Genomic DNA, 254,530 nt, shown 5'->3' on the forward strand with positions numbered 1-254,530 from the left:
CAGGCTAGCTGTCAAATTTCCACATTTTCTGCAAATATCATTTTGGCACATGTGAAAACTCTCTTGAGAAAGACAGAAGCTATTTTAGTGTCTGGCAGGTGAAAGGGGTTTTGTTTTGTTTTGAAATTCCTTGTTCTCACAGGCAAGAATGAGATTAGAGGGGCTTTATGACCTATAAATGTCACAACTGGCATGACTTGCAGCAACTCTGTTGGGACTTGGACAAACAGCCTTCCACACAACGTGTTAGAAACCTGACCATTTGCAAAGGAGTTGTCCTATATAGGACTGTGATGGATATAGCCAATTTCTGATCAAAGCTGATTATAGAAAGCCAAAGCAGACATGCAAATGCCAGCTTTCCTTAAAAGGTGCACAAGGGGCCCAAAAGATGCATGAGTCCCCTAAGACTACAGTGATGGCCGCTCTCCTGGTCTAAAATTGGACCACCAAAACTCCTACATAATTGATATCCTTCAGGAATCAAAAGGACACTAAACGATTAAGTACTATGATAGCTTTTGTCACTGAGCTTTTCCAGGTATAATGAAGGATGCTTGCAGCCTGTCCCATGCACACTGTCTCAGAAGTAAGCTAAACCAAACACATGGAGGGAGACTTCTAAATAGACATCATGCTTAGAGGAGTCTTCATGTCTAAGGTTGCTTCTATGATAATGAATGGGGAAAGCAAGCAGGCAAAATTAATAAGAGCCTGTCAATGTCAACCCATCGGTTCGGGCCCAGCCTACTTGAGGGACAGCATCTCCTCCTATCAGCCCGCACAAGCCCTGAGATCATCAGGAGAGGCCCTTCTGTCAGTCCCACCACCGTCACAAGTACAGTTGGTGGGAACAAGAGGGGGGCCTTCTCAGTGGTATCCCCCGTGGCTCTGGAATTCCCTCCCCAAAGAAGTGTATTTGGCCCCCTCGCTATTGGCCTTTCACTCCCAGGTTAAAGCCTCTTTATGGAAGTAGGCCTTCTCCAACAATCCATAATAAGTAGCCTAATTTGATCAGACAAGGCTTATATGGCCAAAGATTTGGAGTCTGAGAGTTCTAATATCATGTTTCAGGATAGCCTCAGTGGCCTAAGGCACAGGGATTTTAATGACAATGGTAAATGTTGCTATTTAAGCCTTATTTATATAACATATGTAATGTGGTTATGCAATGTGTTGTTTTTTGTTTATATGCTTGGGTTGCAGGGATGTTGTGTTTTTGTATTATATAGTTAGGTAAAGGTAAAGGTTTTCCCCTGACGTTAAGTCCAGTCGTGACCAACTCTGGGGGTTGGTGCTCATCTCCATTTCTAAGCCGAAGAGCCGGCATTGTCTGTAGACACCTCCAAGGTCATGTGGCCGGCATGACTGCATGGAGCGCCGTTACCTTCCCACCGGAGCGGTACCTATTGATCTACTCACATTTGCATGTTTTCCAACTGCTAGGTTGGCAGGAGCTGGGGCTAACAGCGGGCGCTCATTCCGCTCCCAGGATTTGAACCTGGGACCTTTCGGTCTGCAAGTTCAGCAGCTCAGCGCTTTAACACACTGCGCCACCACCAGGGGCCGTTTGCTTTTTTACTATTGGTTCACCGCTTTGAGTCTCACCCGTGGGAGAAAAGCAGGATATAAATAAATAAATAAATAATAACTCATTCCCACCTTAAAAATTATTCTAGGAACCTGTAGGTGCACATATTTTGGTCTCACAGGTACCTTTTACAACACCATAAATAACAAGACCAGAAATGTGGAGACCAAGGGGAAGGTGGAAAAAGGAAGTCTTGATGGCTCTGTCATAGAGAATGAAGCAACAGCACCCCCTGTGACTGAATCTGAGTGCAACCTCAACTTCCAAAGCACCAAAAAACTGGACTTCACAACTACATACCTCCTTCTGTTTGTCTTATTCTGTTCTGTCCTGTCTCCAAAAGGCACTGAATGTTTGCCATGTATGTGTATTGTGATCCACCTTGAGTCTCTTTGGGGAGATATGGCAGAATATAAATAAAGTGTTGTTGTTGTTGTTGTTGTTGTTGTTATTATTATTATTATTATTATTATTATTATTATTATTATTATTATTATACAACACCTCCACCCCCATATCTGAGGAGAAGATATGTTTCAATCCCCCTATGGATAGTTTGACTATACTTCAACCCGAAGCCTACCACAGAATGGTACTACTAGGTACTCTTCACACTGGCTGCCAGAATCGCCACACATCGTGGTGAATCCAGCAATTTCTGTCGGGGAGTGTGGGGAACCCGTTGCCCCATGCCCCACATCACCCAGCTTACCTGCAGGGCGATCCCATAGTGGGAAGCATCAACCAATCAGCTTTCCTGATTGGTTACTCTAAGACAACATACAGTGGCATGCTCCACTTCACCACCCCTTGAAGCACGGATCTTCTGCCAGAAGTAGTAGTACATCATTTCATGGGATCCGGTGGACTCTGTGCTTAAAGGGGCAGCCAAGTGGAGCATGTTGCCAATTCTTCACTCATCTAATGAGGTCACTAGAGTAACGGAGCTCCATGCCGTCATGCCGGCCACATGACCTTGGAGATGTCTACGGACAACGCCGGCTCTTCGGCTTAGAAATGGAGATGAGCACCAACCCCCAGAGTCAGTCACGACTGGACTTAACATCAGGGGAAAACCTTTACCTACCTAGAGAGGTTCACAAACCATTCGGGGGGGGGGGTATTTTTTGGGGGTGTGGGAAGTGAAACCATGGGTATTACATCTGTGGATAAGAGGGTCATGCTGTGTCTAATTAATTTCTAAAATTAAAATCTACCAATTTCCTTGGGATGCAGTTGTGAGTATTAGTACACATTTTGGGCATCATAGTGCTATAAAAAGTAATATTCTTTTTTGCTTGGTCACATCACCATCTTCCCACTCCTGTTAGCCTGATGCTTTATTTTCAAGTGCTCCAATGACGCATTATTTTCAGCATTCTATTGTTTTTGTAGTCTGACAGAAGGCCAGTATGTATAATAGTCGCATGCTCTTTGACCCGCTGGGGATTTGGCTGCCCTTGAAAACTCATAGTAATACAGCATTTGCATACTTCTTAATTTAAAAGCCCTTGAATTCATCATCCATCAAACAGAGCCACTCACATTACACTTGACACCAGCAGAATTAGTTGCTAATGCAAAGCTAATTGTGTTTACTGTACACAAGGTTTTAATGATGTTAAGATCAGTTCAGTCCTCAAATGCAAAACAAGTGGTTGGACATTAAGAAATCAACAGTTAACCATACAGTTAACGAAGTCTTATATACACACCCAAATCTCATCAAATACAAGATTAGTATCATTTTTCTCCAGAAACACAGGTAAAGAAAAATACTAAATATCGGCAACACTGAAATATAATAAAGTCATGTAATACTAGGAACCATCACCTGGAATCTCTGTAGCCCATTTCAGGAGAACTAGCTGATTGGGCTTTAGACCTGCTGTGCATACATGGACTTGGAACACTATACTGGAATACAATTCTCCTTGCCACATCATAAAGGCTATACTGTAGAGATATAGGAAAGGGCAACCAAAATTATCAAAGCACATGGGACGCTTCGCCTGGCCTTTGTGATGAGTTAGGAACAAATTGAAAGCACACATCATCTACGATTTACTGTGGAAAGAAAACTATTATGAGATCCAAAGTGCAACTTTTTGGCAGAAACATCTAATTTATACACAGTTTACTGCGCATTCCAAGCTTCTGACAGTTTGTGGGAGAAACACCAGAAGATAAGAAGGTTTTTTCATACAGGATGAAAAGGCCTGCTCCAATTGCAGACTGAGTATTTTGTCAGGTGCCACCAGATGGCACTATGGGTCAATATCCTTACTTTACCTGGCAAAACAAGAGGCATCAGTATCAGCTGCAAATAGGAACTCAAATTGCAAAATGAGAAACTTGGGAACCAGGATCTCACACTGTTGTTAGCAAAGGAAGATTTAATCCTTTACAAAACACAAGGCAGTTTTCAAAATATATTATTCCTGAATTACTTTGCAGTTAGTCCTCCACATTTGTGGATTTGATTATTCATGGATTGGATTATTAAGTTCACTCGAGGAATCTCTTAAGTCTTCTAGTTCGACTCTATGGTCAACAGCCTTCTAGGAGGGCCGGGCTGTGGCGCAGCTGGCTAGTAACCAGCTGCAATATATCACTACTGACCGAGAGGTCATGAGTCCGAAGCCCGGGTCGGGTTAAGCCCCCGATCATTAAATAGCCCGGCTTGCTGTTGACCTATGCAGCCCCGAAAGACAGTTGCATCTGTCAAGTAGGGAAATTTAGGTACGCTTTATGCGGGAGGCTAATTTAACTAATTTACAACATCATAAAACTGCCAACAAAACACGAGGAAAGGAATGAGGAAGTACAGCCACTAGTGGACAGTGAAGCAACAGCTCCCCCTGTGGCTGGAATCGTGAAGCTGGAAAAAATGTTAAATGCTTCTGTGTCTGTCTATATATGTTGTTTGTCTGTTGGCATTGAATGTTTGCCATATATGTGTTCATTGTAATCCGCCCTGAGTCCCCTTCGGGGTGAGAAGGGCGGAATATAAATACTGTAAATAAATAAATAAATAGGAGTCTTCAATGCAATTGAATTGCATTGAAGGACATGGAGATTCCAAGAGAGATGTACTCTAGGTACAAAAATTGTTTTTTATTTTTAGTTTTCTCTTGGGTCCAATATCCCAAAATCTTAATGAAGTGGAGGACCTATTGTACTTATTTACTTCTTTATTTTATACTCGCTTGAAGACACAGCGGTGCCTAGGTTGTTAGAGGAAGGCATTGTTTTGTTTTGGGATGTTAGGTAATATCACTGAAGTTTGGTCCAGATCCGTAGTTGGCTGGGTTCAGTACTGTCTGGATAAGGGTGAACTACAACTCCCATATTCCCAGGCAATCACCCCCAAATAATGCCAGTTTTTGCAGTTGGCCATGTTGGGTCTGTGTGCCAAGTTTGGTCCAGATCTGATGTCAGCTGGGTTCAGTGTTCTCTGGATGAAGGTGAACTATAACTCCCAAAATCAAGATCCATTCCCACTAACACCTGCAGTCTGTTGATTTGGTCATGGGGCTTCTCTGTGCCAAGTATGGTCCTAGTCCATGATTGGTGAGGGTCACAGTATCAGTGAAAGTACTGCAAGTTCCATGATCCATGGTAGATTTGGTCTAGATCCATCGTTGGTTGGGTTAAGAGTGCTCTCTGGATGTAGGTCAAGTACAACTTTTGAAAATCACAGTGAATTCTCTGCAAACCTCTTGTTCAGTTGCTGATCAATTCCTCTGTTAACTGTGTGCTCTAGGAAAGGGTAGGAAAGGGTTAAGGGAGAGGCAGTGGGCAGGGCTATGCGAATTAAGGAACCCTGGGATGTCCATTCTGGAGGAAAAACAGAACATCTAGGGTGAAATTGTCCCCGCATGATAGCCTTCCCTTGGGTGGGGGGCAGAATGGTGTTTGTGGAGGACATTGGCAGGGTTTGGGCTGCATGTTCATGGTGCTCACTATAACCTGCATGTCAGTGGAGGAAGGGCCATGGGTGTCTCCTGCTCAGTGGGAACTATAGCTGTTTAAGGAGGTAAGAGGATATCTGTGTAAGTGGACACCTCCTCCACATACACACTTACACATATTTCACTTTTATTATGTTGATAGATAGATAAATAGATCTTGCCTTTTTCCAGACCTCTAAATAGCTAGCTAGCTAGCTAGATCTTGCCTTTCTCCAGACCTCTAAAAAGCTGTAGATATTTTTAATAGCAGGGAAAGATTTAAGATAAGAAGATGACATGGTGAAAGTGGTAGAGAATGGGTGCACTACCTTCAGCCTTTGTATCCCTTCTGTAATCCCCTAAAATGGGACGATCTGATCCATTTTCTTCCACAGTCTGATTTCCTGGAACAGGAAAATTAAGACTGCAATCACATCCATAGGTAAAGGTTTCCCCTGATGTTAAGTCCAGTCATGTTTGACTCTGGGGGTTGGTGTTCATCTCCATTTCTAAGATGAAGAGCCAGCGTTGGCCGTAGACACCTCCAAGGTCATGTGGCTGGCATGACTGCATGGAGCGCCGTTACCTTCCCGCCGGAGCAGTACCTATTGATCTACTCACATTGGCATGTTTTCGAACTGCTAGGTTGGCAGAAGCTGGAGCAACAGCGGGTGCTCACTCTGCTCCTGGGATTTGGGCCTGCGACCTTTCAATCTGCAAGTTCAGCAGCTCAGTGCTTTAACACACTTCGCCACCGGGGCTCCTAATCACATCCATATTTACCTGGAAATAAGGCTAATTTAATTTATTGGGTGTTATTTGTCTGAAGACAAGGCACTGTTATGAAAGGAAGAAGTTGGTATGTTTGTGTGGAATACATCAGAGATGTGAAAAGATTCACGAGCTTCAAGGAAAAATGGCTCTTTCTACAATTTGAGTATTCCTTAGACGTCTTCCCAGATTTTAGAATACTTGCACAAACATAGTGAGATATCTCGGAAATGGGACTGAGTCTAAACACGAAATTCATTTATTTCTCCTATATACCATATACACACAGGTTATTTTATAATGCACCATTTTAAATAACTGTGCACAAAACAAAGTCTGTATACCTTAGCCCATCAGAAAGTGAAGGCGTCACTATCTCAGCCACCCATGTGGGTGATTTTGGAGTATTTTTTGACTAGCTTATCTCTGCAGGCTGGTTGAAAGTTACATGATTTAGCTGCTAGAAAGAATAGATTATGTAGGCACTCTATAGGTTGTTATATACAGAAGAAATCCAAACTACAAATGTGATTGGTGGGTTTGGAACAATTTACGGAAGGTGATTGGTATGAAATGCCTAGTTTGATGATATGTCAGAATGTCTTTAATGGGATTGGTTGTTCATCTGGCAAAGAGGTTCATCTGACAGATCAAAAGACAGAATAAGAGGGAGTCAAGAGAGAGCAGAAGGCTGAGAATAATGGAATATGAAGGAGCTGGAGGACAGCTAAAATCACTTCAGAGCTGAGGAAAAGTAATGGAAGAAGAGTAAACAGAACTTCTGTAGCTGCCTTTCAGAGTACTAGATGGCAATACTCGAAGTCTACAGATCGGGTTGTTGTGCTAGAAGGTATTCTGGTGGGTCATTAGAGCAGTGGTTTTCAACCTTCCTAATGCTGCAACCCCTTAATACAGTTCCTCATGTTAAAGGCACAGGACCTCAGTGAAAATAAAAACCCACAAATATCCTAAGAAGACACTTTCTCCTAAGAAGACATGTCTCTAGTAAGTATTCCAGTATGACTATAAGGAGCCCCCAGTGGCGTAATGGGTTAAAGCCTTGTGACTTGAAGGTTGGGTTGCTGACCTGAAGGCTGCCAAGTTCGAATCCAACCCGGGGAGAGTGCGGATGAGCTCCCTCTATCAGCTCCAGATCCATGCGGGGACATGAGAGAAGCCTCCCACAACGATGGTAAAAACATCAAAAAATCCGGGCATCCCCTGGGCAACGTCCTTGTAGACAGCCAATTCCCTCACACCAGAAGCGACTTGCCGTTTCTCAAGTCACTCCTGACACGAAAAAAAAGTATGGTCAACTTTCACTGGAAGTGGCCATAGAGTTGCATTGGAGGACCTAGAGATTTCTAAAGAGGTGTTCTCTCTAGAGATTTCTAGGTTGTCCAGCATGAATGGAGAAAGTTAACCACATAGTTACATGGAGTCACACAGAACGACCTAAAGATTTCTAGAAAGAACATATTTACTCAAATCTATGAATAATCAAATTTCCAGAAGTCAAAACTGCGAATGTGAAGGGACGACTGTATTGTCCTTGAGCAGTGGTTCCTAACCTTTGGGCCTCCAGGTGTTTTAGACTCCAGGTGTTTTGCTCCAGGAGCAGTGGGAGCTGAAATCCAAAAAACCTGGAGGCCCAAAGGTTGGGAACCACTGTCTCGGAGAAACAGTAAAAATTCCAACTTGCCTTCATAAAGCAGCAAAAAAAAAGGCAAAAGGAAGGGAAAGCTACAAAAAGAAAGCCCAAATTATGTGATGAGTATATAAAAATTGTTTTTAGACTCGCTTGGACAAAAGTGCCAATCTTTCAACTTGGAAGATACAGATGACAAGTCAAAAGGATTGATCTTCAATGATTTAGGTAACTTTAAAGTAGATGGAAACACTGAAGTAACTAGAGAATTTCCACACCTTGACTCACCACAAATCCAAATAGAGATTATGGTCAAGAAATCAAAGACTAGGACTTGAAAAGGCAGCTATGAAAGAACAAAATCCAACAAGATTTATCACTGAATACCAAAGTCAGGATTAGCCATGTCACTGGCATTTCCCACTTCTATATATTGCTATGAAAGCTGGAAAGTAAAGAAAGCTAGACGGCAGGGAATAAATTCTTTTCAAATGTTTTAGGGCCGTTTGGGGCATAAATATTACATATCAAAATATTGTTAATATGGGAACACATCAGCATTGCCTTTCTTCCTTTTCTATAGCCCCTTAATAGTGCTCTATTAGCTTGCTGCACCACTTTGCAAGCCATTCCTTCCTGTCTATTTTTTGTGATTCCAAAAGCACCCCCTTTGTCTTATTTTTAAAAAAGAAAACAGGAGAACTGCACTTCAAGATTTGACTCACTATAGCAAAGAATCGGCTATTTCATTAGTATGCCATTTCATGATTGCGCAGTAACATTTTCCTGTTTCCCATGCACACATCCATCTCTCCATAATAAATATGGATGGCAACTTATTGCAAATCCCAGCCTTCTACGAATTAGTTTATGCTGCTATCAGTTTTGGCACTGATATCAGGGATATCAGTGCCAAAACTGGTTTTGAGGTGCAGGGGCCACAACAGCAGCACTCCAAGGGTTCAATGTTTGTCAACTTGAATTCAGCGCAACCACATCACAATTAAAGATGTGCATACATATTCACAAGGCAATCCTAATTTAAAAATCAACACTGTCAGCATAAGCGTGAATGCAGCTAAACACATGAAGCAGTAACAGTTCCAAAAATATTTACACAGTATATTGCAGATGAAGGGGATTAGGGAATAATTATATGAGAAACAAAAAAGCAGAGTAGCATCAGGAAAGAACTGTTAAATTGTGTAGCTAAATTATATATATTTTTAAAGCAGATAAATGGAGCAAAAGAGGCAACTAATGGCAATGCAGCCTGAGATCCTATCCATCTGCTTGCTATACCTGTATTTATTCAAGTCTAATGCGCACCTCAATTTTCAAAACACTGAAACAAAACAAGTATTTGCTGCCGAATGTTATGCTGCGACAGCAAAAAGTGCACTCTTTGTAATTTGGTCAAAAAAGGTGCACATTATAGTTGCTGTCTGCTCAGAATTTCTTCTTTCAAAACAAAAGTGCTAGGACAGCAAAGCTTCCAGAGATGGAAAAGAAAACCTTGAGGTGCATCTATGCTGTAGAATGAATCCATGTTAATTGCCTTAATTCAGTGGTTCTCAACCTGTGGGTCCCCAGATGTTTTGGCCTTCAACTCCCAGAAATCCTAACAGCTGGTAAACTGGCTAGGATTTCTGCGAGTTGTAGACCAAAACACCTGGGGACCCACAAGCTGAGAACCACTGACTTAGTTTAATGCAATGAAATAGTGGAAGCTGAAGTTTTACAAGGTCTTGAGTTTTCTCTGCCAAAGAATGCTAACGCCTCACCAAACTATTAATCCCAGGATCCCATAACACTGAGACCTGGCAATTAAATTCAAGATGTCCCTCAAATGGAAGCTCCAAGTGCTGCTTAAGCAGTTTCCCCTTTGGCTCAGCACTAAAATTACCGTATTATGCAAATGTAGCCAAAAAAGGTGATTGTTAGATAAATAGGGTAAGTTGAATGGCCACTGCTTTGGAACAGGGAAGAGGAGCATAGAAAGGTTAGGCCCACAACACATCCACACCACTATGTGGATTCACCTGATATTGCTGCATCAGCACTAGTTACCTATCGTACCACTGACAATGCGGGAATGGAGCACTTTCAGGAGCCTATTCATACGTTTTGGCCAAACAATGCGGGGCATCGTGAAATACCATGATATGCAATGATAATGTCCAGATTGGAAAAGATTAAAATGCTTTGTAAGGTAGAAGACATTAGGAAAGGAGGCTGATTTTACGCAGATAGACTCAATCCCAAAAACAATTGCACCCGCTTGCAAAACCTGAGCAGAGCTGCTATCAACAGGGTGGCTTGGACATTCCCCATTCATGGTGTCACCATAAATCTAATTTGCCAACAATTAACAGAATTGGATACCCTTCAATTTCAAAAATTCCTCACTTTTAGCTATGTTGGCTATGGCTGGTGGGAGTTATAACTCAGCGGCATCTGGAGCATGTACCATGATTCTAGATCTACACAGAACCCTATAACATTATTGGTGTTATAATATATAAAAAGCAGACAGTATAAATCAAGTTCAACGCAGTATGCACCACATCAAAGGTCAACTGTTGTGGAGAGACTGTTGTTCTTATCCAGCAGGATTTTATATCTGCCTGCTCCCTTATTAGCCCTTTTTCTTCTGTATCCTTTGGGTCAGTTTTAAAGCAGAAAAACACAATTACATTCCTAAGGAATTCTTTCTCCCCACGTTCGAACAGTTGATTCATGGGTAGAAGCAGCAGCCAGAGACAAGCAACTGTGAGGTCAAATATTCCATTAACAAGCTGCCAGAAAGGGTGCCAACATCACTTAGTGTTATAGAAATTCATAGTGAAATTGACAGGATCCAACTAATGGGCATTAAGATGAGAAATTAGAGTATTAGAAGCATATTAAGGCACCACCAAATGAAACGAAAAATGGAAGGGAATGGAGTTGGATGGCAATAAAGAACTGGAAACTGTTGAGAAATGTTGCAGAATAAAGCAATGCTGCTCAGAATTCTACTCTAGATTCCTAGAGAAGTGCTCAGTCTTAGAAGGTCTGGGAATGTGGACCATAGAATTGCACTGGAGGACTTAGGGATTCCTAGAGACCAACAAATTTGCAAATAATCAAATATGCAGATAAATATACCATAAATGTGGAGCATCTAATGTACTGCATGTCACACAAACCCAACCAACTGTGATTCTGATCTGCACATCTTGTGTGATTCTGAATATAGCAAAAGCATTTCTAGTAAAAAAAAACATAATGTTCTTATTTGCAAAAGCCGCACAGGAATGCATTCATACAAAATCCTTTGAAACACGAATTTTTTTTTTTCAAATATAGGAGGGAATGTAGAAGCTATGGTTAGATTTGCAGGTGGCCAAAAGAAAGGTACAGTGTTCCCTCACTACTTCGTGGTTCTCTTTTTGCGGATTCGCTGTTTCACAGTTTTTCAATAAGCTCTAAAATAATATTATGAATCATAAAAAATTACAATTTACAGCCTAAGGAAGGGAGGAAGGAGAAGCCGAAGAGAGAGAAAAGGAGCCCAAGCGGCAATGAGAGGCGGCGATTTATCAACATACGATTGGTTGATAAAGACTTAAAATAGTGTAGAACTACTAAAATAATGTATAACTATATAGCGTCCCTACTTGACAGATTTTCACTTATTGCAGATGGTCCTGGAACCTAACCCCCGCGATAAGTGAGGGAACACTGTAGTCATGAGTGGAGAAAAGTTGCAAGAAGCAAGAAGAAATTCTTTGCTATTTCTTTCACCCCTTAGAAGTGCAGCTATTGCCATATTTTCACCATACTTCAACGCTAAGTGAAAAGAAAAATAATTGATGTCCTGCCAGACAGATAAAGGTTATGTAAATAAGGGTCTATGATCCAACTTTCATTCTGCAAGTCCTCAGGAAACAGACTAGAAAACAAAGCAAGCATTCTCCTGGTTGTGTGCTTCCTAGGTGCCTCTGGGCGGTCTCCAGGCTTTATTGTATGCCTTCAAGTCACTTTCTCACCATGTTAAAACAATGGATGTGGCTCTTAATGAGACATGCCGCATTATCACAGGATGTCTATGCCCTCACCACTGGAGAAATTATACTGTTTAGCAGGTATTGCACCACCTGACATCAAGAAGTAGCAGCCTGTAATGAAAGGTTCAAGGCATTGATATCTCCAGCCCATCCTCTATTCGGATATCAGCCAGCAAGTCAACGCCTTAAATCAAGAAACAGTTTCCTAAGATCTATAGAGATATTTGCAGGAACACCTCAGCAAGCAAGAGTCCAAGTAGCAGATTAAAGCCCGGAACCTCAATCCATGGCTGAGACCGGATAAGAAACTCCCTCCTGGGCACACTGAAGACTGGCCAACCTGGAAGGCACTAAACAGACTGCGCTCTGGGACCACAAGATGCAGAGCTAATCTTAAGAAATGGGGCTACAAAGGGGAGTCCCCCACATGCGAGTGTTGAGAAGAGCAAACCACAGACCAGTTACTACAATGCACCCTGAGGCCTGTCACATGCACAATGGAGGAACTTCTCACAGCAACACCAGAGGCACTACAAGTGACCAGTTTCTGGTCAAAGGAAATTTCGTATTATGCCAAGTTTTTGTTTGTGGTTTTTCTATACATTATAACTGTATTCTTAATTCGCTTCCGATATGATAAATAAAATATACTTCTAACTTAGGGCGACTGTAAGGCGGAGCTAACACAAAGGTATCTGAAGCTGAGAGAGTGGGAGTTGCCCAATTTCACTCCAATCATGGTCTCCAGCGTCATAGTTCAACACTCCAACGATTGCTCGTCTGACTCTAGCCTATTTCAAAATTTAACTATCAGTTGTATAAAGTGAACATGCACTTCTCTTTATCTGTTCTAAATCTGCCTGGTGTTTTATTTTATAACGATAGATTTTTAGTATTATGAAGTAAGAAAACTTTTCATCCACTTTCTCATACCATAATTTCACAAGCTTCTTTACTTGCCTTCCAGTAAAATAAAATACCACAAATGTTGTGAATTTCCCATACTGTATTGAAAAATCAAATTAAGCCCTGGTATGAAATTGATCTATGACACTCTGCTTATATACCTTTTTATCCACTTTTTAGCCCTTGGTTTTTTTTTAAAGTATGGCAACCATCATAAAGCACTTCATGTCTTTTAGGAAGCAGCTGAAGATCTGGATGTGGGACCAAGCTTTTGGCCCATCCTAAGATATGGTTGATAGAATCTGATGTATTTGTTGGATTAATGTGAAGTTGAATACAGACTGGCTCTGACTTTTGGCCCAATGCCACTGGCCCTGTAGTAACGGTCACACACTGTTTTAATGGGGTATGATATTGGTTTTTAAGTGTGTTTTTACGATTGTTTGTTTTTACTATATTTTGTATTATATGTGGCAGTAATCTTGCCATTATGCAAGACCGCTCTGGGTCCCCCTGGGGGAGAAGAGCATTATACAAAATAAATAAATAAATAAATAAATGTGGAGATGTCGGATGGCAGACACACAAGTAACCATCTGCATGTCATAGTTATGAATAAAGGAAAATATTTTTGATTTCTTTTAATCACTGATGATCATAATTCCAAAGCAAAATACTTTGATCCAGAACATTATGTGCCAAACATTCAATACATTATCCATGGTTGTTTACAAGGTGCAGCCTTCAGACAAAGTTCATTTTATATACATACATGTTTATACATTTTGCATTAAACTATTACCAAAATTACTCAGCACACAGCAATCCCCCCAATGAAGACAAAAATAAGATTTTGGTTTCCCTTTGTCTATCCGCTTACCCCCCCCCCCCCCCCACAAAAGACATAATACACACAGAGATGACTTGCAACAAGGACGTGAAATTGCAAAATACCATGGAGTGAGCAAAAATTCTCATTCATTTAATATTCCTCAATTCCATAAAACAGTATACAGTACATTCAGCAAATAATTTCCAAGAGTGTCCACAATGCCGCAAAATCCTGTTTTTTATTTTTATATTTTAAAAACTTTAAATAAATTCACCCTTCATAAAAAAGACAGTTGCATCAATTATTTCGAAGTTTTATTCTTGAACTTTTGAGTGCAAAAGTCACAGAGAACAAAGAGGCAAATCAAGGTGGGGAGGTTTTGCAGAAATTACGCACGCCCAGTCCCAAATGAGAAATCCTTTTATTGCCTGAATATAGTTAATTTTTTAAAGCATTTTATATCCACTGCTCAATGGTGTGCAGCTACTACCCTGGGGAATGATGCAATCCAAAAGGACTGGTAGGAATTCCTGATATTCTTTTTAAAAAATTACTTGCAAGCCCTAAAGTAGAAAGGAATTCCAATAGAAAAAAGTGCTATTTAGATTGTTAGAGCAGTCTAAAAGAAAGGAAGAGTTACTACACAACAAGGATTCCAGTGCTTTGTCACAGGAATGTAAACTTGGAAATGGCATACAATTTAAGTTAGCCCACAATTACATGCTCTTGTCACAAAGTCCTCTACAGACAAAGGGCACAGAGACATGAAACATCTTCTTCTGATAGGCAGATAATGGGATTCAAGACTGTTCAGGCCAGAGTCTGGATGGCTTAATTCAACCCCATCTCTTTAGCTCTGACTATGAGGACACCCCATATCCACACTGGTTCTCAGATGTCCAATATAAGACATAAAACCTTGACCCAAATCTGGTCCACTGCTAATTTGTGTACACCAGTGGTTCTCAATCTGTGGGTCCCCAAATCTGTGGGTCCCCAGGTGTTTTGGCCTACAATTCCCAGAAATCCCAGCTAGTTTACCAGCTGTTAGATTTCTGCGAGTTGAAGGTCAAAACATCTGGGGACCCACAGGTTGAGCACCATTGATGTACACACAGGCAAAACTTGTCTGTTGGGTAAAGAAGACTTTACGAGAAAAACTCGTTTTTCTAGGAAGACAAAAAACAAGATAAGCAGCAACAGTTTACACATTCCCATTTCTAGTGTTGCCAGAAAACTACTTCCCTGGCCACTTGTTCTTCTAAAGCACCTCCTTGTGGTGAAAAGGGGACAGTACTGCAGGGAAATAATTTCTGATAGGATTGCTAAATAAATACACCAAATTATATGCTGGTTAACAGAGTTTTCAATATAGTTCACCAATCTGGAAGGCAAACCAGATTGGTGGGATTTATATTCCAATAGAACAGACATTAAGAAATGTGACACAAGTGAGCAAAGTGTAAGGCATTACGTTGTGATCTTACACACTGCATTGCTGGATTTTTCAAAAGATTACGATTTTTAAATTTACAGTTGGTATGGCCCTGGTCATGCTGCCTGTTGGATTCAGCAACTTGGGAATCCCAAAAGGTGATTTTTCTACACTCTGGATATGAGTGATCCAGACATTACACACTGCGGCTGGAGAAGAAGAGCAAAGCAGCCGGCACAGGAGGGTGCTAAACATACACTGCTGTGCTCCTCCAAGGAAAACATAAGGCCAATTGTCCTGAGCTCAGCATGTCCACCAAGTTCCTACTGGTCTTTACAAATTCAGAGCCAATGATAGAGCCCAGACAGCAAAAGGACGATTTGCGAGGTCAGAAGTATCATGTTCAAGCCAGCGGAGGAAAGACTTCTGCTCAGGAGCTTTGCATTGCATTCATCACTGCAAAATTCAGTCCTGGAAAGTTGCTGCCAATCAGTGTAGACCAGCTTTCCCAAACCAGTGTCATTTAGATATGGCAGATTGTAATATCATGGTGACTGAGGATAGTGGAATTTACAGTCCAACATATTAGAGAGCACCCAAGTTAGGGAACGCCAGTGGAGATATAATGCTGGCTTTATGGACCAGTAGTCTGATTTAATAGAAGGCATTTTCCTTAATCTTTGATCAATGAAACATGTCATTTATAAAGCACCTGCTTTCACAGGTGTGTGTAACTCAGACTCTCCAGATATTGTTGGACTGCAACACCCAACACTCTAGCTGAGGCAGCCATAGGTAAAGAGTGATAGGAGATGCAATCTGATAAGATCTGGAAGATCACACTTTGCCCTCCTCTGCACTCACTGGTGATAGGAAAGGTGTCTGTCTGTCTCTGAGGAAGCCATATGGACAAGAGGTACCCTACAAAGGTGATGTATAGGAATGTGATGCGGGAGCCCTATTCAGTCATGTTGTTCCCCTTTTCCCTGGAGATTACTTTAAAATAAGTGGCTAACTCCGCTGGTTCTGGAGCCAACATTCTCCCCTTAGGAGCCACTGCTGCATCATTGCTATAATTCAGGAGCAAACAAGAAAAGGCCATTTAACGGTTCAAATGAGGTGCTCCCAGTTTGCCATCATGGAAAGCACTTAAAAGCATGTTTTTTGGTTGGCTTTTAGCAGTTCAATTCTGACAAATTTTTGGTGTGGGAGAGACAATGTATTTGACAATGACCTCTTACCCATCCTGTCTAAGAATGCCCATTCAGTATACCAATATATTTTAATTGTATCAAACTTCAAGATGGGCACCTTTCCCCCCAAAGAAAATTTACCTGACAGTTTTTTCCTTGTTCTTTCCGTGTATAGTCATTTTCTTTTTATCCCACATTAACTTACCAGAAGGAAAATACTCTTTTGAGGAGAAAATGCCGTTTCCCCTTAGCCCCAGAAATAAAAAATTGGCCTCCATGTAGCCATGAACAATTCCTATCTCATTTAATAGCCTTGTCAATTTCATTCTCTTCCTCTTCTGATGCCTCCCCCACTACTACAATTTAGACTATAAAGCCCAAATTACTCTCCAAAATTGCAGTATAGTGCTCTCCAAAACAGCAGAAACACTCATGGGGCTGTATGAAATTTGTTTAAATATGTATCAACATCATTTCAAATGGTTCAATCCTACCTTTGCCAGATATTCAAGGGAGAATACACTCAAGCGCTATGACCAGCATATTTTGTTGGATGTGAAAAATGTGCAGTTTATTGTTTATCAAATTTTATGACCTATGCTCCTTTTGTGTAGCCATGAAACGGTGCATTCTTGCAGTAGAGTATTTCCACCCATCACTAGTTGTATTCTTAGTAATACAACTGGGCATACTCCTGAAATTACAATCCTAAGTACTATGTATTTATGAAAAAGTGAGACTTAATTTGAAGTAGAGATGGAGTTGAAAACATCTATCATCCTCACTCATTGTTACCTGGAACCTCTTTAAAATATACTGGAGGTTTTGTTGGATTACTCAAGATGAAATACAGACATTTAGTTAGGAGTTATTTTGGGAGAGCCAAAGAACTAAGTGTAATGTAGATTCCTCCTCTGGGACTGCCAACTGTTTCCCAATAACTCAAAATAGCCTGAAATCTATGAAACCAAGTTGATGCAACCACCTACATATCTGGACCCATAGCTAAGCACAAGATCCATTCATCAAGCTGGAATCCAAAGTCAAAAAGGAGGAATTCATTCACATAACATCAGAAGATAATTTAGTGTTTCCCACAAATTATAGCTAACTTCCCTGAATCCCTTGATCATAAGTATGAATCTGAATCAGTAGGTCAACATATATGTATTATACCAGGAAAAAGCAATCTAATAGCATTGGGATTACATTATCTAATCCAGATACAGTTTTTATAAACCAAGTAAACACTGCCTGCGGTTCCACTCCTGAGAGAGAGAAAAATGTGGAAAAGACAAGACATATTCCACACATCAATATTTTCTCTTTTGTTCTGTAAAGTTTTTTCCATATTGACAGCAGCTTGGAAACTGGATCCATAGAGGTGGGATACTCCTAAGCAAAACATATTGCATAGTCAGTGCATTTCTGGTCCCTGGTTCCCCGGGAAGACGGCAGGAACAGAGCGTTCTTTGCTGTATCTTCATTTGCTGTGGGCCATAGCAGTGGGAAAGGGGATGTTAAATAGGATATTGTCTTAAAAGACAGTACATGCTATCCTGATCTTTGAGCCACAAACAGAGACATCTAAAATGAACGGACTTTTCAAATAGGTGAGCAGAAGTTACCCACAGCTGGCAAAAGCACACACGCACGCACACACACTCCTTCAACAGCATACAATGCAACATTTACTCAATTCCGTTGGACCAATATCGAAGCAGCAAATTACTGCACATACTTTTCAGGTTTCTGCAAATATGCCAACCTGCCTACTTCCTATACAATTCAACAATGCTGACGAAAGGCACATACACCATTCAGTAAAGTAAGGAGGGGGAAGAGATAATGCCTACATTTTAGTATAGAAATTTAACACAGTTTGCCTCCAAAAAGATCATAATAAATAAGACAAGACCATGCAGTACTTAAATTAAAGCCAAGATCCAATTCCCTATTCCCATTTTTTTTAAAAAAACAAAAACAATCCCAAAACAAAACCCACATCTTATAAATTAATACGAGCCAAACTTTTCCTCCAGTCGGAATATATTTGGCCTAACAACTGTCAATGCAGCATAAGGAATGCAGGTGTTGTCAGAAAACAGTTTAATTATTTACAGAATGATTATAGGAATGATTACATAAAATACAGAAGAAAAATTTACACCTCTCACAGAAACCAGGACAAGAGATGCTGAGCAAGCTCACAGCTGATAGGTAACTAAAGCACTTTGAGTAAGGCAAACAAGTATATAGCAAAATGAAAAATCACAAGGACTACTGGGCATGGGGGAGAGAAACGCAAGCTGAGGTTGTGTGTTTTTTTTTCAGATGGAGAGCAAAAATTAAAATGTCAAACTATTAATTCAGAATTCAAAGTGGATGGTGTATCTCGCAGCGAATGTTGTCCACACCAAGACCCATCCTCTGAATGACAGGTGCCTCTAATTTCATCTGAGATGGCCTGGGACCCTCAGGGCACAAGCTTCCTAGTGCCAAGGGGCCCAGTTGGCCACTTCTGTCATGTTTCGTATTCTGCTTCCTACAGCGCACACCTGTTTGCGAGTGTACAGTTTCAAAATGTGCAACAACCGGGAAGGCCCCCACCTCCCCCCACTCCCTGATCTCAGGAGGTTATTACACTAACAGCACTCAAGATTCAGTTTTGCTGGCAATACATTTTCAAATCATCCCATCGCTGTGCAAAATGGAGCCATTTTAGAAAAGTGATTTTGAGCCTTGACTTTCAAATTCTGACCACGCATCATTCAGCTCCATGAAGATCATTTTGGCATACTGTTCATAAGGCTGCCCTGTGGCCTGAAACAAAAGAGAATAAACATGATAAATTGACTGCCCAGTTGCATCACAAACAACTCACATTATTTCTGCAGCAGATGGAAAGATACTACATTCACAACTGTATTTGGTTTGGGAGTAAATCTATGTTCAGTGACCATCTCAAAAATTGTTTCCTAGGCTGGAGTCCCAAGCCGTTCATTAGAGCAAAGGTAAGATTAGTCCTACATGGTTTGGGCCCAGGTTACCTATAGGATTGCCTGCACAATCAGCCCTTTAGGACACTGAGGTCCTCTGGGGGATACTGAATCCAACCAGCCAACCGGCAACGGTCACCCAGAGGACCTTTTCATCAGACACCCCACAACTGTTGAACAACCTGCCGGAAGATCTCCGACAGCTAAATGAGCTGTCAAAATTGAAGACCAATCTCTTCCAGCAATTCTACCCAGTCAATTCTAAACCATTAATTTTACGTTCTATTACCACTGAATTTTAATCCTTGTACTGTGTGTTCTAATATACATATTTTATAGTAATGTATTTTATTGTATGGTTTTTATGTTGATGTGTTTTGACTATGTGTACTCCACTTCAAGCCATGAGGCGAGTAACAAATATTAATATTAATAATTTCTATTATATTTCTAGCATTCGTTTCTTGCAAAATTACTACATTTATCAGACTAGGGTATTGTTCAAACATTTCAAGATGCTCCGAAAATGCTATATTCTAGAATCACAATTCAAAAATTACAAAATCAAAATTTGAGAGTTCCTAGTTCAGAAATTTCTGAGGTCTGAGTAATCCATGAAGTATAAGCCTTTGCAGACTGGAACTCACAAGGCTTTTCTATCACTAAACAGTCATGTTCTGAGCATCTTGAGATGTGTCTTGTTTCTTCTGTGGATTCCATGAATGCAGAGGTGACAAACTCATTTTCACTGAGGGCTACATCAGCCTTATGATTGCCTTCAAAGAGCTTTGAATCCATGGATGGAGAATCCATGGATACAGAAGGCCAACTATAATTCTTTTACATAGCTGTCAGTGCACTTTCCCCAGATGTTATAGAACGCTAACATTCATCACTTTTGAATGGCCGCTATGTGGACTGGGGATAATGGGAATTGCAGCCCAACAGGACTTGTAGCTATGAGGTTGGGGAAAGGTTAAAGAACAGGCATCATATCTATAAATCTTGCATCTAAATTCAAAACCCACTATCCTGACTAAACCGAAGCCTTCCAGATATTACTGTATCATGACTCCTACCAGTTCTAGTCATGATCTCTAATGAGGAGTAATAAAGAAGTTTTAGTCCAGTATCTGGAGGGCCACATAAAGTGACATGGTGAACCAGATTTGGTCCGCATGCCTTGACACGCGTGACTTGAGGGAGGGAACAGAGTGTCTCCAGGCAGTTATATGCCAACTTGAAGTAGGGCTGTCTTTTTGTCTTCCAGGTACACAGGAGGAATTTGGGAGTAGCAGACTGAAGAGCAACTGTGGGCACTCACCTTATCTGGATGAACCACAAGCACTGCCTTCCTATAGTACTTCTTCACTTGATCTGGGGTAACCAGGTCTGCCATGCCACATGGTTTCCATTTGGTTTCACCTTCCCAAAGCACAGTGTGAAGAGTAGATAATAAAGCTCTTATATTCCTCTCTTTTCCATCAATCCAATCTAAAATCTAGAGAAAAAAAGAGAAAGATGGCAGAGGAGTTCAAATACAAAACTGACAGCCTTCAAATGTTTTGGACTATATCTCTCATCATCACTGAACACTGCTCATGCTTGTCAGGTCATAAATCATGTAGATTTCTTTAAAAAAAAAACAGAAGGTCTAAAGCTGCTTAATAATGTCTACTTTGAAGTACCATTCAAAAATGTCCATATGTAGTTATTTAATGGAAGTTTTCAAATCTCCACTAGCCTGCTTGCCTCTGACAAATAATAGTCATGTGCATTTGTATAGAATCACTATCTGTTCCTGTTTGTTTCATTTGTAAGGCCTTGTTTTAATTTTTGACCACCTTTCCCGAAAACGGGTGCCTTTCCGAATGAGCTTTTCTGTTCAAGATCTGGAAAAATAAATATTATCAGCCCATTGGTCGCAAAGCCCCAGTGCATGCCAGGGCATACAGCCAAGTATGCCGAATGCCAAGTTAAGAGGCGCTTGGTGCTTGGCCCTGCCAGGGCCTACATCCGAGCGCGCCGAGTAAGAGGCGCTCGGCTGTAGGCCCTGCCAAAAATCAGCTAACCAAACAGTTACCATTCCCACTTTACTTTCATTTCACTGATATTTCTATACCGGAGGGAGGTATACTGTTTTGTGCATTCCAAATGAACAAAATGGTACAAAAACACAAATTAAATGGATAAGACGGTAATTGGGACCATGACTAACAAATGATATTTATTTGCCGGAAGCCAGAAAGCTAAGCAAAAATGGTTATACAAATTAGAACAGGGCTGGGATTCCCTCTCCCCCATACACACACTTTAGGTTGTCAGCACACAGTAAGTGGCTCAAATAGAACTGTGGGAAAGTAAGCCTGGTTTGAGGAATAGGACCTTTCATAGGTTTATTTTTATAGCCCTATCCATGGGGAGCATAGCTTTTGGACCAGAACAGACACACAGAGCTTTTCACTTTTTTCACTGGGGTAGAAGGGATAGGCCTAATCACACATAAAAATCCAGCCACCAAACTACCACTTTCTGCATCACTGAACCAACACTCTGTGCAAGTTCTTCCATCTCTATGTTTCCCTGAGATGATAAAAAAAGAACTCTTAGGTCAGTGGATTTAAACTTAGTAGCCAGAGTTACATTTAAAGAGAAGTAATGGAGGGCTAACGGTACGTCTTTTTCCTTGAAAAAGGCCACTACTCACTAAACCAAAGCTTGGAAAAGTTCCCTTTTGGGAAGATAGTCCCAAAGTTTCCCAGTGGCTTTGCTGGCTGGGAATTATGGGCAATGTCATTCAAAAAGTAAACTTCACACTAAAGACATAGAAATTTGATAGAATATTGAAATGACTCTAAAGAAACTATCAAATTTTCTAAAGCTTTGAACACACAAAGCTATAATCAGAGCTGGCATCATTTCTTTTGACTGGCAGGCATTCTCTAGGGTCTTTGCAGGGTCTTTGCACAGCTCTTTCATTTGAAGTTATTTTAAGGGATTGAACCTGGAACCTTCAGCAAACAATGCATAAGCTCCACATCTGGGCCATGTTCCTCCCCATTCCTACAATACCAACACTAAGAAATCTTGTCTTTATCCTCTCCACCTCTTTTACAGAAAGCTCTCTGATGTTACATGCAGTTCAGGCACTGACTTCTATCCAACACACATAAGAGGTGGCAGTACAGGTATAGTTCAGTATAAAAACATCTAACCTTTAATTTTAGAGGGTCCATATCTCTAGACATTTCTTGTTTTCTCATCTCTGCAATGGTCTTTGGTCCTTTTCTGTCAGATTTTGCGGCAAACCCTTGATTTGACAACAGATCTTCAAAATCGTTTTCTGACACTTTGGGTTTTTGTCCTGGCAAATGAGATAAAAACTATGAAATTCACTGGTCAATGACAAGCGACAAAGAAGCAAAAATCCTTTATCTTAACCAACATGGTTGTAACACCAAGTCATATGAATCATAATGAAACCCATCCATCCATTGTCACTTGAGAAACAGCTACATATCAAGACTCCAAGAATGTCCCTGCTTATTCAACATTAATTCCTTCAGTGAGATGTATTCCCTAGTGAATGTGCTGAGAAGTGCACTAATTAGGCAATTCGAGACATTTTGAACATGTTTTCAGCCATAAATTTTCCTTTTCAGTAAATGAGCAGCTTTACAGGCCAAAGCAATTACTGAGGATCTGTACACATACTCACACTGCCTCTACATAATAAGAAAAAAATAGTCACAGAAATATAATCAGCCTACATGTTTTCATGTCTCTGTATCTAATTTCCCCATGCTTCTTTGGGAATTTAAAATACTCTACCCATTAATGTAGATTTCTAGTATTCACTTTTAAATGACATATGTAGATTATACTTAGTCATACTTAAAAGGAATTCTATAAAAATCAGAAGGACTCATCAATCATAATTAATAATCTGAATGAATCTTGGAATGGGGTTCAGTCTGGATTAAATCCATACTCCCTATGATTAGTTAATTCTGTATGTTTTATAACAAATAGGACCACTTTTATCATTAAACTATAAGGGACTATGGGGTTTGAACCTCATGGGCTGGGACTTCAGATAGAGTTGTTAACAGTCCTCTCTGGGCAAAGCCCAAACCCATGAGATTCTGGATTCAAATGTTACAATCTCTTACAGTCTGGCTCAGGTAGTTGACTCTGTATGTCAAAAGGCTGACAGAAATAAAGGAGCCTGCTTAGAGAAAATCATGCATAGGTTTGGTTAAATATGGCTAGCTAGAGCCAGCATGGTGTTGTGGTTTGAATGCTGAACAGCTACTTTCGAGAGCAGTTTGAATTCCCACTTGGCCACAGAGGAAGCCAAAATTACAGCTTCAGAAGAAGCCGAATGCAACCCCTCTCTGAACAAATCTAGGGTTGCCATATCAGAAATGACTTGAAGGCACACAATGACAAAATTAACCACTGTTGCTGTTATTATTAAATGCTGCCACTTATGGCAATCACTATGAGTGGGAAACCTTGTTCACGTCTGGCAAACTGAGAGCTGTGCCTTCCTTGATAAGAGTCTATCCACTTGTAATGAGATCTACCAATGTTCATACTACCTTCAGTTTTGTCATTTCCAGGGCCTAACTACCATGTTTGATCTTGGAAGCTAAGCGGGGTCAGTTTTGGTTAGCATTTGGATAGGAAACCACCCACAAATGCCAGGCGCTATCTATATATATAAAAGAGTGAAGGCATCACGGCGACCCACAAAACAACAAAACTACAGGCCCCCCAACCTCGAAATTTGACAACACAACCCATCATCCACGCCTCTAGGTTGATACAACAAAAAGAAAAGAAAAATAAAGTTCTATTTTGAGAGAGAGGAATAATTGCTTTTATCCAATTGCTGCCAGTTAGAAGGCTAAGCTCCTCCAACTTGGTCTCCTAGCAACCCAATAAAAAATAATAAAAAACACTAAAAATTAATACAATAAAATACTATAATAACAGAAAATAACTAAAAATAATACAAGAAAATAATAAAATATAATAAATAAAAATATAACTTACAATAAAGATTAATAAAAAATGCAAATAACATCAAATAAAAATTACACAACAATTTTTAACCAATACCACCACCACTTTGCCACAGCAACGCCTGGCTGGGCACAGCTAGTAGGTTATATTTCAGTGGTTCTCAACCTGTAGGTCCCAGGTGTTTTGGTCTACAACTCCCGGAAACCTTAGCCAGCTGTTAGGATTTCTGGGAGTTGAAGGCCAAAACATCTGGGGACCCAACATGTTGAGAACCACTAATATATTTCAAAAGAAAGAACTGGTAAAAACCACTTCTGAGTATTCTTGCCTAGGAAAATTCATGGAGTCAGCCTAACTTGACAGGCAACTTTAAGGTACACACAGGTATGTTGCCTTTTCCAATGAGCTATGTCATCTCATGTTATGCACAAAATACAATAGATTCAGTTTGGTCACTTTGGCTCCTAATCAGAATTCACAATTGATGTGCTCTTGGAACCATTTATTTGTCTTTTTTGTTTGTTTGTTTGCAGTCAATAATATCAAGAGACCTCTCCTCCAGCACATTTCAAATGAGTTAATTTTCTTCCTGCCAGCTTTCTTCAGTGCCTAGCTTTCAGATCCATAAATAGAAATACTTTAGCACGGATGACCTTCTCTCAAATGCACACCTTAACATGATGAGGGAGTTTGAGTGTGTGAGAGACAAGCTGAGCGTAATACCAACAAGTGACGAGACTCTATCAAGAGTTTAGACTCCTAATAATAATAATAATAATAATAATAATAATAATACTTTATTTATATACCGCCTTATCTCCCGGATGGGACTCATAGGGTAACTCAGAGTATAATGCTCAAAATGGAGATACTAGTCTAGGATGCATCCATCCCTTTCAGGAAAAAATAGCTGCATCAGCAGAACAGAACTATTAATTGCAATGTAGAATCTCCATAAGAAAAACTATTAGTTGTTGTTGGCTGATACTGAAAGAAGATCTCTTAGAGATAATGGCAGTAGCCTTTAACTAGCACTTTAGCTATGAGACTAGGCATTATGTTTCAAACTGTTTTAATTGTATTTATGTTTTATTGATTTTATTGCTCAAAGTGTTGCATTTGTTTATTTGTATTCATAATGCGACACTGAGTTTTGCCATAACTGTAAGCCACTCTGTACCCCACTCTTTGGAATGAGAAGAGTGGGGTAGAAATATAATAAATAAATAACAATTAGACAATCCAAAAACCACATGGTTGTTTAAATACAGATCCAATCCTATATATATAACTGTAAAAGTGAATGTCAGAAACAGTCAGTTCTCTTAATGGCCTTCAAGCATTTTAAAAATTACAATAGCACATAACTGCAACTCTCATCTTCCCACACCACTGCACCTGCTGGGATGACAGCAGCTGCAGTCCAAATGTTGCTAACTCCAAGGAAAAGCAATTTAAAGCATATCCTGTAAGTTCTCCCATAAAGGAACTTACCAAAGCCTGGGGCTCTGATGCCTCTCTCTTCACGTCCGCCAATAACGCTGAAATTCACTGTGTAGTTGGGTTTCGGCTGTACACTCGGCTTGGCTTGTTCTGGTGGTTTTGGTTGTGAGTGAGATTGCCATGATGAGCTAGTTGCTTGTGGTTTGTTGGCCTGCCACGGATGCCCAGTCTTTTGTGAAGGAGTGGATTTCGGGGCAAAACTACCAGCTGAGAAACCCCCACTTGAAGCACCTGGAAAACAAGGATCAGAGTTTCTGTTGTAGACTTCTAAGAGACTCTATTTGATTTAACCCAAAGATTGCACCATGGGTTAACCACCAGCTACAGAAGATCTTGCCAACTGGAAAGTTGGAAGTTCAAGCCATGGATGGGGTGAGCTCCTGCTGTCAGCCCAGCTTCTGCCTACCAAGCAGTTTGAAAATAGCTATGTGAGTAGATAAATAGGCACCACTTTAGCAGGGAAGTAAAAGGCGCCCCTGAAAAACATGTCAGCGGTTCGATCAGGAAGGTGTCTATTAACAATCAAGCTCCTCGGTGTAGAAGAATGGAACAACAGCACATCCCCATGGCCGAGTCGAGCACAGCTCCAGATGCCGGAGATGGAAAAAAGAGGGAAGCCTGCCTCTGTTTATGTACTGTTTTTGTCACTTGTATAATGGCATTGAATGTTTGTCATATATGTACCTGTAATCTGTTCTGAGTCCCCTTGGGAGATAGAATGGAATATAGAGTATATTATTATTTATTATATTATTGTTTCAGCACTAATGGCCATGGACACTTTGGTTCTTGAGGCAAAGGACAAGATGGGGCCCCTTCCCCATTCCATATAAAAGCTGAATGGTTTGAAAGCTATTTATTTTATTATTTTTTTAAATGTCCATTCTCCCAGAGTTGGTTTTCAAGGCAGCTCACAAAGAAATTGAAGAAGAAGCAAATAAAATTTAATTTCTTGAAGAATCAGTTACACCTAAATCCCATACTGGTAAAAGGGAGCAAAGCTTCCACCACACTCAAAGGCAGGCCAGGTTAAGAGAATACGACAGGCTATTTGGGACAGACAACTCTGTCCTCCTTCAAGAAAAGGGAATGGCTAGAAGGCTGGAGATGGACTATCAAGTAACTGCTGTTGCCGCTCTTACTATTTACTGCTGGATGCAGTTACCTTATTCTGCCTAATTAAAAACCAATTATACTGCTAACTGTGCAGCAAACACCATAGCTGTGTTGTTATGGGAGAAGTTATTTTACATATAAAAACACAAAGAAAGGGGCGTGTATTTTTAAAATAAAAGAAGAGGTGTCTTTGCAAAGAGATTTTTGGCGGATTGACATACCAGTATTAACTCATGTAAACATACAAAATATTTACATATTGATGAATGCTGGCCTTATTTGTCTAGTAGATTTGAACTACATACAGAGAGAAAGGATGAACAACTTGTGACTTTCCAGATGTTCCTCTTTCTTGGCTGTGTTGGCTAGAGCTGATAGAAGTTGCAATCCAGCAATGAACTTGGCACATATTGCCCACCCTGGATGCAAAGGTACTTTCACTGGAAGAGTGAAAGGCATGACTAAACTAGAGGAAGCTATTATAATAAGCCTAGAGGCAAAATAAAAATGTGTAGATGAGTTTCTTCTGACAGCTGTGAAAATTGCTCACAGAAGAACTTGACCCTACATCCTCTGGCTGCCCTAATTAATTACAGAGAGCAATCCCAATGAACCTCATGGAGCATTGCTGAGCATGCATAAAGTGGTTCACGCAACCTTCTTGGGACCTGAATGTCACCAGGGTGGAAGCCATGCGGAGACTAACAAAGGGCCCTTTTGGAGGATTTGGAACCTCCACAGCACATGCAGCTCAAAATCTGCAAGTCTTTGGTAGTTGCTAAAATACCGTACTCCCAGACTCATGCCTGGTAGACCTCCTTGTTATTCCATACTAGTCGAGTGCATACCCTGCTCATAGCATGTGAAGCAACCCAGCTGAAACACTAGAATGCTGAATATTGGAAAGTGATGGTACCCAATTTCAATTTCCCACACAGACCTCTCCAATTAACCCATTCTATATATCAGATCCAAAATGCAGGAGGCAGACTCAAGCAGGACTTCATTTCCAAGCTTAAATCAGGAGTCCTGTGCAGAAGCCTAAAAGCAGCAGCATATCAAGAAGAACAGCGATTTCTCAAAACTGAATTTTGAAACAAGTTGTTTAAAAGAGGGCAGACAGTTAATAAACTGTCTGTAGTAATAGAAATCAAGAGGGACATGACTGGTTTTCCATTTCTGGCTGAACAGAAAAAAGTATAGAGAAATAAATGAGAAATAATTCTCCTGTTTTTTAACAACTAAATTTTACTTTGCAAGTCACCCCATGTTTCAGCTACATTAGCTACCTTAATTGTACAGAATATTGACATTTTCTATCTTTTACTTGCTCACACACTTACCTGGAAGGCCAGCTTTCAGGTTAGCAAGGTCAGCGAAAGGATCAAAGTTCTGCGATTTTGCTTGATTGAAGGAGAGGCCTGAGGGAACATTTGTAGGGCCTCCTGTTGTAAAAGCTTGTCCTACATAGTGAATTGCAATTACTATACTGTGCAAAAAAGCAGATGCATAGTGGCAAAAGGTCTCATGTTCCTATGCTGTTAAGCCTGCCTTCTGGTCATAGGCTGGAATATTCTCTAAATCTTTGAGAATGTTTCCAGAAATAATAAGATGTTTCATGTTTCATTTATGCCATGCTTTTGACATGAAATAAATAAATAAATAGAAACACATGTGGTTTACATTGGTAATACCAGAAAAGTAGAAAATTCTATACAATATACACAGCAATAAATCAACGGTTGGCTGCATTGGAGACTTTTGAGAAATACTATCAGGAAAAATAAAAATCAATATTCTTCTCCAAATGTCCTCTTGGGACACTTCGGGAATTTTTTTATCATATTTTGGAAAGCATCCTGGGCTGTTTTTCCTGTTGTTAAAAAGATTAAAAGTAATTTCTTGTTTGATTAACATTTTAGAAAAAGGCCTCTCTTGGCAGAGGACTACACCAAAGCATGGCATAAATTTCACCTTAGTGCCAAGAGGGCATTTAGGGGAACTTTTTGATGCCCAGGGGTTCTAGGTGCTGTAAAAAAACACCCTGAAGGACAGATGCAACCCTATGGCTACACTTTGCTCACCCACATATCAATTATGAAAAATGTATTGACTGAACTCACTGGGTCTCATATCCTCTCTGCTGTCAAGTTGATGAAAGCATCAGAACAGAATAAATTTAGAATACATTATGCCATGCCTTGTTCTCCAGATTAATCATGCTTTCAGAAGCACAACTTTGCTTGAAAACAGGGCACACACTCCTTATACAGTACTTTCAAGTCACTGCCATCACTCATCTGTCAGGCCTTGTAGCACTATCTCACACTACTGGTAGCTTTGTCTACTTATAATAAACAGCTGAAAAGTTGACACCATTGGACAATACCTTCCAGGGTTGTCTTCTTAGACGTTGCCGGTGTTGGAGTGCTAACTGGAGGGGAATCTGCCCAAGAATCCCAGCCGCCTAAAAGATCTGGCTGACTTGCAGAGGAAGTCATTTTAGGTGGATCTGGTGCCAAACCTCCTAGAGGAACAAAAAATTCACCAATGTATTAGATTTCAAAAAAATGATAGCAAGGTCCTCATAGACTTAACAGCATACAGGAAGAAGTACAGCACTTGAATGAACCAAATTTAGAAAAATGTTTTGAAAATGCCATCTTTTATTGCTCTTTATAGTCAGATTTATTTATTTTCATGTGCTCCTTTATAGTTCATGGCTATTATTTCCAGTACTGCTGTAAATCCATTTTCACACATATTGAGAAGTGGATACCCCTCCCCCCAAAATCCTTCCCTTACTTTCTGGAAGGACTCCAAGTCTCTTATTTTAAAGAAATGCACTTATTTTATGATACATGTATTCTACTCAAAGCATATATTGAGAAGAGGGTGGATAAAGTGGAACTTATTCTCTGAAAGGCAGACAGTAAACCTTCATGGCAAGCTGACACCGGGGATCTTGATTTTTCCTATCCAAGATCTGTCTCAATTTCCATTTTTTTCCTACTGAGTATTACTAATAGCTTCAGTTATAGTTCAGTAGCAACAAGCACATCCTGCAGCTCAGCTGGATGAGTCTGCATTAAATCTTAATGGGAGAACACATAAGGATGCTGTCTGCTATAGATTACTCACAACTGCCTACCTCAGTTCCATTTAGAATTGGAAAGCCAATATGATGGTTTGAATGTTGAACTACGACACTGGGAGATCAGGGTTCAAATCCACACTTGACCATAGAAACCTACCTTGGGCGAGTCACACTCTCAGCCTCAGAGAAAGGCAAGAGCAAATCCCCCCGAACAAGCACTGACTGGAAAACCCTGTGATATGTTTGCATTAGGGTCATCACAAGTCGGAAATGAAGGAACTATTGGAAAATAACTGCACCCAGTCTCTGGGCACATATCTTTTTGGAAAATGGGAATCCCCATGAATATGTGGAGACCACCATTTGAAAACCACTGGTCAAGAAAAGCATGACTTTGTTAGAAGTCAACTCTTTGAAAAAGTGATATTCACAAGCATTAATGTAATGGCACACAGGTAACTCAGCAATTAAACTGAAGAACCATGTCTTCGAACTGCCAAAGACAAAGACATGCCATTACAAAAATATATTTGGCTAGCAGAGGATGGTTGCTTCTTTAAAGTTGAAATTGTAGTTACACTCCCTTTAAAACCTTTTAGTTTAAAATATGCACTCAGAGATAAAAAACAAAAGAAAAACCAAAGTCTTCTTTGAAAAATAACATATCTTGTTTACTCATAAACATCTTGTATTAATTCACCATACAGGCACATTTCTTAAGTTCAGTTAAAGATAGGATACAGTTTCTCTGTGTTGAGTACACAGGGTATCATTCTTAATCAATAGTCCATAGTCTTTAAGTATACTTTTATTCACTGAAGTCCATAAGCATACTTCTATATTGAAGTCCAAACAGCAACATACATTCATCCACCTTCACTGAGGTCTGATGCAAATACAAAATGGAGTCCTGAGTCTGCACATGCTGAGTACAATCACATGTCTATAACTCCTCCCATACCAAAGAGGTACAGTCAAACTGGCAAATCAACATACATATTGAATACAGGTTAGCACATATATACATTAACGAATAGACAGTGAAAGGTTTAGGAGGTTGCTATTTCCAACAGGAACTACTAAATAAGTCTAAAAGATGATAGCCTCATCGACATTAAGTGCCAGATTAGCTCTGACAGCATGATGCACCAGAAACAGTAAAATGGTTTTGACGGTCCTTCATCTGGATAATGCAGACTGTGAGGATCAAAAATGAAGCCACCCAAAAATAGCATGTATACTGCCCACAAGTCACAAGCTTTTGAAGTGAAGGCTGACGTCATCCTCCAAGTCTGTCATTACTATACTTTTTTGAGCTGCAGCAAGAGGTGGCGGGTTATGAAAACAAATGTCTTGCTCAACCTTAGGAAACCTGCTGCAGTAATCAAATGGGAGCCTTATCACCAATGAACAGAGAATCATCTTTACACCAAGATAAAGTGTACGCTGCCTTATCTGAAAATGTATCATGTTCCCTGGAAGCATTCTTGCTAGAATAGTCCTATCTCTTTCCAACACGAAATTACAAAATAACACTAAACTTAATAATAAAATGATACTAAAAACTAAATAAGTTACAAAAATTCCCCTACTCGTATTTGATTATATCTATATGTAATTCACCTCAAATGCATTTTAACAGACACAAAATTAAAACGAACCATACTATTATGGACCCTTAGTATCTGCTGGGATTAGGTTCCATGATCCCACATGGACAGCAAAATCCCTGGATACTCAAGTCCCTTATTTAGAATGATGTAGCAAAATATGTTCCTTATATAAAATGGAAAAATCAAGGTTTGCTTTTTCAATTTCCTTTTTTTTGAGGGGGGGGGGAATATATTTTTATGCTGCGGATGGTTGAACCCACTGGTGCAGAATCCATGGATCCAGAATCCATGGATATCTAGAGCCAATTGTATTATACTGACTATGATATTGACAAAAAAATCTGAATATGTTTTGTGTTGGCCACAGCAGTTCAACCAGGAGCAGAAAGAAATATGTAGAAGGAAAAGATGAGTGGTTCATGTTATATGATGATCTGGAAGGATATATCCTTGAACTATTCTATTTAAAAGGGTGAAATATTCTTAATATAATAATATATTAGGATCAATCAAAAGACCGCCTATTGGTTCTTCAGTACAGTTTCCCTCCATATCCATGGATTGGGAATTCACAAACTCAACCATCCACAGATTGAAAAAAAAATTAAATCCCAAAGGGCAAAGTTGATTTTGCCATTTTATTTAAGGGATTGTATTTTATTACTCCATTGTATATAATGGGACTCGAGCATCCACAGATTTTGGTATCCACAGCCAGGGTGGGGATGTAGCCAAACCCCCTCAGATATCAAGGGTGCACTGTACACTTTGCTAGGGGTAAGCTGATACTTGCACAACTACTGATGACTCGTTCAGCAACCTCTTATCTTATGACTACATCTAACTGCAGGCTTCATGGCTACATTACATAACTAATTTTCAGTCTAGGGATGCAAGCCTTCAACTATCTCCATCTAGTTTCCTTCCTGCTGTGTGAGAAATAGAATATTGCTCTATGGTGTTTTCCCTGTAGTAAAATGTTCTGAAATGTTGTGGAGGAATTGTTCTGAAAAGAAGAACATGTTTTTGGTACAGACTTCCTGTTTCTTTCCTCCATCCCCTTTTCTTGTTTTTGTGACAATTAGCTTGCTAAAGAGGCCTGGAGACCTGTAAAGTTTTGTCATTTTGGCTGGTCCTGATCTAGGTATTGCTAGATATTGTTCAATTGTAAATTTTATCCCCTGCCCCCAATAGTGCAACTACCACCACTATTAAGGAAGTTCTGTAAATTATAAATTAAACAATACTGTACAGAAACTGCAGAGAAACACAGGCTATAGAACAGAAAAACTGCCATAAAGTTTTTGTAGAAGATCTTTATTCATAATGGAAATTGATAGATGTATACAAATTCTTGGGGAAAATTTTGCACAATTAACGGGAACAGCAGAATTCTCAGTTGCAGCTGTGCCAAATCACTTCTCACAAGGTCTTAAGACAGCACTGCACTCAGAAGATCTTTTAATTCTCTAATTAAAGATGACAACTAGGATTTCCTGAGAATCAAGATACAGGTCTAGCATTACATAAGATTTAAGCTGTCTAAGACCTCCTTCCACAAGTGCTGTCTCTTCATTATCCTGCTGTCACCATCTAGAAAGTGGCTAATGATTCAATTACGGTTTGCCTCCTTAGTTTCACCATCTTTGAATCCCTAGCTTATTCTGCAGGACCACCTGCTGGGTGGACAATCTTCCTAAAGTGAAGGTAGGAAACTTGTGCCATGCCAGATACTGTCAGATTTCAGTTCCCAACAGACCCAGCCATCCTGATGAGGGATGATGAAAGTACAGGCATCCCCCAAGTTACAAACATATGACTTACAAACCATTCATAGTTAAGAACAGGAGTGAAACAACAGGAAGTGAGACAAATCTGCTTCTCTAAAGGGAAATGCACTTCTGAAAGAATTATCACGTCTCAATTGAAGCTTTATCACCAATCCCTGAACCACCAAAACAAACACCACAGGAGAGTTAACCTTCCCCTATGCTATCCAAAGCTCTAATTAGATCTATATCTATATCTATATCTGTGCCTGGAGTGTACCTGATCTGACTTACAAATTCAATTTAAGAACAAACCTACAGAACCTATTTTGCTCGTAGCTTGGGCACTGCCTTGTAGTAGTTGATCACTATCTGGAGGTCTATAGCCCCCCATCCCTGAATCTATCACTACATAAGAAAGTCCTCCCTCTTGGCCACTTTCCCAATGCACTGAAATCTGCCAGATGCCAATTGTTTTGAGAAATCTCTCCTCTTGCATTTGAGCAGACATTTAAGAAGCAACTCATAATGATTATGATAATGATAGGCACAGCCACAGCCTCAGGTTTATACAGGATTTTTCAAAAAGTGAGAACTTATAGCCTAGTAATAAAAGTACATGCTTTGAATACAAGTTCAATTCTACTGGTTTTTCTAGCTATAGGATCAATCTTTGGTTACTGAATCAGAAAAGATTGATATGATAAAGGAGTGCCAGACTTTGGAGGAGAACCAGAGTGGAAATCACATGGCCATCCAGATGTTTGATTGTAAGAGATCCTACCAGCATAGCCAATGGCAAAAATTTCTAGGACTTACAGTTCAACAGCATCTAAAGGCCGCTTATTATTAATTTAATTAATTAATTTATTTATATCTCGCTCTTCTCACCCGAAGGGGACTTAGGGCGGCTCACAGCACAGGCACAATTCGATGCCTTGATCACATATCAACATAAACAAGATATACAGTGTTCCCTCACTACTTCGTGGTTCGCTTTTTGCGGATTCGCTGTTTTGCGGTTTTTCAATAAACTCTAAAATAATATTATAAATCATAAAAAATTACAATTTACAGCCTAAGGAAGGAAGGAAGGAGAAATCGAAGGGAGAGAAAAGGAACTAAGCAGAAACGGGAGGAGAAGGAGGCGATTTATCAACACACAATTGGTTGATAAAGACTTAAAATAGTGCATAACTACTAAAATAATGTATAAATATATAGCGTCCCTACTTTGCGGATTTTCATTTATTGCGGGTGGTCCTGGAACCTAACCCCCATGATAATTGAGGGAACACTGTACTTTAAAATCATATAATTAAAACATACCAATTCAAACAATTACTTAAAATCACACAGTCTGAAAACATATGCCAGGAGTCATTCCAATTGTCATCTGTATTGTTCATTTTTGTACTGAGATATCAATTGTTGCACTGGGAATAACTGTGCAAATGCTTGATCCCACAACCACGGTTTACCTTTCTTCCTATTCCTACCCTAAATTAGAACAATGTTTCTTATACAGATATCTTCTATAACTCCCATTACCTGCAGAATGCATGCCCACTGATTACATATATATTCCAAAAACAAAAAGAGAGTCTTCGCAAGACATTGCAAAAATAGGATCAAAAAAGAAAAAAAATCCCTGAAAATAACACTTCAAAGAAAATCAAATACATCAATGCCACAGGTTACGCAGCATGCTACGCACCTATTCTTTCTTCTACCATTTTCATGGCAAACTGCTATACGTGTCTGTTTTACATTATAATGAGGGCTCAGAAAGGTCATCCCATATTTCTTTACAACTTCTATTGCACACATTGTGAGGCTTTGAAGGTAGCACATTTGGTTAAATGATTCCAGTGTACAAGAACTCATAATTTCGTGTGTCTTAGCAACATAAAACTCATAACTACAAATTTCTATTTCAATGTGTGATCTCTCCTGACAGCAAAAGGCTTCTTCTATAAAGGTAGTGGTCTACTAAGGTTTAAACAGAGCTCCCAGCTCATGTGCATCTTTTTATCATCATGCTTCACTATGTTTCAAATAGCAGTTCTGCCTTCTTGAAAAAGCAGAGGAAGTCTGTACTTCCAGAAGGCAGTGGAGATATAGGCTAGCATCCTATCTGGCAGCTACAATGTTGTAAACCAGGCTTTTCCAACCTGCAGTCCGTGAGCCAAATGTAGCTCAGGATGGCTATGAAAATAATAAACGTGTTAGATGATAAATTCAAGAGAAAATGTGGAAGACTAATGTTATATATAATAAAATCAAGAGCAAGAGGACTCTGTTCCAATGAAACATAACATGAATTGGGAAAAAGAATTCAAGTGTGTATTCTGCATTAGCACCGCATGCACCATGTGCTCTCAAAATTTGTACATGAGTGGCTTCAGTTTTGTGGTGGTGTGTCTTAAGACAATTCTTCCGATAATCCCTCGGAAGTCAATAGACTGGACTCCTCTGTTGTTAACTAAGTTTATGATCTCCTATTTGATACTCACATTCACAATTGTAGCACCATGGTTATGACCACAAATGGTCATAAATGCCCCTCATATCCACTTTCAAGTCTAAGCAGCCGTACTAAAAGATAAAAACTCTGAAGGGCTGTGAATGCTCTTGGATGATAACTACACCCTTCTCACCAGCAAGCAACAAAGAAGCCTTCTGTGTTTTCCACCTGTAGAAGAACATCTACAGCACCTAATCTAATTATGGGATCCTGAAAACACAGTGAACTATAGTCCAACTAAGGTAAACTTCAACCATCCAAGAATTGTGAAAGCTTTCCAAACAATCTGCAAACACGGCCTTATATCATTCTCTTTGGAACACGTTTCTTGTTTAAGGAAGCAATTAGTAATATTAGTAGTTTTCTTCCTGCTGTTCCAAAGTATTTGTAAGCCATTATTTTTAAAGTGTATTTCGGACTTATTGTGTACAAAACCTGCACATGATTTTGTGTGCAGAAAACATGGTTGCATTTTCTGTACCAAAAACAGCATTTTCTGTTATATTCTGTCTGGAAAAAAAATATTTTTTGCTGCAAATCAATCACATGCAAATTCTGTGCAGAGTAAGTCCCCAATGATAGCATTTTCTGCGCAGGAAACAGTATTTTTCCACAAAATATATTTAAAATTGTTTGCTGCTCTCAAAAAATGGTTCATGCCTTTGTAGGTCTTCTGCGTTTATTGCAATTCCAACACATGAACTGTCATGTATAACGTATTTATAATTCTGCATGTGTGTATGTAAGAATTATACCGACATACATGTGCATGGACACACACACACACACACACACACACACAGCAAGCCTAAAACACTTAAAGATAAATCCTAGTTTCCTCTATAAGCCTTTGAAATGCCTGTTCACTTATTGCAAGCAGTTGTCACCACCAAGCTACCAAGCAAGCAGGGTCCATACAGGCTGCTTCTTTGTTTTGCTGGTTCAAAGTTGTGCTAGGGAGGCAGTTTTGTTCTGCTGTGTTTTGTTGATTACAGTATGTAACACAATTTTTGTTCCTGTGTTGTAAATGTCATTTCCAAATTGGTTCTACTATAAACACATGCAAACATGGAAAAGGTTTATCAAACTTCAAAAAGGTTTATCAAACTGCAAAAACTTTGTTTTGGTGGGACATCCTGCAGGACATTTTGCTATAGTTTTTCAATGAATATCTCATTGAGTTTCAATGAATTCAACAGAGTTTGTGGCAGCAACAAAAACAAAGTTTCTGGAGTTTAGCAACTACAGTAAAGTCTTGCTTATCCAACGTAAACGTGCCGGCAGAATGTTGAATAAGCGTAAATGTTGGATAATAAGGAGGGATTAGGAGGCAAAAGCCTATTAAGCATCAAATTATGTTATGATTTTATAAATTAAGCACCAAAACATCATGTTTTACAACAAGTCTGCCACTTGTTTGGGAGCGTGGCTACTTGTGTGTTGGCCCGCTGCGTGTTGCTGCTTAGAGCAACACAACACTTACGTGTTGCTGTGGCGCAAGCTGGTGAGCAGCCAGCTGCAGTCAGCTGAGACCAATCACTCTGACCAAGAGGTCATGAGTTTGAGGCCAGCTCGGAGTCTACGTTTGTCTTCTGTCTTTGTTCTATGTCAAGGCATTGAATTTTTGCCTTATATGTGTAATGTGATCCGCCCTGAGTCCCCTTCGGGGTGAGAAGGGCGGAATATAAATACTATAAATAAATAAATAAATAAATAAATAGCTGTGAATACAGGCAGGAGGCAGACTGCGTTGGATAATACAGAACGCTGGATGAGCAAAGGTTGGATAAACAAGACTCTACTGTACTTTTAAAGTTAGTATCGCACAAATAAACAGAATAACAGTTTCAAAGCAGGAACAGAACATTTTTCAAATTTTGTTCCATGTGCGTTACGGGATTTTGTTGCAAGACTGTCTTTTAAGGAACCCTGCCAATTTTGAGAAAGAGCTCTATTTTCTAAGCAATTTGAATGTTAACACATTTTTCCCACCCAGTGAAACTAAGGAATGTCTAAGCCTTCCCTGATGTCCTCCAAACCTCTTGATCTGCAACTCAAGTCTTGGATACATAGACAAGGTGCTTTCCATAGGCTTAAGAAGGCTGTGCTCAGGGAGACCTGTCTGGCCCCATATCATAATTGTGAATGTTGGCTAAGTCATTTATGTATTCCCAGACATTTTATGGAATGTGAATAGCCTTAGGTTAATTAACTAGTAGCTACCCCTTTTGTGCATTGCTAGGAGTAGTTTCTGTTAAATATTACATATTATTTTCTTGTTTTAACTTCCACCTATTTTATCTGCAACAGTCTTTCTTTTTTTCTTTTAGGGAAGAAAACCATAGGAAATGGGAATAAATAATAACCAAAGCAATGCCAGCCATCTCCAGACAATATGGCACCAGGAAAGCGTCAAATCAGGGAAGACAATGTATGTCATCTCAGAATAACTCAAAGGGTCTGCTATGTACAGCTGAAGAAAAGCGTAGCTCTTTTTCGAAGCAGAGACATCATTTCTGGGCTTTTTGTCCAACATCAGTACAAACAAAATCTTCCTGTTTGCTACTTTGGCTCTAGGATATCATGGAGGACCACATTCCTACAAATATAGAAAGTGGCTATCAGGAGGAGGGTGGATGTAAAAAAAATGGCCTTGGGGCCACACGGGCTGCATTTTGTGCTCCCTTGCTTTACAGGATCATTCTGTTGTTGTGTGAAACATCTCTCATTCAGGTACAAAATACCTGGTTTAAGTCATTTAATATCTTAGTGCCCTCTTTCCAAGTACTTTTAAAAAAACTTGTCAATCTACAAAGGTCAGGTAACAAGAGCAGAGCAGGGCCCTTTAACCAACATAATCTTTCCATGATATTATTTCCAACGCAAACATTCACTGAGGCTGAAAGGTTACTCTCCAACACCATCTTACAACAAGCCGACTAAGTCATACGCACGGACTGAACATTGTAATTTTAGAAACACTCTTAGCATCTTTTTCTAACCTGTGGAGTTGTTGCTATTTATGTGCCATTAGGTCAGCAAGAACAATCTCTTCCTGTTTCCTCCAACAACTATTTATAGATTTAATCGGTAGAGAAGCCTACACAACACACGCATGTGTACTTCCTCTCACAATTCAGAACCCACTATACATGGTGGGCATTGGAGTCTAGTTAAAGGTTACTTGCACAATGAAATTAAACATATATTCCCTTGCATTTTTTCATCCAGAAGTACTGGAATAACTGTTCGACTATCATTTAAAATTGCCCTGTGTCCCTTCGGGGAGAGAGGGCGGGATATAAATAAAGATGATGATGATGATGATGATGATGATGACAATTAAAATGGAATATAAACTAGAATGAAATCTTGTCTGTTGTGCACCCTCAAATCATTCCCAACGTGACCTGAGGTTGCCACTACCATAAGCTTTACTGCGGTTGAGAGTATGTAATTCTCCCAAGATCATCCAGTTGGTTTCCACACAAATTGAACCCTGTTCTCCAGAGTCATAGTACAATACTCAAACTGCTACACCATGCTTACTCTCAGGATTAAGTGCACTGTTGATTTTTGTTCTAGCATTATGTATTACTAATTTGTGTTGTGCTTTTGGTATTTCAGAAACCTTGAATTTAACTTCCTATTTCTCTATCTAAATATCTTTTATATTTTCAAATTTAGATAAGATGTCTTCCAACCACCACAATCAGCAATTTGTATCTCTAGCTGTCAATTACTGAACTTATAATCTAAGTGTCATTATGTGTAAATTAACAGCAACATCACTTCTGTGCCAGTCCTCATGGAATCATGTGGCTCCCGCAATGCGAATGAGGGAGGTATCAATATAGAAACTAAATACTTACAAAATGCTGAATGAAACATTTAAAAATAATTGCAGGAATGAACCTCACCTCCACACACAGCTCAAAGAGGACTGAGCACACACAATTGCAATGGAATACCAACATTTGTGGGATGGAAAACCAAAACAAAAGAGAAATAGACAAAGAAAGGGCTCCATCTACTAGCCAAGAACTGGATATTTTGCACTACAAAATTATGCAGCAATTCCCACTAGTAATTTGTCATCAAGAGTTTGCCTAGCTTGTTTTGTTGAATCTGAACAAAGGAGAGGAAATCTACCTGCACTGTAGAGAAGACAATAATGATAATGACTTGGGCTTGTAGTTAAAATATATGCAATTTCTAAGTATTAGGTGACATGTTACAAAATACATTGCTGGATGCAAGTGGATAAGGCCTGTGCCCCTGCTCTACATACTATGTCAAAGCTAGATATGCTAAGATTGTTTTATCATCTTGTAAGCCAGTGGTTCTCAACCTGTGGGTCCCCAGACATTTTGACCTTCAACTCCCAGAAATCCTAACAGCTGGTAAACTGGCTGAGATTTCTCGGAGTTGTAGGCCAAAACACATGGGACTCATAGGCTGAGAACCACTGTTTTAAACTGAGGAAGTTCTATATTTTATTGTCAATGTCAGGCAACTCCAAACTACTCTTTTAAACTGGGATGAGGATTATTTGGTTCCCCGTCCCACTATCTTCTTGCCATTGGTCATGGAAGTCCTCGGCCAAGACTTCACAGCTGTCAAAGGTTTCCTTTCCAAGATCCAATAAATCCAGTATAGTACCTGGAGCCATTTTATTTGCATTTTCATAATTTAGCCAACAAAGGTATTAAATGCCAGTTCCAATTCACTCTTTAAAAAAGTTTCCAAAAGTTATAAGGAAGAGGAAAGTTCCACATTTCTGACCTCATGTCTCTTTGGATTCTGTATGCAATGCACACCTGGCACATGTATTGAGCACCACAACACCACAGCTGGTTACTTCTGCTTTAAAGCATTATATCATTTGAAATTTTTTAGGTGATGACATTCATTTCAAAATGCAATGTGTCATGTTCCTAATTCAACTGCCTCCTCACTCCCAGAAAATAAGAGAAGGATGGTATTTGCAAAACATCTGTCACTTTACAACAGAAATTGTCATTATACATCCGTAACACAACACTTGTTAAAATAGCAACACCATCAAGCTGATCTATTAGACACTAATCCATTTTGACTAATCTGAGCAGAGCAAGTTGCTCAACTGGTCATGTGACTGGGGCTGGGGATAAGAAAAGAAACCATGTCAAACATACACTTACCTAAATTAAGGAACTCTGTGCTAGAAGAAGGAGGTGGTGCACTGTGTGTGGAAGGAAACATATTTGATCCAGTTGATGCATTTGGACTGAGAAAGTCGCCAAAGAGATCAGGACCCGTAAGAGTTGGATTGTCTGGATTGACTGTGAATGGGTCAAATGGGTCAGCTAAAGAAAGAAACACAACATGGCTGGTATTATGCAAAATGCTCGAAAACTATGTCATAGTCTACAATGATAAAGAGTTTAGTGGTAGTTTAAAAACTAATAGATCTATGATAGAGTAAACATTGTGGACTTTGGGCGATGCTTACTCTATCGTAGATCTATTAGTTATTTGGCTCTTGTGTGTTTTGCTAGCGTAGGGAAGTATCCCATCTTAAGGTATCTCTTTTCTAAACCTGTGTCTCTGCCTCCCACTTCCCTATACCAGGGCTTAGCCCCTATTACATAACACAAGGATTTCTTCTAATTGACAGAGGGAACAATGATCCTCTGAGATAATCCCTCAGACACTTGTGTACATTCAGCCGGCTAAATCCCCACTACCACTGGATCCTGTTAAGGAAAAAAATCCTAGAAAACCCTAAAATGACAGTGAATCTGCAAAACTAGTTCATAGTCATCCCCAAGAAAATCAAGTAACTAAAATCTCTAGGAAGTAGTCAAGAGATCAGAAGCTGACAGATATTTTTTTTTCATGTAAAGATAATCCAAACGGAGCGGCTAACCTAAGAAGTAACATAAAAGCCTTACTGTACCAGTCTGAATGGAAGGCATTGCTGGCTTTTCCGCCCAGAAAGATGAACAAAAGGCCAATGGAACAAGCAGATGGATGTAGAGAGGGAGTCTACAGCAGGAAGGTCTTTTACTGACCACTGTCAGGCAGGAGCTAACTGGAGCCGCTATGGGGACAGTATTTATACTCCACAGGGGAGTGGCATGTCATGGTCAGCAGGGAGCCAGGCTGACACTCTACCTTGCAATTGCAGCACTCAAAGGTCAAAATCCTTTAAGAATCAAGTCTGTTCCAACACTCTTGTAGTAGCTTGGGTGCAATAGAGCCGATTTAGAATGGCATGGCAGAAACAAAGTCACCGACTTCAGAAACACAGCCAATATTATTTTCTTGCTGCAGCATACACACCCACTTGTTTCCATCACACATCAGTAACATATAGTAGCAAACACAACAAGTTTTCAAAACCAGCGGAGGTTCCACATTCATCTTGTATTTGTCAACATTCAAAACAATCACTGCACTGTTGTTTTTGTGTAACTCTAAAATATCTTAGTAAACACCAAAATGGCATTTGTGTTTTCTTAAAAGGCAGCTGGGATTGCTGAAAGAAGAAAGGAGCCACACAACTCTTGCCCTAACATGTACTCCATCAAGCTCAATGGAAGAGGCAAATATCAAGCTGCATTTTTAACATCAGAAAGCAGAACTATAAACGTCAAAGGGATGAAATCACCAAACCTGGAAAACTTAATGACTCTTAAAATCAAACACATCTTGTAATAGATCAATCTCAAAATTCTTTTTTTCTGATTTCTCTTAGAAATCAGCTATTTTCCCATTCTGATCCTTAAGACAATTACACTGAGTTGTTTGGAATCTATAAAGTACTGTATGGTCCCCTTCCAGTCCAAATACAGAGTTTGTAATTATCCATAGTTTCAGGTATCCGGGGTGGGGTGGGGGGATCTTGGAATGTATCCCCCTGGGATACAGAGGCCATACTGTAGAGCATCTTTTCAGCTGCCAATATCACCAGTGTTAAGGGATAATCTATTAGTTGTTTGGAAGAGTTTTTGTGAGTCAGTAGCTAATCATTCCTACTGCAGTCAGCTGGGTCTGCCTTCCAGGCTACAAGTGCTGAGAGAATGACGAATTCCAAGCAAAATAATTTCACACTGCAAAAACTGCAAAGTTATATTGGTCATTTTGTAACATAAACAAATCTCCAAAAGTTAGCCATTTCTCTTCAAAAATTATTTCTCTTCTAAACAAAGTTTCATGTGGAGAACACCATAATGGCATCTTGAGATAAAATCTATTCTTATCTTTATTCCACACTCATAATTTTGATCTCCTTATGAAGCAATTATGAGAGGTTAAGCTTGTTTTTACTGGTATTTTATCAAAGGTAAGCATGCATTCCACATTTCAAACCTTCTCCTTCTAATTATAATAATATTTTGTTTCTCAAAGTATATGAAACAGACAACAGGTATGATAATATATTTTCAAGTTGAGGAGTCCTATTCCTTCTTGTCATCTTGTACATGAAATTTAATCTTTCCTTGTCAAATAAAGGTGAATAGATCTTTTGCCACTGTTTGAATGCAAAACTACATACCAACAGTTCATTTGACCCCTCATTCTACCACCTTTCAATTATTCTCTCTCGCACACCCACACCTCTCAACACATTTTCTCTTTTGCTCCAATCAAAAAGGTCAGAGATATGCTGTTATAAAATGAAAATTGAAGTGCAGATTTTGAAACCATGTGTCTATTCCATACTCTAATAGGAGAATGGAGATTTCTGGATGGCAGAGGGTCTAAAGGCAATGAAAATTATTGCTGACAACTAAAAAAGTGAATTTTTAAATAAACTTTTCACTCAGATTTTCAGTAAGTAGGATTTCAATGAAAAGGAAGTCCCAGTTTCATACCTGAAGAAGAGGAGGTGTCTACTGTGGGTGCGACACAACTATCTTGGGGATTTGCAGATGGTTGGGACTGGCTCCCAAAAAAGAAGTCTGCACCTCCACCCAGAAGGTCTGTAGTAGAGTCTTCTGAATTCTCTGGCAGACCACTAACAAATAGGTCATTCAGCAAGTCCGCATTGCTAGAGGAACTCTTCATCTCTGAAGGAGGTTGGAGGAGTTCTGGTGGTGTTTCTGAATCCAGTCCAAGCAAGTCAACACTGTCTTCCACAAGAGTATCTTTGGACTGTGCAGAAGACATTTCAAAGTCAGCTTCAAAAAGCTGCTCACTGTTTTCTTTCCCTGGTGTGTTCCTCTCTTTTTCTTCAGCTGCTCTAGCTTCACTGGGAAATGCAGCAAATTCTTCATCAGAAGGTTCGCTCTCCTCCCTTTCATCAATTAGCCCTGGACACTCTTTAGAAACGTAGCCCTCTGGTCCAACATCTGAATGTTTTCCTTCTGTTTAGTAAAAAGAAGTGATGAGTAATTATGTTCTACGATTTGGCAAACAGTTTTCCAGAAGAGTCATTTTGATTATGGTGAACCAATTTCTATGTGAAGGAAATGGCCTTTCAGGACAACACCAAATGAAGTTGGGAGGCATAGGAAAGATAGGCAGCTTTGGAAATGCCTATCTACCAAAAAGGTCTATGGAACCCAGAAGCAAGCAAAATGCTTACTGCTTTAGTTCTGCTAGCAAAATACAGAAGGGTGACGGCAGTCCTCTAGGTATGTTTGGTTGCCTACCACCATCAACTGCAGCCAGTCTCAGAGCCAATGGTAAGGATCTGTACAGATGGAAGCCTATTAATGTATGAAGGACCAACCACATCCTTAGCCTCATAATAGGGAAAGCCAAGAAGCCATTTTTTCATTTTATTTGAAGTAAACTATCTTTGTATGAGGTCTGGGCACTCTGGGGGGTCCCCTTAACTGGAGGCAGAGTGTTGAGCCATACTAAAAAATGAATACGATTAGGAAACCCTGCTTTCAAATAGACATCACCAATGAACCATCTTAAGGCCCTTTAGGACATGTTCTTAAATATGTTGTAAACTAATGTGATGTGCTCTGTCATGTCTATTGATATTTAATTTTTGATCATTTTTTGGTTGCTTTATAATTTTATATTAAGATTGATTATCCATTTTTTGATTTATTTGTTTGTTTCTCGGCACTGAATGTTTGCCTATTTGCTACTTTCATTGGAAACCGCCCTGAGTCCCCTCAGGGAGATAGGACGGGTTATAAATAAAGTATATTATTATTATCTGACTCCAGGTCATGGACCATGTTGTGATGTCAACATTTCTCTGGGGAAAAAATGATTTTACATTGAGGAAATTTTGATATTAGGATTGGAATATCCATTCAAGCAACATTGCTGCAGACAGCCTTCTCAAAGAAGGTGTAGAAAGGTGGGTGTGCCACCACTGAAAGCACACTATAAAATAGTGTTGTCTGAATGCCTATACTAAAACGTAGTCCCCATAAGGCTCCTCTTTTCTTCAATTGTCACATTATTAGATTGCATTAAAGACAGATGGGAAGGAGAGCTATATTGTTGACAGGAGACAGAAGACAGTTCCTCCCTTCTTGAACTATTTCCACCCACATGATCCTTATAATGATAACAACTCTAAAAATGGTACCTGAATTTCCTTTCCTTTCTTCTCTTTTTCCTTTTACATCATATAATTTAGAAAATCAGTTTGCAGAAAGGGACTGGCTTGCACGATTTATCAGAACAACATAGAAAACATGCTTTCAAAAGTAATTAGTAGCAACACAACATCTCCATGTGACATGTCTTTTCTTAGGAGCCCCCGTGGCCTAGTGCATTAAAGCCTTGTGTCTTGAAGGTTGGGTTGCTGACCTGAAGGCTGCCAGGTTCGAATCCCACCCGGGGAGAGTGCGGATGAGCTCCTTCTATCAGCTCCAGCTCCATGCGGGGACATGAGAGAAGCCTCCCACAAGGATGGTAAAAACATCAAAACATCCGGGCATCCCCTGGGCAACGTCCTTGCAGACGGCCAATTCTCTCACACCAGAAGCAACTCAGGTTGCTCCTGACACGAAAAAAAAAGTATTTTCCTTACCTTGCCAATCGAGTGTTTGGAAGAAATTTGCCTCTGTGTTACTGCTGGGTGGAGAGTCTGGTTCCACAGGTGTATCTTCAGAAGACAGTTCTGACTTAGATGCTTCTGCTTCATATTGTGCAGTTGACCCGGGCTGTCTGGGTAGTTCAGGTTTACCTATTGGGTGAAAATCCACCCCCCACAAAATTTAGAAACACCCCCTTTCATGATTTCTTATCCTTAGGGATACTAGAGCACATTACTCCCCTACAACCCCCCGACACCCTACTACACACACACACACACACACACACGATACAGTTAAGCCCCCCACAAGGACACACTGCAATGGAAGCCTTTGAAATTACGGACATTAATTTTAATGGAACAAATATTTTTCTTTACCAAATTTTGTTAATATCTCTTGCTGTTCCTCACGGCTGGAGAAAAGGATCTTGGGATTTAAACCCTTGATGTTCAAGTTATCCCAGGGGGCTCGTTCAGTGCTGGGTCTATCCCGTGGCTCCACTTCAACTTCCAGATTCACTTGGAACAAATCAGGATACTTCTCCTGAATGTCGCAGGCATCCAGATCATACCTGCAACAATTTTATAATTACAAATGCACATGCCTCTTTGTTTTGTTTGTTCTTTAATTAGAACACAAATTGGAACATGTTCAGAGGAGGGTGACCAAAATAATAAAAGGGCTGGAGACCATGCCCTATGAGGAGTAACTTAGGGAGCTGTGTGTATTTAGCCTGGAGAACAGACAATTAAGAGCTGTTGGACAGTGGAATGGGCTGCCTGGGAGTGTGGTGGAGTTTTGTTCTCTGGAGGTTTTGAAGCAGGGGCCTGCATGGTGAGAGTTGGACTGGATGGTCTCTTCCAACTGAGTCAATGATTCTACATCTACTAAAACTTGTCCAAACAAGAAAACAAGAACTGTACCACAATGCTTTTGGCACATTTCCTTTCTTACAGAAACATGGAAGTACCTTTACTATGTCTATACTCTTCACATAAGTTGGGTAGCAATTTCCAACAGCATAGGTCTGCTCCTCCTTCCACATGTGCCTACACATATTTAATGAACGAGTGGAGAACCTTTGGCTCTCCAAATATTTCAGAATTCAACTCCCAGAAGCTCCAGAAAACATGGTCAATAGGGTTTATGGGAATTATAGACTAGTATTAATGTTTTACACTTAAGTGTGCAAAGTGCAGCCCTCTGGATGCTATCAGATTACAAATCCCATCAATCCTAACCAATACAGACAAAGACAATCCTAGCCAAAACAGATCTCAGTCCAGCAACCTCTAGAGGGACAGTGTCTGCAAAAACCAGAGTATTTTGGTCTCCAACCCATCTTCCCATCTTATATTTGTAGTGTGCTATAAATTGCATTGTCACTACCTTTGCATTCATTCAGAGATCAAGGAGGACTGGTGCAGAGAAAGCTGCATTGTAAAAATCATAGAAATGGAGAAGGCTGCTAATTCTCCCATTAATTATACTTGTATGCAGCTGCATTCATTACAATTGCGTTCAGCAGCTCTTCCCAATTAGGGGGTCAACATACGTTGCAAATTTCACAGTTGTGGCGTTTCGGGGGACGAATCCTGTATGAAACTGGATCTGGAACATCTTCATTGATGCCATCTTGCAAAGGAACACAAAAAAAAACAGGTCACGTGATATAAGTAAATCAATATACACAGGAGAAATAAACGGTGATTAAACATAATTGTCTCTTGTTTAGTGGCTTTACGGTGACTGTGAAATATTTTGTTTCACATCACAGTAATTTAATACTGCAGCAATATAATTTATTAATAGCCCTTGGGAACATATCTCCCATTTTTCTTCTTGGAAACAGGCCAACTATAGTCTTAAGTATGTGACTACAAATTCCAGAATTCCATAAAATGTTGCCATAACAGTTACAGAGGAATTATAGTGCTAGAAATATGTAGTGTGGACAGGCTATACATTTTAGGAGCAAAAATTAAAGTTACATACTGAAATTTTAAAAATTAAAAATCCAATAACTGTAAGCTATATGAACATGCTTTCAGATTATTTGTTTATTATTTATTCAAATATTTATATCCCAACCTAAGTCATAAGATCTCCAGGCAATGAACAATAAAATCAGTTTTTAAAAAATCTAAATTTAAAACACTAAACAAAATTTGAAACACTACCTAAACACTCTAAAAATTAAACTAGACTATTTTGGGATTGAAAAAGTTCAAGGAGATTTTAAACCACGGAGAAGTAAAGATTTGGTTAAAATCACTAGGGACTATAAAGCCAGATTTTAATTTTTTGCATAAGTTTTATAAGCTGTTCTGGTCAACAATGTACCTGCTGCATTTTACACTAATGCAGCTTCTGAGCTGTCTTTGATGGCAGGCCCATGAAGAATGCATTGCAGTAGAACTGCAAAATAATGATTTATTTATTTATTTATTTATTTACAGCACTTTTACCCCACCTTTTTCACCCGAGGGGACTCAAGGCGGCTTACAATAAACAGGCAAAAATTCAGTTCCTGCAAACAATACACTAAACAGTTCATATAAAAACAACATAACATTACAGAATAAAAACACATTATACAAAATTTAAAAAGTATCCAAGTTAAAATCAATTCGTCCAAAATCCTCATACATAAATCTTAGTCCAGACCATGTGAAATCAATGTTCCCATTCATTAAATGCTTGCGTGCACAACCATGTCTTTAAGGCTTTTCTGATTGGCTTGTTCAACCACAGCTGATTACACATCCCAACCAAAAAAAAACCCCTCTTGGTGTCTTTGTTTTTAGCCTGTCCCTGGGTTTATTTGGGGTGCAGATTCAGAAAATTGGATTGGATAGACTGCATCAGATCTAAGTCCTTAGATATGGTTATCATGATTTTCTATGATTGAGCAGGTGGTGACTGGTATATGAAATATGTTCTGAATCTCAAAAACTAGAGTTGACAGGGGGAAAGAGGAGATTCAGGGCTAAATGTGAGGCACCAAAATGTGTGTTGGCCAGTTAATTATTGGCCAAGCTATGCAAAGCATTAGCACAGCTGTAAGAAGGAAATCATTCCTTTTATAGGGACAGCAGAGTACCATATAGTAAGGAAAAAGTAAAACCCTAGGCTGTCAAATCCTACAAGTCAAACAATAATCTGGGGCCGGGTGTCATTTAACCAAGGTAAGGCACTGTATCAGGACAAAAGCAAAGTTTCCAGAACTGGTAGTGTTCAAACCAGAAAAGGTGTAGGAAAAGTGGCTATCTGTGACTTTTGGGTCGAACAATGCTGGAGGACACAAGATAAGGAGCCACTGCTATACCAAGAACACAATATACACACCTATATCCCCCACCTTACCTTGGCCTGGAGTCTGCCACCCAAGGTGGACCTGGCATGATAGATCACAATGAGAACATCTCCTTGGACTGTTATGCCTAATGGAATTACTGCTTTTCCATCTTCTATTTTAAAATCCCTACAAGGGAGGAAAAAAGCATGCATCTTATGTACCGCCGTACTTCATAAAAAAACCATGAATATTCAGTTTGATTTCTTCAACTGCTTCCTCTTCCATGACAACTTAGACATTCCAAGAGTATGCTTTTTCACGACTTTGCAAATAATGCAACAGCCAATATATAAAAAGATCTGGTAATCTAATTTAATTTGACTTTAAAGATGAGACTCGTTTAATAATAATAATAATAAAACTTTATTTATACCCCGCCACCATCTCCCCAACGGGGACTCGGGGCGGCTAATAGACTTCAACAACTACACATAGGGGTCCACAGAAATGAAGCTGCATTTGAGATTGCTCACTTTTGTGACATGCTGAACTGGCATTTAATATCAATATGCCAAAATGTAGGCATTCAAGGAGAACTATTTGAGAAGATCAACATTAGCTACATCTACTATGTGGGGAAAATGTATCTGAGTTCACATTTTGATAGAAGCCAACTTAGTTTGTTTTGGCTAATATACAAAACACATGACAGTTGTCCTTCCTTTGTCCATATTTTGCAATCCTTTTCCCAAATTAAAAATCTATATAAAAATCATACAACAGGAAAAATAAAAGGCAACAATGAATGCATTAGGAGAGTACATACAAAAGCTGACTCTTTTAATCTATACTTTGACAAACGTATTGACTGTATGGCTCTTGCTAATTTTATATGTCTGCTTTTAAATGTGTTATTGGTTTTAATGTTGATATACTGTATTTTATATGTTTGTGTGGCACTATTGTGTGCTATTTGTAAGCTGCCCCAAGTCCCTATGGAAGATGGTGGTAGGGTATAAATAGATGATGATAATGATGATGATTATACCTAGGTCAGGAATCTGCAAAGAGAATGAGATCAATCTCACATGTCCTTTCATGTAAATATCTACTTCAGGATCCTTGAAATGTTTATTTTTTTCAGCAGCCTTATTTAGAAGGTAGGACATTTCTCTTTTTTGCTGTTAAATAACACTATGTAACATGATTTTTGTTCCTGTGTTATAAATGACATTTCTAATTGGTTCTCTCATAAAAACATGGGAAAAATGATTAAACTGCAAAAACTTTGTTTTTGTGGGACATCATGCAACACATTTTGCTATAGTTTTTCAATGAATATCTCATTGAGTCTCAATCAATTCCGCATAATTTGTGGCAGTCACAGAAATGGAAGTTTTTGGAGTATAACAACTACTTTCAAAGGAAGTACCGCACAATTAAACAGGAATAACACTTTCAAACCACTTTCAAATTTTGTTACAAGTATAATTGTGATTTACTGCAAATCACACATACTTCCTATCAATAAACCTTGGTCTACATTGTACCAACACAAACCTACATTGTACCAACACAAATCTACATTGTACCAACACAAACCATGGATCAGTGGCATTTGTGAGATCCCAAACTTAGATCACACATGTACGAGCATTTTCAGAGACTGTGTATAATATTTCCATTGCAGGTGGTTACTATGAAAACTTTAAATTCAAGTACTGGCACTTGGTTTTCCCCCTTCTTATTCCTTTCCTGTTTTTTTCCAATACAATTCATATATTTTAAACTATAAGCCTAAGGGAAGGCTGTAGGGATTTAATTCTTTGCTTGCAAGAACAAGTAATTATTTTCAGTATTACACCACTGCATGGGAATGAGGATTGTGATGTAATTTTAAGGCACTATATATGCTGTGACATGAGGACAGAGAAATATTGTTTGAAGAAATGTAGTTTTCCTGTACAAGAACCATGTTTTGGAGTAGAAAATATGTTTTACGCCGAAAAAAATATCCTTCGCCCAGGAGCCAATGCAGCATCATATGTATTTTTCTGCATATGAATCAGTACATTTGTGCAAATAAATTTTCCCCAGCAAAAAGTCTCATAGCTGGTCTCGCTTTTGTTTCTGTAGGAGTACCAAAATGACAAAATACACTATTTTCATTTAATGCAAATATTGACCATATTATCCCTGATTTTTTTTCTTTTTGCAGAGTCTATCCTGGGAATATTTTTCTTGAAATACAGGACAGAAATATATAAAGTATACTGTATTTTTCGCTTTATAAGAAACACTTTTCCCCCCCAAAAATAGGGGGGAAAAGTCAGTGCGTCTTATAAACGCAATCTGCGTCCAGGAAGGGAGAATGGGGCGATCTGTGCCGTCCGCGCGTGCGCACGGCACAGATCGCCCCATTCTCCCTTCCTGGACGCAGACCTCCCTTCTCCCTTCCTGGACGCCCCATTCTCCCTCCCTGGACGCGTGCGGACAGCATAGATCACCCCATTCTCCCTTCCTGGCGATCTGCGTCTTATCATCAGGTGCGTCTTATAAAGCGAAAAATACTGTAACCTATTTTGGTAGGCTGTGTCTAATAAAGAGAACTGTCACTGGAGAAAGTGCAAGTCACAATAAACAATGGTTAAGACTTTAAGGTGCCACTAAAATTTTGGTTGTCTGTTTTTGCTGGAAAAAAATAGGTTTTTGTTATTTATTCATTCAGCCACTTCCAATTCTTTGTGATCTCATGGGCCAGCCGACGCTAGAGCTCCCTGTGGGCTGTGGCCACCCCCTGCTCCTTCAAGGTCAAGCCAGTCACTTCAAGCATACCATCCATTCATCTTGCCCTTGGTTGGTCGCTCTTCCTCTTTCCTTTCATTTTCCCCAGCATCATTATCTTCTCCAAACTTTCCTGTCTTCTCATCATGTGGTCAAAGTACTTCATCTTTGTCTCTAATATCCTTCCCTCCAGTGAGCAGTTGGGCATTATTTCCTGGAGGATAGACTGGTTGGATCTTCTTGTGGTCCAAGGCACTCTCAGGATTTTCCTCCAGCACCAAAGTTCAAAAGTGTCTATCTTCCTCCACTCAGCCTTCCTTATGGTCCAGCTCTCACATCCATAGGTAACTACGGGGAATACTATTGATTTAACTATACGGATCTTCGTTGCCAGTGTGATGTCTCTATTCTTCACTATTTTATCGGGATTGGTCACTGCTCTCCTCCCGAGAAATAAACAAATAGATATCCGTCACCAATCTGAGAGGGCAGAAAATACAAGTCACCTGTCTGTCTCCTGAGAAATCTGTATAAAGACCAAGTAGCCACAGTAAGAACAGACCACAAAACAACAGACTGGTTCAAGATTGGGAAAGGAGTACGGCAGGGCTGTATATTTTCACCCTATATATTCAACTTGTACGCAGAACACATCATGCGATGTGTGGGGCTTGATGAATCCAATGCCGGAGTTTAAATTGCTGAAAGAAATATTAACAACCTTAGGTATGCAGATGATATCACTCTGATGGCTGAAAGTGAGAAAGGGCTGAGGAGACTTATCACCAAGATGAAAGAAGAAAGTGCAAAAGCCGGACTACAGTTAAACATCAAGAAATCCAAGATTATGGCAACCACACCTATTGATAACTGGCAAATAGAGGGAGAAAACGTGGAGGCAGTGACAGACTTCATATTTCTAGGCACGAAGATCACTGCAGACGCAGACTGCAGCCAGGATCACTGCAGAAGCAGACTGCAGCCAGGAAGACGTTTACTTCTTGGGAGGAGAGCAATGGCTAACCTTGATAAAATAGTGAAGAGCAGGGACACCACACTGGCAATGAAGGTCCGCATAGTCAAAGCAATGGTATTCCCTATAGTAACCTATGGATGCAAGAGCTGGACCATAAGGAAGGCTGAGCAAAGAAAGATAGATACTTTTGAACTCTGGTGCTGGAGGAAAATCCTGAGAGTGCCTTGGACTGCAAGAAGATCCAACCAGTCCATCCTCCAGAAAATAATGCCTGGCTGCTCACTGGAGGGAAGGATATTAGAGGCAAAGATGAAGTATTTTGGCCACACCATGAGAAGACAGAAAAGCTTGAAAAAGATCATGATGCTGGAGAAAATGGAAGGAAAAAGGAAAAGAGGCCAACCAAGGGCAAGATGGATGGACAGTATCCTTGAAGTGACTGGCATGAAGGAACTGGGGGCGGCGACGGCTGACAGGGAGCTCTGGCGTGGACTGGTCCATGAGGTCACAAAGAGTCGGAAACGACTATGTGAACGAAGAAGAAGAAAATACTGAGCTTGTTTTATTTGGTATGTAGATGCTTACCCTTCCTTTAAGTTTCCCACTTACTTCATTTTATCGTATTCTTGTGAGGTAGTGGCTACTCTTTCATCCCCAACATAAACTTCACAGAAGGGCCGACAGCCATTGCGCTGCTTGCTGAAAAGAGGGACTGGTGTCATGACAATAGACTTTATGAGGATTGGCTTGCTGTGAGGAATAATAGGTTCGTCCGCCATCATGTCACACATGTACTCTATATATCTATGGAAACACAAAGAGTATACTGTCAAAAAAGCATCATCATAGCAACACACTTGTGTCAACTGCACACAATATTGTAAATCAGTCTATATAGAATTTTCTAATTCATGCAGATATTTTTTTCATATCAGTTATTTATTTTTAATTCTATTTCAATGTTATTATGGGGTTTTTTTTAATGGTACATTTTTATTTTTTAACATTGTTAGCTACTTTGAGCCTCTTTGGAGAGAGAAGAGGCAGGAGAGCAAGAATAATATTAATATTTTAATTTTGTTTTTTAACATTGTTAGCCGCCTTGAATATCTTTTGAAACAGAAAAAGTGGGATATAAATAACAATAGTAATAGTAAAAATAATAACCACATGCCTTCTATATAGCCACACTAAGCACTTGTCCCATAAAATCCAATACATTAAAACCAGTTCTCTGCCAATTTGCAAAAGATCCCCTGCTTTCTAGCATGAAAGTTTTGCTGGCCTCAAGCTCAAACAAATGGATAGCCTACAAGCCTCTCTTACTGAAGTAAAGTTCATATTAAGAAATAACTGGCCTTTTTCAAAGGTGGTTGTGTGTTACAACATGAATAGTTTGCTACCACTTTGGAGCATAATGCAATCAGTTCAGGTAAGGAGGTGATGGCCCTTGTTTCCTATTCTGTAGATCAGGAATAAGAAACCTTTCACTATCCAAAGATTTCAACTCACAGCAACTCCAGCCACCCTGGTCAAGAGTAAGCATTTGCAACAACTGTAGTCAAAAACATATGGAGGGCTAAAGGTCACTTACCCTGGCTCTATAACAACAACAACAACAATAACAACAACAACAACTTTATTTATACAGCCTGGAAAACATACAACAACCCAACTTTATTTATATCCCACTCCCTGCAGGGACTCATAGCGGCTCACAACACTATAAAATCACAGAACACATAATAAAATAACAAATATTTCAAATTAAATACACAACCAACAGTAACTATAAAGTATGCCATCCACTTCCAGCCGTATGTTTGGCCCAGAAATGCTTGCACAAATACTATACCTCTTATGTGATGGCCAGATACCCGGTGGGCAGCGCTTCATGCTAAACATGTAGACAGCAGCTTCAGCAGTAGTGAACAGACGGCAAAAACATAAAAAGGAACAAATGACAACAGCTGATGCTGCTCTTCCATCCTAGAAAGAGGGGAAGGGAAGAAGTAATACTTTTAGGATTGTCTCAACAAAAACAGTAATTATAAAGTGATTTGCAAAAACTACGGGCAGTTCCCAAGTTACAAACAAGAGAGGTTCTGTAGGTTTGTTCTTAAGTTGAATGTGTATGTACTCCAGCCATATATATATATATATATACACACACACACACACAGTAGAGTCTCACTTATCCAACATAAACGGGCCGGCAGAACGTTGGATAAGCGAATATGTTGGATAATAAGGAGGGATTAAGGAAAAGCCTATTAAACATCAAATTAGGTTATGATTTTACAAATTAAGCACCAAAACATCATGTTAGACAACAAATTTGAGAGAAAAAGTAGTTCATTATGCAGTAATGCTATGTAATAATTACTGTATTTATGAATTTAGCACCAAAATATCACAATGTATTGAAAACATTGACTACAAAAATGCGTTGGATAATCCAGAACGTTGGATAAGCGAGTGTTGGATAAGTGAGACTCTACTGTGTATATATATATATATATATATATATATATATATATATATATATATATAGAGAGAGAGAGAGAGAGAGAGAGAGAGAGAGAGAGAGAAGCTTTGGATAGCATAGGGAAGGGTTAACACCCCTGTGGTGTTTGTTTGGCTGTCTGTGCCCCTGATCAGAAGATTTCACCTCACGTTCTGTCCCTGTGAGAACTGGATTTTGAAAAATTTGGCTTGTTGCAGAATCAAGGATTGGTGATAATGCTTCAGCGGAGACTTTTTTCTCATAATAACTCTTTCAAAAATGAATTTGCATTCAGAAGGGTAGATTCCTCTCTGTTGTGTCATACCCGTCCTTAACTATGAGTCAGATGTTTGTAACTCAGAGACTGCCTGTATTGATTTGGAAATACAGTAGAGTTCCGGTTATCCGAGATAAAGGGGCGGGCTCAATCTCGGATAACCAAACTGACTGGATAATAGGGAGGCCCTATTATCCCTACAGGCAATCCAGTTTAGGGAAGTGCCCCACAATCGCTGCTGCCTAGCAATGCTCGCGGGTTGCTTCCCAAGGGACGAGCTCAGGCCCCTTGGGAAGCACTCCGCGAGCATTGCTAGGCAGCAGCAATCGCAGGGCAATTCCTCCTCCCTCTCCCTCAAGAAGAGGGAGAGAGGGAGGGGCGCCCCCGGCAGCGCCTCGAATAATACGGAGACTCGGATAAACTGAGCTCAAATAAGCGGGGCTCTACTGTACTACTAAGTATCCCAACTGGTACCTTGAAAATAACTCCATCTGCAATCTCCACATTTTAATGCAGGAATTAAAAATCCCTCATTTTTATTACTGAAGTCATAACAGTAACAAAAATGCCTGAGTCTGGAGAAGAAAAATATCTACAAATTTCAATTATGAAGGATAGGAAAGGTTCTCTACTTCTTCCATACCAGACATAATTTCTTATCTCTATTTTTCTGAAAAACATAAGTCTTTGCTCATCTGAAAGGTGTTCTATCCTTTTGATCTGACCTTTTCTATATCTTTTTCAACTTTGCATCTTTTGTGAAATCAAGAAACTAGAATTGTATGCACAAGCCCAGATTAATTTGCCATAGTTTGGTATATACTGGTAATACTGACCACTGAATTCACAATCTCTTTCCTTACAAAATGGAGTTTTCACCACTTTACAAAATGCCCAAAAGTGTAAATGCCAAAGATCTTCTCTCTTGCAGGGTTTTGACACATGATGACTCACCTTTATAATAAAGATTTTCCTATTCAACATAAATAACTGAGAAAAAAACCCTCAAGACTTCAGCCTTTTGTGCTTTGCCCTCCAATCCTATCATCATTTAAATCAGAGATGGAAAACCTGTAGTCACCAGCCTAATTTTGAATGATGTCTGCAACTGAATCAGTACAGATGGTTTTGAAAGTTAACCTACCTTTCTGCTCCTTAACATCCCACACTCGCTTTTGACCTATGTCTCACAATACGACTAAATCATGGCATATCGTCTGCATGCAGCCCCCCAATAAATAGAGAAACAGGGTCCCCAAACAAAAGTAAAAAAAGATCTGGACTCTACTTTAAATGTTTGATCTATCATGTCTCTGTTAGATTTATTGTCCTCAATCCACTGCAGCTACTCATGCAGAATTTTAATAAAATCAGCGTTTCTTTTTGCTCAATAGGTATAGCAAGCTACTTACAAGGCAGTGCACAATGCAAACATTCTTTGGGTCTTGTTTTAACCATAAATGCATGTTCTTGCAAATGCTATACAGATTTTGAAGATTGGGTGCGCGTCTTGCTGGCCAGCCACATTCGGACACCTGTTAGAAAGACAATATTAGATAGAGGAAAATATTATAACATGTGATTTCTACTTCTTACATAGCATGAAAAGAGTGGTAATTTCAAGCACATTCCTTACCTAAAAGCAAATGGAGTCGACCCTTCACATATGTAAGTCTGACATTTGTAGATCTGATTTAAAAAATTCTTTCTAGGAATCTCAGTCTCCTCCAATGTGACTCTTTGGTCAGCTTCCACCTGAAGTTGACCATAGATTCATGTTGGAGGATCTAGAGATTCTTAAAGACAACAGCTCTTTAGGAATGTCTAGGTTCACAAAATCTTGCTGGAGAACTTTCCTAGAGAGATGTTCTCTCAGTTTTTTAAAAAAGTGATTTTTATTTGGGGGTTTTTTTCACTTTTACAGGAGGATTCTGTTCTCCTAACCCTAGAAATTAAGAGAACTAACTGTACAGCAAAGACACAATTTCAATATTCAGAGTGAGAAACCTATTGCCCTTCAGATCTTTCAGGCTACAACTCCTATCACAGGACCCAAAAACGTCAATGTGCTCTTTTAAGACATTGTGAGAATGACGTAACAAAGTATCTAGAGCAGTTCTGTATAGTATCCAACAAAAATACACATTCAGCAATGCAAAACTCCTGCCTCATCTTATGGAGCAACACATTTTCCTTCAAAAATTTGCACAATCTATACAAGTATTATACAAGATAATTTCTTAAAGGCTCTTTAAAGTGAATAATATGAGAATGAAGAAGTGTCAAAGAATGACCAGCATTCTAGGCTTGTTAGTATTCATGCAAAAAGCAAAGAAGACAACTATATTTGAAATACTCTACACTATATCAAAATCTGAGCTTTCAGTTATAGTTTGCAAAACAACATAACAAGCAGTTCAACAGTTTAACAAGTCTGTGATAACCTGACATCTGTTTCATGACATTCAAGCCATAGTTTCTGAAGGTGCTAGGCTAAGTATATTGAATTTTTGCACAACTCCAGCCATCAATATAATTTAACATATAAACATAGCACCATTTAGATTAAAATGTAACACTGGCACTGATTTATATAAAATGCCTTCAGTTTTAAAGGTATTTCAAAGCTGCTGAAAATCCATTTCCATACATCTTCAGAAATAGAAACCTGAAAGTCTCTTATATTACAAGAAAGGATCATGTGGTAACATAATATTTTGTCATACTGTTACCCTTCCTTTCAGTCAAGGATCTCAAGGTTATTTTTTATATGAATCACATAAAAAAACACAAAATCTGTTAGTTGTTCAAGTAACTACAATAGTGGAGCTTTCCCATCTAGACTGAACCATGAGTTCTGGATTTGCATTCTACTGCTGCTGCATTTTAATTTTTCTACCGTGGTGTATGCTTTGTTGTATGTATTTACGGTGATGTGTTCTGACAGATGTACATTGTATGTATTTTCTTTCTATGTGTTTTGACTGTGTCATACCTCGCCTTGGGCTATGAGGAGAGAGGAGGGTAAAAAATATACTTCCAGTTAACCAACACAACACAACATTCTATTATAATGCCAAAGAGCATTGTGTGTGATCATTCTACCATTTTGAAGTGCCAAAGAGACTTTCTGTAGACACCAAAGAGCCTTCCTGGTTCAGACCCATTTAATTTGGCATCCCATTTCCAACTAGAGCCAGCTGAAACTCAGAAACATGCTATAAAAGTAAAAACGTCCCCCCTATATTTTAAGGATTCTAAGATGTGTCATATGACTGGATGGCCATCTGTCGGGGGTGCTTTGAATGCGATTTCCTGCTTCTTGGCAGGGGGTTGGACTGGATGGCCCATGAGGTCTCTTCCAACTCTACTATTCTATGATTCTATGATTCTACGAAGATAAAAATTTCATTTGGTCACCAAGATCAATTCTGGGTGTGAAAATTGCCCTTAATGAATTTTCCAAAGCTATGAACCTCTTATCTAACGGAAGAGAAATAAAGAATAGTTGTGACTTTGCAGCATTATGGCCATTGGGAAAGATTACCATGGGTTGGCTGTGCAATTCAACTTAGCCTTGGTGGAGGGAAGCCAAGTGGCCTGACTCCTACACCCTTTTATAACTCTGACAATCTCAGATTATTTAATGATGCACCAGGTTCATGCTAACTCTCACCCCTTCCAACAAATAAATCAACAAATCATAATGGCAAACAAACAGCGGAAAAGCAATACAGGTTTACAAACCCGATTGTGAAATCTTGAAGGCCTATATGTTCTTGGAGACAGATTGTAGACAGCATAGCGGCCGGGATGTTTAGAGTCCAAGAATAACCGCACATCTTCAATGTTATTCTTTATGGCAGACTCAACACCTTCTGCTGGAAAGGACATTACTGTGGATTGAGGTGGAGAGGAAGAGGAAAGGGAAGACCATTATTATTATTATTTTATTATGACACAGCAAACAAGATAGATATGCTGGATTTCGTATCACAAAATCACGTCAAACACTTCCCAAGTGTCTAGGACTGTGTGATGTGTGATGTATTTTTGGATGATGCGTGCAGATCCCAGCAGGGTGGCCTTTTGAAGTTGGTAGATCGTGATTTTGTCAATGTCTATTGTTTCCAAATGCCGGCTGAGATCTTTTGGCACGGCACCCAGTGTGCCCATCACCACCAGGACCACCTGCACTGGTTTCTGCCAGAGTCTTTGAAGTTCAATCTTGAGGTCCTGAGTTTTTCCTGTTGTTTTTCGTCAATGCGACTGTCACCTGGGATGGCGATAACAATGATCCAAACCTTTTTCTTTTCCACAACTGTAATGTCTAGTGTGTTGTGTTCCAGAACTTTGTCAGTCTGGATTCAGAAGTCCAACAGAATCTTTGTGTGCTCATTTTCCAATACTTTTGCAAGTTTGTGATTCCACCAGTTCTTTACTGCTGGGAGGTGGTACTTGAGGCATAAGTTCCAATGAATCATTTGGGCCACATAGTTGTGCCTCTGTTTGTAGTCTGTCTGTGCGATTTTCTTACAGCAGCTGAGGATATGATCAATGGTTTCGTCGGTTTCCTTGCACAGTCTGCATTTTGGGTCATCAGCTGATTTTTCGATCTTGGTCTTAATTGCATTTGTTCTGATGGCTTGCTCCTGGGCTGCAAAGATCAGGCATTCTGTCTCCTTCTTCAGTGTCCCATTCATGAGCCATAGCCAGGTCTTCTCCTTATCAGATTTTCCTTCAATTTTGTCAAGGAACTTTCCATGCAATGTTTTGTTGTGCCAGTTGTCAGCTCTAGTTTGTAGTGCGGTTTTCTTGCACTGATTTTTTTGTCTGCTGTGCTTTGAGGAGTTTCTGATTTATCATCATCATCATCATCATCATCATCATCATCATCACCTTCTTTTTCTTTATTTCTATCCTGCCTCTCTCCCCAAAGGGACTCAAGGCGGTTAACAAGAACATGACACAACCAAATAAAAATGTAAAACAGTCAAATACAAAAAAATTGCATATCTGTGTCATGGATATAAAGTTAAAATATAGTTAAAATACAATACATATAATTAAAATTAAGTTCAAAGCTCACCACCCCTCCAAAATCCCACCCACAACCTCTCCAACAGCCTGCCCCTCATCATCCCCCAAAGGCACCTGCTTGCAAAAGGCCAGCAGGGATGGGGTCATCCTGGTCTCTTTTGGGAGGGAGTTCCACAGTCTGGGAGCAGCCACCGAAAAAGCCATCTCCCTTCTGCTCACCAAATGCAATTAAGTGGGTGGTGGGACAGAGAGAAAGCCCTCCCCAGTTGATCGTAGATGTCTGACAGGTTCATAAAGAGAGATACAGTCCTTCAAATAACCTGGACCTAAGCTGGTTAAGGTTTAGGTTTAGGTCAAGGTCAAAGTCTTTGCTTAAGGATGTGATTTTAGAATATGTGATTTTAGCAACTGTGGCCTTACCAGCAATTCTGGAGGTGATATAGGATATATCCAGATCTCCTTTTGCATAACTGAAAAATATGAAGAGAAACATTTGATAAAAATAAACAAAACCAAACTTTGCTCAAGATCTTCCAACAGGATTATTAATTCAGGAGATACCTTAATACATTCTATCACCTTCCTTCTTTCTTTTTTGTTTACATTCTATCATCTTCCTCAACTTTCAGATAGGAATAATGGTTACACTTTCCTCTTAGCCCACATTCTCTCTCCAACATCTGTCTCAAACTAGGACAGTACCTAAAAGACGTTTAATAACTGTAGAGATAAACATGGGCCAGTGTTCTGCCTCCTGGGCAGAATGGAGTGATCACCAGTCATCCAAAAGCTGAATGCTTCTGATTACCTAACACTGCAGGCTTTGCAAAAAATTAAAAATAAATCACAAAAACCAGGATTGCAGGGAAAGTCTTCTCAATGGTCTGCATGAAGGAATTTGGGAGATTAAAAGCTTAAATTCTTTAAAAAGCCATGCAGCACTTGCAAAGGCTTCTAGCAAGAGAGAATTGAAAGAGACTTCTTTGGGTGAAGTGGAGCAAAATATGGGCTGCACTCTCTGTTTAAAATGCTAAACTCTCAGTGTTGCCAAGAGTCAATGGCAAAGGTTGAATCACTGGTTAAACTCCTTGAGCAAACCGGGAAACAGAAGCTATAGGATGCTGTGTGAAGAATCATTTGCAGCCCTGCCACAAAGATCTCCTCTCCTTTAGCTTTTGTACTACAAATATCTAGAAATATGTTGCAGCAGTCAGTCAGCATGCTGGGGATATTCTATTGCTAAAGACAAATTGCAGAATGAGATTAACATTGTTTCACCTCTATCAATAAGAGTCCCCAGTGGCGCACTTGGTTAAACCCTTATGCCGGCAGGACTTTTGACGAAAAGGTCGGTGCTTTGAATCTGGGAGGTGGGATGAGCTCCTGTCTGTCAGCTCCACCTTCTCATGTGAGGACATGAAAGCTTCCCACAGGATGGTAAAACATCCGAGCGTCCCCTGGGCAACATCCTTGCAGATGGCCAATTCTCTCACACCAGAAGCGACTTGCCATTTCTCAAGTCGCTCCTGACATGGAAAAAACTCACTATCAATACTAAGACCACCATCTATGCTAAATCAGTACAGTATCTGGCAGGATCTGGCAAAGAATGAACTGGGCAGGTTATATATAGGACTGCATAAAAAATAGATGAGAATATTTGGCCTTGCCGGTATTTTGAATGAGAAGTCATCTACTAACCCCTTACCACTGTTCTTTCTGGCTGGGTTTTCTGAGGGTAGTGCCTCAAAACATGGAAAGGCAAATGCTAATTTTGCTCCCACCTATTTGTAAATACACGGTAAGAGAAGCAAAACAGAACCATTGTTTTGCATAACTTATTCTGCTTTTGGAAGACTGGAGATGAAACAAGAGGCTATCAATGTCCTGTGGTTCCATCCAGTGAGCATTCATAATCATCATCTCCTCTTTTTTATTAAATATTTCACCAGGCATTATCCACATGTTTTCAAATGTACCTTAGTGAACATAAGCGCTTAAAACGTGGGGTTATTAAAGCTCCTTGCAACAAATGTATTTGGGGCTTCCATGAAATAAATACAGCTTAGTGAGGAATATCTTTATGAAGATGTAACTTGAAGATACCTTCCCAGAAAAATTAATAGGTTTTCAGAATAGTGAACATATCTGAAAGTGTTGCTATAAAAGACCCAAGCTTTGTTAACTCAAAGGCAAAAAAGAATCTCTTTAAAAGTGAACTATATTAAACGGCAGGGATTTGCACATGAAGAAATTCATAAAATCCAGAGTAGTAGATAATTAACCAGTATAATATAAAGATAGACAGTAAGTAAGATGAACTACACAGAAACAGGTTAAACTAGAGGAACACAGATATGATTTAGATTCTTTAGAAGGGGTAAGTACATTTACAGTGAGAAAGTCAGAAACAGTGCTATTAATAAAGTGCTGTAAGGACAAGAACCTAAAACACAAGGTTTCGATCTATTACCACTCTTAAAACTATCATTAATTAGCTGTTTTAAAACACTGGTTTTAGGATTTATGCTACAGCCAAGCTACAGAGAAGCATACTGTGTTTCTCCTACATGTACAATGAAAAAAGTTCCATTCCCTTCCTTTAACAAAAACTCTAAAAGCCAAGGCTTTGTCTCATTAGCAGTTCAACTTCAAGGCAAAACAATATATTGTTTTACAGAATTCTTCCTATCCTCTAGATTTTAAGTACTGAAATTACGGGAGGGGGGGGGGGTGTCTTCAAGAAAAAACTCCCAAAATATAGCAAATTAATCTATATAGCAAGATAATTCTAGCCTAGAACTTTTCCAAATGTACAGGGAATGTTGCACAGAAGAAGTATTCCATAATATCAACCCCTTCATCCTTTTTTCACTTGTAGTCCTAAGGGGGGAAAGCTACACAATGATTCTGCTGACTGCATAGACAACCTAGGCTCCTTTCACTATAGTTATAAAACTACGATTCCACATTAATTGCAATGGTAAACATTCTATGGCAAACATCCTAGGTCAGTGGTTCTCAACCTGTGGGTACCCAGATGTTTTGGCCTTCAACTCCCAGAAATACTAACAGCTGGTAAACTGGCTGGGATTTCTGGGAGTTCTAGGTCAAAACACCTGGGGATCCACAGGTTGACAACTACTGTCCAAGGTATTTGGAATTCACAACCAGAGAGCTCCCGGACCTCAGCAAACTACAAATCCTGGGGTTCCACAGGAATGGAATTACAGTGCTAGTGTCAAGTGACCTTAGGTCAGACCATGTTTTCTCTTTCACTACTTTCTTGGTCAGAATATTACATCAGATTTAGTGAATCCATACTGCTGTTTTCACCAAATCTGTCACGACCCAGGCTGCAGAGCACCAATAACCATACACAGAGGCCAGAATCTATCTAATATCTTTATTAAGGAAATATGTAAAGTCAATAAAAATAAGTGTAGAATATAGTTCAGAAGAAGACCTTTCAGGAAAGGTCAATTATAGTCCAGGAAAACAATGTCCAATATAAAATATTAAGGTCCAAAGTTGTAATCCAATAACCGAAACACTCACTTTGCCAAGCAAGGTGAGGGGAGATGACAAGGTTCTTAGTCCAAGGAACTTGATGTAAGGCTAGAAAGTAAACTTGATTCTTGAAACACAAGGCTTGATACAAGGCAACAAGGAACGAGGAACAGGGACAAAATCCGTGGTAAATACTTGGCAAGGTCCTGGAAAGCAAGGCTGAGTCCTAGGAAGCAAGGCAAGGTCCGTGGAGCAAAACAAGGCTGGAAACGGGAACGAAGGCTTGGAAACGGGAACGAAGGCTTGGAAGCGGGAGTAGCGCTGTCCACACACAACCTACTCCAGTTGCTGACGAATTGACTCCGCAAGATTCCTACAGGGCAAAGAACCTAAATAGGGTCTCGTTTTCCCACCAAAGAACACTTCTCTGGGGAAACAGAACCGAAAGTCAATCTCTGTGTCCAGATGCATAACTCCCTAAAGTTTCTCATGGAAGCAGGCTTAATCAGCTGAATGCCTGGCTGCGATTCTCAGGCTTCTGCGATTAGCCTGTTGAACTCCTTTTTGTTGTTGATAATAATTACGGCGAGAAAATGGGGGAGATTTTGACTCAGGGCTTGTTTGGCAGATTTCTGGAAGACAAACCTCCTGCAGGTGCAAGGGCTCCAATTCTGGCTGGGAAAGTTCCAATTCTGGCTGAAACGGTGGAAAACCCAAGTTTTCCTCTTCATCTGTCACAACAGCGCTAGGAACGGGACTACATGGCCCATGAGTCATCACACTATCCCCCTCCTCAAGCCCCCTCTCAAAATAGGGCTCTCTCCCCGAGGCGCGAGGCCGCGGCTTGGTGGGGTAGGTCTGATGGAAGCGGCGGGTTAAATCGGGGGCATGGACTGTGGAAGCGTCTTCCCAAGAGCGTTCTTCGGGGCCAAAACCCACCCAGTCAATGAGATATTGAAGGCGGCGGCGGTGAAAGCGAGAATCCAAAATGTCCTGAACCTCGAATTCCTCCTCCCCATCCACCAAAACAGGAGTGGGGGCCGGCCGGTCTATATCAGGGCGCACACCATCCGCCGGAAGGAGCAGGGAGCGATGAAACACTGGATGAATGCGCATAGAGCACGGAAGTTGGAGTTTGAAAGTCACGGGGTTTAGTTGTGCCACCACTGGATAGGGACCAATGAAACGGGCATCTAGCTTCCGGCAGGGACGGTGGGAGGGCAAGAAACGAGTGGACAGGAAAACCCGGTCTCCTACCTTGATTTCGGGGCCCGGCTGGCGATGACTGTCAGCGTGGCGTTTATAGTCCTCCTTGGCTTGATCTAGTTGCTGGAGCAAAAGTTGTTGCACCGCTGTGAGTTCTTGCAGCCAGTCCTCTGCTGCAGGGACTTCTGAGGTTTCAATGACAGAAGGAAAGAAACGTGGATGGAAGCCGTAGTTTGCAAAGAACGGGGTTTCTTTAGTTGAAGCCTGGACACCATTGTTGTAGGCAAACTCCGACAGCGGCAACAGGGAAGCCCAATTGTCCTGCTGATAGTTTACATAACAGCGAAGGTATTGTTCCAAAGTGGCATTGGTGCGCTCAGTTTGCCCATCCGTTTGGGGATGGTGAGCCGAAGATAAACGAGAGTCTATGCCCAGTAGTTTTTGTAGTGCTTTCCAGAAACGAGAGGTGAATTGAGACCCACGGTCTGTGACCAAACTCTTGGGCAATCCATGTAGTCTGAAAACATGCTGAAGGAATAAATCTGCAGTCTCTTTGGCCGTGGGGAGGCCATTGCAGGGAATGAAATGGGCTAATTTGGTAAAAAGGTCCACCACCACTAGGATCGTGGTGAATCCAAAGGAAGGTGGTAGGTCGGTGATAAAATCCGCAGAAATTATTTCCCATGGACGGGATGGTGTAGGAAGGGGATGCAATAGCCCTGAGGGCCTCTCCCTTCTTGTCTTGGAACGCTGGCATACCGGGCAGGTATAGACATATTTTTCCACATCCTTGCGGATCTTGGGCCACCAGAAATCTCTTAGGATCAAATGCATGGTTTTAAATAGTCCGAAATGCCCTGCTGGCTTGCAGTCATGACTCAGACGAAGTGTCTTTTCCCTGCCCGGTCCTGGAGGGATGTAGACACGATTTCTATAGCAAAGTAACCCATCCTTAAGCGAGAAGGGAAAATGTAGTCCTTGGCGAAGTTGGTCCTGAGCCCAGGCATCTGCTTGTTGACTGGCCCTGATTTCCTGAGCACAAAGGGGCCCTGGAGTATAGGGAGTTGATTCAATTAGAGTGGATTTGGTGTTTCCCACTGTGAGCGTGGCAAAGTTCTCGGGCTGCAGCAGTTGGGACTCAAAGGTCTCTTTGCGCCCTGCTGCATATTCCGGTTTCCGTGACAGAGCATCTGCTTGCTTGGTCTGGGCTGGGGTTACATAATGGATTTGGAAGTTAAAACGCTCAAAGAATAAAGCCCAGCGTTGTTACCTCTGATTTAGCTTGCGGGCAGTTCTTAGATGCTCTAGATTCCGATGATCAGTATGGACCTCAATGGGAAATTTGGCCCCTTCTAACCAATGTCTCCAAGTTTCAAAGGCTGCCTTTATGGCCAAAAGTTCCTTTTCCCAAATAGTGTAATTTCTCTCTGGTGCGGTCAGTTGACGGGAGTAAAAAGGCACAAGGGTGAAGATGATCTCCCACTGGTTGTAAGAGTACAGCCCCAATTGCCACATCGGAGGCATCCGCCTGCACGACAAAAGGGGTTTCAGGATCTGGGTGCTGGAGGACTGGCTGGGACGTGAATAATTTCTTTAGTTGCTGGAATCCTTTCTCTGCTTGCTCTGTCCAGCGGAAAGGCTGTTTCCCACGGATGCAGCTGGTGATTGGATCAGACCAGCGGGCAAAGTCTGGAATGAACTTGCGGTAGTAGTTCGCGAACCCCAAGAAACGTTGCACCTCTTTCTTGTTGGTTGGCGCCCGCCATTCCAATACTGCTGAAACCTTTGCCGGGTCCATGGTGAGCCCTAGTGGCGAGACACGGTATCCCAGGAAATCTACCTCTTGTAGATCAAAAGCGCATTTTTCCAGCTTGGCATAAAGTCCATGATCCCGCAATCGTTGTAACACCATTCTGACGTGGTTCTCATGCTCTGATTGTGATCTAGAAAACACCAAAAAATCGTCCAAGTAGATAATCAAGAACCGGTCTAGATAATCCTGAAAGATATCATTGACAAAATGCTGGAACGTTGCGGGAGCTCCACTTAAACCGAAATTCATGACCAGGGACTCGAATAAACCGAATTTAGTCTGGAAAGCGGTCTTCCACTCGTCCCCTTCCCTGATGCGAACTAGATTATAAGCTCCTCGAAGATCCAGTTTGGTGTAAACCTTGGCCCCTCGAAGCCGGTCTAAGAGGTCCGAGATCAAAGGCAGTGGATATCGGTTTCGCTTAGTGATATTGTTCAATGCCCTATAGTCCACCACTAAGCGTAGGTCCCCTGACTTCTTTTTCACAAACATCACTGGGGAAGCAGCTGGGGATTGAGAGGGTCTGATAAACCCCTTGCGGAGGTTTGTCTCTAAGAACTCCCTGAGAGCTTCTTGCTCCGGTTCAGTCAGGGAGTAGAGGTGCCCTCGCGGGATCGGGGCCCCCTCCACCAAGTCAATGGCACAGTCATAAGGTCTATGCGGGGGTAGTTTCTCGGCTTCTTTTTCATTGAATACATCCCAAAAGTCTGAGTATTTCTTGGGCAAGGTGATGATGGGTTCAGCGTCTGTGGCATGGCAGACCTTGGCTACAAGACAATGGTTTTGGCAGTATTTTGAAGCAAACTGCAGTTCTCTGTTGGACCAGGAGATGTTTGGGTCGTGGAGTGTCAGCCATGGAATTCCCAAAATCACAGGGAAGTGGGGAACCTCTGTAACAAAGAAGGAAAACTCTTCCATGTGTTCCCTTATCCACATTCTGGTGGGTTCTGACCATTGGCTTACTGGACCTGTCTTGAGGGGGCGGCCATCTATGGCCTGCACCACACAGGCGTTCTTGAAGTCGTGATATTGTAATCCCAGAGAGTCGGCATACTCTCTATCAATGAAATTGTTTGTGGCTCCTGAGTCTATCATGGCATGGATCATGACGGGTCCTTTTTTCGCTGACCACAAGGTGACCACTAGGAGAAATAGGACCCCGGTTGGCGGCTCTTGAGCGGGGTTTTTGACCGGGTTGGCGAGCCTCTCTACGCCCGGTCGCTGGCTTCCCCCGCCGGCTTCATGCCAGCCGCCTCAGACGCCTTCGTCTCCGTGGAGGACGCCGCCGCCAGACTTTGGCTGGACACTCTCTGGCAAAGTGGCCCCCGTTTCCCTTTGGCTGGACACTCTCTGGCAAAGTGGCCCCCGTTTCCACAGTACCAACAGAGATTTAGGCGTTGGCGGCGGGCCTTCTCGGCAGTATCTAACCTGGGACGCACATTGCCCAGCTGCATCGGCACCTCCTCGCTTCCTCTGGGGTATGGGGCTGGTGGCGGGGGTCTCCACACTGGACGCGGCTGGATGCCGGTGGGAGCGGGAGGTTTCGCTCCAGCCCTACCGCTCTGGCCTCGAATCCATTGCTTTCTGTTGGCAAGCAAGACTTCAGCTCGTAAACATTGATCAATGAGTCCTTCAAGAGAGTGTGGAGGATCCACCTTGGAGATTTCCTCCAGCATCTCGATGTTGAGACCCTCCCGAAATTGTCCTCTGAGGGCTATGTCGTTCCAGCCGGTGTTATGGGCCAGCACTCGGAACTCTGCTATGTACTGGGACAAGGGTCTGTCCCCTTGGGAGAGGCGCCGGAGTTTGTGGCCGGCCGCCTCCAAATTGTCCTCGATCCCCCAAGTCGCCTTAAGGTGATCCAAGAAATGTTGCGCTGATCTCAGATGTGGGGAGACTTGATCGAACAGTGCCGTCGCCCAGTTGGCCGCTGGCCCGTCTAGGAGACTGTAAATCCACGCCACCTTGATGTCTTCTTGGGGAAACTCGGCACTTCGGGCCTCTAGATAAGCCTGGCATTGGCGACGGAAAACATGAACCTTAGAAGCTTCTCCAGAAAACTTGGTTGGCAACGCCAGGGCCGGGAGACGGATTCCGCGTTCCTTCAATCCCCTTATTTCTCCCTCCTGCGCATTGAGCTTATCACGGATGCGGTCCACTTCATCCTTGTCGATGGTGTAGCTGAGTGGCTGGGCCCCCGGTCCGGCTCCGGTAGACATTCTGGCCTAGGTTAATTGGTGCTTAGGGTGGCGGAGTCAAACTGTCACGACCCAGGCTGCAGAGCACCAATAACCATACACAGAGGCCAGAATCTATCTAATATCTTTATTAAGGAAATATGTAAAGTCAATAAAAATAAGTGTAGAATATAGTTCAGAAGAAGACCTTTCAGGAAAGGTCAATTATAGTCCAGGAAAACAATGTCCAATATAAAATATTAAGGTCCAAAGTTGTAATCCAATAACCGAAACACTCACTTTGCCAAGCAAGGTGAGGGGAGATGACAAGGTTCTTAGTCCAAGGAACTTGATGTAAGGCTAGAAAGTAAACTTGATTCTTGAAACACAAGGCTTGATACAAGGCAACAAGGAACGAGGAACAGGGACAAAATCCGTGGTAAATACTTGGCAAGGTCCTGGAAAGCAAGGCTGAGTCCTAGGAAGCAAGGCAAGGTCCGTGGAGCAAAACAAGGCTGGAAACGGGAACGAAGGCTTGGAAACGGGAACGAAGGCTTGGAAGCGGGAGTAGCGCTGTCCACACACAACCTACTCCAGTTGCTGACAAATTGACTCCGCAAGATTCCTACAGGGCAAAGAACCTAAATAGGGTCTCGTTTTCCCACCAAAGAACACTTCTCTGGGGAAACAGAACCGAAAGTCAATCTCTGTGTCCAGATGCATAACTCCCTAAAGTTTCTCATGGAAGCAGGCTTAATCAGCTGAATGCCTGGCTGCGATTCTCAGGCTTCTGCGATTAGCCTGTTGAACTCCTTTTTGTTGTTGATAATAATTACGGCGAGAAAATGGGGGAGATTTTGACTCAGGGCTTGTTTGGCAGATTTCTGGAAGACAAACCTCCTGCAGGTGCAAGGGCTCCAATTCTGGCTGGGAAAGTTCCAATTCTGGCTGAAACGGTGGAAAACCCAAGTTTTCCTCTTCATCTGTCACAACAGCGCTAGGAACGGGACTACATGGCCCATGAGTCATCACAAAATCTGATGCAATGTTTCAAACAAGAATGGGTTTCTGACAAGAATTCCATTCTGCTGTCAATTTGATAAGTGCAGTCGATTTTTCATGCATCTGCAGAAAGGACGAACTTCCTTTGTAAGCACATTATTTAAGCACTCTGTGTTGCTGCCATAAGCAATCATCCACACATCTTACAGAGGTTAATTGACAATACCTCACACCAATTTGATCTTCAATGTTCAAGTTGATGAAACCTTTACTATAAATGGCTTTGGAGTAAACATCAAAGTTCATGCCTCTCTGAAATTTTATAATCTGAAATATTGAACTGACAGCACATGTAGTAAGAAACCCTCTTTTTGTGTGTCCAATTCAGGGAAAGTACAGGACTGTTACTATTCAGATGCCAAAATCATCCCTGGCAACAGCATGGTTCCAGGGCAGTGCAATAATGTGTCAACGGATGGCAAAAATAGCTGTCTAGACCAGCAGTCCCCAAACGTTTTCAGTTATTGAACCCTTTAGTAGACATTTCTTTTCAGCAGAACTCTAACTCTTATCCCTGATTTGTTTAATCAAAATATGCTCTCAATCATTTTATGCTAATTCAAATATGTTTCCCAATGTCTTATATAATGTCTAGTTTTTGAGTTAATTTTACTCTGATATTTTCTGAATAATATCCCAATATGTCAAATGTCTTTCATCTCAAAAGCTATACAAGTAAGAAAAAAAGATTTAAAAAGGAATGTGCAATCAATATGAAAAACCACTACACATGAATCACTCTTGTAAAATGTCAAAATTTGTAGCCAATAACGAAATACGAGAGTAATTGTTGTAGCACAAATAGTTATTATGGAGACTATAAATCAAATAGTTGGCCCAATGTGGTTTTATTTTAATATCCATTATAAATTTGCTTTAAAAGATTTTTCGTAGAACCTCTACGATGCCTTTGGGGAACCCTGGGGTTTGGCAGAACAGTTTGGAAACCACTGGTCTAGATTAGGGCTTCTAAAACTGTGGGTCCCAACCTCAAATGAGTTCCCCTTAGTTCAATGTTGGGGTCCCCCAAAAATTGGCAAACGTTTTCTGAACGTTTTCTGATACTGCAGCTCAATAGCTTACGAGATTATAATGCCGTTATGTCAACTAATATTAAGATCTCTACGTGAGAGCAAGTCCTAACTTATTTGAATACAATACTATAAGAAGTGAATATTTTGGAACACAAGTGATTTGAATTTAACATTTTCCCAGTAAACGTCGGCTGCACAGTCTCACTACATACCACTAAGAAATTTATCACTTTCCTAACTCTTAACATAGTCCTCTGTACAGTAAACATATATATATATATATATATATATATATATATATATATCGTTTCCAATTTACTTTCCTTACATTTTTGCTTTCTTATCAGAAGAAGAGAAAGGTAATAGAAAATAGAAAAGATATTGTAATATAGCAATTCAGTGAATTAATACAGAAGCTCTGAAGTTATACACATGTGAGGGTTACTACACTAAGATTTGTTATTTAAGAATATTGTAATTTTATAGGATGATATCTTAATTCATATTTTGATAACTCTACCAATGTGTGTAAGTTGGCAGCAAATGCTAACAACAAGTCATCTTTTATGTATAACTTGAGAGTTCACAAACCTCTGAATAGTCAGCTTGTTAACATTAATTAGGAAGTTAGATCAACACAACCCTATCTGCATGCAACACACAGAACACATACTAACATACAAGCATATTTACCTTGGACTGCTAAGGAACGTGAGTATGGAATGATGAAAGATGAAGGGGAAAAATGGGCAAGGAAATAAACATCATACATAAAATCATGATGCAAAAAAAAAAAAGTCAGGGACCCCTCTTCAAATACTTCCCTCCCACAAACAAATCTTGCTTCCTTTGCCCATCAAAACAAAGCTGTTGTGCTATTGTAACTTTTGAAAACACAATCATGATAGAAATCAAACAAAAAAACATTTCTCATCATATGTTCTTCTACTTCTACAAAATAAGAAGCAAATTCATCTAAAGTACTGTCCGACATGCAATTCATTCATTCCACATACTGAAGCAAGTAATAAGAATGCTAACAGGCAAAAGGAACACTGCCCAGATATCCACAGATCTTTAGACGGGGGGATGGAGGTAGAAAACATGGGATCTTTTCTTTCTTCTTTTGTTTTTCTACATCATTTTTCTGAGATTTCTGTGCTACAACCTCCAACTTGATTGATGACTATATATTTATTTATTGTGTCAGAAGCGAATTGAGAATATAATGTACAGAAAATCCATAAACAAAGTTAAAAACTTGGCATTATACTATATTTCCTTTGACCAGAAGCTGGTCACTTGGAGTGTGTCTGGTATCGCTGTAAGAAGTTCCTCCATTGAACATGTGGCTCAGACTGAATTGTAGTAAGTGGTCTGTGGTTTGCTCTTCTCTGCACTCGCGTGTTGTGGCCTCCACTTTGTAGGCCCATTTCTTAAGGTTAGTTCTGCATCTCGTGATGCCAGAGCATTGTCTGTTCAACGCCTTCCAAGTTGCCAAGTCTTCTGTGTGAATATTCCAAGCAGAAGGTAAAACCTGTTTTTTTAAATGGATTCCCATAAGAAAAACTGAGTAGTGGGTTTTACTTATTGGGTTTATAAATTTATATATAATTTATATATAAGAGCCTTGATTTCTTTAATCACATAACTTCCTCAACTAGTAGTATGATTCTAACTATGGTAGCGCTGCTGATAAGGCGATGGATCTAGTGAAAATACAAGGGTTGTACTGAAAGTAATGCCTGTCAAGAGCCATGGTGGCACAAAGGGTTAAACCCTTGTGCCAAATGAACTGCTGAGCTGAAGGTCAGCAACTCGAATCCATAAGATGGGGTAAGCTCCTGTCTGTCAGCCCCAGCTTCTCATGCAGGGACCTGAGAGAAGCCTCCCACAGGATTGTATGTAACACATCCGGGCGTCCCCTGGGCAACGTCTTTGTAGTTGGGCAATTTTCTCACACCAGAAGCAACTTGCAGTATGTTCTCAATTTTCAATTCACTTTTGACACAATAAAAAGGTCGTAACTCCTTTACTAACTAAATGAGACATAAGCAATTAAATACATATGTAGCTGGCTGCCAAGGGAAGCCACGTAGCCGCAAAAACATTTCACTGCATAATAGTTGCACCAACCGGGGGGGGGGGGGGGGATGCAACTATCATGCAGTGAAATACGGTAATTTTCAGTCAACAACATTGTACTTTTCAAAATAATCTCAGGTAGTGGTGGTGCATTTGTGCCATCTTTGAACCTACTCAAGACATCCACTTTGGAAGAACCCTTTGATCACTCCCTGGTACCGTGTCTAACGGAGTCTTCCACTTTGCCTATCTCAACAAAGCACTGTCTCCAAACCATTTTCTTCATTGACCAAACAAGTAAAAGTTTGAGGGTAGCAAATCAAGGCTGTGAGGCAGATGTGGGACCTGTTTGTGTAAGTATCTGTATGATGTTGCCTAAGAAGTATGAGTTCATGCACTATTGTAGTGTAACGGAACTGCATTCAGATATTTTTGTATTCTTTCTTTACAGGTGGCTTCTCAAAGTTTATGGAATGATGCAATGTAGCTTTTTGTTGTTGTCCTACGCTTAAGGAAATCAAGCTAATACCCTTTTTTCATCCCAGAAGATAATTGCCATAATCTTCTGTGCTGAATAACGGCTTTTGAATGTCTTTGGTCCAGAAGAGAAGAGTGCCACCACTTCATGGACTGCTTTAAATATCTGTATCATATAGGTATAGCCAGGTTTCATCACCAGTACAAATCACGGGTTCCAGGAATATTCACAAACTTACTCCCAAGAATATACTCTTAATAATATACTCACAAAGTTTGTTCTCCAGAATTTCATAACAGTTGAACTAGATGGCGCTTGGGATTACTTCAAACTCTATAATTCTATGATTGAGATACAACCAAAGTCAAGATATATTTAGTAGCTTTGCGGGGTTGTTTTAACTGGTTGTTGGGAGCCCCCTGTGGTGCATTGGATTAAACCCTTGTGCCGGGTGGACTGCTGACCAAAAGGTCGGCGGTCCGTATCCGGGGAGCGGGTGAGCACCCGTCTGTCAGCTCCAGCTTCCCATGCAGGGACATAGAGAAGCCTCCCACAGGATGGAAAAACATCCTGGTGTCCTCTGGGCAATATCATTGCAGACAGGCAATTCTCTCACGCTAGAAGCGCTCCTGACATGGGGAAAAAGCCAGTTGCTGCAAAATCCTCACCACCACTGGCAAATTGCCCATGTTCTCTGTACAAACCCACCCACATATGTGCCACAAGGTACAGGGCCTCAAAAGGATCTCAACCATAGTGCTAAATCTCTCACCTTGCCCTGGAGAGGCTCCACTTGAAAGAAACAGTCCCAGTCCATCCCAAAGGAGTTTCCCTCTGACAGAATACAGCAGCTAGCATGCAAACCCCAAATGCCTACCAATGAGGAAGATATGGGGCCAGCTGACCCATTTCTCGCCTAAGGGACCTCTGTGCTTACTCTTGGCTTACTGCAACAAGTACAAATGAATCATGAGAAGTATGGTGATTTGTGATTGGTTACTTTAACCCTGATATCATAATCATTCCAGAGCACTGAACCTGAAACTTCTCTATGGAAAAAAAAATCACTTTCTGAATATCTAATACCAAGGACCTTCTCTGCCACTGGGAGCTGTGGTTTGGGGAAGCATTAGCAGGATTTAGCAGAGAAGGTTGAAGACCTTGTAAACTACAACTCCCATGATTCCACAACATTGAGTCATGACAATTCAAGAGGTGTGAAACTGCATTAATGTTGCCATGTAGACTGTGGGCACACTCCTAGAGAAGTAACAGGATTTGAAAAAGCCTTGTAAAAGAACTGTGTGCTAGGCATACAAAAATAATGCTGCAATATTTCTGTTGCTTTGTTGTGTTTAATTTTTTTTGTCTGATTTTTTTAATTCCTTCTTCTTTGGAGATCTTCAAAAAGAGACTAGAAATCTACCTCCTAGGAAAACGTCAGCAGGAGATCCTGTATTGAGTAGGAGATTGGACTAGTCACTAATCTATGAAAACCCTTCTATAATTATGTAATGCTGGAGTTTAATGCTTTTTGATTTATGTTTTTATTGGGTTGTTGTGAGTTTTCCAGGCTGTATGGCCATGCTCCAGACACATTCTCTTCTGACATTTTGCCCACATCTTGTTTTTATTGTTGTGTGAGTGGGGTTTTTTTGTATTAGCACAAAATGAAAAAAAACACACTAAATTGCCAACATCAAGGATTGCACAATGAAAAAAATAAACCCTGGTTCTATTAAAACAGCACAGTAGCCACAAACTGAAAACAAAGCCATACAAATAATCTCTCACTGTCCTGGCATCATGTGAAAACTCAAGTCACATGGAATTGCTCTGAATGCCTTATTCCCCACCCCCACATGTCTTCCCACATGGTCACAGGCAGCAAGTTAAGAATGAATGAAATGTTCAGTACATCCTCACATGATTCAGAGCTATAAACATTACTGCGGTGGTGGGTAGGAACCACAACGGACCAAGCCTTTCAGGATGTCCGCTCCACCATCTGACATGAAAACCAAATCCAAGACCAGAGAACTCTTCTGAACATTTCCAAGCTGCCTTTCAAAAGTTTAAAAGTAGCTGCTTTGAAACTGGTCCAGATTTATTTCTGGGCTATTTTTTTTCTTCCCTAAATGAATGGCTATTCCTTATCTTTTAGAATTCTATGTTGATCTTAAGATTACAGTGCAATTGGTTTCTGCTCAGAAGTGGTAAGGAGTCAGGCTACAGTTAAGCTAAAAATTAGGTCTATATGCTTTTCTTTTGCAAGGCTCTAACTTAAACATTGGCCTAGAATTGGGCAACCACGATCCTAGCAATTCTGTGTGTGATCTTGTATGAGACATGTCTTGGCCGTGTCAGTACAATTTTGGAAATGACGAGAGTTTGGAATCAGACAGACATACTGGAAAAGCTTCACTCGGTACTTGTTCTACATTTATGCATCACACCTAGTATGTTAATTTTTATTTTGGAAAATCCTAAATAACAAGAATCCAGTTTGTAAAAGGGAATTCGTATAACCTTAGAGATGAAATGAGAGAAAGCTTAGTCCATCCTGGGAGAACCTAAAAGATCCACCAAGTCTTTTACTCTCTCCATCACAGAACTGCTTCCAACCTTTCTGAATACCTGGAAGGGAAAATGACAGCAGAAACAGCTGGCCCTGAGGTGACACTCATGCTTTTTCCTCTCTGTGGAATTACCCACGACTTATCCACTGGTCATAACAAAATCAATAATTTTGCTCCCAAACCTGTCCTTGACATATATGAGGTCAACTTATATACAAGTATACAGGCAATCCTCAAGTTACAGACAAGATAGGTTTTGTAGGTTTGTTCTTAAGCTGAATTTGTATGTAAGTTGGAACAGGTGCATTTCTTAAGTATACAGTGTTCCCTCACTTATCGCAGAGGTTACGTTCCAGGACCACCCGCAATAAGTGAAAATCTGTGAAGTAGGGACACTATTTATTTTAATATCCCTTATTTTAATATTTGTACTTTATTGTAGCAGTTACAATACCCAGTACACCGGCAGAGAAGAAGATTGGAAGCTAAAGAACCCTTTTTTTATTTCCAACCCTTCCCTACCCACCCTCCTCTCCCTTTATTTCACCCTTCCAAAACCCTTCCAAAATCCTTTGCACACCACAAAAAAACTACAAAACAGTGAAAATACCGCGATAAATGGTTACATTAATATTTATTGAAAACCAGCAAAACAGTGAGGGAGCAAAAAGTGAACCGCGAAGTAGTGAGGGAACATTGTAACTCCAGCCATACATGTGTGTGTGTGTGTGTGTGTGTGCGCGCGCGTGCGCGCACATGCAAGCAAGCTTTGAGTGGCATAGGAAAATGCTAACCCCCTAGTGGTGTTTGTTTTGCTGTCTGTGTCTCTGTTCAAAAGATTTTGCCATACTGTCTCTGTGATAATTAGATATTGAAAACTTTGGGTTGTCATGGAAATGGGGGTTGGTGGTAAAGCTTCAATGGAATCACCTTTTGCCCACGATAATTTTTAGAGTGAATTTCTCTTCCCAGGGATAGATTTCCTCTCACTTCCTGTTGTCTCACCCCCGTTCTTAACTATGAGTGGTATGCAAATCGGATGTAAGTAATACAGGATGGCCTGTATATGGTAGATAATAATACTTTATTTATATTCAACACTTCTCCCCGAAGGGAATCAGAGTGAACTACAGTATATATATAAACAGACACAGGCAAATATTCAGTGCCATGCTACATGACATACAATGAGACAGAAATACACAGGCAAAGGCAAAGGCTTCTCCTTTCATTTCTGGCTTTGGAGGCGGTGCTCATCTCCAGCTCTGGGGGAGGTGCCCTTTCTTCATTTTCAAGCCAAGGGGCCTGTATCCATAGATACCTCCTGGTCGTGCGGCCGGCATGATTGCTTGGAGCGTTTTTTTGCCTTTTCCCACAAGACTGGAACCTATTGATCTACTCAAATTTGCATGTTTTCAAACTCCTGGATTGGCATTGGGAGCTCACTCCATCCCGTGGATTCGAACTGCCAAGCTTCAGGTCAGCAGTTCAGCAGCACAAGGGTTTAACAAGCACTAGTTAATTTCCAAATGTCAGGATGTCCGAGTTTCAAAGCTGAATGCTTAGACAACTTCACTTGATTCATGTCTGCCTGGCACATGCCAGGTAAGACAGCAGCTATGCAAATGATAACCATTCTCAAGCTCATTGATTACTTATTCTAACACCTTCTATTCCTTCTGAAAGTGTGCTTTCAACAGGACAATTTTTGGACCTCATTCCAAAATTCTGTGATCCCAACAGACCAACCCAGGCTGGTCAAATCTGGCTTGAGGTCTACTGATTTTCTATGCTTGCTGTAAGCTTTTGAGAATTCTACCAAACTGATACAATACACACAAAACCAAATAAGACTGAGTTCACCAGACTCAGCAATGGCGGTTTCTATGGCTTGGCCCATGTATTGTCTACAAATGGAGGATGGCAGCCAATCAAACCTGTCATACAGTAAATGTTCCCTTTTAAAAGAAAATCTGGTTCAAAGCAAGAATTCACCAGCCAATCTTAACCGAATTGTTTACCTACCTTTCCAGAAGATTTAGAGTAGAAGATCAGTTCAATTTGTAGGGGAATTTGTAAGGGAAAACCAAACAAAATAATAAAACACACAAAAATAACAGCAATTCAGGTGAGAGAGATAAACAATGATAAGAGGGCTTACGGTCTCTTTGCCAACAAAGTTACATTTCTACTTACTTGGCCACAGACTGAATCACTTTTGAAGATGTGTCCTTGATATTGGTGAAAAACCTCTCTGTCCCACCCCTAAGAATATCGAAGAACCCTGCATAGGTCTGGTCACATTCTGCTACAGTAAGGCCTAAAATCAAGAATACAGGACTATAACCAAAGTATTTCACCCTTAGCACGCTTTCCATACTTATCTTTAACCAAGTCCTTAAAAACAATTTCAGTTTATATATTTCAAAATGGAGGTTTATTCCATTATGAAGCAAGCATTCTTTTGAAGCATTGCAGAATTGTTGCAAATTGCCACCCATGAGTTAACCATAGTAATTACGTATCTAAAAATTAATATAATACAACTTCTACAACCCTAAGTAGTTTAGTCAATCAAAAGGAATCATAGCATTATAGACAAAAGGATTTCAGAATTCCATGTTATATTTTTATTACTGGATATAACAAACAATAAGTACAGTCTTGTTTCTACAGTATCCCTGCACATTCTATAGTTACATAAAGAACTCTGATTAGTTCATTATGTGCAACAGGTAAAATGCTGTTTCTAGTATCTAACAGTTAATGCTATTTCAAGTAGTCTGAGTGTTGCTGTATATATTACATTTTATTGATAAAGATCTGCATGCTGCATATCTGATGAAATGATTACTTTTAAATTGTGTGGTAATACCTTTAATATAAGCTGCTTTGAGTCTCCTTCAGGAGAGATATAGTGGGGTATAAATAAACATAATAATAGTAATAATAATAATAATAATAATAATAATAATAATAATAATAATAATAATAATAATAAATCTGAAATCCCTAGAAGAGAGGAGAGCAACTTGCATCATCATTCTTACACCAGCCTACCCAGTGGAAAGGGCTGAGAGGGGTCCAACAAGATCAGTAGGGTCCCATGCTGTCCATAGTTTTTGAAGTAACTTTATTCAGCAACATACCTGCATTATACATGTTGTTGAGTTGCCCTACAGGCTTGGAGTTCTGTGGAACCTGAGTCGAAGGTGTCTTAGGCTGAGCATTATTTCCATAGCCTCCATTTTGCTCAAGAAGCTGGGGAAGGAAAGCCGCTTCCAGTGTCAACATTTGTACATTTCTCTCTTTCATTACTCTCCCCCACCCATATGAAGTACAAATAAAGAGGTATTGCTGAAGCTACTGGTCAGTAGAAGACACAGGTCACATTCTTGTTATCTTTTTTTAACCAATAATGACACACACCACTCCAAGAAACACAATGTCAAGAATATGGGAAGAATGTTATAGGAAATACATTTTTATCAGATGTTGCATCTCATGAAGTCAATTAGTGTTAATGAAAGCTTATGCTGAAATATATCAGCTGCTTCAAAGCTGCTTCTAGAGATTACCTAAATCGATACTTCCTTCATCTTTTTCCTCCTTATGGTAAGTATGAATTGTATATTTATTACACTTATTTATTACAGTGTGGACTCACACAATCCAGTTTAAAGCAGAAAACCTGGGAACAGATCCTGTCTGGAAGTGCCCTTGGTTTTTAGGCCTGTTCCTGGGATTATTTGGGGTGCTGGTTCAGAAAATTGCATTGAATAGAATGAATCAGTTCTAGTTTCTTAGATATAATTATCATGATTTTCTATGGGTGAGCAGATGGCAACTAGTAGACGGCATATGTTCTTTATCTCAAAAACTAGAATTGATATGGCAAAACTGGTGCCATTGTTGGAATCAGCTAGTCAAAATATACCTAGAAACAGGACTAACATCCGAAGCACATATCTTATATTTCCTCCAGTCAGCTCAATTTTATTCTCACAACAACCCTGTCAGGATGAAGAGAGCTCTTGCCCCAAAGTTTCACATCCCGATAGGGATTTGAATCTTCCATATTCCAGACCAAACATTCTAGAGTTTCATTCTCTCCAGCTGATATATGGAAGAGAAAACCCCAATAGGAATAGCTTCAGTGGTAGAGAGCTAGGGTCCGCCAAATGTTTTGGGATTGTAATTTCTACAATCCTCCATCCAGTTTTTTGCCTAAACATCTAGAGGCATACAAATGTTCACCCCTTCCTTAGAGAGAGTTGAGAGGGTGACATACACAGCAAATATTGAAAATGGATTGCCACAGTACATGGAATTTTTTAATCAATGTCTATTGCCATATGTTATTCTTGTTAATTTTATACATCTGGTTTTAAATATGTTATTGGTATTTTAATGTTTATTTACTGTATTTGATATATTGTGTGGCACCATTGTGTGCCATCTGTAAGCTGCCCCAAGTCCCTATGGGAGATAGTGGTGGAGTATAAATAAAAGTTTATTATTATTATTATTATTATTATTATTATTTAGTTTTAGTTTTATGGTGGAGTCAGGCCGAAGAAAGGCTGAAGATTGTTGTTTAAGCTCTTGGCCCCAAAGTGAGTCCTCTTCCCCACTATTCTTTGCCATCAGCCATAACCCCAATGTGTTGCTTTAATTCACCTGCTCTTTTCTCCATCTTTTTGTGAAACCCACACTCTTTATAAACATACTTGGTACCAGGCCTGTAGCGAGGGGGGGGGGGGGGGGTGTTAGGGGTTCAACACCCCCCCCCCCCCCGAAATTTTTCAGGTTATAAAAAAAACCTGGTTTACTCATGGATTTTAACTGGTTAACCAAATCCCCATGCTAAGTCTATGAGACACAAAAAATTAAGAGTCCCTCCAGACACTATTTCAAGCAGATATTGACAGGTTTGTAGCGGGGAGGGGTATGTGCTAGGGGTTAACCCCCCCCCCCCCGAAATTTTCAAAACCCCTCCCGAATTTTTTTTCTGGCTACGGCCCTGCTTGGTACATTGTACATCTGTGGACAGAGACTATAAAATAGATTAATTTTGAAATGCTAACAGATCAGGCACTGCAGAAATAATTAACATGTACTAGCTGGATATTATTACTAATATAAAGGCAGGTGCTCCACATACATACAATGATTTCCTTATAGCTACTTTTGTATCTTTGCAGGAAAGGTTTTCAAAATACAGGCAGTCCCTGAGTTACAAATGACTCAATAACAAATAAAAACAACACAATGATAAAATATTTTAAAATACATTAAAATGCTTTTTCAACAACACCTAGAAGTACAGGCAGTTCCCAAGTTACAAACATCTGACTGACAAATGAATCATAGTTAAGGGGCGACATAACAGGAAGTGAGAGAAATCTATCTCTAGAATGGGAAATTCACTCCTGGAAGAGTTATCGTGGCAAAAGGGGGTCTCCATTGAAGCTTTCTCAGCCATCCTTGTTTCCACAACAAGCCATTTTTTAAAAAAAAAAATGCAATTCTCACATGGGCAGAAAATGAGGTGAAATCTTCTGAACAGAGGCACAGAGAGCAAAACAAACACCATATTCTGTCTAAACAAACAAACTTACAGAACCTATTTTGTTCGTAATTTGGGGACTGTCTGTACAAAGGAGTCCAAACTATTTGATTTTATCAGCAATAGCATTTACCTCTGTGATGGGAGACTTTGGGTTTACATTCCTCGCAGCTGCAATCTCTTGGAGCTGATTTACAAGCTCAGTAATAGACAATCTCTCTTCTGGATTCACTTTTAAAGCAGACCCTAAGAAAATGGCAAAACGACAAAAATATGCTTAGGCCACTATATGATTTGCAGATCTCCAGGAAGAATCCCTTTTTCCTATAAGAAAAACATACAGTTCTGACTATATAAATTCATGTACAAAGCAAGCTGTGCCTTCTCAAACCTAATGTCCCCTGGCTGTGTTGCCTTTCAACTCCCTGCATGCCAATGACTATTATGGCTAGGGAAGGCTCATGTTGTAGCGAAATAACTCAGGATGTTATTTCTTTAATCATGATGTTGTTTGAACTGAGATCGTATTTGCTAAAAGAAAGGAAGAAGTACATGACATTTTGTATTTTACTCCTTCAATATCTACCAGAAAGTGTACATGTAACAGTGCCAGATCTATTTATTCCCTTGATCAACAGACATGACATTTCAAAGATAGAAAAACACAAGAAACAGGCCACATGGATAACACGTAATTTTTAAAAGATGGGACCAGTGAACTTCAGCACCACTTCCACCTTTCTCATACACCCTACATATGTTTGTATAGTAAGTCTAAAAATTTAAGTCAACAAACCAACCCAAAAAAGCTGGGTCAGCTTGGGTTGTTGTGAGTTTTCTGGGCTGTATGGCCGTGTTCCAGAAGCATTCTCTCCTGAAGTTTCGCCTACATCTATGGCAGGCATACTCAGAGATTGTGAGATCTGTTGGAAACTAGACAAGGAGGTTTATATATCTGTGGAATAATGTCCAGGTTGGGAAAGAACTCTTGTCTGCCTGAGGCAAGTGTAAATGTTGCAATTAGCCACCCTGATGTTTCTTGTCTGGAATTCCCATTTTTCTGAGCCTTGTTCTTTATTTAGTCCTGATTTTAGAGTTTTTAAAATACTGATGGCCAGATTTTGTTCATTTTCATGGTTTTCTCCTTTCTGTTGAAAATGACCACATGCTTGTGGATTTCAATGGCTTCTCTGTGTAGTCTAACATGGTGGTTGTTAAGAGCTACCCAGCATTTCTGTGTTCAGGGTGGTTCATCAGCTGCTCTGCTATGGCTGACTTCTCTAGTTGAAGTAGTCTACAGTGCCTTTCATGTTCCTTGCTTCGTGTTTGGGCAATGCTGCATTTGGTGATCCCTATGTAGATTTATCCACAGTTGTGCAGCTGTGAAAAGGCACTGCAGACTAATTCACTCCACAGATATATAAACCTCACCTAGTTTCCAACAGACCACACAACATCTGAGTAGATGTGGATGAAACGTCAGGAGATAATGCTTCTGGAACATGGCCATACAGCCCAGAAAACTGACAGCAACCCAGTGATTCCGGCCATGAAAGTCTCTGACAACACACTGGGTCAACCTATCCATGGGACAATGTGAAAGCTGTACCTTAACTCTTAATAGGAACCATTCTCCTCTCTGAAAAAACAGCAAAATGCAAGAGCTTAACCTATCCTGGGCAAAATTAAAAGAACAACCAACCCCCTCTACTCTCACTGCCGTTCTGCTGCTTTTGGTCTAATAGACGGTGGAGTCCATGGATGCAGAATCAGTGGATATAGAGGGCTGATTGTACAGTTATTTCAAATAAAATTAAATCCCTAAAAACCATTTGCAAATAGTTGTCCATATTTCTAAAAGGAAACCAAAATAGCACTTTAAACATCTACCAAAATAGCGGTTCACACTCAGTTTTATATCTTTTTTACAAACTTACGAATGATATCATGAAACACTGTATATCTTGTGTCGTTTTGTGGGATGGAATATTTTCCATTGACTATTCGAAGCTTAGCTCCATCTTCAAACGGATGCTGCCTAAAGCAGAGCAAGTAGAGGATGCAACCCAAAGCCTGAGAAAGGACAGCAGAGAAAGAGAGGTAGGTAAAGAGATAAAGGACAAGAAACCAAAGCATGTAAGTGATTCCTGGTTAAATTACATCAGGTCTAGAGGCAATGGTTTTATTTTTGCTGATACAATGGTGTTGTCCAATGAGTTCAAAAAATGTCGCAGTATGCCAAATGTTCACTTGAAAACATAGCTTGGCTATGGGGCAGGTGGGACAGACCATTTTTTTGCCATCCAAAGTTCAACAGAGACACAATCATATATTTTTCATTCCACTAGTTCTCACCTTACCCTTGCACTTAGTTTTGAAGCAAACAAATTGTCAAAATGAAGAGCTTAAACATTTACTTCAAAACTAATTAGCTGCCATGACAATTCCAAGCCATCCCCATTCTCAAAGTAGTTCACACCACAACTTTAAAATGTACTACTCACTTTCAAAATTATCAAATGCTATTTTTATCAAAAAAAATTTGTGTGACTTCTTTTAGAAAGTAAAACTCTGAACTTGGAAATCTTGTTTTTGAGCTGTGGGCATGCGAGACCTTAGGTGCTTTATATATGACAAACACAGTTTAATCAAGTTCTTAAAATGAGCTTTAATTAAATCACATTTTTGAGTTGTCCATTTCAGACTGCTGCCATTTTATATTTATTTTAACATGAAACCAGCCCTAGCCTGCCGTTGCTTTTGAGACACTCACTATCTAGATGAGTATCTTTAAAAGCTGCTCCTTTTCTTGGAAAGAATAAAAAGGTAAAGGTAAAGGTTTCCCCTGACGTTAAGTCCAGTCAGGTCTGGGGGTTGGTGCTCATCTCCATTTCTAAGCCAAAGAGCCGGCGTTGTCCGTAGACACCTCCAAGTTCATGTGGCCAGCATGACTGCATGGAGCGCCGTTACCTTCCCGCCGGAGCGGTACCTATTGATCTACTCACATTGGCATATTTTCGAACTGCTAGGTTGGCAGGAGCTGGAGCTAACAGCGGGTGCTCACTCCGATCCCGGGATTTGAATCTGTGACCTTTCGGTCTAAAAGTTCAGCAGCTCAGTGCTTTAACACACTTCGCCACCAGGGCTCCAGAAAGAATAAGCATACTGTAAAATAGACAAGGTATTATTGTTGCTCACCAAACTCTCCTTAGGGATGTACCGTCAAGTTCCAATAATGGCATATGCAACTCCACTGCCTAACTTTTAGCTTGCAAATTCAAACATACTCTAACAATTATTTATCTGTATCACAATGGTGTTTTACAAATTTTTTTTAGTTTACGAGGGTTGAATGAAAAGTAATGCATCCACCTTCGTAACTCCTCAACAGATGGCAGTACTGGCTTGTTCAGTAGACTCTCCTCTGCAGTTCCATTTGGTGGGAAGCCTTAGCATTGAATGGTTGTGTTGTTAAAGTGCGAAGTATGGAACCCTGTGCAGACGGTCGGTCTATGCGACTTAAGCAACGTGCAGTCATTGAATTCTTGACAGCAGAAGGTGTCACTCCAAAGGAGATTCATCAGAGAATGCAAGCTGTTTATGGTGATTGTGTTGATGTGAGTACTGTGCATCGTTTTAAGTTTAAAGATGTTGAGGTGGGAACATCTGACTTGCATGACAAACAAATAGTTAGACGTCCTGTGACAGCAGCCACCGAGTTTCACAAGCAAAAGGTTGACAGATTGAGTCAGGACGATCGTCGTATCACTCAGAGAGAAATTTCAAGCATAATCGGCATTTCACAAGAACGTGTGGGTCACATTCTTGCTTTGCTTGGCTATTGGAAGATCTGTGCACGATGGGTACCCAAGGATGCTGACGCCTGAAATGAAAGCACACAGTCTTGAAATTCTCATAACTCTTCTCACATTATGAGAATGAAGGTGACGTCGTTCTCCAGTCAATTGTGACAGGAGATGAAACGTGGGTACACCATTACGACCTGGAGACGAAGCGTCAGTCTATGAAATATCGACACAAAGACTCGCTCCAGAAAAAGAAATTCAAGACACAGCCCTCAGCTGGGGAATCATGGCAACAGTGTTCTGGGATGCAGATGGTGTTATCCATGTTGATTTTCTTGAAATGTGGAACAACAATAAATTCAGAGCATTACATCACAATGCTGCAAACTTTGAAACGACGGCTAACAAGGGTCTGAAAGGAAAAGGGACATGTTTTCCTGCAGCATGACAATGTCAGACCACACACTTCACATGCCACCACAGCAGAATTTCAGAGACTGGATCTCACCACCATAAAGCATTCTCCATATAGTCCAGATTTAGCACTGTCTGACTTCCATCTGTTCCTGATAATGAAAGAAGATCTGCAGGGACATCATTATGCTTCTGATGAAGACGTTGAGAGAACTGTGAGACGCTGGTTGTGGAAACAGAGTGACGATTTCTTCCGTGTCAGCTTCAGAAAACTTGTTCATCATTGGCAGAAATGTATCCAATTGTCTGGCAATTGTGTGGAAAAGTGAATAGTGGTAGTTAAAGAGCACATTCTAAGGATTATTTCTGCGTTTGATTTATTAAGACATCCCCATCCAAACCAAGTAATGAAGGTGGAGGCATTACTTTTAATTCAACCCTCGTATTATAAGCTGCCTGGAAGAGTCAACAAAAGGACTGGAAATACTTTAAGTAAATATGAAAAGTGGGCAATAGTCACAGACATTTCACAAAGTCTAATCTATGCACAAGAAACATGCATACCCATATATCCTGTTTTTCGTTGATTGGAAAATTTGAATATAAATCTATTATTTCAGGAGTCCGATACATGGGTGTTGTGTTCCTTGTGATCTGTAGACAGAAAGTAAGAGATTCAGAGCTATTTCTTTCCATAAAAAGATTATAAACACTTGGAAAGCAAACAAGAATACAAACTTCCATTTCAATTTCACTGAAATTTTGATTTTCATGCAATACTGCATTATCCCTTTAGAAAGATAACTCCTTACAAGAAAAAGAAAGAAAGAAATAAAAACAGACAGACAGACAGATCTTAGCAAACAGAGCCAATTAGCAAGCCAAAACCATAGTTTCAAGGTGAAGGTCAATTCTTGATATTATTTCCAATCTGGCTGGTGCTGTTATCAGATTGGCTGTGTGGGTAACAATGAATTCCTCTTTCAGGTTATGGACTGGGAATTTGCTGGCAGAAAGTTTAACTTTGATCTGCTTATTGCTTTCAAAAAGGAATCAAGTGGGAAGGAATCAAGGTTATAACAGTAAGACAATCCCTACTGCCTGTCAGAGCCTAAAGAGCTATCCCAGGCAACAAGAAGAACAGGTTGCTCACCAGTAACTGTGGTTCTTCCAAGTGGTCATCTGTATCCCCACACAAATGGGATTTTCCACTTGAGACCTCAGTGACAGGAATCCTGCCCCCTCCTACATACTACGCATATCCCAGCCTGACAACCTACCATTCCCTCAGTTTTGAAGTTCACCACCAAAAAGAACGGACAAGAACCCGAAAAGGGGGGAGACAGTTTGGGTTTGTATGACCATTTGAAGAGTAAGACTGTCAAAGTGCTGGCTGAAGATTACAGGCAGTCCCCAAGTAACGAACAAGATAGGTTCTGTAGGTTTGTTCTTAAGTTGAATTTGTATGTAAGTTGGAATAAGTATATTGTTTAAGCGTGTGCGTGCGTGTGTGTGCACGCGCATATCTATGCATACACACACACATGCTTTGGATAGCATTGGGAAGGGTTAACACCACTGTAGCGTTTGTTTTGCTGTCTGCGCCCCTGCTCAGAAGATTTCCCCTCTCTTTCTGTCCCTGTGAGAATTGAATTTTGACAAATTTATCTTGTTGTGGAAACAGGGATTGGTGATAAAGCTTCAGTGGAAACACCTTTTCCCCGTGATCACACTTCCAGAAGTGAATTTTCCTTCCAAGGAGAAGATTTATCTCACGTCCTGTTGCTCCACCCCCATTCTTTACTATGAGTCTTATGTAAAGAGGATGTTTGTAACTTGGAGACTGCCTGTACTTCTAGGTATTTTTGAAAAAGCAGTTTAATGTATTTTAAAATATTTTATCATTGTGTTGTTCTCCATTTACTGCATCTCTTGCACATTGTTTTGTGACAATTTGGTGGGTATGGGTTCCTAAAAGGTTGGTGTCCTGGGACATTTTTTGTTTTGCCTGAGATTGATATAAGAAGGTTGCCCTTGCCAAATTTGACTGTTTGTGTGGTATATTTGGTGCACATGGTTATCTGGCTGGACCTTTAAACATAGTTCGGATTCAATATGATTATTATTGGCTTGTTGCATCATTCCAATCTAATCTTGTGAAACTGATGTATTGGGTGAGTGTAGCTAGTTCTGTAGGTTCTTTCCTGGAATATAGCTCTTTTTCCTGAATTACATAAATGGCTCCTTTTTGTGGCTTGTGGCATCATTAATCCCACCTAATTTTGTACAGCTGTTGGATTTGATGGGTAGTTGTCTGGGAAATTACAGTTGCTGGCTTCGAGAGCCAGGGGTAGAGAAAAAGAAATGGGCAGGATAGCTCACTCATAGGTTTTTCCTCATTTGGGTTGGAGTTCAGAGACTTTGACCTTCCAGATACTTTAACCAATCAGACCTCTGCAGTATAGCCAATGATAACAAATTCTAGGTGCTGTTTTCCAAATCATTTGAAGGATTATTTCCCCAACCCATCTTGGCTTTTAAAGCACGCTATTATGCTGATTCTTGTACCCTGAATACTCAGTGGCAAAAGCAGTTGCAAATTATGGAACCAGCTATGCCCAGTTTTTTGTTGTTGTTTTTTTTTGTGTGTGTGTGTGGTTATAAATATTTATATACTGCTTAGGTTATAGAAATTAATACATTAAAAACGCACTACACCAATTACACCATGTGGCAGGATTTTTGTTGCTGGGTTATAAAGTCATTTCCTAATTGGTTCTATCATAAAACATGGAAAAGGTTTATTAAACTGCAAAAACTTGGTTTTTGCGGGACATCCTGCAGCACATTATAATATAATTTTTCAATGAATGTCTCGAGTCTCAACCAATTCCACATAGTTTGTAGCAGCCACAAAAGCAACGTTTCTGAAGTATAACAAAGTATTACTTTCAAAGTAAGTACCACACAATTAAACAAGAAATAACACTTTCAAACCAGGAACAGAAACATTTTCAAATTTTGCTACAAAGTGTTATTAAACACAATATTGGACTAACAGAGAAGACTTGTAAGAGTGTTTTTAACACACATCTAAATTGGAGAATAGCTGAATTCCCAAAAGAGGAGTAATCCATATAATAGGAATTACACATATTTATGATATTAATCTGTGGAAGAAAGGTGTCTGGACAACATCATCTATGGTTTCTGTATGCACAGTGACACCTTTCATGATCCTTTATGTAGCACAAAGATGTGGAACATGTGATCCTGCAATGTTTTGTTAGATCACAAGTCCTATCAGCTCTGGGGATGACAGCATGAAATCAGCAACATCTAGAGGACTACATATTCTTTTTTTCCAGAAGTTTCAACAGTATAAAGTAGCTTCCTCTCAAGGTGTTTGTCCTTTACGGCTCTGTTTTTGGCTCTTATTCACTAACCTCAGTGTAACCTTCTCATTTTATTAATCCTTGCCAAAAATACTCATGTTCTTCGACAATATTATTCTCAAAAGCTTAGTTAAGCAAGTCAGGACAAGACATGCAGATTGGCTAAGAATACATCATGAAAATGAAACACAGAACTCGGGTCCTTTTGAGATGCAACCTCAATACCATTCTCATGAAGTACATTTAGCCTTCAGTACAGAAGAGACAAAGCATGCTAGTTTCCTTTAGCTCAGAGTGAAAATACCAAGACACCATATTATGTACCATATTGGCAAAGGCAGTGAAGATTAACAAACTGTTTTATTATAGTTACAGTCTGAGACTATTAAATAAAGGAAAACAGGCCCATTTTATTTAAGATTTACATCAGAGTATCACACAAGGCTGGAAATGTAGTTAGTTTAAAAAAAAGTCAAAGGACATAATATGTTAAAATATAAAATATCAGGTTTCTCACCTCCTCTTCGACGGTTGCTCTTTTCTGTGCTGTCCAGTTGTAGTCTGGATAATGTGCTACATTTGTTGCGCTGCCAAAATCACACAATTTAATGGTCCCTTGGTTACTCATCAGCATATTTTCAATCTGCAGGAAAAAAAAAGTTGATTAGCAAATTAAGTTTACAAGCAGTATACACATTGATTTTTTTTTAAAGGCAGCTACTTACAAATGCTTATATTCTATGTTCAAAATACAAAACTGTTATCCATTGTCAAACTACATTAAATATTTAAAATGTAATGAAATAGCCCACTTTGAAATCAAGATATGTGTCATTGAACTTCTTTTCACTCTCTCTGTACATAAAATATAATTTCAGAATCTTCAATGCCAGACAATCTGAAAGATCCAGTAGTTTAACTATCTACCAAGATAAATGGAGTGAAGAATCCTAATTACCTTGCTTCTATGTAAACATTTCAAGGATTGCTCTTTGGGGAGTTGCATTTTGAATTTCAAAGTTGAAGTCTCTCAGTGGGGCTTGCTCTCTCCTAAGTACATCTCACAGCTCAAATGTTGGTATCATAAAGTTGTATGCAGAAACACTTAAAAGCAACATACAAAGTCTAATGGTTGAATGAAGTGGAAGTTCGGGCATTTTATCTTTTTTTTTTTTTTTGGCAAAAACTGCAAGTCTTACAGAAAGCAAGAAGGTGAATTTTCCAAAAACAGCTTGCATAGCCAGATTTAACAAGATATATGTCAATGTGTTGTCAAATTGCCAGAATCACTGGATTGCTATGAGCTTCCCGGGCTGTATGGCCATGTTCCAGAAGCATTATCTTCTGACGTTTCGCCCACATCTATGGCAGGCATCCTCAGAGGTGTGAGGTTTGTTGGAAACTAGGCAAGTGGGGTTTATAGATCTATGGAAAGTCCAGGTTGGGAGAAAGAACTCTTGTCTGTTTGAGGCAAGTGTGTAAAAAACAACACTCTGAAAACAGAGGAATTCCATACATGAAATCAGGGCCCGCTAACATCTCCCAACAAATGATTCTCTCAGGCAGGAAGCAGCCAGACTTTGAATCTGCAAGGCCATTAAATGCTAATCGAGGTGATCAATTGCAACATTCACACTTTCCTTGAGACTGCTGTGGCACAGAAAATGGGAAGGGATGATAAGAGTGACTGCCAGTGATGACAAATCAGATCTGGTGCCGCTGAGCAGTCAGGATTCTTCCCTCTGCTGCACCTCTAAATCATCCCTGGGGCAATCCAACATATACCACATAGGATTGGTCCCAGGATAACAGGTCAGTATAGATCTGTCCCAGTTCTCTCAAATCACACAAAGCCCAAAATATTTCCGATGAAGAAAACTTTATATTCTATCTCTATGTATTTATGTGGTTGTATTTTATTGTGTATCATTGGGCTTGATCCCCATGTGAGCTGCCCTGAGTCCCTTCAGTTATTGTTATTTATTATTAACTACTGAGTGTTCACCTTGTATTAGACAAAACAGTTATTCTTGGACATTTGTACCTTTAACCCTTGTGGATTTATTCATTAATTTATTCATTCATGAAGGAAAAATTCATGGAAAAAATCTGGCTTACTTCATAGTTAAATAGAAGCATCTCATGGGCCTAAAACAGACCTCTATCTTTAAAATAAAAATGGGGCCGAGTTTGGTGGGGGAGGTCAGCAAGACCACTGGAATCCCCTGACTCTTGGTAGTTGTTCATCCCGGGTGTAAAACTATCTCAATGCCAACTTCAGATTCAGTACCTTTAGATCTCTATGAATGATTGGAGGCTTCTGTTTGTGCATGTGTTGTACTGCTCTGCACGTCTGGTAAAATATCTTGAGAACTGTATCACAGGAGAGGGACCCTTTGGATTCAGCTTTCTTTAAAAATTCCACCAGTTGCCCTGTGAACATGAAGTTCTTTGGTTAATGGTTGAATCATACATACAAGGAAGGGTAAATTGCAAAAAAAGGAATCCCCCAGTTTTACAAAAGAATGCTTTTTATTGCATACCATGGGTACTACCCACACATACCAGTTGGCATCCTGTTGGTTCGTCCTAATTAAAGTAGACCAATTCAATGAATTGTGGAATGGTGAGTCAACAGCTGAGCAAAGCCAATCTAGTTCCAATTGAATGGACTTACAATGGATTTTTTTTTCATGTCAGAAGCAACTTCTAGTGTGAGAGAATTGATTGTCTGCAAGGATATTGCCCAAGAGACACCCGGATGTTTTTGATGTTTTACCATCCTTGTGGGAGATTTTTCTCATGTCCCTGCATGGGGAGCTGGAGCTGACAGAGGGAGCCTGCCCGCTCTCTCCAGATTCGAACCACCACCCTGTTGCTCAGTAATCCTGCCGGCACAAGGGTTTAACCCATCGCACCACCGGGACAATGGTGACCTACAGTCTATTATCAATAGACTGATAACAGACTGTAAGCCACATTCTAAAATACACAGATTGAATGAAAAAGCACAGTGTTTACTCTCTTTAAGAGGCACTGGGACCAATCCAAGACCCAGACTTGATAATTTTAGCAGATGGAAATGGCCCCAGCTTCCTCAATAATGCACCATTTCCCTTTCCTTGGAAGACAAGATACTGAAGCTCTTCCACATTAAGCAACTGCAGCTTGATGATTCCACTTTAACTCTCATGGCAACATCCCATGGAATACTGGGGTTCATAGTTTGGTGAAGCACTAGAGCTCTCTGACAGGGAATTTTAATGCCCTTTGTGTGTCCCTCCTTAAACTGCAAATCCCAGGATTTCGTGTAATATTGTTATCATAATGCTATCACTGAGTAGTGTAAAAAAGCTTTAAAAAAAACCCAAATGCGTCAGTTCCCATCTCCTAAGTTTTCCAGCTAAAGCTAAGAGGGCTCCTTTGACCTCATTCTGAATTTGTTCTCAAATCTGCCAGCATTCCTGCTGCCATCGCATTTGCAAGTAATACTCTCTAGGCAGGAATTCCAATGCTCCTAGCAATTCCTGCATATACAACATATCTGTTGCCTAGCTCTCAAACAATGGCTTGAAACCAAAGGGGAGAAATGCAAAAGAATAAATGCTACCCACTTCAGTTGCCTGTAGTTCTTTTTGGAAAAAGAAAAGGCAGAATGTCTTCAAAAAGAACATTTTTACTCCCCTTGAAACAAATCCAACAGAAAAAAAATAGCTGCAAGAGAACTCTTTTAAGAGTTTCTTCTTTTCCAATTTGGCACAGGGAGAAAGGAGTCATTGGGCCTGCATGACCGGCACAGCAGTGGGCTCTTAAGTCTCAGTCATACCTATTAATTAGAGAGAAAGTTTTAATCTGCAATTAAAGCAGCTATTACAGTCATCAGCCCTAATTAATATCCCATCCCAGGGGAGAAAAGCACAACAATGGAAATCAGAGTGGCTCATATTTCTTTGTAACAACATGTGCTTTTTTGCCGACATTGTTTCTACTGCTGGGAATAAAAAAGAAATTAAAAAGAATGTTATAAAGCACAAGCAGGATCAAGGGGCTGTCTGATAATAACACGACCTGTGATATTGACTACATGTACAAAGGGACTCTATGGGTGCGTCTACAATGTAGAATTAATGCAGCATGACAAACTTAATTGCCATGGCTCAATGCTATGGAATCCTTAAAGTTGTAGTTTGTTGAGGCACCAGCACTCTTTGGTAGAGAAGGCTAAAGACCTTGCAAAACACCCATGATTCTATAGCACTGAGCCATGGTGGTTAAAGTGGTATTAATGCATTCAATTTTCCTTTAGTGACAACTAAAGCTTCCATTTTGAGAAATGTTTTTCTAACCCCCTCCTAAGAAAGAATGGGCTGGGCTGATTTGTTGGAGTAAACCAAAATATATGTAGCCTTTCCCAATCCATTTCCGTCCTGACTTGTTGGGACTCCAACACCCGCAATCCCGTAAGAATCGATAGGGAATTTGGGAAGTTGTAGTTCAACATATCTGGAAGAGATTAGATTAGAGAAACCAGTGATAAACAGTCCACATAAGTAGTTGTTTTACCTCTACAAAGCTCAGTGAGCAGAAGAAATTCCCCTTGCCCAGTATCAGATTCTTCTTTTCCTATGGATGCAGCAGAGCAGAACTGGACAATATTTGGATGGCCGGATAGCTTTTTCTAGAGGATTGCCATGGTTAAAGTTTCAAAAATTTCTGTATTTGGAACACATATTTGCGGTAAGTCGCTTTACACGATTCCTATTCCATCAAACCCACTAAGACCCAGAAGACTATGAGAAAAGGGAGCATGGCTCAAGAAAATGAATAAAACATTTAATAATAATAGTGCTAAACTGCCAGATGTTTTTCAGCGGCAATCCCTCACCTCAATATGATTTTATAGTATGGCTTTAACTTGCCAAGAAAATGTTTCATTTAACTTTTAAAGTCGGCAATGCATAATAACATTTTATGCAGATTCTGAAAAGAATCAAAGTATTTAGCAGTCTGTATATTTGCACTTTTTTAAAAAAAACACTCTATTTCTTAATTATTCATAAGTTTTAAAAATTGATGACTTTCTGGCTATTTTTTAAAAAAGCAAAACTGCTACAAGCCAATGGTTTTTAATATGTATCATACATAAGCAGTGAGGGCACAAAACCCTGTAACGATATAAGTAACTATTTTTTTTAATATAATTTTCAAATACGATATAAGTAACTATGAGAAGATAGTTATCCTGCAAAAAGAATGAAAGTCAGTTTGTTACAACTTCGCCTTTGAAAAAAATAATGTAAGACCTTTTTAACTAGAAACTTTTGACTTCGGTTCAGATGTTAAAGGATGCTATGGTTAACTTTGGTTTCCTAGTTTGTTTTGCCACTTATTGTAAGACAGGAGCAAAGCAGTGAAAAAGAGCTGTACAATACAGATGTAAAACTCCCGACTCATTAAGCCAGGATTTAATTGTCCAAAGGCAGATAACGGGTTTTATTTTCCTTCTGAAAGGATACCATAAAACAAACTTCTTGAATGATGGCTTTGTTCTTTTCCTCTTCATTAGATAGCAGTCTCTGTTGAGAAACAAAGATATTATTAAAAAAACCCTTTCTAAATCAATTCTTTATACTTATTTATGATATCAAGATAAAATAGAAAATGAATGTATTGGTTTAAATTATAGCCCACCTTTCTCCCAATATGGGTCCAAAGGTCACACACCATATAGGTTAATACAAAAGTTAAAATAATAAATAAAAGTGGTTTTTAATAATTAGGCATCAATCACATTAGACATATTAATTTCAAAAGCATTTTGATATACAGTAATCATGATAAGACTACAGCAGAGTAATAAATAATTCCATTTTTAACTGTCATGATGATGTGCTACAGAATTCTTGAACTACACCTCTCTGGCAGAAAATTCTAAGTACCACTCCATAAACCATAATGCCCTGCAAACCATATGATGTTGCCAAGGTAGTTAGAGTAATATCATAATACTATACAGTTAAGTCCTTGATATCCACTAGAATTTGGTTTCATGATTCCCCATGGATACCAAAATCTGTGGATGCTCAAGTTTTGCTATATACAATGCTCTGGCAAAATCAAGGTTTGTGTTTTCCATAAATACGGAGAGTTGACCATAATTGTGCAGTATGAAAGGACCCCACAAAATTTTCCCAAGGTTTGATTTTATAATAATGATAAATATTATTTGTTTATACCCCACCACCATCTCCCAGAAGGACTCAAAGCACTCAAAGATGCAAACACACAAAATACAAAAAGTGCAAATATAGTAACACAAAAGCAGTAACAACCAACATAAACATCACAACCACCCTGATTAAGATCAGTAAAATGCAACAATAGCTGCAGGTATAAAATAACTGCAATCAATATCATCTCATAAAATGCATAGTGAAATAATCTCTAAGTCCTCAAATATGTCAATTAAGGTATTCTGAACATGGTCAATGGCTTGTCGAAAAAACCATGTCTTTAATTGTATACGGAAAGTTTGGAGAGTGGGGGTTAGTGTGAAGATGTCAAACCCATTCACTGTATATGATAAAACTCAAAACTTGGTGCTAGAAGTCATAAGGAATTCAGGCTTCTAGGAACTGAAGTTCAAAACATCTGGAAGACCAGAGTTTGGGAATCATTGCATTAATTGATCCATGCCTGGTTCATTTTCCAGTTCACACAAAGCTATCCAAGCAAAAAGCAAGCTCCAGTGAAAAACCTGTTCGATTTATGATGTAATGTCAGGATTCCAGGTTTAAATTGGCATGGAAACTTCTTAACTCTATGAGATGTTCAACAGTGGAATACTGTCTCAGAGGGTGGAGGACTTTTCTATGGAAGTCTTCCAGCAAAAGTTGGGTGGCCATATTTCAGGAATTCTTTAGTTGTTTAAGGGAGCAAATTGAACTACATAGTGCTCATGTCCTCTTCCAACAGTATGATTCCATGGCCAAAGTCAAAATTAACTTCAGGCATCACCACATATGCAATGTAGTAGAAAAGTTTGCCCATAGGTCACAGATAAGTCGGTGTTTGCATTTCTTGGTTAGCTATAAAGCTACACAATGCAAGAATTTGTACAGCATTTTACACATTTATTAAAAGTTTGTCTTATGTGGAGGTTGACTATCTTGAAGTATAGAATGCTACCAAACATTTTGGTCGATGAGAAGTATCTCTTTCCGAATGGTAAAATTCTATCTCCCAAAGGCTCAAGTTGGAATTCTGGTCCAGTTAAGGCCTCTTAAGAATTAGAATAATTCCCCAGATATGTTGGAGATTGCTGCTCACACAGACAAGTTGTACTTTTGCTTCTCCCACTTATATCATATTCAGAAAACAGCAATCGTGCAACAAATCCAAGTGACTATATTTTGTACAAATGATTGTCGTTTTTGTTGTTTTGTAAAATAACTATGTAGAAAATAGCAATGTTGAATTGAAAAAACTTTCCTGAAAACAGTGTGTTTCACACAAAACCATTACAGTTTTCACACATCTATGTGGTGCAGAATAGTGTTCTGAAATATGTGCAAAAACAAAGAACATTCTTTCCACCCCTATAATTTACAATTACCCCAAGAAACACTGAGTACTATTGGGGAATCCTAATAAGAATAATTCCACAAAAATGTTAATGTCTTAATATAGCAATTCAACAACATTAAGTGCCCTTTGCATTTTTTCCTAATCCCATATTTTAGAAGCAGGGGTTATTGGGACATAAAAATTTTGTTTAGTAAGTTTAAAATAATCAAACACTCCAAATACTAGAATGTTTTCCAATTATTTGCTGAGTGAGGTACAACATTTAAGAACTACAACAAATCTAGCATATTTTTTAAGTTTATTATAGGGCAGAGGCCCATTGGAGCCCTGTGCTAACAGCAAGTTGATGAACTTACAACTGCTCTAATGTTTTTGCTAAATGTGACTTCTAGAGCTGATGAAGATACAAATCAGGAGACCTGTTTCAATGCCATTATTTCTCATGTTGGTAAATAAATTCTGAGATCAGACCCTAGAGGCATCAAAATGCAGTCTATTGTTCAGCGCTCTGGAACAGTCTGGTAAAGGTTTAACAGCTTGCAATTCATACAAAACAATTTGTGAAACAGCCACGACAAAAGCTTAACGGCTGTTCTGGGTTGCTCTGAAGCCAATTCGAGGAGAAGAAGAAGAAGACAGAAGCCTCATTTGGAAGGTTTCTCATCCATTTAATCACTGTCCTTATGCTATGGCTTCAGATGACTTTGCAAAAACATAAAATATCAAATGGAACGATCACAATGTGTCTGTGTGCCAGTAATGTACTAGTAAGAAAATGCCTTGCAGGCAATTCATCCAGCAGGAGAGTCCCATATGGGATACAGGCTTTGCTTTCTTCTCCAAGACAGAAGGAAAATATATGATCTATTCCTTCCAAAAGCCACAAATGCCAGTGAAAATAATGCCATGCCAAGGCAGTGGCTTCTTTATGATCAAGGCTCTTGCACTGTCTACCACTTCTTAAATTCCAGCTATTATTATAATAATTGTTATGTTTATTTATACCCTGTTTTTTCTCTCCACAAGGAGCAGAAGTACCCAGTAGCATTTGTTTATTTATTGCCATCACCCGATAGTGAGAATTCTGTGGCTGGCATATGGTACGTTAAAGAACGAATCAATGTATAAGTACAACGCATAAAGGCTAGCATTGCTCAATACGAAGGTGGTATCACATCAGCAGTTGGACATACTAGCATGTTAAAATTCAAAATTATCTTATGTATGTTAACTATTTGACTTTCAGAGTGCAAAGGATGTACAGTAAGCCTTCCACATTTTCTGGGCTACACACAGGACTATTGTGAAAGTGAAAAACTGTGAATAAAAACATGAGTTGGGGTTATTTTTAGCTGAGAGGACTTCTCAAGGAATTTCTAAGTCTTCAAGCACAACTGTATAGTCAATTTTCACTGGAAGTTGACCACAGACTCACACTGTAGAGGACCTAAAGATTCAGAGATATGTGTTCTTTCTAGAAATATCCAGGTCCTCCCACATGACTGGAGGAATTAGACCATAAAATCATTTGAATGACCTAGAGATTTTCACAAAAAACTTTTTAAATTGAATCTGTGAATAATAAAATTTGTAAAAAGTCAAAATGGTAAACATATTTCCAGTCTATCTCTTAGTATGCATTAGCAAGAATATTCTGAATGCTCATACATTACATTTGATACAGGTACTTTATGTGATGGAAAAAATATCCAAAAAAATGGTTTCTTGAATGTTGAGAAATTGTAATGAAATTTTTTGACTGATGATAATCCTTCACAGTTCAAGATTTATTCCAAGCAGTTTGCACATGAATTTTGGTGGGAAAAAATTAATTATTTTGTGTGGGAAACAGCATCTTCTGTGAAGAAATATTATCTTCTGTACAAAAATGCTATTTTGTGAACAAAAAAAATACACATGACTTACAGATAATATTTTTGCACAGCATTTTCGAAAATACTGCTGTAGCAAAAATATTATTTTCTCCGGGGAAAAACCACATTTGAAAATGTCTCATAACAAGTCTTGAACTACAGATAACCCTTACATACAAAAATCTTTTCTAGCCTAGTCTCTTCTTAGTCCTCCTGCCTCCAGCCAGCTAATATGCTCGGTCAGCTGGAGCTCCTAAGGCATTCTAAGGGTTTTAAGTCCAATGTACTCAGACAGCAATTGATTGGAAAAGGCTGGCCAACACTAACTTACAGTGACTTCTTTAACAATAAAATATAGCCACAAGCATTATTTCTGCAGAGATCTTGAAACCAAAAAAAGATACAGGTATTTCTTGACAAGTGGAACAAATTGGGTTTTTGATCAAGTTTTCGATGTTGGTTTTTCAATAATGAAAAGACATGAATCAAAATTCACAAAACAGAAAAAGATTTACCTTTAAAGCATAATCTTTGCCACTTCCAAGATCCTGAGCTTCATAAACAAAAGCAAAACCACCTAAGGGGAAGACAGATGACAGTGAAAATTAAGTACTGGTACACTTTTTGCAAATAAGCTAACAGAATATAAGAAAAAATGCCAGTCTAGAGTAAGTAGCCAAATGCACTGTGTCAAAAAGTATTTGAACAGTCGGCACTTGGTATCTACTGGCATTTGGTTCCAGGACATAGACATTGTGGATACCAAAATCTCAACTCTCATTATATACAATGGCATTGTAAAATGCTATTCCTTATATAAAAGGCTTCCTTTTGAATTTAAAAAAGTATTTTCAAGCAGATTACATTTGAGTGGATGTAGATAGCTGAATATTACAAAATACCCTTAATTCAAAGTCAGAACACAGTATTTAGCAAAAAGACAGGCCCTTGCACTGTTGATGCCTAGGAGTTAAAGAGATAATAGCAGAAAAGTTCTAACTACCACCCTGTTTGTGTTAATATTATGTGAACAGACTAATGTTTTTAACTTTCCATGCTGTTTTTTGATCCAGTTTATTTTATTTGGTGACATTTATATCACCTCCCTTTTCTCCAATGAGCTCAAAACAGCATTTATGGCTCTCTTTGCCTGCTCCATTTTACCCAGCGAGGTAAGTTGAGCTGAGAGCAACTAACCAAAGGTCATTCTGTGACTTTCATGGCTCTGTTGGAAGCTGGACTTTCTCAAGTCAGGTTCTATACTCTAAACCTCAGCACCATACTTGCTCTCCTAGAGTATGCCTGTTCTCAATGAAGGCATCAAGGGGAAATCATCAAAGAATTATTCCAGGTTATGTCAATCATGGCCTTTCAAGAAGAAAAAAGCAGCCTCACACAATCTTCAAGAATTTTTTTTACATTATGTCATTGTAAAGTAGGCGCCCCGATGGCAAAGTGTGTTAAAGCATTGCAGACTGAAAGGTCCCAGGTTCAAATCCCGGGAGCGGAGTGAGCACCCGCTGTTGCTCCAGCTTCTGCCAACCTAGCAGTTTGAAAACATGCCAATGTGAGTAGATCAATAGGTACCGCTCCGGCGGGAAGGTAACGGCGCTCCATGCAGTCATGCCGACCACATGACCTTGGAGGTGTCTACGGACAACACCGGCTCTTTGGCTTAGAAATGGAGATGAGCACCAACTCCCAGAGTCGGACATGACTGGACTTAATGTCAGGGGAAACTTTTACCTTTACCTTTAAAGCAGGAATAGGAATTGCACAGCCTGCCAGATACTACTGGACTGCAACTGCCAATAACCTTAGCACAGCCTTCGAAGAGGAGTGCTGTGAGATGCAGTTCAGCCCCACCTGGAAGGCTTTTATGTTAAAGACAGGGGTTCTTGTACAGGTTTCCCTGAAGCTTGTTTGTTGGGCATGAACTTCTTCTGAATCTGTGGCCAATAGAAGAGGAACATTGCTGTTATTCTAAGCGTCCTCTAATAATTTGGGCAGCAAGACCCTTTTGCAGGCCTATTAAAGATGCTACACGAAATGATAGCACAAACTACTACTCACAGGCAACCTACTGTGGACACACCACTGTGGAATCTGTTCCTAAAAACAGAAAGACCAAGAACCACAATTTTAAAGCAGGTTTCCATGAAACCCCCAGAGAAAGGTTTCTTATTCCATACGTTTATGGGAAGGGATGCCTAGAGTGTTCATAAGCACCATAATGTAAAATTTGGTACAGCCTGATAACTTAATCAACAGCAAAGCTGGAAGCAAGCACTGTATATACACATCATATTCAACACTAAAATATATTCCTTAGCTAAGCCTTGCTTTGTGGTATAGTTGACCAAAACAGTTGGCCACTATGGTTTTAAATATGCTATATGTCAACTGGTCAGTGGAAGCTACCATTTTTAAAATATGTCATGCAAACACCTAGTAAACTGTGCTTGAGAAGTGTGGGAAAGTTCATGAACAAGACTGACCAGGTATTACGGATTCTTATATCAGCCCATGATCTGTGTCCTTGGAAGTATTTCAGGCAGTTTAATGGCTTATTGCAAAACAGGCTGGAGCAGAAGCGTGTCCCCTGTTAACAGGAAACACTGCAGCTCTGAATCATAGAGTGAACTGGTTCCTTCACAAATTGCATGTTCTTCCTTAATCACAACATTGCATCATCAGTAACAGCAACCATCTGTCCCTGGACTCTCCTCGTGTTTTTGATTCATTAGTTGCCTACTGATCTGAAACCTAAAGGTGAAAATCTCACAGATTACATCTTCTCTGGTCAGATTTACATGTAGAGTACACATGTTAATTGTTTTTAGATTGCTGAAGATCTTGTTCCAATCAGGTTTAGAGGTGTAATTTAAACTGAAGTGGCTGGGCTGTCTTAGTATTTACTTAACATCTCATTTCAGTGCCCGGTTTTATATCAATTTGTTAATATTTTTATTTCACATACTGCAGCTTTTATTTTGTAATCTCTGTAAATACTTTTATAGAAATATGAGCTCTAGTCAAACAGCAGAAAGGGGTGGTAGAAAAGACTACACTATAGTGGATTTGTATGTAAGTGTGCATGCAATATTTTTATTCCTTTACTGTGATGAAAACCTCCCTATAAAATCGAAATTAAAAAACATATCAGTAAATTTGTAATTAACTTTCTACTTCTGGGAGTATGTCTTTCTACTTTTAATATGTAAAAAATCGTAATATGGCATCATAATTTGAAATCAAATTTGATGCCTTAAGCTGATCCAGTGACTCAAGAGGTAGTTCACACATGGATGCTTCTCACGGTAGTCAGAACTCCACATTTATAGGTTTGGCTTCTGCAGATTTAATTTTAATGTTTTCTCTAGAAATTTTTAGATCCTCTAGATCAACTTTTTGGTTGACTTACTCCAAAGTGACTTGCCTTTTTAAAAAATGGCCACATATCAAACCCCTGATGGGTTTCCTATAACCTCAATAAGAACATAAAGGCCATTCACATATTCAGCTGCCACCCTATGCACTCAATAACCAAGTTATCAGCATGCCTGTCTCAACATACATCTTTCCCACAATTCATACCCATATCTGCCATATCCCTTTGTTTGCCTTCTTTAAAAAAAGAGAGTCGTGAACTATACTTCAGCTTACTGAATTAAGCAAAAGTACCAAAGAAACATAACACAATAAAACTGCAATTTTAAAAAGCCTCTATTTTTTCACCCATACCCTAAGCACTAAATTCCTTGCTAGCCACTGGACTGCATTCACTCAAGCATTTTCTCACCACAAACTACAGTATACAGTAGAGTCTCACTTATCCAACATAAACGGGCAGAATGTTGGATAAGCGAATATGTTGGATAATAAGGAGGCATTAAGGAAAAGCATATTAAACATCAAATTAGGTTATGATTTTACAAATTAAGCACCAGAACATCATGTTATACAACAAATTTGACAGAAAAAGCAGTTCAGTACGCAGTAATGTTATGTTGTAATTACTGTATTTACAAATTTAGCACCAAAATATCACGATGTATTGAAAACATTGACTACAAATATGCGTTGGATAATCCAGAACGTTGGATAAGTGAGTGTTGGATAAGTGAGACTCTACTGTACTTGCCTGGCCAGATGAACGAACAGCAGGCCAAGAATCCAAAGCCAAATTAGCTAGGTTAACTGATTTGGAGAGTAAAAATCACAGAATAATTGTAATTAGCTGCTTAAGTAGGAGCTATGCCACAGCAAAAGATATCTGTGGGGCATCCTGTAAGCTTTTCCTAGTTTGACAGGATTCAATGTTTGTTTCAATAATACCATATATCCTCATGTAAAATTTGACTTTGTGTGTAAATCGAGGGCAGGTTTGAAAAATTATGAATTTTGATATGACCCATTGATAAGTTGAGGATAAGTTGGATAGGTTTTTTAAAATAACATGTAAAAAGCAAGCCAGAAGCAGAAAAATGGTATCCAAAAATATTGCTTCACATTATAACATCCGTGATCAGAAACGAGTCTGAATATTAGATACGTGAATATTTAATACCTCACCACAAAAGCCTATATTTGTTAAGGTTTGCTTCTAGTTTAGTCAGTATTTCAGAGATACATGGATAAAAATCTTACAAAAGTATTAGAAGAATGGAGGTATTCGTGTCTCAGGAAAACAGGACATTCAAGCCTGGGGATAAAAAAAAATGCCAGATCACAAAAATAATTTTGGGGTGTGGGGAGAGACTTATTTTGCAGCAGCAATCATTCTTCTACTAAAGAATGTATTCAGACAATCTGAGAAGCCTTTGTCCACTTAACACAGTAAAACAACTCAGAGCCTCACCTGAGATTCTGGTACTCTAAGGAGATAACTCTTCTGAGCTCTGGAACTAGTCAACTGTGCACCTATGTGCAAACCATGCGTGAAATGTAGTAGCCTTCATAAAACCCAGCAGTTTGACCTATGGGTTCCCTCTATTTTAGCCAAACCCACAGGGCCCATCAGTTAGTCTTCTGAGAACAACAATACTGGGATGGATGGTTACCTGTAAATTTAGTTCTGAGTACAAGTATATAAGTGTCTTCCTGCTTTTCAAATCCCACTCTTTCAGACATTTGAATTATATACATAACTTGTATATTTGACAAATGATCTGCTCTTTCGTCATGTTTGCGTAACACTTTTGCAGCTACATTGTGGAAAATACTGTATAAGTCATTTGTGGTGCATCTCTTCTATTAAAGAGTTCGCCCTTTACATTTCCAGGTTTAAGATTGGTGGAATTATTTGTGTATTATTATTATTATTATTATTATTATCATTATCATTATTATTATATTTATTATATTTATTTATACCTCAAAGAGGACTCAAAGCAGCTTATTTATTTATTTATTTACAGTATTTATATTCCGCCCTTCTCACCCCGAAGGGGACCCAGGACGGATCACATTACACACATAAGGCAAACATTCAATGCTTCGACATAGAACAAAGACAAAGACAAACACAGGCTCCGAGCTGGCCTCAAACTCATGACCTCTTGGTCAGAGTGATTGGTCTCAGCTGGCTGCAGCTGGCTGCTCACCAGCTTGCACCACAGCCCGGGCTTGACATAAAAGCATTAGCACAGAATTTAAAATATACAAATATACAAAAATTAAAACAGAATTATATACAAACAGCAGTTTAAAAAATCAGTTAAAATCCATCAAAACATATTAAAAGTTAAAAACTACAGCACTCCCTGAACTGATCTTAAACACTATCAGCTTTAAAAGCCTGCCTGAATAATAAGGTTTTAGCCTGCTGCCCAAAGGACAGCAGAGAAGGGGTCATTCTGGCTTCCCTGGGAAGAAGGGAGTTCCAGAGTTGAGGGGCAGCCACCGAGAAGGCCAGCCTGCTTTCTCGTTCCCACCAACCGAGCTTGGATGGACCTCTCCTGAAGATCTCAGGGCTCAGGCAGGTTCATACAAGGGGATGCGGTCAGCCAAACAGCCTGAACCTGAACCATCTAGCACTTTAAAGGTCATAACTAGCACTTCGAATTGTGCCCAGTAACAGACTGGCAGCCAATGGAGCTGCTTCAACAGGGGGTTGTCCGCTCCCTATAGCCAGCCTCATTTAGAAACCTGGCTGCAGATCTTTGGACCAGCTGAAGTTTCTGAGCACTCTTTAGAGGCAGCCCCATGTAGAGCGGATTTCAGTAATGAAACTAAGGCATGTACTACCATGGCCAGATCTGGCTTATCAAGGAACGGGCTCAGTTCGTGCACAAGTGTATAGCCTTCCAGAGCTGATCAGTTCACCATTTCCCCTCCAACCTCTTCCAAAACCATGGGAGGAGCATGACAGCAGGGACCCACTTTTTGAACAACTCTGGAAGCCTATGCACCAGATTCCTGCCAGAGTTGGCTGGTAAATGAGACTGCTACCCTGTGCCTCCAGCTTCTACAAAAGAGGTGAAGGGGGGAAGCAACCTGCTGTATCAACCAACCCTGGGAGGCAACCTCAACATTACTTCTCTAATAGAAACTTTAGTAGCAGAGGCAAAGCATCATATGGAAAGAATAGGGATCAGCTTCTATTAACTCTTTAATAGAGTCTTTAGCAAAGTTTTCATTCAAGCGACACAGACAGGTGCAATGAAACAACCAGATCATATAATCCTTGCAGAAATAAACAAAAAACTAATATTTTGAACCTTCTAGAGATCACCTGAAGACTTCTCCCAAATGACAAAATGGAATACTGGTTCCTTAAAAAACAAAATTTTAAACATTTCCCCAGCTTCCACTTTTCTCATGTTTTTCAACATGGTGGCCACATTTACAGATTTTCAATGTGTTGGGGTAGCTGGTGAGACAGCTTAGTTTTGCTATTCATATATGCTCAGCAAGGGACTCTACAGGTGCTGCTGTTTATTTTGCCTATTGTAAGCAGGCACACAAGACAACAATAGAATTAGCTGAAGAAAAATATTGAACTTTTCCCGGCTCAGCATTGTATTGTTTACTGCAGACATGCTTCTGTTAACGGACACAGAAAGACTGTCATACCTTCTTTTAACATCCTTCAAGTGCTGAGGATGTTTTAAAAAAAACCTGCAACTAGATAGAAGTCAATGAGGCCAAGCAACACCCAAGGGCACCAAAATACTTTGTAAGAAGGACCTTTTTGACAAAGATTTTCTTAACTGAGGAACACTGGTTCAATAATCAGCTTTGCGTGTTTAGAAGCAAGATCACAGTGAGGCTGAAAACAAACAGTGGTGTCCTGTTGCCTTTCATAGAAATTAAAGATTCAGTTACTTTTCAGTGAGTTGAGACAGGCATCTACATTGTTTCTGAACAAGTCCAAATCTATTTACTGCTCCAGTTCAAGTCCAGGTCTATTTACTTAGTTTCAAAATCAGGTTATCCATTCAACACTTTCCACAGGACACCTTTTCATGGCAAAATAACCTAAAAGAGGACAAACTACTAGTGAAAGGACATGAATTAATTATGAAAAGAAGTACTGCACCAACAACACCAGAATGGATATCTCTGCTGTTATTGATGACAGTAGGGGCTCATCATCCCACAAGACAATACTGGGATTTGCCAGGGAGCTTTCATACATGTGAAGAGATGTCAAAGTGGTCTTGCATGGGAGAAAGTCTCTGGCAATGGTGGGTAAAATCCCCTAGCCCAGGGCTTCTTAAACTTTTTCCAGACGCAACCCCTTTCTGCTTGAGAAATTTTTACATGACCCTGGGTATAAAAATATATATGATAAGTATGAAAAACCAAACCTTTACTGATAATACTTCAGCATTTGCAAGCTTGCTAAACAGGTTAATTTTCCTTTTTATGTAGTACAACTGAATCATATTCTAGACTGTAAACACTGCATGCTGTTGCTAACAGATTAGTGTAAATATCCAGGTGGCTTTCATAAACCTTTTGCATTTCCATGATCTCAGCATTGAGCAAAGAGAACCACATTTGGGATCAGGGACCCACAGTTTAAGAAGCAGTGCACTATCCAGCCACCCCTCACCTGTAATGTATACTTATATAATACGACAAAATGTTTGCATAAGCCATGTATCAAATAGATATGGCAATGTGGCATTCAATACAACCAGTTGATTTTAAAACTTTTGTCCCTAATAACGAATCCCTCATCCAGTTACACTTGTTTCAAATTAATATACAGTGATATCTTGACTTAAGAATTTAATTCATTCTGTGACTGTGTGCTTAACTCAAAATGCTCTTATCTCAAAGCAATTTTTCCCAGTGAAATGCATTGAAATATTATTAATCCATTCCAGCCCCTGAACACCCCCCTTTTTGTTGCATGATTTTAGATAAGAAAATGTACTTTATAAATAACAAATAATGTATAAATGCACATTCAAATGGAACAATAAAAAAGAAAGAACAACTTTAAAACAGTAGAGGCACAAAGTTGTGGCAAGGAAACACATTTGAGGCAACAAAATGTGTGTTGGCCAGTGTAACAGCAAGGCAAAAACTGAACATTCACATGGAACAATAACAAAAGAAAGATCAACTTTAAAATGGTAGAAGCACAAAGTTAGGGTAAAGAAGAACAAAGCACAAAGTGAAGAGACAGATGCATCACTTTCTTCATGCTGTACTCATTCCTGCCTTCCTCCCTCTCTTCATGAAGCCAAACATACCAGGAATAAAAACCACACAAAATCGACTAACCCAAAGTTCCACAAAGTGGATAAGAGCAAAGCGAACAGCAATGTCCCAAAGCAGTCAAGAGCAAAGAAGACAGAAATCTCCCAAAGCAGACAAGAGAACGAGGCATGGAGGCACAAAGATGCTCCCTTGAAACCCTAAAGCCCTGTACTCTTGCGGGGCTCTATCTGACACTGGCTCTTAACTCAAAATGCACTTAAGTTGGGATGCTCTTAAACTGAGGTTACACTATAGTGCTAAAAGTTGGATAAGCTGACAGGCGGCAGACTGCAGACCGATGGTTCTGCCCTGCAGCAAAGAGGACACAACCCCTCCCAGTTCCTGTTTACTACTCAGAGCTTCATGCTGCCTGCTTGCTCACCTTTGAGATCCTCCCTTTCTTCTCCTCTCTTTTCAACTCACACTATCATCCATGACTTTGGGGAAACAGATTTTTATCAAGCAGAAAGAAAAGATCCCTGGTTCATTCACCTGACTCTCAAACTACTGGCCTTTATGAAACCATGCCCTCAAGCTCCTTGGAATAACAGAAGCTTAACAAATAGCATACCAAACCTTACACGTGAAAGGAAATTAATTCAGCACGAGTAACTTCAAACAATCATAGTTTCTCGTGGGTCAGAGAGCTCCTATTAACCTTTCATCCAGCTTCGGTACTATTAATATAAAACCACCTTATATTCTTTAACTAACAGTGGTGTGCATATATCTAAAATAAAGACAAACAGAAAGCCAACCATTTAATTCCTATTAATCAGGTTAATACAATCACTAAGTATCTGAACTGAATTCAGACAAGAACCAGATTTTCTAGCTTAACACATATTTATTTCATTTTACAGACTAAAACAAAACTTCAAGAATAAAGAGGTTTTAAAAAACAACAACACCATATTTCTCATTGCATCTTTAACCACTGCATGCAAAGAGTTTCTTGTACCAAAATCTGGGGTTATTCTGTTGACAGCATTTTTCAAGCAAACTACAGGTTGGATAAATCTTTATCTGGAAATCAGAAATGCTCTAAAATCCAAAATTGTCCACATGAGTGACTGAGACCTTTGCCTTTGGATGATTTAAGGTTACGTGTACAGTATAAGTATTAATATTATTAATATTAATTAAATTAGAGTATTAATATAAATTAATTTCATGTTTTAACTTGGATTTAATCTGCATGATACCTTATTATGTATATGCAAACATTTTAAAATCCCCCCCAATCAAAATTCCTTCAGTTATGAACTATTATGGATAAGGAATAGTCAACCTGAAGTACTGCCTTTCTATTTTGCCAGAAAGGTTCGGATATTATACTCACAATTAAGTTTGAGATGCACAGTGTCATATTGGAAATAAAACTCTCATACAGTGAATGGGCTAATAAACTCAGAAAGCGAGAATATTACTCACAGATGATTGATGCAGGTATACCTTAGTTAATGAAATAGATTTATTCTTGGGCATTACTTCTTTAACAGAAACCACAAGACTGGAGTTAGAAATTATATGGAGAGCATGGGGTGAGGTACTACCCAAAAAAAAAAAAAAGAAGGAAGGAAGGAAGAGGAGGAGGAAGAAGAAGAGGAGGAGGAGAGCAGCTCAACATGCCTCAGCAAACATTTGTTAAAACTAATAATATGCACATGTGAAATGAAACTACCAGGCTGGATAAGGCTTGCATAAGTAAACAAAAATAATTTAAACCTTCTAAAGAGCACCTGAAATCTTTCTCTAAAAACATCCAGAGATGACTGTTGTTTTCCCAAGTTTCCAGCTTTCTTAAGGCTTCCATTTTGGTGGCCAAATTTATGTATCTATGCTTTTTAACATGCGCTTTCCTCTTTTCTCCTTCTGCTATTCATGCATGATCAGTAAAAGACTCTGGTGGCAGCTGCTATTTATCTTGCCTCTTGTTGCCAGGGACGTACACTAATGGGGGAATCCCATTCCTTTCCAGCTCAGGGTTTATTACACTGTTTACACATTACTGCCACCCAACAATGAAAGTCTGTTTCTCCAGCAGTCTTTTGTCATCCTGCCAATGCTGGTTAAAAAATCAAACCAAAATTCCAGCTAAACAGAGAACAAACAGTAAAAGGGTGGCTGGGTAGGTGTAAAAAGGAACATCTTTGACACGTATATTGTTAACTGAAATATGCCTTAACAATGAACTGTATATGCTCATGTATTGGTTTAGAATTTTTTGTCAAAGAATTGACCACAAAAAAAAAAAACGGACCATCTTATTCAGGGTTAATATGATTTCTGTATCTTAACTCTTATCAAAAAAGGAACAATCCACTTCTCTGAGTAGAGCAGCCAAAGGCAAGAGTTTAGGCCAGTGGTTCTCAACCTGTAGGTCCCCAGATGTTTTGGCCTTCAAGTCCCAGAAATCCCAACAGGTGGTAAACTGGCTGGGATTTCTGGGAGTTGTAGACCAAAATAGCTGGGCATCCATAGGTTGAGAACCACTAGTTTAGGCTATCCTGGGAGGGCTTAAAAGAAGCACTGATCTCCTCTAGTCAAACTGTGGTTGGACTTTCTGGCTTTTTTGAATGCCCGGGCCCTTTGATGGTGGTGATAGCCCTTTGGCACTTCCCCTCAAAACAGCACCAAATGAGCAGTGGGGGCTATGGTTCTGTTAGCTTAACACTGTTCCTCAACCAAAGAAGAAACCATCTCCGGGTGGCAAACTGCTCTTGATAACTGGGCAAAAAAAGGGCAGCAAAGGTGCCTGCAGCTACGGAGGCAGCAATGGCATGTTGCCCTCTTTACAGAATGATCCTCAACTTATCTACAGATGAAGACATCTGCCTTACGCTTTGTTACTCTACTGTTGAATACGCATGCCCAGTGTGGAACATATCTCACCATATTAAAACAGTGGATGTGGCTCTTAATTAGACATGCCGCATTATCACAGGATGTCTACATCCCACACCACTAGAGAAATTATACTGTTTAGCCGACACTGAACCACCTGACATCCGCCGGGAAGTAGCAGCCAACAATGAAAGGACGAAGGCAGTGACATCTCTGGTCCATCCCCTGTTCAGATATCAGCCAGCATTCCATCACCTAAATCAATAAATAGTTTTCTAAAATCTACAGAAATACTCGCAGGAACACCGCAGCAAGCAAGAGTCCAAAACCCGGAACCTCAAGCCATGGCTGATACCGAATGAAAGACTCCCTCCTGGGCACACAGAAAACTAGGCAATTTGGAAGGTGCTGAAAAGACTGCTCTCTGGCACCAAGAGATGCAGGGCCAACCTTAAAAAATGGGGCCACAAAGTGGAGTCCATGACATGCAGGTGCGGAGAAAAGCAAACTACAGACCACTTACTACAATGCAGTCTGTGCCCTACCACATGCACAATGGAGGACCTTCTTTTAGTAACACCAAAATCACTTCAAGTGGCCAGCTACTGGTCAAAGGACATTTAGTATAATGCTAAGTTTTTAATTTTGTTTGTGTTGTTAAATACATTACAACTGTACCCTCGGTTCACTTCTGACATGATAAATAAAAAATCCACAGGTAATATCAAAATCCGTAATTTTGGCCCCAAAATTCAACCTGCTTTGAACTTATAAATGGGGTTGACTCATACATGTGAATATTAGGTGCTTTCCAAAGTGGGGAATGATCATGGTACTTTCTTAAAACTTATTTGCCATAAGAACTGTATCAAACATTTCCAAACTGCTCCCTACCCTGGTTGGGAGAGTGTCCAACACATCTCCCTAATTTATTTATTTATTTATTACATGCATTTATACCCCGCCCTTCTCCCCGAGGGGACTCAGCATATTGTGAAAAAAAACCCTAAGCATATTGTGAAAAAAAAATACAGATGCTTTTTCATGTATATCCAATCACCTTGCTGTAAACTTTGTAAAGACTGATGTCCAACCTGATGGCCCTGACAGTAGCAATGACCTGTTGAGTTTGTCATGAGTAGCTGTGTTTTGTTCCTCCAGGTTACAATATTTCCTTAAAATTCCCCCCACCTGTTACTTACTCAACTTGTCTCCAGACAGAACCTGATACTCAAATGCACTTCAGTACCAAGCACCACTTCATTACCTCTTCTGAATAATTAGAATACTTTAAGAATAGGATGCTATATGGTGTAGAAAGCTGTTGTTCAAAAGTAAGGTAGGGGAGAAAGTTTTAAGATTGCCTGCTATAATACCTGAGCCCTGACTTTGTAATGGAATGTAAATTTTTGTCTTCTATGAAAATGAAATAACTAATTTCCAAAGGCTTTCCCCCACTGGGCAAGATAATGATTAGTTTTGAGCATTCCTTTTGCTTGTTCTGTTGTGTTTGGGATTTTTGTTGAAAAATTCATTTGGGTAAAAAAATATTTTTGAAAAAGCAGCACCATATTTTGGCACATGTTTGTATGTTCTGCAAAAACACTGCTTTGCAAAGGAAATGTGTTTCTGGCCAAGCCAGTTTTTCTCAAAAAAATACTCAAATCTGAAAAACACTATGGCAATCAATCATTTTTCTCCACAGGGTGTCACAATGTGTTAAGACACCTTTCCTCAATAAGAAATAAATAAAACTGCATTCCTACCTCCTCCAATCTGTCTTTGTTCTATATCTAATATTTTATTACTTGATGCATTAAAACTTTAAAACAAAATGTGCAAGATGCTGAGAATGAACATATGAACACAGGCTTAGCCAATGCTACTGAGCTTTCAAGGCTGAATGGGAGAATTAACCACATACAAGCACACCCCTCTTCACACACAAAGAGCTTAAAACAATTCATACAAATGATACTCAACACTGCATTGTGTTCAAAAAATACCACCATTTCATTCCACACAAAAGCTTTAAGACTTTAATTTAGAGCAGCCAGCTCAACAGACTCTAGTGAGCCTCATAATTGATTCAACTGTTTCAAGAAAGCACTGTAGTTTTATTTTATAAATATGAACACTCTAAAAGGCACTCTTATAAATGGCTTAACAATTTGAACAGCTTTGTTATTTAAAATTGTTTATCCCATATTTAATTATCTGCCATGCAAAAGAGAAGCAGGCTGCTAGCTCGATCAAAAGCTCCCTTAAAAACAAGGCTTGGGACTGTTCTGCAGTTATTTCATCCAGATCCTTAAATCCACCCACTGAACAATGCAGGTTTTAGGCACAGCTTGAAAATAACCACATTCCCATAATTGGTTTGCAGCAGAAAATTGTCTTTGCTTATGACCCTTCAAACAGTCAGAGTCGGCTATAACGGGCTACAGCTTGTTCTACCTAGATCTCTGCAGGAACCTGAACCTATCCAATGGTTTAATTGTGAAGATATATTTCTACAATACATGAACAATTGAGGTAAGAAATCAGAGGGACAGGGGAACATGCCAGTTGGTCTACAGCTAGCAAAGCAGACATTTAAAACTTTATTTTTACAGATCACATTAAAAATCTGCTTCCTAGCTTCCCTCCAATCCCAAATGAGGGCAGGGCTTGAAATCGGTTATGCATAACTTTTTATCTTTAGAATGGGATTCTCATAATAGGCCCTGGCAAGAAATCCAATCTGGGATTGGGATCAACCTGTTCTGAATGAGGTTGCGCTCACTCTGAAAGATCAGATTTGCAGCCTGAGGCTGCTCCTGGACCGAGAATTCTCCTGAAAAAGCCAAGCTGCTCCACTGGCCAGGAGCGCCTGGGCCCATCTTTGGATGGTGAACCAGCTGTAACCCTTTCTTTGGGAGGGCAGATCTGGCCACCATGATTCATGTGGTAGTTATGTTCAAATTAGACTACTGTAATGTGTTCTATATTAGGGTGTTTTTAGAAGCTGCAGCCAGTTCAAAATGCAGTGGCCAAATTGGTATCAGACATGAACTTTCATAATCATATAATACCAATCCTGCAAGAACTATACTGGATTCCAATTTGCTCTTGGACTCGATTCAAGGTGCTCGTGTTGGCCTACAATGCCCTAAAGAACTTGAGGCTAAGATATCTGAAAGACTGCCTCCTCCCATATGAATCTGTCAAAAATTTGACTACAAGCTACTTCCACTGGGACAATGAATTCTATGAATGGAAAGATGGAGTAGCCATGGGGAGCTCTTTTAGCTTGCTCATAGCAATGACACCTTCACCATTTAGAGCAGTGGTTCTCAACCTGGGGTCCCCAGATGTTTTTGGCCTACAATTCCCAGAAAGCCCAGCCAGTTTAACAGCTGTTAGGATTTCTGGGAACTGAAGGCCAAAAGCATCTGAGGACCACAGGTTGAGAATAATTTAGAGCCATGGAGAAGAAAATCGAAATAAGTTCCTGGACCACATCAACAACATCCACCCAAACATCCCATTTACCAGGGAAAAAGAAAACGAAGGAAACTACACTTTCGAGATGTCCAAGTCATCCGCAAACCAAATCAAGAATTGGGCCACACAGTTTATAGAAAACCTACGCACACTGACAGATAACTACGTAAGAACTCCAACCATCACCCAGGTTTAAAAAAGCACAATTAAAGCCCTGCTAGACCATGCAAACAAGATCTATGAATCCTACCTCCTCCAAGGTGAACTGACCACCTAAACTGGGCTCTACAGGCCAGTGAGCATGACAGACATCAGAGGAGCTGCAAGACCAAGAACAAGCCACAAGACTAAAGACAAAGATCCACCTAGAGGAAAAGTGTACTTAACATACATCAAGGGAAACAACGGACCGCATATGGAAACACAACCTACAAACAATCTACAGGCCCATCACGAAAATTCAATTAATGCTACATTCAGCAAAGGATAAGAGGGATCGCCTAACCACTGCAGGAGTCTACCGTATACCATGTAGCTGTGAACAAGTCTACATAAGGACCACCAAACGCAGAGCCCAAATATGAATCAAAGAACATCAAAGGCACTGCAGACTAATTCAACCAGAGAAGTCAGCCATAACAGAGCACTTGATGAACCAATTAGGATACAGAGAATATTATTTGAGAACACAGAAATGCTTGACCATTCTGACAATCATCATTTCAGACTACAGAGAAGCCAGACTCAGCCAGTGTCATAGCCCCCTTCTACACTGTCCTATAATCCAGATTATCAAAGCAGATCATAGAATCATAGAATAGGAGAGTTGGAAGAGACCTCATGGGCCATCCAGTCCAACCCCCTGCCAAGAAGCAGGAAATCGCATTCAAAGCACCCCCGTGCTTTGATAATCCACATTATCTGCTTAAAACTGGATTATATGAGTCTACGCTGACATACCGTTCAAAACAGATCATCTGGATTTTATATGACAGTGGAGAGGAGGCCATAGTCCAACGCTGAAACTACTACACCATGCTGGTACCTAAATGTCTGTTGTAGAGGTTTTCTCTGGCTTCCAAATAGGTTTGAGGGTTCTTGAGAGCCACACGTATTGGGAGCCATCTATGGTTCTCCAGACTTCATTCCTGAGAAAAGCTGCTCTGTCTGTGGCATAAGCATGTTGGATCTTGGCCAACTAAGAAACATAAGGAAGTATTACCAGTTACCACAGCAGGCAGTTATCTCCCTCTCCCTTTCCCCAGTCCAGCTCTCCATGCTTCTCAACACGAAACAGTCTTCCTGTGAAAGGAAACATAGCCCTAAATCGCTCAATGCTTACTAAGGGGAAACCACTCCTGTAGACCCTGTGGGCAGATGGCCTCAAAGATAATAAATAGACACCAACTGCTTTTGCAAGTTTCACTTCACAGCAAAAAAACATATTTACAACATGACTACTTAAAGAACTTCAGCCAGCTTTTTAACATGCGGAATAGATTGTTTCCCAGAGCTGTAAAAAGGCATTTCAGATTCCAACATTTTATAACATGCCAAGAAGCTTACATAGATGAATGCTGAGCTATTAAGAAGCTTAAGTAACACATTTTAAACTGATGCTCTCTATTCAAGCAAGCAGCCAAATGCTTTGTTCTATAACAAAACATACCCCCAAATGTTACCACAGTATGATCCCCCCTTCATTTCCACAAGAGATGCATTCCCAAACTTTCCATGGATAAATGAAATCATGGATAATATGGCTATTGAAATGAAGGACTCCTCCCCCAAGATCTAAAAAATGCCTAAACATATTTTTTATCAGACATGGGTAAATGAAACCCTGGACACCAGCCTCATAGATATGGAGGTCATGCTGTAAATCTTGTCTATCCATTTATTGAATTTATATTTCATCTTACTTGCAAAAATAGCATTTCTTTTTTTTTCAGGGCACCTATTTTGGCATGCTATTTTTGGAGTTCCATCTGTCTCCCAAATGCTCTGCTCAGAATGGAATCCAGAATGGTCCCATTTCAAGCATGTCTTTGCTTCCGCGCATCTAGTTATTGGCTTAAACTGAATTTTATCTCTTCTGGTTTAGCCCCGCATATTCTAACTGATGAGTGTTGCTCTATTTTGTTGAGGGCTATGAAGGAGAAGCTGCAGAAATATAAGTTCTCCTCCTTAGCAGTGCTACTATGTTTGGGCCCTCCAGAACTAAGGAAACAATTAAAGATTGGATCTGGGAAATAGCTCTGAAGGATGACAGAGATGGAATACAACAATATCCTGTAGGAAGAGTGACAACGGCTAGAATGTGTTGTCGAAGGCTATCATGGCCAGAATCACTGTGTTGCTGTAAGTTTTCCAAGCTGTATTATCACGTTCCAGAAGCATTCTCTTCTGACATTTTGCCAACATCTATGATTGTAAAATCTGCTGGAAACTAGGCAAGTGGGGTTTATATATCTGTGGAATGTTCAGGGTGGGAGAAAGGACCTTTGTCTGTTTGAGGTAAGTGTGGATGTTGCAATTGGCAAGCTTGATTAGCATTTAATGGCCTTGCAGCTTCAAATCCTGGCTGCTTCCTGCCTGAGGGAATCCTTTGTTGGGGGGTGTTAGCTGGCCCTGATTCTTTCTTGTCTGGATTCTCATCTTTTGAGTGTTGTTCTTTTATTTACTGTCCTGAGCTTAGAGTTTTTTTTAATACTGGTAGCCAGATTTCATTCATTTTCATGGTTTCCTCCTTTCTGTTGAAATTAGGGCCAGCTAACACCCTCAGGCAAGAAGCAGCCAGGCTTTGAAGCCGCAAGGCCATTAGATGCTAATCAAGCTGGCCTTTTGCAACATTCACACTTGCCTCAAACAGACACGTGTTCTTTCTCCCACCCTGGACATTCCACAGATATATAAACCCCACTTGCCTAGTTTCCAACACACCTCACAACCTCTAAGGATGCCTGCCATAGATGTGGGCAAAACGTCAGCCCAGAAAACTCACAGCAACCCAACAGCTAGAATTTTCTTTTACACACTTTTACATACTCAAGAATGCGAAATATTGCGGAGCCTTTACTCTGGGCATTTTACTATTCTGCCATTTGCTCTACTGGAAGAGATACTTATAAATCCCCATGTGCAGCATATCTGCCTTTGCCAGTCAGTCATGACTGAGACTGTGAACCACAAATTAACTCTACTGTAAGGGCATTTGTTCCCAAACAATACTCAATTTTGATGCAGTTCTCAGCAAGCCCTATTATTTTTACTTCTCACTTCTTTAAGATTCTTCCAAAGAACCAATTCTGAATGCTGCCAAGTTTTGTAATTTAGCATACTCTACAAGGAGTAAGCTGAACAATGTATCTCAGTTGTAGTGAGCACTATTGATCTTGATTTGGTACTGGCTGCTGATTTGCCACACATGTATATATACAGTTTTTTTGTATTCGGAAACTGTCTTTTCTTTATTGTTGATTTTTATTGCCTTACGGTCATTTGGTTTGTGTCTAATCTGTGAGAGTAAAAAGTATGTTGTTGTTGGCTTCAAATACTGTTACCTGTTCCTGGCACACTGGAAGGGTGTATGTTCTGATCTGCAACATCAGGTAGCTTGAGATGCATGATACTAAGTTTAAAAGGGTATTTGCCAACTCATACAGAAGATGTGTGTCAGGGTAAGAGCTAATGCTAACCACATTCATTCATTCATAAAGAAAAAAAGAAACTGTGAAAATGCTTATGGGTTTTGAATATTAAGGAAATTATTGGAATAGTAACGTAATAATAGAGAATTCATTTAAGATAAAAGGCTAATGGGATGCTAATGATATTTTCTTCATATGTCTTTGAGTGGGATGTCATTTTCTATTTTATGATTATAGCTTTTAGGTAGGGGAGGGTGGGGGAAGGTACTTTTAAAGAATATACTGGTGGTGTTTTTTAAAAAAAAATTGCTGACTTTACAAATTGTATAATAACACATTGCTGGAGAAAATAATAAAAATATATTTTAGATAAAGCTGAGAGCTATTCACAATAAATTTTGACAGGAGCCTACAAGTCAAAAGGAAAATAACAGTGGCTAATTATTCATTGCCTTATATACTTCCCAGAGGTATGTAGCAAGCCATGACTGCAAAGTTATTCCCAGATTAGATGGACCATGCTTTTACTCAAAAAGGCAACTTTAATCAGCAGGATTGCTGATCAAAATGTTGGTGGTTCAAATCCAGGGAGCGGGGTGAGCTCTCGTCTGTCAGCTCTAGCTCCCCATGCAGGGACATGAGAGAAGCCTCCTACAGGATGGTAACACATCAAACATCTGGACGTCCCCTGGGCAACGTATTTGCAGACGGTCAATTCTCTCATACCAGAAGCGACTTGCAGTTTCTCTAGTTGCTCCTGACACGAAAAAAATTATTCAAATAAATGTGATTGTATCCAAATTTCTAAGCAAAGGACAGTTCTGAGGACTCTGAGCAGTTGAATGTTTTGATAGAGGCCATCTTATCTATAAAATCTTTCAACCAATGGCAATCAATACTTAAAGGTTCGCTCAAGATCCAATTTTCCCAATTCACTTGCAAAAATAAAAATACACAAAAGACTTGCATAAAGCTCTCTGTCTTCCATGTTGCCTATCAGATGCCTGCAACCCCTCTGCAACTCCATCCATAGAAAGGCAGCAACAATAGGGGAGAATCTAGTTCCTGGTAACCTGATAAAGATTTCAATGTTTTCTAAAATTCTAGGTTGTTATGACCTCTTCCTCCATGCTGTAGGTCTTCAACAGTAGTTGAAGGGTGGTGCTAAAAGTCCCTCTCAGGAAGTTATGTCATCATTAAAAGGTGTATTATGAGCCATCAATTCACTACTAACAAGAATCTTGACAGCTAAAAGCAAGTCCACTTCTCTCTGCAATTTAACCATCCATTTGTATAATTAGTGGGAAATACTGAGGGTTAGTAGAATAAGGGGCACTTGATCCTTCAAAATTTTGGAATAGCGCTATATGGTAGTAAAGCAGTGCTCTGCAGTTTGGAGTATAGTTCTCATTGCCCCCATCTCCCCAAGAGAGATGATCATCATATCACCAATGACTATCACTCGCAGCCAAGTATGACTGTCTTCCAGAGGCAGAGTCTTAGTAGTGGGTCCATAAGTGACTGTAGAGACCTAGTATTGATCCACATAGTTTTTTGCAGTGAGGACATACATTTTCAGATGGAAAACATTCTCACCAAGGGCTTGCTTGATGCGCCTTCATCTCAGCACGCTTCTCCCTTTGCTCTCTGTCCATGACCCCTCAAAATCCATAGCACCATTAGTAACAGTTGACCTCCACTCAAGGAGGTTCAGAATAGTATAAACATTTTTCTGGAATCACATGATCCATTGGTAGCAATAACATTAATTTCATGTTGTCATGCACTAACACACCTTGTACTGATGTGATGCCATGAGGATTTTTTTTCTCACCCAGACCTGCTCCTCTTGTTAGTTGATCTGCTGTTTTCTCTGACAACCTTAATCATTAAATGTTATATTTGTTCTTCATCCAAATGTAACTATGGGTAAAGTTAACCAGTACTCCCAGTACAAGCAAGTTCTGAAGTTGGCTTGCAAACTCTGCCTTATGCTAAAAGCTCGTCTCCTTTTTTGAGGGGTCAAAGGCATCATGGAGAAAGACAATGGGAACACGAAGGCAAAAAAGGCTAACTAGCTAGCGTTTATGTCTAAATCAATTAGAGAGCTCAGAAGCATTGCATGAGCCATGAAAAGTGTTAAGAAAACTCCTTTACAATTCTGCAGATTTGTATATATTTCTTGCATGAGAAATGCCTCACATCAAAATAACTAGAAGACACTTCGACATACTGTATAAGATCAGAGAGCTAGCCCAAATGCAACTGTCAGTTTTACACGCCCAAGTCACATGTCAGATCGTTAATCTTAATTTAACATGTTCTTATATTTTAGATATTGCCATCTTCAAAGTGAAACTTTGAGAGGATTAGGTCTAACATAAGCCAGTTTCCCCCCAAATGGTAAGCATGAAGATTTTGCTGACTGAGGGTTGAGGAGAATCAGCACTATTTTGTCATGGATTTTGTTCCTGTCCTCAGGGTTTTGTCCTTTCACATATCAGGAGGATGACAAACAGAAATACAGGAAATTTACACCCAATCTTTAGAGTAACTCATGACTCACACTATTTAAACAACCAAGGGCTCCTCTACACCTGACACTGAATGGAATGAAAGAATATTGCAGAAGAGCACATTTGTACTGCATGTAGAAAATCCACATTTCCAAAGGTTGTGTTACTTAAGAACATTTGATTTCAAGCAAACCTATTGTGGACTTGCCCAAGGTCACCCAGGATTTACATAGCTGAGCAGGGATTTGAATCCTGGACTCCATAATTCAAAATTCAATACACGCTACATTGTCTCATACATTTCTAAATACCAACACTTAAAAAAAACCGTTGCTGTCCTTGAAGCAACTCAGTACATTAGTGAATGGGTTCCTCCAAAACCTGTCGCTTGCATGGCCTTGTTTATTAACAGGTATGTAGGAAAGGATTCAAACAGACTATCAAAAAAAACCTCAAGAAAGCTGAAAACTTTGTAAGCAAAAAATTTCTAAAGGAAAGCTGTAAGCCCATAAATAGTTGCATTCTTAAGTGGCAACACATTTCCTTTCCCCTCATCTAAAGGGCAACACGTCCACTTTTACAATGAGTAATATACATGGTCAGGTTATGATTACTTTTGTTATTTACATACTTAGCAACCACCCAACTTCTTATCAACTTTTTGTAGACTTTCCAACTAGTTGGAGCACTTTATTTTGACACAAAATTCAATTCTCTTATGAGTAGGAAGACTGACTTTAGTCAGTATCATATATCAGTAAAATAGAAGGATCTCTTGGCACCTTAAAGAGGACCAAATTCATTATAGCTTGGGTTTCCAAAGACTACAGTCACCTTCATTGGATGCATGGATTATCAATCAGCTTTAAGTATATACAGTACACCAGGTTGGAAATGGGCTTATCAACAAAAATTGTCACTGCAAATATTTTATGCACTTAATTTCTCTCTTAACTTCACAGTATGCAGTCTCCCATCTTGACTATGTGTGGTGTGTGTCAAAAATTCTGCATAATCCTCCCTCTATGTGTCTGACAAGATAGGCTGCAGCTAATGACAGTTTCTGCTATAATAGTTATCTTTAAGGTGTCACAGAACATTTTCCCCAAACCAATGGACCAACAAGTTTACTAGAAGCAAAGGGTATCAGAAGCTGCAAAGTATATATTGGTACAGTTAGTTATTTCCTATGCCAAACACTAAGACAGCCGCACAAGTTGTATTGATCACCAAAGTATTTCACAGAACTTTATTACAGAAAACATTTCTATATTCATTAAAAAAATTAAAGTTTCATCTCCATTTTAAAATCAATGTACAAAATTTAAAAATGGGAACAATATTTTGTGGAATAACAATTCCAAAGCAGACCTTTCCCTCCACCATAAAGAGATCTCCAAAATATATTGAGAATTGTTATCAACCTGAGTACAAGTAGTCCCCAAATTACAAACATTCGGCCTACATATGACTCCTGGTTACAAAAGGGGTGAGACAACAGGAAATTAGAGGAGATCTAGCCCTTGGAAGGGAAATTCACTCCTGGAAGAGTTATCACGGGGAAAGGTTTCTCCACTGAAACTTTATCATCAATCCTAGTTTCCATGACAACCTAAAATTTTCAAAATCCATTTCTCACAGGGACAGATAGTGAGATGAAATCTTTGAATAGGGGAACAGACAGAAAAACAAACATTACAGGGATGTTAACTTTGCTATCCAAAACTACAAAACAAATTCACTGGAGTTACACTTAAAATGTATCTGTCCTGACTTACAAATTAAATTTAAAGACAAACCTACAAAACCTATCTTGTTCGTAACTCGGGGTCTGCCTGTAGTTGCCTTTAAATTTGATATTTTTCTGGATATCAGTAATAGATTCTTTCTATGGCTTTATTTTTATAAATCTGAAAGGATTTTGTAAAGAATGGAACCATGGGCAAATGTGGGTCTGATCCGAAGTAAGGAGAGAAACTATCTTTATTATCAACAAGCCATCATCAAAAGTAACACTCAAGACTATGTTGTGCACTATTGTGAAATGCCTTTATTAGGAACAAACAAAATACATCATAGACATTCAAGATAACAGGCTGTTATCTACAATATGCACATCACACCAACACAGCGGGAGACTACAACCAATGTTCTATAGACATTGTTGGTATGTTTTCTGAAATAATACTGAATGCCTATTCTACATACACTGCAAACTCTTCTGAACAGACTTGATGTGCCTCATCACAAATGGGAGTACAGATCTATGCCATAGATCAGTTCCATATACTCTTGATTATACTCGAGCCAGGACAAAAATTGAAATTGAAAAGAAAGTCTGACGGGAAACATTGAAGACAGAGTACATTCTGAGAAGTCTCAGCCACCTTAAGCACCCTTAATATTTAACTGAATATTCTCAATGAGCTTTCTGTTTAAGATTCAGGTTACCTAGGGCAGAAATCAGGTCATTTCTAGATTTATGCATCCAGTCTGTCCAAATAGGAAAATGATTACTAAAACTGAATGCATACCTTGCTTAACAAAGCTGCTGAAAGAGAAAAGAAGCATATTTTAACAAATATTTTAAATGCTTACCCTGCTTCCACTCTTCCTCCTCCTTTGGCCAACTAGTTTTTAACATCAAGTTGTAGCAGTATGTCTACAAGTAACCACTGCAATATAACGTCAGCTGGGAAAATATGGGATTTTCTTCTATCTGACTCTATTCTAGCATACATGCCTGCCTAAGACAGGCAAGGTAAGCAGCAGTTGCCTTCACAATCTTTTTGCGAACATGTATGAATTGCAAAACAGAAAGAAAGGGAGAAAGAAGATAACCTTGGCTCACCAGTTATCTCTAACTTGCTAAAAAGCATAGGTCTATAATTTTGGCTACCAAAATGGAAATCAAAAGAAATGTGAACGCTTAGGAATTCAAAGTCATTGCTGGATGCATTTTAGAAGCTTTAAAATGGCTTTTAGAAGTTTCAAACTAAAGTTGATCTACTTGTTTCATGGATATTGTTGCCTGCAAGTTTGTAACTGTCACTTAACTAGCTCTACCTTCTTTTCCATTCAATCTCCTGTCCTTGCAACAATGCCATCCAGGTTTTAAACCCCTTTCTAGCCCATCAACCTCCTTAAGGGTGGGATAGAGGGTTACAGCATGTACAGCATTTCCAATTTTGCAGAAATCCTATCCTCCCTCCCAAAACCCCACAAATATGGAGGGCCGACTGTGTTTTATTTACTTAGGTAAAACCTATTCGACCTGAAAGCTTCATTTCGCATATGATTAGTGTCTACTTTTACAAAGGGTGTTCATTGAAATATGCTGAACTGCTGTGTGTATGAGTGTGGTACAGATCCTATTCCTATGTTTTCTATGTTATTTCTGCCTCTAGTCACAAATATTCTGTTAAAGAAGCAATGCTGAAAAACACATCTACTTTACTGATATAAATCTGTACTGGTTTAACACATGGGGATTTTTCGATTGATGAAATCCTGCATTGGCCACCTTTTAGTCTTACAAGATCTGAAAGAAAAGTTACTGGATAGGAGCACATTAAAGACAAGGATCATACCTGTCAATTTCTCAAGAAAATTCTTGAACTAGTGAGAGTCAGCTGCCTTGATTGGGTTGTTTTTCACTAAAAAGCACTCCCACATCTAAGCAGCAAAAGCCAAGTCTCTCAACTGCAAAATTATAACTCAGAGGTGATGACAGGGATGAGGTGGGAAGAAACATGTATGTCACTACCACCTAACAGGTGCCTAGAGAACAAATGTGACCCAAATCACTCTATATTGCAGCTACCATTAAAGTAAGAGAACAAAGGCAATTTTGTCCAAGCAACAGACATCGCTATAGGAGCAATACAAGTAACTGTATTTCTTCTAAGATGGCATTGAGTGTAAGATGCACACTAAATTCAGTACCATCAAAACACACACATATGTGCACATAACCTATGATTCTAAGAGATATTTCGGGGGGGGGGGGGGAGCATGTATTTGATCCCATCTACACTGCCATATAATACAATTTGAAACTGCATTATATGGCGGTGTAAAGGGGCCTTAGAATTGAAGGACAGTTATTGTGCAAGCAATTACTACAACAGAGTCTCACTTATCCAACACTCGCTTATCCAACATTCTGGATTATCCAACATATTTTTTGTAGTCAATGATTTCAAAACATCATGATATTTTGGTGCTAAATTTGTAAATACAGTAATTACTACATAGCATTACTGCGTATTGAACTACTTTTTCTGTCAAATTTGTTGTATAACATGATGTTTTGGTGCTTCATTTGTAAAATCATAACCTAATTTGATATTTAATAGGCTTTTCCTTAATCCCTCCTTATTATCCAACATATTCACTTATCCAACGTTCTGCTGGCCCGTTTATGTTGGATAAGTGAGACTTTACTGTATATCTCACTATACATCATAATTATACTGTTCAATTTTTACTCAACTCAATATTACTTTCAGGAAGATGTCTGAAAGACTAAATATTTATGCAATTACAAAAATCAAAAAGGAGTAAAATATTCAAGAGATTTCTCAATTCAAGGAAGTGCCTCCAAAGCCTGAAACAGAAGAATAATGCCTATGGGCCTTCTCTCTGCTGTACATATGGCTTGTGCCCCAGATTAGTTCAAAGAAAAAGATACACCCATTTTGCTCAAGCACCTTTCAATCTGTATTGTATGTGGAGGAAGGGGCATAGATACATACCAAGCAATCCTTCTGTCATATTTTAGTTTCAGAGCACTGTTTCTTCCTAACCCAAGAAAACACCAGATATGAATAAACACATTAGGAAGTGGGTTGTTGTATGTCTTTCGGACATTAGGAAGTCTTTGCCTACCGAACCCTCTGACTGACAAGCTGTCCCAAACACAAGCCAAAGTTGAACAACTCTCATCCCCACCTCCCGGCAGTTATCCTTTCCTCTCTTTCCCTTTGACACATACATTGGAAAGGAAGGGGAGGTTACTTTTCCATTCTGAACTGGGCAAATTGTGACACTCCAGATATTGGTGCCCTGAAGCTCTCAGGATCCCTCACCAATGGCTCTGCTACAACTACTAGGAGTTGTGGTATCGCAACATCCGGCTGACCACAAGTGGTTCATCATTGTTTTAATTAGTCTGTAAGTGCCCAGGTCAGTATCATTACACCTGCCATTAACATCAACACACAAGAATGTGTAAGTCAGGCTTCATTCCTTAACTCCAGACCAAGAAATGTTTGAAATGTTACATTTCTGTGTATCAAATAACTGAAGACTCTGAAGTCAGAACAGGAAAACAAGTAGGCAGACATTCTTATATCTCTGGAAACCAGTAACATTTTCTTGACCACAGAGCAAAGTGAAAAATGTGTTTTTAAAGGGAAAGCGGACACATATGTTAGGCTGTAACACCAGGACACCAGCTTTTTAAAAATTCTATTACAGTTCCATCAATATGACCAAAGGTTAATTTAAAATTAACAGGTAAGTTTGGGGTACTTAATTTTCTCCTTGGGAAATATTTGCCTTTTCATAAGCCATAACTGTGGTTGGCACTTTCTTCCTCCAGTCTCCTTCCTTTTTTAGCTGTCTCCCAAAAAAATTGCCAATTTTTCAGTGGTAATCCCACAGCAAGGGACTACTGGAAACTCAAGCAACTGGCAAAGATTTTCGAAGAAATAAGATTTTAAATCAAAATTTAAATACATATATAATACAGTAGAACCGTGTTGTTTTAAATGTGTCTTTGTCTTTATTTGCTTTCAATTAGTGTATTTCAACACTAACATCAAGTCAATACAGAGTTTAGTGAATGGTACAGTATTAGCTTTTTCATGGTGTCAGAAGCAAATTGAGGCAAGTCACTTCTGGTGTGAGAGACTCAGCCGTCTTTAAAAACGTTGCCCAGGGGACGCTTGGATTTGTTACCATCCTGCGGAGGGCTTCTCTCATGTCCCCTCATGGGAAGCTAGAGATGATAGACAGTAGCTCATCCCGTCTCATGGATTAGAACCACCTACCTTCAGGTCTGCAGTTCAGCCGGCACAAGGGTTTAACCCATTGTGCCACAGTGGCTCTTACAGTATTAGTCACTAGGCCAATTTTCAATTGCAACTCTCAGCCAACCAGAAACTACACAACTGGCATCTACTGTACCAATCCCAATGGGTGCCAAAGGTTAACTGAGAATCTATATTTCATTTTTATTCATGTAAAAAGTAAATAAATAACTAAAAGGGGGGGGGGGGGGAGACCGATCTGGCATCTTCTGATGCACTTTGTAAATGACTGTGTCTGTTGTTTTTATTACAGGATAATAATAAATAATAAAAAACTTTCCTTATATTCTGTCCTATCTCCCCAGGGGGACTCAGGGCGGATTCCAACATACAAAAGGCAAACATTCAATGCCCCCGTGAAACAAACAAATACCAATATAATAATCCCGCATAAACCCACATATGAGTTCAGTGTTAGAACCTATTTATTTGTTTATTTTAAACATTTATATTCCGCCCTTCTCACCCTGAAGGGGACTCAGGGTAGAGGATGACATATATACAGGAAGCGCTCTATGCCGGGACATAAAATAATTATAAAAAGGTAAAGGTTTCCCCTAAAGTTAAGTCCAGTCGTGACCGACTCTGCGGGTTGGTGCTCATCTCCATTTCTAAGCCAAAGAGCCGCGTTGTCCATAGAAATCTCCAGTTCATGTGGCCAGTATGACTGCATGGAGTGCCGTTACCTTCCCGCCGGAGCGGTACCTATTGGTCTACTCACATTGAAATGTTTTCGAACTGCTAGGTTGGCAGGAGCTGGGGCTAACAGCAGGCGCTCAATCCGCTCCCAGGATTTGAACCTGGGACCTTTCAGTCCACAAGTTCAGCAGCTAAGCGCTTTAACACACTTTGCCACTGGGGTGAATAAATTATAATTATAAATAATTATAAATATACACAAACATTAAAATCAGTTATATCTACTTTAAAATCAGCTACTTAAACCAACCTAACATCAATAAATCCACCAAAACATAAACAAAATTATATAATGACATAAAATCTAAGCATAAGACATCCACAATTAATTTACAGGGGCCAATTAAGGTTCACAACTTGATTGTGTGGCCAGAGATGACAACTGGGTTAACATATTGCCTCATCACACTAGAGCATGAATCAACTTTAAATACGGTTTCTGCCTTCTCTGCCTTCTGCAGAATTATGGGGTTTGTAGTTTGGTGAACCCCAGTGGCAAAGTGCGTTAAAGCACTGAGCTGGAGACCGAAAGGTCCCGGGTTCAAACCCAGGGAGCGGCGTGAGCGGCCACTGTTAGCTCCAGCTTCTGCCAACCTAGCAGTTCGAAAACATGCCAATGTGAGTAGATCAATAGGTACCACTCCGGCGGGAAGGTAACGGCGCTCCATGCAGTCATGCCGGGCACATGACCTTGGAGGTGTCTATGGACAACACCGGCTCTTCGGCTTAGAAATGGAGATGAGCACCAACCCCCAGAGTCAGACATGACTGGACTTAACGTCAGGGAAAACCTTTACCTTTACCTTAGTTTGGTGAGGCCCAGGACCTGTCTTGCTAAACTGTTTAAAGCCCCCTCCTTAAAGTGGATTTAAAGTGGATCCAAGCTCTGGTGTGATGAGGTCCACAGAGTGACCTTTGGCAATGGCTGATCTAGATTGCCATATAACCCAGTTTCTGAATCCAAATTATCCACTTTGAACCGGATTATATGAGTCTACACCGCTTTACAATCCACTTCAAAGACGATAATCCGGATTCAGAAACTGGATTATATGGAATAGGTGGGGCCTGTATTTACACTGTAGAATGAGCTGGGTTGGACGCCACCTTAAATGCCGTGAATGAGTCGAATGCTATGGGATCCTGGGAATTATAGTCTGACAAGGTCTTAGAGGGCAGGTGCCTCAGTAAACTATCAATCCCAGGATGCCACAGCCTTGAGCCATGACAGTTAAGAAGAGGCACAGGGGTTTGGTATACTCCTCTTTGGTATACCCTGATTGTTGTTTTAATTTTAAGGAGTTAATACAAATACACTAAACAACGAATTGGGGGAGCCTCTGGCCTCAGAATCCCTTCCTCAGTTGCGCCCCAGAGGCCTTCTTCCCTTTCTCTCTCCCTCCTCCTCCTCCTCCTTGGCCCACCTTCAGCGATGACCTTCTTGATCCGCAGCTTCATCTCGCCCATCTCCACCACTTGCCCCACGAAGTCATTCTGGTCCCGGCTGGCGGCGCCAAGGGAGCCCGGCCCGGCCAGGAACTCCAGCGCCGACTGAAACAGAGACATGGCCGCCAACCTCAAGCCCGGCGGCAGCGAAAGGCGATCTCGCCCGCCGGCCCGGCCAGGCAGGGGCCTTCTGCCGCTCCGGCCTCTCACTCCGCGAACTCCAGCCCCTCCCGGCCACCGTAGCCCCCCTCTCCTCTGGCCCGCGCCGAAACCATTTCCGCCAACGTTGTTCGTCAGAGGAGAGAGAAAGCGCAGGCGGACCGCCCACTTCCCCCTCTGGAGCCACGCCCCCTCCCCTCGGAATTCCACGCCCCTTTCTCTCTGTGAGCATAGATTAAAAGTATAGAAGTGACTACGCAATAGGACTGCGAGATATTTTCCTATTAAAAGATATGTTCCATATCTTTTAATAAGATGACTCAACCAGAGAAATCAGCCATAGCTGAGTACTTGATGGACCAACCTGGACATAGTATATTATTTGAGAACACAGAAATGCTTGACCACTCCAACAACTATCATGTCAGACTACACAGAGAAGCCACTGAAATCCACAAGCATGTGGACAACTTCAACAGAAAGGAGGAAACCATGAAAATGAACAAAATCTGGCTACCAGTATTTAAAAAAACTCAAAAATCAGAACAGTAAATGGGAAGCAACACTCTGAGGGCAGAGGAGCTCCAGGGACGGCTAATGACTCTGAACAAAGGATGCCCTCCAGGCAAGAGACAAACCTTTCCGATGCTAATTAAGGTGATTAACTGCAACATCCATGCTGACAGAGAACTCATCTCACACCCTGGACTCTCCACAGATATATATTAACCTTCCTTGCCTAGTTTCTCCATGCCTCACAACCTCTGAGGATGCCTGCCATAGATGTGGGCGAAACGTCAGGAGAGAATACTTCTAGAACATGGCCATACAGCCTGGAATACATACAACAACCCTGCTGCTCAGTCGTTTAGTCGTCTCCGACTCTTTGTGACCTCATGGACCAGTCCACGCCAGAGCTCCCTGTCGGCCGTCACCGCCCCCAGTTCCTTCAAGGTCAACAACCCTATGTCCCATTTAACCATAGCGGAGTGAGATCGCAAGAGCCATCCCGTCCAATGCAGGAAAAGCACAGCCAAAGCAGCCCTGAGAGATGTCCAACCAGCCACCTCGGCTTATATGAGGGTGGGAGGACTTCTTTTTTTTACTTGGTGACTGATTAAGGGCATGGAATTCCAGAAGACTATGTAATATGGATGAAGCTGGATTGCTGTTAGTTTTCCAGGCTGTATGGCCATGTTCCAGAAGCATTCTCTCCTGACGTTTCGCCCACATATATGGCAGAGGTTGTGAGGTCTGTTGGAAATTAGGCAAGTGGGGTTTATATTTCTGTGGAAAGTTCAGGATGGGAGAAAAAACTCTTGTCTGCCTGAAGCAAGTGTGAATGGTGCAATGGGCCGTCTTGATTAGCACTGCAGCTTCAAAGCTTGGCTGCTTCCTACCTGGGGCAATCCGTTGTTGGGGGTGATTAGCTGGCCCTGATTGTTTTTTTCCCCTAGAATTCCCGAGTTTTCTGAGTGTTGTTCTTTATTTACTGTCCTGATTTTAGAAAATTTTTTAAATACTGGTAGCCAGATGTTGTTCATTTCCATGGTTTCCTCCTTTCTGTTGAAATTGTCCACATGCTCGTGGATTTCAATGGCTTCTCTGTGTAGTTTGACATGGGAGTTGTCAGAGTTGTTCAACATTTCTGTGTTCTCAAATAATACTCTGTGTCCAGCTTGGTTCATCAAGTACTCTGCTATGGCTAACTTCTCTGATTGGATTAGGCTGCAGTGCCTTTCATGTTCCTTGATTCATCTTAACTTGCCCTGAAGGATGTTTCCTTTAAAGTCTCTTTTGCTGCATAACAGTTTGCTTTTAATTAATATGCCTAAACAGATGTGATGCATTCCACACATGCAATGGGTGAAAAACCGTGGCATTGAAAATAACACCCATGTCCAATTTGCATGCTGATGAAGATGTTCATACTGATGAAGTATCGCTCTATGATGTGAAAAGTCTATGTTTTCTCTGTTTTAGAACGGTGGAATCGCCTCTTCAGTGAGAGCGCAGGCGCGTTTTAGACCACGCCTCCTCCCGCTTTCGAGACCCCGCCCACAGAACAAGGCCACGCCTACCTACTTGTTTAGCCCCGCCCCTCCCGTCTTTCCGGTGTCGGAATGCGCCCGGCTGGCGTTGCTTGTTTTGGCATTCGCTTCGTGGGCGGGGCAGTCGGGAGGGGCTTCGGGGGAAGTGACGTCACTCTGCCTTGCCTGCCTGCGTGGGCCGCCTGGCTCCTGGACTTGCTTTCTTGGGAAGGGAAGCCACCATGGACTCTGCACAGGAAAGCTATCTCTATGGGACTGGAGGTTAGAGTTCGAATCTCCCCTCTATGACCTTGGGAAGGTCACACTCTCTCAGGCGAAGGCAAATCTTGGCCCTGCACAAATCTTGCCAAGGAACTCCCACGATCAAAGGCTGGACTTAGGAGACACAAAAATTACAATCTGCCAGATTAGACATAGTTGATCAGGCTTCTATAACAACTAATCCAATATCCCTAGATACCTCTAGAAGCAGTATAAGAATGGGCTGTATGGCCATGTTTCAGAAGCATTCCTTCCTGACGTTTCCCCTACATCTATGGCAGGCATCCTCAGAGGTTGTGAGGTATATTGGAAACTAGGCAAGTGGGGTTTATATAATAATGTCCAGGGTGGGAGAAAGAACTCTTGTCTGTTGGAGGCGAGTGTGAATGTTGCAATTGGCCACCTTGATTAGCATTGAATAGCCTTGCAGCTTCAAAGCCTGGCTGGCTGCTTCCAGTCTAGGGGATCCATTGTTGGGAGGTGTTAACTGGCCCTGATTGTTTCATGTCTGGAATTCCCCAGTTTTCTGAGTGTTCTTCTTTATTTACTGTCCTGATTTTAAATTTTTCAAATATTGGTAGCCAGATTTTATTCACTTGAAACCATGTCCACTTTCTTTCTTCTCTATCTTCCAAGTTCACCATTGGCTCTTAAGGCCGGTATGATTTAAGACCCATGGATACTCCTTTTCTCCTCCAGGCATTTTTCTAGTCTACTGTAAATAAACCATTTTGACGACTACATGTTACATGAACTACACTATATAACAAAATTTGGAGGGAAAAAAAATCTGTTCCTGGTTTAAAAGTGTTATTTCCTGTTTAATTGTGCGGTACTTATTTTGAAAGTAGTTGTCACATTCCAGAAACTTTGTTTTTGTGGCTGCCACAAACTGTGTTGAATTGGTTGAGACTTATCAGATAAGGAGCCTCCGGTGGCTCAGTGTGTTAAAGTGCTGAGCTGCTGAACTTGCAGTCCGAAAGGTCCCAGGTTCAAATCCGGGGAGCGGAGTGAGCGCCCGCTGTTAAGCTCCAGCTTCTGCCAACCTAGCAGTTTGAAAACATGCAAATGTGAGTAGATCAATAGGTACTGCTCCGTCTGAAAGGTAACGGCGTTCCATGCAGTCATGTTGGTCACATGATCTTGGGAGGTGTCTACAGACAATGCCGGCTCTTCGGCTTAGAAATGGAGATGAGCACCAACCCCCAAAGTCAGACACGACTGGACTATATTCATTGAAAAACTATCGCAAAATATGCTGCAGGACAGTTTAATAAACTTTTTCTATGTTTTTATGATAAAGCCAATTAAGAACTGCCATTTATAACCCAGGAACAAAAATAGTATTATATAGGAGTAAAACCAATCAGTTTGCTTCCTGTGCTTCAAAAAAAAAAGGGGGGGGGGTCTAAAAAACGGAATTACATTAAATTCATCCCCAACTTTGTTCTTGCACTGGAGATATATAACAGTTTATTTTAGCGGCCGCTGTGGTGTTATTGAGATGGTGGTTCTCACTAAGGGGCTCAGTCTGAACATTAAAAGAGCTATTCAAAGTACTGTACCTATTGGAAGACTGGATTCAGGGCCTTGAGAAGTTCCCTGTACAGTTTGAATGAAATCATGGTGCAAATTGATTGTTCCAGAATGAAACCTTGGTTGAAGGACTGCCTAGCTAGCACCTTGTCTCGTGTGACCTTTCAGTCATTGCTATTGCCACAAAACTGTTGCTGCCTTTGGCAGGATAGTAAAGCTGTGGATCACAGTGTAGGAGCATGTTCCATGTCCCATCGCCAATGAATGGGATCATACAGAGGGGGTGGAAAGTAGTTGCTGTCTGAGAACATGAAAAACTGCTGCCATTCATAGGAAATTATATCCAGCTAATTGGATTAATTATAGTTGATCTATGATAAGGTGATTTCATCTGTTCCTTGAGCCAATGTAGGGAAACAGTTTATTAAACTAGGACTCAACCACCCAAACCTATTGGCACGCGCTCTCAGCCTCAGAAGAAGGCAATGGCAAACCTCCTCTGAACAAATCTTGCTAAGAGAGCCCTGTGATAGTGTCATCTAGGGTTGCCATATGTTAGAAATGACTCATCAGCACACAAAAATAACAACAGACTATTTTTTGGTAAGGATGTAAGAGCAAATCTGAACACATTGTAAGGTTTGCCTGTAGTCTCTTTTGAATTAGGTAAAGTAAAGGTTTTCCCCTGACATTAAATCTAGTCGTGTCTGACTCTGGGGGTTGGTGCTTATCTCCATTTCTAAGCCAAAGAGTCAGCATTGTCCGTAGACACCTCTAAGGTCATGTGGCCGGTATTACTGCATGGAGCGCCGTTACCTTCCTGCAGAAGTGATACCTATTGATCTATTCTGCCAAGTTGGCAGAAGCTGGAACTAATAGCGGGAGCTCATCACACTCCCCAGATTCGAACTGCCAACCTTTTAGTCATCAAGTTCAGCAGCTCAGCAGTTTAACCTGCTGCGCCACTGGCGGCTCCAATTTTTGAATTAGTAATGTACTGTTCCCCATACAAAAAGTAAGACGTTTTGTATATGGTCAAAGCAACGGGTTCTCTTTTCTCAAGTTTTTACACTTTGGAAAAACTCTCCACAAGATTCAAAGCCATCTTCTTTAGGTGCCAGATTTTTTTGAAAGTACACTCCTTGAAGTATCGAATTTAAATATCCTGATAGATACCTCCACTAAATATAGACTCTCCAACAAATTCCTGAATTCTCACTTGAATTAGGAAAGGGCTATTCCCTATACAAAATACAAAAAAACAAGCCATTCTATATAAGATCAAAGCTTCTTCACTCTCAGGTGGTACCCCCTCCTCAATGTTTTCAAACTTAGGGGAAAATCTTCACAAGCTCCAAAGCCATCTTCTTTTTTTAAAAGCAGGGTTCCTGATGTGCCTTGAAGACACATAAGATAGAGTAACAAAGGGATCATCAATCCTGGACATGATCCTAACCAATAAGGAGGAGCTGATCATTGGAATCAATGCAGTGGGTACTTTTGTGTGATGGTAGAACTCATTGTGGGACAAGGCAAATAAGAGTACAGTACAGCCAAACACAAACTTTGGATTCCAGGAATTCTGAGATAAAGATCATTTGGTCACCTGCAGGCTTGAACTCACTTAGGTTAACTAGGTGAATCCTGACTCACTGCTTATCAATCTTCATTTGCAACCAGGAAATCCTGAAATCCAAAGTTTGTGTTTGGCTATACTCTTCTTTGCCTTGCCATTCTGACATACCCGCAGAGCCACTTGCCAGAGGACTTGAGATAAAGAAATATTATCTCTCTCTACAAGACAGGCAAAAAAAAAAAAGAAGAAAGAAGACAATTCAGGAAATCTGTCATCCTGACCTCAATACCAGGAAAAACATTTAAACTGATTATATAGAAGTCTGTTTCCAAATATCCTGATGACAATGCAGTGATGAGTAGGAGCTACCATGGGTTTAGCAAGAACAAATCCTGCCACAAAGAAGAGGATTTAGGCTTACTGTCTGCTGCGTCAGATGGTCAAAGTGTTTTAAATTATATTGGGGGGGGGGGGGTAGATTTCAATTAAATGTTAGCAAAATTTCTTGACAGTGTAAGTGGTTCAGCAGTAAAACAAATTGCTTAGAGAGGTGGTGAAAGCTCCTTCCATGTTAAGTCTTCAGAAAGATGCTGGGCAGCTCTCTGCAAGAGATGCTCTACCTCAGGCATCCTCAAACTGAGACCTTCCAGCTGTTTTGGCCTCAAACTCCTAGAAGCTCTTGCCAGCTTGTTCAATCATCAGGAATTCTGGGAGTTGGAGGCCCAAACAGGTGGAGAGCTGCAGTTTGAGGAGGCCTGCTCTACTTGGAGATCCTGCATAGACCTAGAGGTTGCATCTGATGGCCTTTAGGATCCCTTCAACTTTATGATTTTATTGATTATTTACACTCCAACACCTATCACTTTGTCTTTCCAAAGTCAAGCAGTCACAAAGCTTTTACTTTTCATCTGTAAGAATACAGAATGAGCCAGTGACTTCAGGCATTATGCTAGGAGGTGGTTATTTTATTGACAGAAAGCACCACTTAGTTTAACCTTGTTGCTGCTTTCCGTTTAGTTCTTCACCTGAGGCAGAAAGATGTTTTGGACCACCCCTGATTACATGGAAGAAATGTGACAGTCTCTCAGTTCACCATTCAACTGACATGCTGAAAGAAAACAGAAGGAAAGTTGTGGGTCCAGTAACAGAAGCAAAAGCAGGTCACGGGTTAAAGGCTAGTCTGGATGGGCCCTTAGTGTTCCTTCACTTTTGAAGTGAGACCATGCCATATATTATGTGTGGAGAATAATCCAATCCTATCTGATTTATCCCACAGTTACAAGTCTAAACTACTGATAGATGCTGCACATACATACACAAAATATAAAGTCATGCATACACCAGGTAAAAGTAAGGATTGGGAATCTATGTGGTTTCAAGAGGTGTTTGGAGCAACTGAAATCTTGCTATACTAGCAAGAACCACTAAACAAGGGCCCGGGCTGTGGCGCAGGCGGGAGAGCAAGCCAGCTGCAATTAACTGCAACGAATCACTCTGACCAGGAGGTCATGAGTTCGAGGCCGCTCGGAGCCTATGTTTGTTTGTCTTTGTTCTATGTTAAAAGGCATTGAATGTTTGCCTATATGTGTAATGTGATCCGCCCTGAGTCCCCTTCGGGGTGAGAAGGGCGGAATATAAATGCTGTAAATAAATAAATAAATAAATAAACGGCTCCTATAGAAATGGGCAGTGAAGCTGCTACTAATGGGAAACATTCATTTGATGTATGTGATGGGGGAATACTTAATTATATCCAAACTATGTGACCCCTTCTCCCTCTGGGCCATCGAAACCTAGTAAACCCAATTTATAATAAATAAAGGAATGAAAGGAGAACTAAAATTCAGATTGACTTGACTGCACACTCCCCAAAGACCCGTGGAACAAAATTGTCTAGAATTCAATCAGTTTCCCTTTATCTTTAATTTTCTTTTCAGATACTTACATGGCACACATTTTCATTCTCATCCAGGGGAGAAAGATACATTGTAATTATTGTATTCTCTAGGTTTTTTTTTTTATTTCTCCACTCATCTCAATACTCTGTGACTTGTATGAGTAAAAAAAATGAGATCTCTATTTTTCATCCTGCAATAGTTCAGTTTTTTCCTTAAATATTATTTATAAATTGCAGACCTTCGTTGCCAGTGTGATGTCTCTGCTTTTCAGTATTTTATCGAGGTTGGCCATTGCTCTCCTCCCAAGAAGTAAGCGTCTTCTGATTTCCTGGCTTCAGTCTGCATCTGCAGTGATCTTCGCATCTAGAAATATAAAGTCTGTCACTGCCTCCACATTTTCTCCCTCTATTTGCCAGTTGTTAATTGGGCTGGTTGCCATGATCTTGGTTTTCTTGATGTTTAACTGCAGCCCGGCTTTTGCACTTTCTTCTTTCACCTTGGTGATAAGGCTCCTCAGCTCTTCCTCACTTTCAGCCATCAGAGTGGTATCATCTGCATACCTAATGTTGTTAATGTTTCTTCCCGAAATTACAGCCTTCCATTCCCTTGGTTTTTACATATATGAATGGAGCAAATGTAAAAAGGAATTCCCACCCATTTACTTTTCCAGAATTGAAGAATGCAGAGGGGGAACTACAATTGCCGCAACTCTTCAGAACACCCCAATAAGCTGAGGGAGGGCACATCCAGACAATGCCCAAAAAGTGCGCCCTCCCACGTTTTTATGTGTGGCATTCAAACATTTTGTTTTGTGTCCAGGTGCCCTGCCAGAAAGTCTGGCAGGGCATCTGGACACCCCTCCCCCAGAAAAGTGCAGGGTTTTTGACACATGTGCGGACTCTAATGCTCGATTGGGCTCGCATTGAAGTCTTGTGTGGAACCAACCAGATAAAGAGGATTTTCCTGGTTTGTTTGAAACTATTGGGATTCCATCAATACCAACAACAACAACAATAATAACTTTATTTTTATACCCCGCCTCTATCTCCTGAAAGGGGACTCAAGGCGGCTTACATGGGGCCAAGCCCGAATAAAAATAATAGCAATATAAAACACTACAATAGACAAGAGACACGCACAATTATAAAAATTTAAACATTACCCAATAAAACAAATGACAAAAACTGATAAAAACATGGATTAAAATGGAGAGGCTGTCAAAGTAGACTGGGTAAGGTGCACCATATAAATATTGTAAACACGAGGTGACTGATAAAGTGCTGCAAATTCTTGGAAGTGCAAATTAGGATGGGAGTAGACCAAGCAAGCAGAAATACTGGACTCAAATACTTGTGATGCTGGAAGACATTGTTAAGGTGAAACTTGAGATGAGACTGGAGTTGGGAATGCTCAATGATAATTTAGAAAGAACATTTGGGGGGAAAGCAACAATATATGATAACTACTGCAAGCATTATGTATGCTCAGAGATGGAAGGAACCAGTTATTCCAACACAAGAAGAATGGCTAATGAAGATCTGAAAAATAGTGGAAATTGATAAATTTACTATGTTGATTAAAGAGAAACCTCTAACTTTAAGAAAGATGGGGACAAACTTACTATTTTTTCAGCATGATCAGCAATGGGATGCATGAAGTAGTAGAGTTTTACCTAAAATTGAAGTATGATTATATTGTAACAAGGGACAGGGCTCCTGTACATTTAATGGTTATCTAGAATAGGAAGTTTAAGGGCCCTTCCAGACAGACCCTGTATCCTAGGATTAGATCCTAGGTTTTCTGCTTTAAACTGGATTATATGAGTCTCCGCTGCCAGATAATCTGGAATAAACAGAAAACCTGGGATCAAAACCTGGGATATAGGGCCTGTCTGGAAGGGCCTTCAGCTAATGCAACTTTCATGGAAACTAAAATTCCCTCTCTGCGACTGTATCCACACTACAGAATTATCGTAGTTTGGCACCACATTAATTGTCAAGGCTCAATGCTATAGAATTCTGGGATTTATAGTTTGGTGAACCATTTACCCTGCTCTGTCAGAAGGCTCAGGTGCTACAACAAACTACAAATCCCAGGATTCAGTAGGATGGATCCATAACAGTTACAATGGTGCCAAATGGCTATAATTCTGCAGTGCTAAACAACTATTAAAGCTCTCATGTCACCTGACAACTCTTTGCCCAACATGCCTTTTGGGTCAATAAAAACAATAAAGCTTATAATATTTATAACATTTCTGAATGTTATTTCCTTTTATTTATCAACTGTTTGGAAAGATACTTTTAATATGAGCACAAAGCATTTATTAATGCAATGTTTGTCACAATATTTCTAGTGTTCTTGTGTTCAAGTTACACTGTGTGCTGTTTTCTTTATGGAGATGCAAGAGTTCTTCAAGGAAACAACGTTATTTATTAAATAGCTAAGTTAATAATTTGTGTCCTGCATGGAGCTCTCTCTAGGGATAGTTTTCTCTTTCCAAGTGGTGAGTTAAGTTTTCCTATACATTTAAACCTTCCCAGTAACACACTCGGAGAATTGTGTCTATTTTGCAATTGTCCTAGTTTTTGCTCCAGGGAAATAAACAGGTTCTTTTTTTACTAGACCAAAACTCTCATGTATCGGCCTGCCTTTGCCAAGGATTTTGCCACCCAGTGAGTTGCATACGATGCCAAGTGATCCACTTTGGAAAGTCCTTTCCACAAAAACTTCCCATGGGCTTCCCAGCCACCACCCAAATCCATAATTATTTTTCTGCCAGTCAGGCCAGCATCACACCTTTAAAAAATAAAGTAAATTATTATTATTATTATTATTATTATTATTATTATTATTATTATTATTATTATTATTATTATTATTATATTTATATTCTGCTTATCTCCCCTGTGGGACTCAGAGCAGATTACAGGGTACACATACAAGGCAAACATTCAATGCCTTTTTAATACAGTGAACAACAATGACACACAATATACAGACAAAGGTAAGGCCTCCCGTTTCATCTCCAGTGTCTGGAGGTGATGCTCAACTCCAGCCATGGGGAGGTGCTCTTGTTTCATTTTTCCATGCCAAGGATATCTTCGATTGTATTGCCGACATGTCTGCATGGGGTATCTTTTTACCTTTCCCATCAAGGCAGTACCTACTTATCTACTCACATTGCATGCTTTTGAACTGCTAGGTTGGCAGAAGGTTGGCTTCGAACTGCCAACCCTCTGGTCAGTAGATTTCCTGCAGCTAGCGGTTTAACTTGCTGTGCTACCGTGGCCCCATAAATATATCAGGACATTGAGTTAGCAATCTATATGAATAAAAGTCAAAATATGTATATGTATGTATCTACCTATGTTTCTATGTTTGTATGCATTTTTTAAGATGCTCCCACATCCAGAGATCCCTGTGACTCCCACCAATAACAAATCTGGACCAAACTTGGCACACAGACCCCGCAAGGCCAACTTTAAGTTCTGGAAGGGTTTGGCATGGCTGCGGCGGGGGGGGGGGGGGGGGATGACAGGGTATGATGGGACTTATAGTTAAGCTATATCCAAAGAGCACTGTAAACCTCATTGGCAATGGATCTCAACCAAACTTGGCACACAGACCCATCACGACCAATTTTAACTACTGGTGTGGTTTGGGGGCAATGTTAGATGATGATGAGAGTTGTAGTTATAATAATAATAATAATAATAATAATAATAATAATAATAATAATAATAATAATAATATTAACAACTTTATTTTTATACCCCGCCTCTGTCTCCCCAAAGGGGACTCAGGGCGGCTTACACGGGGCCAAGCCCGAATAAAAACAATCTATATATATAAAAGAGTGATGGCATCACGGCAATTCACAAAACAACAAAAGTACAGGCCCCCCAACCTCAAAATTTGACAACACAACCCATCATCCACGCCTCAAGGTTGATACAACAAAAAGAAAAGAAAAATAAAGTCCTAATTAGAGGGAGAGCAATATTTTTTTTATCCAATTGCTGCCAGTTTAGAGGGCTAATCTCTGCCCACTTGGTTGCCTAGCAACCAAGGGACAGCCAGGTTTCAGTTAGGGGACAGGCAGATTTAGGCCTTACTTAGACTTCTTCCACAGATTATCTAATTTGCACTGTATTATATGGCAGTGTAGACTCAAGGCCCTTCCACACAGCTATATAACCCATTTATAATCTTATATTATCTGCTTTGAACTGGATTATCTTGACTCCACACTGCCATATAATCCACTTCAGTGTGCATTTTATACAGCTGTGAAGAAGGGGCCTCATATAATCCAGTTCTGAGCAGATAATATAAGATTAGAAATATACAGTAGAGTCTCACTTATCCAACGTAAACAGGCCGGCAGGATAAGTGAATATGTTGGATAATAAGAAGGGATTCAGGAAAAGCCAATTAAACATCAAATTAGGTAATCGTTATACAAATTAAGCACCAAAACATCATATTATACAACAAATTTGACAGAAAAAGTAGTTCCATGCGCAGTAATGCTATGTAGTAATTACAGTAGAGTCTCGCTTATCCAACACTCGCTTATCCAACGTTCTGGATTATCCAACGCATATTTGTAGTCAATGTTTTCAATACATTGTGATATTTTGGTGCTAAATTCATAAATACAGTAATTACTATATAGCATTACTGTGTACTGAACTACTTTTTCTGACAAATTTGTTGTCTAACATGATGTTTTGGTGCTTAATTTGTAAAATCATAACTTAATTTGATGTTTAATAGGGTTATCCTTAATTCCTCATTATCCAACATATTCGCTTATCCAACGTTCTGCCGGCCCGTTTATGTTGGATAAGTGAGACTCTACTGTACTGTATTTACAAATTTACCACTAAAATATCACAATGAATTTAAAACACTGACTACAAAAACATTGATTATGAAAAGGCAGACTGTGTTGGATAATCCAGAACATTGTATAAGCGAATGTTGGATAAGTGAGATTCTTCTTTAATATGAAATAATTACTGGGATAGAATAATGCAGAACAATATAAACTCTAAAACCAGGACAGTAAATAAACGGGATTCCCACACAGGAAACAATCAGGGCCAGCTAACACCTCCCAACAAAGTATTCCCATCATCAAAATCAGGCAAATCCTCTATTTTCTCAGGGCCACAGACAGTAGAAGCACATAAAATATCGCAAACAACACCACTCTGAAAACAAGGGAATTCCAGACAGGAAACAACCAGGGCCAGCTAACACCTCCCAACAAAGTATTCCCATCATCAAAGTCTGGAAAATCCTCTGTTTTCTCAGGGCCACAGACAGTAGAAGCACATAAAATATCGCAAAGAACACCACTCTGAAAACAGGGGAATTCCAGACAGGAAACAATCAGGGCCAGCTAACACCTCCCAACAAAGTATTCCCATCATCAAAGTCTGGAAAATCCTCTGTTTTCTCAGGGCCACAAGACAGTAGAAGCACATAAAATATCGCAAAGAACACCACTCTGAAAACAGGGGAATTCCAGACAGGAAACAATCAGGGCCAGCTAACACCTCCCAACAAAGTATTCCCATCATCAAAGTATGGAAAATCCTCTGTTTTCTCAGGGCCACAGACAGTAGAAGCACATAAAATATCGCAAACAACACCACTCTGAAAACAGGGGAATTCCAGACAGGAAACAATCAGGGCCAGCTAACACCTCCCAACAAAGTATTCCCATAATCAAAGTCTGGAAAATCCTCTGTTTTCTCAGGGCCACAGACAGTAGAAGCACATAAAATATCGCAAAGAACACCACTCTGAAAACAGGGGAATTCCAGACAGGAAACAATCAGGGACAGCTAACACCTCCCAACAAAGTATTCCCATCATCAAAGTATAGAAAATCCTCTGTTTTCTCAGGGCCACAGACAGTAGAAGCACATAAAATATCGCAAACAACACCACTCTGAAAACAAGGGAATTCCAGACAGGAAACAATCAGGGCCAGCTAACACCTCCCAACAAAAAATTCACTCAGGGAGGAAACAGCAAGGCTTTAAAGCTGCAAGGCCATTACATCCTAATCATTTTTCCTAATTGCAGCATTCATACTTGCCTCCAACAGACAAAAAAAACCAATCAGAAATATTGTATATTCACAACCTTTAGGAAATAATATCCCCTGATGGCGCAGCGTGTTAAAGCGCTGAGCTGCTGAACTTCTGGACCGAAAGGCCACAGGTTTGAATTGGGGGAGCGGAGAGAGCCCCCACTGTTAGCCCCAGCTTCTGCCAACCCAGAAGTTCGAAAACATGCAAATGTGAGTGCATCAATAGGTACTGCTCCAGCGGGAAGGTAATGCCGCTCCATGTAGTCATCCCACATGACCTTGGAGGAGTCTACGGACAATGCCGGCTCTTCGGCTTAGAAATGGAGATGAACACCAACCCCCAGGATTAGACATGACTGGACTTAATGTCAGGGGAAAACCTTTACCTTAACTACCACCAATTCCTCAATACTTTATTTTCCATACCACCATACTTCGCCACAGCAACGCGTGGCCGGGCACAGCTAGTAGCAATATAAAACACAACAATAGACAAAAAACATGTTCCCACACATCCTTATGCATTTTCCAATGGGCCCATTAATAAAATCCAAAACCAAACAATTACTACTTCTAATGTTTATCCTTACAAAATACCCAACCCAGGCATTGTCATGTACCTACGTTAGTCATAAATAAAACTTTATCCCTTGAGACTCTTAAAACAACTTCTTTGGAGGCTTTTAAGCAGAGGCTGGATGACCATCTGTCAGGGTACTTTGAATGTGATTTTCCTGCTTCTTAGCAGGGGGTTGGACTGGATGGCCCATGAGGTCTCTTCCAACTCTATGATTCTATGATTCTATGATATACAGTACCTCGCTAAAATGGCAGGTTCCAGTCCAGTCCACCATCATAAAATGAATATCCCTTTTTAAAGCAAATTACAGCTCACCCCCAACCCCCATTTGTCGGTGCATATGAAAGCCTGAATATATATTCACACTATGATTTATTAAGTGTGCAATAATACTGGGCCTAATTTCTTAAGAAAGGAAATAATATATTTTAAAATTGCCAGAATGTAACACTTTTTAGCACAGTGTTGTAGTTCACCCACAACCAGAGAAACAGTGACCTCCACCAATGATGGACCTGGACCAAACTTGGCACACAGAACCCCCATGACTAACTCAGCCTACTGGATGGGGTTTGAGGGGACTGACTCACCATAGTGGGAGTTGTAGTTTACCCTACAATGAACCATAGTGGCAGTTGTAGTTTACCGATGATGCATCTAGAGCAAACTTACCCAACATAACACACTGTAAGTACTGATGGAGCTTCTTGGGGTTAACCTGTCATGATGTCAGTTGTAGTTAATCCACAACCTTATGCATTTTGTACAATTAAAAATTGACTTTTTCAAATAACCTGGGCAATGCCGGGTACCCAAGCTAATATATATTTGGGGGGGGGGGGGGGAGAGAGAAAGGCTGGAGTTACACTTTAAAATATGTCTGTTCCAACATACATACAAATTCGACTTAAGAACAAACCTAGAGTTCGTAACTTGGAGACTGCCTGTATATATATTCAAATAACGTTGTTATCTCAATGAGAAGTAGAAAAATGATGCATATAATTATTAATAAACTAGGAACTACAGAAGACAAAAATCTCCACCTTTTTATATTTATGTGGTTTTAATTCCTTTCTGCCTTTTTTAGTTGTTTAAACCAGTCTCCTTTTTACGGTTGAAGATTAATTTTTAAAATCTTTCTTTCATCCAGACTCCAGAATTCAGCCCAGGATAATGACTTCCTTCCATCCCAGTTGAATCCATTCATCATATTGTACAGAAACAATTTCCTCAAAATATCAATCCAGAAAAGAAGCAGATTATTATATTAGCTGTGCCTTACGGTAAATTACAGTTCTGTTATGATAAATTGAACGACACACTCCCAGAAAGAAATTAGGCAAAACACCTATCTAGATTATGAGGTGTTTTTTTCTTTACAACATTGCCATCTGCTGATCATTTATTATCACAACTGCTATGCTGAAGAAGCACAGTTTTATTGTACATTGTGTTCCTTCAAATCCTTTATGGCATGATACGTATTATATACGTGATGCAAAAAGAAAATATGTTTTCCTGTAAGACAAGGAACAGTAGTCTATTAGAAGTTTTTTAAAAGACATTCTCCTACTGCACATGAGTTTGGCTACACAGATGCAATTGTTTTGGCAGCAAAAAACTAAAGGAAAATCCAAGCAAAGGCCAAGGCCGCAAGATTAAAACTAATTGTGATTTTAATTTTTTTAATATCCTAACAAAGCTTGATAAGACTTTTCCAGAAGTAATTAATTCACACCATTTTCTATAATGCTTGGGAAGTATTTCATTGGCACTGTTACAATATTGGGAAAATAACTTGTAACATTATTTGCTGCTTTGATTGTTGTTTTTTCATTCCTCATTGTGGCACGACATATGTTTGATACAAGACTGACAAAATTTGAAAATCTCTTATCCATATGACTCTAAAATGCCTTTTAATTAATTTGTTTAGTCATTAATAGCCCACTTTTCTCCCATGTGGTGCTAATAAGAAACTACTACTTGTTGCATCGATAAGAAACTTCATTCCCATTACTATGTAACTTTTGAAGCATTAACTTTATTACAACTTTCTTATTTCCACAGTTGTAACTCTTTTGTTGCAAGCTCCATGTTTTGCTGTATCTACTTAAATAAAACACTCAGAATAGCCGTAAATCAGATGTTTGTATAATAGTACAATACCATGTAATTCCTTAAAGTGAACATTTGAATGTATCTACACCGAAGCAATAGGATGCTTTTCATAGGGATGTATGATTCCATTGCAATGAAATGAGTCCAGAAAAGCCAGTGACTGAAGAGACAGAGGCCCCTTCTATACTGTCAGATAATTCAAGGTTATCAAAGCAGAAAATTCACATTATCTGAATTGAACTGGATTATCTTAGTCTCCACTGCCATATAATCCAGTTCAAAACAGGTAATGTGGATTTTATACAGCTGTGTAGAAAAGGCCATAGAGATTTTTTTTATTACAAACAGCCTATGGGCTGCAATTCATCTGCATTTGCCCTGTGTACATGCGTAAACACATGCATAAATCTGCTCCCTATCTCTGTAGAATTAAGAGTAGTAGTAGTAGTAGTAGTAGTAGTAATAAATATTTATATGATGCTTTTCTCCCACAATGGGTACCCAAAGCAGCTTCCAACATGTTAAGAATACAATACAAAATCAAACAACAAATGATTGTATAAATATAAAACATTGTAAGCAATCAAGCTGAAACATCAATAGGCATTTAAAACAATATACATTATTATATTGTTGGAGCCTCCAGTGGCCTAGGGGATAAAAGCCTCGTGACTTGAAGGTTGGGCTGCTGACCTGAAAGCTGCCAGGTTCGAATCCCACCCGGGGAGAGTGCGGATGAGCTCCCTCTATCAGCTCCAGCTCCATGTGGGGACATGAGAGAAGCCTCCCACAAGGATGGTAAAACATCAAAACATCCGGGCGTCCCCTGGGCAATGTCCTTGCAGACGGCCAATTCTCTCACTCCAGAAGCAACTCTGGTTGCTCCTGACATGGGAAATTTTTTTTATTGTTCTGTAGTATTTTATTGCACTTACCACCCAGTGAAGGTTGAACCTTCTCGTCTCTTCAGCATAAGGTTTATTTGAAGGCTTGTTTGAATAGAAAGATTTTCAGCTGTTGCTTAAACCAATGGTTCTCAACCCGGGGTCCCCAGATGTTTTGGCCTACAACTCCCAAAAATCCCAGCTAGTTTACCAGCTGTTAGGATTTCTGAGAGTTAAAGGCCAAAAACATCTGGGAAACCCAGGTTGAGAACCACAGGTTTAAATGATGGTAGGGAGGGTGCCATTTTGTTCTCCCTTGGGAGAGTATTCCATAACCGTGGAGCAGCCACCGAGAAGGTCCTCTCTCCCATCACTGCCAACTGTATTTAGGATGGTGGCGGAAGCGAGAGTAGGGCCTCTCCTGATGATCTCAGGGTTCGGGAAGGTTGGTATGAAGAGATTTGGTCGGATAAGTAAGTTGAACTTGAACCGTTTGGGCTAGGGCTTTAATAATAAAAACCAGTACCTTGAAATTGGCTCGGAAACAAAGTGATAGCCAGTGGAGGTCCTGTAGCAGGAGGATGGTGTGCTCCCTGTGTCCAGCACCTGTAAGCAAAGTGGTTGCATCTCTTTGAACTAGTTGAAGCACTCTTCAGGAGCAGCTCCACGTAGAGTGTGTTAAGTGAGATGTAACAAGGCATGGACCACCATGGCCAGATCTGGGTTCCCAAGGTATGAGTGCAGCTGGCACACAAGTTTTAATTGTGCAAAAGCCCTCACAGCCACAGCAGACATCTAGGCCTCCAGGTTTAGTAATGAGTCCAGAAGGACCCCCAAGCTGTGGTCCTGTGATTTCATGGGTAGTGTTTACCCATCCAGCACAGGATGCCACCCTATACCCTGATCTGCCTTGCAACTGATCAGGAGGACCTTTGTCTTAGCTGGATTCAATTTCAATTTTTTTGTCCTCATCCAGTCCATTACTGTTGACAGGCGCCATGTCAGAGCCTGAGCCACTTCCTTGGTTTTTGGTGGAAAGGAGTAATAGAGTTGGGTGTCATCTGCGTACAGATGGTATTGAAATCGACCGCGAACTTTTGGGAAGTTTGCCCCAGTGAGGGGAGACAATATGATCCCAACAAGGAGGGATCGCTACTTTGGCGAGCCGGGGAAGCCCAATCTATCAGCTGTCAGTATCAAACTCCAAAACTCCAGATGATCTCTCTCAGTGGCTTCATGTAGATGTTAAACATGGGGGAAAGTACAGAGACATGTGGAACCCCACAAGACAATGGCCATGGGGTCGAGCAGGAGTCCCCCAGTACCACCTTCTGAGTCTGTCCCTTCAGGAAAGAATTGAGCCACTGTAGGACAGTGCCCCAAAGTCCCAGCCAGGCAGCCCAGAAGGATACCTTGGTCAATGGTATCAAAGGCCACTGAGAGGTTCAGGAGAACCGACAGGGATACACTCCCCCGTCTAGTTCTTTGTGTAGATCATCTACCAAGGTGACCAAAGGCATCTTAGTCTCATAACCAGGCCTGAAACCAGATTGAAATGCATCTAGATAATCTGTTTCATCCAGGAATCCCTAGAGTTATGAAGCCACCACGTGTTCCAGGATCTTGCCCAAGAAGGAGATGTTAGAAACTGGGTAGTAATTACCCATTGGGTCTGATGGTTTCTTTACTAGAGGTCTTACCAAGCCATTTTCAGGCCAGATTAGAAGCAGCCTTGGGAGCTATAGAGAGATTATTTATGCTCTTGGGCACTCCAATACAGGAGGAGAGTTTGCTACCAACATTTATTTCCTTATGCTGTGTATATTTCAAGCTGTGACAGTTGATGGCCCCCTTGTTGAGAGGAGATATGATCACCATGTTTAAATATTTGAAAGGCTGTCATAAAAAAGCAGACAGGCTGTTTTCTGCTGCCCTGGAGAATAGGACTCAGAGTAATGGCTTCAAAGTACAGGAATGGAGATTCCACCTGACCAGCAAGGCCAATGGCGAGAAATGCTTGGAACTACAGTTCAACAATATCCAGAAAATCAGCCTGCCTCTGATTTAATAGCGTTTGAACATTTTCTAGGAAAAATACATTTGGACAGATTTTAAGCATCACACAGATCTGAAGAGCACTCAGATTTCTCATCTTTATGCACTGTCTTTCCCCTCCAGTGGCTCATTAAAGAAGAGCTTAGAAACATTAGAGTGCACTTATTAACTTGAGTTGCCAAATAAAATTAATTTCTTCATGTCAAACCACATGGAATTAATTGATTTGTTAACTTATAAAGAATCATTTGAAAGTACTGAAAAGGGACCATGATTAATTCAAGCGATGAGCGGTCCCTTTGGTTCCAAGATTTTGTGAAAATTGTTGATCATTGCTATAAAATAATGTGGTTGGCCCTTAAAAGAATAACCGTTTTTGTTTTGAATTATCCCTATTCTTTATCAGTATTGGCTATAATTCACAACCAGTAACAAATATGAAACCTAGAGTTATGCATCCATAACTGATTTGTAGTCACAATGCCTACATATTATTGATAGTGCCAATAATTCAGGGAATATGTAAGAGTTGTAAAAGTCCCCCAACTTTGTCTTATTGGGCACCTGCTGCTAAGAACAAAAGAAGTGTGTTCCCCGTGTTAACCAGACTGATTTCTGAACTCCCTCTGCTCCCCATTCCCATAAGAAATATTGTGTAGCTCTGCACTGAGATTTAGCTGCCTTCCATTCACAATGGATCCTTTTCCATTTTGGGAAAATCTCTTATTAGAATGAAGCATTTACTCCATGAAGAAAAGGTTCAGTGGAGCAATACACTCTAAAGAAGTTGTCAATTGTGCTGAACCAATTTGGATTGTTCCTTTAAAGTTCAGGCCCCATCTACACTGCCATATAATGCAGTTTAATTGCATTGAACTTCATTATATGAGTCCACAATGCATTATTTGGCAGTGTAAATCCAGCCTCAGACTAAACCCAAGAGCAGATTCATCTCTCCACTGACACAGAAGCCACCAACTGCAACTACCACCACCACCATCACCACCACTACTACTACTACTACTATTATATTTATTTATACCCTGCTTTATTTCTCCTGAAGGAGACTGTTGCAATTATTGGCTTTATTTCAAGCATTTTCAGTCTGAAGGGTGTAGTTCTATTGGTAATTGTTGTAACCAACCCTAATTACAGTCAGTTCCCCATATTTACTGGAGTTAGGTGTACAGGAAATGGTAAATAAAAAAACACTGAAATAATATGTTGTTAAAGGCTTTCATGGCTGGAATCACTGGGTAGTTGTGAGTTTTCTGGGATGTATGAGGATGCCTGCCATAGATGTGGGCGAAATGTCATGAGATAATGCTTTTGGAACATGGCCCTGCACCCCATAAAACTCACAAAACCCCACTGAAATAATACCTCCCAAATATCACTAAACCTTCAGAGCAACTCTATGATCAGTGTTTCCTATAAAATCATGCTGGAGAACCTAAAATTGCCTAGGGAAGTGTTCTCTCCAGAAAACTTTAGGTTCTCCTTTATGGTGGAAGTTGATTATAGAAACATGCTGGATGACCTAGAAATTCCTAGAAAACGTATTAATCTACTCCATAAATAAATCTGCAAAGCTAAAACTCGCAAATGTGAAGCTGACTGCACTTCATTCATTACATTAATCAACTAAAATGTTGATTAATCTAAAACTCACAGCAACCCAACTAAAATGTTACCTGAGAAATCAGTAGAGGAGGTCTAACATGAACTCTTCGAATATGCTTTCTCCAATGCTTACTTTCTAGCAGCAACTGTCGGTCTTGTTGCTCAAATTTTAGCAAACTACTGGATTCGTAATGTTTTAAAGTATCACTTTCTTTGCATGCTAAGTGGCCATGTGCCAAAGTGGTAGAGAAACATTTAAGAAAAAATCCACCAAGAAAGAAAAGACAGAATATTTCAGACTATCTTTTGATTGGTAAAGCTATGAGTTGTCTCTTCAAAATCTCTCTGCATTTCCCCAGTAACACATTATTGTTGCTCTGGATGAGAAATGGCATTTCCCCTGCAAAATCTAGCATCTGGATTTTTATTGTGTACTTCAGAAGGGAAAAAAGTGATGTGCAAAAACCCTAATCAAGAAGGCAGTATAAGTGATTTATGATTTGCTTTCCTTCTTATGTTCAACTAAATCACAAATATGCTTTGCTACAAGACACGTTGGCATTTGGATCAACCTTAATATAGGCATCAAGAACAGCAGCAATGATCTGGTCATACATTTTATCTGGAAGGGAGGAAAGAATATTAACAACCACCAGGTTTTCCATAGTCTATGCAGCTTGCCAAACAAGCCTAGGTTACACCAAGAATAAAACAGGCCATGTTATGTTTCAATCTCTAAGCCAAAGCTCGGAAAAGTTTATTTTTGAACTATGGATCTACAGTACTTTCTTTTGGCGACCTTTATTCATGGATATTGGATGAGTAGAACAGCTCACTGGCAGGATTCTAATTCTACCTACTCCATTCATGTATTTAACACACACAGTTGGTCACTTGGAGTCTGTTATATCAAGAAATTGCTGACCTATACATATAAGGAATTCTTTGTCTTTCTCTCCATCAAGTGTTTGAACATAATTTGTCTCTCTCCCCAACAAGTCTCTTTAAAAGCTATTCTGAGACAATATTTACAAGATAAATCTATCACTGGGCAAACATAAGCAGTGCACTGACCCATAACACTAAGCCATTTGAACTGTTCGAATGGAATGGAGGAAAACACAAAAATCTTTTATTATCAAAAACGATTCTCTTCCATTCGTCGAGAAAATGAAGTCATGAGAGAGTTTATTCAAATATATTTTGCACACATCTAGCAGCTGTCAGAGAGAAAACCTGCATTTATTCACTGGGGTGTCCTTCAGCAACTATTTCAGAGGTGAAAAGGAACCTTATTTGCCTTTATGGTAAGTTTGCCCAACATGTTATCTGATATGATTTAGTTGAATATGCCAAGGGAAAGTTCTGCCGGAAATGGCTTTTGTTTGGCATGCATAGGAGTGAAGGGAACACTAAGAGAATTAACTAGTTCCCTACATAGGTAAACCTCTGGGTTTTATTTCTGAAGGTTGCTTATTACTCCAATTCCAGAAGATGAACACAGCTCTTTATACTACTGTTTCTCGAACTGTGGGTTGACTTCTGTTATCAGCCTCATCCACTCTTCTTTCTTGGGTTCAGAGATGGAAGACAGAATGCTCTGCCCTGCCTGAAGAGTTTGCTCACTAAATAGGTCTTCATTTTGGAGCCTGTAATAGTCTTTCAACAAGGCAGCTGTATCATGGATAATACCCTGAAGGCAGTGTGTTCTGCAGCCTCTCAGTGTGGAAGCCTGTGAGCAGTTTTTTACTGGGTTGTTTTTTTTACTAGCAAATTTGAAACCAGGCAAAGACTGTAATGATCCAGAAAGCTATAGACCAATCTCCTTGTTGTGCTGTCTTTATAAATCTCTGGAGAGGCTTAGAATTAAGGAAAAATAGACCCATTTGTGATCCGATAGCAATATGGTTTCAGAAAAGGCAAAAGCTGCACATCACAAGTGCTGAACCTGACTCAGCACATAGAAGATGGGTTTGAAAGGCAGCAGATTACAGGAGCTGTCTTCATAGACATGTCAGCAGTTTATGACACTATAAATCATCGCCGTACCTTCAGAAAAACTTATAATATCACAAAGGACTACCACGTCACCCTTCCTGATAAAATCTGCTACAAAACAGGAGCTTTTTGTTGAATCCCAGGGTCAGAGAAACAGAATGGCCTGCCTCATGGGAGCGCGCTTGCTCCATCAATGTTTAACATTTACACAAATGATCAGCCACTGTGAGAAGGGAGAGAGAGTTTCATTTATGCTGATGATCGTGCCATCACTACACAAGCAGGGAGCTTTGAAAGAGTTGAACAGAAGCTCTCCAAAGTTTTCAGTGCTCTACTGCCTATTACAGGGAAAACCAGCTGATTCCTAATCTATCTAAAATGCAGACATGTGCTTTTCACCTTAAGAACAGGCAAGCACCGTAAGCTCGAAGATTACCTGGGAAGGAATCCCACTGGAGCATTGCAGCACACCAAAATACTTGCGAGTTTCGTGGACCATGCTCTGACTTGCAAGAAGTACTGTTTGACTATCAAGGAAAAGGTGGGCGCTATAAATAACTTCCAAATCTGAAAAGCTTCCAAAATTTGGATTTTTTCTGACCTGCTGGGTTTGGAGAAACCACAAATTTTCCAGAAAAGATTACTTCAGTCTCCTTTACTGTAAGGGGCATTGGGCAGGGCAAGGGATCTCTTGGTTTTTGGGTAGTTGTTTCTCCTGATTAAAAACAACAAAAAGGAAAACTGATGTGAGTCCGATGGGGAGGCATAACTCTAAAGGGGGACAGTCACTGATATAATTTGCTGGGGCACCTGCTCTCTTGGACAGAGAAGGCTAAAGGCCTGGTCCAACTGCAACTCCCAGGACTCCCTAGCAGAAAAGCTGTCAAACTGTGTTGTCAAAGGCTTTCATAACCAGAATCACTGGGTTGCTGAGAGTTTTCCGACTGTATGGTCATGTTCCAGAAGCATGTTCTCCTGACGTTTCGCCCACATCTATGGCAGGCATCTTCAGAGGTTGTGAGATCTGTTGGAAACTAGGCAAGTGGGGTTTATGTGTCTGTGGAATGTCTACAGTAGGAAAAAGAACTCTTGTCTGTTTGAGGCAGGTGTGAATGTTGCTATTGGCCAACTTGAGTAGCACTGAATAGCCTTTCAGCTTCAAGGTCTGGCTGCTTACTGCCTGGGAGAATCCTTTGTTTGGAAGTGTTAGCTGGCCCTGATTGTTTATTTCAGACATTTATATCCCATCCTTCTCACCCCAGGGTCGGGTGGGGGGACTCAGGGTGATTGTTTCTAGTCTGGAATTTCAGGAACCAACCAAGACACCGCATATTATTCAAGAACACAGAAATGCTGGACCACTCTAACAACCACCATATCAGATTACACAGAGAAGCCACTGAAATCCACTAGCTTGTGGAAATTTCAACAGAAAGGAGGAAACCATGAAAAATGAAAAAAATCTGGCTAATAATATTTTAAAAGCTCTTGAATCAAGACAGTAAATAAAGACCGAAACTCAGGAAACAGAGGAACTATTTCCTGAAGTTTCGCCTGCATCTGTGGGCAGGCGTCCTCAGAGGTTGTGAGGTCTGCTCGAGGCAAGTGGGAATGTTGCAATCGGACACCTTGATTAGCATTTGCATAGCCTTGCAGCTTCAAGCTCTGGCTGCTTCCTGCCTGGGGGAATCCTTTGCCGGGATGTATTAGCGGGCAATGCTTGTTATTCACTGGCCCTGATCTAAAATCAGGACACTAAGGAAAGAACAACACTCAGAAGAGAAGGGGAATTCCAGACACGAAACAATCAGGTACTACTGGATAAACACAGATGTCTATTCTAAACAATGTAATGAACTATACAAAACACAATAATGGTTGAAAAACATAAGTAGTACACAATATATATATTAGAGCATCATATACATATTACATTCACAAAATCAATGCTCAGTCCTATGGCTCGCACCACAAAATCCACAACAGCATACTGATACTGCAAACATAATAATAAAGAAATTATAAAACATTTGCCGCTTACCAGAAGAAGGGTTACCGAAACTGGGATAAAACCCGGGAACCAGTTGTAAACGGCTATATTACCACCTACTCCAGTCAATAACTACTCAGGATCTACATCAGCATTGATTCTGTCTCCTTGGCTTTACTATTGATTCTAAACCTGTGGAGTCCTGAGGAATCCTTCCAGAACTGCAGAGACTCTGAATCGGTTTGCCTTTAAGCCAATCAAATCCTTTTAGGACTACAGAGACTTATATAATCTTGTTTGATTTATAATACTGAGTTAGATACTTTTGTGTTATATACCACAGGACTGAGCATTGATTTTGTGAATGTGAGTATATAATGCTCTAATATACATATTGTGTACTACTTATGTTTTGAACCATTATTGTGTTTTGTATAGCTCATTACGAAACAATCAGGGCCAGCGAACACCTCCTACCGTGTTTCCCCGAAAATAAGACAGTGTCTTATATTAATTTTTGCTCCCAAAGATGCTCTAGGTCTTACTTTCAGGGAATGTCTTATTTTTCCATGAAGAAGAATTCACATTTATTGTTGAACAAAAAATGAACATTTATTATATACTGTACAGTAGTTGTCATCACAAACCAGCATAACCAGACAAACTATGAATCCTATCAAGAATTTCTTGTTATTACCAATATTTCCATGTACAACACTCTATGGTATGTACATTTACCGATCCTGCATTCTCTGGTGTTCTGTTCGTTGGGCATGCTTCCAAACAAAAACTTTGCTAGGTCTTACTTTCGAGGGAGGCCTTATATTTAGCAATTCAGCAAAACCTCTACTAGGTCTTATTTTCTGGGGATGTCTTATTTTAGGGGAAACAGGGTAGCAAAGGATTCCCCCAGGCAGGAAGCAGCCAGGCTTTGAAACTGCAAAGCTATTCAATGCTAATCAAGGTGTGTTGTCGAAAGCTAATCAAGGTGGCCAAATGTAACGTTCACACCTGCCTCCAACAGGCAAGAAGAGTTCTTTCTCCCACCTTGGACCTTCCACAGATATCTGAACCCCTCTTGGTAGTTTCCAGGAGAACTCACAACCTCTGAGGATGCCTGCCATGGGCGAAACGGAACATGCTTCTGGAACATGGCTATACAGCCCGGAAAACTCACAGCAGCCCTGCCAAACAGTATTAACTTTTTTTTTTCGTGTCAGGAGCAACCGGAGTTGCTTCTGGAGTGAGAGAATTGGCCGTCTGCAAGGACGTTGCCCAGGGGACAACCGGATGTTTTGATGTTTTTACCATCCATGTGGGAGGCTTCTCTCATGTCCCCGCATGGAGCTGGAGCTGATGGAGGGAGCTCATCCGCGCTCTCCCCGGGTGGGATTCGAACCTGGCAGCCTTCAGGTCAGCAACCCAACCTTCAAGTCACGAGGCTTTTATCCCCTAAGCCAGGGGTCTCCAAACTAAGGCGCGGGGGCCGGATGCGGCCCTCCAGAGTAATTTTCCTGGCCCCCGCCCTCAGTTTTATAATATAATATATTGTATATACATATAATATTGATATTAATATTATAATGTAATACAATATAACACTAATAATAATACCATATAATAATATTAATTATATATTCTATATTACATATAATATTACTAAAATTACAGTATAGTGGTATAGTTCAATATAGTAATATATAATGCTAATATTGTGCTAAGCTAATAATATAATATAATGTATGTACATATAATTTGTAAGCCACTCTGAGTCCCCTTTGGGGTGAAAAGGGTGTGATACAAATGTAGTAAATAAATGCAGTAAATAAATACATAATAATAAATAAATTTTAGACTTAGGCTCGCCCAAAGCCTGAAATGACTTGAAGGCACACAACAACAACAACAACAACAACAATCCTAATTAACTTGACTATCTCATTGGCCAGAAGCAGGACCACACTTCCCATTGAAATCCTGATAAATGTATGTTGGTTAAAATTGTTTTTATTTTTAAATATTGTATTGTTCTTTAATTGTTCTTTTATTGTTCTTGTTGTTACTGTTGTTGTTGTTTTTGCACTACAAATAAGACATGTGCAGTGTGCATCGGAATTTGTTTGTATTTTTTTTTCTAATGATAATCCGGCCCCTCAACAGTCTGAAGGATTGTGGACTGGCCCTCGGCTTAAAAAGTTTGAGGACCCCTGCCCTAAGCCACCGAAGGCTCCGCCAAACTGTATTAACTGAACGACACAAGGAAGCGCTGACTGAGCAGCGCCTCCTCCTCCTCCGCCTCCTCTTGAGGGAAGGCAAGGCGGAGGAGGGGCCGCTGTGGTAGGCCGCACCCCCGGCTTCTCCTTCTTGAGCTCATGGTGACTTCAGGCGGATCTGGAGGCCGAGGATGGCAGCCCCGTCGCCTCCCTCCCGGCCCCGGGCCTTGTTGGCGGCGGAGCTGGGCGGCGGGACCCAGGCCTCTCAGCGGCTCCTGGCCTACAGCGACGCCCTCCTCTCCATCATCGCCACCGTCATGGTGAGTGAGGCCTTCCCGCTTCATGGCGCTGCTTGTGGGGCTGGCGGAGGCGCTTAGTTGCCCGGGCTCGGGGGAAGCAGCCACACACTGGATCTCTAAAGAACAGGCCTTGCTTGCGTTGTGACAAGAACAATTGCTGTCTAGTGCCTAGATCCAGGGAAGTCATGCTCCCCCTCTATTCTGCCTTGGCCAGACCACACCTGGAAGCACACTGTGTCCACTATCCAATTCTGGGAACCGCAGTTGAAGGGGGATGTTGACAAGCTGGAAAGTGTCCAGAGGAGGGCGACTAGAATTATTGAAGAATAAGCCCTATGAGGAGCGGCTTAAAGAGCTGGGCATGTTTAGCCTGCAGAAGAGAAGGCTGAGAGGAGACATGATGAGGGCCATGTATAAATATGTGAGGGGAAGTCACAGGGAGGAGGGAGCAAGCTTGTTTTCTGCTGCTCTGGAGACTAGGATGCGGAATAATGGCTTTAAACTACAGGAAAGGAGATTTCACCTGAACATGAGGAAGAACTTCCTCACAGTGAGAGCTGTTCAGCAGTGGAACTCTCTGTTTCAGAGTGTGGAGGAGGCTCCTTCTTGGGAGGCTTTTAAGCAGAGGCTGGATGGCTATCTGTCAAAGGTTAGGTTTGGTTTTCCCCTGACTTTAAGTCCAGTCGTGACCGACTCTGGGGGTTGGTGCTCATCTCCATTTCTAAGCCAAAGAGCCGGCGTTGTCCGTAGACACCTTCAAGGTCATGTTGCCGGCATGACTGCATGGAGTGCCGTTACCTTCCCGCCGGATCTACTCACATTTGCATGTTTTTGAACTGCTAGGTTGGCAGGAGCTGGGGCTAACAGTGGGCACTCATTCCACTCCCGGGATTTGAACCTGGCACCTTTTGGTCCGCAAGTTCAGGGGTGCTTTGAATGTGATTTTCCTGCTTCTCAGCAGGGGGTTGGACTGGATGGCCCGTGAGGTCTCTTCCAACTCTTATGATTCTATTATTCTAGTTGCACAAAGGAGGAGGAGAAAGGAATCTCCCCACACTGTGGAATTAATGCAGTTTGGCACCACTTGAACTGCCCTGGCTCAATGCTATAGCGTCCTGGGAGTTGTAGTTCGGCAAGGCATCAGCCCTCTTTGTCAGAGAAGGCTAAAGACTAGATCAGTGGTTCTCAAGCTGGGCTCCCCAGGTGTTTTTGGCCTTCAAATCCCAGAAATCCTAACAGCTGTAAACTGACTGGGATTTCTGGGAGTTGTAGGCCAAAACATCTGGGGACCCCAGGTTGAGAACCACTGGACTAGATAAAACAACAACTCTCATGATTCCAGAGTGTCACCCCAATCTCGTAAAAGGTGCAGCCTTAGAGATGCAGGCTGGCAAAATAACTGGGCCTTTCTTGCTCTCAGAAAGAAAGCTTTGGGTTGCTGTGAGTTTTCTGGGCTGTATGGCCATGTTCCAGAAGCATTCTCTCCTGACGTTTCACCCACATCTATAACAGGCATCCTCAGAGGTTGTGAGGTCTGTTTGGAAACTAGGTAAGTGGGGTTTATATGTCTCTGGAATGTCCAGTGTGGGAGAAAGAACTCTTGTCTGTTTGAGGCAAGTGTGAATGCTGCAATTGGCCAACTTGATTAGCATTGAGTAGCCTTGCAGCTTCAAAGCCTGGCTGCTTCCTTCCTGGGGGAAACCTTTGTTGGGAGGTGTTAGCTGGTCCTGATTGCTTCATATCTGGAATTCCCGTTTTCTGAATGTTGTTGCAATTGCAACATTCACATCTGCCTCCAAAATACAAGAGTTCTTTCTCCCACATCAGACATTCCACAGATATATAAACCTCACTTGCCTAGTTTCCAGCAGACCTCACAACTTCTGAAGATTCCTGCCATAGATGTGGACAAAACATCAGGAGAAAATGCTTCTGGAACATGGCCATACACCCTGGGAAAACTCACAGCAATCCAATATTGCAAATGACTTGTAATTGGAGGCAACCTGGACAAACTTTAACCTGGTAGATGTAGAATCCAATTTCTACTTGATTTCTGTCAAGATGTTCCCCAGCAAGAAATATTGATAGTTGTAGCCCACCTTACAAATCTTCTATATGACTTTAACATAAGGCCCCTTCCACACTGCCCCTATATTCCAGGATCTGATCTCAGAATATTTGTTTATCCCAGATATTATGGCAGTGGAGGCTCATATAATCCAGTTTAAATGAGATAATCTGTGATAAGAGGCAGTGTGGAAGAGGCCTAAGGCACCAATTGTAAACCTTAAGTCACTTACTAGTTCTAAGATTGATCTTATCAGTTAGTGGTTCTCAACCTGTGGTCCCCAGATGTTTTGGCCTACAACTCCCAGAAGTCCGAGCCAGTTTATCAGGTGTTAGGATTTCTGGGAGTTGAAGGCCAAACCATCTGGGGTACCCACAGGTTGAGAACTACTGCTCTAAAGTCATTGATATTGTCTCAAAAGCTGAAGTTGATCAGCCAGGAAGTCATAATCCAATTGTTTAAGCAGATTCATTTTATAACTCAGTTCTCTCTTTCCTACCTGTTATTTCATTTATTTGCAATTTTTTTTCATGTGGCTTTAGCAGTATGTTTCCTATTTCAGATTTTGCCTGTGGCCCATACGAAGATACATCCAGATCAGGTACTATTGTTTTATATTATGTTTGGAGTTTGTCTATGATTCAGTTTAGCCAATGAAGTTGCAGTTCAAATGTACAGTATGTTTTTTTTGAGTATGATGCAAGTAAAGCCTTGAATAGTGAAAGAAACCCAACCATTCTATTTAAGTTTATTATTGAGGACGACTAATACCAATGTCTGCTCTAGAAGCTGCAGCCTGTCCTCAGCTTTCCACTCTTTGTGGTTTCCTCTGTTGTCATCCTTCCTCTCATTGAGGTGTGAAATCAGCTTCTTTTGATAAGATGTTCCTCCAACAGTAGTACTGGGAGCCTTTTAGCCTTCCAGAAATGCTTGAGATTAGAGCTGGTCCTCCATATTTGCAGGTTTAACTTTTATGGATTGGATTATTCCTGGATTTGATTGATATGTTATCTCTAGGAATCTCTAGGTCCTCCATTGCAATGTCGGTCAGAAGTTGACCATACAGTCATGCTGGGGGATCTGGGAATTCCTAGAGAGAATCCTTCCCTAGGCATTTGTAGGTCTTCCAGCACATATCTATAGTCACCATCTAGTCATGTTGGAGTGGTGTTCTCCTGGGTTCTGGAGAGGTGTTCTCTTGAGTTTGAAGTTTTTCCCCCTTGGTGTGAGCTGTGTCCCCCCAACTCACCTGATGTAGAAGACAAATCGTAAAGGTCCCACTGTCGTTCTGTCTGGGCCTTTGTGAGTGGAACTATTGGAATACAGGCAGTCCTCGAGTTACAAATATCCGATTCACAAACTACTCATAGTTAAGAACGGGGGTGAGACCACAAGAAGTGAGAGAAGTCTACCCCTAGGAAGGGAAATTCATGGGGGAAATGTGTTTCAGTGATGTTGGACTACAGCTGCCATCATTCCTGACCATTGGCTGTGGTGACTGGGGAGAATTGCATTAGCAGTCCAACAGCATCTAGGGACCTAACATTGGGAGTTTCTGTTTTAGAATGCCCTCTTATTTTGCCCATGGATCTTTCAAATTACAAACAATATTGCAGCTTGGTTAGCTGATTTTGTACAAGATTGAGGGAGATTCCCTTTGAGAACAAAAATAGCAGAAACCACCATATTTTTTCTTAACAAACAGGCACATGATAGGCCTCAATGATTAAGCATTTACTCACCATAAATGGTGAACACTACTGGATTCCCCCTCCCTTTTCATTGCAAACTAAAAATGGCCTATCTGAAAACGTTCCAACAAGAAATAAGACAACATTGTGTAATATCACCCATTTATCACATGACCACACTGCTGTATAAAACTGCTGTATAAAACTGCTGTATAAAATCCCTGGAGTGGTTAATTATTAGAAAGGACATTTAGAGAAAATAGCTTTCTTATGAGCTGTGGTTTTGGAAACAGACTATACAGTGGAGAAAGGCTGCCCATAAGTGCATGTTCTGTGGACAATATTATACTTTATGCTCTTATCACACAAAACAACCAGGAGTTACCTCAAGTTTGAAAGAGCTGGGAGAGCGAGTGACATTGAATCGGAGTAATCGCAGAGTGGCATGAATAGTAGCTGCCCTTTGCTTTTTATGTGAAAAGACTGCTATATATGGGAGGTAGAGAGAATCATAGACTCGGTGTGTAAATCCATGCTATGGTGCTTACATGAAAAATAGGATTGAGCAGAGGCACATAATCAATGTGATTAGTTGAACAGTTTTACCTGCATCTGTGAGGATGAAGACCGAGCTTCTAAAATTAGTTATTACAGATTGAGTATCCTTTGGGTTGCTGTGAGTGTTCCAGGCTGTATAGCCATGTTGTAGAAGCATTCTCTCCTGATGTTTTGCCCACATTTATGCCAGGCATCTTCAGAGGTTGTGAGGTCTGTTGGAAACTAGTCAAGTGGGGTTTATATACTGTGGAAAGTCCAGGGTGGGAGAAAGAACTCTTGTGTGCTTGAGGCAAGTGTGAATGTTGCTATTCGCCACCTTGATTAGCATTGAATGGCCTTGCAGCTTCAAAGCCTGGGTGTTTCCTTCCTGGAGGCATCATTTGTTGGGAGGTGTTAACTGCCCCTGATTGTTTCTTATCTGGAATTCCCCAGGTTTTTTTTTTAGTGTTGTTCTTTATTTATTGCCTTGACTTCGGAGTTTCCTTAGACCAATCTAGTAGCCAGATTTTGTTCATTTTCATGGTTTTCTCCTTTTGTTGAAATTGTCCACATGCTTGTGGAATTCAATGGCTTCTCTGTGTAGTCTGACATGGTGGTTGTCAGAGTGGTCCAGCATTTCTGTGTTCTCAAGTAATATGCTATGTCCAGGTTGGTTCATCAAGTGCTCTGCTATGGCTGACTTCTCTGGTTGAGTTAGTCTGCAGTGTCTTTCATGTTTCTTGATACGTGTTTGGGCGCTGCGTTTGGTGGTCCCTATGTAGACTTGTGCACAGCTGTGTGGTATAGACTCCTGCAAAGGTGAAAGGATCCCTTTTGTCCTTTGTTGAACACAGCATTTGTTGGATTTTTCTAGTGGGTCTGTAGATAGTTTGTAGGTTGTGCTTCTTCATCAGCTTCCCTATGCGGTCAGTTGTTCCCTTGATGTATAGTAAGAACACTTTTCTCTGGGTGGAGCTTTGTGTTTACTTTCGTGGCTTTTACTTGGCCTTGCAGCTCTTCTGATGTCTGTGGTGGAGTCTCCATTTGCTCGTAGAGCCCAGTTTAGGTGGTTCAGTTCACCTTGGAGGAGGTGAGGTTCACAGATTATTTTTGCATGGTCTGTTAGGGCTTTAATTGTGCTACTTTTGTTGTTGTTGTCGAGTGGTTCTCAACCTGTGGATCCCCAGATGTTTTGACCTACAACTCCCAGAAATCCCAGCCAGTTTACCAGCTGTTAGGATTTCTGGGAGTTGAAGGTCTAAACATCTAGGGACCCACAGGCTGAGAATTACTGTCATAAGCTGTCTAACTTTTAAATCTTGAGAAAACCAAAGGGATGATAATTAATTTACTTTACAGCGGGGAAGCTCCCATCTTAAGAAAAATTACTTTATATTGTCCTTTCCCTTTTTTCTTCCTGGTACAAAAAGTAATTGAATGTTTCAGTAATTCCTTTGTTTCAATGGAATAAGTTTGATACATGCTTTGTTTTCTTTCAGAAACTCGGTGAAAGTGTCCAACAGCTCCTAGCCACCAAAATTGCTGTGTATCTGATGACTTTTTTAATAGTGACAGTTGCTTGGGCCGCTCATGTCAGGTATACCGCTGAGTTGAAAAGGTGGTTTTTTAAAAATATGCATGCCAACTTCTTTGCAAAATGTGGCTCACAGGTTAACAAGAAGGAAGGCATGACATACAGATTGTTGTTGACAGAAGGTCTAAGGAAGATTTTCAGGTCTTCCAGAACCTGTAGTTAAACTGCCTTTACAAATAAATTGGTATTTAGTTCATAAAAGAACACATGAAGACTCAGTCTAATAAGTCTCCACAAGCTTCCACAATGCTACCACAAGCACTCCAGCCTTTAGCAATGGTGGCATTTCAGAAAAGAAAGTTTTAATTTCATCTGCTAAGTAGAAATATTGGAAACCATATGAGTATGTTTTGAATCAAATTATGAAACTATAAACCTTTCAAAAGAGCCATTTATCAGACTCATACATTGCATATTCAGTGAAGTGAAAATGTTTTGTTTTTGCCTTACTAGACAGTTATTGGAGCCTTCTTTTTCTTTGTCCATCTCTCTCACTCAGACTCTTTCAAGTGATTGAACTCATTGATGATGTACTTGCCCTTCTAAACTTGGTAAGTGAAAATAAGCCTTGTTCAAATATATCTCAAAAATATCAACAATATTGTGACATAATATTTCCAGCAATGGGCATTAATAAGAGCTTCAACTGAATGCTGGAATTTGCAGTTTTTGGCATTTAAAATTCTCAGCCAGAGCTGAGAGTTAACTCCAGGATTCTATACGTGCAGCCATAATGATTGAAGTGAAATTAAAGTGTGGTTAGACCTCATCTACATTGACCATTTAATACAGTTCAAAGCTGTGGCAGACAGACACTAACTCCCACAAAAGTATGTGAAAGAAAACCCTTAATGTGCATTAATGCCCTTTGGTTTGTATAATCACCAACTGGGCCAAAACCAGTTCCTGGATTTCTTATGCAACTACCTGTATGGCGAAACCACTTTCTAGAATCAGCTGGTCAAATATACTCAGAAAGAGGGTTGCTATTTGAGGCATTGATGTGTGTATTGGCCAGTCAAATGCATATACAGGGATTGGCCAGATTAGGAGATCAGAAACTGAAAACTTTGAAAGCAATATATGCAATTTACAAAGAATAAAAACTCATGCAGAAATTATATGACTTTTTAAAATGCCTAAATGAGAACTAGCATTTATAGGGCTAAATACAAGCACAAAATACAATATGCAATCTGCATTAATCCTAGCATATGTATCTACAAGTGCATTAGAAGATACACCAAAATGGTAATCCAAAAAGTACCATATATACTTGAGTATAAGATGACCTGAATATAAGCCGAGGCACCTGATTTTGCCACAAAAAACTGGGAAAACTTATTGACGAGTATAAGACGAGGGTGGGAAATGCAGCAGCTACGAGTAAATTTCAAAAATTAAAATCGATACCAATAAAATTACATTAATTGAGGCATCAGTGGGTTAAATATTTTTGAATATTTACATTAAAATGTAATTTAAGATGAGACTGTCCAATGCAGATTACCAATGTACTCGAGTATAAGCAAACCCGAATATAAGCCAGCCAGGACCCTCAAACGACGGAGGATTATACTCGAGTATATATGGTAACTCCCCCACCTCTCACTTTGTTATGAAGAGTAATGTGAGAAGATTCATATCATTGTGTTAATATACACAGTGTCCTCCTTGATACTGAACATTGTATTTTCTATCTTAGGCCTGTATGATGCTTATTACTTTTTTGCCATACACAGTAAGTAAGCATTCTCCTTTTATGTTGAAATGATTGCTTTTTTTGAATATTTGGAAAAGGTACTTTTAAATTAGCAATTCTAAGCATATTATTATATACATTAGTGTATACATCCTCAAGGCATCACACAACCTCTGCCATGGTGACATGTAAAGCATATGAGTTTCTTTATTGCTAAAGAATAAGATTTTTTGGCAGCAGAGTTAGCTGAAGAATAAGATTATTAGACAGCAGACCTGACATTGAAGCTTCTTTTAAAAATTAATTTGTATTGAGTATGGGGGTTCCATTTTACACATTGTGGCATATATTATTTCATAATAGTCCTACTTCGATGTTTCCTCTAAAATTCCCTCCAAACAAATCCTTTGTCCCCCACCTACAGTGATAGTTTCATTTGTCTTATAAATTTTCAAACCCCAAAAGTGACTTCACATTATTTTTGATATAAGTTATAAAAGGTTCACTGAACTAACACCTTACTTGTCTTACAGTTCTCCTTGATGGCCTCCTTTCCAGACGTGCCATTTGGAATTTTCTTGTTTAGTAGCTGTGCAGTTATAATCGGTGCTATCCAGGTATAGTTTCCTTTCATTTCTGTGTTTAAAAATAGGGCTATGTAATATTGGGAAGAAAGAAGCCATATGGTGATGGCTGTCAGCAGATGCAGACATTGATGTTCTTCTGAGAGTCCCTATTTGTTTCAAATTCTTAAAGGAGAAATATTTTTTTTCTTGCTCTGTAACCGCTGCCAGAATTGTAAAAACTAACACTATGTAACACGATTTTTGTTCCTGTGTTCTAAATGTCATTTTCTAATTGTTTTATCATAAAAAAACATGGAAAAGGTTTATTGAACTGTAAACATTTTGTGTTTACAGGACATGATGTAGCACATTTTGCTATAGTGTTTCAATGAACCTCAACCAATTTAACACAAAAACTAAGTTTCTGGAGAATAACAACTACTTTAGAAGTAACTACCGCACAATTAAACAGGAAATAACACTTTCAAGCCAGGAAAATAAAATGTCTCCAATTTTGTTACATTATTTGTAACAAATTATTGTTATGGGCAAAGATATTTATTGTATCAGAAGTGAACTGAGGGTATAGTTGTAATGTATTTAAAAGCACGAAGTTAAAAACTTGCCATTATACTAAATGTTCTTTGACCAGTAGCCGGACACTTGGAGTGCCTCTGGTGTTACTGTGAGAAGGTCCTCTGTTGTGCATGTGGCAGGGCTCAGACTGCATTGTAATAGGTGATGTGTGGTTTACTCTTCTCCATACTCACATGTTGTGGACTCCATTTTGTGGCCCCATTTCTTAAAGTTGGCTCTGCATCTTGTGGTGCCAGAGCGCAGTCTGTTCAGCACCTTCCAAGTTGCCCAGTCTTCTGTGTGCCCAAGAGGGAGTCTCTCATTCCGTATCAGCCATGGCTTGATGTTTCAGGTTTTAGCCTGCCACTTTTGGGCAAGGATGAATGCAAACATTATAAAATCTCACATGTAAGTGTAGTTTATTTATTTAGTGTCAAAAGCATTGCATAAATAAGTATAAAACTGATAAAAATTGAGGGAACACAAGTAGCTAAATAATTTTTGACCAAGTGTCGTTGTAATGGAAGAAAGAAATAGGGAAGCTCAAGCTTCGTTCTCTTGTAACACCAAACCACAGTTTATTGTTACTTCTAAGAAGCCCCTTGGTTTCATAGACTAATGGACAGTTTTCTTTACTCTGTAGGCACTAATCGTTGTGTATGGTTTTCGCCACCCATATTTACTTAATCTTGAAATACAGGAATCTGAAAACCAAGAATTTTATAAATATCATATCCTGAGGATTATACTAAGAGGACCAACGCTGAGTTTTTTCGCAGCCATCTTCTCATTTTTCTTCATCCCATTGGTAAGCTATTCTTCAATCGCAGCAGTGATTCTCAGATGGTGTGCCACAAAAGAGGCAATAGTGAACCTTAGAAAAGTAAGCTTGCCAGGTTGAATGTCTTTGGCTTTCTCTACCATTATGTAGAGGAGGCCTGCACAACATGTGTCCCTCCAGGTGTGGGACTCCCAACTCCCAGAAGCCCTAGCCAGCTTGTGCAATGGTCAGGAATCCTGGGAGCCAAAGTCCAAAACACCTGGAGGGCCACAGATTGTACAGACTTGATAGAAAGGAACCAGGCAAGAGGATGTTACCAGCCTTCCTTTCTGTGCCTTGGTGATGGTCTCAGGACTTACAAAATTCTCCGGAGCATTATTTATGGCAAGAAAGCAAACAACTAGTAATTTTTTTTCAACATTTCTTTGTCTGGTATTGTAGCCTGCTGAGATTGAGTCTTCTTATGGGATTCTCAGATGGCATACACCGTAGTATTAATGTAGTTTGATACTACTTTAATTTCCATGACTCAATGTTATGGAATCCTAGCATTTGTAGTTTGGTCAGCAATCAGAACATTTTGGCAAAGAAGACTAAATATATATATTTTAAAAAACTACATTTCCCATGATTCCATACCATTGAGGCATGACAGTTAAAGTGGCGTCAAACTGCATTAATGCTGCAATTTATATACACCTTCAGTTAACCTGACAAACACCATTGCAACATCCCTATCTTGGCAGAGTCTTTGCTTTATGAAACAAGTGTTAGAGTACCTTGTGTCTTTCAAAGCTGTTATTTCATCTGCATTTAAAGCAGCAAAGGCACGCTGTCTGGAATTCTGGGAGTTGTAGTCCAAAAAAGTATGTCTTCCAAGACCTGGAATTTTTTCCATAATCGGGATTTAAATTTGAATCTGGCTCTCCAGAATGGAATGAGTACTGCCAGCTGCAGTCCAACATACTGAATTTATGATTGCTACCTTACCTTATGAATTGTATGTTTTCTACATCATAGGATACTAATCTGCTGAGAGACCACTGTTGTTTAGAAATATACATGCAAATGATAAAATAACTCTTATTGTTATGAGTTGTTTATAGCATAGAATTAACTGAAAGGTTTCACTGCTGTTTTTCCTGTGGGAGCAGTTTTACAATGAATAGTTCAATTAAATCCAATGACCTGGGTCCCTCTACTCATCCAGTATATAGTTTATCAGAAAAAGTAATTTACACTCATATTTTCTAAATATTTTCTTGGAAGTAAACAAGTATGAAGATTCCTGTGCAGTAAACAAGTTCTTATTTCCTTGCAGTCTTACATGTTTCTTGGGCTCGTTATCTTTTTCCCTCATGTCAGCCACCTAATTAAATGGTTTAAAAGGAAGTTTCTCGGTGAGTGTTCTTGTTTTTTTTATACATATATAAAACGTCTAAAACTTTGAACAGTCCAACTGTTCAGTTCAAACAATCCTTGCCTATAGGTTTTATGAACGGAAAGAAAGCCATTTCAGATAGCAGTTCTTAGTCAAGGCTTTAAAGTAATCTTACATGCTTTTAACTCCAGGCAGCCTTCCATGTTTGTAGATTTAGCTTTAGTGGATTTGGTTATTTGTAGATTTGATTAATATGTTCTCCTTAGGAGCGTCTAGTCCTCCAGGGTAAGTCTGTAGTCAACTTCCAGCAGAGGTTGACTATGGAGTCATCTTAGAGATTCCTAAAGAGATGTTCTCTCAGGTTAAAAAAAGTCATTTTTTAAAAATTCACATTTTTTCCACTTTCCCAGCAGCTCTGCACCATTAACCCCTGGAAAAAGTGGAAGGCCTACTGTATATTATAGCTATATAAGCTGCTTTGAGTCCTAGTCTTGGGGAAAAGCTTGATATAAAATAACGTTGTTGTTGTTTTTGTTGTTGCTGTTGTTGTTCCCCACTCCTTATTCTTCCTCTTCTTCCCCCTCCTCCTCTTCTTCCTCACCTTCTTCCTCATCTACACCTTCTTCTTCTTCAATCTCTTTATCCTCTGGAATGGTCACTGAAAAACATGTTTGCTTGGAAAAGAGACCATATGGCAGCTAGTCCCACTTTGCTGCCCATTTTCTCCAATTCACATAGGAGGCAAAGTAAAAATACTATCAAGGCACAAAAGGATAAGGGCAATTCAAAGGAAAGGCATTTCTTTTCCTCATGCTTAGTGTTCAGCTACCTGGTCAATAAGAGTTCTGGAGTAAAGACTTTACCAAAAGGGCACTAAACATGTATTTTTTATCTCCCAACAAATAAGAATGTTGATAAATACAATAAACAGTATCCTTTCTGAGTATCGATATTTTTTTTAAAAAAACCATAACCTCAACTGAATCACTAATATTCTGACATAGTTTGTCATTATTCTTCTCACTAAGGAAACCTTTATATTTATCAATTGCTTTTTTTATACTCAGCCTTTTCCCTAGAGCTTTCAAAATAAGCTTTCAAGATACCTCAAGCTTTCTGTAACAACACAAGCTTAAAATTTCTCTTCTTAAACTTGTACAGTTCAAACCTTCCTAATAAGCTTTGAGTATGACAGGAGTGACGTGGTGCAAAAATTCAGATAATTTTTCTCTCTCTTTCGTTCTATCTCCTTCTTGTCCCCCCCCCCCCCCGGTGCTTCTTTTTGGAGGATGGTACAAAAAGAATAAAAGCTTTATCATACTTTTCTTACATGCGATCATTATGGCATTCAGGTCATGAAGAGGAGGTCCCACTAGAGTCTTTTACTGTTTATCTTACCGAACCCCTCAGTAAGGAACGAGTAGAAGCATTCAGTGATGGGGTTTACGCTATTGTCGCCACCCTGTTAATTCTGGATATATGGTAAGTCTTCAACAGCCTTCATCTGAAATGTTTTTCCTTATGAGAATAAGGCATTAAAAGAGTATATGGAGAAGTATTTTGTTACCATGAGATGGAATTTCCTTTTCTCCTTTTGTATTGGTAGATTATGGCTGATGCTGTGTGGATTGCATTCTGAGATTCTTAAAATTTTGTCCATATAAATCCAGATTAGTATTATTTTTATACTGCCATTTAAAAAAACATTTTGTAGAATTTATTTTGGTTTTGCTAGTCTTTCAGTGGGGCATTGGAACTATGTTCCAGTGCCATGGAAATGTGAATCAACTACCTTGTTTTCTCCCCATTGTTAGACACATTGTCACTGCACTAATAGTTATAAACATTCTTTTAAAATGAAAGCTGGATGTATTAGGAAGCTGAATGTGCACTCTGTGCAAATCTTAGACTGTACAGTAGGGCCACCATATTCATATATTTAGCTGTCCTAGCTAATAATGCATTCATGTGTCAGATGTTTTCATGTATTTACTCCCTCAAAATTATTTCTAAAAGCTATGTAATAGGTAGACTTTTCTGTATGAATTTGTACTAGATTACATCATTGTAATATCTAGTCTTGGTTCCATTTCTCAGTACTTTTTATGGCATCATGTCTGCTTTAGATGATGGGGACTAAAAGAGATAAAATCATTGTCTTTGCTAATACTGGTAGTTTTTCTGTCCTTACTGTGTTTTGCTGTTCCTCAAGAACTGGCAAAAATCAATGGATAATTTACTTGTTTTGTAGGGTTGAAGAATCTTGTAGCACTGTTTAGAACAAAAGTTAGATTTTAAAAATGAGATACCATTTGTAATTATCTGAATAAACTGTATATTTAATGTTCCAAACAAGATCATTTTTCACCAAACAAAATTGGATGTTATATATTTGATGGAAAACATTCAGCAATTTTGAATTGTTTGGGAGCTGGAAATTAACCCAGTTTGTTTAATTTCCAGCTCCCAAAGGATTCAGAATTGCTGAATATTTTCCATTTTTATTCTTTATTGTTTTTCACCATTTTTCTTAATGGGAGCTTTTAAGTAACTTGTTACCTTTGTTCTTTGGGGTTTCCTCCTTTACTTAGTGTTCATAAGAAGTTTTATTTGTAACATGCTGAAATTCATAGATTATCACTTTGAAGTATACGCTAAACCTGCATTTCGTTGAAAAATTGTGCTTTCCTCCCACAGTGAAGATAATGTTCCTGATGCCAAAGAGGTTAAAGAGAAATACCATGGCCACCTCATAAATGCTTTGAATGAATTTGGTCCGGCTTTCCTGGCCTACTTTGGCTCTTTCGTCACTATCGGCCTTCTCTGGTTCGTCCACCATTCTCTCTTCCTCCATGTCATGAAAGCAACTCGTCTGATGGGCCTCCTCAATACCTTTTCCTTGGCATTTATTGGAGGCCTACCTCTTGCCTATCAGCTGACCAGTGACTTTGCAGAAAAGTCCCACAATGAAATCGAAGCCATCCAGGTCAGCTGCGTCACCATCTTTTTTGCCAGCATCTTTCAGTTTGGCATATGGATTGCTGCTTTGTTCTACCAAAGGGAAACGCTCCACCCTTTTGCCAGGTACGGCGGCAAGGAGCACGCCTTCATGTTTGCCAAGCTGGCGCTCTATCCCTGCGTGAGCCTTTCCGTCTTCTTCCTCACATGCATCGTGAGTGAACTGAGTACAACCATTTTCCATCTCACCCAGATCATCGTCCCCTTTGCCTTCCTTGTTTTGCGCCTCCTTGTCCGAATTGGTCTGTTGGCATTAAGGTCCATAATGTCTCTATCTAGGCGGAGGAGAAACGTACTTGAAGAAGAAGAAGCCTGTTTATCTGCTGCTGAAATTTTGTCATAGCTCTCCCTGCACTTTATTTGGAAAAATATGGTATTGCAATGACAATGTGTTTGGCTCAAGCTACTACTTGATATATGCAGCCTCTGATCAAGTGAAATCCCCTTGTTTGTGAAATATAAATGCTCCCACAAGACTTCAGATGCAAACCCCAACATCTGAGACTTGTAGACTCTTATTGCCCACCTTTTGCCTGCAAACTGACATTTGGGTCCATGTTTTGGGCTATTACAACTTCCTCACTGATCAACTTCAGCTTTTGGGAGAATATCAATAACTAAAGCAGGTTTTCTCAACCTGTGGGTCCCCAGATGTTTTGGTCTTCAACTCTCAAAAATCCTAACAGCTGGTAAACTGGCTGGAATTTCTGTGAGTTGAATGCCAAAACACCCCAGGTTGAGAACCACTGCTATAGAGGAAGAACAAGGCATTTTAGGAAATGTAATGGCATCAGCTCTCTATTTCTGAGGTGCTGAATAAAATCAGAGTCATTAAAAGGGAAAAAGCTGATACAGCTACAAATATATATGTTAGCCCGCTGCCAAGTGAGTGATCAAGGAAACATGTTTTGAGTTGTTACATATTCCTGGGTGCATCTACTGTATATGTAAACAGCTGTTCCTTGTAATACACAACAGACCTGGATATATTTGGTGTGCAAAGCATCCAATTCTAATAATTTTCACATTTGGTATGAAAATGAATAGATCTGGTGCCAAGTTGAGAAAATACAGGGTGTTTGAAAAAGAACTCCCTAGTTTTAATGTAATTATACTTAAAACTAGGGAGTTCGTTTTCAAACACCCTGTATTACATGCTAGCTAAGGAACTCTGCGAGCTGTAATCTGAAAAAGTAACTTTCCCAAGAGGTGAGCCAAGTGACTGTGAATCAACACAAGTTGCCAATAAAAGAAATGATCCATTCTGGACTTGTACAGTCTGAAGGAACACAACTTGTCAGGATTTTAGAAATGCAATGATTGCATGAAACATGAAAACTGTCCATAAGCCTTCACAGAGCTTCTTGTGGTTTTTGCATAATATTAACACTTAATAATAATATGTAAAGTATCTTTCTATTTCTGGCTTTATATCAATTGTTTCTGCTGGTGTTCTGCCCCAGTTGTAATACCATCCAGACCTGGCTAATCCACAAGGTAGCTTGTTTATCTTGAACATTACCCCTAACTTGAATCAAAAATTGTCTGTGCCTGATTGCTGTTGTATCCTCTCTATGAAAAGCTCAGCATTATTCTGAAATGCACAGGGGCTTTTTAGAAAGGCATAATGATGGACATTCCTGTATTTCCTTCCTACTGCACTTTATGAACATATAATTGTATTTGGGTTTGTCAACAGCTTTTGATACTTCTGTAACCTGTACATGGCTGATCAATGTGTTTCTAGTTTGGGGCAATACCCTATATGCTACAATTCAACCTAAAATCCAAAAGATAGTCCCTTATTGCTGTTCCAACCTTTATGATTTCATATATTTGTTAATTTTCAAATGAGTTGAATATATTTTTACTTAAATAAAATGTTATGTTTACAGATTCAGCCGTCAGGAGTTTCATTACATTTCAGCATATCCTTATCAATAATAAACTTCATAAATTGCTTGGTGGAGCTGAACAGAAAATGAGTAGGGTTTGTTAAATAGAAGCAAGCTAGAAATGGAGGTTCCACAGATATAAACCCCACTTGCTTAGTTTCCAACAAACCTCACATCCTCTGAGGATGCCTGCCATAGATGTGGGTGAAACGTCAGGAGAGAATGTTTCTGGAACATGGCATACAGCCTGGAAAACTCACAGCAACCGAGTGATTCTGGCTATGAAAGCTTTTGACAACATGATGTTAACAATGCTGATAGCAATGGTAAGCATCAGCTTATATTTTGAAAAACCTTGTTTTCAGTGCTTCATTCCTTGCAAAGTTGAAAGATTAAAGTTATAAAACAAAAACATTGTGTACATCTAGAAACATCTTAATTCACTGAAAGAACCATCACATTTGTCTCCTGAGGATGCTGTCCTGCAAAAATAGAGTTTTATGGCTAACGGAGAGGATGAATCAGTACTTCCTTCTGCAATCGAGATTATGGATACTAATCCAACTTCATTAGATAGTATCGCTTCAGTAAAGTACTGTATATTACTTTGGTATAAGTCTAGAAATTTTAGTTAAAAATATACCCAAGAAACTAAACATAGTTGACTTACCCATTAGTCAACATGTCTAAGTTAGGAAGCAGGTTAAAGAATCATTTATAATAGAATCGGTTTATCGCTCTTGTTGTTCTGATAGTAGTGACTGTTCCTCTCCCCTCTTGCTTAGGCTACGTAAGTCAACCGGGTAGAAACCTACTCACAGCAACCCATTGTTAGCATCATTTCAACATTTTCCTGTAGGGTGTTTGTTCAAATAAACACAGTTTGCAATCACACCAAAGGCAAGTATTGTACAGGAGTTCATTTTATTTGCAACCCATAAGACACAGATGATGAAACAATTTTCAAAAACAGGTGGACTACTCTTTTTCGTCTCCGTGTGTGATGGTGTAGCAGAGGGCCTTGTAATCGAGGTTTCCTGCAGAGTCAATAGGAGAACTTTGGAACATCTGATCTATCTATACATGAAACAAGGAAAAAACACATTGAAGGGAGGTATTTAGAATTTTTGCAGACAATTCATTACAGCAGAAGACGGATATGGAAAAATGTTTCGTTACTCTTTGAAATTGGTAATCACATTGCAGTTTACCCAATTGAGCATCATATTCAAAGCTGAAATGTTATCTCTCAAGACAAGCCATTCTTCAGTAACACACACCAAAACAAAATGCATCAGAAATCAGAATCCTTTCTGTCTCTTGGAGATATCTGGAACAGCCCTCATTTCCTTGCCGTTTTTCACATAAGCAAATTGCACTTAATAGGGAAGAAAAAACTGGTGGTTTGAGTAGAAATACTAGCTGTGAAAGAATAATTTGCCACTGAGGGTAAAACTGCTACAGCCAGTGTTAGTCTTATTTAGATAAAATATACAGAAAGAAATCTAACTTTATAAATAGTCAAAATCAGAGGTGGAAATTCTGCAGTCCTCCCGATATTATTAACAGCAAATCTCAGTAACTAGCCAGCATGATGTGAAGTGCAGGGACATGCTGTTAAACAACATCTGGTAAGCTACACAATTCCCACCACTGATAAAAATTAACCTGGATTTCATCCATTCGAATAAGTCTATTCTGTAAATTTGGCCAGGACGGTTTGAATCTGGGGAGCGAGGTGAGCTCCCATCTGTCAGTTCCAGCTTCCCATGCAGGGACATGAGAGAAGCCTCTCACAGGATGGTAAAACATCTGGGCATCTCCTGGGCATCGTCCTTGGAGGCAGCCAATTCTCTCACACCAGAAGCAACTTGCAATTTCTCAAGTCACCCCTGACAAGAAAAAAATTGCGAAAAAAACAGGCCAGTATTTAGAATCAGGCCTATGGGGGCATAACCAGGAGTTAAATATCTGCAATGGGTTTATATTTATGACCCCTACATAGTTATTATGGCAGCAGTATTGCCAGGATTGTGACTGCCCCCTAAACCTACTTTACTGGACATCAGCCATGAAGAGAGAAGTGGCGGCGTTCTGCTGGCCGACAAATGCAGGCAGATGATATTTCCATCTATAACTCACATTTGCCAAGTCTGGTTCAACAGTCACCCCTAAACAATTTAAAGCTTTAGTAAAAAGAGAATACAAACCTCTTCAGCACTAAACTTGTCACCTTGAGACATCATTAAACGTTTAATGCTGTTGAAGGAAATAAAAACATATTAAGACTTAAAAACTTAAGACTGCTCAAGAAAGCTTAAAGCAACTTAATTTTTTGTATGAGTGGCAACTTCAGTAATCCTCGAGTGTGTGGGAATGTGCTTTCAAGTCACCTGTCAGCTTTTGGCAACCTCATTCACTTCAAACGGTTTTCTTAGGCAAAGAATACACAGAGGTGGTTTTGCCCATTCCTTCCTCTGAAAGATAGCCAACATCCCCTGGTATTCATTGCCAGTCTCCTATCCAAGCGCATAGGTCCAATTCCTTTTCCTCCTGGGATAAAGTTACCCCTGAAAAACCTCTTCTGTGTGTGCAGTCTATAGTAGCAGAGTTTCGATGGATGCCTTTGTTGCGTTTTGCCATAGCATAAGGATAAAAACATTTCAAGGAAGAGATCTATTTGAACAGGGACAAAATGGTGTGCAGTCTTCCAGATGCTGATGGACTCCCTGAATGTCACACAACTAACTATGGTTATAGATCATGGGCACAGGCAAATCTAAAGTTGATAGACAAAGGCAAAGGCCCAGGCTGTGGCGCAAGCTGGTGAGCAGCCAGCTGCAGCCAGCTGAGACCAATCACTCTGACCAAGAGGTCATGAGTTCGAGGCCAGCTCGGAGCCTGTGTTTGCCTTTGTCTTTGTTCTGTGTCAAGGCATTGAATGTTTGCCTCATATGTGTAATGTGATCCGCCCTGAGTCCCCTTCGGGGTGAGAAGGGCGGAATATATATACTGTAAATAAATAAATAAATAAACAAACAAACAAACAAATAAATAAATAAATAAATAAAGAGGGATATTGACAAGCTGGAACGTGTTCAGAGGAAGTCAACTAAAATGATCAAAGGTCTGGAGACCATGAATCCCTATGAGGAGCATCTTAAAGAGCCTGTAGAAGAGAAGGCTGAGAGGAGACATGATTGTCAGGTTTAAATATTTGAAAGAATGTCGTAAGGAAGAGGGATTAGGTTTGTTTTCTGCTGCCCTGGATACTAGGATTCAATGGAGCAACGTGTTTTGGTTACAGGAATGAAGATTCCACCTGAACGTTAAGAAGAACTTTCTGATTGTAAGAGCTGTTCAACAGTGGGACTCTCTGCCTCGGGGTGTGGTGGAAGCCCCTTCTTTGGAGGCTTTTAAACAGAGGCTGGATGGCCATCTATGTACATCTTTGATTGTACATTTTCTGCATGGCAGGGGGTTGGACTGGATGGTCCTTAGGGTCTCTTCCAATTCTATGATTCTATGAAAAATAAACTTAATATACAATGTTCCAAGTCAAGTACTCTGTACCATATCCACAAAGAAAGGATATTCGGCTCAAGCTTCATGTTAAAATGGCAGGCTGCTGTATATGTATTATGGAAAACCCTTCTCCTGAACACAACTTTTTCTATACAGCTTCTCCCTTAGCCACTTCACTCCCAGGTTGGCTTTCTGGGACAAAGCAAAGTTGTGGGGCAAAATGACTTTTAAGTGATGACCTGTGCAAGCTCTGGAAATGCTCATCTTATCCTACTTGTAACCCCTTTTGCACTTTAAATGCCACCACATCTGCCACACTTTACATAGTGTTGGGATAGGGTTCGTGAAAGACCTGTCAATATTATGGCTAAGCTGTTTTACCCTGCATCAGTCAACATCACAAGTTCCAGACAAGGGAAGGTCCACTTAGATGGCAAATACTTACTAATCCTTGTTAATGTTTCCTTTAGCATCTGGGTCAAACATTTTAAATGCATTTAGTATGGTCTCTTCAGTGTCCGTACCTGTTGAAAATAATGGGATAATGAAACAATGAACATGACATTGGTAACATGGTCCTTGTGACTTGTGGAAATCATAATTTGCAATCAGTTCTTGAACATGTGCTGCCAAAGGATATATATCAGGCATAGGGAATTTTGGCCCTCCAGGTGTTTTGGACTTCAGCTCCCACATTCCTAACAGCTGGTAGGATGATAGGAATTGTGGGAGTGAAGTCCAAAACACCTGGAGGGACAACGTTTGCCTGTGCCTGATATATAGTATTCATTTAGTAGGTATAACCATTCTTAGTCTGGGCCCGAGTATATGCATCTTTGAAATCAAACACTACACAAAAGCACTTGAAGGTCCCACAAGAAGAAAAATGTTAATAAATTTGCCATTTTGGGCATATGTGTAGGTGAGAGGAGGTATATGTGAATATTACAAATTATGTAATGTATCAGAATAACTCAGTCAGTCATTATGGACTGGCAACACATTAGTCCAGAGAAAAATTGCAGTAGTTTTGGTTTGGGAACATAATGTGAGTCCAACTGAGTGATTCAGAAGTTTTTAGAAAAAAAGATCAAATGTCTCCCATCGGCTTGGTGCTTTTGGGTCTCTTTTTGCTTAGGTTACCAAAACTGAAACTCTAAATAGCCATGTCTCATATAACCTGAAAGTAGATTTATTTTTTGACATGCTTTCGACCCATTTCTTGGCATCTCTCCAAGATCTTGGATTTATTAGAGATACCACAAAATTGTTTAACATTTAACAGAATCCTCTTCAATTAATGTTTAGAACTAATAGAATATTGCTTTGTTTTACATTGATGGGAAACTGTCTTATTTAACTCTCTGGTTCACCATCAAGTTTCTAAACAAAAATATTAGGAAGACAAAAAAAACTCCAGCAAATCAATTCAACTCGAGACTTTTTTTTCTTTTTCTCTTACATGCATTTCACTTATTCATAAAGCCACTCCTTAGTAATTTAATTTTTTAAATGCATAAAATAATATTTAGTTGAGACTGAGTGTACTTTTTCAGAAAATGTGCACTTGAAATTTATTTTTTATCTCAAAATTTGCATTACTGAATATATTTTATGCTATAATAGATATTTTGAAATGGATTTGAGCCAAGAACTGTTGTGTAACATTGGAACAAATGTAAAACCCAAAAGATAATCAGGATCAAATTTATACAGCTTCAGAAGTTGGTAAGGTAAATGTGTTGTTGAAGGCTTACATGACCGGAATCACTGGGTTGCTGTGAGTTTTCCGGATTATATGGCCATGTTCCAGAACATGGTAAGGCCAGTTTACACTGAATTTGCAAAGACAGAATGTTGAAGGACTATTTCAGACATTCCTTTTTATTTTGCTGTTAATTTTTTTAAAAATTACTAACAAAATTAATAGCTTGTGCTGAAATATATTTGATGAATTCTCTTTGCATTGAAATGTAATATGAGAATATCAGAGAACCTCACGCTAGACTTACAAAAATCTCGGTTTTAAAAAATATATAATGCAGCGTTAAACTTACCACTTAACTTTTCCCCAAACAGGTTCAAGAACATTGTAAAATTTATAGGGCCAGTAGCTTCTTTAAGCATTGATTCCAACTCATCGTCTTTGACATTTGTTTTACCTACAATTGAACAAATAACACTAATTATCCACTGCATTCTCAGGATATATATATATATATATATATATATATATATATATATATATATACTCACATATGTGTATTTGATTATGTTCCCCAACTTTTAAATATATTTAACATTTACAAGCTAAATTTTGTATAATATTCCAAGTTTCCATTTATTTCCCCAGTTCTTTTGTAATGCTGTACCTAGTAGAAACACACTGGGAATTTCAATGGCAAAATGTGGAACTGAACTCCAGACCTCACTTCATTTGTTCCTTGAATTAATAGCCTACAGCACTTGGGAATGAGTTGGCAGACATTTCCTAATGAGCAGATGTAAATTTTTATAAACATCAGAAAAGCACATCTACTAATATCTACTCCATGGGAAAGACTCTGAAGATTTCTTCTGTTAATATAGTTTGTAGTTTCCAAAATATATTTTGATGTCACTGTCTCTTAAACTGTCTTTAAAGGTGAGACAGGTAATTGAAATAATTTAAACAGCTGAAAGTGAGAACTGACCAGTGATCATTCCAGAATACTTGCCTAAAGACGCGTAAGTGTCTTTTAAATCTTCTTTATCAATGAAGCCATCTCTGTTCTGGTCAATTAGTGTGAAAGCCTATAGAAAATTGGTACATATTTATAAACCTTCAATGAGTCAGATCACTAATTCCTTCTTGTGATTTTATTATCCCATTTCTAATTGTGGTTTTTTTCAGCCCAAGACTACATAGGTTTTTATCCTTCAATAATTGAAAAGCAAATCTAACACATTTTTCTATTGCATTTATTCATCAATAAAATATTAAGAAGAAGAAGCACAAAAAAATCACTCAAGTCTAATTTCCCCTTCCTCCTTTTATCTCTGTGTGTAATTTTATGCATCTTATACAGGCAGTCCCCAAGTTACAAACAAGATAAGTTCTGCAGGTTTGTTCTTAAGTTGAAGTTATATGCAAGTCCGAACAGGAACATTTTTTAAAATGTAACTCCAGACACACACACACACACAGTGTATATATTCGGCTGGAATTATACACACACACACACACATATAAAAGCTTTTGGATAGCATACGGAAGAGTTAACACCAGCTCTCAGAACAGGAGGAGGGCAGAAAAAGTCAAGGTGGTCCTGAAAGTGATAATGAGGAAGTCCAATTAGACAGAGAAAGAAGACTCAGTTTGAGAACGAAACTCCCTAGACGTTCGGTACGGATTGCTGCCAAAAGGCTGGGAACCCAAGGTCAAAGGAATGCCTTCATGTCTTGTAAGAATTGGTAAATAAGGGGAAATGTGAGGACACATTTCAGATCAAAAAACTTTGCTTTCAGAGCAAGATCTCCTGCTTTGTTCCTGTCTTGATTCAAGTGTTGCCTATGTTTCCTATTTTCAAGCCCCAAGTCTTGGTTCAAATGTTGCCTATGGTTTTTTGGGAAAGTATTCTTGCTTTCATGCTCCTGTTCATATCATGTACTTTGGATTTTGCTTTGGATAGCACGTTCCTGTTTTAAGCCTTGTCTTTTAAGAATTTACTTGCTGTTTTTGGGACATTGAACTGTATTTGGATTACTGCATTTACATTTGGATTATTACATTTCTTTATTGCTTTTGCCTTACTTTTTGCTACATTTTTATCAATAAACTGTTTATATCAAGTCTGTCTCAGTGGTGTGTGTTGAGAGCAAGGTGGACCCTCGCTGGGGTGCAACAGATTGGTGATGAAGCTTCAGCTGAGACATCTTTTCCCTATGATAACTTTCAAGAGTGAAGTTCCTTTCCGAGAGGTAGATGTATTTCACTTCCTGTTGTCTCACCCCCATTCTGAACTATGAGTTGGATGTTTGTAACTTGGAGACAGCCCGTATATGTACTTAAATTGTTAAGTACCTTCAGGTTCACTCTGATTACACCCTATTTAATTTGAAAATTAAAACATCTAAAGTGCTTCAAAATCCCAAACATTTCCAACAGTCTTCCACATCTACTTTCAAAGCAGTGGCCTGATCATTCATTCACAGCATTTCTCCCAAGAACACATCTTTTATGTCCTCAGTCTCTCAAATCCTTAGTGTCTTTCTAGTCTCATATCTCATACACAACAAAAGTAACAAACGAACAAGTCAAAAGGCTAGAGACAGACACTAGGTTGAAATAGTAGAAGGTGCAGATTCACACTGAATAGTGTATTTGGAGTCCCACCATTTCATAGATCCTTAGTTTGTTTGGTTGCATACTGCAAGTTGCTTCTCATGTGAGAGAATCTCACGTCTGCCCTGATGTGTTACAATCCTGCAGGGAGGCTTCTCTCCACACACAGAAGACTGGAAGACATGGAAGGTTCTGAAGAGACTGTGCTCTGGGACATGAGATGCAAAGCCAATCTTAGGAAATGGGGTTACAAAGCGGAATCCACGACATGTGGAGAAGAGCAAACCACAGGCCACTTACTACAATGCAGCCTGAGCCCTGCCACATGCACAATGAAGGACCTTCTCACAGCGACACCAAAGGCACTCAAAGTGGCCAGCTTCTCATAAAAAGAAATCTAGTATAATGTCAAGTTTTCTAACTTTGTTTGTGTTTTTTTAAATACATTATAACTGTACTCCCAATTTGCTTTTGACATGATAAATAAATAGATCTTTAGTCTCTCTCCAGCCTCGCAAATACAACACATACCTGTATTGTGCAGGGTTTTTTTTTACATAAACATTGTTCCATGCCCAAAATTATTTAAGCTACTGAATACAATTATCCTCATGCTATATGTATAAGGTGTATAAAGTTTGTGCTTAGATTTGGGTTCCATTGCCAAGATATCAAATTCTATATGCAAATATTCCAAAATTGAATAAAATTACTTCTGGTTGCAAACAATCCTGACATAGGATACTCAACCTGTATAGCATTTTTTTGGGCAAGTTTTATTCCTCGCCTACTTGCAAACTCCCATACCCTCTCAAAAAAACTCTGGTTTGGGAGTTTCCCTGCCCTCTGGAATAGGCTTTGCGTGTGTTTGGGGGGCATTTGCTCCCTACTGATAGAGACAGTTCTGTTACTGAAATAATCTGATTGGATTTCTGGCCCCTAAACATAGTCCAGCCCAAATTCAGTAATTTTCAATATCTCTTATTAAAAACACACATTGGAATTCACTGCTGGCTATATGGGCTGAAGAAACCAAAAATTGTGGGAAAATCAGGAGTTGCATGCCAAGGGGCTAACAGTCAGTCAAATACAAGCTAAATTCAATCCCATTCAGATGATATAAACAACTAATCTTGGAATGAGAAAGCACCCAGTTCATCACTTAGAACCCCCCCCCAAAACCATATTTTGGGAGAACATCCTCCTACTTCCTTAAACTCCTGGATCTGTGTCTGTTCAAAGTTGGAGAAGACATTAGAAGAAGCTCTTTGAGCCCGTTTGGCACCACCTTCCTTCTTCTTGGTTTTTCTGCTGGCCTAAAAAGGGGATAGACAAGAATGGTCTCAGTAACTATATTTTGGCATTAAGCAATATTTCTAACAATACTTTAATGGATCTTCTTTCCAAAAAAAGAACATGCAACCTGTAAAATACACAAGGATGCAGTCCTATCTGCCTTTATTTCAAAGTGAACCCCATTTCTCCCACTAGGCCTTTCTTCTGAATAAGACCATGTTTAACTCATTAATCATTATAATTGGTACTCTTAAGTTAAAATTTCAAGCGATAATGAAAGCACATAGGTCACCTCTCCAAACAAACAGAACTTACCATCTTTCCTGGGAAGCGACGTGGCCTGTCTTACTCTGGGAAACTTTCTATATTAAGTGCTTCTTATATGTAGGGAAGGGTCGCATCTTTATAGCTGGCATTTCCCAAAGGAGATCTCAAACGTCTTAAGAACCCTGAGCTCATAAGATCTACTCCATACATGGTCACAACTGCAAGGTACCTGCTGCTCCCCAGTGGCCAGACAACTGGTATGGATATTCTGAACTATCTAGTATATCATTTCCTTTGGTTGTAGCCTGTAATATGTATCGTGCAACTCATCACATTGTAGCAAATGTGTCTGTTGAAGGGAGACTATATTCCATGAAAGTTATTGCTGGAATTAATTTGGTTGGTTTTAAGGTAACACAGAATCTGTTGGCGGAGAGAAGGTGTATCATCTCTGCACCCAGAGGTAGTTAACACTTTGGCTGTAGCTCTTAATGCTAACTGAAGTTTCAAAAGACTCTTCAAAGGCAGTCTCATGAGCAACATGTTACAGTAATCTAGCACCTCTCCCCATGGTCTGATCAGAAATTGATACAATTGGCACACTAACTTTGTCTGTGCACAAGCACTCCTGGCCACATACATACCAGAGCGTACAGATGCAGAGCTGAATCCAAGACTATACTCAACAAATAACTTGCATCTTCAGATCAGTGTAACTCCAGTTGGATCTACAATGCCTTATAGTCAAGTTTCTGATTCCAGAAACTGCCATATAATCCAGGTCAAGGCAAATAATTTGGATTCAGATACAGGCAGTCTCCAAGATAGGTTCTTTAGGTTTGTTTTTATGTTGAATTTGTATGAAAGTCAGACCAAGAATATTTTTAAGTGTAACTCAAGCTGACACACACACACACACACACACACACACACACACACACATATATACAGTAGAGTCTCACTTATCCAACATTCTGGATTATCCAACGCATTTTTGTAGTCAATGTTTTCAATACATTGATATTTATACGTGATATTTTGGTACTAAATTCGTAAATACAGTAATTAGTACATAGCATTACTGCGTATTGAACTACTTTTTCTGTCAAATTTGTTGTATAACATGATTTTTGGTCCTTAATTTGTAAAATCATAACCTAATTTGATGTTTAATAGGCTTTTCCTTAATCCCTCCTTATTATCCAACATATTTGCTTATCCAACATTCTGCCGGCCCGTTTATGTTGGATAAGTGAGACTCTACTGTATATATAGGTAAAGGTTTTCCCCTGACGTTAAGTCCAGTCATGTTTGACTCTGGGGGTTGGTGCTCATCTCCATTTCTAAGTCGAAGAGCCGGCGTTGTCCATAGAGACCTCCAAGGTCATGTGGCCGGCATGACTGCATGGAGCGCCGTTACCTTCCCGCCAGAGCGGTACCTATTGATCTACTCACATTTGCATGTTTTTGAACTGCTAGGTTGGCAGGAGCTGGGGTTAACAGCGGGCGCTCATTCTGCTCCTGGGATTTGAACCTGGGACCTTTTGGTCCGCAAGTTCAGCAGCTCAGCGTTTTAACACACTGTGCCACCAGGGGCCCATATAAATATAATATATATAATATATATGTAAGTTGGGACAGGTACATTTTACAAGTATAACTTCAGTCATATATATATACACTTTGGATAGCATAGGACACCTCTGTGGTGATGGTTTTGCTGTCCGTACCCCTGTTCTGTATTTGGTATGGCTATATTTGGTATAGGAAAAGAAGGGTTGAAAAAAAAGGGAAATCATTTTATTTGCTCTTTATTAATAAAAGCATGGGAAAAATACAAGGGAAAACTATATGCAAAAATACCGTTGTGGATTTCCCCCTTGGGGGCCTGTCAAAGGAGAGAAATGGGAGGCAAAAAATGACCAAAGTACGAGGGCTATCCACAAAGTAGATAACATTTTGGAATTTAAAATGAACAAAGTATAGGAGAAAACATTTACCATATGCAGTTGAAAGGCACACCCAAATACCACTTTTCAACATAGTCACCATTCAAATCTAGGCACTTACCAGAGCGATGAATGAGCTTTGCAAATCCTTCCCCACTAAATTCTGCCGCTTGCATCCTCAACCACTTGTTTCTAACAATGGGGGCGTGGCTGGCAATGCAGCGTTTTGGCGACGCTGCGCAGCTGCGGAAAGGGCTGGCCAGCTGGTTGAGGATGCAAGTGGCAGAATTTAGAATATTGTTCTGCCCTAAAGCCCGTAGGATACAAGAGACAGTGCTCCAGGTTCAAACCATTGGTTTCCATGGGATTCTATTGTTCTGCCCCAAACTACACAGGATGCAAAAGACAGTGTTCCAGGTTAAAACCATTATTCTCCATGGTATCTTATGGTTCTGATTCAAAGCCCATAGGATACAAGAGACAGTGATCCAGGATAAAACCATTGCTTTCAATGGAATCCTACAGTTCTGCATCAAATCCCATAGGATACAAGAGACAGTGATCCTGGTGAAAACCATTTCTTTCCATGGGATCATATGGTTCTGCATCAAACCCCACAGGATACAACAGACTGCTGACAGTTGGGCAATGAAACGGGACAGGAAACCTTTGATGGTTCCCATCACACCTGTTTTTCAGTAGTAAACATGGGAGTAAAGTGTGATAAGAGGTAGGAGTTCTGAACACGATTGCTGGCCTGTGTTCAGAGTTCTCTCCTTTCAGGTCTTTTCTGCTTCTTTTCAACCCCTGGAACATGTGATGAGCTCTGTGCTTCTCCATGCTTGAAAAGAGGCTGAAGTGTCCTACAAGGGGGAAATTTCTCAATGTGATGAGGTCAGTTGCCAGAGTTCCTTTCAGGACACTTCTGCCTCTTTTCAACCATGGAGAGCTATGCATGACAGCCAGAAGTAGTTTAACTCATGTGATGAGCTCAGTGTCTCTCCATACTTGAAAAGAGGCTGAAGAGTCTTACGACTGTGATAAAGTATGTCTTCTAACTAGGCCTGAAAACAGATTGAAATGTCTTGTAGGCATTGAAAAAATAAAATTGAGAAGTCTTTATTTTTATAATTATGTAGACAAAGATCTACAAAATAACTTTTTATATACCTTTTTAAGATATAATTTAAACAGAATTATTGAGCCAAGTATTGTGCTATATAGGATCTCATTAAATTGCAATACAATGTTGAGCCAACTGCAAATTTAACAAAAACATATCCCATAGTAGGAAAGAATTCAAGACAGCAAAATGGTGAGAATGAGCATTTAATTTCATGAACTGTTAGCTCCAAATGTCATGTGGTTACAACATAAGTCAGATAATTAAAATGATATAGTGTTAGTAATATTCATTAAGTCTACACATCTGACACTCTTGTGTGGTTACTTCTTGTTATAGATATCTTTTGCTTGCAGCTGCTCATGCTAATAATATTTACTAATCATACTGTGTTATGATATTCTCTCTGGGCTTTCAGTAAGCTCTCTGTGTGTGTATCTTTAGCATCTGCTGTTTTCCTGTTCTTTGGGATCCAATTTAGGAAATTACTTGCAAACCACTTTTAAAAATCTTTTTTCAGTTCCTGGAAGTTTCTTCAACAATTAGATAAATGCAATTTAAAGCCATATACTGGTGATTTTGTATGAGTTGTCATAATGATCCTGTACAATTTCCAAAAAAGTTCATTTCACAGATTGTTACAGGAATTAAACATCGTACACAATTTCTATGCGTCCCAGACATTTTGAAGATATTATTTCTGCCATCAACTTGCAACACTTGTTTTATTGTGTTTTAAAATTCTTATACTATGAATTATTCAACTGAACATAAACGTAATTTTAAAAATGTCAACACTTGAATCATAGAATATGTTTTCTTAGAACAGGGTATTCATTTTCATTACCTAAATATTCAAAGTCTATGAATCAAAAGAAATATCCCTTTATTATCTCTTTGACTTAGAATAGCGTACATAGTAAACATAATTGTGTCAATATTTTCTATTATGCTTCTAGCATCTGATGTCGCTGAACAAAATAATTACTTCTTGGATTCAAAGGATTGCACTCTTTAATTAACACTGAATCCTTCAGTCAATAGTACTTTTGTATGCTCAAACACCACACACGCCACTGTGCAATGCTGATAAAAATACTCATCTACATATATCAAGTGATTATATATCCAACATAATAAGGCACCTTTATCTCTGGGCAAATGACATTACAATTCAGCAAAGATTTGTAACATTAAGATTTTGTGTATTTTTCCTTACCAACTTGCCTATGTCCAAAATGTCCTTCTCAGATACTTCCCAATATGAATTTCCATCCAGATCAGAGCTTAGAAAGTTACTTTATGTACTTTATGGGGGGAAAGTGTCTCAACTGAAGTTTTAACACCTTGTTTCCACAACAAGCTAATTCTTAAAGACCCAGTGATCACAGGGGCAGAAAGTGAGGTGAAATCTTCTGAACAGGAGCACAGACAGCAAATCAAACACCACAGTTAACCATGTTCCCAAATTCCCAGATCCAAGAATCCTTCCACCTTTTCTTTCTCCTTCTTATCCGGTTTCAATGTACTGGCCTTAACGCAGAGCACAAGCCTGAGGTCAAGTACACAGCATCTCCTTGAGTTGATGTAATGGAGAAGTATTAATTGCACATTATCGGCAGTCCCCAAGTTACAAATATCTGACTTACAAACAACTCCTAGTTAAGAAAGGGGGTGAGATAATAGGAAGGGAGAGAAGTCTACCCCTCAGAAGGGAAATTCACTCCCGAAAGAGGAATTATCATGAAGAAAAGATGTCTCCACTGAAGAATTATCCCCAATCCTTGTTTCCACAACAGGCCACATAAGGAATGGAATTAAGACTTGGCTTTTAACTTTGTTTTATTAACGTCGTGTAATTTATTATTATTGTTTTCATGTGAGCTGCTTTATTGTCGAATGCTCTGTTTTGTTTATTTTGAATTGTTTTAGTCTATTGTTGTATCTTACTGCACTGAATGTTTGCCTTTTATGTAGTGAACTGCCCTGAGTCCCCATGGGGAGATAGGGCTGGATAGAAATAAAGTTTTACTTATTTACTTTCAAAATCCAATTCTCACAGGGACAGAAAGTGAGGTGAAATCTTCTGAACAGGGGCACAGACATGAAAGGAAACCCCACAGGGGTGTTAAGCTTTTCCTATGCTACCCAAAGCTAAAATAATATATATTTTTGGCTGGAGTTACACTTTAAAATGTACCTGTTCCAACTTGCATACAAATTAAAGGCCAGAATCACTAGGTTGCTGCGAGTTTTCCAGACTGCATGACCATGTTCCAGAAGCATTCTCTCCTGATGTTTCACCCATATCGATGGCAGGCATCCTTAGAGGTTGTGAAGTCTGTTAGAAATGAAGAAGTGGTTTATGTATATATCTGTGGAATGTTCAGGGTGGGAGAAAGAACTCTTGCCTGCCTTTCAACAGTAATGACTAAACCATGAAAATGAACAAAAATGGTGACCAGTATTTAAAAAACTCTAAAATCAGTACAATAAATAAAGAACAACACTCAGAAGACAGGGAAATTCCAGATGGGAAACAATGAGGGCCAAGTAACACCTCCCAACAAAGGATTCCCTCAGGCAGGAAGCAGCCACTCTCTAAAGCTGCCAGGCTATTCAATACTAATGAAGGTGGCCAATTGCACAATTCACACTGGCCTCCGACAAGAGTTCTTTTTCCCACCCTGGATATTCCAGATATATAAACCCCCACTTGCCTAGTTTCCAACAGACCTCACAACCTCTGAGGATGCCTGCCATAGATGTGGGTGAAACGTCAGAAGAGAATGCTTCTGGAATATGGCCATACAGACTGGGAATTTCACCGCAGCTCAGAATCTATCTATTGGGGACGGTGTGTACTCCAAATGCTGGGGCTACATAAACATATTAAATACCCTTGGAGACAAGAAAGTAAGTAAAATAAGACATATGGCTTTTCTTTTTAGTAAAGGTAAAAGTTTCCCCCTTACATTTAGTCCTGTCCGATTCTGGGAGTTAGTGCTCATCTCCATTTCTAAGCCGAAGAGCCGGCGTTGTCCGTAGTTCATGTGGCCAGCATGACTGCATGGAGCGCTGTTACCGCTGCTGGAGCGGTACCTATTCATCAACTCACATCTGCATGTTTTCGAACTGCTAGGTTGGCAGAAGCTGGGGCTAACAGCCGGAGCTCACCCCGCCCACCGGATTTGAACCGTCGACCGTTCGGGCTGCAATTTCAGCAGCTCAGCGGTTTAACCCGCTGCGTGAACTAGGATGATTTTCATAATTTGGCATACCAAATGGCTCGTAAGGTGCATCCACACTGTACAGTTAAAGCGCTTTGATACCATTTTGCCTGTCAACGCTATGCAATCCTGAGTTTTGTAGTTTAGTGAGGCCTCAGCATTCTTTTAGGCAGAGAAGGCTGAAGATTGCGAAATCTCACTCCACAGCATTGAGCCACTGCAATGAAAACGCTGTCAAATAGCATGACATCTACTTCTTCATCTTTGCTTCCGCCGGAAGTGTAACTATAGTTCACTAAACTCTAGCTCTATGCTTCCATGACGCTCTTCCTTCCTCTCCGAGCGTCGCCTACGTCACTTCCGCTCCCCTTGCGGCCCAGGGCCAAGATGGTTCCCCCGGTGCAGGTCTCGCCGCTCATCAAGGCAAGAGGGGCGCGAAGAGGGCGGCGGGAGGGCTTTCCTCGCGGGGCGCCTTCGGGCCTCCTCCCGTCTTAGGCCGAAGAATTCGTGAGGCGAAGGGAGCGGGGCTGTGGGGGGAAACTCCGCCGCCGAAGGTGACCGTGGAGGAGGTCAAGGAGAATTCATGGCTGAAGGAAGGCTGGCAGGCCCTCAGTGAGGCCTGGGCGCCTTTGGGCCCGCCTTTTCCCAAAGGTTTTCAATGGCGAAGACACTCTTCCAGCTACTAAGGCAGGCGTGGGCAAACTTCAGCCCTCCAGGTGTTTTGGACTCCAACTCCCACCATTTCTAACAGCCTCAGGCCCCTTCTTTTTCCCTCTCAGCCATTTAAACGGCTGAGGGGGAAAAGGAAAAGGCCTGAGACTGTTAGAAATGGTGGGAGTTGGAGTCCAAAACACCTGGAGGGCCGAACTTTGCCCATGCCTGCACTAAGGTGAATTTTCTCCCTTTAAACTGCTCCTTGAGCCCCGCGTTCTTCATCCATATCATTTGCTAAAGTGTTTGATAAAAAACAAACCGACTAATAGCAGGCTCCAAAGTGTATTATGTGTGCTGTCAAAGGCTTTAATGGCCGGAACCATTGGGTTTCTCTGAGTTTTCCGGGCTGTATGGCCATGTTCCAGAAGCATTCTCTCCTGATGTTTCACCTACATCTGTGGCAGACATCCTCAGAGGCTGTGAGGTCTGTTGGAAACTAAGCAAGGGGGTTTCTATGTATTGTGGAAGGTCCAGGTTGGGAGAAAGAAATTTTGTCTGTCTGAGGCAAGTGTGAATGTTGCAATTAATCACCTTGATCAGCATTGAAAAGCTTTGCAGCTTCAAAACCTGGTGGAATCCTTTGTTAGAAAGTGTTAGGTAAAGGCAAAGGTTTCCCCTGACGTTAAGTCCAGCCGTGACCGGTGCTCATCTCCATTTCTAAGCCGAAGAGCCAGCATTGTCCGTAGACACCTCCAAGGTCATGTGGCCAGCATGACTGCATGGAGCGCCGTTACCTTCCCACCGGAGAAGTACCTATTAATCTAATCACATTTGCATGTTTTTGAACTGCTAGGTTGGCAGGAGCTGAGGTTAACAGCGGGTGCTCATTCCGCTCCCGGGATTTGAACCTGGGACCTTTGGTCCACAAGTTCAGCAGCTCAGTGCTTTAACACACTGTGCCACCAGGGGCACAGTGTGTTAGCTGGCCCCAATTGTTTCATGCATGGAAAAAAGAGAATTCCAGACATGAAACAATCTGGGCCAGCTAACACCCCCAGACAGGAAGCAGCCAGGCTTTGAAGCTGCAAGGCCATTTAATGCTAATCAAGGTGGCTAACTGCAACATTCACGCTTGCCTCAGACAGACAAGAGTTCTTTCTCCCAACCTGGACTTTCCACAGATATATAAACCTCACTTGCCTAGTTTCCAACAGACCTCACAACCACTGAGGATGCCTGCCGTAGATACTGTGTTTTGATCCCATTTTTTGTCCTTTGAAGTTGATTGGCTTTTGAAGTATATTCACTGAATGTGAAATATTGTTGTAAATATGCATTGTGTTTCATGTTTGTCACCTTGGGCAAGCAATTCTTTTTTTTTTAGCCAGGTAGTACGTTGGGAAGGGTTTGAGAGAGGTGACTGCTGTGTATTGCTTTGTTTCACTGGAAGCTTATCTCCACTCACCAATTTGTGCCTGCGCATCCTTATGTCAAAGCAGATTTCTTTATTTTCTAAAGCTCTGGTTATAAACACTCAAATAGGATCATCATCATACCGAGAGCATTTGTTTTGAATCTCCCTTTAAAATAGCAACTGTTCTCTGCTCTGTTACCTTTATATGTCTGAAATGTTATGCCTTAGTACAAAATTCATTTTAAATTCTGTCACCCCAAAAGATTTGAGAACTGCAAAATAAATTCTTTTATATTTATGTATGCATTTGATATTCTTTATGTTTCATATTTCTAATTTATTTTACAGTTCACCAGATACTCAGCACTGCTACTTGGAATGATCTATGGAAAGAAAAGATATGGTAAGTGGCTAAAGAAGATTGTAGCCTAGCTTGTAAATACTTTTGTGCATTTTCAATAGTTTATACTTGCCTTTTGAAATCTGCATTGTAATTGTGAAAGAAGGTAATTGTCAAGACAGACTCCTCTTAAAGTGCCACACGCACAAATAGTGTTAACAAACGTTTATTAAATGAGAGGTTGAACTCAAAAAAAGCTTAACTTCAGTGTTATAAACAAAAGGAAGTAGTTTCAGTAACAAAAAGGCACTAAAATAGGAGTAGAGAGAAAATCCAGATTATCTAGTCAGATAATCTGGTTTAAACACAGTCAAAATGTTCCAGAAAACAAATGCCACGCAACGCTGTGGCACAGAGAGTCAAAAAGAGCTAACTGCTCTAAAACAAAGCCAGAAACTGCTGGAGATGTCCAAATCCGTTGTCTAGAAGCAAACTGGAGTCAAGAGCCAAAAGCGCCAAATGGAACGCCAAAACAGGGAGCGCAGGAGCAAGCAATGTCGTCACCAGGAAACAGACCGGAGTCGAAGAGCCAGGAACACCAAACGGATTGCCAGAACAGGAAACGCTGAGCGGGAGCAAGCGAAGTCGTCGTCAAGGAACAGACCGGAGTTGAAGAGCCAGGAACACCAATCCAGGAAGTAGACCAGACACACAAACACACGAAGCGGGACAGCCAGGACCCAAGGAGACAGGCAGCGACAAAGCAACGTCCCAAAAGACACCTTGCCTTCTGCGAGGCAACCATTTTCCAAACTCCACTTTTAACTTACTCATCGGAGTCTGATCCTGATGAGACCTCCGCCCTCTCCTTATTCCTTGCAGCTGATCTTGATCTTGTTAGAGGGCCTCGCCCTTCATCTCTCCAGTCCCTCCATCTCCGTTCAAGACTTAGATCTCCTCATGTCCCAGGAGTATGAGAGGCTTGGCAATCCCCTGATGCAGCTCCATGAGCTGACTCATCATCCACACTTACTTGAGTCCAATCAGCATTCTCCATCTCACTCCCACACCCATCATCCCTGGAAAAACCCTCAAACGTTTCATCTTCCATGGGAGCCATAAGTATTTCCTGGATCTACTTTCTTTCCCTCTCCCCATCAGACTCTTGCTCCCGAGTTGACCTTTTAATCCTTCTACTCTCTGTCAACTCATCATCCTCTAGCATCTCCTCTTCCCCACTAGAGAATCCTTCAAACGTTTCATCCTCAGAGGGAGCCATAAGTATTTCACGAATCCTTTTCACTTGCTGTTCTTCATCAGACACCTGTTCCCTGTTATCTCTTTTTCTCCTACTAGCAGTAGTACCAAAGCTGCCCCTTGACCCAACTACAACAGTATTTATTTTCTTTTGGGTGTAAACATGTAGATCTGAGTGGACTCACATATAGAAGTGTGGTTGTTTTACTGGTGTATCATAGATAGTTGTTTGTATCTGTCTTGCACATATGATAATACATTAGGTGGCTTGGGTCGCTTTAGTGGTTAAATAAGAGGACATCTGATCTCTTTAATTATGTGGAATACAAATATCAGTCAATTATGCAATTATTTTTGAATGGCTGATTTCAGAGATTCCTAGATTTTGGGGCAATCTGTTATTACCTTCAATATGAATGTTAAGAACTTCTCTTAGACATTTCTGTAAAGTATTTTGAAGCTATTGTAGAAAGTATTTTTAATGTATGTGTTGTGACTGCGCCTTCGGGGATTATGGTTGATGGGGATGGAATTCGAAGAGGAAGAAAAAACCCTCGTGATGAGGGTTCACTGGAGGAGTTGCGCAGGAAGCGACTTAGAGAGCTATATGGGGGATCTTCTGAGGAAGATTCAGATGGGGAGATGGATGCTGAGGAACAGGTGGTGGCTGGGGAAGCGGGCACTGAATGGGCACAGCCACCGGAGATGTCTGGGGATTTGGGGTCTATGGATACTTCTGAACCTGGGGTTTCTGCAGGAGCTGATCCCAATTAGGATGCTTGGAGAAGGGAGGATGGTTCTTTAAGTGTTCATGGGGCTAAGTGTGGGCAGGATGATTGGGATTCCGACGAATTGCTAGGTACTCCAGATCCACAAGCTCTAGCTGTGTGGAGCTCAGACTCTGAGTAGATTTGGGACACCTGGTGTTTGGGTGTGAGTGTTTGGTCACCCAGGAGGAAGGGGAATAAAATGGGAATGTTTGGCCACTGCACTTTGCGTGTGGCAAGGTGTTGCTGAGGCGCCATTGGGATCTTTGTGTTTCCATGAAGACTGGACTTGGACTATGATTTGAATCTGCTGTTATCACCTAGCTTGACTCTCGCTGTGTCTTATCGTGGACCTGTTTTGGATGACTACACCCTCTTCAGACCTTGGATCGGAATTTGACCTTGCTACTGCCTTCGCCCTGTGATTGATGACTACTATCGGCTTTTGACTCCTGGCTTGCTCTTTGGACACCGCTGTTATCTCCTGACCTGACCTTGGAATCCCGGACGACGTCTTTTCACCATCCTTTTGGAGCCTTCGGCTTTATCCACATTGTGGAAGCAGTCTACTGCATTCTTAGTTTGTTTGTTTGTTTCCTGACCAATTTGGTGTTTTCTTTTGGGAACTGTTCCTTTGAAAACTACAGAGCCAGCTGGCAGGGCTTGGACTCAGAAAGTGCAGTTTGCACTAAGTTTGTTTAGCTTTGTTTTTACCTGCTTGTGTTGCTGAATTATATTTTTGTTTGAACTGCTCTTGAAGCACTGATAGTGAAGTGTTTCAAGGTTTTTTCTGTGTTAACATTACTTTTTGGCTTATCTGCTGAATAAACTCTATTTTTGTTCGCTAATTGGCGTCTGACTCTTGACAGTATAGAATGGTGAAAGTTACAAAGTAATTTGAAAGGAATTCATGTTGCCGGTACAAATTGTGAACCTAAGTGAGAGTTTTTCACTACTGTGTTTATGAAATTGCACTCTGTTGGTCTCAGAGGAAACCAAAGGCAAACTCATTATGAAAAAATCATATCATGAAAACCACACAATTGTTCAGCTTAGGTTGCCGTACGTTGGAAATGATTTAAACCACAAGAACAGGGAATTTATGTATGTTGCTTTGTTCTGGTAACTGATGTTCTCCTTGTAAAATTAGCTGATCATTTGCATTACTATCGATGTTCTAAAATTCAGAATAGGGCCAGCGGGGGATTTTAATTTGTGCCAAATCCCCTTAAAGTTCTTCAGAGACATCTCCAGCAATCTTTTTTAATTTCATGAGTATTAACTAAGGAAGTCTTGTTTTGACTGTGTGGTAATGATCTTTGTAAATATACAGTGAGTTTGAAAAAAACATTTTCTTTGATCTGACAGACTACTTGAAACCTATTGCTGAGGAGGAGAGGAGGATAGAAGCAGAGGAGAAAAAGAAGCGTGAGGAACTGGAACGAATTGCAAAAGCACTTGCCGAAGGTATTTTTAAAGAATGAGTTGAACTTTGTTCTCAAAACAGATTCAAAGGCTTTTGCCCTTTCATCTTAAAACACCATCCTGCTTGCCAGGTCATTGATAGCTAGTCTGTGAAAATGTGGCCCTACATTATACCTTGTTGCAAGAAGTTAGGAGAAATTCTCTCTTGAAGACCAATCCTGACCCCCAATAGTTCATTTCAAAGAGAACATGGTATGCAGCAAGATACATTTTTATTATTTTCTCTTGATGTTTCTCTTAGAAATTATTTACTCTGTTTAAAAAGTGAACCTTTAAAAGACTCATATCTGAGGATAATCTGAGATAGATAACTTTAATACTATTGGATTAATTTTTTGTACAGTTCCTGTCCAAATTTTTGAATTGCTTAGCATTACAGCCAACTTCTCATTATCAGGTTTTTGTTGTTTGTTCCCCTCAAATCTGCCCTGAGGGTCCTACCTTCTGGGAATGAATAATTATTGGAAGCTTCTTTAAGCATAAAAGTATAATATGATTCCAGTTCAGTGACAACTAAGGATAACTGACTTTCAGAAGTGTGGGAAACATCACTACTGTGGTGTTTCTCATTATGTTTGAATAATTACGTAGGTCTTTCTTTGATCATTTGTCAACTAAGCGATTATCAATTAATGAAAATGGTACCTATAGTTTCCTATTGTGAATTCTGCATAGCTTTGTTAAATAGAATTGGTAACAATGTTTAGGACACCTTTGAATTTTGTATGGTGATCCTAATTGTTTCATTCTTTCATTTTCAGCCAGTGAAGATACAATACTGAAATGAACTTGCTCATCCTTTCCTTCACCTTTAATATCCATTGTTTGAAATACTAAAGTAGATAAATCCTCCCAAAGAAATTTACATCAATAAAACACTTTCTGTCAATAGCTGTCATTTTTTTTCCTACTATGCACAATATGCATTGGAAACAAAGAACATAAGTTCAACTCCTACATATTTATCTGGAAATACATATGTTGACATCACTCATCAACAAAGGAGGAAGGTGGAAGGAGGATTGAGTTCCAAACTGCTGGAGCAAGAGAACCCGTTGTGTTGCTGCTGTAATCCCCCAAGATAGAGTGATGAGATACAGTTAGGCTTTTGCTTGTATGATGAATAGATTTCCTAGTTTCACCATTGCAGATTCGATGTGAAGGTTACTTAGAAAGCATGGCTGATGATCCCCTTCATAATATCAGTCAAAATACTCTTCCTAAACCTCAGTGGGAAAGTGTTTCAGAATAGATTTCATATGATTGACTAACGTACTTGAAAAGATATTGCTATTCAATGCTTTCTAATTAAAAAATACTAAATCAAAGTGGGCTTTTAAAAAATTAACTTTCTTTTATGTCTTGCATAAATCGAGGGTTTAGTTTATGAAATTTGGATTCAAATTCATTAAATAACGATTTGTATGTAGACTTAATCATATTGAACATTGATCAGTTGGACTGATTGGACCAGTTCTTAAGTTTGAAGTTCCAGCATTTAAGGACTACTAATTTAGTGCTACATTCTATTACACAGCCTAACCAGAAACATTTTTTCTTAGTGTCTTGGTTTTTAGGCCTGTTCCTGGGTTATTTGGGGTGCTGATTCAGAAAATTGCATTTGATAGACCGCATGGGCTCTAGTTTGTTAGATATGGTTATCATAGTTTTCTACAGTCGAGCAGAATGAAGAGTAGTAGATGGCATATGCTCTGTATCTCAAAAGCGAGAGCTGATGGGGTAAAACTGGTGCAGGTTTGGAATCAGCAGGTCAAATATATCCAGAAACAGGGATAACATTTGTGGCACCAAAATGCAATAAAAAGAAGGATGTCTTCTAAGGAAAAGATTTAATCATGAGTTCTTACAGTCATCTTTTTCTCCAATCATTCCTGACTATCCAGGGTGCAGCTAATGGAGGTAGAATTTTGGCAAGGAGGGGTTTCCAAAGAATGGATGGATGGTGAGTTTAGATAAAGCTTAGTATTACTGGATTGCATTGGTCAGGTTTATGACCTTTATTTACAACATTTCTACCCCGCCTTTCTCAACCCCAGAGGGGACTAAAGCTGTAATGAATAACTGATTATAAATTGCTTGCTCAAACAATAACATCCTTGAGGACAAGAGAAAAAATGCTCAGTTGTCCTCTTTCAACAGGGAATTAAAAACTATCTTGAGAGCACAGATAGTTGTAATGTTCAGTGGGGCAGGGGCATAAATTGTTCTCTCATCTTTCTTACAAAAATTGTCAGGTAATGTGGAGGGAAGCTGTTTACTTCATTCCAGTTGCTTCATTATAGAAAATCCATTCTTGTCAGAGCTAATGTCATATCTTCGTTTTCAGAGGAAGGGATTGCACTCTGCTAGGGTCTTCGACAACTCCCTGGTGCATCATCTTAGTCTATAATTAAAGGATGCCCATCCCCAAACATACTAAAATTCAAATGAAGGCCTGACAATGAGAGAAGCAGTACTGGCAAATCAAAGATTTGTCGGGAAAAGGCAATCTTTCTCACATTTTATTGAATCCTAGAATAATTGGAAGAGACCACATGGACCATCTAGTCCAACCACCTGCCATTCAGGAAAAGCACAATCAAACTACCCCTGACAGATGGACACAGAGGGTCTGTTTTGTGTACTTACTAGGGGCTGAGAATGACTCAAAGAGTTAAGATAGAAATGATAATTAGTTACCATAACAACTTAGATGAAGTGTTGAGGTGATTTTGTTCAGAGGTCACTTAAGTGATATCAAAGCTACATTAAGGGTGTTAACCTATAGTACTACATTTGTGGATGTGCTTCATTTAATCCATGCTATATTAGCAGGTTCAGCCACCAAATGCAGAGTAACAACTCGCGCTGAAGTCACTTCTTTCTAATCATCCTAAACATGTCTCATATCAAAGTTTTCTAAATGTATCAGGGCATAAAAAGAGCAAGCACATGTTTCTTATGATTAAACGTGACTGTTCCTGGGGATGAGAAAAATGCTGTGTCTATAGTGAAGTCTGCTGCTTGAAAGAGGTAAGGGATCCAAGGTCAGTAAGTGTACAGAGAATCCGCTTATTTTCGTTTGCTTCTCAAGGGAATTATCCAGAGTGCTGGGTCCTATTCCACGCCATCCAATAGGTTCAGCATCATGGAAAGTTCCTTTGAAGCTAACAATAAAAATCAAAGTGGATTTACTGCCTTACTAACACCAGAGTCAGTATTGTCTGCTCCTCCAGCCCGTAGCCCATAAAAAATTAATTTGAGAACATAGCCTGCTGCACCAACAGAGCAGCCTATAAAAGCAAGCATCTAGCAGCACATTTGTTTATCTGATGACACTATTGTCTGTTTCCTTTATAACATGGAGGAGTGGATTATTCCCAATGCTGAGGCCCGCTCGTCGTACATTCCTACATGAAGACTGGGTTCATTTTGTTTGGGACAGAATCCTTATGGTGTTTTGTGCTTGTGGTCACACATTTTCCAAAAATGCACAAATGTGAGAGAAGATGGCTTGAATTTGCCAGCTTGGAGTGGCACCTGTTACCTGTTACCTTTAACCTGTTACCTACTTCACAGTCTTTTTCTATCATTTATGTGCCACAATAATGACACATCACATATATACTACAAAGATATATAAAAAGGGTTAAAGTCCCTAAAGGGTTGAGTCCGTGTCTGAATTTGGAAGCAAAGCATGGTCAGCCCGGCTAGGTATTTGGATAGAAGACTGGATGGAAGATTCATTTTAGGCGTGGTTTGCTATATTTTAGAGCAGTGTTTCTCAGACTGCTCCTCCAGGTGTTTTGGACTTCAGCTTGCAGAAATCTTAGTTTACCAATTGTTAGGAATTGTGGGAGCTGAAGTCCAAAACATCTGGAGGAGCACAGTTTGAGAAACTGTTTTAGAGGAAAGACTGGCCAAGCCACTTCTGAGCACTCCTTGCCTAAGAAACCCCTCTATGAAATGTATGAGGTCTCCATACGTCAACAGGTAAGTTTAAGTCACACACAAAAGACATTGTCTTCTATAGAGTGGGACCATTGGTTTTGTTAAAAAAATCATTATTTAGGAAGTAGCCAATAATGAAAGGACCAAGGCATTGACCTCTCCACCCCATCCTCTGTTCGGATATCAGCCAGCATGCCAATCCCTTAAATCAAGAAACAGCTTTCTAAGATCCACAGAGATACTCACAGGAACACCTCAGCAAGCAAGAATCCAAAAGTGGCAGATTAAAACCTGGGACCTCAATCCATGGCTGATATCAGATGAGTAACTCCTTCCTGGGCACACAGAAGACTAGGCAACTTGGAAGGCACTGAACAGGACTTGCTGGTATATATTTATTTAGTGATCAATTGCTTCACCATTTTTAACTGCTATGTCTGACAAATAAGCTTGTCATATTGTCCCACCCTGCCTGCTAGGCACACTAATGCAGGCATCATGCAAATTGGATCTCAGTTATGCCAAACAAATATATTAATAGCAGCTTTGTATAATTTTTCTTCTTTAAAGTCTTGGAGCAAACTCCTGGATGTAGTGATGGTGGAGTGGAAAGTCCCACTGGGCTGCCATGGCTCCAATTGCCCTTGTGGTTTTTTTTTTATCATGTCAGAAGCGGCTTAAAAACATGTTGCAAGTAACTTCTGGAGTGAGAGAATTGGCCGTCTACAGGGGACGCCCGGATGTGATAGCCTTCTCTCATGTCCCCACAAGCTAGAGCTGACAGATGGGAACTCACCCCATGTCGCGTATTCGAACCAGCAACCTTCAGGTCAGCAACCCAACCTTCAGGTCAGCAGTTCAGCCAGCACAAGAGTTTAACCCATTGTGCGACTGTAGCTTCTCATGGTGATTTCCATTCAAAGACCTGCCCTCTCTCCTTTCACCACCGATTCTTAGGTAATTAATTGCAGAAGTGAGAAGAATGTCACATTGTTAGGGCAAGGGTTGAGATTCCTCTTTCACCTTCTTGGAGTTTGGTTTAGTGAGAAGGAAATGGAAATTCACCTAATCATTTGAGATTAAAGATGGGTTGATGTCCATCTGCACATGCCTGACTTCAAAAATATAGCAGTGATTTTAGTCAAACTTTTTGGGCTTTCATTTTAATCTCCGTGTCGACAGCATTATAGCCCTAGCATTCCTCCCATTTCCCCTCAGAGATAAGTCCATATCCCTGGCTAGCTGGTGGCACAGCAACCATGTTGACGCGCAGTCCCTTCTATGGCATTACAAAAAAGGCGAATGAAACAACAATTTCAATTAATTCCTTTATTTTAAATGATGTTTCAATTGACTTGAATGTGCCATTTGACATGGCCGGTGACTCCTGCTCAATGCCCAGGGGAAGGCGAAAAACCTCCAGGGTCTCCGGCCAATCTGCCCTGGAGGAAAATTCCTTCCCGACCCCAAAACGGCGATCAGCACCACTAACCCTGGGCATCCCACGAGCAAGAGCCATACGCAAGCGCCCCATCCCCACCATCCCTCTCTCCCCGTTGTTGTGCGGTAGTCCAAAGGCCACCCTGCAAGCGCCGTGGCTCTCCTCTACAAGAGAAAACATTGGCCACCTGAATGGCAAATATACAATCCTTATTAATGCAGCTCTTCCATGCTCATGTCATTTCCCACATCCATCTAAGCACCTACTCCGTTTCCTTGTTTACAATTACACTTTTTTTTACAAGTTGGAGACTGCCTTTCTCTGTCCATAAATTAGAATTCTGAAGATTTTCTAGGCGATGCCAAAAGGAAAGGTCACACAGCTCTCTTTCAACTCTGAAAAACCACCTTGAATCTGCTTAAAAGAAAATAAATTAATATCCCAATAACATTCCTTTGAAAAGAATTCCAGAAAAATTATAACATAATTGGCCTTTGGGAATCAACACAAATTGGTGATGTTTTGCACCTTGTTCTCATTGAAGGAGGAAAGGTACAAACAGCAACATTTCTTACCTGACTAATATCTCTGTTATGTGCCTTGCTTTCTTGGCAAAGTATTAGTGCAATTAGTTTTGCCACCTATCTTCAAATAATGGGTCCAATGAGGATCCTTTTGCATTGGGCAATCCCTTCCAAATCTGCAAAGAAGTAACTAAATATGAAATAATTGTCAAACTGGGTTGCTGTGAGTTTTCTGGGCTTTATGGCCATATTCCAGAAGCATAGTCTCCTGATGCTTCATGGCCCGGAAAACTCACAGCAACCCAGTGATTCCGGCTATGAAAAGCTTCTACAACAAGTTGTCAAACCATCATCATGACATTTTTAGTGAGCCAGCAAGGTAAAAACGATTACAAACCTATCTCTCCAGTAAATGATACCAACAGTTTGGTATCTGCAAAGAAATAACTAAATATGAAATCATTGTCAAACCATCAAAGGAAACAGCAAGGGGAAAAAAAACTACCAAGGAAGCCAGTAAAGGATACCAACAGTCTGATTCACAAGAGGAATTGCTTTCTTACCCTCATATGATCTCAGTGTCTCCCTGTCAGCAAATAAGATTTTTGAAGACAGTTCCTAAAACGAAGTTCTCACACAGTTTTTTTCATTGTCAACATTCCCTTTCAACCCACTCAATGGAAAATAAATTAATATCTAAATGGACAGAATAAAGACACTTAAAGTATAAGTCCATATCCCCTGCTAGACCAAAAGAAGGATGGAGAAAAGGTGAAAAAATCATTGGTCTTTGGCAATCAACACAAATATGTTTGAAAAAACAGCATTTATAAGAGAAATGTTTCTCACCTCACTGGAGTTTGTGTTACGCCTTGCTTTTTTGATCTTGCCAAACTATCAATGTTATGATCTTTGTTACCTATCTTACAACAATGAATGATCTACAGAGCTTTTTGCATTGGACAATCCCTTCCAAAACTGCAAAACAAAAAGTCACCAAAGCATCAAGGAACCGTCACACTCACCCATCCAGAGAGCCAGCAAGGAAAAATATCACAGATCGTTCCCTACAGTAAAGGATAACATTTCAGGACTTACCATCACATTGGTGATGTCTGTCTTCTTGAATTAATTTGGTAACTAAAATAACATTTAAGAATTTCTAAAATCTCTTGCATACCTGGAAGGAAGTCAGTAACATAGCAAACAAATGTTAAACAACATAGTTGCTTCTGAACCTTTCTAGAAAAATAGGAACAATTGCCATTTTTTTCTTTTCAGTAAACGAATTATTGCATGTATGCTAAAAATGTCTGTATAGAATACAACCTTGTCCAGCCAACTCCCAAAGTATACCTCCACATCTACTCTCTCAACATCCTCCTTTTCCCAGTTTGTTTGCACTCTGGATGGAGAAATCATTTTAACCACCGCAATCAAAGATGAAAAAAATATTAAGGAGGGAGCCAGACAATAAAATAAATGGCAACCTTTAGGTATTGGGGATAATGAATTTCTTACCTAAGTTCTTTGATTCCTTTCTCCATAGAAAGCTGAGGAATGTAAGGCAGAGACTTTACTCACTGTAAATTTTGCAATATTTCAGTTTTTTTCCAGATGCTTTTATTAGACACAACAGGATTGATTTGCAGTTCTTTCAAAATAGGAAAACTCACTTTCATGTCTACAAAAAGGTTATATCCAAGTACAAAGTGGTAAAATAAATCTTTAGCTACTTGAGTATTTTCTTGGGTGTGAATTCTTTCAATTGAGAAACTTACCTCATGGAGACTTACCAATATGTTTGTTAAGTTCCCCGAAGGAGCTTAATACCTTCCTGAAGCAAGTCTTGTTCTTTCCCTTAGATTTGTGTTACGTTTGCTGCTTCTTGAAGGTTGTCAGATACCTGAAATCTCATATTTTCCCAGTAAATATCTAGACAAAGTTAGGGAATTTGGCAACCGAATATCCTGAAATACTGTTCAATGGACTAAAGGAAAGCATTTTCCAAGATGTGCACTTCTCTCTCTAAGAAACATACCTTGTAAAGACTTACCAACAAGTTTGTAAGGTCACTGGAAAGATTCTTATCTTCCTGAAGTTGTTCTTTTGTTGCATGTTTGATCATGGTTTGCTTCATGCTTCATCATGATCAAAACCATGGAATCTCATACTTTTCCAGGACAAAAATCTAGACAAAGTTAGGATAGACTTTGGTAGCCTAAAATCTTGACATTCTTACCTTATCTGCTGGATTCCTTTCTTCTGGACACAAATCTGTTAAAAACTAAAGGTTGTTTCTTACCTCTGAATTGCCATCTTGACCATATCTTTTGTTTGTAAAGTACACATTTTTATTTCAATTGCAATTTTTTCTTCAATTGCAGTAAAGGATACCACTGAGGACCTACCTTCATGTTTATCATATTTGCCTGTGACATTTGTCCCATTTCTCTCTTTTGGATTAATTTCAGAACTATCATCCCCTAAATCACGAGGGTTTTTAAAGAAAATTGTGTTGTTTACATTTTAAAATCATGTTAAAATCCATAATGTCTAAACTTTCTTTTTGCCACTCACTAATGAAAGAACTTTATTTTTAAAAATCTCTTTCCAGCCTGGAAATAAATCCATATATAAGCAAAGAATTGTTAAACGTCATACATACTTCTAAGTCTTGGCTTGAAAATTTCATCTGGCAAGAAAGGAACAATAATCAATTATCTGTTTGGTTCCAATAAATAATGGATTTTAGAAATGTTAAATTTTAATAAGAATCTGACCTTAACATTTTCTGGTCAACTCCTGAAGAAGAGGTCCATATATAGCTTCAGTATGTCTCCAGGTCTCTTTCTCACACCAGTTTGTTTCCATTCTGTATGGAGAAATGTATTATTCATTTTAATTATTTACTTCATTTATATCCCACTCCATTCACCCCAAAGGGGTACTCAGAATGGCCTTCCAAATAGTAAGTCAATGTCATTAACATACAGTAAAATAAGCAAATGTATTAAAACCAAAAAATAACACATATCAATATCAAAAACCATTAATAAAATCACGCCACCCAAAATCATGATTCCAGGCTGTTCCATTTGTTATTTCTCTATTCCATATTTTCTTCTTGCACTAGAACTTACTATCCAAAAGCTTGGACCCATAACCACGTTTTTACTTTCTACTTGAAGGTCAGGGGGGGAGGAGACTGGGGAGGGAATTCCATAGGATACTTAACCATTGATACATGATACTGAGTGCCAGATAAAGAAACACAGCAGCAGACTTTAGCAACTACAATGAATAAAGGGCTTACTTCAACTCTTGGATTGATTCCTTTCTTCCAATCTCCTTCAAAATGTAGAAATGCACTAGTGAGAAAGTCAGGGAAAGACCGGTCACCATGAAATACCGAAATGCTTGGTTGATTTGTTCCACCATCTTTCAGAATATGTATGTTTATATATTCTCCCTACCAAATGGATTTATGTACAATTATTTTAAACTGTGGAAATTTTCCCTTTCAGTCCACAAAGAGATTATATATGAGAATAAAGTGAAGAAATAATCTTTAACCAGCATGAATATTTTCCAGGACAGGAATTCTTCCCATTTAGAAACTTAACCCATAGAAATTTCCAACATGTTGGTGACATTCACTGGAGAGGTTTTACAATGTGTGCTTCTTGAAGCAAGAAAAGAAACCTGATGTCAACATGCTCTGGATGATCTATGTAACCAAATCGGTTGTGCCATTAGGTTCCTGAAGACGCATTTCCCAGTATGCTTCCAAATATATAGCTGGACTGATCTTTTTCTGTATTGTGTTCAAGATCATATTATTTATTTATTTGTTTACTATATTTCTATTCCACTCTCTCTCTCTCACCCTAGAGGGGACTCAAAGCCGCTTAGTTTGGCCAATTTCCATGCCACATTGCAAATACAAAATATGAAAAACATTAAACAATAAAAGAGATAAAATCATATAAATACAGTAAAACCATTAAAGCATAGCCTAGTCCCCGAAATTAAAAGTCTAACTGATGATATTGTATTCCAGAACAAGGTGAAATTCATATTGGGAGGAGCAAAAAGGAGTAGGACCATGGCTGCATTTTATAAAAAGAGAGGCTCTATAGAAGTCTATGGAAGAAAAGAAATTGCGAGTGGTGCTAAAATGCGTAGCCCTCTAGTGAGGAAGACAAATGGAGAGGAGTCTTTAGCAATTGGAATTAACAAAGTGCTTACTTCAACTCTTGGATTTCTTTCTTCCAATCTCCTTCAAAATGTAGAAATGCACTAATGAGAAAGTCAGGCAAAGACTGGTCACCATAAAATACTGAAATACTTCAACTAAAAATACCCACGCATCCAGAGGCATGACAGATAGATCACTTTTGACACACTTTTCTTTTTGATGACAACTACAGTAAGAATTGTGTGTGCACAGATGTGGAAACTATAAAAAACACCAACAATGGTAGAATGGATAGTAAAAGTAGGTGAAATAGAGGAAATTAATATTTTGACAAGATATCTTTAGATGAAAGACCCTTCAGTATTCAAGAAAACTGGAAACCCTTCACAAATTTCCTGCAAGAAAAGAAAATTCCAACATGGGGATTTCATATTTAAAATGTTAACCTGTTACATTATATTTTACACAATGAACTAGATAATATGGAAACAACAAAAATTCTAATGCATATGACAGAAAGATATGTAAAACATTGACAATATATTTGAATTTTGGAAAAGGAGCCTTCTTTTAAACAAAAACAGCTGGAAGATTATATAGTTTCTTTAAAGTCTAGATAAAAGTCTCCTTCAGAATGGTCAACTGCTGTAGTTAGTAATCCAGGAAAAGAAAAACATAGACTTTGGTCACCATGAAATATTGAAATATTTCAAATGCAAGATTGTTTTGTTTCAATTCAGATTATACTTGTTTAGATATTTCCTATGGAACACAGGTACATTTGCAGTTATTTTAAAATAGGATAACTGTCATTTAGGTTAAAAAGAAGTTATATACAAGCACAAAGTGATAAAAACAAACCTTTAACCACTGAGCATTTGTTGAGATATGATTTTTTTCCCAATTTCATGGGGACTTCCCAATATATTGGTGAAGTCTGCTGAAGAGGTTTTTATTTTTTTCTGAAACAAGTCTTATATCAGATTTTTGTCACACATTTCCTGCTTTTTGAAGATTGTTTAGATATTCCCTATGCAAAACAGGTGGATTTGCAGTTATTTTAAAATAGGAAAACTCTCATTTAGGTAAAAAAAAAACCGAAGTTATATACAAGTACAGAGTTAAAAAAATAAATCTTTAGCCACTGAGCATTTATTGAGATATGAATTTTTCCATTTAAGTAACTTACTTCATGGAGACTTACCATGGTAAAGTTTGCTGAAGAGATTTTTATTTTTCCTGAAGCAAGATTTACATCAGATTTTTGTCACATATTTCCTGCTTTTTGAAGATTGTCAGCAGCCTAAAATCAATCAATCAATCATCTATATCTGTCTATCATCTATCCATCCATCCATCTATCTATCTATCTATCTATCTATCTATCTATCTATCTATCTATCTATCTATCTATCTATCTATCTATCTCAGTCTCTCTTATTATTTTTTGTGTCAGATGTACAGTTAGTTAATAAAATTTTAAACATCAATTTAAAAACGTACCCAAAAGAAACCTATGACATGTTGGCAAAGATCACTGGAGGGGTACTTTACTTTCCCAAAGCCAACCTTACTCTTTGCCTTAAATCAGATTTTTTTTTTCATATTTGCAGTTTCCTGAAACTTTTGAGAAATCTGAAATCTTATATGTTTTCAGCTAAAAAAAGCAAATTTAAGAAAAGATGTTGGCAACTGGAAATACTGACATACCCACCTCATCTTCTGGATTCCCATCTTCCAGTAAATTTCAAACTGTGCAACTTTGTGCTAGAACTCATCTCAACTGCCAGCCTTACCATAATCTCTCTCTTTTTTGCATTTTTCTTTTATCCCATATGCTATTTATATAATTCTTTGACTGCTGTGAGTAGGAGGACTATTCTGTTGTCTCAGTTTCCCTGATAAGAGATAAATGAATGAGAAATACAGCAAGCTTACCTGGAAAGGTGATGTTTTGACACCTTAGCAGGAAAATAAACAATTTGTTATAACATGTTTTTACAGAGCATATATCTATCATTTCTTATTCCCCATTTTGTGAATTCAGTCTTTCCCTCTTTCAGAGGGACTTAGCTGTTTCCATGGGACTCCTCTGCCTGCCTCTCTCTCCTTGGCTTGACTCATCTCCACGGGAACCACGAAGGCATCACAGAAGGAGCAGCATCACTGTTGCATCACAATCGCCAGCAGCAGGGCCAGGGTCAGATATCATTGGCCTTTTTTACACTACCATAGAAAATCCAGATTATCTGCTTTGAAGTGCATTATATGGCAGTGTAGACTCATATAATCCAGTTCAAAGCAGATAATGTAGATTATCTGCTTTGATTATCTGAATTATAGGGCAGTGTAGAAGGGGCCATTGAGTAGTTTGCCAATGCTTAGGTTATTTCTTTTATTTATTTATAAATACTCTGACTTACAAGTAGCATTGCTTGACTATCAAGCAAAAAGCAGGTGCTAGAAATAATATCATACAAAAGCTGACTGGCACAACCTGGGGATCACAACCAGACACAGTGAGCACATCTGCCCTTGCGCTTTGCTGCTCTGCTGCTGCTGAATGCGTATGCCCAGTGTGGAATAGATCTCACCATGTTAAAATAGTGGATGTGGCTCTTATTAAGGTATGCCACATTATCATAGGATGTCTACACCTACACAGCTGGAGAAATTATACTGTTTAGGCGGTATTGCACCACCTAACATCCATTGGGATATAGCAGCCAGTAATGAAAGTACCAAGGCATTGACATTGCCAGCCCATCCTCTGTTTGGATATCAGCCAGCACACCAATGACTTAAATCAAGAAACAGCTTCCTAAGAGATACTCACAGGAACATCTCAGCAAGTGAGAGTCCAAAAGTGGCAGGCTAAAACCCAACACCTCAATCAGTGGCAGATACCGGATGAGAGACTCCCTCCTGGACACACTGAAGACTGGGCGACTTGGAAAGCGACTTGGAACAGACTGCACTCTGGGACCACGAGATGCAGAGCCAACCTTAAGAAATAGGGCTACAAAGTGGAGTCCACGACATGCGGGTGTGGAGAAGAGCAAACCACAAATCACTTACTACAATGCAGCCTGAGCCCTGTTACATGCACAATGGAGGACCTTCTCACAGCGACACCAGAGGCACTCCAAGTGGCCAGCTTCTGGTCAAAAGAAATCTAGTATAATGTCAAGTTTTTAACTGTTTGTGTTTTTTAAAATACATTGCAACAGTAACCTCAATTCGCGTCTGACACAATAATTAAACAGCCCTTTGGCTTTTGATGAGTTGAGCCAAAGGGAACTTCAGTGAATATACCAGATTAAAAAAATATGCATTGAATGTGTTTTCATTGGATTAGCTGTTTGATGCTGTTTCAACTATTTTGTTTTAACTTACAGTATACTTTGGGCTCTTTGAGTCCAATATTAAATAAATAAGTTACTTAGTCTTCTCCCCCATTTGTACATAGTGTTTATGATGAAAGGTTTGATGCTTTTGGTCTGCGGCCCTCATAAAGCTTTCAATGATGCATGAATCTCAGTAAAAAGCAAGGCTGAGGAGGGAGGGAGATTGTATGGGAGGCACTTGAAATATCTTGGGATCCATTGAAGGGGGAAATGATTCAGCTCAAAATGAGAATAAAAGTATACTATTTTTTGTTAGATACCGAAAAGAAAAAGGAACATAAAACCCAAACCAACCAACATTTTCACATTAACATGTCAAAACGTAATCTAACCAAGTGAGGTTTTCGTATTTCCCACTCCCATCCCTAAAATCAGGACCATTGAGATGTAAGCATGGCCAAAGCATGGGTGGTGGTGATGTTATTTCATTTTTTTTTTCATGTCAGGAGCATCTTGAGAAACTGCAAGTCGCTTCTGGTGTGAGAGAATTGGCTGTCTGCAAGGATGTTACCTGGGGATTCTTATATGTTTGATGTTTTACCATCCTTGTGGGAGACTTCTCTGATGTCCCTGTATGGGGAGCTGGAGCTAACAGAGGGAGCTCACCCGCTATCCCCGGATTTGAACTGTTGACCTGTTGGCCAGCAGTCCTTCCTGCACAAGGGTTTAACCCATTGCACCACCGAGGACTCCTATGTTATTTCATGTGTCCACACTACTCAGAAGATGGGGGCTAAATCACGCAAGAAATGTCGAAGGATCATGGCAGCCATTCTCCTTTTAAGATTGCAGAACAAGAGGCAAGGCGAGTAGCGTCAGTTCAAGACTGAACAGTTGTGCATCCTGAAAGAAACAGGGCCAAAGGAATGCAACAGATGAGGAGAGTATTTCAGGGTGCCAAAGTCTATCCCCCACTTTTCCTAGATTTTTAGCAAGAAAAATATGAGATTTCAGGTTTCTGACAAGCTTAAAAATAGCAACAAACATGTCACCAAAACCTGATATAAGATAGAGAACAAGACTAGCTTCTCGAAAGTGAATAGCCTTTCCAATGAGCTTTGTAAACACGTTGGTAGGACTCTCCCCCTCATAATGAAAATAACACATTAATTTTTACTCATAAATACTATTTTACAATATTTCCTTAAAATTTTAATAGCTTTCTTCCCACAAAATCCTGTATAGCTAAAGGTGGGGGATTATTGATCATTTGTCAGTTTGATTGCTTACGACCCTTCCACACAGACAAACAACTCAGAATATAGAGGCAGAAAATTCCACGATATCTGCTTTGAACTGGGTTATCTGAGTCCACACAGCCATAAATCCCAGTTCAAAGCAGAACAAGTGGGGTTTTATTGATCTGTGTGGAAGGGGCCTTAATTTCTCTTCCTTGGAGAAGGAGTTTCATTACTGTCCTGCTCTCATCCCTCTTTCTTTCTTTCTCTTAAAGTAAGGACCTCATCACATGGTCCTTGAGAAGCATTTGAAGTGATATCAAAGCTACGTTTAGGGTGTTAAGACCTATATTTGTGGATGTGCTTCCTGTAAAGCATTTTTTACTAATCCATGCTAAATTAGCAGGTTCAGCCACCAAATGCAGAGCGACAACTCTCACAGAAGTCACTTCTTTCTAATCATCCTAAACATGTCTCATATCAAAGTTTTCCAAACGTATTAGTGCATAAAAACAGCAAGCACATGTTTCTTATGATGAGCTGTGACTGTTCCTGGGGAGGAGGAAAATGCTGTGTCTTTAGTAAGGCCTGCTGCTTGAAAGAGGTAACGGATCCAAGGTCAGTAAGTGTACAGAGAATCCTCCAATTTTCGTTTGCTTCGCAAGCGAATTATTCAGTCTGCTGGGTCTTATTCCACGCTGTCCAATAGGTTCAGCACCATGAAAAGTTCCTTTAAAGCTCACAATGAAAGTCAAAGTGGATTGACTGCCTTACTAACAGCAGAGTCAGTATTGACTGCTCATCCAACCCGTAGCCCACAAAAAATATTGATCTGGGACATAGCCTGCTGTACCAACAGAGCAGCCTATAAAAGCACCGAGTGATACATTTGTTTATCTGGTGACGCCATGGTCTGTTTCCCTTATAACACGAAGCACTGGATTATTCCCTATGCTGAGGCCCACTCATTGCACATTCCTCCATGAAGACTTGGTTCATTTTGTTTGGGACAGAATCCTTGTGATGTTTTGTGCTTGTGGTCACACTTCTTCCAAAAATGCACAAAGGTGAGAGAAGATGGCCTGAATTTGCCAGCTCGGAGTGGAGTGTTTCTTCAACCTGTTACCTGCTTCACTGTCTTTTTCTATCATTTATGTGCCACAATAGTCACTACCAGATGTATACTACAAAGATATATAAAAGGATTAAAGTCCTTAAAAGGGCAAGTCCCCCTCTGTATTTGGATGGAAGACTGGATGGAAGATTCATTTTAGGTGTGGTTTGCTATATTTTAGAGCAGTGTTTCTCAAACTGCTCCTCCAGGTGTTTTGGACTTCAGCTCCCAGAAATTCTAGTCAGTTTACCAGCTGTTAGGAATTCTATGAGCCAAAGTCCATAACATCTGGAGGAGCACAGTTTGAGAAACTCTGTTTTAGTGGAAATATCTGGCCAAGCCACTTCTGAGTATTCATTGCCTAAGAAACCTCTCTATGAAATGTATGGGGTCTCCATAGGTCAACAGGCAAGTTTAAGTCATGCACACAAGTCATTGCCTTATAAAGAGTTGGACCATTGGTTTTTTTAATAATAAAAATCAGCATTCCTGTCCGGCAGAAGCAATTTCTGATCTCAAATGGCTTTCTTTCAGCTCTCTCAGGGAATATTGAAAATGGATCTGGAAACATTGTCATGAAAAGGACACCTTCTGCGATTGAGATGTATTTCACAGCTGGAGAAATGATACTGTTTAGCTGGTATTGCACCACCTGACACCCACTGGGAAGTAGAAACCTTTCCACCCCATCCTCTGTTTGGATATCAGCCAGCATGCCAATGCCTTAAATCAGGGGTCCCCAAACTAAGGCCCGAGGGCCGGATGCGGCCCTCCGAGGTCATTTACCTGGCCCCCGCCCTCAGTTTTATAATATAATATATTGTATATACATATAATATTATAATAATATTATAATTTAATGCAATATAACACTAATAATAATACCATATAATAATATTAATTATATGTTCTGCATTACTTATAATATTACTAATAATATTACAGTATAGTGGTATAGTTCAATATTGTAATATATAATGCCTATATTGGGCTATGCTAATAATATAATATTTGTATGTACATATAATTTGTAAGCCACTCTGAGCCCCCTTTGGGGTCAGAAGGGTGTGATACAAGTGTAGTAAATAAATGCAGTAAATAAATAAATAATAAATAAATACATTTTAGACTTAGGCTCGCCCAAATCTGAAATGACTTGAAGGCGCACAACAACAACAACAACAACAACAACAACAACAACCCTAATTAACTTGCCTATCTCATTGGCCAGAAGCAGGACCACACTTCCCATTGAAATCCTGATCAATGTATGTTGGTTAAAATTGTTTTTATTTTTAAATATTGTATTGTTCTTTCATTTTTCTTGTTGTTGTTGTTGTTTTTGCACTACAAATAAGACATGTGCAGTGTGCATCAGAATTTGTTTGTTTGTTTTTTTCAAATGATAATCTGGCCCCTCAACAGTCTGAAGGATTGTGGACCGGCCCTCGGCTTAAAAAGTTTGGGGACCCCTGCCTTAAATCAAAAAACAGCTTTCTAAGACCTACAGAGATACTCACAGGAACACCTCAGCAAGCAAGAGTCCAAAGGAGGCAGATTAAAACCTGGGACCTCAATCCATGGCTGATATCAGATGAGAAACTCCTTCCTGGGCACACAGAAGACTAGGCAACTTGGAAGGCACTAAACAGTACTTGTCGGTATGTATTTATTTAGTGATCAATTGCTTCACCATTTTTAACTGCTATGTCTGACAAATAAGCTTGCCATATTGTCCCACCCTGCCTGCTAGGCACACTAATGCAGGCATCATGCAAATTGGATCTCAGTTATGCCAAACATATATATTAATAGCAGCTTTGTATAATTGTTCTTCTTTAAAGTGATGGTGGAGTGGAAAGTCCCATTGTGCTGCCATGGCTCCAATTGCCCTTCTGTTTTTTTTATCATGTCAGTAGCGACTTGAAAACATATTGCAAGTAGCATCTGGTGTGAGAGAATTGGCTGTCTACAGGGTACACCCTGATGTGATAGCTGGGAGCCTTCTCTCATGTCCCCACAAGCTAGGGCTGACAGATGGGAACTCACCCCATCTCGCGTATTTGAACCAGCAACCTTCAGGTCAGCAGTTCAGCCAGCACAAGAGTTTAACACGTTGTACGACTGCAGCTTCTCATGGTGATTTCCATTCAAAAACCTGCCCTCTCTCCTTTCACCACCGATTCTTGGGAAATTAATTGCAGAAGTGAGAAGAATGTCACATTGTTAGGGCAAGGGTCGAGATTCCTCTCTCACTTTCTTGGAGTTTGGTTTAGTGAGAAGGAAATGGAAAGTCATCTAATCATCTGAGATTAAAGATGGACTGATGTCTATCTGCACAAGCCTGACTTCAAAAATATAGCAGTGATTTTAGTCAAGCTTCTTGGGCTTTCATTTTAATCTCAGTGTTGACAGCATTATAGCCCTAGCATTCCTCCCATTTCCCCTCAGAGATAAGTCCATATCCCTGGATAACTGGTGGCACAGAAACCATGTTGACGCACAATCCCTGCTATGGCATTACAAAAAAGGCGAATGAAACAACAATTTGTTTTAATTAATACATTTATTTTAAATGATGTTTCAATTGACTTGAATGTGCCATCTGACATGGCCGGTGACTCCTGCTCAATGCCCAGGGGAAGGCGAAAAACCTCCAGGGTCTCCGGCCAATCTGCCCTGGAGGAAAATTCCTTCCCGACCCCAAAACGGCGATCAGCACCACTAACCCTGGGCATCCCACGAGCAAGAGCCATACGCAAGCGCCCCATCCCCACCATCCCTCTCTCCCCGTTGTTGTGCACTAGTCCAAAGGCCACCCTGCAAGCGCCGTGGCTCTCCTCTACAAGAGAAAACATTGGCCACCTGAATGGCAAATATACAATCCTTATTAATGCAGCTCTTCCACACTCACGTCATTTCCCACATCCATCTAAGCACCTACTCCGTTTCCTTGTTTACAATTACACTTTTTTTTACAAGTTGGAGACTGCCTTTCTCTGTCCATAAATTAGAATTCTGAAGATTTTCTAGGCGAAAAGGAAAGGAAAGGTCACAAATCTCTCTTTCAACACTGAAAAACCACCTTGAATCTGCTCAAAAGAAAATAAATTAATGTCCCAATAACATTCCTCTGAAAAAAGATAAAATAATTGGCCTTTGGGAATCAACACAAATTGGTGATGTTTTTCACCTTGTTCTCCTTGAAGAAGGAATGATACAAACAGCAACATTTCTTACCTGACTAGATATTTTTGTTATGTGCCTTGCTTTTGTGGCAAAGTATTAGTGCAAATCTTTTTGTCACCTATCTTCAAATAATGGGTCAAATGAGGATCCTTTTGCATTGGGCAATCCCTTCCAAATCTGCAAAGAAGTAACTAAATATGAAATAATTGTCAAACTGGGTTGCTGTGAGTTTTCTGGGCTTTATGGCCATGTTCCAAAAGCGTAGTCTCCTGATGCTTCATGGCCCGGAAAACTCACAGCAACCCAGTGATTCCGGCCATGAAAGCCTTCTACAACAAATTGTCAAACCATCATCATGACATTTTTAGTGAGCCAGCAAGGGAAAAAACGATTACGAAACTTTCTCTCCAGTAAATGATACCAACAGTTTGGTATCTGCAAAGAAATAACTAAATATGAAATCATTGTCAAACCATCAAAGGAAACAGCAAGGAGAAAAAAAAACTACCAAGGAAGCCAGTAAAGGATACCAACAGTCTGATTCAGAAGAGGAATTGGTTTCTTACCCATCATATGATCCCAGTGTCTCCCTGTCAGCAAATAAGATTTTTGAAGATATTTTAGACAGTTCCTAAAGTGAAGTTCACACACAGTTTTTTTTTCATTTTCAACATTCCCTTTCAACCCGCTCAATGGAAAATAAATTAATCAATATCTAAATGGACAGAATAAAGACACTTAAAGTATAAGTCCATATCCCCTGCTAGACCAAAAGAAGGATGGAGAAAAGGTGATAAAATTATTGGTCTTTTGCAATCAACACAAATATGTTTGAAGAAAAAGCATTATAAGAGGAATGCTTCTCACCTCAATGGAGTTTGTGTTACGCCTTGCTTTTTTGATCCTGCCAAACTATCAATGTTATGATCTTTGTTACCTGTCTTACAATAATGAATGATCTACAGAGCTTTTTGCATTGGACAATCCCTTCCAAAACTGCAAAACAAAAAGTCACCAAAGCATCAAGGAACCGTCACACTCACCCATCCAGAGAGCCAGCAAGGAAAAATACCACGGATCGTTCCCTACAGTAAAGGATACCATTTCAGGACTTACCATCACATTGGTGATGTCTGAATGTGACATTGCACACTTCTCTCTTATTGAATCAATTTGGTAACTAAAATAACTTTTAAGAATTTCTAAAATCTCTTGCAAACCTGGAAGGAAGTCAGTAACATAGCAAACAAATGTTAAACAACATAGTTGCTTCTGAAGCTTTCTAGAAAAATAGGAATAATGGCAATTTTTTTCTTTTCAGTAAATGAATTATTGCATGTATTCTAAAAATGTCTGTATAGAATACAACCTTGTCCAGCCAACTCCCAAAGTATACCTCCACATCTACTCTCTCAACGTCTTCTTCCTTTTCCCAGTTTGTTTTCACTCTGGATGGAGAAATCATTTTAACCACCACAATCAAAGATGAAAAAAAATATTAAGGAGGGAGCCAGACCATAAAATAAATGGCAACCTTTAGGTAGTGGGGATAATGAATTTCTTACCTAAGTTCTTAGATTCCTTTCTCCATAGAAAGCTGAGGAATGTAAGGCAGAGACTTTAGTCACTGTAAATTTTTGCAATATTTCATTTTTTCCCCAGATGCTTTTATTAGACACAACAGGATTGATTTGCAGTTCTTTCAAAATAGGAAAGCTCACTTTCATGTCTACAAAGAGGTTATATCCAAGTACAAAGTGGTAAAATAAATCTTTAGCCACTTGAGTATTTTCTTGGGTGTGAATTCTTTCAATTGAGAAACTTACCTCATGGAGACTTACCAATATGTTTGTTAAGTTCCCCGAAGGAGCTTAATACCTTCCTGAAGCAAGTCTTGTTCTTTCCCTTAGATTTGTGTTACATGTTCGCTGCTTCTAGAAGGTTGTCAAATACCTGAAATCTCATATTTTCCCAGTGAAATAGCTAGACAAAGTTAGGAAAAGACTTGGGCAACTGAATATCCTGAAATACTGTTCAATGGACTAAAGGAAAGCATTTTCCAAGATGTGCATTTCTCTCTCTAAGAAACATACCTCGTAAAGACTTATCAACAAGTTTGTAAGGTCACTGGAAAGATTCTTATCTTCCTGAAGTTGTTCTTTTGTTGCATGTTTGATCATGGTTTGTTTCATGCTTCATCATGGTCAAAACCATGGAATCTCATACTTTTCCAGGACAAAAATCTAGACAAAGTTAGGATAGACTTTGGTAGCCTAAAATCTTGACATTCTTACCTTATCTGCTGGATTCCTTTCTTCTGGACACAAATCTGTTAAAAACTAAAGGTTGTTTCTTACCTCTGAATTGCCATCTTGACCATATCTTTTGTTTGTTAAGTACACATTTTTATTTCAATTGCAATTTTTTTTCAATTGTAGTAAAGGATACCACTGAGGACCTACCTTCATGTTTATCACATTTGCCTGTGACATTTGTCCCATTTCTCTCTTTTGGATTAATTTCAGAACTATCATACCCTAAATCATGAGGGTTTTTAAAGAAAATTGTGTTGTTTACATTTCAAAATCATGTTAAAATCCATAATGTCTAAACTTTCTTTTTGCCACTCACTAATGAAAGAACTTTATTTTTAAAAATCTCTTTCCAGCCTGGAAATAGATTCGTTCATTAGCAAAGAATTGTTAAATGTCAAACATACTTCTAAGTCTTGCCTTGAAAAGATCGTCTGGTAGGAAAAGAACAATAATCTATTCTCTTTTTTGCTTCCAATAAATAACAAACTATAGAAATGTTAACTTTTAATTAGAATCTGACCTTTACATTTTCTGGTCAATTCCTCAAGACGAGGTCCATTTATAGCTTCAGTTTGTCTCCAGTTCACTTTCTCATACCAGTTTGTTTCCATTCTGTGCGGAGAAATTTATTATATATTTTATTTATTTATTTCATTTATACCTTGCCCTTTTCACCCCGAAGGGGACTTGGAACGGCCTTACAGATAGGCAGGAATTCAATGCCATAAACATACATTAAAATAAACAAATGTATTAAAACCAAAAAATTTAAAACATATCAATATCAAAATCCATTAATAAAATCACAAAATACAAAATCATGATTCCAGGCCATTCCATTTGTTATTTCACTATTTCATATTCTCTTATTGCACTAGAACTTTCTATCCAAAAGCTTTGTCCCATAACCACGTTTTTACTTTCTTCCTGAAGGTCAGGAGGGAGGGGGCTGCTCAAATTTCACTGGGGAGGGAGTTCCATAGGATATTTAACCATTGATACGTGACCATTAAATTCAGTCCTCACTCCAGACAAAGAAACAAAGCAGTAGACTTTAGCAATTAGAATTAACAAATTCCTTACTTCAACTCTTGGATTCCTTTCTTCCAGTCTCCTTCAAAATGAGAAATGCACTAGTGAGAAAGTCAGACATAGACTGGTCACCGTGAAATACTGAAATGCTTCCACTGCTTGCTTGATTTATTCCACCAGCTTTCAGAATATGCATGTTTATATATTCTCCCTACCAAACGAATTGATGTGCAATTATTTTAAACTGCAGAAATTCCATTTTAGTCCACAAAGAGGTTATATTTGAGAATAAAGTGAAGAATAAAGTGAAGAAATTTAGCCAGTATGAATATTTTCTGGGACACAAATTCTTCCTATTTAGAAACTTACCCCAGAGAGACTTCCAAACATGTTGGTGACATTCACTGGAGAGGTTTCACAATGTGTTCTTCCTGAAGCAAAAAAAGAAACCTGATAATAACATGCTTTGTTCTTTGTAATCAAATTGGTGGTACCATTAAGTCTCTGAAGATGAGTTTCCCAGTATACTTCAAAAAATATTGCTGGATTGATATTTTTCTGTATTATGTTCAAGATCACAAAATCTAGTCTTTCCATCTCGTATTTAATAACTAATATTGAATACGAAATTGTGTTAATGGAAGGGTTGGAGTGCATTTCTATTCAATTTCCAAAACTCCTCCACATTTGTAAAATAAATAAGCAAGGAAAATCCATAGTCAGAAAGCCAAGCAAAATAAGCATTGGTCACCATGAATCTCTGAAATGTTTCAACTACTGGATTTTTCCTCCCAACCACTTTTGGATTACAAAACAAGACTGATTTGCAGTGCTTTTAAAATATGAAAACTGTCATTTAGCTCTACAAAAGAAGTTATATACAAGTACAAAGTGATAAAAACAAACCTTTAACCACTGCGAATTTTTGAGATATGATTTTTTCCAATTAAGAAACTTACCCCATGGAGACTTACCAACATATTGGTGAAGTTCACTGGAGAGGTTTTTTTATTTTTTCCTGAAGCAAATCTTATATCAGATTTTTGTCACATCCTTCTTGATTCTTGAAGGCTGGCATAAGCCTGAAATCTCATTTTTTGGAATAAAATATCTGGGCAAATTTCAGAATAGACTTTGGCAAGTGGAAATATTTTAGAAACCTACCTCATCTGCTGGATTCTTTTTTTCCTGTTTTTATCCCATACTGTAAACCTCTTTTTTTTAAAGAACTGAAGGTTGTTTCTTACCTCTGAATTGCCTTCCTCGCTATATGTTCACTGTGTGAAGTACACATGATTTGTTTATCCTGTATAAAGGATACCATCTGAGGACCTACCTTCACATTTATGATGGTCATATGTCACACTGTCACACTTCCCTCTTCTTGAATCATTTTAACAACTGTCAGTAATCTCTTAAATCACATGTGTTTTTTTTTACTATTCATTGTTTATATTTTAAAATCATGTTTTCTTTATTTTCTCAGCACCCTCAGTTGAAAAAACTTCCTTTTAAAATCTCTTTCTAACCTGGAAAGTAGTCCACATGTGAGTAAACAAATGTTAAGTATCGTAATTACTTCTCGAGCTTGGTTAAAGATCTTAGCTAACAGTAAAGGAAACATGATCAATTATCTCTATTGTTTCAATAAATAACTTGTTTTGTGGAGCTGCTTTTACTAGCATCTAACCTTTACTTTTTCCAGTCAGTTTCTGAAGGAGAGGTCTACATCTTCCTTCAGTTTATGTCTGATTCTTTTTCTTTGTCCCAGTGTGTTTGCTTCGAATGGAAAACAATTCTTAACCACTGCAACCTGTCCTGACAAAATCCTGTTGAGAGCCATGCACAGAATTGAAGTTGCAGACTATAATGATGTGGAATGAAGAAATTGTTACCTCGGCTTATCAATTGCTTTCTATAAGGATCCTTCTCAATGTACTATAGTTAGAAATGCAGGCCAAATAATAATGATCATAACTTTATTCTTATACCCCATCACCATCTCGGGGTGGCTTACATATGAGACAAAATGCCCACAGACACAGTACAAAACAGAGCAAAACACAATTAAAATAAAAACATAGTTAAATATAACAATCCAAATAAAAGCACAATTCAACAGAATATAAGAGTATAAAACAGCAGCGTTCAAACTGAATCAAAACCATACTTAACAAGACCAATTGCTTGTAGTACAATGGACATGACCAGTCTATAAAAGGGCTGGGCATAAGATACTGCAATAATAATAATAATAATAATAAAAATAATAATAATAACAACAACAACAACAACAACAACAACAACAACAACAACTTTATTCGTATTCCGCCCAATCAGGGCAGATTCCAACATAAAATGGCAAACATTCAATGCCTCCATAAACAAACAAATACTGACATAAAAATCCCAGAGAAACCCCACATATAAAAATAACATTAAAACCTCACATCAATTTAAAGTCTAACATCAATAAATTAAACCTAACATCAATAAATTACACTACGTGTAGTCAAACAAAATTATATAAAAAATTATATAGAAATCAAAACAAGCATCCACATTAGTTTACAACAGTTTACCGCAAGCAGCGTACAATATAGATACAACATACCATGAAATATTAAAGTACTTTCACTTGTTCCAATGACTTTCAGAACACACATTTATTTGTCCTCCTATTTACAGTTCTTTAAAAATGGGAATGTTTCAAATCTACAAAGATGATACATCCAAATACAGAGTTAATAAACAAAATTTTAAACATCAATTAGAAAATGTACCTACCGATATCTTGGCAAAGATCACTGGAGAGGCACTTTACTTTCCCAAAGCCAGCCTTACTCTTTACCTTATATCTGATTTTTGTTTCATATTTGTTGTTTCCTGAAGCTTTTGAGAAACAGGAAATCTCATATTTTTTCAGCTAAAAATTAAGCCAAGTTAGGGAAAGATGTTGGCAAATGGAAATAGTGACATACCCACCTCATCTTCTGGATTCCCATCTTCCAGTAAATTTCAAACTGTACAACTTTGTTCTAGAACTCATCTCAATTGCCAGCCTTACCATAACCTCTCTCTTTTTTGCATTTTTTTTCATTTATCCCATATGCTATTTATATAATTCTTTGACTACTGTGAGTAGGAGGACTATTATGGTTTCTCAGTTTCCCTGATAAGAGATAAATGAATGAGAAATAGAGCAAGCTTACCTAGGAAGGTGATGTTTTGACACCTTGGCAGGAAAATAAGCACTTTGCTTTTCCATGTACTTTTATATAACATGTTTTTACAGAGCATATATTATCTACCTTTTCTTACTCCCCATTTTTGTTCATCCAGTCTTTCCCTCTTTTAGAGGGTCTTAGCTGTTTCTGTGGGACTCCTCTGCCTGCCTCTCTCTCCTTGGCTTGACTCATCTCCAAGGGAACCACGAAGGCATCAGAGAAGGAGCATCATCACTGCCTGCATCACAATCGCCAGCAGCAGGGCCAGGGTCAGATATCATTGGCCTCTTTTATATTACCATATCAAATCCAGATTATCTGCTTTGAACTGCATTATATGACTGCGTAGACTCATATAATCTAGTTCAAAGCAGATAATGTGGATTATCTGCTTTGATTATCTGGATTATAGGGCAGTGGAGAAGGGGCTATTGAGAGAAGTAATTTGCCAATGCTTAGGTTATTTCATTTATATGCTCTTTTCTACCAGAGTGGGTCCCATTTATGCTTCCAGAGATAATTAATCAGAAACATCTATATCTATATATCTAATAAAAGTGAAAATATGCACGTATGTGTCTGGGGTGTCCATTTACACAGAAAGGCTTCCGCTTCCACAAATAACTACAGCTCTCACTACTCAGGAGACACCAATGGACCTCCAATGACATTGCAGGTTATAGTGAGTGCCATGAACATGTCTACGAGCTCTGCCAATGTCCTCTACAAACAACATACTGTCCACCACCCAAGCGAAGGCCTTCCTACGGGGACAATTTCGTCCTGGATTTTCTGTTTTTCCTCCACCACAGACATCCTAGTGATTGTTATTCTATTAGTGTTTAATTTGCAAGACACCACCCACTGCCTCTCCCAAACCCTTTCCTATTCTTTTCTATGGCACACAGCAAACAGACGAACTGATCAGCAACTGAACATACTAGAGAGGTTTGGGGAGAATTCACCATAATTAATAGGAGTTGTAGGTACTGGGATGTATAGTTCACCTGCAATCTAAAATCACTCTGAACTCCACCAGATGGACCTAGAACTATGTAACTTGGCACACAGAACTCCCATAACCAACAAAAAATGTTGGAGGTTTTTGGAGGGATTTCTAGGACTTGTAGTTCACCTACATCCAGAGCGCACTACGAACCCAAACAATGATGGATCTGGACTAAACTTGGCATGCATACCCGATATGCCCAGATTTGAATACTGGTGGGTTTTGAGGGGAATTGGCCTAGAAATTTTGGAGTTGGAGGTACTGGGATTTATAGCTCACCTGCAATCAATGAGCACTCTGAACTAAGGCCAGTCTTACACCAGTCCAACTTTGGGACTGTTGTTTTGATAAGTGATTTGAGTGACTGGTGCAGTGTGAATCCATCTTTGTGTTTAGGTTTTTCTGAGGATGTGGGGATGAAAGTGGGCTGAATTGATTTGCTTTGGATGTGCACCAATTATCTGGCAATGAATCCAGATCTTTCTCTCTCTCTATATGTACACAGTCACGAACACCAAGGTAACTGTTCAAATCTCATTGCAACACAGTACCAGAGGTGGTCCAACGGCGAGGCTAAGTAGGCGGTCGCTGGTGGTGCACACCAACAGGGGGCGCACTCGAAGCTCCCCTGTGAAAACGTGGTGCCGCCGTGGCTCCGCCGTCGCCCACTGCCACCTCTTTTTTTCTGGGGCAGAATTTCTGTGGATGGGCAGAAGGGTCCCATCGCCCAAAATGGCCAATGGGACCCTTCTGCGCATGCGCAGAGGGTCGCTCGCTCGCGCAGTGACGTAAGGCATGCTGTATGCCTTACGTCACCGTGCGAGCGAGCGACCCCCTGTGCATGAGTGGGAGGGTCCCATTGGCTATTTTGAGCGATGGGAAACTTCCACGTATGCGCAGTGGGTCGCTTGCTCGCGCGGCACGGGTAAAGCACCCAAGTCGCCCGTCCGTACGAGTGATGGAAGCTTACCACCACCACCTTCAGGTCAGCAACCCTTGGCTGTTCGAATTTGGGGAGCAAGGTGAGCTCCCGCTGTTACCCCAGCTTCTGCCAACCTAGTAGTTTAGTGATTGTTTTTTTGGGGGGGCGCCAAAAGTTCTTTTCGCCTACACTTGAAAATTACCTTGGACCGGCTCTGGATAGCACTACCCTTGTGTTTGGCAGGTTTCTCCAATGCAAGTGAGGTAGTGAAGTCACAAAGAGTTTAAAGAGGGGAGAGCTTTTGGATAAAGGAAAATAGCTTTCACTGCGCTCACACTTGCCCTTCTCTTAGCTTCAGATGGTAACATGCATCTGTCTTTTCTCACACAGATTGCACTAGGTAACAACATTTTTCTGTTCCTGGTTTGAAAGTATTATTTCCTGTTTAATTGTGCAGTACTTACTTTGAAAGTAGTTGTTATACTTCTTAAACTTTGTTTTTGTGGCGGTGTGTTGACTGCGCCTTCGGGATTATGGTTGATGGTGATGGGATCCGAAGAGGAAGAAAAAACCCTCGTGAAGAGGGTTCACTGGAGGAGTTGCGCAGGAAGCGACTTAGAGAGCTATATGGGGGATCTTCTGAGGAAGATTCAGATGGGGAGTTTGGGGAAATGGATGCTGAGGAACAGGTGGTGGCTGGGGAAGTGGGCACTGAATGGGCACAGCCACCGGAGATGTCTGGGGATTTGGGGCCTATGGATACTACTGAACCTGGGGTTTCTGCAGGAGCTGACCCCACTTGGGATGCTTGGAGAAGGGAGGATGGTTCTTTAAGTGTTCATGGGGCTAAGTGTGGGCAGGATGATTGGGACTCCGATGAATTGCTAGGTACTCCAGATCCACAAGCTCTAGCTGTGTGGAGTTCGGACTCTGAGTAGATTTGGGACACCTGGTGTTTGGGTGTGAGTGTTTGGTCACCCAGGAGGAAGGGGAATAAAATGGGAATGTTTGGCCAATGCACTTTGTGTGTGGCAAGGTGTTGCTGAGGCGCCATTGGGATCTCTGTGTTTCCGTGAAGACTGGACTTGGACTGTGATTCGGATCTGCTGATACCATCTGGCTTGGCTCTCGCTGTGTCTTATCGTGGACCTGGTTTGGATGACTGCACCCTCTTCGGACTTTGGATTGAATTTGACCTGGCTTCTGTCTACGCTCCCTGACTGACGACTACTCCCGGCTTCTGACTTCTGGAATTTGCTGCTGCCTCTCGACCTGACCTTGGATTCTCCTGACGACGGCTATTCATCATCCCTTTGAAGCTTTGGCTTTATCTGCACTGTGGAAGCAGTTTTACTGCTCTTCTAGTTTGTTTGTTTTTAAGCCAGTTTGCTGTTTTTCTTTTGGAAACTGTCCCTTTAACTCCGCAGAGCCGGCTGTCTTGTTTTCAGAAACGGTTTGGAGCTGAAAGAAGCTTTTGCACTTTCTGTTATACTCTGCAGCTTTTGGAATGTTGCAAGCTTTCATTTATTTTGCATGTTATCTTGCAGTCAACTCTATTTGTTTCTTCTAAGCTGAATTGAAGCGTCCTTAGTTTTTATTGAATGCCAGCATGGGAAAATAGCATGGCTTGTTTTTGTGTTATTTTCGGCTTATCTTCAGAATAAACTCTGTTTTGTTTGTTAACTGGCGTCTGACTCTTGACAGGCTGTCACAAACTATGTGGCACTGGCTGAGACTCGATGAGATATTCATTGAAAAACTACAGCAAAAAGTGCTGTAGGATGACCCACAAGAACAAAGTTTTTTGCAGTGTAATAAACGTTTTCCATGTTTTTACAATAGAACCAATTAGGAAATAACATTCATAATAAAGAAACAAGAACTATGTTACATAGTGTTGTAGGTACCCTGAGAAATAGAGGGCTGATGCAGTTCATTCAATAGCTGATTTGGTCTTAATACAGAGTCTTTACATTATAGTTTTGCCTGCACCTTCCTTTAGCCCAGTGGTTCTCAACCTGTGGGTCCCCAGGTGTTTTGGTCTACAACTCCCAGAAATCCCAGCCAGTTTACCAGCTGTTAGGATTTCTGAGGGTTGAAGGCCAAAACATCTGGGGATCCACGGGTTGAGAACCACTGCTTTAGCATAAATGAAGCCATCCCTTTTGTAATGAAACTCATTCAAACAGTTCTGCTTTGGATGAACAAGAGTCAAAAAATTAGTAGAACATGTGTAGTATTGGAAGGCATTCCTTATAATTTTTATAATAAATAAATAAATAAATAATAAATTCAGTAATAATTGATACAGCTCCAAAGAAATCATCTGTGATGATGTAATGATATTTTAAAACCTCATCACATGGAGAGTTTTCCCCATTGTAAGACACTTTAGGTCCACTTCAAGGATGAAGGGGCACAAAACCCATCACATAACGTTTGCCTACTTCTGGCTGTCATCTGTTGCCTTTAGTCCTTGAAATGGAGCTGAAGTGTGCTGAAAGGAGGGAGTTCAGTACACAGTTCACGTTCTGAACCCGCGGTGTGCACCAGAATTGTCACAAATGCCGAAAAGCACATGTGATGGAAACGGACAGGTTCACATGTGTTGAATCATTTCTGTGATGTGGAGGAATGGATGCTCCTCACCGCTTTGTTTTCACTGCATTTTCTCTTTAATACTAATCAAGGCTTGAAATTGTGTTCTTGCTAATTTTTTAAACATAACTCGGGTCTAATGGAGGGAAGGAAAGCCTAGCAGGAGGGGATCTTGGCAAAGTGGCTTATAATTACACTGGAATAATGAAGGAAAGAAATGCCTTACAAGAGGGGATTGTGGCAAAGGGGTTTAAAAATCCCCTGTTTCCCCCCCTCAAATGGGATGAGTTCTATAGCAATCTTGGCTTTTGGATACTGAACTTATCCCTAATTTCTTTTAAAAGTAATATGTAGAGGACAGAGAAATGGATTCTGAATGCAGGCAACAATGGACGAAAATCTGAAGAGAGAAACATGTGTAATGGTAAGGCAGAACTTGAAATGGGATGATTGGAGACCTAACAGTATGATTCCCTTTGCTAGACAGACAGACCCCAAATGCTTCTCAAGGTCCATGAGATGAGGTCTTAACTTTGAGAGAAAGAGGGATGAGAGCAGGCCAGTAATGAAACTCCTTCTCCAAGGAAGAGAAATTAAGGCCCCTTCCACACAGATGAATAAAATCCCACATTTTCTGCTTTGGACTGGGTTTTATGACAGTGTGGACTCTGATAACCCAGTTCAGATAACGTGGAATTTTCTGCCTTGATATTCTGGGTTGTTTGTCTGTGTGGAAGGGTCGTAAGCAATCGACAAATGATCAATAATCCCCCACCTTTAGCTATACAGGATTTTGTGGGAAGAAAGCTATTAAATTTTTAAGGAAATACTGTAAAATAGTATTTATGAGTAAAATTAATGTATTATTTTCATTATGAGAGGGAGAGACCTACCAACATGTTTACAAAGCTCACTGGAGAGGTGGTTCACTTTCGAGAAGCTAGTCTTATTCTCTATCTTATATCAGGTTTTGGTGACATGTTTGCTGCCTTTTTAAGCTTGTCAGAAACCTGAAATCTCATATTTTCTTGCAAAAAATCTAGGAAAAGTAGGGGATAGACTTTGGCACCCTGAAATACTCACGTCATCCGTTGAATTTCTTTGGCCCTGTTTCTTTCAGGAAGCACAACTGTTCAGTCTAGAACAGACACTACTCGCCTTTTCTCTTGTTCTGCAATCTTAAAAGGAGAATGGCTTCCGTGATCCTTTGACATTCCTGGCATGATTTAGCCTCCATCTTCTGAGTAGTGTGGACACATGAAATAACATAGGACTCCTCGGTGGTGCAATGGGTTAAACCTTTGTGCAGGCAGGTCTGCTGGCTGACAGGTCGGTGATTCAAATCCGAGGATAGCGGGTGAGCTCCCTCTGTTAGCTCCAGCTCCCCATGCGGGAACATGAGAGAAACCTCCTACAGAATGGTAAAAACATCAAAACATCTGGGCATCCCCTGGGCAACATCCTTGCAGACGGCCAATTCTCTCACACCAGAAACAACTTGCAGTTTCCCAACATGCCCCTGACATACAAAAAATGAAATAACATCGCTACTGCCAGTGCTTTGGCCATTCTTACATCTCAGTGGTCCTGATTTCAGGGGTGGAGGATGAAAAATAAGGAAAACTCACTTGGTTAGATGACATTTTGATATGTCAATGTGAAAATGTTGGTTGGCTTGGGTTTTATGTTCTTTTTTTCTTTTTGGTATCTAACACTGGAGCCCTGGTGGCGAAGTGCGTTAAAGCACTGAGCTGGAGACCGAAAGGACCCAGGTTCAAACCCCGGGAGCGGCATGAGCAGCCGCTGTTAGCTCCAGCTCCTGCCAACCTAGCAGTTCGAAAACATGCCAATGTGAGTAGATCAATAGGTACCACTCCGGCGGGAAGGTAACAGCGCCCCATGCAGTCATGCCGGCCACATGATCTTGGAGGTGTCTACGGAAAACGCCGGCTCTTCAGTTTAGAAATGGAGATGAGCACCAACCCCCAGAGTCAGACATGACTGGACTTAACATCAGGGGAAACCTTTACCTTATCTAACAAAAAAGTACAGTGTCTTCTCTTATTCTCATTTTGAGCTGAATTGTTTTCCCCTTCAATGGATCCCAAGATATTTCAAGCAGCTCCCGTACAATCTCCCTCCCTCCTCGGCCTTGCTTTTTTACTGAGATTCATGTATCATTGAAAGCTTTATGAGGGCAGCAGAGCAAAAGCATCAAAACTATCATCATAATCACTATGTACAAATGGGGAAGGAGACTAAGTAACGTATTTATTTAATATGGGATTCAAACAGCCCACAATATCCTGTAAGTTAAAACAAAATAACTGAAACAATTTATAGTAAAATGTCCAACAGCATCAAACAGCTAATCCAATGAAAATACTAAAACAATGAAAACTCATTCAATGCATATTTTAAGAAAATCTGTATATTCATTGACGATCCCTCTGGCTCAACTCATGAAAAGCCAAAGAGCTGTTTCGATTTATTTATTGTGTCAGACACAAATTGAGGATACTGTTATAAAGTATTTTTAAAAACACAAACAAATTTAAACACTTGACATTATACTAGATTTCTTTTGACCAGAAGCTGGCCACTTGGAGTGCCTCTGGAGTCGCTGTGAGAAGGTCCTCCATTGTGCATGTGGCAGGACTCAGACAGCATTGTAGTGAGTGGTCTGTAATTTGGTCTTCTCCACACTCCCATGTCGTGGACTCCGCTTTGTAGCCCCATTTCTTAGGATTGGCTCTGCATCTCGTGGTCCCAGAGTGCAGTCTGTTCAGTGCCTTCCAAGTCGCCCAGTCTTCTGTGTGCCCAGGAGGGAGTCTCTCATCCGGTATCAGCCACTGATTGAGGTGTTTGGTTTAGCCTGCCACTTTTGGACTCTCGCTTGCTGAGGTGTTCCTGAGAGTATCTCTTAGGAAGCTGTTTCTTGATTTAAATCATTGGCATGCTGGCTGATATCCAAACAGATGATGGGCTGGCAATGTCAATGCCTTGGTCCTTTCATTACTGGCTGCTACATCCCGGTGTATGTCAAATGGTGCAATATCAGCTAAACAGTATAAAGCAGGGGTCCCCAAACTAAGGCCTGGGGGCCGGATGCGGCCCTCCAAGGTCATTTACCTTGCTCCCGCCCTCAGTTTTAGATGTAGGCTCACCCAAATGACTTGAAGGCACACAACAACAACAATTCTACTTAACTTGAGTATTTCATTGGCCAGAAGCAGGCCCACACTTCCCATTGAAATCCTGATAGGTTTACTGTATGTTGGTTAAAGTTGTTTTTATTTTTAAATATTGTATTGTTCTTTCATTTACTAATATTGTGCCATGGTAATTAATATAATATATTGTGTATACATATAAAATTGATACTAATATTATCATGTAATACAATACTAATAATAATAATACAATATAATAATATTAATTATATATTAAATGTAATATTACTAATAATATTGCAGTATATTGGTGTAGTACAATATAGTAATATATATTGCTAATATTGTGCTATGCTAACAATATAATATATTGCATGTACATAAAACTTGTAAGCTGCTCTGAGTTCCCTTCGGGGTGAGAGAGGGTGGGGTATAAATGTAGCAAATAAATAAATAAATAAATAAATGTTGTTGGGAGGGGGGGTTGCACTACAAATAAGACATGTGCATAGGAATTTGTCTGTTTTTTTTCCCAAATGATAATTCGGCCCCTCAACAGTCTGAGGGACCATGAACCGGCCCTCCACTTAAAAGGTTTGAGGACCCCTGGTATAAAGTCTCCAGTGGTGTAGGGCCTTGACATCCTGTGATAATGCAGCATGTCTCATTAAGAGCCACATCCACTATTTTAACATGGTGAGTTCTATTCCACACTGGGCGTATTCAGCAGCAGAGTAGCAAAGTGCAAGGGCAGATGTCTTCATTGTGCCTGGTTGTGATCCCCAGATTGTGCCAGTCAACTTTATTTATTTTATTTTATTTACAGTATTTATATTCCGTCCTCTTCACCTGAAGGGGACTCAGGGCAGATCACATTGTACACATATAAGGCAAACATTCAATGCCATATAAACATAGAACAGAGACAGAGACAGACACAGAGGCAATTTAAACCTCAGAGCATTTATAAAAAATATATATGTAATAACCTAAGCATTGGCAAACTACTTCTCTCAATGGCTTCTTCTCCACTATCTACATTTATCTGCTTTGAACTGGATTATATGAGTCTACACTATCATATAATGCAGTTCAAAGCAGATAATCTGGATGTTATATGGTAGTGTAAAAGAGGCCAATGATATCTGACCCTGGCCCTGCTGCTGGTGATTGTGATGCAACAGTGATGATGCTCCTTCTCTGATGCCTTCGTGGTTCCCGTGGAGATGACTCAAGCCAAGGAGAGAGAGGCAGGCAGAGGAGTCCCATGGAAACAGCTAAGTCCCTCTGATGGTAGGAAGGACTGAATTAACAAAATGGGGAGTAAGAAATGATAGATAATATATGCTCTGTAAAAACATGTTATATAAAAGTGCATGGAAAAGCAAAGTGCTTATTTTCCTGCCAAGGTGTCAAAACATCACCTTTCCAGGTAAGCGTGCTCTATTTCTCATTCATTTATCTCTTATCAGGGAAACCAAGAGAACAGAATAGTCCTCCTACTCACACCAGTCAAAGAATTATAGAAATAGTATATGGGATGTATGAAAAAATGAAAAAAGAGAGAGGAGAGATTATGGTAAGGCTGGCAGTTGAGATGAGTTCTAGAACAAAGTTGAACAGTTTGAAATTTACTGGAAGATGGGAATCCAGAAGATGAGGTGGGTATGTCAGCATTTCCAGTTGCTAACATCTCTTCTTACATTTGCTTTTTTTTTAGCTTTAAAAAATGAGATTTCAGATTTCTCAAAAGATTCAGGAAACTGCAAATATGAAAAAAAATCTGATATATAAGGTAAAGAGTAATGTTGGCTTTGGGAAAGTGATCTTTGCCAGCATGTCGGTAGGTATCTATGGGGTAAGTTTTTTAATTGATGTTTAAAAATTTATTAATTTATTGTGCCTCTGACACAATAAATAATAAGAGAGAGAGTGAGAGTGATTCATTGATTGATTTCAGGCTTCTGACAATCTTCAAAAAGGAGGAAATATGTGACGAATATCTGATAAAAGATTTCCTTCAGAAAAAATAAAAACCTCTCCAGCAAACTTCACCAGTATGTTGGTAAGTCTCCATGAAGGAACTTTCTACATTGGAAAAATTCATATCTCAACAAATTCACAGTGGTTAAAGGTTTGTTTTTATCACTTTGTACTTGTATATAACTTCTTTTTTTACCTAAATGACGGTTATCTCATTTTAAAAGAACTTCAAATCTACCTGTTTTGCATAGGGAATATCTAAGTAAGTTTCATCTGAATCGAGAAAAAAAATCTGAATTGAAACAAAAGAAATCTTGCATTTGAAATATTTCAATATTTTATGGTGACCAATGTCTATGTTTTTCTTTGCTTGGATTACTACTAACCGTAGCAGTTGACCATTCTGAAGGAGACTTTTATAAAGACTTTATAGGAACTATATAATATTCCAGCTGTTTTTGTTAAAAAGAAGAAGGCTCTTTGTTAAAAATTGAAATATATTGTCATTTTGTTTACATATCCTTCATATGATTAATAATTTTTGTTGTTTCCTTATTATCTAGTTCATTGTGTAAAATATAATGAAATACATTAACATTTTAAACATGAAATCCCCATGTTGGAATTTTCTTTTCTTCCAGGAAATTTGTGAAGGGTTCCCAGACTTTCTTGAATACTGAAGGGTCTTTTATCTGAAGATATCTTGTCAAAATGTCATTTCTGCTATTTCACCTAATTTTTCTATCCAGTCTTCCATTTTTGGTGTTTCTTCTAGTTTCCACGTCTGCGCATACACAATTCTTGCTGCGGTTGTCAGAATGAAAAGTCTGTCATGTTTTCAAAAGTGATCTAACTGTCATGCCTAGTAAGAATGTCTCTGGATGCATGGGTATTTTTAGTTGAAGTATTTCAGTATTTCATGATGACAAGTCTTTGCCTGACTTTCTCACTATTGCATTTCTACATTTTGAAGGAGATTGGAAGAAAGGAATCCAAGAGTTGAAGTAAGCCCTTTATTAATTCTAGTTGCTAAAGTCTGCTGCTTTGTTTTTTTTTGGTTTTTTTCTGGCACTCAGTAGTGAGAACCGATTATAATTGACACTATCAATGGTTAAGTATCTTATGGAACTCCCTCCCCAATGAAATTTGAGCAGCCCCCTCCCTCCTGACCTTCAGGAAGAAAGTAAAAACGTGGTTATGGGACCAAGCTTCTGGATAGTAAGTTCTAGTGCAATAAGAGAATATGAAATAGTGAAATGAATGACAAATGGAACAGCCTTGAATCACGATTTTGGATGGCGTGATTTTAATAATGGATTTTAATATTGATATGTTTTGATTTTTTAGTTTAAATATATTTGCTTATTTTACTGTATGTTTATAGCATTGAATTCCTGCCTATCTGTAAGGCTGCTCTGAGTCCCCTTCAGGGTGAAAAGGGCGAGATATAAATGAAGTGATAAATAAAATGAGTAATAGATTTCTCCATACAGAATGGAAACAGACTGGTATGAGAAAGAGAACTGGAGACATACTGAAGCTATAAATGGACCTCTTCTTGAGGAATTGACCAAAAAAAGTAAGGGTCAGATTCTAATTAAATTTTTACATTTCTATAGTGTGTTATTTATTGGAAACAAAATAGGTAATTGATTATTGTTCCTTTCCTGCCAAATGAACTTTTCAAGCCAAGACTTAGAAGTATGTATGACTTTTAACAATTCTTTGCTCATTTATGGATTTATTTCCAGGTTGGAAAGAGGATTCTAAAAGATAAAGTTCTTTAATTAGAGAGTGGCAAAAAGAAAGTTTAGAAATTATGGATTTTAACATGATTTTAAAATATAAACAACACAATTTTCTTTTTTTAAAAAACCTGTGACTTAAGGTATGATAGTTCAAGAAGAGAGAGAAATGGGACAAATGTCACAGGCAAATATTATAAACGTGAAGGTAGGTCCTCAATGATATCCTTTACTGCAGTGAAAAGAAAAATTTGCGATGTAAATAAAAATGTGTACTTTGCAAACAAAATATATGGTCAAGATGGCAATTCAGAGGTAAGAAAAAGCCTTTAGTTGTTTAACAGAGATTGTTGGCCAGAAGATCACTGGTAGATTTGGTAGATTTCAGCTACCAAAGTCTATCCCAACTTTGTCTAGATTTTTGTCCTGGAAAAATATGAGATTCCATGGCTCTGACAACCTTCAAGATGAAGCAAAAGTGTAACCAAAATCTGATATAAGATAAAAATCAACTTCAAGAAAGTAGGAATCTCTCCAGTGACCTCACAAACTTGTTGGTAAGTCTCTACGAGATACGTTTCTTTGCATATCTTGGAAAATGCTTTTCCTTTAGTCCATTAAACAATATTTCAGGATTTCCAGTTGCCAGAGTCTTGCCCTAACTTTTTTAGATATTTCACTGGGAACATAGGAGATTTCAGGCATCTGACAACCTTCAAGAAGCAGCAAACATGTAACACAAATCTAAGGGAAAGAACAAGACTGGCATCAGGAAGGTATACAGCTTCTTCGGGGGAATTTAACAAACATATTGGTAAGTCTCCATGAGGTAAGTTTCTTAACTAAAAGAATTCACACCCAAGAAAATACTCAAGTGGCTAAAGATTTATTTTTCCACTTTGTACTTGGATATAACCTCTTGATAGACATGAAAGCAAGCTTTCCTATTTTGAAAGAACCGCAAATCAATCCTGTTGTGTCTAATAAAAGCATCTGGAAAAAAGATGAAATATTGCAAAAATTTGCAGTGACTAAAGTCTCTGCCTTACATTTCTCAGCTTTCTATGGAGAAAGGAATCATTAGGTAAGCACTTCCATTATCCCCAATACCTAAAGGTTGCCATTTATTTCATTGTCTGGCTCTCTCCACAATATTTTTTTCAGCATTGATTGCGGTGGTTAAAATTATTTCTCCATACAGAATGCAAACACACTGGGAAAAGGAGGAAGACGTTGAGAGAGTAGACGTGGAGCTATACTTTGGAAATTGGCTGGGCCAGGTTGTATTCTATATAGACATTTTTAGCATACATGCAGTAATTCATTTATTGAAAAGAAAAAATGGTAATTGTTCCTATTTTTCTGGAAAGCCCCAGAAGCAAATATGTTGTTAAATATTTGTTTGCTTTTACGTGGACTTCCTTCCAGGTTTGCAAGATATTTTACCAGTTCTGAAATGTGGGCGACATGAAAAAGAATGCAAAAACTCCTTAATCTTAACAAAGTTTTTAAAAAGAAAACTGTCCCATTTGATTTTAGTTGCCAAATTGATTCAATAAGAGAGAAGTGTGCAGTGTCACAGACAGACATCACCAATGTGATGGTAAGTCCTGAAATGGTATCCTTTACTGTAGGGAAAGATCTGTGATACTTCTTCTTGCTGGCTCACTAGACAGGTCAGTGTGATGGTTCTTTGATGCTTTGGTGACTTTTTGTTTTGCAGTTTTGGAAGAGATGCAAAAATCTCTGTAGATAAGTCACTATTGTAAAATAGGTAACAAAGATAATAACATTGATAGTTTGGCAAGATCAAGAAAGCAAGGCATAGAGCAAACTCCAGTGAGGTAAGAAACAGTCCCTCTTGTAGTGTTGTTTTTTCAAACAAATTTTTGTTGATTGCCAAAAACCAACTATTTCATCACCTTTTCTGCATTCTTCTTTTGGTCTTTTCCAATGAATAATGCCATTTAGATATTGGTTAATTTCCCTTTGAGCAGGTTGAAAGGGAATGTTGAAAATGTAAGAAACTGGATGTGAAGAAACTTCACTTTAGGAATTGTCTAGAATATCTTCAAAAATCTTATTTGCTGACAGGGAAACACACCTGGGTCAGATGACAAGTATGAAAGCAATTCCTCTTGTGAATCAAACTGTTGGTATCCTTTACTGGCTTCCTTGAAATGTTTTTTTTTCCTTGTTATTCACTGAAAAATTCCCTTTGATGGTTTGACAGTGATTTGATATTTAGTTATTTCTTTGCAGATACCAAACTGTTGGTATCATTTAATGGAGAGAAAGGTTTGTAATCATTTTTTCCTTGCTGGCTCACTAAAAATGTCACAATGATGATTTGACAATTTGTTGTAGAAGGCTCTCATGGCCAGAATCACTGGGTTGCTGTGAGTTTTCTGGGCTGTGTGGAGACTATGCTTCTGGAACATGGCCATACAGCCCGGAAAACTCACAGTAACCTGATTTAACATTTATTTCTTATTTAGTTACTTCTTTGCAGATTTGGGAAGGGATTGTCCAATGTAATAGGATCGGCAGGTGACCCATTATTTGAAGATAGGTGACAAAAAGAATTACACTAATACTTTGGCAAGAAAGCAAGGCACATAACATAAAAATATCTAGTCAGGTAAGAAATGTTACTGTTTGCATCTTTCCTTCTTCAAGGACAACAAGGCACAAAACATCACCAATTTGTGTCAAAGACAGAACGCCACAAGATCAAAGATAACAGAGTTTATTGGATAACAGAACTCAAAATGCCCGTAAAATACAAGGGCCAGGCAGTATTAGCCTTTAAAAGCAAAAAGGGGCAAGGAAAAACGTTCAAAAGATAAACCGGATTAAACCGGAGTTTAATCCGGGTAAAAACAAAACAGCTTGCTTCAGCCTGGGGATAAACAAAACAGAAGCCGGGGAACAAAGTGTTCAAAAGAATGCAATTAATTGGCAGCAGATTCCTCTCTGCTGCCAGCACTGTGCTTTGAGTAACTTGAGTCACTCCTCCACACAGCAGGCAAGATTTCCAATACACACAGATCAGCCGAGGATTGAAGCAGTAGAGTAGACCCAGTTCCTTTCCGTAGTTCAAGCCAGAAGCAGACGTTTGTAGATTCACCAAGTCCGAGTAGGGGGAAGTCAAGCCGTGGTCAGTTCAGTCCGAAATCCAAAGCAGGAGATGGCGTCCGTCAAGAAGACGACGGAAGGTCAAAGCTAATGAGATTAAGCACAAGTTTGCACAAACAAAAGCCCACACAATTCCTCCCGCCGTCTGACCCCAAATTCCAAAACAACTTACGTATCAGCACACGAAAACACACCAGTCTTCAGGAAAGCGTCCCACACAGATCCCAAGCGTTCGTCCAGATTACCTTGCCCAACGCAATTTGCAATTGCTCCCAAGCCTCATTTTATGCCAGTTACAAATCCTCATCACTATCAGCTGCCCTCCTTAACCCGGGCGTTTCCTCATCACTTTCCTCATCAGAGCTGGAACACCTCTGACTACGCCCCACAGCATCCCCAGCTGTGGATCCCGTCCCATCCCTCCAGCTTGTCCATGGGTCTAATCCTGAAGGTCCCCATTCATCTTCCATCCCATCATTGCCAGTGGCACCCAATTCCTCCCTCACCCGAGTCCAATCCATCTCATCCTCCTCCGAGCTAACCAGCCCCTCCTCCATTCTCTCCGTAAACCCCTCAAAAGACTCTTCGTCAGATGGTGCTGCAAAGATATCTCGCAGTCTCTTTCTTTCTCGCTCCTCGAGAGTATCTGACTCTCGAGGAGTCTTACGCCCACGTCTGCCAGTAACAGAGCCATGAGGCTCAATCATAACAATTTGTGTCGATTCCCATAGGCCAATTATTTTATCATTTTTGGAAGTCTTTTCCAATGAATATTATTGAGATATTAATTTAATTTATTTTAAGCAGATTCAAGGTGGTTTTCAGAGTTGATAGAGAGATGTGTGACCTTTCCTTTTCACACTTGCTGGAAAATCTTCAACATTCTAATTTACAGACAGAGAAAGGCAGTCACCAACTTGTAAAAAAAAAAGTGTAATTGAAAACAAGGAAACCTGGTATGCGTCTAGATGGATGTGGAAAATGACATGAGCATGGAAGAGCTGCATTAATAAGGATTGTATATTTGCCATTCAGGTGGCCAATGTTTTCTCTTGTAGAGGAGAGCCACGGCGCTTGCAGGGTGGCCTTTGGACTACCGCACAACAACGGGGAGAGAGGGATGGGGCGCTTGCGTATGGCTCTTGCTCGTGGGATGCCCAGGGCTAGTGGTGCTGATCGCCATTTTGGGGTCGGGAAGGAATTTTCCTCCAGGGCAGATTGGCCGGAGACCCTGGAGGTTTTTCGCCTTCCCCTGGGCATTGAGCAGGAGTCACCGGCCATGTCAGATGGCACATTCTGGTCAATTAAAACAGCATCTTAAAATAAATATATTAATTTAAACAAATGATTGCTTCCTTCACTTTTTTTCCAATACCATTGCAGTGATTCTGCGTCAACATGGCTGCTGTGCCACCAGCTAGGGATATGGACTTACACTTTAAGTATCTTGATTCTGTCATCATTGCAGTTTTCAGCTTTATATCTAGGGTCTCAATTTTGGTGAAATCAATTTCAATTCTATATTGTAAAAGAGATCTATCTCTGAGGGGAAATGGGAGGAATGTTAGGGCTATAATGCTGTCAACACTGAGATTAAAATAAAAGCCAAAGAAGCTTGACGAAAATCACTGCTATATTTTTGAGGTCAGGTATGTGCAGATGGACATCAACCCATTTTTTATCTCAGGTGATTAGGTGGATTTCCATTTCCTTCTCACTAAACTAAACTCCAAGAAGGTGAGAGAGGAATCTTGACCCTTGCCCTAACAATGTGACATTTTTCTCACTTCTGCAATTAATTTCCCAAGAATCGGCGATGAAAGGAGAGAGGGCAGGTCTTTGAATGGAAATCACTGCGAGGAGCTGTGGTGGCACAATGGAAATCACTGCTGACCTGAAGGTTGGGTTACTGACCTGAAGATTGCCAGTTCGAATACACGAGATGGATGAGCTCCCATATGTCAGCTCTAGCTTGTGGGGACATGAAACAAGGCTCCCAGCTATCACATCAGGGTGTCCCCTGTAGACAGCCAATTCTCTCACACCAGAAGCTACTTGCAATATGTTTTCAAGCCGCTTCTGACATGATAAAAAAACACAAGGGCAATTGGAGCCATGGCAGCCCAGTGGGACTTTCCACTCCACCATCACTACATTCAGGAGTTTACTCCAAGACTTTAAAGAAAAACAATTATACAAAGCTGCTATTAATATATATGTTTGGCATAACTGAGATCCAATTTGCATGATGCCTGCATTAGTGTGCCTAGCAGGCAGGGTGGAACAATATGGCAAGCTTATTTGTCAGACATAGCAGTTAAAATGGTAAAGCAATTTATCACTAAATAAATACATACCGGCAAGTACTGTTCAGTGCCTTCCAAGTTGCCTAGTCTTCTGTGTGCCCAGAAAGGAGTTTCTCATCTGATATCAGCCATGGATTGAGGGCCCAGGTTTTAATCTGCCACCTTTGGACTCTTGCTTGCTGAAGTGTTCCTGTGAGTATCTCTGTAGACCTTAGAAAGCTGTTTTTTGATTTAAGGCATTGGCACGCTGGCTGATATCCGAACAGAGGATTGGGAGGAAAGGTCTCTACTTCCCAGTGGGTGTCAGGTGGTGCAATACCAGCTAAACAGTATCATTTCTCCAGCTGTGAAATACATCTCAATCGCAGAAGGTGTCCTTTTCATGACAATGTTTCCAGATCCATTTTCAATATTCCCCGAGAGAGCTGAAAGAAAGCCATTTGAGTTCCGAAATTATTTCTGCCAGACAGGAATGCTGATTTTTATTATTAAAAAAACCAATGGTCCAACTCTTTATAAGGCAATGACTTGTGTGCTGGCTGAACTGCTGACCTGAAGGTTGGGTTGCTGACCTGAAGGTTGCTGGTTCGAATACGTGAGATGGGGTGAGTTCCCATCTGTCAGCTCTAGCTTGTGGGGACATGAGAGAAGGCTCCCAGCTATCACATCCGGACATCCCCTGTAGACGGCCAATACTCTCACACCAGAAGTTACTTGCAACATGTTTTCAAGCCGCTTCTGACATGATAAAAAAAAACACAAGGGCAATTGGAGCCATGGCAACCCAGCCGGACTTCCCACTCCACCATCACTACATCCAGGAGTTTGTTCCAAGACTTTAAAGAAAAACAGTTATATAAAGCAGCTATTAATTTATTTGCTTGGCACAACTGAGATCCAATTTGCATGATGCTTGCATTAGTGTGCCTAGTAGACAGCGTGTGACAATATGGCAAGCTTATTTCTCAGACATAACAGTTAAAAATGGTGAAGCAATTGATCACTAAATAAATACATACCGGTAAGTACTGTTCAGTGCCTTCCACGTTGGCCAGTCTACTGCGTGCCCAGGAAGGAGTTTCTCATCTGATATCAGCTGTGGATTGAAGGCCCAGATTTTAACCTTCCACTTTTGGACTCTTGCTTGCTGAGGTGTTTCTGCGAGTATCTCTGTAGTTCTTAGAAAGCTGTTTTTTGATTTAAGACATTGGCATGCTGGCTGATATCTGAACGAAGGATGGGGTGGAGAGGTCACTGTCTTAGTTCTTTCAGTATTGGCCTCTACTTCCCAGTGGGTGTCAGGTGGTGCAATACCAGCTAAACAGTATAATTTCTCCAGCTGTGAAATACATCTCAATTGCAGAAGGTGTCCTTTTCATGACAATGTTTCCAGATTCCTTTTCAATATTCCCCAAGAGAGCTGAAAGAAAGCCATTTGAGATCCGAAATTGCTTCTGCCAGACAGGAATGCTGATTTTTATTATTAAAAAAACCAATGGTCCAACTCTTTATAAGACAATGACGTGTGTATGAATTAAACTTGCCTGTTGACCTATGTAGACCTCATACATTTCATAGAGGGGTTTCTTAGGCAAGGAATGCTCAAAAGTGGCTTCGCCAGGTCTTTCCTCTAAAACAGAGTTTCTCAAACTGTGCTCCTCCAGATGTTTTGGACTTCAGCTCATAGAATTCCTAACAGCTGGTAAACTGACTAGGATTTCTGGGAGCTGAAGTCCAAAACACCTGGAGGAGCAGTTTGAGAAACACTGCTCTAAAATATAGCAAACCACACCTAAAATGAATCTTCCATCCACTCTTCCATCCAAATTCAGAGGGGGACTTGCCCCTTTAAGGACTTTAACCCTTTTATATATCTTTGTAGTATACATCTGGTAGTGACTATTGTAGCACAGGTTGAAGAAACACACCACTCTGAGCTGGGAAATTCAGGCCATCTTCTCTCACCTTTGTGCACTTTTGGAAGGAATGTGCAATGAGTGTGCCTCAGGATTGGGAATAATCCACTGCTCCATGTTATATGGGAAACAGACAATGGTGCCATCAGATAAGCAAATGTGATGCTCAATGCTTTTATAGGCTGCTCTGTTGGTACAACAGGCTATGTTCCCAGATCAATTTTTTTGTGGGCTACGGGTTGGAGGAGCAGACAATACTGACTCTGCTGTTAGTAAGGCAGTAAATCCACTTTGACTTCCATTGTGAGCTTTAAAGGAACTTTCCATGGTGCTGAACCTATTGGACGGCGTGGAATAGGACCCAGCACTCTCAATAATTCCCTTGGGAAGCAAACGAAAATTGGAGGATTCTCTGTACACTTACTGACCTTGGATCCGTTACCTCTTTCAAGCAGTAGGCCTTACTAAAGATACAGCACTTTTCTCATCCCCAGGAACAGTCACAGCTCATCATAAGATACCTGTACTTGCTGTTTTTATGCACTAATACATTTGGAAAACTTTGATATGAGACATGTTCAGGATGATTAGAAAGAAGTGACTTCTGTGAGAGTCATTGCTCTGCATTTGGTGGCTGAACCTGCTAATTTAGCATGGATTAGTGAAAAATGCTTTACAGGCAACACATCCGCAAATATAGGTTCTTAACACCCTAAACGTAGCTTTGATATCACTTCAAATTCTTCTCAAGGTCCATGTGATGAGGTCCTTACTTTAAGAGAAAGAAAGAGGGATGAGAGCAGGACAGTAATGAAACTCCTTCTCCAAGGAAGAGAAATTAAGGCCCCTTCCACACAGATGAATAAATCTCCACTTGTTCTGCTTTGAACTGGAATATAGGGTAGTGTGGACTCAGATAACCCAGTTCAAAGCAAATATCGTGGAATTTTCTGCCTTGATATTCTGGGTTATATGGCTGTGTGGAAGCAATCAAATTGGCAAATGATCAATAATCCTCCACCTTTAGCCACACAGAACAGGATCTTGTGGGAAGAAAGCTATTAAAATTTTAAGGAAATACTGTAAAATAGTATTTATGAGTAAAAATTAATGTATGAGAGCAAGAAACCTACCAATATGTTTACAAAGTTCAATGGAAAGGTTCAATGGTGAAATGGGTTAAACCCTTGTGCAGGCAGGACTGCTGGCCAACAGGTTAACAGTTCGAATCCGGGCATAGCGGGTGAGCTCCCTCTGTTAGCTCCAGCTCCCCATGCAGGAACATGAAAGAAACCTCCCACAAGATGGTAAAAACATCAAAACATCTGGGCATCCCCTGGGCATCATCCTTGCAGACGGCCAATTCTCTCACACCAGAAACAACTTGCAGTTTCTCAACATGCCCCGACATACAAAAAATGAAATAACATCGCTAAATATGAAAAACTCACTTGGTTAGATGACATTTTTATATGTCAATGTGAAAATGTTGGGTTGGCTTGGGTTTTATGTTCTTTTTTTCTTTTTGTTATCTAAAAAAAAGTAGTGTATTCTCTTATTCCCATTTTGAGCTGAATCGTTTCCCCCTTCAATGGATCCCAAGATATTTCAAGTGGCTCCCATACAATCTCCCTCCCTCCTCAGCCTTGCTTTTTACTGAGATTCATGCATCATTGAAAGCTTTATGAGGGCCGCAGACCAAAAGCATCAAACCTTTCATCATAAACACTATGTACAAATGGGGGAGAAGACTAAGTAACTTATTTATTTAATATTGGACTCAAAGAGCCCAAAGTATACTGTAAGTTAAAACAAAATAGTTGAAACAGCATCAAACAGCTAATCCAATGAAAACACATTCAATGCATATTTTTTTAATCTGGTATATTCACTGAAGTTCCCTTTGGCTCAACTCATCAAAAGCCAAAGGGCTGTTTAATTATTGTGTCAGACGCGAATTGAGGTTACTGTTGCAATGTATTTTAAAAAACACAAACAGTTAAAAACTTGACATTATACTAGATTTCTTTTGACCAGAAGCTGGCCACTTGGAGTGCCTCTGGTGTCGCTGTGAGAAGGTCCTCCATTGTGCATGTAACAGGGCTCAGGCTGCATTGTAGTAAGTGATTTGTGGTTTGCTCTTCTCCACACCCGCATGTCGTGGACTCCACTTTGTAGCCCTATTTCTTAAGGTTGGCTCTGCATCTCGTGGTCCCAGAGTGCAGTCTGTTCCAAGTCGCTTTCCAAGTCGCCCAGTCTTCAGTGTGTCCAGGAGAGAGTCTCTCATCCGGTATCAGCCACTGATTGAGGTGTTGGGTTTTAGCCTGCCACTTTTGGACTCTTGCTTGCTGAGGTGTTCCTGCGAGTATCTCTTAGGAAACTGTTTCTTGATTTAAGTCATTGGTGTGCTGGCTGATATCCAAACAGAGGATGGGCTGGCAATGTCAATGCCTTGGTACTTTCATTACTGGCTGCTATATCCCAACGGATGTTAGGTGGTGCAATACCGCCTAAACAGTATAATTTCTCCAGCTGTGTACGTGTAGACATCCTATGATAATGTGGCATACCTTAATAAGAGCCACATCCACAATTTTAACATGGTGAGATCTATTTGACACTGGGCATACGCATTCAGCAGCAGAGCAGCAAAGCGCAAGGACAGATGTGTTCACTGTGTCTGATTGTCATCCCCAGGTTGTGTCAGTCAGTTTTCATATGACATTATTTCTAGCACCCGCTTTTTGCTTGATAGTCAAGCAATGCTACTTGTAAGTCAGAGTATTTATAAATAACTAAATGAAATAACCTAAGCATTGGCAAACTACTTCTCTCAATGGCCCCTTCTACACTGCCCTATAATTCAGATGATCAAAGCAGATAATCTACATAATCTGAACTGGATTATATGAGTCTACACTGCCATATAATGCACTTCAAAGCAGATAATCTGGATTTTCTATGGTAGTGTAAAAAAGGCCAATGATATCTGACCCTGGCTCTGCTGCTGGCGATTGTGATGCAACAGTGATGCTGCTCCTTCTATGACGCCTTCGTGGTTCCCGTGGAGATGAGTCAAGCCAAGGAGAGAGAGGCAGGCAGAGGAGTCCCATGGAAACAGCTAAGTCCCTCTGATGGAGGGAAAGACTGAATTAACAAAATGGGGAGTAAGAAATGATAGATATATGCTCTGTAAAAACATGTTATAACAAATTGTTTATTTTCCTGCTAAGGTGTCAAAACATCACCTTTCCAGGTAAGCTTGCTGTATTTCTCATTCATTTATCTCTTATCAGGGAAACTGAGACAACAGAATAGTCCTCCTACTCACAGCAGTCAAATAATTATATAAATAGCATATGGGATAAAAGAAAAATGCAAAAAAGAGAGAGATTATGGTAAGGCTGACAGTTGAGATGAGTTCTAGCACAAAGTTGCACAGTTTGAAATTTACTGGAAGATGGAAATCCAGAAGATGAGGTGGGTATGTCAGTATTTCCAGTTGCCAACATCTTTTCTTAAATTTGCTTTTTTTAGCTGAAAACATATAAGATTTCAGATTTCTCAAAAGTTTCAGGAAACTGCAAATATGAAAAAAAAATCTGATGTAAGGTAAAGAGTAAGGTTGGCTTTGGGAAAGTAAAGTACCCCTCCAGTGATCTTTGCCAACATGTCGGTAGGTTTCTATGGGGTATGTTTTTAAATGGATGTTTAAAATTTTATTAACTAACTGTACTTCTGACACAAAAAATAATAAGAGAGACTGAGATAGATAGATAGATAGATAGATAGATAGATAGATAGATAGATAGATAGATAGATGATAGATAGAGATAGATGATTGATTGATTGATTTCAGGCTGCTGACAATCTTCAAAAAGCAGAAAATATGTGACAAAAATCTGATATAAGACTTGTTTCAGAAAAAATAAAAACCTCTCCAGCAGACTTCACCAATATATTGGTAAGTCCCCATGAAATTGGGAAAAAATCATATCGCAACAAATTCTCAGTGGTTAAAGGTTTGTTTTTATCACTTTGTGCTTGTATATAACTTCTTCTTTTTTTTTTTTTAACCTAAATGACAGTTATCCTATTTTAAAAGAACTGCAAATCTACCTGTGTTGCATAGGAAATATCTAAATAAGTTTAATCTGAATTGAAACAAAGCAATCTGAATTGAAACAAAACAATCTTGCATTTGAAATATTTCAATATTTCATGGTGACCAAAATCTATTTTTTTTTTTTTGGCCTGGATTACTAACTACAGCAATTGACCATTCTGAAGGAGAATTTTATATAGACTTTATAGGAACTATATAATCTTCCAGCTGTTTTTGTTTAAAAGAAGGCTCCTTTTCCAAAATTGAAATATATTGTCAATGTTTTACATATCCTTCTCATATGCATTGTTGTTTCCATATCATATATTTGGAAGCATACTGGGAAATGCGTCTTCAGGAACTTAATGGCACAACCGATTTGGTTACATAGATCATCCAAAGCATGTTGACATCAGGTTTCTTTTCTTGCCTCAAGGAGAACACATAGTGAAACCTCTCCAGTGAATGTCACCAACATGTTTGGAAATTTCTGTGGGGTAAGTTTCTAAATGGGAAGAATTCCTGTCCTGGAAAATATTCATGCTGGTTAAAGATTATTTCTTCACTTTATTCTCATATATAGCATCTTTGTGGACTGAAAGGGAAAATTTCCACAGTTTAAAATAATTGTACATAAATCCATTTGGTAGGGAGAATATATAAACATGCATATTCTGAAAGATGGTGGAACAAATCAACCAAGCATTTCAGTATTTCATGGTGACCAGTCTTTGCCTGACTTTCTCACTAGTGCATTTCTACATTTTGAAGGAGATTGGAAGAAAGGAATCAATCCAAGAGATGAAGTAAGCCCTTTATTAATTCTAGTTGCTAAAGTCTGCTGCTTTGTTTCTTTATCTTTGTTTCTTTATCTTTATAGTAAGTTCTAGTGCAAGAAGATAATATGGAATAGAGAAATAACAAATGGAACAGCCTGGAATCATGATTTTGGATGGCGTGATTTTATTAATGGTTTTTGATATTGATATGTGTTAATTTTTTGGTTTTAAAACATTTGCTTATTTTACTGTATGTTGATGACATTGACTTACTATCTGGAAGGCCATTCTGAGTACCCCTTTGGGGTGAATAGAGTGGGATATAAATGAAGTAAATAAATAAAATGAATAATAAATTTCTCCATACAGAATAGAAACAAACTGGTGTGAGAAAGAGACCTGGAGACATACTGAAGCTATAAACGGACCTCTTCTTCAGGAATTGACCAGAAAATGTAAAGGTCAGATTCTTGTTAAAATTTAACATTTCTAAAATCCATTATTTATTGGAAACAAAACAGATAATTGATTATTGTTCCTTTCTTGCCAGATGAAATTTTCAAGCCAAGACTTAGAAGTATGTATGACGTTTAACAATTCTTTGCTTATATATGGATTTATTTCCAGGCTGGAAAGAGATTTTAAAAAATAAAGTTCTTTCATTAGTGAGTGGCAAAAAGAAAGTTTAGACATTATGGATTTTAACATGATTTTAAAACAACACCATTTTCTTTAAAAACCCTCGTGATTTAGGGGATGATAGTTCTGAAATTAATCCAAAAGAGAGAAATGGGACAAATGTCACAGGCAAATATGATAAACATGAAGGTAGGTCCTCAGTGGTATCCTTTACTGCAATTGAAGAAAAAATTGCAATTGAAATAAAAATGTGTACAAACAAAAGATATGGTCAAGATGGCAATTCAGAGGTAAGAAACAACCTTTAGTTTTTAACAGATTTGTGTCCAGAAGAAAGGAATCCAGCAGATAAGGTATGAATGTCAAGATTTTAGGCTACCAAAGTCTATCCTAACTTTGTCTAGATTTTTGTCCCGGAAAAGTATGAGATTCCATGGTTTTGACCATGATGAAGCATGAAGCAAACCATGATCAAACATGCAACAAAAGAACAACTTCAGGAAGATAAGAATCTTTCCAGTGACCTTACAAACTTGTTGGTAAGTCTTTACGAGGTATGTTTCTTAGAGAGAGAAATGCACATCTTGGTAAATGCTTTCCTTTAGTCCATTGAACAGTATTTTGGATATTCGGTTGCCCAAGTCTTTTCCTAACTTTGTCTAGATATTTCACTGGGAAAATATGAGATTTCAGGCATCTGACAACCTTCAAGAAACAGCGAACATGTAACACAAATCTAAGGGAAAGAACAAGACTTGCTTCAGAAAGGTATTAATCTCCTTCGGGGAATTTAACAAACATATTGGAAAGTCTCCATGAGGTAAGTTTCTCAATTGAAAGAATTCACACCCAAGAAAATACTCAAGTGGCTAAAGATTTATTTTACCACTTTGTACTTGGATATAACCTCTTTGTAGACATGAAAGTGAGCTTTCCTATTTTGAAAGAACTGCAAATCAATCCTGTTGTGTCTAATAAAAGCATCTGGAAAAAAGATGAAATATTGCCAAAATTTACAGTGACTAAAGTCTCTGCCTTACATTCCTCAGCTTTCTATGGAGAAAGGAATCAAAGAACTTAGGTAAGAATTCCATTATCCCCAATACCTAAAGGTTGCCATTTATTTTATTGTCTGGCTCCCTCCTTAATATTTTATTCATCTTTGATTGTGGTGGTTAAAATGATTTCTCCATCCAGAGTGCAAACAAACTGGGAAAAGGAGGAAGACGTTGAGAGAGTAGATGTGGAGGTATACTTTGGGAGTTGGCTGGACAAGGTTGTATTCTATACAGACATTTTTAGCATACAAGCAATAATTCATTTACTGAAAAGAAAAAAAATGGCAATTGTTCCTATTTTTCTAGAAAGCTTCAGAAGCAACTATGTTGTTTAACATTTGTTTGCTATGTTACTGACTTCCTTCCAGGTTTGCAAGAGATTTTAGAAATTCTTAAATGTTATTTTAGTTACCAAATTAATTCAAGAAGAGAGAAGTGTGACAATGTCACAGACAGACATCACCAATGTGATGGTAAGTTCTGAAATGGTATCCTTTACTGTAGGGAACGATCCGTGGTATTTTTCCTTGCTGGCTCTCTGGACGGGTGAGTGTGACAGTTCCTTGATGCTTTGGTGACTTTTGTTTTGCAGTTTTGGAAGGGATTGTCCAATACAAAAAGCTCTGTAGATCATTCATTATTGTAAGATAGGTAACAAAGATCATAACATTGATAGTTTGGCAAGATCAAAAAAGCAAGGCGTAACACAAACTCCAGTGAGGTGAGAAACATTCCTCTTATAAATGCTGTTTTTTCAAACATATTTGTGTTGATTGCCAAAGACCAACAATTTTATCACCTTTTCTCCATCCTTCTTTTGGTCTAGCAGGGGATATGGACTTATACTTTAAGTGTCTTTATTCTGTCCATTTAGATATTGATTAATTTATTTTCCATTGAGCGGGCTGAAAAGGAATGTTGAAAATGAAAAAAACTGTGTGTGAACTTCACTTTAGGAACTGTCCAGAATATCTTCAAAAATCTTATATGCTGACAGGGAAACACAATGGGATCAGATGATTGGTAAGAAAGCAATACCTCTTGTGAGTCAGACTGTTGGTATCCTTTACTGGCTTCCTTGGTAGTTTTTTTTCCTTGCTGTTTCCTTTGATGGTTTGACAATGAATTCATATTTAGTTATTTCTTTGCAGATACCAAACTGCTGGCATCATTTACTGGAGAGAAAGGTTCTTAATAGATTTTTCCTTGCTGGCTCACTAAAAATGTCATGATGATGTTTTGACAACGTGTTGTAGAAGGCGTTCATGGCCAGAATTACTGGGTTGCTGTGAGTTTTCCAGGCCAGGAAGCATCAGGAGACTATGCTCTGGAATATGGCCATACAGCCCGGAAAACTCATGCAACCCAGTTTGACAATTATTTCATATTTAGTTACTTCTTTGCAGATTTGGAAGGGATTGCCCAATGCAAAAGGATCCTCATTTGACCCATTATTTGAAGATAGGTAACAAAAAGAATTGCACTAATACTTTGCCATGAAAGCAGGGCACATAACAAAAATATTAGTCAGGTAAGAAGTGATGCTGTTTGTATCATTCCTTCTTCAAGGAGAACAAGGTGAAAAACATGACCAATTTGTGTTGATTACCAAAGGCCAATTATTATATCATTTTTCTGGAAGTCTTTTCAAAGGAATGTTATTGGGACATTAATTTATTTTCTTTTAAGCAGATTCAACGTGGTTTTTCAGAGTTGAAAGAGAGATGTGTGACCTTTCCTTTTGGCATCGCCTAGAAAATCTTCAGAATTCTAATTTATGGATAGAGAAAGGCAGTCTCCAACTTATAAAAAAAAAGTATAATTGGAAACAAGGAAACCTAGTATGCATCTAGATGGATGTGGAAAATGACATGAGCATGGAAGAGCTGCATTAATAAGGATTGTATATTTGCCATTCAGGTGGCCAATGTTTTCTCTTGTAGAGGAGAGCCACGGCGCTTGCAGGGTGGCCTTTGGACTACCGCACAACAACGGGGAGAGAGGGATGGGGCGCTTGCGTATGGCTCTTGCTCGTGGGATGCCCAGGGCTAGTGGTGCTGATCGCCGTTTTGGGGTCGGGAAGGAATTTTCCTCCAGGGCAGATTGGCCGGAGACCCTGGAGGTTTTTCGCCTTCCCCTGGGCATTGAGCAGGAGTCACCGGCCATGTCAAATGGCACATTCAAGTCAATTAAAACATCATTTAAAATAAATGTATGAATTAAAACAAATTGTTGTTTCATTCGCCTTTTTTGTAATGCCATAGCAGGGACTGCGCTTCAACATGGTTGCTGTGCCACCAGCTAGCCAGGGATATGGACTTATCTCTGAGGGGAAATGGGAGGAATGCTAGGGCTATAATGCTGTCGACACTGAGATTAAAATGAAAACCAAAGAAGCTTGACTAAAATCACTGCTATATTTTTGAAGTCAGGCATGTGCAGATAGACATCAACCCATCTTTTATCTCAAATGATTAGGTGAATTTCCATTTCCCTCTCACTAAAGCAAACTCCAAGAAGGTGAGAGAGGAATCTCAACCCTTGCCCTAACAATGTGACATTCTTCTCACTTGTGCAATTAATTTCCCAAGAATCGGTGGTGAAAGCAGAGAGGGCAGGTCTTTGAATGGAAATCACCATGAGAAGCTGCAGTGGCACAATGGGTTAAACTCTGTGCTGGCTGAACTGCTGACCTGAAGGTTGCTGGTTCAAATACGCGAGATGGGGTGAGTTCCCATCTGTCAGTCCTAGCTTGTGGGGACATGAGAGAAGGCTCCCAGCTATCACATCAGGGTGTACCCTGTAGACTGCCAATACTCTCACACCAGAAGTTACTTGCAACATGTTTTCAAGCCGCTTCTGACATGATAAAAAAAAAACAACACAAGGGCAATTGGAGCCATGGCAACCCAGCCGGACTTTCCACTCCACCATCACTACATCCAGGAGTTTGTTCCAAGACTTTAAAGAAATACAGTTATATAAAGCAGCTATTAATTTATTTGCTTGGCACAACTGAGATCCAATTTGCATGATGCTTGCATTAGTGTGCCTAGTAGACAGCGTGTGACAATATGGCAAGCTTATTTCTCAGACATAACAGTTAAAAATGGTGAAGCAATTGATCACTAAATAAATACATACCGGTAAGTACTGTTCAGTGCCTTCCACGTTGGCCAGTCTACTGCGTGCCCAGGAAGGAGTTTCTCATCTGATATCAGCTGTGGATTGAAGGCCCAGATTTTAACCTTCCACTTTTGGACTCTTGCTTGCTGAGGTGTTTCTGCGAGTATCTCTGTAGTTCTTAGAAAGCTGTTTTTTGATTTAAGACATTGGCATGCTGGCTGATATCTGAACGAAGGATGGGGTGGAGAGGTCACTGTCTTAGTTTTTTCAGTATTGGCCTCTACTTCCCAGTGGGTGTCAGGTGGTGCAATACCAGCTAAACAGTATAATTTCTCCAGCTGTGAAATACATCTCAATTGCAGAAGGTGTCCTTTTCATGACAATGTTTCCAGATTCCTTTTCAATATTCCCCAAGAGAGCTGAAAGAAAGCCATTTGAGATCCGAAATTGCTTCTGCCAGACAGGAATGCTGATTTTTATTATTAAAACAAACCAATGGTCCAACTCTTTATAAGGCAATGACTTGTGTGTATGACTTAAACTTGCCTGTTGACCTATGGAGACCCCATACATTTCATAGAGAGGTTTCTTAGGCAAGGAATGCTCAGAAGTGGCTTGGCCAGATATTTCCTCTAAAACAGAGTTTCTCAAACTGTGCTCCTCCAGATGTTTTGGACTTCAGCTCATAGAATTCCTAACAGCTGGTAAACTGACTAGGATTTCTGGGAGCTGAAGACCAAAACACCTGGAGGAGCAGTTTGAGAAACACTGCTCTAAAATATAGCAAACTGCACCTAAAATGAATCTTCCATCCAGTCTTCCATCCAAATTCAGAGGGGGACTTGCCCTTTTAAAGACTTTAACCCTTTTATATATCTTTGAAGTACATATCTCGTACGTGACTATTGTGGCACATAAATGATAGAAAAAGACAGTGAAGCAGGTAACAGGTTGAAGAAACACTCCACTCCGAGCTGGCAAATTCAGGCCATCTTCTCTCACCTTTGTGCATTTTTGGAAGAAGTGTGACCACAAGCACAAAACACCACAAGGATTCTGTCCCAAACAAAATGAACCAGGTCTTCATGAAGGAATGTGCAATGAGTGGGCCTCAGCTTCATGTTATAAGGGAAACAGACCATGGTGTCACCAGATAAACAAATGTATCGCTCGATGCTTTTATAGACTGCTCTGTTGGTACAGCAGGCTATGTTCCCAGATCAATATTTTTTGTGGGCTACGGGTTGGAGAAGCAGACAATACTGACTCTGCTGTTAGTAAGGCAGTAAATCCACTTTGACTTCCATTGTGAGCTTTAAAGGAACTTTCCATGGTGCTGAACCTATTGGATGGCATGGAATAAGACCCAGTACTTTGGATAATTCCCTTGAGAAGCAAACGAAAATTGGAGGATTCTCTGTACACTTACTGACCTTGGATCCGTTACCTCTTTCAAGCAGCAGACCTCACTAAAGACACAGCACTTTTCTCATCCCCAGGAACAGTCACAGCTCATCATAAGAAACCTGTGCTTGCTGTTTTTATGCACTAATACGTTTGGAAAACTTTGATATGAGACATGTTCAGGATGATTAGAAAGAAGTGACTTCTGTGAGAGTCGTTGATCTGCATTTGGTGGCTGAACCTGCTAATTTAGCATGGATTAGTGAAAGATGCTTTACAGGAAACACATCTGCAAATATAGGTTTTTAACACCCTAAACGTAGCTTCAAATGCTTCTCAAGGACCATGTGATGAGGTCCTTACTTTAAGAGAAAAAAAGAGGGATGAGAGCAGGCCAGTAATGAAACTCCTACTCCAAGGAAGAGAAATTAAGGCCCCTTCCACACAGATCAACAAAATCCCTCATTTTCTGCTTTGGACTGGGATATATGACAGTGTGGACTCTTATAACCCAGTTCAAAGCAGATATCGTGGAATTTTCTGCCTTTATATTCTGGGTTGTTTGTCTGTGTGGAAGGGTTGTATGCAATCCAACTGACAAATGATCAATAATCCCCCACCTTTAGCTATACAGGATTTTGTGGGAAGAAAGCTATTAAAATTTTAAGGAAATACTGTAAAATAGTATTTATGAGTAAGAATTAATATATTATTTTCATTATGAGAGGGAGAGACCTACCAACGTGTTTACAAAGCTTACTGGAGACGTGGTTCACTTTCAAGAAGCTAGTCTTGTTCTCTATCTTATATCAGGTTTTTCTGACATGTTTGTTGCTTTTTTAAGCTTGTCAGAAACCTGAAATCTCATATTTTTCTTGCTAAAAATCTAGGAAAAGTGGGGGATAGACTTTGGCACCCTGAAATACTCACCTCATCCGTTGAATCCCCTTGGCCCTGTTTCTTTCAGGATGCACAACTGTTCAGTCTTGAACAGACACTACTCGCCTTGCCTCTTGTTCTGCAATCTTAAAAGGAGAATGGCTGCCATGATCCTTCGACATTTCTTGCGTGATTTAGCCTCCATCTTCTGAGTAGTGTGGACACATGAAATAACATAGGACTCCCCGGTGGTGAAATGGGTTAAACCCTTGTGCAGGCAGGACTGCTGGCCAACAGGTCAACAGTTCGAATCTGGGGATAGCAGCTGAGCTCCCTCTGTTAGCTCCAGCCCCCCATGCAGGAACATGAGAGAAACCTCCCACAAGATGCTAAAAACATCAAAACATCTGGGCATCCCCTGGGCAACATCCTTGCAGATGGCCAATTCTCTCATACCAGAAACAACTTGCAGTTTCTCAACATTCCCCTGACATACAAAAAATGAAATAACATCGCTACTACCTGTGCTTTGGCCATTCTTACAACTCAGTGGTCCTGATTTTAGGGGTGGAGGATGAAAAATATGAAAAAACTCACTTGGTTAGATGACACTTTGATATGTCGATGTGAAAATGTTGGGTTGGCTTGGGTTTTATGTTCTTTTTTTCTTTTTGGTATCTAACAAAAAAAGTAGTGTCTTCTCTTATTCTCATTTTGAGCTGAATCGTTTCCCCCTTCAATAGATCCCAAGATATTTCAAGTGGCTCCCGTACAATCTCCCTCCCTCCTCGGCCTTGCTTTTTACTGAGATTCATGTATCATTGAAAGCTTTATGAGGACAGCAGAGCAAAAGCATCTAAGCTTTCATCATAATCACTATGTACAAATGGGGGAGGAAACTAAGTAACGTATTTATTTAATATGGGACCCAAACAGCCCAAAGTATACAGTAAGTTAAAACAAAATAGTTGAAACAATTCATAGTAAAATGTCCAACAGCATCAAACAGCTAATCCAATGGAAATATATAAGCAATGAAAACACATTCAATGCATATTTTTTAAAAATCTGGTATATTTGTTGAAGTTCCCTCTGGTTCAACTCATCAAAAGCCAAGGAGCTGTTTATTTTTTGTGTCGGACACAAATTGAGGTTACTGTTGTAATGTATTTTAAAAAACACAGAGTTAAAAACCTGACATTATACTAGATTTCTTTTGACCAGAAGCTGGCCACTTGGAGTGCCTCTGGAGTCGCTGTGAGAAGGTCCTCCATTGTGCATGTTGCAGGGCTCAGGCTGCATTGTAGTAAGTGGTCTGTGTTTTGCTCTTCTCCACACCCACATGTCGTGGACTCCACTTTGTAGCCCTATTTCTTAAGGTTGGCTCTGTATCTCATGGTCCCAGTGCCTTCCAAGTCGCCCAGTCCACTGTGTGCCAGTCTACTGTGTGCCCAAGAGGGAGTCTCTCATCTGGCATCAGCCTGCCACTTTTGGACACTCGCTTGCTGAGGTGTTCCTGCGAGTATCTCTGTAAATCTTAGGAAGCTGTTTCTTGATTTAAGGCATTGGCAAACTAGCTGATATCCGAACAGAGGATGGGCTGGCAATGTCAATGCCTTGGTCCTTTCATTACTGGCTGCTATATCCCAGCGGATGTTAGGTGGTGCAATACCACAGAATCAGTATAATTTCTCCAGAGGTGTAGACATCCTGTGATAATGTGGTATATCTTTTTAAGAGCCACATCCACTATTTTAACATGGTGAAATATATTGCACACTGGGCATACACATTCAGCAGCAGAGCAGCAAAGTGCAAGCGCAGATGTCTTCACTGTGTCTGGTTGTGATACCTAGGTTGTGTCAGTCAGTTTTCATATGACATTATTTCTAGCACCTACTTTTTGCTTGATAGTCAAGCAATGCTACTTGTAAGTCAGAGCATTTATAAATAAATAAATGAATGTAGCTGGTTGGCACTCCTCCATTAGAGATCCAGATTTCACAGATTTCCTCGGCTGTCACCATATTCTACTAATTCAGGAGACATGGGCAGTGGAAAAATTGACACTAAATGGCTTTCAATCATATACAGTGAGGGCCGAGAAAGGGGCTAAACGTGGGAGAGCCAAAGGTGGAATAGGGATTCTAGTTTCCACTTCATTACATGTCAGTACTAAGCCCCTACCCACCTCCAAAGCGGGTGCAATGGCAGTGTTGCTCCAATTTCATCATTGCACATTAATGGTAGTTAATGTATATATGCCCCCATTGAGGAGTAAAACACAAACAAGAGCCCGATGGAAGGAATTGGAAAAGTATGTTACTGAACTCATACTCCAAAATCCAACCGCCTCAGTAGTCCTGGGGGGAGACCTCAATGCAAGGATGGGCCCTGATGACACCTCACTTCACAGACAACACAAGATTCCCCCTCCCGAGCCTGTAGATGATCTATACCTCTTGAGGCGACAATCTAAGGATCAGAAATCAAATCTTGCTGGACTATGCCTGGCTCAATCAACTGCCAGGCTAAACCTCCACATATTAAATGGTGCCTTAGAAGGAGACCACCCTGCTGAATTCACCTATCTTTCTGGAAACAAAATGAGCGGCATCGATTATATTGCCATATCGAGGGATCTAATACCACATACCAAGCACCTGGAAGTCATGCCAAAACTCGATAGTGACCACTTTCCTATTCTTCTCGAATTAGCCATTTCTATCCAAGTAATAGTGGACTGTCATCAACCCATCTTACAACCAACTGCAAAAGCCAACTGTCGAGTCAAATGGACGCCAGAGTTGAACCAAAGAGTTACCGAACTGCTGGCAACAGAACAGCTACAGAATCTAAGGATTGGTGTGACATATGCTACATCCCCCAGTGCTCTTTTGGAGAACTTTAACTCAATAATTCAAGAACCCCAGAAACGAATAAGAAGCTCCAACATAGTTCCACATAGGCAATATCATCATCACTCCAAACCCTGGTTTGATAAGGAATGTATAAATGCAAAGAAATCACTTATTTCCGCCTACCAGGCTTTCCAGTCTAATAACTCAGTAATGGCATCACAAGAGCTTCTCCATCAGAAGAGACTATATAAGCGCCTGTTGGCCCAGAAAAAAAGGGAAGACTCAAAAAACAACTGGACACGGCTCATACAAGCCGTTCAAACTAAAGACTCAGCCACCTTCTGGCACATCATATCATGTACAGCAAATTATGTTAAGCCCTTGATAGGAAGCCATATCTCCCCAGGGTCACGGGAAACATATTTTCAGGATATATATAAGGATAATACTGGTGGGAATGCCCGTTCCACCCCAGACTTGGAAAATTTACCAACATGCCCTGCGGTCACTCCGACAGAGATCAGGAGCCTTGTCAATCAGTTACAGCAAGGGAAAGCCCCAGGATAAGACCTCATTCCTTCAGAAGCCATCAAAAACAATCTAGACTTCTGGGCTCCCACCCTAGCTTCACTTTTCACCTGCATTGACAAATATGGTCAAATTCCCAAGGACTGGGGGATGGCAATCATAGTCCCCATATACAAAAAAAAAATGGGAAAAGAGATGATCCAGCAAATTACAGACCTATCAGCCTCCTTAACATCATTAGTAAAATTTACGCTAGACACCTAAAAGGGAAACTGCAGGATTGGACAGATCAAGAAGGCATATTAGCCGACGAACAAGCTGGATTTAGGGAAGGACGATCTACGGTGGACCATTGCCTAGTCCTCCAGCATCTGATAGAAAAATACACTACCAACAGCTCTGCATCCTTGTATGTAGCTTTTATAGACTTCAAGGCTGCCTTTGATTCCATCTCTAGGGCCAAACTATGGGAAAAATTAGAAGACACCTCAATTGACAGACGGCTCCTCCATCTTATCCGTCGACTCCATGAAGGGACGTCTCTCAAAATAAGATGCAACCCTCAAGGCCACCTCACTATCTCTGTTAGAACAGGGAAAGGAGTCAAACAAGGCTGCATCTTAGCCCCGTTACTATTCAACCTCTACATTAACTCTATGGTGGAGCAATTGCACAACATGGACTTTCATCCTCCAAAACTCGCAGGGAGACATATCTCCATCCTACTCTATGCTGACGATGCAGCACTGATTTCAAGAACACCAATAGGCCTCAAAAGAGCTTTGAAAGCATTGGCACAATATTGTAGAGAGGATCAGTTACAACTCAATTATCACAAAACGAAAATCATGGTGTTTGCCAAAAGACCTAAGCTCCACCATTGGAATATAGATGGTAAAAAAATTGAGCAGGTTCCATGTTTTAAATATCTGGGGGTAGTCTTCCACTCTTCAGGCAGCAGAAAAGCACATGGAGGCTATGTGGCTGAGAATGCATATAGGAGTTCATCTGCCATA

General features: G+C 39.8%; 5 protein-coding genes and 3 long non-coding RNA genes across 46 annotated transcripts; 4 read left to right on the forward strand and 4 right to left on the reverse strand.

Annotated features, from left to right (window-relative positions):
• Positions 1 to 13,547: 13,547 nt before the first annotated feature.
• gak (cyclin G associated kinase) lies at positions 13,548 to 129,302 on the reverse strand. Of its 3 annotated transcripts, none has more exons than XM_062971542.1 (28): positions 128,943 to 129,301; positions 100,023 to 100,084; positions 95,563 to 95,622; positions 94,610 to 94,724; positions 92,337 to 92,479; positions 90,564 to 90,689; positions 87,216 to 87,305; positions 84,369 to 84,504; positions 82,565 to 82,677; positions 80,012 to 80,123; positions 79,059 to 79,182; positions 61,339 to 61,388; positions 59,626 to 59,774; positions 57,291 to 57,413; positions 54,951 to 55,084; positions 53,705 to 53,899; positions 49,404 to 49,521; positions 47,593 to 47,672; positions 46,415 to 46,608; positions 46,031 to 46,186; positions 43,899 to 44,390; positions 41,220 to 41,384; positions 29,420 to 29,557; positions 28,374 to 28,451; positions 25,906 to 26,145; positions 22,596 to 22,744; positions 20,705 to 20,881; positions 13,548 to 19,204 (listed from the first exon to the last, which is right to left on the reverse strand). In XM_062971542.1, the coding sequence occupies exons 1-28, from the start codon at positions 129,082 to 129,084 to the stop codon at positions 19,103 to 19,105; spliced, it is 3,963 nt and encodes a 1,320-aa protein (XP_062827612.1). In that variant the 5' UTR covers positions 129,085 to 129,301; the 3' UTR covers positions 13,548 to 19,102. The 3 variants fall into 3 exon arrangements, with proteins under 3 accessions (XP_062827612.1, XP_062827611.1, XP_062827613.1); XM_062971541.1 differs by having other exon boundaries at positions 28,374 to 28,493; XM_062971543.1 differs by lacking the exon at positions 41,220 to 41,384 and having other exon boundaries at positions 28,374 to 28,493; positions 128,943 to 129,302.
• Positions 129,303 to 131,283: 1,981 nt separating this feature from the next.
• LOC134296477 (uncharacterized) lies at positions 131,284 to 138,688 on the forward strand. The gene is made up of 2 exons (XR_010003225.1): positions 131,284 to 131,435; positions 135,565 to 138,688. It is a non-coding gene; the product is annotated as an uncharacterized LOC134296477 (long non-coding RNA).
• A 17,344-nt stretch (positions 138,689 to 156,032) lies between these two features.
• Positions 156,033 to 172,134, forward strand: tmem175 (transmembrane protein 175). Its single transcript, XM_003223347.3, has 10 exons — positions 156,033 to 156,344; positions 158,957 to 158,995; positions 162,122 to 162,219; positions 162,716 to 162,767; positions 163,922 to 163,957; positions 164,452 to 164,535; positions 165,704 to 165,868; positions 167,163 to 167,241; positions 168,575 to 168,704; positions 169,920 to 172,134. The coding sequence occupies exons 1-10, from the start codon at positions 156,216 to 156,218 to the stop codon at positions 170,581 to 170,583; spliced, it is 1,476 nt and encodes a 491-aa protein (XP_003223395.1). The 5' UTR covers positions 156,033 to 156,215; the 3' UTR covers positions 170,584 to 172,134.
• A 906-nt stretch (positions 172,135 to 173,040) lies between these two features.
• myl5 (myosin light chain 5) lies at positions 173,041 to 188,097 on the reverse strand. 2 transcript variants are annotated; one of them, XM_008114580.3, is made up of 7 exons: positions 187,595 to 188,097; positions 181,193 to 181,300; positions 178,378 to 178,453; positions 177,718 to 177,822; positions 176,106 to 176,184; positions 174,346 to 174,394; positions 173,041 to 173,212 (listed from the first exon to the last, which is right to left on the reverse strand). In XM_008114580.3, exons 1-7 carry the CDS (start codon positions 187,727 to 187,729, stop codon positions 173,114 to 173,116), a joined length of 651 nt encoding a protein of 216 aa, XP_008112787.2. In that variant the 5' UTR covers positions 187,730 to 188,097; the 3' UTR covers positions 173,041 to 173,113. The 2 variants fall into 2 exon arrangements, with proteins under 2 accessions (XP_008112787.2, XP_008112788.1); XM_008114581.3 differs by lacking the exon at positions 187,595 to 188,097 and adding an exon at positions 181,596 to 182,985.
• Positions 188,098 to 188,116: 19 nt separating this feature from the next.
• atp5me (ATP synthase membrane subunit e) lies at positions 188,117 to 194,655 on the forward strand. Its single transcript, XM_008114582.3, has 4 exons — positions 188,117 to 188,272; positions 190,266 to 190,320; positions 193,650 to 193,748; positions 194,528 to 194,655. The coding sequence occupies exons 1-4, from the start codon at positions 188,168 to 188,170 to the stop codon at positions 194,551 to 194,553; spliced, it is 285 nt and encodes a 94-aa protein (XP_008112789.3). The 5' UTR covers positions 188,117 to 188,167; the 3' UTR covers positions 194,554 to 194,655.
• A 4,376-nt stretch (positions 194,656 to 199,031) lies between these two features.
• On the reverse strand, positions 199,032 to 226,375 carry LOC134296479 (uncharacterized). 14 transcript variants are annotated; one of them, XR_010003233.1, is made up of 6 exons: positions 225,905 to 226,375; positions 224,958 to 225,052; positions 216,488 to 216,549; positions 216,170 to 216,200; positions 215,607 to 215,698; positions 199,032 to 202,168 (listed from the first exon to the last, which is right to left on the reverse strand). XR_010003233.1 is itself a non-coding variant. In XM_062971547.1 (5 exons), the coding sequence occupies exons 1-5, from the start codon at positions 219,416 to 219,418 to the stop codon at positions 201,984 to 201,986; spliced, it is 477 nt and encodes a 158-aa protein (XP_062827617.1). In that variant the 5' UTR covers positions 219,419 to 219,535; the 3' UTR covers positions 199,032 to 201,983. The 14 variants fall into 14 exon arrangements, 4 of the variants coding, with proteins under 4 accessions (XP_062827617.1, XP_062827614.1, XP_062827615.1 ...); XR_010003228.1 differs by having other exon boundaries at positions 216,170 to 216,219; positions 225,905 to 226,343; XR_010003232.1 differs by lacking the exons at positions 224,958 to 225,052; positions 225,905 to 226,375 and adding an exon at positions 219,331 to 219,676.
• Positions 226,376 to 228,279: 1,904 nt separating this feature from the next.
• On the forward strand, positions 228,280 to 246,945 carry LOC103279446 (uncharacterized). Of its 23 annotated transcripts, XR_010003253.1 has the most exons (6): positions 240,182 to 241,391; positions 242,677 to 242,737; positions 242,992 to 243,046; positions 243,389 to 243,480; positions 243,570 to 243,596; positions 243,773 to 246,945. It is a non-coding gene; the product is annotated as an uncharacterized LOC103279446 (long non-coding RNA). The 23 variants fall into 23 exon arrangements; XR_010003247.1 differs by having other exon boundaries at positions 240,189 to 241,391; positions 243,570 to 246,945; XR_010003252.1 differs by lacking the exon at positions 243,570 to 243,596 and having other exon boundaries at positions 240,191 to 241,391.
• Positions 233,509 to 235,089, reverse strand: LOC134296482 (uncharacterized). Its single transcript, XR_010003261.1, has 2 exons — positions 234,086 to 235,089; positions 233,509 to 234,000 (listed from the first exon to the last, which is right to left on the reverse strand). It is a non-coding gene; the product is annotated as an uncharacterized LOC134296482 (long non-coding RNA).
• Positions 246,946 to 254,530: the final 7,585 nt, after the last annotated feature.

This window comes from Anolis carolinensis, chromosome 2 (assembly GCF_035594765.1).
Source record: "Anolis carolinensis isolate JA03-04 chromosome 2, rAnoCar3.1.pri, whole genome shotgun sequence".
Taxonomy (NCBI): Eukaryota; Metazoa; Chordata; class Lepidosauria; order Squamata; family Dactyloidae; genus Anolis; species Anolis carolinensis.

Bases quoted from the DNA above. Each gene is read 5' to 3' on its own strand.
- gak (XM_062971541.1), bottom strand. From the start codon at position 129,084: ATGTCTCTGTTTCAGTCGGCGCTGGAGTTCCTGGCCGGGCCGGGCTCC. The intron at 95,623-100,022 runs GTAAATCTTTTT...GTTTCTCAACAG, and splicing joins GCAAAGATTATGCTTTAAAG to AGACTGCTATCTAATGAAGA. The intron at 41,385-43,898 runs GTATGAAACTGG...TTCTTTCTTTAG, and splicing joins AGACACCTCCTCTTCTTCAG to CTGACCCATTTGACCCATTC.
- tmem175 (XM_003223347.3), top strand. From the start codon at position 156,216: ATGGCAGCCCCGTCGCCTCCCTCCCGGCCCCGGGCCTTGTTGGCGGCG. The intron at 165,869-167,162 runs GTAAGCTATTCT...ATTTCCTTGCAG, and splicing joins CATTTTTCTTCATCCCATTG to TCTTACATGTTTCTTGGGCT. The intron at 168,705-169,919 runs GTAAGTCTTCAA...TTCCTCCCACAG, and splicing joins CTGTTAATTCTGGATATATG to TGAAGATAATGTTCCTGATG.
- myl5 (XM_008114580.3), bottom strand. From the start codon at position 187,729: ATGAATAGGTACCGCTCCAGCAGCGGTAACAGCGCTCCATGCAGTCAT. The intron at 181,301-187,594 runs GTAAGGGGGAAA...TCCCCTTTTTAG, and splicing joins AGAATCGGACAGGACTAAAT to GCCAGCAGAAAAACCAAGAA. The intron at 177,823-178,377 runs GCAAGTATTCTG...GTTCAATTGTAG, and splicing joins AGACACTTACGCGTCTTTAG to GTAAAACAAATGTCAAAGAC.
- atp5me (XM_008114582.3), top strand. From the start codon at position 188,168: ATGACGCTCTTCCTTCCTCTCCGAGCGTCGCCTACGTCACTTCCGCTC. The intron at 188,273-190,265 runs GCAAGAGGGGCG...TTTATTTTACAG, and splicing joins AGGTCTCGCCGCTCATCAAG to TTCACCAGATACTCAGCACT. The intron at 190,321-193,649 runs GTAAGTGGCTAA...TTGATCTGACAG, and splicing joins CTATGGAAAGAAAAGATATG to ACTACTTGAAACCTATTGCT.
- LOC134296479 (XM_062971544.1), bottom strand. From the start codon at position 216,775: ATGCACTCCAACCCTTCCATTAACACAATTTCGTATTCAATATTAGTT. The intron at 215,699-216,169 runs GTAAGGAATTTG...TTCTCCGCACAG, and splicing joins AAAGGAATCCAAGAGTTGAA to AATGGAAACAAACTGGTATG. The intron at 202,169-215,606 runs GTCAGATTCTAA...CTCGTGATTTAG, and splicing joins ATTGACCAGAAAATGTAAAG to GGGATGATAGTTCTGAAATT.